General features: G+C 39.6%; 7 protein-coding genes and 1 pseudogene across 17 annotated transcripts; 3 read left to right on the forward strand and 5 right to left on the reverse strand.

Annotated features, from left to right (window-relative positions):
- Positions 1-6,475: 6,475 nt before the first annotated feature.
- On the reverse strand, positions 6,476-27,165 carry EREG (epiregulin). Of its 2 annotated transcripts, none has more exons than XM_082728213.1 (5): positions 27,023-27,165; positions 14,353-14,439; positions 11,198-11,321; positions 10,440-10,589; positions 6,476-9,491 (listed from the first exon to the last, which is right to left on the reverse strand). In XM_082728213.1, exons 1-5 carry the CDS (start codon positions 27,087-27,089, stop codon positions 9,410-9,412), a joined length of 510 nt encoding a protein of 169 aa, XP_082584339.1. In that variant the 5' UTR covers positions 27,090-27,165; the 3' UTR covers positions 6,476-9,409. The 2 variants fall into 2 exon arrangements, with proteins under 2 accessions (XP_082584339.1, XP_082584340.1); XM_082728214.1 differs by lacking the exon at positions 27,023-27,165 and adding an exon at positions 14,705-14,810.
- Positions 27,166-64,180: 37,015 nt separating this feature from the next.
- Positions 64,181-71,780, reverse strand: EPGN (epithelial mitogen). Of its 3 annotated transcripts, none has more exons than XM_082728598.1 (5): positions 71,278-71,778; positions 70,630-70,719; positions 67,827-67,947; positions 66,980-67,087; positions 64,181-65,552 (listed from the first exon to the last, which is right to left on the reverse strand). In XM_082728598.1, exons 1-5 carry the CDS (start codon positions 71,318-71,320, stop codon positions 65,498-65,500), a joined length of 417 nt encoding a protein of 138 aa, XP_082584724.1. In that variant the 5' UTR covers positions 71,321-71,778; the 3' UTR covers positions 64,181-65,497. The 3 variants fall into 3 exon arrangements, with proteins under 3 accessions (XP_082584724.1, XP_082584723.1, XP_082584725.1); XM_082728597.1 differs by having other exon boundaries at positions 66,935-67,087; positions 71,278-71,775; XM_082728599.1 differs by lacking the exon at positions 70,630-70,719 and having other exon boundaries at positions 66,935-67,087; positions 71,278-71,780.
- Positions 71,781-76,126: 4,346 nt separating this feature from the next.
- Positions 76,127-203,935, reverse strand: MTHFD2L (methylenetetrahydrofolate dehydrogenase (NADP+ dependent) 2 like). Of its 6 annotated transcripts, XM_082728593.1 has the most exons (9): positions 203,688-203,776; positions 201,440-201,473; positions 186,728-186,912; positions 185,828-185,950; positions 165,757-165,909; positions 164,491-164,598; positions 146,608-146,700; positions 103,291-103,416; positions 101,933-102,366 (listed from the first exon to the last, which is right to left on the reverse strand). In XM_082728593.1, exons 3-9 carry the CDS (start codon positions 186,879-186,881, stop codon positions 102,101-102,103), a joined length of 1,023 nt encoding a protein of 340 aa, XP_082584719.1. In that variant the 5' UTR covers positions 186,882-186,912; positions 201,440-201,473; positions 203,688-203,776; the 3' UTR covers positions 101,933-102,100. The 6 variants fall into 6 exon arrangements, 5 of the variants coding, with proteins under 5 accessions (XP_082584721.1, XP_082584722.1, XP_082584719.1 ...); XM_082728595.1 differs by lacking the exons at positions 101,933-102,366; positions 201,440-201,473 and adding an exon at positions 76,127-77,481 and having other exon boundaries at positions 203,688-203,935; XM_082728592.1 differs by lacking the exon at positions 201,440-201,473 and having other exon boundaries at positions 203,688-203,935.
- Positions 105,536-106,293, forward strand: LOC309863014 (small ribosomal subunit protein eS1 pseudogene; annotated as a pseudogene). The gene has a single exon. The product of its transcript is annotated as a small ribosomal subunit protein eS1 pseudogene (transcript).
- On the forward strand, positions 202,447-203,679 carry LOC309863608 (uncharacterized protein). Its single transcript, XM_082728600.1, has 2 exons — positions 202,447-202,652; positions 202,796-203,679. Exon 2 carries the CDS (start codon positions 203,148-203,150, stop codon positions 203,463-203,465), a length of 318 nt encoding a protein of 105 aa, XP_082584726.1. The 5' UTR covers positions 202,447-202,652; positions 202,796-203,147; the 3' UTR covers positions 203,466-203,679.
- On the forward strand, positions 203,790-204,623 carry LOC309863916 (uncharacterized protein; the record flags this gene model as incomplete). Its single annotated transcript, XM_082729157.1, has 2 exons — positions 203,790-204,075; positions 204,506-204,623. The coding sequence occupies 2 exons, from the start codon at positions 203,790-203,792 to the stop codon at positions 204,556-204,558; spliced, it is 339 nt and encodes a 112-aa protein (XP_082585283.1). The 3' UTR covers positions 204,559-204,623.
- Positions 204,624-234,154: 29,531 nt separating this feature from the next.
- On the reverse strand, positions 234,155-236,161 carry LOC309863414 (growth-regulated alpha protein-like). 2 transcript variants are annotated; one of them, XM_082728217.1, is made up of 4 exons: positions 235,825-236,161; positions 235,598-235,721; positions 235,406-235,489; positions 234,155-234,926 (listed from the first exon to the last, which is right to left on the reverse strand). In XM_082728217.1, the coding sequence occupies exons 1-4, from the start codon at positions 235,916-235,918 to the stop codon at positions 234,911-234,913; spliced, it is 318 nt and encodes a 105-aa protein (XP_082584343.1). In that variant the 5' UTR covers positions 235,919-236,161; the 3' UTR covers positions 234,155-234,910. The 2 variants fall into 2 exon arrangements, with proteins under 2 accessions (XP_082584343.1, XP_082584342.1); XM_082728216.1 differs by lacking the exon at positions 234,155-234,926 and adding an exon at positions 234,933-235,363 and having other exon boundaries at positions 235,399-235,489; positions 235,825-236,051.
- A 6,787-nt stretch (positions 236,162-242,948) lies between these two features.
- Positions 242,949-246,178, reverse strand: LOC309863415 (growth-regulated protein homolog gamma-like). The gene is made up of 4 exons (XM_082728218.1): positions 245,718-246,178; positions 245,484-245,607; positions 245,291-245,374; positions 242,949-244,532 (listed from the first exon to the last, which is right to left on the reverse strand). The coding sequence occupies exons 1-4, from the start codon at positions 245,809-245,811 to the stop codon at positions 244,517-244,519; spliced, it is 318 nt and encodes a 105-aa protein (XP_082584344.1). The 5' UTR covers positions 245,812-246,178; the 3' UTR covers positions 242,949-244,516.
- Positions 246,179-264,510: the final 18,332 nt, after the last annotated feature.

Here is a 264,510-nt window from a genome sequence, read left to right on the forward strand (position 1 = left end):
TTCCTCTATGATCCCAATTTTCTTTTACTATTGATTTTAATGAACATAGAAAAGGCCATGCAGAAAAGCATAAGGTCTAGTAAATAAAAAATTTTTAAAAAACCATATGATCATTACAGTTGAATGCTTATCATTTCCATTCTTCACAGCCAAGATTCTAGATAAGTTTTTTTCTGAGCAGCCACCACCAACTCCTTTAATCTAGGGCAATCTGACCTCCATTTTCATCATCCATTGAAAATACTCTTTCAACCCTCTCAACATTCAGAAGTCAAAGCCAGTGGCATTTTCTCTCCTCCTCGGGTTTTTTTCTAGGTTCCTTTTGTACTAGACAGTGTTGTAAATCTTGGCTTTTTTGCCTCCTGACTTTCATGTCATTGTGTTCACTTAGTTGCCATCAGCAAATCCTGTTGATAGGAAGTAAATTCTAAAAACCGCCCAAGTTCAAACACTTCTCATCACTGCTGCTACTACCATCTTTGTCTTAGTCATGTTGTAATTTAAATGGGTGATTAAAATTACCATCCAGTTTATCTTCCAGGCTGGTCTTGCCTCTCTTTAATCTGTCTTCCACAAAGCAGATCAACTGATCTTTAAAAATACAAATTATATCACCACCCCATCACTTACCTTCCACTTACCCTCCAGTGGCTTATTGCCTTGTTAACAGAATGCAAAGCCTATCCCCTCTAAAGTTTCTATCCTTGCCTATCTCTCTGACTTCTCTTGTCCCTGTCCATGAAGCATGCTCCAGCCACACTGATCTGACTGTCTTTTGAACATTAAAGTCCTTGTACTTCCTGTCCAGGTCGAAAACACTTTGGTTCCACAAAGTTCATGCGGCTGCGTTCATTCTCCTCATTTCTCCATGTCTCTGCTCACGTGTGACCACAGAGATGGCTCCCCGACCACCCTCACTATAGCAGCCCTGAGGCCAGAGTATATCGTGTATTACTACCTTGTGTTGAAACTGCCCATGAGACCTTGTGCAAGTTACTCTGTGCCTAAGTTTCACAGGAGAAGTGAGTCTTACAAAACTAGTTACATACCTCATAGAGTTGTTATCAGGATTTAATGTTATTACATTTTAGGGCTTAACACCGAAAAGTAAGCCCTATATGTGTTTGCTAATATTCTTGTTATTAGTATCCATTTATTTTCTTGCTTTTCCCATTAAAATACAAATTCCAGGCATTACCTGTCTGTTTTTCATTTATTCTTAGGATATAGAATAGTAAAACACAGACTAAGCCTTCAGGAAGTAATTGTCAAATAAATGAATGAATGAAAATATTTCACCATTTCTTTTGCCCTCACTCACTGGCTCCTTTTCTTTTACCAGTTTCTTGCGTGAAGATATTTCCTTGGAGTCACTCATTGGTTTCCTTGGCATTTTTCCTCTACCCTCACTCCTTTGAAGTGTTTAACTTGAAATATTTCTCTGGCTTCAGTTATACTTTCTGTGATGGGAGTTCCCACAATCACATCTTTAGCTCAGCCCATAAGTCCAAGCTCTACACTGGGGAAGCACCTCTAAGTGGATGAAAATGTGGCCTGAGACTCGGGAGACCAGGCAAAGGGTGTAAGTCCTGTAACTTTACTTACTTTGTGACTCAGAGCAAACCACCACCCTTCTGGAGACTATATCCTCTTGTAGGTAATAATTATTAATCTCTACCTTCCATCTTAGATAGTGCATTGAAAGAAAGAGCTAAAAAAAGTAAAAGTGTTCTGTAAACTGCAAAACAGTACATATAATTTTGAGGTGCTGTCAAGTACCTCCAATATGCTATTTATACATCTATCCTCTGCTGCTGTCTTAGATTCAACATATTTCAAACAGATTAATTTCCTTTTTCCCCAAACTGAATTTTGACTTTCTCTCATTTTTTATATGCATCACTAGGCACTTTTCATTCTTCCTCTGTGGTATGTCTAAAATTTGCAAATTTTAGATTATGTCTCTTAAGATTATGTCTCTTAGATTATGTCTCTTAAGATTATGTCTCTTCTCCCAGACATAATCTTACTCTAAGCTTTCTTCGGTGTATATCTAGGGAGGTCACCACAGCAATCCATTAGTGAGTCTCTCCGCTTCCTGCCTTTCTCTCAATCATTCTCAAATAATCTCATTTCAATATTCTCAAAATTGTATGAGATTTCTATTACTGCTGTCACAAATGGCCACGAGTTTAGCAGCTTAAAATAGAATTTCTTGTCTTATAGTCCTGTAGCTCAGAAGTCCAACATAAGCCTCACCCAGCTACCATCAAAGTGTTGGCACCAGGTAAATATCAAGTTATTGGCAGTGCTACATTCTTTTCTGGAAGCTTTGGGGGAGCATGACTATCCCTGCCTTTTCAAATTTCTGTAGGTCACCTGCACTTGTTGGCTCATGACCCCCTTGCTTCGTTTTCAAAGCTAGCAACTGTGGGTCAAATCCTTCTCAGATCACAGCTTTCTAACCACAGATGGGAAGATTTCCCTCTTTTTAGGACTCAGGTGATTAGACTGGGCCCCCTGAGCTAATCCAGTATCATCTCCCCATCTCAAGGTCTCTGTCATCACATGCACTGTTCCCTTGGCCAGACAAGATAATATAGCCACAGGTTCTGGGGATTAGGACATGGACATTTTCAAGGGATAAGGATATTATTCTGCTTACCACACCAACATAGTGGTGTCTCTTCCCTGACCAAGAGCTTAAATGATTCCCTATTACCCATTAATGTAAAGTTTATCTTCCCAGTATGGCTTTGAAGACCCTTCAAATTAAATTCTTAGCTCTTCCAAAATAGAGATCCTGTACTACTATCAGGATAATCTCCCTGATTTACCTTAGATATGCTATAATTTTCCTAGTGTTTTTGCTGATTATTCTTTCATTTGACATGTCCTAAAATCAATCATTCCTTTGCTATCAAAGTCGTGTCAATTTTCCAAATCCACCCCTTCAATAAAACTTCCCAACTGATACCACCTTTCTCTAAATGGTTTGATATCATGTTGTTTGTGTTTCTTCAAAGGTCATTCACTCTTTCTCTGGTAATAGCACACTGGTTTTCCTTTGGGGGAAAACTTTTTCCCATGAGATTAAAAACTTGGTGGCTTCTCAAATGAAATGAATTTCCCTCCTGGTCGAGGGGTGAGTCTGTGATCTCAGCTAGGCAATTATATGTATCTCACGAGACCACAGGCACCCAAGAAGTAAAAATGGTTGGAATTCACACTTTCTAGAGGGAGCACGCTGCTAACAAAATCACTGGAATTATCTTGGTTCTTTGGCTTTTACTTTAATTCTATCAAACCACCCATATCCTTCCTACAAATTTTTCTTGGTTAGGCCAGAATCATTTTCTGTTTCCTAAAATTCAAAGAATCCTAACTGCTGAAGGCTTGCATTGTTCTTTAAATGTATTCACAACTTCAAATTCTTTTTTTAGCTACAGTATATTTTACACTTCTTTTGAATACTCCATAACCCCTTGTATATTACTAGATTAAAAAATGCTTTTCAACAAATATTGGTTGAGTAATTCAGAAAATACTGATTTTTTTTTTTTCCAGAATGAATTGTTCCTGACAGCAAGTTGAGGGCAAGGAACATGACATGAGTTGCTTTGGTATCAATCCTACCATCCCCAGAAGGAGAAATAGAAAGACATTGCTCCCTTCTGATAGATGGATTAGAATCGTCACCACTCTACTGACTGTATTTTTTATGTATAGTTCCTGTATCCCCAATGTTTTCGATGATGTGGTCACACAGCCTCCATCTGGTTAGCATGTAACGGTCTACTCACAGTGCCTGTATTAAATGAGAATAAGCTGTGTTTATTTTCTTAATAGGTATATTGCACTTCAGCCTCATAGGAAATATTTGGAACACTTTTCCCAAATATTTCGCTGAAATTCAGATAGATTGAATGGGCTCTCTGTGTTTGGTTTACCATGATGAATAGTTACCACTAGCTGGTCACCAGATGGGATATTGAAAAGAGACCCATGTTTTAAGTCTCTTTCTTAATAAATCCATGTTAGAAATTAATGGATAGCACTTATGTTTTATAATATTTTGTGACCATTTGAGGATAAATATGTTCTAGAAATTGTCAAAGTCAAATTAAGGACCTACAATTTTCCCCTTTAGAAAATTGTGATATTCTAACTCTGGTTACCTGGAATTTTCTTCCTTCTGCAGAATCTCTTAAAAATGAGTAGTTTTGACATTGCTGTAAAAAGTTGAGAGTAATCCTCTCTCATATTTCTTGAAAGTGAGTCATTTGACACCTCCAGAGGATCATACCAGATTTTCAACCTGAAGTACAGGAAGGATGAAATTAAATTGAACTAAGATAGAAACGTTTTATAATGAACAATGTTTTAGGGAAATATCAATTATTGAACATGTTACTTTTGAATGTCTAGTGGATATCCACTGTATAGTGGAAATGTTACATAGGTAGCTGCATAAAGAAGTCTAGGACTACAATAGCCAAAATATGGAAAGAGTCCAGATGTCCATCGACAGATGAATGGATAAAGAAGAAGTGGTACACACACACACACACACACACACACACACATACACACACACACAGGGAGAGAGAGAGGAATATTACTCAGCCATCAAAAAGAATGAAATATTGGCCTTTGAATGACATGGATGGAACCAAAGGGTGTTAAACTAAGCGAAGTAAGTCAGTCAAAGAAAGACAAATACCATATGATTTCCCTCATGTGTGGAATTTAGGAAAGCAGATGAACATAGGGGGAGAGAAGGAAAAATAAAATAGTATAAAAGTAGAGAGGGAGGGGCACCTGGGTGGCTCAGTGGGTTAAAGCCTCTGCCTTCAGCTCAGGTCATGATCTCAGGGTCCTGGGATCGAGCCCCACATCGGGCTCTCTGCTCAGTGGGGAGCCTGCTTCCCTCTCTCTTTTTCTCTGCCTGCCTCTCTGCCTGCTTGTGATCTCTGTCTGTCAAATAAATAAATAAAATCTTTAAAAAAAAATAAAGAGGGAGGCAAACCATAAGAGACTCTGAATTACAGGGAACAAACTGAGGGTTGCTGGAGGGGAGGTAGGTGGGGAGATGGGGTAACTGGGTGATGGGCATTAAGGAGGGCACTTGAAGTAATGAGCACTTGGTATTCAATGCAACTATGAATCACTAAATTCTACCCCTAAAACTAATAATACACTATACTAACTTGAATTTAACTAAATTGAATTTAAATAAAAATTTAGAAAAAGAAGTCTAGGACTCGGAGAAAATATCTAGGTTGAATCACTATATAGATGAGAATTAAAGGCACAGAACCTTATGAAATAAAATAGAGAGTGGATATATACAGAAAGAATGTCCAAGATGGAGACCTGAGGACATGCCAGTGGTGGGGGACGGGAGACATTAAGGAAGATCCCACAGGAGACAATGCAGCAGGTGAAAAACAAGGGGAATGTCATGTTCCAGAAGCCAAGTGGAAAAAGTGCTTCAGAGTGTTCTTTTCCTTAGCCCTCTGGGTTCTCAGACTTTGAATAGAGTCAATCTGAGGGCTGTGAGATTGCAAGATTTCATTTTACAAGAATTTTTGTTTCTCCTCAGAAAATTCTAAACTGCATCTGAGCCTTAACTCACAGGATGCCTCTGCTGCCTGACAGGGCCAGACCTCGGGGAGCAGTAGACCTTACTTCTCATGCCAGCTCCACCTTTTACTACCACGGTGCCTCCGGACAAACTATCTCCCCTCCCATCAAACGATCAGAGTTATGCCTCTCTGCCCTATGCATAAGCTAATGAAACGATTCAAGGAGCTGATCAGTGGGTAGAGCGCGCTGCAGGTTGTTGAAGTATGTACCAAGGACACCATCACTGTGACTGAGGTTCGGAGGGACCAAAATTTCTTGCCCTGGAGGTCCACAGAAGCCAAGCCTCTCGGTGGGCCCATGCTGAGGGAATCAAGAGACACACTCCAGCTAATGTGTCCTTGCATAAATTACTTCTCTGTAGATATCAGTTCTTTTTAGAAATACTCTTTTTAAATGCTCCTTGAAAGTGTTTTAAAAAATAATAATTAAAATTTTATAATGAATGTAGCTCTTTTTTTAATATTTTTTTAATTTTTTATTTTTTATAAACATATATTTTTATCCCCAGGGGTACAGGTCTGTGAATCGCCAGGTTTACACACTTCACAGCACTCACCAAAGCACATACCCTCCCCAATGTCCATAAGTGACTCTTAATCTCACAAAACAAACTGACAGTTGCTGGGGGGGGGGGCATGGAATGTAGCTCTTTTTAATTTCAAAGAAATTCTTCATGGTGGTAAGCCATAAATATAATAAATTTATATGATGCTTTCCCAAACGAAGACTATTATCTTTCTACCTTTCTAAGTCTTTATATCTAAACACACTGTAGCCCTGTCACTATTTTTACTTAATAAGAAAAAGAAAAAAGAGAGAGACTCCATTTACCAGTGAAACTCTTTAATGCACAATACATAATGCATTTTTATTTCTTAGTTGTATTTTTTTCCAGTTCCCAACAAAAATAAATAAACATTAACATCTTGTAAAGTACTATATTCTCCTTCAATATCTTAAGGTACACAATTATCAAAGTTGATATTGAACACAAACAAATTGATACAATTCAGTACTCTGATAAAATCCATTGTCAAATAAGTTAGCTTAAACTGTATGCAATACAACTTTATGTTCCATAGCATCTTCAATATAAACTGTATACCAAAATGGCTCTTGAACTTAAAAAGTGCAATTACAGAGTGCAAAAACAGCAAAGAGGAAAATATACTATCTTACAGTTAGTGCCATCCAGTTTGGATAACAGACATGCTTTAGACAAAATTACTTTTCGCTAAAACATTAAAAATTTACATTGCTTTGCAAGTTGTTACTCCCTTTCTCCCATATGAGTAAGAGTAGAAAAAAATCAGAAAATATTGGGCAGCAAGTTAAACACATTTTTTCCCTCCAAAGTCCACAAGGTGGACACTGGAGCAAAAATGACAATGCGGATCAGACATGAGCTTTTCAAAACAAGATTACTGAATTCAACAGAAATTAGAAACTAGTATGTGTATTTCCAATACAAAAATTGACAATCCCTGACAGCATTTGTTCTCAGTACACTGGATAAATATAACCTCTTCTAGAAATATATATAGTTAGAAATCTGTAAAATAAAGAAGATAAATATGAACCCAACTCTTTCCGTTGTTTGTAGGAAATGTATATTGACGGCAACCATCTGCTAGGTGTGCTCAGCATTATCCTCATTAAAACAATTGTTTCTGGCCTATTTTCACCCATAGAACACAGTCTAGGCCATATCTTTTTATTATTTAATATCCATTTATAAATGAAGATTTAGATTTTACAGGGGCTAGTTTCTTGAGCATCCTTAAGATTAGAAACACAGCAAACTATTTACAATTAGTTACATACATAATATGAGTTGATATGTTTAAGACAAACCAATATAACTCTCTTTTTGTAAATAAAATATGTGAATTGCTGTTGATTTCTCAGTAAGTCAATTTGCTTTGACACCATCAAGATCACTTAAAATAGGCAGACTCCATTTACATCTAGTAGGTGTCAGTAAGGATGTGTAGGACCTAAAATGTGTTCTTACACAGCACATTTGACTTCAGCTGGATTAAATGGGAGCCAGAAATATCCTTTTAGATCTCACTGAATTTCATTTTATTTCTCTTTAGCTTGTTTTTGAGTTTCATATATTTTTGAAAGAGCTACAAATGACTATAGTTCTATGATCGGGCTCATGAGTACATGTGTATTTGTATATGAATCTGTATATTTTATATGTATTTTATATATGTATATTTTACACACACACACACACACACACACATTCTTCCCCTAAAGGTAAGGGACCAGATACAATACTTTGGGAAAGAGTCTTACAAAAAAACCAGGGTACCAATGAAGAGATCCATATGGAGACAAATCCTGGCACCTGGCAATTCAGAAGTCAGCCATGATTCATTGTCCCTCTGTTGCCCTTGCACCTGCCAGGAAAAAAAGGTGGGAAAGGATAGACCCTCCCTGGCAACTGTGGTTCCTTATGTGGTTGCCCCAAGCACCCTTCTTAACTCACAGAGACCATGTGCTCAAACACAAGAAAAACCTGTCTCTTCCCCCCAGAATAAACAAAAGACAGAAGACAGGGCCCTGGTTTCATCTCAAGTCTCCAAAAGAAGGCATTTAGGTTAAGTCTCTACATTTTACAAGTTTTCAAATGAATTTGTTCATTTGGGAAAATACACTTTGATCTATTTCTTCCATTTCCTATATCAGGAGATTATTTTAAACATATAATTTTAAGTTGTAGAAGGAGCTACTTAACTGCAATGTTTTAAGTTAAAACTCTTTCATAGAAGATGAAATAATTGTATTTCCATCTTTGAACAATAGATAGAATTCTTGTCTTGTGCTTTAAACTTTGGACTATAGTCCCTCAAACTTTGGACTATAATTTAATCTTAGGATTCTTAGTCAAAGTCCCTACAAAAAGAAGTACTCTTGAAGAGAAGCCCAAATGTGGGCTCCAAGTGTGGATTTTTTTTTTTTTAATTGTCTGGTGAGCAAATTACATCACATAAATGTACTGAAAAGAAAAGCTATAAAATGCCTACTATTTACATGAAAGATGGTATGAAATGAAGTTGTCAATTCATTTAATGCAAGGAGACATTGGAGGTGGATGACTCGTGTCCTCAGGAGCTGTGAGGTGGAATAAGGAGCTGCCCACCTGCCTTCCCGAGCACTAAACACAGCCACAGGGAAGGATGGGGGTAGGACGCAGTCCTTCCCAGTTTAGGTTGTCCCCAGTGTGCAGCCTTTAGCCCAGGATCTAGACTGGCTTCTCCTCAATTCCCATTGCATTAGTGTTTTAATACATAACACCGTGCACCAAGTCATACATCGAACTACAATACGGTCAAACCAATCATTGTTAATTGGAGGAGTAGGAAAATACACTTATTGAGTTGATCTGACCATATATTTAGGCTTAACAGAAATCTGTCATCTGTGACACTTCCTGAGCTACAAGCTAGACATCATTCACTCTGAGACATTGTGTAGCCAGCAACTAGCTTTGGAGCTAACGCATTTAGTCCCAGGAAATTATTTCTTACAAAAATATTGACTTTTTTTCTACATTATATATTTTTTATATATTATATATTAGCAAATAGTCTGTCAAAAATAAAACAAAAATAAAAAAATACAAGTATATTAAAAATGTATCATTGTAGACTTAACATGTGATCCAACATAAATATTATTAATAAAATAGGAATAGTAACATTACTAGCCATGCTATGACTCCCTGTCCATAGCTTAATGGCCTCATTCAGACTTGTGACAATGCTGGATCCCTTGACGTCACCCTTTCGTATTCTTTCCTGGGTTCTTTACTTTTCCGATTTCTGTACCTAGAAATATTCAGAAATGAAGCTGTTAGCACCATAGTTAATAGTAATAAGAACAAAGCTTGCTAACAAATAAACCAACATGTGGACTCAAAAGGTGCATCAGCATAGTGTCTCCGGAATGATGAAGGTCAACAGGTTTAGGTTGGACAAGAGGAGAAAAAGGAGGGAGAAAGAGGGAGTGTTCTGTGGTCAGTTGGAAGAGGAAATGGTGAAACACAGTTAAAGGACTTCTCTGAGACTTGAACATGTCATGAAAATTACAAAATTCCAGAAGAGCATGGGACCAAACGTAAGCCTGGGTGTTTCATTCTCTCTCTCTCTCTCTCCTTTTTCTTTCCTTCCTTCCCTTCTCTCTCTCAGTATCTTCCTCTCTCTCCTTCCTTCCTTCCTCCCTCCTTCCTTCTTTTTCTTTCTTTCTTTCTCTCTCTCATTCCTCGCTCCTTCCCTTCTTTTTTTCTTTCTTTCCTTTCCTTTTTTCTCTCTTCTTCCTTTTCTTTCTTTCTTGTTTTTTTCTTCCTTCCTTCCTTCCCTCTTTTCTTCTTTCCTTCCTTCTTTCTTTCTCAAAAACCAGTATTTCTGGGGCACTTGGGTGGCTCAGTTGGTTAAGTGTCTGCCTTTGGCTCAGGTCCCAGGATCAAGAATCACGTTGCTCAGCAGGAGCCTACCTCTCCTTCTCCCTCTGCCCCTCCCTCTACTTGTGATCTCTCTCTCCTCTTGCTCTGCTCTCTATTTAAAAAAAAAAAAGAAAGAAAGAAAAAGAAAAAAGGAAATAGCAGAGCTAATAGTAGAGTTAAATCCATATGTTCCACCATTAAAACTTCTTCGTAAATATCATTGCAGAATCTACCTTATCCTTCCAAATTACACTTTGTTCATAGTTTTATCCAGTTTGTAAGTCTGTATTGTTTAAAAATAGTCTATAGAAGCAGGTGCAAAGCCCCGGCTTACCATCTGCAGAAGTAGTATATGGAACCAGCGACTATGATAAGAAACAAGATAATGAGAATCACAGTCAGCGCCACGTATTCTTTGCTCAAGGGCTTTTGGACAGTTAAAAAGAAGTGCTCACATCGGACACCAGTGTACCCCACTTCACACCTAAAGAAAAATACGAGAAAAAGATCAGTTACGTAAAAAAGAAATTATTATTATGAATTAGTTGTCTAAGAAGTAATCTCACACTGTCTTGCAAGAATTCAACAAGGTTTGCCAAAAGTTGGAGACAGGAATCCAGATACTGACCCTAGAGCAGGGCCAACATTGATAAAGGGCACCTCACTGCTCAAAGCTCAACCCTGGGGGTAACAGGACAAGCTGGCTGAGGACCTCCAATGGTGTTTGTAAGGTTTGTAGGGGGGAGGTGCTTTTTGTCTAAATCAGTGCAATTAACTCATAAAACAGGGCTGAGGTAAACGTCCAGTGGAACTGCCATCCCGACAAGTATGAGACAGAGCCACCCACGCCTTCCCCACTCTGCAACCCTGAAGTGTCTGTATGATTGGAGAGCTACTGTTTGTTCCGTACCTTTAAAAAACTCACTTAATGAAGTTCCTAATAGCTTGTATAACTGCCTGCTAATAGTATGTATAGACTACGGCCCATGGAAATAGAGGTCAACTTCAAAAACTAAAAAAAGTGAAAAATAAAAAACCTAGAATATAGGTTTAGAAAAAACCACAGTTTTTTGTTTGGTTTTGGCGTCTTACCTGCAGTAATTCTGACCCATGTCCACCAGGTAGATGCACTGTCCGTGCAAACAGTAGCCGTTCATGTCGGAGTCACACTTGGTTATTGACACTTGAGCCATACGTGGGTTGTCTTCTACCTGAACTGTGATGGGAATGGAAAGCTGGATATATTTTGCGGCTTCCTTTAAAGCATTCCTCCCCCTTTCTTATGATAAACACTGAACTACTGTAGCAAAGCAGGTCAGGTGCCAATCAGCTGAAGAGAAATTTTAGGAGTAGGAAGTCGCTGTAGTTATCACATTCTCTACACCAATAAACAAACATTTGGCCCCTAAGGAAAATGTCCCACAGACTAAATAAACAAAGTAAGACCTGGGGATTTAATTCACAAATGAGAATCTTGAAGGACAGAAAAAGCAATTTTAAGACACACAAAAATCATTATCCTCCACACTTGTTCACTTAACCCAAGTTTGCCTGATTTTTTTCAAATCTCAAAATAAGTGTGCTGTACGTTATTCCAAAAGCTATTGCAAACTGAATCCATTAATTAATTCAAGAGAACAAAATTCTACAATGGGTTTTAAGACAGGAAGGCATGTTTTAATGCGCATTCCCCAATTTTTTAAAAATATTTTATTTATTTATTTGATAGAGAGAGATCACAAGTAGGCAGAGAAGCAGGCAGAGAGGGGGTGGAGGGAAGCAGGCTCCCCGCTGAGCAGAGAGCCCAATGTGGGGCTCCATCCCAGGACACTGGGATCATGACCTGAACCGAAGGCAGAGGCTTAACCCACCGAGCCATCCAGGTGCCCCCGCATTCCCAAATTGTTAAGGCTACTGTCAAAAACACCAATCAAAGCCTCCCCAACATCTGTAACCACAAGATCTGAACTACGCAAATCCTGACTTACAGGTGTCTTGGATAGACAAATACAATAATGAAAACAGGAGCCTCATTAGAAATAGTGTTGGAACCTGTATGTAAAATTCACTTTAGGATGATTTGGCTACTAAAATGTGAAGGATGCTTATGAAATAATCAAACAATAGCATTTTGATTGTAATACTCCTGCTCCAACAAACAAACAAAACAACAACAACAACAAAAAGGAGGGACTCAGACCAAACTTCTAGAGAGCCCAATGATGAAGGAGGACAAGAGAACAAAAATACTATTTTGAGGGGGTACATACACCCCAAGGTTTATGGCAGCATTATCTACAATAGCCAACCTATGGAAACCACCCAAGTGTCCTGAGGAAAGGACAAAGTGGGGTGACAAACTGAGGAAGGGACAAAGAAGCGGTATATACATACGTATACATGGGTACGTATATAATGGAATGAAATCTTGCCATTTGCAGTGATGTGAATGGAGCTGGAGAGCATTATGCCAAATGAAATAAGACAGAGAAAGACAAATACTCTATGATTTCACTCATATGTGGAATTTAAGAAACAAATGAGTAAAAGGTAAAAAGAGAGAGAAAGAGACAAATCAAGACAGACTCATAACTCTAGAGAACAAACTGATGGCTACCAGAGGGGAGAGGGTAGGAGAATGGGTGACACAGGTGGTGGGGATCAAGGAGTGCACTTGTGATGAGCACCGAGCGATGTATGAAGTGCTGAATCACTATAGTGTACACTAGAAACTAATAGTACATTATATGTGAACCAACTGGAAGTTAAATAAAACTAAAAACAAAACAAAACAAAACAAAACAAAACCTAAATAGTGGAGTCATAACACAAAGGAGAACAAGAGCGAAGGTGAAATTATTGTGGGAAATAGGTTGGTTCCTCAAGACAACCCTCGACTCAATACTCAGATGAGATCTAAAGTAGATCTCCTCTTCCAGTCCCGTCTATGTTGCTACAAAAGTTGGGTATTCATCCTTTCTGATGGAGGCATAATACTCCATAGTGTATATGGACCACATCTTCCTTATCCATTCGTCCGTTGAAGGCATCTTGATTCTTTTCACAGTTTGGCGACCATGGCCATTGCTGCTAAAAACACTGGGGTACAGATGGCCTTTCTTTTCACTACATCTGTATCTTTGGGATAAATACCCAGGAGTGCAATTGCAGGGTCATAGGGAAGTTCTATTTTTAATTTCTTCAGGAATCTCCACACTGTTCTCCAAAGTGGCTGCACCAACTTGCATTCCCACCAACATTGGAAGAGGGTTCCCCTTTCTCCACATCCTCTCCAACACACGTTGTTTCCTGTCTTGCTAATTGCTATCTCAATGTGGTTTTAATTTGAATCTCCCTGATGGCTAGTGATGATGAACATTATGCTGAGTGAAATAAGTCAAGCAGAGAGAGTCAATTACCATATGGTCTCGATTATTTGTGGAGCATAACAAATAACACAGAAGACATGGTGAGATGGAGAGGAGAAGGGAGTTGAGGGAAATTGGAAGGGGAGGTGAACCATGAGAGACTATGGACTCTGAAAAACAATCTGAGGGTTTTGAAGGGGCGGGGGGGTGGGAGGGTTGGGAGCCTGGTGGTGGGTATTATGGAGGGCACGGATTGCATGGAGCACTGGGTGTGGTGCATAAACAATGAATTCTGTTACACTGAAAAGAAATTTAAAAATAAATAAATAAATAAATTAGATTTCCTGGACCACATCCAGAGTCCTCGGGAGTCCTGGAGGGAACCAGACCACGCATCACTTCTCTTTGGATTCTATGCCTACGCACGGTGGTTGACAGGTATTAAGTACTCCGTAAATATTTTCTGAATGAATGTTTTAACTAGAAAGAAAGGGCATCATTTGTCCCTTTTATAAAAAATAACAAAATATATTGATTATCTACTGAGTACAAAGTTTAAATTTTCCCATTTTAGCCCGGGATCCAACCTCTAATGATGGATTCACAGCAAAGCCAGATGAAATCAGAATCTTATTTCATTGTTTCCTATCTTCTTAAGATCTAATTTTTCTATATAACAAGATGCCCAGTCCCTCTCCCACCAGTTAGTCTTTTATATAAAATTTCCAGACCACTAGTTCATAAGGGCATTAAAAAAATGATTCTAACCTAGCAGTTATCCCCCCCTTTCTTCTACGCTATCACATATCCGTCCTCTTTGAGTACATTTCTGTTACAAACGCGTGATGTGCTGATGCCCTCTGGCAAAGCTGGGCTTACCTAATGCTGTGCAGTTATCTTCAGATTCTCCCAGGATGCACGAAGGAATCACCGTGGTGCCCAGAACTGCTTGGAGAAGATGGAGACCTATTTATTGGGGAGGAAACCAAATATATAAATAGTGCTTCAAAGAAAGAAACCCTGATTAGATTTCCAGATAACCACAGTACTCTAGGGTCATTTTAATTATTTTAAGAATTCTAATTTGATTCATCAAAACCATAAAAGAAACTAATTCATGAAAACAGGCACATCACTGAAAATAAATGAGCCCCTGGCTCCCTGTCCAAGGGTGAAAAACTTGGCCTAACATTCCTGGTTACAGGGCTGACCTGCTCTAAATGTCAAAGACCTGATTGTGAAGTTTTATTTCTTAAGAAGCTTAGCAATTGAAATTGGAGAATTTTCACTATTTTCATCCTCGGAGTATTCAGAGCAACGCTCCAAAGTAGAACCTATCAACAAAAGAAGGCTTTAATGAAACTCAGGTTCTATTTCCGGTGGCAACAAAACAAGACTCTCAACCTTAGATATGTTCCTTGTTGATCTAAGTGCCTACATTACTCTTTGCATGGTACTACGTGCAAAAGTAGGTGTTAATTAATAAAATGTAATCTAAGTAAAGTCAGAACATTTCCTATCTAGTATGGGAATGAACGTCCATCCTACATGAACCACAGAGCCCCAGAACCCAGTTTCCATCGGCCCCGCAAAAGTCTGAGGTTCTTTATCATGTATTTACCACTTAAAGATAAACGTTGGAAAACAGGCTCCAGAATGACTCGAGTAGTTTCTGACTTGCAGAGAAAGCATAAGAAGGATCCTTTAAATTGCACCTGAAGAGGATTTAGCTGCTTCTGTCTAGGAGTCGAGCGTTTGCCCTTCACCCTTCTTTCTAGTCGACAGGAGTAACGGTTGTATAATAAGTACTAATGGCAGCGAGACCATTAGTTGCCGTAGTTGGCAGCATAAGTGTTGCCAGCATAAGTTGGCAGCATAAGTTAACACTTATGAACATGGACCATGTGCAGACGTGGTTCTTATCCTCCTCATCTATATTATCTCATTTCATCCACTCGACGACTCGCGTGAGAAGATGCTACTGTTATCCCCGCTAGACATGAAAGAAAACGGAGACAAAGAGAGTTTAACTTTCCCAAGGGTGCATAGCAACGCTGTTAATGGGCCACATCATGAACTTGGAAAGGGGCAATAATACTAGAGGATAATAACCATCACCAGACAAACCAGGGTAAATATAATTGAAGCAGGGTATTTAATCCCGTAGGGAGAAAACAAAATATGATGGAAAGGCATTCCTGGGAGAAAGTTCGAGTTATGTGATTTTGGAAAACTTAATTAACTTTTCTGGGTCTCAGTTTCCTCTACCTTCCAGAGTTTGGGGGTGAATTAAATGAAATGATGTTTTTCCAAAATGCCCAGCGTACTGGAGACTCCCATCAGAGTTCATGATGCCCTTGATCCTGCCTCCAGTTTTAGCACTGCACGTGGGTAGTGCCCTCTACTGGTCTCTACTAAGATTACAAATCTCTTTGTATTTGGCTATTTTAAAGAATGATTTAATCCACTTAAGAAAGGATTTTATTTTTTTCTCAACCAGAGATGTCTATATTTTAAGCATATTGCATATTATTGAGGTGCTAAAAACGGAATTACACATCAGCATCATAGCTTATGGTTTCATAATGTTTCAAACTTGACCCTTAGAACAATCCTATTAAGTAGTTATTAACCCCAAACGACCTAGTGCAGTTAAATTAAATGTCTTGTCCAAGACGGAGTATGTTGTTAGCGACCTTAGAAAATAAGAGTTAGGAATTCATCTTTGTTCAGCAAGTCTCATAATCTTTCAGTGATTTGACAACACTGTTTGGAAAAGTTGAGAACTATCTTGTCACTCCATACTTCTCCTGCAATAAAAATACTGCTTCCATCGGTCTTACAGAAAAAATAAATCATCTTTCTTAAATGCCAAAAAAAAAAAAAAAAGGCTAAAGTCTGGATTTCATTGTCATTCTAACAGAGATAGAAAAAAGATAACTTTGTCTACATAGCCTTTTGTGGAAGGTGGGGCTAGATTCTCATCCAAGCCAATTTTGTTCTGCTTCTCAATTTGATTCTGCCATGAACTTTTTCTATCAAAGAATTAAACCCTCTAACTCACACAGTCCGCTCCACACAAACTGGCGCTCTAGATGTGTGTTTTTACATCCTTGACACGCCTATGCCTAGAAGCTTCCTCAACTAAGAGAAAGGCTTTGGCCAAAACGTTACCAATTCTCTGGCCAACCCCAGGGCCACCAGGCAAACATCCATTTGAAGCTCTTTTCCCCAGCTTTTGTGGAAATCAGAGACTAGCCTTTCCTGTTTGGATTTACTGACAACAGCAACCTACAACTATTACAGAATTTAGCTAATTGTCTTGGGGTTTTGCTTCTTAGGCTTTTTTTTTTTTTTTTTTAAGGTTTTTAGTAGTTGTTAGTTTTCCCACTGGTTCCACCTGGTTAGGCCACAGGTGAAATATTTGTCTTTGTGAATTAAAGAATGCTCAGTGCAGGGCGTGCCTCCACAAAAACTGGGCTCTCCTAACCTGTGACGCTCCCTTGGACATAGTCCATGGCTTGGGGATGGTTTCTATGAGACTCGTCTCATGAATTCAACATCCGGGTCTTTTACAGATGAAACTGTACATACTTTTAAATATTTTTCTCAGATGAAAGGCTGCAGTTCCATCGTGGATGTACACAGCCAAGCAAATAGCAAAATGGGTGCGAAATCCCAGTCCCTCTGCACAGCTCTGTTGCTTTAAAAGAGTGATTCTCAGTCTTGCTTCATCTCTGTCCCACGCCCTTGCGAACTCTGGCAGAACAGGAGAACGAGCAGATACAAATATTGAAAAAGTCAACCCATGGAGAATTCTGACTGATATCCACCACCCTGTCACCCTGAAGAATCACCACGCATTATTTTAAAATTATACCGGGAAGGAATAGATGCTCAAGTCCTATACATATATTTCCTTAATCTTAGAGGGTTTTGTTTTGTTTTCTTTTTTTTCATGATTTAGTGTTATTTGAACAGTGATGGCTTCTGATTCAATTGCAAATACTCTTCCTGAGTTTTTAATCCTTGACCACAGGTCTCTGCTAAGAAAATAATTCACTAGGATATTAAGGATCTGGGATTGTGTCAGTGTACCAGAAAACAGATCGGGTGAAAAACTCTAAGTAACAAAAGTACCTCAAGGCCTGGATGGCTCAGTCGTTAAGCGTCTGCCTTCAGCTCAGGTCATGATCCCATGGTCCTGGGGCCCGCATCCTGCTCCTTGCTCAGCGGGGAGCCTGCTTCTCCCTCTGCCTGTTTTTCCCCCTTCTTGTGTTCTCTCTTTCTCTCTCTCTCTCTCTCTCTCTCTCTCTCTGACAAGTTAATAAATAAAAGCTTTAAGAAATAAATGAATAAAGTATAGAGGAATTGTGTGCAAGGTGGTATGGGGTAAATGATCTGTAAACTCAAAAACTGGCTTTTGGGACTCTGTTCCAATAATGCTATAAAAGTCAAAATTCCTTTAGAGGCCATTATATCTGTCAAATCTCCAAATGCGTTTTAGGAATTCGAAGCACACCCCTACATCTCTCCGCCTTCACCTTTCAGAGACTGTGTTTCAATGACATCGCAAATGTGCCAGCAGGAAGTGGTGTAGGTGACTCACAGGATACAAATCACCTCTGCTCTGTGAGTCAGGGCCGAGCCTACATCCTTACACAATGCTGGGCCCCGTGCGTGGGAGAGGCGGAGGATCTTCGTCCGAATGGGGGTAGTAGCACTCAATGCCATGGGCCCCCAACCACTAAGAAGTGTTTGCCCAACGGGAATGCCAGAGGTGGGAAATGTCTTTATTTCACATGGTTTCTTCTGACCTGCCTTCCTCACAACTCCATAGTGGGACTCATCTAGAAGGAGCCTGGGATCCGGTGATGGGTTGACTGACTGGCCGATTCTGTGAAGTCAACTGGTAATTCTCAGGGATAAAACGGCTCTCCCCAATAACAAGGAAGCAAATCAGAGTGAGCCCAGGTAAAAGGAGGTCGGTACAGAATGAAAGGGATGCACCTCATTTTCCCACTTTGAACTTTTTTAGAATATTTAGACCAGAACAGTCAACTCATAATGAATCATAATGTTCGCCCAGCCCAAACAGGGAGCAAAATCCGCTTTGTTCATGCTTTTGGTGTGGTCACATGCCTCCCCTGCTCATGGACTGTTAGTTTCCTACCTTCTTCCACGCAGACTATAATTTTAGGATTTGTATGTAACATAGGAGGCTTGTAGGGTCTTGTGGGTGAATAAGCCTTCCACATATCCAGATGCCTTCTCATTTAAGATTAAAATCCAAGTATTAGAAAAGGTCTGGCTTCACCTTGGCACAACAGATCCTGAAAAGAACTACTGTCAGTGTTTCTTAGTAACTGCCTACTTTTCAGAGAACTACAGAGAGAGAGAAAGAGAGAGAGAATATAAACCTTGCCTTTTTCCAGCCACCATCCTCTTCCTACAGTTTTTCAGTGTTGACCTTATAACTAAGCTTCCTTAAATAATAAATGTAAAAACCAGCTATAACTATTTCAAATAACACAGGATGAAACCAGAAATTGGTATGTTACAAATAAGGACTTCTTTTAATTTTGAGTTTTAAAAGGTAGCCATAGAATCTTCTTGTCAGATGGCAAGAAATGATTTAATAGGCCATGCTTTTTAATTCATAGGCATTAAATAATACTCTTCAATTCTAGTAGTAATTCCTAAATCATACTTCAGTGTGCTCATACATTTTAGTCTGCATACAAGACCATACTTAAAACTATTCAATCATGAAATCAGTGAGCTAAAATGTGAAGATATAGTTTATTTTACCTAAAAATGGATTTAAAGATGCATATCTTATTCATAATGAAAGTGCTCTCCTAAGAGAATGCATATCAACTCTCGTGGAAAGGGTACAATTTATATTCATCTGGGTGTTTGGAATTTTGTGATGAAGAGCTCTCCATATGGGACTCCCATTCTCTAAAAGCCAAAGATTCATCTCTAGAGTAGTATTTCCAATGTTCTATTGAAAATCCTTTTTTTCTTCAAGAGTTCCATGGAGGAGTCTTTTTATAACCCTTCCTACCTTTAGTCTCATCCATCTTGCTCCCCACACCCATTCCTACTGACCCAATTCAGACATTGAAATTATTATTAGATTATTATATCGAAAGACAAATCTCCTAAAGGAGCAACAGTCTGGAATGTTTGCCATAGGCCTTCTTTTCATCATGGCCATATTGTGGCCTGAAGCTTTGAGTACTTAATGGTATTTTTAAAAGCATACTAATGAGCATATCATTCATTCTTTATAGAAGCCTACTATTGAAAGTGAAATTCAAAACAAATAGTTTTAAATAAGTGAACATCAAAAAATGGGTACATAAAAGGTCATTTTAAAAGCCTCAAAGTCAATTACTTTTTTTCTTTCATAGAACCTATATAATGCAACTAGCACTTTGGAATCTCTAAGAAATTTTACTTTGCAAAAATGTATTTTTTGGTTAACATGGGAAACTTCAACTTCAGCGAGAAACACATATGCAGCTGTGGTGGAAAGAGTGGAAAGGGCTTAGTTATGCCCCATAAACGGGAAATAAGGGGAGCCCCTGAGCCTTGACTGACTCCTAGTAACCACGTATCTTAAATTATATTTGTCCAATAAATATTGATGTTTTTCTGTATGCAAGAGATTGAACAAAATGCTGAAAGGAAAATAAATGCAGAAGACAGAGTTCCTGTCCTCAACTGAGTTAACAGCCTAGAGACGTGTGGGTGTGCAGGAAAGGAGAGAATTCATAGGTGATGCCACGTTTCTGAAAATACCAAGAATGGTGGTGCCGTAGAAAGTAGAAGACATTGGCAGAACAGTGGTTTTGTGGTGGCAGCTAGTGGACAGGAAGGGAAGACCTCATGAGTAAAGGACTTTGAGGTTGCAGTTCCTATATAATCTGTTTCTACTTAGGAGACATTTGGGAATACCATTCTTGAATAAGAGAAGACAAATACATTTATGCAGTCTATGAAAGTCATATATGGAAATATGACCATTAAAGGCATAGGAGCCATTCACATCTTCCAAGGGAAATGATATGGAATGGAAAATACCAGAACTTGGGGAAAGAAGTGATGAGAAATGGATAGAAATGGCCAAAGGAACTGGAGGAAAAAGAAGTTCAGGGTGGTGGGATCCAAGAAAGCACTAAGTTTTAAAAGGAAGCATGAGGTGGTTAGCAACACAATGATTGTAAGAGGTATAAAGAGTCATCTTTCTTCAGGACAACTGGTGCTAAAATCAGCAATAAAAATTTCTGACTTGACTTTTTTTTTTTTGGCTTTTTTAAAATTTATTATTTTTGTTAACATATAATGTATTATTAGCCCCAGGGGTACAGGTCTGTGAATCGTCAGGCTTACACACTTCACAGCACTCACCACACCTCCCAACGCCGACTTGATTTTTTTAAACACTAGCATTGATTTTGTATTTGCATCCAGCTTACCATTAATATTAATTTTGTTTGCCTTGGCAACTTGAGCACTGATTCAGACTGTGAATTATGAGTGGTGACGTGTTATAGAAATGGAAAATACACGAACCTAGTGGTTCTCAATCTGGAGTAAAACTGTCCACCAGGGACATTGGACAATGTCTGGAGACATTTTTGTCTGTCACGACTGGGTACGCGCTACTGACATCTAGTGGCTAGAGACGGAAGTTGCTGCTAAACACTCAGCAAGGCCTAGGAGAGCCCGCAACCAAGAATTACCTGGTCCATAATGTAAATAAAGCCAAGGCAGAAAAAACCTGTACTAAACCTGTGAGGTATGGAGTCCACTTCTTGTCCAGGTAATACTGTCATCCCCCTGCTCCTGGGTTTCCTTATCTCTAAAAACAGACCTCAGGAATGGGGTAGACTGGGGCAGGGGGAGGGGGAATGGAATTTAGATTAGATTACTCTAAGGTTGCATTCATGTCTAAAACAATACTTCTCTTTCTCTTACTATCCATCGTCCAGTCATATCACTGCTTGATGGCTTCCTCTCTGTCTCTCTTTCTCTCTCTCACACACGCACACAGTGCAGATATGCTTGAATTTCATTAGGCATACCATCAGTGAATACAAACTACATTAAGTGACAGAGAAAAGAAAAACAGGGAAGAAAAAATATTAAATTTTATTATTAAACATAATTGAATTTTCAACAACCATTGCTTAGACTCAAAGTATTTTGCCTCTCAAGCACATTTTCAGAAAACAGTTTTGAAGTTTACAGATAGCGGTGAGGACTCTGAAAAATAGTACCATTCCAGTCATGCAGCCAACAATCACGTAGAGCATTTTAGTCAATAACAATATGGACGGTCAAAGAGAAACACGGCAGGAGTCAGGAGACAGGGCTGACGCGTACAGTCGAATGTGAAAAGGGTAGGACCAGGGATGGGGACCTCGCAAAGGAGAGAGAGGCAGCCTGCAGGTTCACTTGGGGGTGGTGGGAGGAAGGAGGAGCAGGTCACTAAGAAGGCTTGAAACTTCTCTTCAGTCTTAAAGGATGAGTAGAGCTTGCGCTAAAAGTAAAGTGTGAGCTCGGACACAGCAGAGGGCAGGGCATATTCAAACACGGAACCTTACAACCTGGCTTACTCACTTCTTTGGAAGTCTGTTTTCTCATTTGAAAAATGGAATTGATAAGACGCTTCCTAGCTAAAAAGGGCATTATTGTTAGGATCCAATGAGGCTTTTTCAAAGAAAGCACTTGATGACGATCATAGCTCTAATTTTAAAAGTGCTTTTTATTATTTTATAATAGCATTATATTTGTCACATCTATATACAATAACCTGAAAACACTTTATAGATGAGATACCTGAGACTCAAAGAGGAATAAATCTTCCTAAAAGTATGAAATAAAGGAACAGAGGTATGGACTCTGTTCTTTACACTAGGTCTCTTGACTCAAAACTATAAGGTTTGACATATATAAACATGTGTGTTTATCCACATATATGAGAAGGAGGCTTCCGCCTCCTTATCCTGAGGATATTTTCAGAAGAATTTGTTTTTCACTCACTTTCATGCCTCAAATTGAAAATTCAGTATATTTGATCTAAGAAATTATGGGTTAACATTTCTTTTGGGACAATCATCAAATCGTCTTGTGTATCATAAATACTATTATAGGGGTGTCTGGGTGGCTCCGACGATTAAGCATCTGGCTCTTGGTGTCGGCTGGGGTGCTGGTCTTGTTCTGAGATCAACCCTTGAGACCAGCTCTGAGAGCAGAGTTGGCTTGGGATTCTCTCTCTTTCTCCCTTTGCCCCTCCCCCACACCCCTGCTCTCTCGCTCTCTCTGCAATGAATGAATAAATCTTTAAAAGAAATTACAATTTATTTTATAATTTTAAGTATAAATAGTGTCCTTGTTAACCAAATCACAGCTTTCACCTAGAATGTCACTGAACCTTTATTTGCCCTGTAACTAAACACCAACTTTACATCAACTGCATTGTCAGAGGACACTGAATTAGTTGTATTAGTTCGTTTTTTCGAAGTTCCCAGAATTGCCATACCAAGGTGATGGCTGTCAGCGTGCTCCTCCCTAAAGATCTCTCCTATTAAGGCTCTGCGGAGTCTTCCCATTGTCTCCAAAGGAATGTTTCCAAAAGCAGTCACAGCCGTATTACTTAGACTATTTGCATAGGCCTATATTCAGAGTGAAGCTTGAGAGTTGTGGGAACCACGCCTTAATTTACCATCTCTTCCAAGAGGGTTTCTCACATTTCATTTGCATCTCTTAACTGATCATTAACCAGGAAATCTAAGATTCTTGGGCAAAAATGGACGGAGGCATTCAAATTCAATTTTTCCAAAGCAACTAAAAGTGAATATTGTCTTTTTTTTTTTTTTTTTTAAGCAGAGGAAACATATTTATTTCCTCAGTGTTAATAGAAATATATTACAGGGTCACCTGGGTGGTACAGTCAGTTGGGCATCTGACTCATGGTTTCAGCTCAGTTTGATCTCGGGGTCCTGGGATCCAGACCATGTGGGCTCTGGGCTCCGCGGGAACTCTGCTTGGGACTCTCTCTGCCTCTCCTCTGCCCCTCCTCCACAGCACTTGCGCTCTCTCTCTCTCTCTTTCAAATAAATGAATCTTTTTAAAAAATGTGCTGTAGATTCCAACTTAGTCCCTTAATAATACTACATTAAATTCACAACACTATAAAAAGATACAAAGAATAAAAAAGACATAGATACCCTTCTCTTTGATTGATTTACTTAATATACATCAGGCAAATGCAGAAATAAGGCCTCAATCAAGTGATATAATGACTATGTGGGGGAAAAAAGCCATTTCCTGGGAACCGTCCGTGTTGATGAAAAATGCTGAAATATGTTAAGTAAAAATTCAACTATTAAAGAAAATAGTCATGTGCTTTCTGGGCCTGGTTTTGAGTGATACCATAAAATACCATTCTTATACATATGCTTGTCCCCATAACAGGTTTAAAGTTTTGGGGCAGCCCCCAGACCACCCTGAAACTTCCTCATTAGAACCTGTAACTTATATTCTGCTTCTGATAATTAAGCCCCCTTGCCTCCCCCACACATTTTTCCAGAACAACCACGCTGTTTACTATTTCTAAATCCTTGTAATGCATTGGATTTCACTTAGGGTTCGTCTCCTCACTTGTCCCAGGGCTAATCATACCTACCTCATACAATAATAATTTTTTTAAAGATTTTATTTATTTATTTGACAAAGAGAGAGCACACGCACAAGCAGGGGAAGCGGCAGGCAGAGGGAACGGGAGAAGCAGGCTCCCCACGGGGCAGGGAGCCCTACTACGCAGGGCTCCATCCCAGGACCCCAGGATCATGATCTGACTCAAAAGCAGAACAGACTAAGCCACCCAGGCACTCCTCCTACAGTGATTTTAAGGAATAAATGAGATGATACCTAGAAAACACTTGACACACAACATGGTTAGCTCGCATTTCTTGGGCTCTGCTCATTTCTTTCCCACTTCCTGGATTTGGGCCCCCGTGCTGAACCACACACCCCAGGCACCCAAACTGCTTACATGGTAAGATGCTGGAGGAAAGCAGGCAGGTGGTGTCCAAACTCAGGCAGTTCATAAGCTCTCAGAGTCAACAGTCAAGTTCTGAGCTGAAGCAATGTCTTACTGAGACCTGTGCTTCTCATATTCTCAGGCAAGAATGTTTATTCTGCTCAGGTCTCAGTTGCTGTACAAAGAAGTCGGACTAACCTGTCTTGGAGATGGTGTTCAGGAACATGCTCAGAAGCCCGTTTGGGTATCAGTCAAAGTGTGGGCTTCTAGATAGGGAGCCTTTCTAAACATTAATTGCAGAACTCAAGATGAAAATTTCTCTTCTTTGCTCTGGAGCAGTCACAAAATTAAAAACGGTATTTCAGTTCTACAATTGTAGATTACTTAGAAGTGTGTTATCTAGTTGGGAGAACCTCAATCCTTTTACATAGTAGTCAGTAAGCTAAAAGTGCCAGCAAATCCAAGTGTGAACCTTCTCAGTTCAGCCCTACTTTTCTGCGGGAATTTGGGTCATACTTTCCCACTACAGAAAGCAAGAACATCAATATCAAATATTTATGAAATGTAAAAGTGACCAACTGATCGTGTGAATGTGCAGCAATTTAAGTCCATATGTGTTGGAGACAAGAGGATGAGCTGAAGTCATCTACATTTTCTCCCACAGTCATAAAGAGACCTAAGTTGCACACACACAAAAAAGTAACAAAATATTTGTGAAATCGGAAACAAATTTTTCAAGAACAGACATCTGGGGAAAGTATTTCTAGGTAATCTTTTGTTTGGCGTGGGGAGGCAATTTCAGAAATGCCAGGTAGCCTTGTCTTTTTTACATGTGCTTTAGAATAAAACTATTGGACTTGCAGACCTGATTAGGGTATAGAGATATGATAGAGAACTTCAAACAGGAACTTTCCTAGTGGCAGAGAAATATCTAAACAAACTGGGAAAACAGAAACTGACCTAGCTCATTTGGAAATGGGCTTGGCAGCTGATGAAATAGGTGAACTATAATTAAGTAATGCAATAAAGAAGTTAAACACTTTCATGACAACAAAAACACACACAACACACTCTCTAGGTGGGTAGTAACCAGGTTATTCATAGGCTCTTGCTGTCTCAAATCAGAATATTCAATGAGTGACCCAGAACAGACACAGACATTGTTCCGATGCAACCCTACAGGTGGAAGAAAAAAAAAAAAAACAAAACAAAACAAAACACTGAGCCATTCTGACCTCTAGGTTAATTTCTAACTCTAGGAAGACTGTCTGTCACCTTTCCAATTAATTGTATTCCTTTCACAGAGCCTTCAAAACAAAGATAGAAAAGCCACATTATTTACTCAGAATCTTCTAGCAAGTCATTCTTAGCAGTTTTGGCAGACACCACAGATCCAGTTTCTACTTCTCTTCCTAAACGTGTACAAGTAAGTCCCAACTATGCATAGTATGCGTGTCATTAGGTCTCCAAGCCCTCAGATAAGGCGTGTCGAAATAATAATTTAACTGTCACATCCTGCATAGGTAGAGTTAATTTGTTAGGGGAATTTGCCCCACTGCAACCCCAAGAGGAATGTGTGGCTGGCAACTTTTATTTCCTTATTAAAATTTTCCTATACACCTCCTAATTCTTCTTGAAATGTGGGGAATTAGAGAAAAACCATATATCTTTTTCCAAACCAGAGGCGTCAAGAAGGATTTTTTTTTTTTTCCCCGTTCACAAGAACTGAATCATCTCAAATACAGAAAAGCAGGCATTAAAATGCACTTATCAATTACAGGCTATGGGCAGCGATACGCAGCAAGAGAAAAGTGCGGGGTCGGCCTCCCTGGGCGCGGGCTTTCCGGAGGAAATCGGAAACCTCCAGGTGCTGGGGGTGCAGGGGCTGGCAGCCCCGCCAGGACCCGCCCAGGTCCCTCCAGGTCCAGGTTCTCAAGAGCAACGTTTGAATCTGTGACCCCCGGAGCTCCCGCAAAGCTGCCCCCGGAGACGCCAGCGCCCCCAGAAGCTCGACCAGACTTGATGGAGAAAACTGCCAAGACCGGAGGAAAAGCACTTCTTACCAAAAGGTCTCTTTTGCAGGGCTCTAGTCTCTACTCGCGCTCTAAGTCCCTGTGCCCCCAACAAGACAGAGCAAAACCCGGAATGTCAACCGGGCTTCCCCGGTCTCCGGATTTCTAGAACTGGCAGTTTTCGAAAAGAAAGAAATGAGGCTTTTCAACGTTTTATTCGGCCTGGCACGGAGCGGCACGAAGTGCTGCTGCCGAGCACTGAGGGCAACAGCACGCTTTTCAGTAAAACCCCTCCGGCAGCCCGCACCCCTTCCCCGGCCCACCCCGGGCAACGGCCCTGCCCTTCCCCGGCGGGAGCGCCCCACGCACGGGCGGAACCCGCGGCGTCCCGCGAACCCGAGCGCACCCCAGCCTCGGGGGGCGAGCGAGCGCCGGGCCGGAGCGCCCGAGGCCGGCGGGCGGGGCGCCGAGCTCTTACCCAGGCACAGCAGCAGCGCGGGGGCGCGGGGGGCGCGGGGGGCGCGGGGGGCGCGGCGCGGCTCCATCCTCCTTCCCGCGGCGAGCGGCGCAGGGGCCCGGGCTGCGGGGCCGAGGCGGCTGGAGCGCACTTCGGGGCCGGGACCCGCGGGCTGCGGCGCGGCGGCTGGAGCGCGGCGGAGAGCCTGGACGGGCCACCCGACGGCCGCGGGCCCGTGACGCCAGGTGTGTTCGGCGAGTGAGCTCCGCGGCCCGGCCCGCGACCTTTATAGTTCGGGGAGGAGGGGCCAGGGCCCCGGGGCGAGGTCCGAGGAGGCCAGTGTCACAATAGGCCCCGGGGGAGGAGTGGCCGAGACGGTCCGGATGTCACCCTCCCTTTCTGAACACCTGGACGCTTGAGGAATGAGAAAATGCCCTCCTGCTAGCCGGGGACGACTCCCCAAACTTTTCCATCTGCCGCTCGACTTCTGCGGAAGGAGCCGGGGAGCGGGGACCAGACGGATCGGTTTGCTCTGGGGGTCCCCTGCCCTGGACTGCGCGGTTCTAGCTGCTCTGCGGGACAGGCCCAGCTTGCACGGGTCCGCGCACCGGCCCGCGCTGCCCTCGCCGCGTGCGCTCCGGAGGGCCGTGCGCGTGGGGGACTCGGCACGCCTCAAGTCGGTCTTTCCCGTCTATACCTCCCCTCCCAGCGGCTCTGCTTCCAGCTGGGGGCGGGCGTCTACCTTTGACCCTCGAAGTCTAGTCCAGAGGAAGAGCCCTGCGTTATTTTTCCCTCTGTCCAGTTTGTCATCCACCAGCCTCTGCTTTTGATGGTGCTTCCACGAACGTTGCCTTAATCCTCTCTCCCCTGAACAAAATCTGTCCATGACGTCCGGCTGCCCTTCGGACGAGGCCAGCCCAGATGTGGCCCAAACCGTCTTTTCACCCTCGGCTCCCACTAGTTCACCAGACGAACTGCCCCACCTCCGCGAGGCTGGACAACTCTCTATGCCTTTGCTTACTCTTGCCCTCCTGGCTTCGCTGATGGGGTCACAGTTTAGGGTAATGGTTGGTGTTTACTGGCGCTCGTGTCAAATCCTCGTTTTGCTGTTACTTCCAAAGGGCCTCGATTTCTTGAACCCACAGGGATCTCTTTTCACGAGGACCTCTTACTGCTTGGGTTGTTTCTCTGTCCCCTAAGCTCGTAGATTTTACATCTGGGACTTCACATGGGATGAAACCACTTTTGATTGCTTTCATTTTTTTTTCTTTCTTGTTTGTGAGTCTCATGTTCAGATCTATATGAATACATGAATTGTCTTACTTTTTCTTGTATTACCTGTAGGGCGTAAGAAGTGAGTCAGTTTAGCAGTAATGAAAACATATTTGAATGGAAAGTTGTATTTGCTGGATGATGATAGCTCCTTACCTTTCTATGTTTTAATTGTTTTCTTTTTATTCTTTCTTCTTTCTTTCTTTCTTTTTTTTTTTTTTTTTTTTAAATCTTGGCCTTTTTCTTCCTCATCCCAAGGGGTACCTGGTAATGTCCAGAACTCTCACCTTGGAAACAACTACTTCGTCCTTCCCTCACTGGTGAAAACCATGGGTTTTGCATTTAGACTTGTCTGCATGTGAAGTCTTGGACAACATATTTCATCTCTCTCTGTTTCCTCATATGTAAAATATGGATAATATTATCTAATAGGAAGATAATGCAAGTGCTTACCGCAGTGCCTAGCACAGAGCTGGCATGCATTATAAATACTTATTATTGTACATAAACACTGGTGCATGGGATGATGGTACTTGGTCAGTATTCATGAGTTAAGTGAATTAATGAGGGTAGGGTTAGAGACAGGATTTTGAGTTCCTAAGTCTTGCTTCTGAACCTACCTGGAAAATAGGCAGTAACAGGGGTGCCTGGGTGGCTCAGTGGGTTAAGCCTCTGCCTTCGGCTCAGCTCATGATCCCAGGGTTCTGGGATCGAGCCCCACATGGGGCTCTCTGCTCAGTGGGGAACCTGCTTCCTCTCTCTCTCTCCCTGCCTCTCTGCCTACTTGTGATCTCTGTCAAATAAATAAATAAAATATTTAAATAAAAATAAAAAAGAGAATAGGCTGTAAGTGACTTCTCACTTAGCTTCTCTTTCATGAAAGAACTAGTGGAGCCAGGAAAGATGGCCCTGGCCGTGGGTTAGCTTCATGGAGCATTGATAGGGATCACAAGTTTGGTAAATTTAAATTTGGAAAAGGGACCCACTGCTGGCTATGTAATGCCTTTTGTTTTACAGATTGCATGGGGAAAAGGAAGAGCTCAAGGGACTCAAAAACTAGAACAGAAATCCCAACCATTGGGTGTCCCCTGGAAATGTTTCCTTATTCAGAGATGCTGTCAGATACTTGCAAGGAGTGACAGGAAGAAGAATCTTATTAGTCCTGATTAATGTCCTGTTTCATCAAATATGGTGTCGTGCTCTGTGCTCAAAAGAAGGATAGGGTGGGAAGGCCCTGGGGAGAATGGGGTCAGGCTGCAACAGTCAACTCCGTGGTATTAATACGTGGGGAGGAATTTTTTCATTTTGTAGCTGATGCCTTGCAAGCATGAGATATCATCATGAAAAAATCCCAGTGCTTATCCCGAAATTTTCCATGGCAGTGTGCTCTCCTCTGCGCTGATTTCACATGGTGTGAAGAAATCTTTTCTTTATTGGTTCTATGTTTACTCAATTTTCTAGCCATTAGTTTTTGAGAATGACTCTGTCATGACACATCAGGGAATGTTTGCTACTGCCTCCGCAAAACAGTCCTCTTTTTTTTTTTTTTAAATAATTGGGAACAATTTTCATTAATCGTTCATTTAAATATATATACATAGTCAGAAGTACAATCATAATTCCTCTTAAAGGCACACACTTAGTTCAAGACAGGACAGTTTGAGAAGAAAATTATGAAGTCATAGGGAATTTCTTAGCTGGGAAGAGACTCAGTTGGATCAGCAATTCCCAATCTAAGTATCGTTGCATTGTGATTATTTTTCCAAGGGCTTAGTAAGTCTAAGCAATATCTATAAACTAAATATCTATCTATCTAATGCTAGTTTAACGTATTGAGCCTTTATTGTGATGATTAGAATATATTCATTTTAAATTGATCCTGAATTCAAGGTGGCTTGGTGGTATATTTTTTCAGCTGATACATAACTAACATGTAACCACCTTTGGGGGGGTCGTGGGGAATATGCTCTAAAAAGAATGTTTTTACATTAAAAGGAGGTCCTTTTACATGTGAGGAACCTGGACTGGGGACTTACATGTAAAGGCCCAGACTGGTGTCAGCACTACGGACCCCAGAGTGGGCCCCAGGCCTGATCAGAGAGCCGGCATCTGGCCTCAGATGAGAACTGAGAAAGTTTGCAATAATTTCATCTTTAGGGTTTTCTCTCAGGTTAGCCCTCTTTGGGACTGCAGCAGGCATGTGTTTATTATGAAATCACTGCTTTTCAAACTGACAGCTAAGCATACCTATTTTGGTGAATTAGCTTTTATATGACACAAAAGGTTTCAAGTCTTTTATTAGCTAGTCCTTGGCAAGAATCACAGAGATGGAATGGTATTAGATTGCTTTTCTACAGGGCAGGCATTGACAAATCTAGGAAAGTGTCCAAGATCAGAATGCTAAATTTAATATTTAAAATATAAGACCTAGGGGAACCTGGGTGCTTCAGTTGTTGCACTTTGGCCTCTTGAGTTTGGCCGAGGTCATGATCTCAGGGTTTGGGTCTGGGATCAGGCCCCAAGACTGGCCCCGTGCTTGGGGCAGAGTGGGCTTGAGATTCTCTCCCTCTCTCTCTCTACCTCTGCCCTTCCCTCTGTTTTCTAAATAAAATCTTTTTAAAACAATAATTTGAGAGCTTGTACGTGAATTCTCTTCTGTCAGATGCCAACTTTTGAAAAAACATATTTTATTCTAAATTTCGTCATATGGGGCCTTTTTAACAAGTTCCATCTGAATGAAGAATTTATGTCTCTTACGGTAATTTATTTAAATATATGTTTAAATTAAATAATATCTTATAAAATACAAATAAAGCACAAACTTCTAAGCAAAATTCTGGGCTCTCTATTTCCCCATAACCTCCATAGGACAGTGAATGTTTTGCTTTTCTCCTTGACCAAAAATCAACAGAATACAATGCTATTTAGGTACATGTCTCATTTATTCGTTTGTTCAGCAAACATTTATCAATGTGTCTGTAATGGCATTATTATATTGCTTAGATCAGGAGAGATACACAGTTATATCCCTGAATCCAAAGAACTTTTAAGCCACTTAGAGATAAAACAGAGAAAAGGAGAAACATATATTGAATGTAGTGATAGTCTCTTTTATTTAAATAGCTTCTATCATAGACTTTTTTAAAAGGGTCTTTTTCTCTGGACTAATCCATTCTTAATAGATAAGTAGTTTAAGAATTTAAAATGCTTTGTTGCCTGGGCGAGCGTCTGCATTTGGCTCGGGTCATAATCCCAGGGTCCTGGGATCTAGTCCCACATCAGGGTCCCTCATCCGTGGGGCGTCTGCTTCTCCAGCTCGCTCTGCCCCTCCACCCCACTTGTGTACTTTTCATGTGCGCTCTCTCTCTCTCAAATAAATAAATAAAATCTTTAAAAAAAAAAAAAGGATTCAAAATGGAAAGTTTCCTTGTTTTTCTTTCTGTGTATAATTAAAGAAGTAGAAAAAAATAGAAATTGAGAATGCTTTCAAGTCTCCTAAATAGTAAATTACATTTTCTTATTGAGTTACCTGGTAATTTGAGTTTTTTCTTAGATTAAAAGTGTATGTGTGCTGCCGAAGCGAGCACTTAGATTAAAAGTGATTCTGGGGCGCCTGGCTGGCTTAGTTGGTGGAGCGCGCGGCGCTCCATCCCCGGGTTGTGAGTTCATGCTCCACGCTGGTACAGAGATCACTTCAAAATAAAATCTAAAACAAAAAACAAAAAAGTGATGCCAAAACATTTGAAAATTTACATAGCATTTCAATGTTGATTGAATGGTGTGAATGGCTAATTAATGGATTAGATGAGCAGAGTCACTACGAACAATATCTTCTGTTTAATTTGGATCCAGGACTATAGGCGGAAAGGGACATGAAGGTACTTGATATTTGTTCTTAAACCTAAATGTGTTGAGCCTAATAATGCTACTGATAATAGTAACGAATATTCATACCTAACATTTTTAACCACCTCGGGAGCTTAAAATATATTTGCTTATTTATTCCTCAGAGCAACCCTATATTTTATTACCACTTTACAGATGAGACTAAAGCAAAAAATATTAAGAAATTAGTGCCAGGCCCTTCAGCTCATGAACAGCAGAGACAGGATTCAGATCAGACAGCCCAATGCTAGCCAGCACCACACTCCTCACCCCAAGCTCGGCTGGTTTTACCTGTAACGTTTAGTGCCTTGAAAGTGTGGGGTTTGTTTGCTCTGTGTGGGATGCTTTCATATATTTTCATCAAAACAACGTGTTGGGGGCATCTCTAGTCTCTAACTACTTGCAAAGAGCATTCATGTCCCTCTGTGAATAGTTTTTATACCCTCTCATTAGGAAGGACATTCTATGTTGTTGTTTTCCTATAAAAGAGAAACACAGAGAGAGAGAGAAAGGGAGAAAATCACAGGTGCCAGTCTTCCAGCTTCTAACACAAAAGCACATGTTAATCTCTCTTTTTGACTCTTCACTTTGCCTGTGGAAAACATGTTACTCTAAAAAGGTCTCATTAAAACGGCATCTGTGAATCTCATCAACAGAATCCTCCGAAAAATCCCTCTCTAATCCCAGAATGGGAAAAGATCCAGATACTATTTTATCTGAGTTGCTGGCAGATTCTGGGGTTGCTGCTCCTTGGACTTGCCCTGAATTGCGCCCTCGTCATAGAGAAACCTCCCCTCCCGTCACTAATGCGTGCCCACAGAGCATTAATCACACACACAGTGATGATGAATTAGGAATGCCGCTCTCCCTATATATAGCACTGCTCTTTCGCGGTGAGCTGACGCCTACTTGCCTGTAATCAATCAATGCGGCCCGCATCCCTGCTGCTACTCCAACATTTTATGTTAAAATGTTAACTTCCACAAAGTCATTGATAAAATAATCATCTCATGTTTGGTCAATCAGCAAACATGTCTCTTACCATCACGATTCAGCCTTTGACGAACTTCGCATTGTACTGCTTAATCATTTGTGTGATCATTGCAGGATTACATGTGTATTTACGTGGTTTTAGAAGTTTTGAATGTTAGTGTTCTTCTCAGGTGTGAAAGAAGGAGAAACTATACACAACAGATATTTAAGCTTGAAACTGTCTCGTCTTTCAATCTCCCCAAGTTACCAGAATTGCTTTCTAAATTTAAGTCTCAATAAGCTTTACTTTATGAAGCCCCTGGGGTAAAAATATCTAGAAGACAGAATGGAATGCCACAAAAATCCTGGGAATGTTTTATGATTGATATTCTTTTCTTGGTTTAGCATGACCACTCACAAACAAGTAAAAAATTGCTAGCAAAAGCAGCAAACAATAGCTATCAAAGTCTCTATTTCAATGTATGTATATTACTGGTAATATTTGACTGGAATATGTTGCCAATAAAATTACACAAAAATAAGATTACACTTTATCTTGCAATGTACCTTCTCTATGAGGAATTATTTATGTATATTGTTAATACTTTGTTGCTTGCTGACAACACACAGGTTCTCATCCATCGCTGCATTTGAAAATCACTTGGTTGGCTTCAGAAAAAGTAGATGCTTGGGCCTTACCTACCCAGAGATTCTGATTCTTTGGTTTCGGGAGGGCCTCAAATAAATATATTTTTATAAACAGACAGCCTTATGCTTTAACCAAAATATGGAAGAAGAGAAATAATACTAAAGCGCATATTTTAGATTCAAGTTCTATTTCTGACTGAAAATAAATTGTTGGGTGATCTTGTAGAGATCACCTAACTGCTCTGGTCCAGACTCTTCTTGTCTTTAAAATGTAGGTTTGAATTACATGACATCTAATGGAATGGCTTTCTATGACCTCTGTAATACGGTACTAAGATGGAACCACAGTTTTATTATCCCTCAAGTGGCTGTGCCTTTTAGCATTGAGCAATTTTAGGCAAGTGTGCAAATGCATTGACTTAAATATCCCAGAGTGATTGCAGAGATAATGTCCTCAGGATATGCAAAAGTAGTTCATCTTCTAAACAGGTTTCTCCACTTTTCTAAAATCTTGCCTCAATCTCCCCTGGATCTTTGCTTAGGACTTGTCTTCCTATTTAAAAAAAAAAAAAAAATTCTTTCTTGGGGCACCTGGGTGGCTCAGTCGGTTGAACGTCCAGCCCTTGATCTCAGCTCAGGTCTTGATCTCAGGGTCATGAGTTCAAGCCCCACTTTGGGCTCCAAGCTGGACACAGAGTCTACTACAAAAACAAAACAAAACAAAACAAAAAAAATAATAAAAAAATAAAAAATAAAATTCTTCCCTTTGCTCAAAACTTAAGAATCATGAGCTTCATAAACACACACACGGGAATTTAAAAATTAGAAAATCTAGGTCCAATTGCAGATAAAGATGACTGTATTGTTATATGACCCAAACCACATTCATAAAGAAAGATTCACTTTCTGGTGGAAAAACAATGTAAGACTTACAGATAATTGTTTCTGTCTTTCATTCAGCTCGGTATTTTCATGGGAATCAAATGAGATAATGTTTAATAAAACTGTGGTATGGATTGCTGATATTAATAAATATCAGACATGTATTTCGTGACAGGATATCTAACAAAGTCGAAGAAGTTTAGAGGACAGCCAGGCTGGTGCTGCGCTCCCCTAGCAGAAAGAGGAAGTGGGAGTTCCACAGAGGAGGCAGACACATCATTAGCTGGAACAGTGAGGTCAAGACAGTAGGAATGGAGGAAGAGATTTAGCAATTATGAGGTCACTGGTAACCTTTCGGGAGAAAGTTCACTCTAATGGAGAGGGCAGATGTCATACCAGATATTACCACGTCGTCTGTCTTCTGTGAGCCTCTACACAGGCCTCTCATAAATGGTCAAAACCCAGTGCAAAACTCACATGGTAGAGAGGAGCCCTTCCACATGGGCTTTTGTTCAATCCATACCGAAGTCAAATGACTGGGAGAGAAAAGCTGCTCCTCTTGGGTTTTCGCAGGACATGCATTTCTTAACTTTTCCTTATTTAATTTGGAGGGAAACCACAAACGATTTCTTTTTTCCAATATCATGTGGCTCTAAGAAAATAGTCTCATATACTGTAACAGAGGGATTAGGGACAAAGTGATTTTCTGTGCTATTAAGATTCTATGCTTAGGATCTTACTCACTCCTTATTTCAATGCATCGGTCTCGCCTCTTATTTATTCCTTTCCTGCCTATCCCTATTCTACTTTGTGTGTGTGTGTGTGTGTGTGATACAAACAACAGATACTTACACACACACACACACACACACACACACACATCGATATTCATACAAACATACAGTCTTCTGTGTGTCTTTGGTGGGCAAATCTGACTGCAAAGAATCAGACATGAATCGACCTCCTCAGTCTTTATATGGTGCCCTGAAACATGAACTCATTGGGACTTTGAACATAAGATTGGAAAAATGATGACTTGAAAATAATACCAGTTTGGTCACTCCTGGATGCTACTCTCAAGTTCCTGAGACTCGTGGACTGTAAATCCAGACTCGATATTCTTCAGAACTCCTGTCATCTCACCAATCAACCCCACAAATGCCCTGAAACAGGATTAATTTTCCTTCCTCTAAGGGCACCTCCTAACACATACCTATTCGTGAAATCCAGTGATCTTTCTACCTAGGTACCAGAGGAAACCGTATTTTGGGCCTGTTCTTCTTCGTTGAAAGCAACTGCATGCCTTAGATTTTATGAAAAATGAAGTTAAATAAAACCCAAGATCTCGCCAAAAGAAAACCTGAGTTTCACCTGAATTTGGAGCCCATTTCTTAGGGGTCTTCTGTCCCATACCCAGATGACAGAATGTCTTTGGATTTGGAAAGCACATCACCCGAATGGCTGTGGGTTTCCAGAAGGAATGGCTGTAAACTCCTTTTCCCTTTGCAGCTACCCTGTGTTGACCAGTCTCTTAATTGATATTAAAGCACCCAAACATGAAGCCACCTACTCTCGGTTACAATATCTGTCGTGCCATAAAACTTAGCAGTTCTTCATGCATTAGTTTCTTTGCTTCTCCCACTAAGAGATAAATTCTATGAAGAAAGGGTCAACAACTATGCTTATTGAATAATGTATATGCTAGGCCATGCTCTAAACCATGAAATTAAAAGTTTTACAACAGTGCCTGGCAAGTAGAATTTCCTCATGAAGTATTGACTATTATTACTGTTAGTAGTGGTTTAAAAGTTGTGTTCTCTTTATTTTTTTATTATTTTTATTTTTAAGGAATTTCTACACCCAACGTGGGGCTCTAACCTATAACCCTGAGATGGACAGTTGCATGCTTTACTGACTGAGACTGCCAGGTGCCCCTAAAGGTTGTATTCTTAATACCAAATTCGAATATTCTTGAAGTCAAAATCGTGCCTGATTTTGCTGCCTCTAGTTTACTGTCTTGCATATAGTTGGAACCAAATACATATTTGTTGAATGAATTTGCTGATTACCAAAGCTGAATTCCATATTATAAATTATAGGAAGAGAAGGAAATTAGGTTGGGACTCAGTTGTCCTATATTTGGTAGTGATCAGACATTATGATGTTAATAATTATTGCCATTGTAATTCCTATTATATTAATGATGGGCATATTATCCCAACTAGCTCCTGGACAGGTTTGTTAGACAACTATGAATCAGATTTAGGGCTGATGGTGAGGAAGACTTGTCCATTAAGTAGCCCTCCTATCAATAATTCTCTGCATTCATTAGTACCACTTTCAAGTCACAACGCCATATGATGGGTTTGGGGTGGACCATTAAAAGCCTACTGATCAGAAGAAATACTTTAAGCAATCTTCAGAACATGCTGAATAAATATTTTGAACCACATCGAGAACTGGTCAGATGATGCAATGACATTTTCTGAAAACACTGCAGCTTCCTTCTGTTGGAAACCCACCAGTTAGGAGCTCAACCAACCCAAAATCCTGTCTCCATGTGAGAAAGGACCAGTGGACATTCGGATGTCCATTATTATGAAAATGAACACAGGAATGATCCTGAGACCCGAAAGATGAACATACCTGCAATGTTGTTAGAAGAAGTGGCTTCACCGTGGATTAACTAAGTTATTGTTATTGCCACATTTTCCATTTGAAGTATCTGAAATACTTTTACTTGTGCATCCCTCTCTGATTCACTTAGCAACCGTAATAGAAGGCATAAGGCAGCCCGAGTTCTTCAACAGTCTTAGGTTTGACATTAAAACACTTTTTGATAGACAGAAAACCATTTTAGCATGGAATTTAAATTATTAAAAATTTAAGAGCCATCATACTGCTTTTTTGACCCAGCTACATTTTTTTTCTTGCTAACAAAAATTCTTGCTTCCAACTTCCTCACCCACTGGTCTCTTCATGTGTTCAACCATAATTTTTTTTTCTAAATACAGTTTCATTATATTTTACAGAGAGTTGTCATCATAAAACCGTTTTACCAAAATGTGATCATTTCCATGAGGTTCCTCAACCTCACTGAGTAGGTAGACTTTTCTTGACTGAGACTACAATCATTTTACAGTATGAGGCAGCATACGCAGGAGTGTATATTTGTCTATATCTTAAAATTTTAAAAACAATATTTTATCTTGCTCAGGTGCACTCTTGTACAGATCACCTAGGAGATGTCTTCTATTTTATCTTATGTGAAAGATTTAAAAATTGTAGATACTCATTAAAATTTATTTAATGACACATTGATTGGGTACAATATGCAATTTAGAAAAAAAGCAAGTAAATAAGCAATGATTTTCCTATGGATCCCAGAGCCCTATGAGCTACCTGATGGGTGGGGGACTCCGAGTCTCTATAGTGGTCAAAGATAGGAGAAAGACCATAGGTTTCTGGGGTGGATGGATTCTATGTTGTTACTCGCACTTTTGATACATTTTGTTATGTATACAGGTCTTCCACATAAAATTTCACTTAAACCGATATCATTGGTTAAAAGTTTTGGCAATTACCTCTGTACATTATGATAAAAACCACTGCTTCTGAAATCACTATATAAAATAAAAGATTTCTCATATGATGTTCTATTTACTTTAAATACCTTGAGTACTCAAGGCACAAAGTTGCAATAAAACTCGTGTTTGCCTGGATCCTTAGCATTTTCTTATAATGCAAGTTTCCTTATATTTTATGACACTTTATATCTGGCATCAGAATTTTGGAGTTTATGTTATAAACTTGTGTTAATCCGGTTAGATAATTTACATGGATTTTAATCCCTTTGCTCAAAATTCACTGCTGAATTTTGGGCGGCCACTGTTTTTGTTTCTGATAAGTGACTATATGTATTCTTTAAAGGTTAGGATTGTTTAATGATTGCTTTATTCTTCATGCTTTTGGCGAAAAATAGAGCATTTTCATTTCAGTTAATAGGAAAATTCAAATATTTCTTTAGACATTATCAGTTCATCAAAAAATGGAAAGAGATTGTTTCCAGAGAAGTATGTGACATTTTAAGCAAAAAAGTGACATTCCACAGTTTTAAACTAATTGGAAAGAACTTAGACTGGTTATTAGAACTTCCTAAAATCACATGTCTTTGGAACAGGGAAACAAAACCAGTTTGTAAAGATGAATCAAGATTGGGATAGAGTTGGGGGGGGAGAGGCATAGGAAGCCAAAGAAGGGAGAGATCTTGTATTGATTCAATATTCACTATGTATGAAATATTAAGCCAAGAGTTTGACACATAGTCTGTCTTTTAATCCCACAACATCTTACTGAGTAGATGTAATAATCACCAATTTACTGAGACTCAGATAACACCTCCAAGGTCATGCAGTGGTGGTCATGCTAGGTTTGTTAGATTTAAAATTCCTGGCCTTACCTTGTAGTCCCTTTGCTTCCCAAGACTAGTCTACTGGTGTGTGGTTCCCTCAGTCGCCCTCCCTCCTGCCCAGGCACAGGCTCTCCTGCTGATCAGGGTCAGAACCTGATCAGAACATTCCTCCTGTTCTCCCTCTCCTTGGTCCTCTTCTGGCCAATCCCTTTACGGTTCCTCCTCCCATTTGGGGGCCTATCCCACCCTTTGGTCTCAGCCATCTTGTTCCTTGGCTTGCACTTAACCCTGGTTTAGCTTTAACTTTCGACTACAGGGCGGAAGGCTGCCTTGGGTTAATATGCCTTTTGGTTGAAAGCAGTACTAGAGCCCCACTGGGTCATTCCTCCTACAAGAAAGACATCTCCTCAACTTATGCTCGACCTCCACGAGTAGAGGATTAACATGTATGCAGACACTTCACCTCCCCATAACTCAGGCTTTGGTGAGAAAATACTTAGATCTGAGATTTGAGGGTCTATATTGGCATGAAAATTAGAGGAGCTGGAGAATTGAGAGGCCCAAGGGAACAGATGGTTTGAGGTGAATAACTAGCTCCCAATGAAATCCTCAGGAGCATGCAGAGCTGAGCCACCCCGTTCTCCCACTCCAAGCCATATATCAGGTAATGAAGAGGGCCATTCAGAGGAGATGATAGTTGGGTGTCATTTGCTTGAAGTGGGAAAGAACTTAGTGGTTGTGAATGAAAGACTACTGAGAGCATAGAAGGCAGAAAACTCCTAATGTTTTCTAGAAGGGTTTCAGAGGCGAAACAGAAAGTGCAGGAATTGTGAGTAAGTCAACCACAAAGCTATAATATCCGGTTTTGTAGAAAACTGAGGGTATAGGGATGCAGTTCCTTTGTGACCTAACAACAGATTATAATGCTATTGAGGGAAAAGAGATTTCTCCTTGCTTTTCAGCCTGAGTAAAAGAAAACAAGGAAGAGCTTTCTTCCAGTCAAGTCTAGATCCTCAGGAATGGAGGTTTGTTGCACCTAGAACCTTACTGACCATCTGGAGAACTCTGGTGTACAGAACGCCCAAAAGAACCTCCTCTTCTGTAGATCAGAGAAGGACATGGGGAGGGGACTGAATTTCTCCAGGCCACACTAGAAAAGCCTGAAGAACACTTTTAAAGTGTCTCTGCTTTGCCGGAGGGTGAAGCAGGCTCCATATTTCGCACTTTTTTCATATCCTGCAGCACCTGGCTCTGTGCCTGGGAGCATAATCAGTGCCCCGTCAATGTCCTTCAGGTGAGTGAAAGGGTTGAGCATTAAATGGAATGACACCTGTGAAAGCATGAAAGAGGGGGAGGCTTAAAAGCATGGACTTGGAGCCAGAGTTCTTGGGTTGAAATCCTGCTACTCCATTTACCAATAGTGTGACTTTGTCACTTAACTTTTTTTTGTGCTTCAGTTTTTCCTGTAGGAATAATAGTATTACTGTGTTTTTAAGATCTTGTGGGTCTTCAATAAGCCTGAAGTGTTTAGAACGGTGCCTGGCTTCTTGTAAGAGTTCAGCAAAGTTTTGCCACTTGGAATTTAGCATTTTGGAAACTATAAACTATAGAAGGTTTTCATTGTTTTTAAAATGACTGAGATTGGATAAAAGGCTAATGTGATATGGTAAACCCACGGCATTCGATTGTTTCATAACTTAAGTCTGACTCTTTATTTTCAGTACCAAAAGTTGTTATTCATGAATGTCAGTCCTAGTGCTGTTAGTCTTGCATGCAAGATGGACTCTTCTCTGGAGCATGTGCCCCAAAACCTTGCCCTCAGCACCTGGCACTTCATGTAATTTCATAGTCATTATTGACGTCTGTCTTATTTCTGGAACCTAACACGATAATAGCTTAAAAATATGGTAGGTTTACTGTGGCAGCCACAATGCTAAGAGCTTATATAATTGACATCAATTAATATCTCATTCAATCTTCAATGCTTTGAAGCTAACCATTATCGTAATAGATTATTGCTCAAAAATATTCATTCCCTTACTCCCACTTTCATATGTAGAAGGTACTTCCCTACCTCTTGATTCTACTTTCAGCCACGTGACTTACTGGGACAAATGGGAAGTGAGCAGAACTGGGGCAAGCTGAGGCTTGGGAAGCATGTGCATGGATGTCCTTTCCTTCTTGCACCTCTGCCGTTACCATGGAAACCAACGGTTGGTCGAGCCACTGGTCCCCAGAGTAGGATGAGGGACGTGCAGAACAAAGACCCAAGTCCCTCGCTGAGCCGAAACCCGTCAAGATCAACCCTCCTCCAGGCAGATTTCCGACTCACAAGGGAGCCCATCCAAAATCCACAGAACTTCCCAGCTCCCTGAAGAAGCACGTAACCTATCAATTTGAGTAAGTTGTATTTTTATTTTCGCTATTTCAAAATGTTTTTATGTTCACTTGAGACCTCTTTGACTTTTGTATCATTTAGAAGCGTGTTATTTACTTATAAAATATCGAGGATTTCCCAGCTATTTTTCTGTTACTTACTTGAAGTTTAATTCCACTCTGCTCTGAAATCATTCTTTATATGATTACTATACGTCGAAGTTTGTTGAGGTGTGTTATATGGCCCAGGATGGGGTCTATTTCCGTGAATGCTCCATGTGAGCTTTAGAATAATGTGCTCTCTGGTTCTGTGGGGTGAAGTATTCTATACATGTCATTAGGTCATGTTGATTGATATTTTCTTCACGTCAACTGTATTTTTCTACCTGCTTGACCTATTAACTACTGGAAGAGAGGTGCTGAAGTCTCCAACTATCATAATGAGTTTTTCTATTTCTCTTGTCTATTTCTTCTATCAATTTTGGCTTGCATTTTTAATACTCTGTTTTTAGATGCATACATATTTAGGATTGTTTTGCCTTCTTGGAGAATGGAACCCTGTATCATTAACTAATGCTCTTTTTATCCCTGGTCATTTTCCCTATTCTGAAGTCTGCCTTTTCTGACATCAGTTTGTCTCTTCCAGATATTTTTCATTAGTGTCAACATGGTATATCTTTCTCCATCCCTAAACTTCTAACTTTTCTGAGTCTTTGTATTTAAAATTAGTTTCTTAAAAAAAAGAATTTCTTATAGATGCTGTGTAGTTGGGTCCCTAACAATCTGTCTTTTAATTGCTGTATTTAGACAATTCTCATTTAAATTGATTTTTTATGTAGTTGGTTTAATATCGACCATGCTTGTAGCTGTTTTCCACCCATTGTATTTGTTCCTTGTTTCCATTCTAGGCTTCTACTATTTTTCTGTCACTTGCTTTGTTCGTGTTTTTTCTTGCCTTTTATCATACCTTGTAATTTTCTGCTGGAAGCTGGACATTACGTATCAGGTTATAGAAACTGAGGTAAATAAACTTCCATGTGAGGTTTTACGGTAATTTGGCTAGGAGTTGGGCTGTATGTAATCTTTGTTGCAGTTGTAGGTGTGGAGGCTTAAAAATTCCTCTAGAGTCTTTGTGTGTGTGTGTGTGTGTTCCCTCATTGCTTTAGGCTTCCTAAGTATTCCTCCTCAAAGAAAGTCTGCATATCTTGCAGCTCTTTCTGCTATAATCCACTCTTTAATACTGGAATCCCATCGCATTGCTATAAGGTGTGTGGGAAGAGAACAGTTCTATAATCCTATGATGAGATCTACTTTTTCATGAGTCTTTGTCTCTGGGTTGTGAGCTTGACAAGTATTCCTTAGCTTGTTTTTTCCTCCGTTAGATGAGTTAAGAAGACTAGAGAGAACTGGAGTGGTATAAATGCTCTTGCCCCAGGTGGGATAAGGCTCTGGGGAAGTATTTCCTGTGGAAAATAGGCATTTGTTATGGAGAATGCTCTGCGTGTATTTCTGTCCTCAGTCAGAGCCAGGAGGGTCTCTTTCTTACCTTTTCACCAAGGAAGAGTTATGGCTTCTGAAGCTAAAACCCATTAAAGGACAGAGCCTCCTACCTGCCCCCCCCCACCAACACTACAGCCCTTAAACTTTTCTCACTTCCACAGTATCCCATAATCAGCCTCTAATGAGTCATCAAAATTACCATCTATTTACTAGTAACACTTGATGAATTACCTGTTCATCAAAATTACCTAGTAGTGTACGGCTCCGAGGGCTTCCGCTTCAGATAGAAGCAGCAGATCCCATCTCTCTCCCCATCTGTCTTCTTAGATTTGGGGGTAGCAGTGTGTCCTGGGACCTTAGTTCTCTGAGAGACCCAAGAAAATTTGTTTATTTTTAGTTTGTTCAACTTTTTCTTATTGTAGGTCGTAAGTGTTACCTTCTAAGCTTTTAACATGCTGGAGCTGGAACCAGATAACCATCAAATAATTTTTTAAGTAGTGAAGATGTTAGTCATAAATTACATTCTTACTTGAAATAGATTAATCTCATTCTTAATAGCAGTCCTCAAATAAGCTCTATTCATACATTTTCCAATTTGTAAAAAAAAAAAGCCATTAAAATAATCTGAGACACAACGATTTTGCCATTGACTATCAGAAGACTATGTGTATTCATCTTCTATCTGTGAACTTATTATTTTACCCTTGGCCCTTTCCCATCCCACATGGAACCTGCGATTTTAGTTATGTGACAAAATCTTTAGTACATCAGAGATCAGATAAAGACAACTTCCAGAGAAGAAGTGCCTATGAACTTATAGTTTGTACCCAGAAACAAAGACAATGTTTGACATGCAAAGATACCATGTAATAACTTCTATTATTTACATCATGTAAAAATAAACAATAATTATGTCATAGATACGGTTATAGGAATATACTGGTAAAAAAACCACAAGTAAAATGCTTTGGATTTCATTTATTTATCTGAGGAAATTTTTATGTATTTAAACTCATTCTATTATTCCTGTTCATCTCCTTGTTTGAAAAGTCATATAGGTATTGAAGACACACTGAGTAAGCCCCAAGAGATCTGGTCCAACTGAGAGTCATTCCCATTTGAAATAAAAACATGGATTAAGGCTAGCAGTTAGCCTGTTCATATAAGTACCAAATGGACTTGGAGAGATTACAGAACTGTGATTTGGTGGCAGGATCACCCTGGGAAGCCATGGTGTAACCCAGGAACAGACTCAGATCTGTGTCTGTGTTGGAATTTCTGGGCTAAGCAGAAAACCAAAAACAGCCACAGGAATGGAGTGTGCTGCAAGGAAAGAAAATCTTTAAGTTTTGAGTGGTGGTGGACAGACTGTCTCTTCCCTGAAATGAGACAAATAGGGATTTTCTCAAAGGTGAAGATGTTTCCGGGAAGTCCTCTGGCTGACAAGTATAGGGACTGGACTAGATCCCAAAGGACTGGTGCAATGTTGTATTTGAAGATGCAGCTGGGGTTGCAGAGGCAGACTGCCATCTACGGGTGGAGGGCAATTTTTGTCAATAGACAATAAAATGGATCAGATAACTTCTTGAGGGTATTGACTCTGCTAATGATGATTTTTTGCTTTTTTTAAAAACTTCATTCTTAAACTCCAGCTCCTACACATCTTAGCATCAAGTTGTTTAACAAACTCAAATCAGTTTTATCTATAGAATGGAGCTAACACAATATGTATCGTAGGATACTTTTGAGGTTGAAATAATTTCTTACATTCAGAAGAATTCCTGGCCCATGTAAGTTATTTAAGAAATATGTCAATTCCCCCTACACACCACACACACACACACACACACACACACACACACACACGGTAACCAAGAAACAACTCTTGTCTATGATGAAGGTCATAGATAAACAATATATGCCAAAATGTCAGAAAGGACCCTTTAATTTTATTCCAAAATAAACAAAACTTTAGTAGATATAAACTTCCTCATTGTGGAGAATGTTGCAATGCTGTAACAGTTTAAGCAATGTTTTCATATATGCGTAGTTGTTGGATATCAGAAGGATACTTAATTATAAACAATGACTCTTCAAAATTTAGAGTGGGAAGATCTTTTCCTTTTATAGAAGAAGGTTAACAATAGGACATTTTTTTGAATGTCTAAACTTTGGGGAAATAAGTAACGAAAATAAGAGTATATTTACCATCAGGAATAAGATGTGAGAAAATTTTACGTTCAGCTGTTTATATTGCCCTACACATGTAAGCATAAAGGACAAAAAGAAAGAATTAATTTTAATGATTTGTTTCTCTTGTTTTAGTTTACCTATTAAGTGTGACATCTATCTTATTTTTGGTTGTTAATTGAAGTCAATTTAATATTGTATGTGCTATAATATAAACTTTGTAAGCTGAAGCTTAATTTTTTCCTTAGAATTATTTTTCAGAAAGCATAACCATTATAACAAGCTTGAAATGGCTGCATATTTATTTCATTCAAGGACATATGAAGTTATTAAATACAATAAAATCCAGAGTAGAGAATCCGTGAAAGCACAATGTTATTCATCTAAAGTTATAGAAGTTATAAACACCCATCCTAAACAATAGCAACATTGTAGGCAATCTGAAAGATTCCAGCATCTATAAATTCTGTAGTCATCTACAAAACTGCAGATTAACTAATGTCGACTGCAAATACTCCTTACATTATTTATTCACTTAAACCTTAGCCATAGACCACAGGACTTTACGTAACTTAAACTATAACATGTAATATAATAATGTTATAATTAAACTATAACACATTTTACAAACAATTACTTATATTTACAAGTTCATTATTTTTTCCTACCTTTATTATCTCTGCTGGATCAACTAATTGTGTTGGTTTCATTAGTTTGAGAACAAATTTGCACTATCAAGATAAAAACAATACCATCTGAAACAGAATGGGCAATGATTTGTGTCCTGAGCTGAATTTTCTCCTTCCAAAATTCATATGTTGACATCCTAATCCTCAGGCCCCCAGAATGCAACTGTATTTGGAAACAGTCTTTAAAGAGATAACTAAGTTGAGGCCTTTCAGGTGGGCCCTAATCCAATCTGGCTGGAGTCTTTCTAGGAAGAGGAAACTTGCACACAGAGAGGTATCAGAGCACAGAGCAAAGAAAATGTGAGGCCAGGGCAGGAAGGCAAGCCCAGGAGACAGACCTCAGAGGAGACCAAAGCTGCCAATACCTTGATCTTAGAGATCTCAGCCTCCAAAACTATGAGAAAGTAAATCTCTGCTCTTCAACCTACCTACTCTGTGGTACTTTTTTTTTTAAGATTTTATTTATTTATTTGACAGAGAGAGAGATCACAAGTAGGCAGAGAGACAGGCAGAGAGAGAGGCAGAGAGAGAGGGGGAAGCAGGCCCCCCGCTGGGCAGAGAGGCCCATGTGGGGCTCGATCCCAGGACCCTGGGATCATGACCTGAGCCTAAGGCAGAGGCTTAACCCACTGAGCCACCCAGGCACCCCCTCTGTGGTGATTTTTACAGTAACCCTAGCAAACTAACATAGATTTGATTCTTACAAACCCCTAGGAGGAAGGTAGAGTTATACTTTTTTTAATTGATTGTTATTTTATAGAAAACACCACCACCACCACTGTAACAACTAAAACACAGGAAACAGCGTTTGAAGCTGGCAGTAAAAAACATCAGTCTTGCCTTTGACCTCCAAGTTTCTTATTCCCTTACTGCTCATTATGTACATTGTGATTAAAACCATATTTATGTTGTACATATTTATTTTATTGTCTAACTGAGTATATTGTTAGTAAAAACAGTTTATAAGCTATGATAGGGAAAAAAGGCAGAAAGGGAAAGAGAAAAAAAAATGCAGGTTTAGAACATTCATAAGGAAAATATTTCCACTGAGCACATAAAAACCATGACAATACCTTGCCATCAACTTGCATGGCTCAAAGTAATAATCAAAGTTCATGCAGATAACACAGAAGACCTCAAGACCTGTGATGAGACAACAGAATGACTGGAGGCACATTGTCAGCACCTAAGGAAAATATGGAAGGAAAGTAAACTTTGGTATAAATGGACACCTTTTCGAAATCGCAAAAAAAGACAATATACTTAAAACACATAGGTCGCATAGAGAACAGAATTGAGAAACACTAGTGAAATCCTGTATATAAGCAAAATTACGGGGCAGAAAATCTTAGTTTCAATTTTGCAGTAATGATAGAAAGTGGAGAGACTACAGTATTTTGAATTAACCTCTCCACTGAGAATAGCTAGAAAAACTGAAGCAAAATGAAAGAAGGCATTGATCTGAAGGCATCAGACAGTGGACCAAGCAGTAAGAAACGGAAGAATCCGTATCTGGGGAGAGGGTGGTGAGCCCCCCTGTGGACGGCTCTTCCCCAGCACAGAGAATAGAGGATGAGGGACCGAAAACCTGAAGGGGCTATTGACACACTTATGAGAATGGGGACAAAAATTAGACTTTAGAACAAAAAGGAGTTTCCTTGTTACCAATTGTCCAGCCTTTCACTGGGTACTTGAAGAGTTACATGCTAGTAGTAAGAAAGAACCAGAATAAACCTTGTCTTCTATTTTACAGTCAAGGAAACTGATACTCAGAGAGGTTAAATAATTGGCCCAAGGTCCTACAATGACTTAGAGCAGAGCTGGTATTTGAACCTGGCTAGGTTCAAAACCTAGGTTCAAAAACCATGTTTTTTATTATCATACTACAGTATTAAGTCTTCATAATATTGGCATTCTAAATACAACAACAACAGCACAAATGAAACTTTAGACCAATTTCACATATAAATTTTGATACAGAAATCTTGAAAAAAAAACAGAAAAAAATTTAGCAGCACATTAAAAGAGTGATATAAGAAGAGCGGGTGTGATCCATGTTAACAGTGCAAAGAGGAAATTTACTAATTTAATTCAAAATATTAATACAAGGACAAAATCATAATAATCTCCATAGATGTTAAAAATTCTTTTGATAAAATGCAATATCCACTTTAAAAAAATACTTTCAGTAAAACACAAATGAAAAGATGTCTTAATAATACATTAGATGAACTCAAGAGTCTATATTATGTTAACAGAAACTACTAGATATATTTATACTAAAGTGTTAAATGAGACGTTATTATTAGCTAGTATAATTATCAGCATTAGATGAGAGAAAGAAATAAGAGGCAAAATATTTGTATAGTGGGAGACAAATTTATCATTAATAGAAGAAATGATTTTCTATCTTTAAAAAACAAGAGAATTGTCTCAAACTATTACAATCAAAGAGATTTCAATAAGACAGCTAAAATGAATTCAATTTATAAAATCTGATGGCCTTTCTATATAGAATCAACAACCAGTTAGAATATAAAATGGAAGAAGATTGGACGTATAAGAATACCAATATGATTTTTAATATTTATGAGTAACTTTCATAAGAAATGTGCAATAGCTCTGTGAACAAAATATTAAAATGTTATTGTTTGATATAACAGAAGACTTGAATCAATTGAAAGATGTAGCCTAGTCTTGGACAGAAACACTCAACATCACAACAATGTACATTCTTTCTAAAATAAGGCTCTGCATTTGATACAATTGTAAGAAAATAACAACAATACAATTTTTAAAATAGACTAGGTAAATCAATGACATGAAACAGAATCCAAAGACAGAAAGCACTATGGGAGTAGTATAGAATATTAAGGTAACATTGCAGAGCAGTGCATAAAAACAGAAATTACTCAAGAATTGTTGGGAAATTCTGAAAGGCATTTAAATAACAAATGACTTTATTTACTTCCTCCTTGCACTAAACCAAGTTTTAGAGGGATTAAGTTTTAAGCCATAAAAGTATTAGGGAGCACCAGAAAAGTGTGCTTTCTTTTCTTTTCTTTTTTCTTTTCTTTTCTTTTTCCTCTTCTCTTCTTTTCTTTTTTTCTTTTCTTTTCTCTTTTCTTTTTTCTTTCTATTCTTGTTTTTCTTTCGTTTCCTTCTCTTTCCTCTTCTTTTTTCTTTTTTCTTCTTCTTTTCTTTTCTTTTTCTTTCTTTCTTTAATTTTAATTTTTTTTTTCATAACCTCAAATGAAAGTTTCCTCAAGTGTGGGAAAAGAAACAGAAATCATAAAATAAAAGTTGGATAAATTCAATTACATGTAATGTTACAGGTATCAAAAAGCACAATAAAAAATTTAAAGACAAACAACAAATATTCACAAGACATGTCAAAAGAAAAGGGGTAATTTCTTTCTATAAATGGTGCCTTATTTCTGACTTATTCATCTGCCCTTGGGTTGATAAAGAAATGGAAATACTAATATCTTTTAAATACAGGAAGAGGTAGGTCTGAACTAGCAACCCCAACTTAAGAACCAGCTATCTGATTTCTGGAAGCTCATCTTTCCATATCTTCCATATGTTTCCATTTCTGCAACATGATGTATGTGCACGGATAGTCCCTGCAGGCCTATTTGCTGTGATGACACTAGAGGCAATGTAAACGACCATCCAGTGGAGACCAGTTGATTAATAGTGTAAAACTCTCCAATAAATGATGCAGCCTTGGATGTGCTTTCATGAAAAAAAAAATCTGCAAAGATACATTAGATAAAAAAAAAAAATAGTGTATATAGTATGGTTTTCTTACCTTGTAACATGGAGACCCCAAATGTTTGTTTTAAAACACCATTTTTGGGGTACCTGGGTGGCTCAGTTTTAAAGCATCTGCCTTTGGCTCAGGTCATGATCTCAGGGTCCTCAGCGAGCCCCCATCAGGGTCCTTGCTCAGAGGGAAGACTACTCTCTCTCCCACTCACCCTGCTTGTATTTTCTCTCTCATTGTGTGTGTGTTTCTCTCTGTGTCAAATAAATAAAAAATTTTAAATCTGGAGGTGTCTTCGGGCTTAAAATGAGTTTCTTGGAGGCAACATATAGATGGGTTTTGTTTTTTTATCTTTTAAATAAATAAATAAATGATATAAATAAAAACAAAACACCATATGTTTAAATGTTTGCTCTAGTAAACTATTCACTTTGTTTGTCACAGAAAACAGGTATAAAATAGACCCATTATGTCAGATTTCACTGGATTTTTGTCATCTCAATTACATCTAAGTGGTTTGAGTACACTTTGTAGAAAGCATCAACGTCTTTTGTGGCTGAATGTCTTTATTTTGTTCTTACTATTAAATGAGGTAGAGTTCCATGGTAGCATCGATTCTACCTAAATATTTTTAATATTTCATTTCATTTCATTCCACTGTATAATAATCTACTCCTCTGATGGGAAATTTGCTGCTATTCTGATTGACTTTTTCAGGCAATCTATCTTCCTTTTGTGGCAAGTTTTAAGAGTTTTGAGTCTTTCATGTTTTGTAGTGTGATTGTAATTTGTTTAGGTGTGGACTTGTTTTTACTCACTTATCTCAAGAGCAGGCGTACGTCTCCACAGTGAAAGTTCATGTCCTGCTTTAATGCTGAAAGCCGCTAGCCATCATTCCTTGAATGCTCCCTCTGAGCTATTCATTCTTTCTGGAACTCTTATTAGACTCACTGTGGAAGTTTTCATGCCTTGCACCTCTTTATTTCCCGGTGCTACATTCTAGGTGATTTCTTCAGATCTTGCCTCCCTTTTGCAGATTCTATTTGTTGTGCCTAAATTACTGATTAATCTAGACGCAGGATTTTATTTAATTCCAAAGACTGTATTTAAGATTTTCTCTTGTCTATTTTTCCATTCTCTGCTCTTATTTTATCAGTTCCTTTCTCCCTTTGAACAATTTCAGCTACCCTTTTTAAAAAGCATTTTGGATCACATGTCTTCAAATTACTTAGGTGTTAATTTCACATTTCTTGGGTCAGTGGACGCTCATCCCTGATATTCTTCATGTGTTTTATAATTTTTGTTCATGAGGTCATCTTAAATGGGAACTATCTTCTCTGGAATGCCATCATATACCATTGGCTACGGAGACCTCACTATAAAGCATTATGATGAACTCTGCTTGTGTAATAAGGATCATAGGTTTTGAATCTTTCTCTTTTTTGTCTTACATTCCATTTCTCAACTTGGGATTCCCATACTGCATAAGTACTGTGATTTCAGGCTCCATATCCTTCAAGCTCTGCTTTCTTGAAATTGATTCTGTTTCTACTCATAGCCTAGGTTGGGCATTATTCCAGTGACTGAGATCTTGACTAATATAACTTTTCTAGTCCTTGTACATAAACAGGGCAAAGGTTTTCTAGCTCAGATCTCCAAGCATTTGCTCAGAAGATCTTAACACCCTCAGCCCAAAGACATATATCTATTACAAATTCCAACTACTTATCCTTTTCTTCCTGTATAGCTTCAATTTCTCTCTGACTCTGGGACCACTCTCTTTTTGATATATAATGAGATCCCTTTCTTTCTTCTGAGTTCAGTCATGCAACAGCACTTTCTGACACTAAAATCATTTTCCCAGGTTAAGATATAAGCATAAAAATAATGCAATTGTGATGATAGCAGAAAGCAAAGAAAAAGAACTTTACAAAGTTATGTTTTGAACTCCTGTGATGGCATTAGGTCTGGCAGCTGTGCTACGTGAGAAATACGGCAGATCTATAATGCATAGTTTTGCTGTGACAGAGTTGTATTAATGGTAAAAGCACTCTCACCGAAGTGAGATTATTGAAGGTCAGCCTGTTTCACTTTATACTTCAGAGTTTTCAAAGTACTTCAAAACAGGACTGATAGTTGAAAGGCCATCTTACTTTTGAAAAGATATTGCATGCATTACATAATAGCCAATGAGAGGTAAATTACCCAAATCAATGTGCTGAAAGGTAGCAGTTCCAGACACTACAGAAAGTGTAGAACATTCCCAGGGCCAACCCAACAAGATTCAGTACCAATTTACATGTCAGAACATTTTCAGACCTATTCTAAAAAGAAAAAAATTCCCCTTATTTATTGTAGTGAAGGTGACACTAATCAAATTTCATTTTGTCTGACAGGCCCACATCAGTAAGAATCAGCATATGAAAAATGTTACTTGGATGACACATAGGAAGAGCGATGACACGTAATTTTAACTACATTGAGATTTATTTCCTCTTTTATTCATGCTTCTGCTTAACAAGCCAGAACAAATGTAATCACATAATTCTGATACCAAGAAAAGTCTTGAGGCTAAATTTTGCATAAACATCTGTATGCACATACTTTGAACAGGAGGTTTTAAGAGCAATCTGTTTGAAAATCTCCAGGGCTAATATTTCAGATTATTTTTTCCTATCTTTTAAAAACATAAAGAAAACAATGACAGAGCTAGAAGCAATATTCTCCTTGCAAAAAAAAAAAAAAATGACTGTATTGCTGGCTTTTCATCTTTGCTATCCAAGATCTCCAATGGTGTGTTTCTATGACTAATTGGGAGTGGGGAGGTGGATACAGAGTACCTTTAAAAATATCAATTCCTAGGAACTGTCTCCTGAAATTCTGATTCTCTTGATCTGTGTTGGAGTCCAAAAATCTGCATTCTAGCTAATATCCCTTCCACATGATTCCTGGGCACAGTAAATTTTGATATAAAAATACCCATTTGAAGAGACACATGCACTCTGATGTTTATAATGGCATTATTAACAATAGCCAAACTATGGAAAAAGCCCCAAAGTCCATCAACTGATGAATGCATAAAGATGTATAGGGCACCTGGGTAGCTCAGTCAATTAAGTGTCTGCCTTGAGCTCAGGTCATGATCCCAGGGTCCTGGGATGGAGGGAGCCTGCTTCCCCCTCTAATTCTGCCTCTCTCTCTCTCTCTCTCTCTCTGTCTCTCATGAATAAATAAATATATAAATATATAAATAACATCTTTTTAAGAAAAGATGTGCATATATAAAAAATTGGTGTGTATATACAAATATATGTGTGTATGTATATATTTATATATATAATGGAATATTACTCAGCCATTTAAAAGACTGAAATCTTGTCATTTGCAATGACATGGATGGAGCTAGAGAGTATTATGCTAAGGAAAATAAGTCAATCAGAGAAAGATAAATACCATACAATTTTGCTCATGTGTGGAATTTAAGAAACAAAACAGATGAACATGGGAGGGAAAAAAAAGTGAGAGGTAAACCATAAAACAGACTCTTAACTATAGAGAACAAACAGTGTTTCTAGAGAGGATGTAGGCTGGAGGGGAATGGGTTAAATGGGTGATGGTGATTAAGGAGCACACTTAACTGTGACGAGCACTGGGTGTTGTATGTATGTATCGAATCACTATACTGTATATCTGAAATTAATATTACACCATATGATAACTAACTGGAATTTAAATAAAAACTTGAAAAAGAAAAAAATGCTAATAAAACAAAAACAAAATATATCATCCTGCAGTTTAAAATTCATACACTATACAATAGATCTGAACAATTAAATTAGGAAAATACCAAGAACAATTTTCAGGGAGAAATGTCACCAGAGAGGTGATTAAAATATAAATGAATAAAAAGAAGAATGTCTGAACCATAGGGATTTTGATAATGAATGAACCCTAATATAACGTGATTTCTTATAGTTTGCTGATGGATTAGGTTAAAAAAATACACAAATTAATTGAATTTAAAATTTACTTGAATTTAGGTAATTAGATTACTAGATTATCACTAGCAGAAATTAACCCATAACTGGCTGAAATTACGCACAATCAAATTTATTATTCATGAAAGCACTTATATTAGTTGATTGAAGTCTTAAAATTATTCTTTGTTAAATTACCCAGCTCTTAAACCTAATGTTATTAAGATAGTCCACAAATTCATTTTCCCTTTTTGCTTTAAAAAATTTATTATTGCAATATAATGCAATATACTTTTTAATCATTATTATATTTAATCAATATGACTTTTTAATCATTATTTTTAATATAGAAAACAATTATTCAATTTTAGTTTTGAAAACAGACAAGAACCTATGATCCTCTATACCAACATATGAGTAGAACAAGTTTTCAGGGGTGCTTGGGTGGCTCAGTCAGTTAAGTGGCTGCCTTCAACTCAGGTCATGATCCCAGGGTCCTGGGATGGGGTCCAACATGGGGCTTTCGGCTCAGCGGGGAGCCTGCTTCGCCCTCACCCCCAACTTGTGCTCTATCTCTTGCAATCTCTTTCTCTCTTTCTCAATGAATAAATAGAATCCTAAAAAAAAAAAAAAGAACAAGTTTTCAAAACCTTTTTATTTTATTTTATTGCTTCTTAATTTGTATTGTGTTACGCATTAATCTAAAACAAAAACATTAAACAACTGTCATTTCTATTTTGTTTAGTTTTAATAAATGTGAATATTTATATGATCCTAATAGATATACAGAGAGAAGCACAGAACAAACTCTTTAAGACAAGAGAGTCCAGCTACAGTGCACAACGGCTCTGACGTGGACCCTTCCATCAGAAATTGTGTGTCCTGGGGCGCCTGGGTGACTCTGTTGCTAAGCATCTGTGTTTCGCTCAGGTCATGATCCCAGGGTCCTGGGACTGAGGCCCACATCAGGCTCCCTGCTCAGTGAAGCCTGCTGCTCCCTCTCCCACTCCCCCTGCTTGTGTTCCTTCTCTTGCTGTCTCTCTGTCAAATAAGTATATAAAATTAAAAAAAAAAATTGTGTGTCATAAATTTGACACATAGATGTAAACATTGTACTTTTTTCCCCCGGTATAAACCAAGAATACCAAAACTCTCTTTAAAACGTCTTCAGTTGTTTTACCATGAAGCAGTTCACAATTTATTTATTTACGCACATCATCCACAAATTTAGTAACAACACACATTTTACAGCAGTTTAATTCTCTGCTGTCATCCAATTTTAAAATTAAGCAAAACCAGATCGAGTTCAATCTTGCAATCATTTGTGACTATTAAAATGTGAGTTGCTTTATAAAGGCAGCTTCTCCAGCTCAGCTTCAGCCTGTGGTTGCAGGAGCCAGGCAGGGCTCCATAAATTTTCCTTCGGGGACATCCAGTTGATTATCCAAGGTGATTCTGGAATTAACTTCGAAAGGAAACTTTAAGCAATTATAATTTGATCATCTTGATTGGGTTTTCTATTCTCCCTGGTTAAGACGTCTTTCTTGGGAGTTGCAAAAAAGACGGAGGGCAGTTTTCAAATGTGCAGGATAGTTCTGAAGTACACAGTCGGACAGACGATTTTGTGTATTTCTATCTTTGGGTTTTCTAACCAAAGAAACACCAATATTTTGGAACAGTTGCAGCTCCACAGCAATACAACTGACCTTGCATGAAGCATCTAAGTAACTGTTAAAAATGTGTGGATCTGCTGCGGCAGCTTGCCACCGCTGGTTCGCCACTTGTGGTTGAGGTCTGCCTCACTTCCAAGTTCAGTGCAAGAGGCCTAACAGCCAATTACTCTTTTTCAGCACGCCTCATGATTGCAGGTTGGTCTGAATTTTTCTCATCGTGAATAATCCTCTATTAGCATAGGAGTTAAACTTCTTGTTTGATGTAAAGAAAGAAGATGTTTAAAAAAAGTTTGCACTATCTGGGAATTTACTGCAGAACAGCAGAGCTCTGTACATTTAATAAGAAAAACGTCTGGTATAGAGTAAGTCTGGTCAAGACTTCAGTAAGTCTGAAACCGGCGGTTTATGTAATCAAAAGTTTAAAGTTGCCACTAATGTATTAGGTTACAAATTAATTAAAAAAAAAAAAATCTTCTGTGCAGACTCCTGGACAGATAGGTCTAGAAAGCATGCTTTCTAGCACAGTCATGTGGCTTACTAGCTACCATGTTAATATCCAGATCCTTCCAAGCTTTGAAAAAAAAAAAAAAAGTGGCATATTTTTCTGTTCACTGATTGCTTGTGCAAGCTTTTTAGTTTTCAAGCTTTCATTTTAAAAAGGAGTAGGTTGTTGGACTCCTGGCAGGTTGAGTCAGAAGAGCATGCAACTCTTGATCTTGGGGTCATGAGTTTGAACCCAACATTGGGTGTAGAGATTACTGAAAATTTTAAATAAGCTTCAAAAAAAAAAAAAGTGACTGGGTCTGCATGGAAAAATGAAACTACATATGTTTTTTTGTTTTTTTAGATTTTATTTATTTATTTGACAGAGGGAAAGAGATCACAAGTAGGCAGAGCAGCATGCAGAGAGAGAGGGGGAAGCAGGCTCCCTGCCAAGTACAGAGCCTGATGTGGGGCTCGATCCCAGGACCCTGAGATCATGACCCTGGCCGAAGGCAGGGGCTTAACCCACTGAGCCACCCAGGCACCCTGAGACTACATATATCTTACAGAAACCTCTATGGATCAAAAACTTCAGTAGTTTCTACTATAAATTTTTAGTAAATTTGATTATTTTGGAAGCTAATAAAATGTTTAAGCTAACAATGAAATGTATTGACTCGTTTATCTTAAAAATCCCAGGGACTTGGGGCGGCACCAGGCTCACTCAATCAGTAGAGCAAGGGACTCTTGATCTCAGGGTTATAAGCTCGAGCCCCATGTTGGGGGCAGAGATTACTTAAAAAGAAACTCTTTAATAAAATAAAAAAAAAAATTAAAAGTCCAGGACCAGAGTTGGCTCAGATCAGAGGTTGAAATCTCTTCCCTGTTTCTTCTGCTAATTTAGCAATACAATCAGCCAAGAGAGAACTTGACACCACAGAGTTCCAATAAAAGCCCAAGATTTGTGGCACCTGGCTATTTTCTGTTGGTAGAGCATGTGATTCTTGATCTCGGGGTCATGAGTTGGAGTCCACGTTGGGTGTAAAGATGACTTAAAACAAAACAAACAGGGGCACCTGGGTGGCTCAGTGGGTTAAAGCTTATGTCTTCTGCTCAGGTCACGATCCCAGGTCCTGGGATCGAGCCCCACATCGGGCTCTCTGCTCAGCAGGGAGCCTGCTTCCCCTCTCTCTCTGCCTGCCTCTCTGCCCACTTGTGATCTCTGTCTTTCAAATAAATAAATAAAATTAAAAACAAAACAAAACACCCCAGGGCTGATTTCCATTGACCTGGATTAGGTCACAAGCCTGTCTCTCAGTGAGTAGCTCGTATTGTATTGGGGGTGGTGGAATTCTCTGAGTGGCCGTGGGATCCGGGGTGAGCTAAGGACAGCTAAACCAAGTACTCCCAACCGCCATTAGGGTGCTGTTCACAGAAGCAGATTGGATGCTGGCAAGGCAAACACAAGAATTGTTCCGACATGCTACCTCATGCCATATATCTCCGTAGCCATGGAAACAAACCACTGGAAGATAGTCCGCTCTGATCAGGTTTGAGAAGCATCTGAAGGTCTGCTCACTCACAGGGCGCCCTCCTGTCCCTCAAGCACATGGACTTCAGCCTGCCTGGAGCCCCAGGTTGCAGACACTCCTGGGCAAAGGCCCAGCTCACTCAGCCAGGCCTGGACCCTGGACCAGAGCAGTGAAGGCTCCAGCGCAGTACTCCAATATATGCCATGTGTGACTTTTCTTTCTTACGGATTTCCTTGGGCTTAAGAGCCCCTTCTTTGCGGTTCTTTTTTTTTTTATTATTATTAATTTATTTATTTGATAGACAGAGATTACAAGTAGTCAGAGAGGCAGGCAGGGAGAGAGGAGGAAGCAGGCTCCCCACTAAGCCGAGAGCCTAATGTGGGGCTCGATCCCAGGACCCTGAGATCCTAATCTGAGCCTAAGGAAGAGGCTTTAACCCACTGAGCCACCCAGGCACCCCGTGGTTTTGTTAATTCTTAAGAAAGTTCTTGTTGCTGGAAGGTCTGTAGTTTGGCATAATATATTGCCCAATACAGACTGCTGATGGAGGCAAACTATTTTCCCCATTCTGCATCATTTAAAGATCTTTGAACAAAAGCAACAGTTTCCTCAGAAGGTGAGAAAAAGGGAGGAGGGAATAAATCATGAGGAAGGAAGAAAACCTGGATCTCTTCGCATTCATACTGAAAGTCAATAATATTTGGAGGAAAACCATCTTAGTGTTAATTAAGAAAGGAAAACACAGTAAGGTGGTTTTCTATCTATTTATAGCTTAACAAAGGAAGGAACAAACACTATAATAAGTTTCTCTGAGAAAACTCGAATCCACAGTAATAATTTGGAATTATGTCCTTGGCATTTCCGCTAAAATTTAGTGGGAGAAATGAGGGTTCCCATAATCCCCCTTTAGTGCCTAATATAATCAGGATATTTCAAGTGCTTAATAATAAGAATTAAGTTGAGAATTGTGTTGCGAGACAGATGTTGTGATACTTTGAAAGCTTATTTTGAAATCATCAATTTAGAGGCCCCTGGGTGGTTCTGTGGGTTGAGTGTCTGCGCCAGCCTAGGTTGTGAACCCGGGGTCCTGAGATCGAGCCCCAAGTTGGGGTGGGTCCCTGCTCAACGGGGAGCCTGCTGCTCCCTTTCCCTCCTGCTCATGCTCTCTCTTGCTTGCTATCTCTCTCTCATAAATAGATATACTCTTTTTAAAAATGTTTGAAAACATCAATTTACTCCAACATAAAGGGACATTCTGAGCATACAGAGGATTTTGTATTTGCTGATGCATGATTTCAGCTGTTAGATCTGCTAAAGGAAGGCACAGAGCTGCTGAGCGAGCTGCCTGAGCTGCTCAGAACGCAGGTGCGTGCTGGGATCCCCAACATAACACCTTGGTTCACGCTTGCGTTATGAGCCGCACCCATCCACGTCCGCTGGTAGAGCTCTCCATCCTGTTTCTGCAATGCTTCCTCCATCCCTTGACATAACGCACCATCCACTCTCCGACACTCCCTTCCACGAACGGCTGCATGTGTTCCTCCGACGTGTCCTGTATACTGAACTGTTTATTTCCTAACCATTTAAAATGTACAAAACTGTGCTTTGTTTTTTATTAGGTTCTTCCCCCCCCCCTCCTCCTTCTTCTTCAACATATCACTGACAGTTTTTGAACATGGTGCCCCTAATTCCAGTTTTCCCGTAAGCCCTATGGTTTTTATTACTCAGTTTTTTAGGGCAATGATTTTTAGGAAGGTATATGTCACATTATTATAAAACCAACTGTATTGAATGTCAACAAAGCTTCTTCAACAGAAGCTCCCATTGTTAAATAATTACAAGTAATATTTATGGAATGGGCACTGTGTTTTAGATTTTTACGTATATTAGCTATCTAATTTAGCTTAGTCTCTCTTTTTAGAGAGAGAGAGAGAGAGAACGCGCACTTGGGCATTAGTTGGAGGCGGGTGAAGCAGAGGGAGAGGAAGAGAGAGAATCTTAAGCGGGCTCCATGCCCAGCAGGAAGCTGATTCAGAGCTCTGGATCTCACAACCCTGAGATCATGACCTGAGCCAAAATCAAGAGTCAGTGGCTTAACCAACTCAGCCACTCAGGTGCCCCAAATTTAATTTAGTCTTAAAATGACCCTAAGTTAGGTGTAATTATTGTCCCCATTTTATAATAGGATTTAAACAGTTAAATAATGTATTCTCCATCACAGAACTAATAAAATTTGGAATTCAAAAGCGAGCTCTCTGAGATTGCAGATCCTGCTTCAAACCAACCGCAGGTCCAAGCAGCAGCCATGGTCAAAGGACTGTGCCAGGTGAATCAGGCCTTGAACCTGGGCGGCCCTGAAGTCTGGTCCAGGTTCTGCTGTTGCCTAGATGTTTGTCATTGAACAAGTGATGTGAACCTTCTTTTTTTTTTTTTTTTAATTTTTTTATTGATGTGAACCTTCTGTAATCAGTTTCCTAATCTGGAAAAATAGAGAGCAATCGTAATAATACAGCTACTGTTCATGGTGCACTAACAACTTCTCTCAAGACACTGTAGGGGAGAAATACTATCCCCTTTCTACAAACGAAGGAACTCAGGCTTAGGAAAGTTAAGAAATTAGGTCACAGTGGCGCAGCGAGTAAGGCTGGAGCTGGGATTTAGCCTGAGTCTGTTAAACTCCGGAGACTCACCGGAAGCCCTCTCCTCCACAGCCCCCAATAAAACCTTTCTCCTGGCTGCGCTGCAGAGTGAAAGTGAGGCTCTCTATAAATCACTTGGCACTGTGCTCAGTATCAGGTACAAACCCAGTGAACGGAGTCCCTTATTATTACCGCTAGAATTACCAAGGACAAAAATCATTCTAAAACAAGGTAAAATGTAAACAGTGTTTGGGAGATGAAAAAGCAAGGGCAGAAGGGAGCATAAATATCCGGGGAGTCAAAGGAGGGAAGCGTGGTATCTGTAAACAGGCACACAGAGACGGAGAAGGGTGACGAATGTGGAGTGAACACGGAGACCTACCGCACACAGGCTTGAGCTCTGAGAACACACATCTGGTTGGGAGGAGAGCCGAGAGTGACTGAGGAGAGCCGAGAGTGACTGAGGGCGTGGGCAGGCGATGCGTCTGCTTCCAGGTGAGTGTGGGTTTCCCTGCACAGCACATTCCTGGGCAAAACGGCCTCTGCCCTTCCCTTATGGCTTGTGTGGTTTGCAGTCCAACAAGGCCCTCTGCAGGCAAGCTGATGGCTAGACTCAGGGCTATGGAGATGAGGCGGGATCTTGAAATCAATCCAGTCAAAGGTTCAAGGCTGCGGATTTTAAAGGCCCACAGAAACCCTGAGCAGAAGCAGGCGAGGCGTTGAGGGCACGCGCCGGACCAAAGCAAGGCAAATAAGTAGGACCGGCGCTGTAGATCCTCTATTTTCTCCAAGAAGCCAGATTTTGGAAACTGCATTAAAATATCTAGATTTTTTTTTTTTAATATCTAGATTTTTAAATGTGAGCTTGTTTTAAAATAAACCCCAGGAAGGTCGAGGGCAGAATGTCTGCAGGATCTACTAGAGAAGCCGCAGGTTTTCCACACACACCTTGCAGCCAGGAAGGGGATGTGGAGATCACCCTTAGTCTAACTTTTCCACTTCACAGACGAGAAAAATCACACAAAGGAGCCTGACAGAGTTCCACAACCACACAGTTGGACCAGACTGCAAGTCATTTAAGTGTCTGTGCCTTACCCTGATTTTCTAGTATTGCTTCCAGATTTTGCCCCTCGCGGGACCAGCATCATTGAGCCTCTTTCTTTAAAGTGTACATGGGACTCGGGTAGGATCGTGAGAGTGAAGTTGTGGGAAGGAGAATGATGATATTTTTCTGTAGATGGGAAAGCCACTCACTGCCCATCCCCTCACCACACTAAACCAGTGTCCCAGTCAGGGGACCAGCACCAGAGAACCCTTCTTCACAGGCTGGGAGGCTGGGGTCAGGGGTTCCCAAGGGACCTCCCCATCCCCGGAGTTGTGAAGATAAACCAGGGTTTACTTACAGTCTATCGTCTCTCCCCAAAATGTATATTCATCTGTCCGTGGGCACATGAACCCTGCTGTGGTCCTACTCGAGGGATGGTATGCCTTTGTTACTAATCAGCAGGTGACAACAGGGAGTTTTTCTGGTTGATCCATGGCAAAGGTTATTATTTTATATATTTTAAGGAAAGGGACTTTCTTTTCATTTGCATACAAACCAATTAGATATTATCTCTAAGCCCATCAAGAAACCCCCTAACACCAATATTTTCCCTACAATATTGGGAACCTTTTTCATGCAGAGTTTTGATGTGGGACTTTGGCATTTACCTGGTTTAGGTCTAGGCTCTGCTACTGAAAGGCTAAGAGACCTTGAAAAAGGGAAAGTGTGTTCTCCAAGCCTCAGTTACACACTCATGGATTAATTAAAATAATGCTAATAATGCTTTTCAAATGTGTAAGTGCTCATGAGTTGTAGCTACATTATACTTTATATTCACACTTTAACTTGGCTTGTGAGGAGACTCAATACTGAATCGATATTTCCGTGCAGTTTTTAAGACCTTTAGATGCCATTCTTTCCAGAAGACTGTGAAGCCTAATTAACAGCCTCTTGAAGATCAAAAGAACTGCTGGTTTGATCCTGCCTGACCGCAGTCCTAACTGGATTTCAATCCAAGTGGTTTATGCTCCAATAACACCTGAGACATGAAAATTATAAAGAAAGGCTATGAGATATATTCCAGATAAGATCCAACTAAACAGTTCAATTCTCCTTGTTAGCCTATAATCACACTCCTAATCTTTATGGGATGTTTCTTTGGAGGCTGTGGGAGTCGCCCACAATCTGGAATAGCCATCATGTTCCGCTTTGGCAGAGGAATGAAATAGAACAGTGGGACTTGCTGATTCATGGAGCTATTCTCCAGGAGCCTAGCCTTTGCCTTTGTAGGCAATGAATGGCTTGGGCTCTTGGACTCATGGGCTGAATAACTAACAGAAATCAGAGCTAAATTTGGAAGATCTGCTTCTGAATGTGCTACTAAACAGGACCGCACCAAGGTTTGGACAGAAACATGGACTCACCGGATGAACAGCGTCAGACTTTGACAAATTAAATTTCAACACATCCAGTTCATCTTGGCAGTTGCTAGTGACCTGATGTCACACAGCCATGATGTAAGCCAGAAAGAGCGGTATTTTGCAAGAGAAAGATTCTGGTAACCCTTCCCCTGAGTGTGGGTTGCAGGATATCGATATTTACATCACACTATGGAGAGTTTGTGACATTTTGCAATACTAGAAGTTAGATGGCTTACTCACAGTCGTCTGCAGACAAAAATTGTCCTTACGTCCAACATCAAAAGCTCAAATCGCTGATGTTTGCCTTGTTATTTTCTTAAGACCTTTTTTTCTTCAATTGCATATAATGAATGGAAATCTTCTTGATGTCACCAAAATGGACCATTCAAAATTAAAGGATTAGATTTGTATTGTGCCCGGAAACACAGAAAGATAATCTATGTTTTAATTTCATCTACTTCAAACATTATAAAAATATAAGATACCAAAAGGCATTTGGGCTGGGTCACCTGGCTGGATCAGATGGTAGAGTGTGCAGCGCTTGATCTCACAGTCATGAGTTCAAGCCCCATGGTGGGTAGAGATATTATTTTTTAAAATAATAATAATTTGGGGACAGAGGTTACAATAATAAGTAATTACACTTTTTTTTTTTTTTTTTTTGGTAAATTTACTGGTTCAAATGTAACTGGTTCAAATGTGAAGTTACAGTGTTTTTTCCCCACCCCTATCATGGTCCAATATGCTAACTAATGAAGCACTTATGAATATTGATGACTTAAGAATGTGTCCTCAAAGATTAAAGGACAGACACGAGAAGAAGACAAAATGGGAAGTGAATGAAATCGATGAGCCCTTTATCCAGTTTGTTTTAATCAAAGATGCCAGAAGCATGTTCCCAGTCCTTTCCTCGATCCAGCCCACCTAATAATTCATGACTGAGAGCTCAAAATGCTGTGTTGAGGCAGGGCCTCCTTGACAGACTTTTCTCCCTGGAGTCTCGCTTACATATGTAAATATTGCCATAGGAATGCCAGAGATTCATTCCTCCCTGCAAAATCCGTTCTAGGTTGATCATTTTGTACGACACACCACGAACCGTTGGCTTCTCATAAACCACGCTTTAAATTTCTGCCGGCTCCCTGGGTTTGGGAGGGGACCTTATCCTATTCCTCAGTGAAAAAATCTGACTCCTTATTGGTTTCTGTTTTAGTTTGGCAATCTTGAAATTTCAATTCTCTGTTTGGTGTTATTTAATTTCAATTATCTTGGGCTTACAATTTAGAAATATTTATAACCAGATATTTATAACTTTTTTGGTTATCACCTCCCCAGACTCCAGCATTAATTCCTCTTTCCTTTCATCAAGAGGCAGTCCTTAATTAAGCTTTATTGCTTCTTCCGGGACTCTCCCCAGCTTTTTAACACCTTTTTGAAATGCCCAGGAAGGGCACAGCTTTCTAGGTGCGGTCCTGGAGTCACTGGGAGGATCCTTCTCCTCCCCACTTTTTGGTATGATGTAACCTTTGCATAGTTTGCTAGGACAAGAAAGTGCTGACATGCGATTCATCTGCATGAAATTCCTCAGGGAGGAAAAACAAAGCTGGAGAAATACCTTCTCCTCAAAGGAAAGCAGAATGTGAGGTTTTGTTTAGAAGTGAATGGAAAGTCATTAGAAGCTAAAGTCCTGTTAACATTGTAAGAACGCTCATGTTTGATTCTCTTTTAACCCATCTTGTGATCAGAACTGTTTCGCTTCTCTATGTCATGAAGGAGAAAAAAAGTCCATAGTTTTAGACTGAATCCAAAAGAAAATTGGTAGGTATCATTATTCTTTAATTCCTGTTTCACTTCCTTGGAAAACAAAATTTTAATTTATTATTCTACAAACCACACATTAAACTATACACCTGAGATGATATCCAGTGGTGTGTCCAGGTGTTCGAGGAGGTACGGGGGGTAGAGGTGGTGTTAAGAGTAATCCCACTTGCAGAACAAATACGGAAAAATTTCTCTTGACCCACTGTCCAATTTTGAAGCTGTCAGGGCCTTGTAGAAAATAAAACCAAAGCCCAAAGAAATTAAAGGACCTGCGCAAGTCTATTCAACTTACGTGGAAGAAACAGGATTAAAGAGGAAGGACCCTAATTCCCAAATAAGTAGTTTTGCCATTGTTCCATTTTTCTCTCGCTATGTGCAAATCTGCTATCAAGTATTCAGAAATGGTAAAGAAAGTTTCCACATACTGTTGGCTGGTGAGAAGATTCCTATGTCCAATTCTTCAGTTTCTATTTCAGGGCCAATGGTCGAATTTAATTAGTAGAATTCTAGAATTGCAGTCAAAATGGATAGTCACCAGGTAGTTCCACTAACGACAGGAAGAGGTAATGACCATAGGCATGAGGGGACCAATGAGTCCAGCACAAAGGTTTATAATCCATGCAGAAACAGAAATGTTTCATCTACTCAGGACCGATATCCAGTCAGCTTTCAGTCATCGAGAACTCTTTAGCTTACTCCATATTTCACAGATAAAGGCTACATAGTGTTGTCCCAAGCTGGGCATGATTCGTGTTTGCCTTGGACACTCCATTTTCTTTTCTCTGGTTTAGACTTCAGGCACATGCTTGCGTCCCTGGAGATGCCATAACACTGACCTCATCCAACAGCTGACACCACATTCTCTCAGACACCGTGAAAGCAGCATGTTTGGGACTAGGTCCAGAGAGCAGTGATCCAAAATACTGGTGGTAGCAAAGCACACGAAGAACCCAAGCTTGGCCTTGCCTTGGCTTGCTGCAAGGTTGATAATGATTCCCACGGACTTCACATCTGACATTGGGTCCTTCTGCAGTAAGAACAGTAACCACACGGACAACAGCGACCAACCCAGAGTAGGACTATGAACTTGACTTCTGTCACCAGAGCTTGTTCACTCGTCTCCCATGGCACCCTAACGATGGCAGAGGCCAAAGACCAACGTTGAAATTTATTCTCTCATTTCATCATGATCCCAACTTCCATTATTTTCCAGTCTAGTCAGCTTGGGAAGTTTTGTTGTTCCATTTGAAGATTTCAGTTTGGGGCCCACTGATTTTTATAAATGCCTTGTGAACATTTCTGACAAAGGCCTCACAGTGGTCTTCCTCTGGAACAGATGTTGTAAGGCGATTTCAATTTTAGACACCTAAAACAGAACATTGGTTTCCATGTGAATTTGACGGCTGTTTCTATAGTTAATGGAGAATTACATCTATGCTCTTGGTGCCCTACTCCAAATCCATGGGGTGGACCCATACCCCAGGCTCACTGCTGCATCCTTCTCCAGATGATCGCTTGGCCAAGGAGCACTTAGCTCTCTTAGAGAGCACCGAAGCTTCCTGGGAGATTCCAAGCCCTTGGCCCGTTTCTCACCAGGAGCATCCTGCCACCCATGCTTGATGACATAGAGCACTAAAACCAAGACTCCTTGCTCTAGTGGGAGACGTCTGTCATGCCGTTCATATTCTAGATCTCCCTATGGAATTGCGCCAAGGCTAGACCTCAGCAAAGTCTACACTTTGCTCACTTTCTTCCTCCACTCTAGTTTTCCTTACTCTGTTCCAGGGTTCACCTTAGAGCACTCCCTCGGCCAGTGACTTGCACAAGAATCCCCATCTTATGTTTCGCTGCTAAGGAACCTGACCTCACAAGGAGCCTGACCTCACACAGCAGTCTTGTTAACACTAAAAGGTTTTCCTTCCTTTTTTTGTTTTCTCTTTCCTTTCTTGGTTTCTTAGGCAACTGATACAACAACAATCAGTTGATAGAACAGATTTTATATCAATTGATCTACAATCAACGTAATAGATGTTCTTCTCTCTAAGATATAATTATTAAGCAAACAAACTTTTATTTTGTCCGGTCAGTGTTGGTCATTTTTTAAAATGGCAACTTCGTCAATAGAGTACAGCCAAGGAAATGTATTTGCACTTTTCTCTTTAAAGTTTCTCCCATTACTTCCTGCCTTTATCCTAGTGACATAGATTTAAGAAAATATTACCAGTGTGGATAACAGAAGGAATTTGTACGTGTGCATCAAGCTTATTTTCTTAGGCTTTTAGCAGTCGACAAAATCTCCCGAATAAACCCTTACCTGAAGTCTAAAAAGAAAATGGCCCATGTTGGCCATATATTTTCATTCATTTAATGTTCATTTCTTGATATGTTCATTCAACAAATATTTGCTGAGTGTCCACTATGTGCCAGGCTCAGTAATAAACACTGAATATACAACTGTGAACAAGTTACACTCTCTGCTCTTGTGGGGTTCACCAACTTTGATGTGGGCAGACAGAGGAGGATGAAGGGGAACTGTAGATTGGAGCAATTCTAGTGCAATTGCAGGCAAATTTTTACTGCTTGTCTGTGTTTGTAAGGAAAAGCATCAAAACAAATATGTAGGAAGCTGCCAGATCATTTTTTAACTAAAAAATTACACATGTCAGTGCTTGGTATATTCTAGGGGCTCAATAAATATTCATCAAGTGAACCAGTGCCCAGCGACTTCACATTTTCATTTTTTCCTACCTCTTTCTTATGTAGCAGTAAAAAATAGCAAGAAAACCACTTAACAATAATCCAACGCCAATCCCAATTGCAATGTATTTTTCATAAGAATCCACAGCGTATGAAGTTAAGGTCAAGTGCTCACACCTTTCTCCAGTATAACCAGTAAAACACCTTTTAAAAAAAAGAAAAGAATGCATAGTTTAAAAACCCATAGTGGTAGAAACATACAGAAATGACCAATTTCAAAAAAATAAAAATTTCAATAGAAAATAAGTAATGTAAATTAAAGAGAAAAATGCCAAATGAAAGCCAACTATAAATGTATTGAGGAAGCTAGGTATTTCAAAATAGCCAATTCATTAAGGCCCCATATTAATGTAACTTCCCACACGGGTAGAAGAGAAAGGTAGTCTAGTCTGCTTGCATGAGTTGATCTAGAAAACTGTTAATCTACTCTTTCACAGGAGAATGCCTAGCAAACCAATGATCATAAAAATAGTACTTAATTGCTCTAGAACTTCATATTCCTCAAGAGTGTTTGCTACCATCTATTTCATCTCATCTGTAATCAATCCCGTGAAAATCCAGAATCATCCTTGCATGTTGCTTAAATGCACATTTGGATTCAGTAGTTTTGAGGTGGAGCCTAAGTTTCTGCATTTGTAACAAGCTCCCTGGTTACAGAGAAGCTGTTAATGTGGGGACCCTATTTTTGAGTAATGAAGGTTAGGTAGTTTAGAAAAAGACTCCTTAGATATTCAAATACAATGAGTCATGTCCAGATGATGTACCCTTTTTACTAGATAAGAAACAGGTGTATGGAAATGTACTATGTGAACCGCAGAGAAACGTGTCAAACGTAAATTCATCTCCTCCCATCTCTAGGACTTGGAAAGTTCTTTGCAATTACGTGCAGATGGCTTTCTCCAGCTCATGGTGGAATGCGCAAACACCATTGATGCAGTAACTATTGTGGTCTTCCAGGCAAGGATGTGAGAACTTCAAGGCTATGGGTCCTTCTGTGTAGTCAACTAGGAAAAGGACATACAACGTTAACAGATGAAGTGGGTCACACTCTTATAGTAGATTTGTTACACGTATGTAAAGAGAGTTTTGTTACACGTATGTAAAGAGAGTTTTAAATTTAAGAATATTCTTTGGGTGCTCTGCCTTTTAAACTACTGACTGGTTCTGCCTTTTAAACTACTGACTGGTTCCGTCGGCAGGTTATAGTCACAGACTCTAGGTTAATATCATTTAGACGTATCACTAATCAGGGGCTGGAGGTGGATGGATGATCGTTCCGTTCCTTCTACATAATATGGTAGAGATACAAGTTTGCCTAAAGGTGGCAGCATTGATTCTCATTTTAGCCTTGATTCTCCTTTTTTATTTCTCCCATTCACACCTGAGAAGTCAGCACTTAGGGAATCGGGATTTACGGAGATAATGAAGTTGAGAAGGTGAGAATTCCCCGCTTCCTCTTCTGTGGACTATCAATTGAGAAAGGACTTGTAACGGGAGCCCCGTGCCTGATTCCAGAAGAGGAATTTTCATGACCTATACAAGAAGCCAGAAACAAGTTACGGCTCAAGCTTCACACAGTGGAAACAACACTTTTGAATATTAATTGGAAATTTTACTCGTTAAGAGACATTCTGAGAAAATAGAGAAAACCCTCGAGATAGACAGAATGAGAAAATTTGGGTTTTGACTTCTAACACTATGCAAATGATATCTGGCAAAACGTCCATGGTCAAGTGTCTACAATCTCTAAGGGAAGCTTTCCTTTGGGAAACTGTCTTGTGGCAAAATGTATACATTTCAGGATGCTTATTCCTCATTCTCTAATGGACCAAAGACATATACCTATGCTATCGTTGGGGCCTATGCAGTGGGGATGATACTTGGGTAAAGCCGTGTAATTGCGTCCTCTTTGGTAAAAACCTAATTACTGATTCTTAAACTTGTCCCAAGCAGAATTGGTGACATTCCATTTTGTCTTGTTATGAAAACTTATTTCCCCACTTTTAGTTATCATGTGACACCATATTTGCCTTGCTAGCTAAGTAGATGTATGGAATCCTACTTATTTATTCTTAAGGGGGGAAAAAAAAGATCTAAAAAGGCATATTTTTCTTAAACTTAAAACACCGAATTTTAGGTACTAAGCCACCAATAAGATAACTTCATGTTGGCTGAGAACATACAATATTACCTTAAGATTCACCTTCATTTTGTTGAATGCAATATTGTGAATCTAGAGTCTCATTTTAATAATTAACTCTAAGCCAGTAAGAATTTCCCATTGTACACCGTATTTGGTTCTTCCTGCTCCAAGACTAAATCAATTGAATTAGCCAAGCCTGAAGCAGGATTTGCTAGATAATGTGAGAACTGAAAGAAAACATCTTCAAAGAAAGAGTGTACTAGAGAGCCTCATCCTTCCCCTAAGGAGAAGAATATTAGGTATAAGTTTACAAAAAATTTCCTAAGATATTGGTTGCAGATTTTTAAATTAAATTCAAAACAGAAAAACTGAAGTTCTCCATCAAGAAAACAAAGAAAAACTGTAGAAATGATACATTCAGTCCCCTGTTTTCTATTATTATTCTCCGTAACTTGGAAGACTTTCACTATTAAGGAAGTAAAAAGGTGGTACTGGGTGCACTTCGACGAAGCCAGTTATTGAGGGGAAACTGTTCTTGAATTTTCTAACGCATATCCCCCAGTAAAGATCTTTCCTCTTGGCTCAAAGACTCAGAAGACATGAAGATGTTTGGCTAAAAATTATTCTAAAGCTCACACAGATTTTCTTTGCCAGCGGGTAGTTATTCAAAACTCACATGGGCAAAATATTTTAAGTGATTTTTTTTTAATTTAAAATCACTGGTGAAATATAGAATGTTTAAATCTTACTAGCCTTTGTATTCAGAAACAAAACATCTGACTTGACCTATTTGCCTGGCTCTGAGAGCAAAATATGGTGTTTTCTCTGTCCTATGTCTTATTACCTGTCTTCACAAGAGGCAATAGTGATTTGTGTGAGGATCGTAACTACTGGGTACACAGGTCTTGGCAAGTCACAAGTTTACCAAGTTCACCTCTGAGAGTTCAAACAGGCTTAAAAAATAATGATGCGCAACAGCAGCCAGAAGCTATTCTAATAATAATAGTCATGGTGATGATATGTCATTACCACCAACAACCAAAATTGGGTATAAATGGTTTGGAAGTATAACGTATGCTAAAAGAACAACAAAATCCCCCCAAAACAAAACAAGAAAAAAGATCTTTCCAAAGATGGATTAAGGTTTCATCTTGCCATAGTTTCTTTGGCTGCAAAGTCATGGTCACAGATGAAAAGACTGTATCAAAACAGCAGTCATCAAGAATGCCAAAATGGGGACAAACCGTCTTGGGACACGCGTGGGTTATTGGCAGAAAATGTGGCATGTTTCACATTCAGGATCGTAACTGAAAACGATTTCTGTGTCTCTCATCTACTTTGCTTGCCCCTTTTATAAAGGCAGTTCTTTGCGGGCACATAAACTGTCACTTCCATTTAACAACATCTTGCTGAAAGAGTCGATTATCTAATAATAAAATATATATTTCAAAATTTCCAATGTTGCTTTTGATCACAATCCAAATATCTCTCAAAAAGGTTAAAAAAAAAAGGCACTTAAAATACACAAGTGTGAAGAAAATACCTTCCGTTTTGTTAACTGTCCAGTTACTTTGCTGGGTTGTGATTGGGGGTGTTCCCGACACGGCTACCTCTGCAGTCAAGGCTGTCATTGCTATATGAAGGAGGGGAGGGGGGGAAAGGCATCTTTAGCAGGTGAGCCTCCTTCTACGTGCAAGCAACAGATTGAAAGTTAGGTGCAAGCTACAGATCCAAAATTCTTCTTAGTCTACTTATTCCCACGTGTGTTCTATTTTAATTCATTTACATTTGAAATCCAAAACCTGACCAGGGCAGTTTCCTGACTGTTTCTCATCCATACCGATTCCAGGGACTACCTTATAATTACGGAAAATAGAAATACATTTATTTTTACGAGAAAGTGGATACGTGGGTTACTAAATCAATCATGAGGCTGCTAAGACACAGTAGTTAAAATGTATCAACTGCTCTTGTTGTATAAAGCAAGCATACAGGTCTCAAAAAAGGGGTTGCAACAATATGTTAGGAACCCAACCTGCTTTACATAAGAATTAATTCACAGATTTCTTGCTCTGTTCTTTGTCATGAAGAACGAAGTTTAAAAGCCAACTGCTCTTTAATTCAGAGAAAACAAATTCTATGCATAATTTACACGGACACAAAATTAACAAGACAAAAAGGAACTACCTACCTTTGAATAAAAGATAGACTGATATTGAGACTCCGAAGGCCATTTCCTGCTGCTGTTAACAGTATCTTTCTTACCCTCCAAGACTGACGGGTGGAAGGTTTTTATTGCGCTCTCCGGAGGCTTTCTTGCATTTATATTTCATGAAGCGTCATCTGCCAGTTCTTACCAATCAAAAAAATATGTACTCCTGGCAGCAGCTGCAGGTAGAGCCCTCCAGGCGCTAGCACTCTTGTTTAGGATACCTGCGTTATCTAGCAATGTGATCAGGTTTTCTTTTGAAACACTGGTTTCTTGTTACCTGTGGGCATAATCGTGTATGTAAAAGTACTTAAAACAACAAAAAAGAAGAAATCCGGGAAAGGCCCCATTGCTGGGAACAGACTGATACCAGCTCCAAGGTTGTTCATGACCTACATAGAATTCCAACCCAGGAGAGCACTGGTATTCGCCAACCAGGAAACAGCATCACCAGGCAGTAACTCAAACATTCCTGAAACTGCTGTCACTTACGCCACCTCTCAGTACAGACTGCAAGCAAATCAAGATATTTTGGAATTTAGAAGCAGGGGAAAAAATAAAATTTGGGTAAAAGCAGAGGTTTCATATTCCATTGTAATTGTTTGCTACTTTGTGTTGCTACAAGTTCTGTGAAAATAATTATTTTGAAGAGCATAACGTTTGCCTTTATGTGATTCTGCCATTTAAGATTTTTCTGATGAAATGGAATGGGATCCCAATTTCCTTAGAGTTATTGTGCTTCCGTCTGTGCTAAAGGGATTTGGCTAGAGAGAACCAGTGAGGTACCAAAATGATAATGATGATGATGGTGGTGATGATGATGAGGTCGTCTCCACTAAGATAAAATTAAAATATTTAAGTTCGGTATGTCTAATGAATAGAAAGTTCTAAATTTAACACGACATTCAAATGTTTCTGTTTATCTAGTTATGATCACTAAAATACCATTTTAAAGGCCAAGATGTGATGATTGCTATTAGATTTTGTGAGTGTAGGAGGTTCCCATAAATTTTCACTTGCCCTAAATTATTATAAAGAACCTATATAAATATGTTTTACTGAGGTGGCATGTCTTTCTACCAGGAATTTCAATTGCTCATATTTTCTGGACCTTGAAAACTTGTTTAAGTCAAGATAAGTTATCATTTGCATCGTGTCCATCTAGCAAATTTGGTTTACCAGAAAGGATCTCTTTCACTATTGAAATATGAATTTGGCTTCAGAAATCACACAAGAATGAGCTTGTTCAACTCATTATAACTTGGGCAATCACCACAAGAGTCATCATTTTAAAGTTAAAAGAATATACAGCACTTGGCTTACTTCAAATGTGCCTACAGTTCATATTTCTACTTTTGTAGGTCTTTTTCTTTTAACTGTTCATTATTAAAACAATTTCTGGATAATACTTTTCCCAGGCAAATATTATTTGAATTATAAATCTAATCATCCTCCGCATGGCTGTGAATTTAAGAAGGAAAACTTTGCAAAGGATTAAATAAACTATTATGACCATTGCAATTGTTGAAGGAAGGTGCTATAACTAATTTTGAATATCTTTATCTGTAAGACTGGGACATAGTACAACAGCCATCTTGGTTGTTAATGGTTAAGTGGAGTTTGCATAATGCTTTACATTTTGCCAAAGACTTCCATGCACATCTCCATCATTTCTTTAGTGATGCTGGCCCCAACGAATCCAGCACCTAACATATGGTATATACCTAATGAATCCAACTTGACTGAATGAAGAAATAAACAAGAGTTCTTATTTCTATTAAGACATATGAAAACTGAGGAGTAGAGGCTCAAAAGAGTGACGTACCAAATCCCCTAGAGTCAGGACTCAAATCTCTATTCGGGTTCCAGATCTCATGTCCCTTTTACTTCCCCAGCTGTGTTCTCTGTTAGAAATCCACATATGGATCTCAGAGGAATTCTCTGAAGGATCTCCTAAAATCAAACTTTAACTAAATTACCTCTATTCTAAGAATCTAAATATTAAATCAACTGTGGCTTTCACTCACATGTGGGCTGAGAGGAATGGCCTCTGTTCTTTCCTGAGGTTTCCCCACTCTGGTGAAGTTAGGCCACTTAACACAGAAACTCACCTACCACTTTCCGGAAGACATACCAGAAAATCGCTCTAGTCAGCTCACGCGCGTCTTTCCTCTGGGATCCCACTTACACACTCTTTAAGAGAATCCCCTGCCTTCATTTCTTCAGTCTTCTCACAAAAAGGCCCTTACCCAATCCTGAAGAATGGAGGAATGGGCATGCGAGGTGGCATTACTGATACCTTCTTTCTTGAGGCACAACCGAGCACGTGGGACAAAGGGGAAAGAAGGCTAAGAACCCTCCACTAGCTTCCCTTCTGTCGCTTTTTCTGTTTTTTAAATTTACTCATCTCTCTCCTCTGGTCATAAGTGTCTCTGAAAGCGTCTTCCCTCCCCACCCCCTGCCCTCCTTTTCTTTCCTTGCCTTCTTTCTTACTCTTCCAGTAACTCAACTAAAGTCCATTGCTAGCCAATGGCAGGAAATGATCGTCGGCGCGTTGCTTTCTCTCTCGCAACTTCCTCTGTAGTTCTCGTGTATGCAGTTGCCATTCCTTCATTCCATGTCGAATGCCTGCCACATCCGGGGCCCTGAGCTGGATGTGGTGTTAGCAAGACAAAGACAAATCCTGCACAGACTCTGCCCTCAAGGTACTGAAGGGAGTTAAGGAAAGCACGCGCAGAACTACAGCACTTGGTGGGAACTGAGAAGGGCCACGAATGTGCAAATGGCTGTGAGAGTTCAGGGGCGGGACTTCGTCAAATTCTCCTGGCAGTTTCCATGGAGGGAAACTAGAATAACATGTATGTGAGAAGAGAAAGGATTCCAGGCCGGGGAGGCACTGAGGGAAGCAGTGTGCTATAATGACAAGAGAAGTGAGCTCTGACTCACATCATCCCAGACCTTGTTTTGAATTCTAATTCCACGTCCACTATCCATCAGGCCCTGGCTAAGGCTTTTCAATAACCCCAAGGGTCGATTTCCTCATCTATCAAATGTAGATTGTCCATAACAACACAAAAAGTAAAGCATTTAGCACCTGCTGGGTGCTCTCTTAAGGACAGCCGTTGCTGCTGAGCAAGAGTAGAGACACAGGGTGTGTAGAATGATCAACAAGGTCAGGGAGTTAGTGGTCAGTACATGGTACTGGTTCCTAAATTTTCATCACTAGTCTCTTCCCAGACTGATGTTAGTTATACCAAGACTTTATGTATTTTGTCATCACGTGACACTCTTAAACTGAACATAATCTCTTCTCCAAAATCAGCTCCTCTTGTAACTTTCTCATGTTAATCAATGATAATATCTTCTAGGCTCTAACAGCAATTCTCCTAATTCACCAAACGTGGCCTCAATTATCCAGGTACTCTCTAAACCTATCTCTACTCACTTATCTGGCTGGATTTCCACCACTGTCCAACACACACCATTCATTTCAGTCTGACTCTTGCTTTCATATATGCTCGCCAAACTCATCCTCATCTCCATATCTTTGTATTATTGTGCAATCCCCCTTCATTCTTTTTATAGAGACTTACAGGAGAAGAAAATTTACTTCTCCAAATCCCTGCTGCATGGCTGTCATCTTTTTTTTTTTTTAAGATGTTATTTATTTATTTGACAGAGATCACAAGTAGGCAGAAAGGCAGGCAGAGAGAGGAGCTCCGTTCAGCGGGGAGCCTGCTTCATGCGGGGCTCGATCCCAGAACCCTGAGACCATGACCTGAGCTGAAGGCAGAGGCTTTAACCCACTGAGCCACCCAGGCGCCCCGTCTGGCTGTCATCTTTTTGATGTCTACCTTTTACTCACCCCAAATATCCATAAATGAAGTCATGGTACCAACAAACCAACTTTATCTCCAATTATGTGTTGACAAAGGCTTCCTTCTTGACTGGACTTCAGTCAGACTCCTGAGTCGTCATCTTGACGAGGCCCGCTGAACCCAGTTTTAGCAAAGAATGCTGCTAAGTCAGTTTATGGAGGACCCCCTCCCCAATATCTGATCAGGTTCCCTTGATATCTGGCCTGCCTTCAGCAAGAATCCTGGTAAGCTAGTTTAGCAAGAGTCTTCCTACACTTGAAATATAATCAATTTCCTCTTAGAGTAATTTCCCACCTACTGATCCCCTTACCCTGTTCATTGGATACAGATCCACAGCCATCTTTGCTGTATTTGGAGTTGGGTTCAATTTTTTTTCTATTGCAGTCGCCTTGATCCCGCTGCTACAGTCTTGGATAAATTATTCCTTACCACTTTTACCAAATGTCAGAACAATTTCTCTTTTCCAGTATTTTAGTCTCTAGAAAGATTCCCTCCTGAATTTTAGCTTAGCCAAGGAGCAGAAATCTTCCCAAAATAATTTCTGCTGTACTTTTGGGGGTTGGGGATGGTAAGCTCAAAACTGCAGACTTTACCTTTTCCATGTACATGTATTTTGGGTCAGTTTTGTCTGTTTGGGGGAGTCTGGGGCCCTTTCTGAAATGTTTACTTGGGAGCATTGAATGTAAACTTCTGTCGAGGTTACCGCACAAAGATTGGTCTGGACTGACTTTGGAATGGACTATAGAACCTTTCCTTGCATGCTGAAGAAACTTGTACATTTCCCCAGTAGGCGGTAAAGAAATACGTAACAATTCTATCCCTGAAGGTAATATTACACTATATGTTAACTAACTGGAATTTAAATAAAAACTTGAAACCATGAAAAAAGAAAGAGGTAACAAATACATGAAAAAAAATCTCATAAATATCTTAAGGAAGAAAGAAGACAGGTATTCTTCAAATCGCTTTTATTATACAGTTGAAATATGATTAATTATAAGTATCTAGACTATTTTCACACAATTGATCAGGGGCACACACTGATAAAAACATGCACTGGGTAAGAATCGTTATTGGTACATAAACACACCGGCATTCGGCATGAAAACAATACAATTAAGTGAGTAGGGTAGTCTCAAAATAGCCTTCAAGTGACATTCCGGTGTATTTCCTAATTTAAATTGTGTTAGAAATGTGGCATCTACTCTGAGAACCAACTCAACTGCCATAACAAATGAGGGAAGAATTGGGGGCAACAAAGCAGTAGATTTTCAGTTATAGTCTAAGGTTTAGCTTTGGCACATTGTAAATCTATTATTTTCCTATTAATTTCCGAATCTATGAACAAACCTTCATTCTTTAATGAAGTCCTCACTCATACTATACCATATTTTTCTACTAGTTGTGGGAAGAAACAACCACAGTTTTGTTTTATATGTTTGGTTTGGATTTTCCATTATTCCTCAAGGCAGGTATTATCCAAATATTTTTCTAGAAGAAAGAAATTACACGTAAGCCTAACATATTCTCATTACATTTTTACTACGGCAAGTAGTCATTCACAGTTTGAAATGACCACTACCTTTCTAAGCAGCACTGCATTTTTTTTTGCCTTCTTTGTTTACTTTTCTTACCTTGAATGGAGTATCGTTTCTCCTTGAGATGCCTCACAGCATCCATCTGGGAGACACATGAGATCAAGATTTTACTTTTAATATTTTATCTTTTAGCACGTAAGCTCTTTTTCAGCATGTAATAAACATAAAATATATAAAAATGGAGCCTGCTTATGTCAAAATCTCAATTATATTATCCGCGGGCACCCATTTGGCTGATAAGACATCTGTTGAAAGCATATCGTGTGCAATATTTGTGTCAAAAATATATTCATTTATTATGAGCCCTTTATTGTTTAATATTATGAACAAATATTGTTCACAAAATAAACCACTGTTACCAAAGTTTTCACTGGAATTGTTTGTTTTTCTTTTCTTTTTTTTTTTCCTCTAAAACTCAAAATCCGTGAGCAGGAAATGCGTCAAGTTGCATGAATCATCTGATCCACGATGACTCCATCCATGAAAAAATAAATACGATGTAGAAATAAATAGCTTTGTAGTAAAATATAAAGGTGTTTGCCCTTTGTCAAATAAATAAGGAGCATGATTTCATTCTGTTTTATTCTTTCCTGTGACCTAGTAAATGAGTTTTTTAGCTGCCAGAAGAGTGTTCCTCAGAAGCATCGCCACCGTCATGGGTCCCACACCTCCTGGGACTGGAGTGATAAAGCCCGCCTTCTTCTTTACAGCTGACGGAGAAAACAGAAAGCCATCTTTATTTTTAAATTTTCCTGAGAATTTTTAAATAACTTGCTAAAAGATAAACTGAGGCATATAAAACATATTTTTAAAGATTTTTTTTAAAAGTAATTTTTATACCCAACATGGGGCTCAAACCTATAACCCCGGGACCATGACCTGAGCCGAAGGCAAATGCTTAACCACCTGAGCCACCCAGGCGCCCTGAGCTTGCGCCTCTTGATCTTGGGTCCAGGAAGGGAGACCCGCATCGGGCTCCCTGCTCAGTGGGGAATCTACTTCTCCCTCTCCCTCTGCCCCTCTTTGGTCTTTCTCTCTCTCAAATAAATTTTTTAAGAATCTTAAAAAAAAATAGGAGTTGCAGACTTTATTAACTGACCCAGCTAGGCACCCCAAAAGTTTTTAAGAGTTTATTTGAGCATTTATCAGTCTGTATTGGACAGCAGCGACCTGGAAGTGGTCAGGAGTGCTCCACCAGCGAGGAGCTGGCCAGAGACTCCAAGAGAAAAGGTGGAAATAAAGCAAGGTCATTGTGGATAGGCTATCACTTAGAGCCCAACTGGCTTCTTGCGACCGGTTGTCCTCAGGATTTGACTGTGTAACCTTGAGGCATTTATAGGCTTAGATTCTGGTTTGCTTACATAGGCTCTCATGGCAATAGAGTGCTGTTCCAGGCTCCTTGTTTCACGAATTTAAGAGACTAGAGTGGATTTTCCTTCATTACACAAATAACTCTAAGAACCTCTAAACACTCACGCACTTAGAGAGATAATCCTGTGTATGTTATCTAATCAGCCTCAGAGGTGGGTTGAATCTCCACGCAGTTGCTTTTACACGATGATATAACCCAGGAGGGACTCAACTACCTGTAATTCGGTGATCTACTTCTAAAATACATGATATTGGTCACAAAGGGGGAACAGGATATAGACAGTTCAGCACACATCATTTGTTAAATTGACGAATTCCTGTTCTAACAATAGCATCACTTATGTGTGGATAATACGTTTCAGTGCACCTCTAATAAAAATCACCGAACATACTTGAATTACTGAGCATATACACATAGTCTTGTCCTAAGGTATGCAGCCTTCTTATTCAGTGAATAAACTCAAAGAAAATGACAGAGAACTTTCAGCAAGTTTTATTTAAGAATGTTTCACACCCACATTATCACACGTGAATGGCTCCATGCTTTGACCGATGGTTTTATGCTTCACCATGTGAAGATGAACAACGAGGTTTTCCCAGGTAACTCTTACACGAAGTTAGCATCGACAATACTTCTCTAATGCATACTCTGACATTATTAGTCACATGTTATTTAGATGTATGGCCTTTTACAAGTTTGCTCGTGTATGCTTCTGTAAGAATCAAAACTAACAGATGTTATCTGGATCTCAAGTATTATTTTTGTACAATTTATACTGCTTTGTTGAAATAGGGTTTGTAAAATTTACACTTACCTTATTTGAAGTCTAATAGTACACTAGAATTTTTTTTTTTTTAATCATAGGAAGAAAAAGGAATAGGGTTCTTTCGTTTAAGCACAAATAGGCTTAAAGACATCACAAAAAAAGGAAAAAAAAATCTCGCTAGTATGTATTATCAATTTTCTCATGGTATGTAACAAAGATGAGAATACTTATGATCTGGAAGGTAACAGATTCGTTTTCCAAAAAGCCGCTCTACACATGAACATTTCTTTCCCCCACCACACATCCATCCAATACCAAACACTAGCCTAGGTCAGTAGCCATCCCAAAAATAGCTAGGAGTCCGCAATCCTTTCCTCCCTTACCCTGGCTATGCCTTCCACCTGGAATACCCTTCTACTTTATCCAAATAAGAGAATCCTTATTATTCTTTGAAAGCCAATAAAATATTACCTGGCTATAATTTTCCTCAAAAACTCACCAGTGTTCAATTAAAAGCCCCCCTTCCTGTATTTCTGGTAACTTTATACACAACTCTGTCATGGAAACTAACACACTGTGCTGTCTGCTCCCTTTGCCAGGCATTGGTACCTGGATGGTAGCAACCAAGACTTTACAGCTGGGTGCTGTCACCGTTGGGTTTCATCTTAGAGTCTCCCCATGTACAGGTCAGGCATTCAGTAAATTTTGATGAAGTGAACGTAATAGCCTTTCAGATTTATTTATTTTTATCTTTACTTTTTAAAAGATTTTCTTTATTTGTTTGTCAGAGACAGAGTGAGTGCACGTGCGGGGGGAGCAGCAGGCAGAGGGAGAAGCAGGCTCCTGCCCTGAGCAAGGAGCCCGACGCAGGACTTGATCCGAGGACACTGGGATCTTGACCTGAACTGAAGGTAGATGCTTAACCCACCTAAGTGCCCCTAGCCCTTGAAATTTAAAATCTGAAATCAATTTGCAGAAATGTGTCAGTGGATACAAACAGTTTAGTTTAAGCTAATTGAAAATTAGCTTGAAAACCTCAAGCTACTAATTTGCATGACCAGTGCCTTCCAGGAACTTTACTATAGAATTGGAAAAGCCATGGCCTTAAAATATCAATGAATCTCTAGAAAAAATGTACTATGATACTATTCTTTATTCTGATAGTATTTAAAATCATGTATTTGTAAAGTTCTGACTCTGAAATATTAATGGATAAAAATAAAAGACAACTGGATGATGTGATAAATGAAGAATCAAGTACAACTAAATCTTCAAGGGAAAACAGAATGGTTCATTTCACAATCAAAAGGTTGATAAAATTTATGTCAGGGAATCTGCTGTGGGTAGTAGTCATTTTATATAATGCAGTTTTCAACTTTGAAAGGTAAAGTGGCTTGGAATAATGCATATATAAAAGTAGTAATAACCATAGTTACTATCGATTGAATACTTGCGACTTGCCAAGAACTTTATAAGTACTATTTAAATAACTCCTATGGGATTATTTTTTTAATTTATTTTTTATTTATTTTCAGCATAACAGTATTCATTATTTTTGCACCACACCCAGTGCTCCAGGCAATCCGTGCCCTCCACCCACCACCTGGTTCCCCCAACCTCCCACCCCCCACCCCTTCAAAACCCTCAGATTGTTTTTCAGACTCCTATGGGATTATTGTTTCATTTTAATAGACAGAGAAAGTGTGTCTCCCTGAAGTTAGAGTGACATACCACTCCCTTATATGGTAGAGATGCTGTTTACAGCCAGGTCTGAAACATTCTACGGTTCCATAATTGCACCCCAGCCCAATGCAACCGGAATACCATGACCTGAATACGTAGAAAAGTCCCAAGAAAGACTCATGAACCAAAAATTAACAGAGTTTTCTCAAAGGGTTTGGAGGGGAGTCTGAAAAAGGAAACAGGAAAGTTCTAGCAAAGTAACTTTCCGACATTTTTACTCCGAGTACTCACAGCTCATCATCTCTGAATTACATCCAGCACCTCCGATTACACAGCTGGCTGAGCAGTCGGGAGTTTGCTTTCTTCCTGGGTGTCAGATCAGATAAACCACGGGTCTGCTCAGGTATCATGACACTCCTCTTTCAAATTAGGTTTTTCACAATATGCTTACTATTGCATTCTTTTGCTCAAAAAAGTGAGGTTTGGGGTTGAGGGAGAGGGATGAGAAGAAGCTGGTGCATGAAATCACACCTGCCTGAGATCTGCACCTTGTGTCTACTTTTCTGCACTCTTTACCAGTAGAAAGTAGCACACATTTATCTCGTCTTGCCCACCACTTCATAGAAATACACTATGTGATGGGTAGTGGGTCTTCACTTGCCCTGGCTAGGGTTTCTCTAGATACTCAGAAGCATTCATTTGCATCAACAGAGCCCCGTGCACTGCTCACTAAGCAGAAGATTATGTCACTAGGAACATATCTGGCCATTCAAATGCTGTTTCAAGTATTTTTTTAATCTTTGAAATAAAGTGGAGGAATATGAAAAATCGAGTTAGTACACAGTCACAAGAGGTCAACTGTGATTTTTTTTAAAGATTTTTTAAAAAATTTATTTGACACAGAGAGAGAGATCACAAGTAGGCAGAGAGACAGGCAGAGAGAGAGGAAGCAGGCTCCCTGATGAGCAGAGAGCCCGATGCGGGACTTGATTCCAGGACCCTGAGATCATGAACTGAGCCGAAGGCAAAGGCTTAACCCACTGAGCCACCCAGGTGCCCTCAGCTGTGATTTTGATGGGAAAGAAAAAAAATATATAAAGTTCTCTATCCCTTTTGAATTGATTTTCGTGGGAATCTGTATCTGAGAAAGAACTAGAAGTTTATCTGCTGCTGGCTAGGGTAAATGTATCATTTATTTCCATAAGAACCAGGATATGGAAGTATTGATTTCCCAAGAAAGGTAGGGAATGCCAGTTGGTACAGATGTCAATGCTCAAAAGAAATTCTCTAGTCTAGTGATTTTGCATAACTATGTCAGGGCTGTCCTATACAACATGTTTACGAAGCAGCAGAAGTGGCTTGTGAGCTGTAATTAGTCAGGTGAGAAAGAGTTAAATTCAATACGTCTGAAAAGCATCTTCCCCAATTGTGTCTGCAAGAGAGTAAGTTAACAAGCATTACGTCACCAGAATAATCTCTCATTGGCTGGTCTTTCCCTGAGGGCAGACAAAGGTTTGCACCGGCTTGGAGAAGATGATGCTTTTAAAGATTAATCCTATTAGATGTGAGGGAAATAGTTCTAGATGCTTTATTGAAATGAATTACAGAAGCACTTTAAGGCAAAATTTCCTTCAAAGACTTATTTACTTTGCATTCAGGTGTGAGGGAGTATATTTGTGTGTGAAGAAAAACGCCAAAAATTCTGTATGGATGAGAAGCAGGTACAGGCTTCCCCCTGCTATCCAAAAGTAGAAAGAGCATTCCTAGGAAGCCTTTCAGAAGCCAAAATAGTGTAATCAAAGAAGCATTATGCCATTAATTTATATGGAAAAAATGTCGAGCGTGCCCAGATCTAAAAAATAACCTCGCTTTGGCTTTCCTGACATCTTAGGACATCTCTTGCTAACAGATGCACAAAATAAATGGGGCTAAGCATGGATGCTCACAGACACCGTTCCCAGCTCTGGTGGCTGGAGGCTGATCTGCTGAGTGCAGGTCCCAGAGAAGGAGCTTGGTGCCCCACCTCCCCCGCCGCAGCTTGGTGTGTCCACTGCCTCTGTGATGCTCACTGTGAAGCAAATACTTAACACTTTTTGCTTTTCTTTATTTCTTTATTTCTTTTTTCAGAAAAGCTACAATCCTCATTTAGATGTCTTTGACTTAGCGAAAACAGAAACTAATGTAGTTTTTTTGGTAAAAGCAAAGTGACAACATGAACTTCAAAAAATGGGGGCACATGTATTAGATCTTGAATTAAGATGATTCTAGAGCTCCTGAAACTGACAGTAAACACAGATAAAAGGATCATCACAGATCCTATTGTTATCTGCATGGAATCTGCTCTGGGAAAGAGATTCAGAGGAAAATGACTTGGCCATGCTTCAAGCAGGTTTCTGCAAATAAGGACTATTTTGAGGAAAGGCAACGATTATCATGACAATTTATTTCAGTGACCTCTCTACACACTGTAGACACTGCAAAGTAAATTCTGTAGATTTCCTTGAGGGTGATAGAGTTCTGCCAGCATGATCTAGAATATCAAAGAGTATGTTCAGTTGTACAGAAAGAAAAGAGATGACCACTTAAAATCAGTCACTCGGGAACACAGGACTTGCCTTTGCACATTCTCCTCTTTGTTTGACATACCTTTCCTGCATTTTTCCACCTGATGAATATTTATTCTTCCTTTTCAGATCTGGCTAAATGGGACTTCCTTTGTGTGCTCATTAACTCCACAGGCTGAGTTAACGGTTCACTGACTGACCCATGAAACTCAGCAGTGATCTTCCCTTTGCAGCCATAGCATATGCTGGAACCAACCCCCTGAGAGATGTAGTCACATGACATATGCCTCCTCCCACCTCATGATTCTGGTGCATGCCACTGAGAATCATTTGCTAGAATGAGACTTCTAATAATGGGGTTTGAGGGGAAGTGGGTTATACATGTTAACAGCAGCAAAGAGGAAGTTTAAAACGTGGTTGAAATTCACTGCTTCGTTAAGCTACCTCACTTGGGGATTTCTGGTTTCCCAGTCAGGCCCCAGGCGGACCCCAACATGCAAATGTTTGAGTCACAATTGCTAATGCCCCATCAGTCAAAGCAAGTCACGTGGTCAAACTCACACTGAAAGTCCTGGGATAAGAAGAATGGTAAAGCCACATAGCCACAGGGACGTGCGCATAGGGACAGAAGAAATACCTGGTCGTATTTTTTTTTAATAAACTACTATAATGGTTTCTTGGTTTAGAGACAAAATCTCTAACCTGCTGCCAGATTCTTTTAAACACAGATTATTAGATCACTTCAGCTTTGAAACATCTGATGAATCTTCACCGTCTTCAGGATAAAGTCTAAACTGTTTATACTTGTGGCAATTAAGGTCTTTTAGGATCTGGCCCTCCACCCGGGTCTGGCATTATTTCCCAAGCCTTGCATATTTTCCTAACTTATTCACTGTTCCCACACTGGCTCCAGCTGGGCCCAGATAGAGTCACCACAAATGTTTCTTGAGGAAGACAGCCAGAGCCACTATCCCTTGAAGCGGATAGTGTAGCTAGGAGATGGATATTAAAAAGATAATCACCCAAATAATAATTGAACTCTGGCTATGAAATGTGCCACACGTGTGAATGTGAGAAGGCCCTCACTGAGCCTTGCATATGTGGGTGGTGTTTATCTAGGCCAGGCCTAGGATATGTGAAGGATAAATGCAACCTTTCCCATGAAACAAAGAGGTGGTATGTAGCCAGTGTTCTTGGTTAGGGGAGGCAAGGTCTGTGCAAAAATGAAGGGGAAGAGTCATGCTCCTGTAGAGCCCAGAAGAATATAGTAAAATTCTGGATATTAACCTAAGAGCAATGGTTAAAGTATTTTTTTTTAATTTTGGGGGAATATATATATATATATATATATATATATATATATATATATATATATTCCGAAGCAAGATAAGGTCAAATGGAGAAACTGTTTTGGATTGGCATATTTCTCTAATGAAATGAGTTTATCATCTGGGGCAGAGGAAAGGGAGATAAACAGAAAGTAAGAACATAAGGTAAGATATGCTAAGATGGTAGTAAATTCAGGTTCTCCTGCAGCTCAAGGAGGGAACAGGAATCAGAAATGGGCATCAAAGAAAGCTCTGTAAAGTGACAGAAACTTCCAGATCCGATGGATGCTTGAGGAGCAAGAAAAAGGAGAGAACGCGGTGCAGATATCAGGAAATAGTAAAAGCAAGGAGGTTTGATCTGACAATGAAGTTGATGCAATGGAGGAGTTAACAGAAGTTCATTATGACCTAAGCACAGGAGGAAAACAGAGTAGAAGGAGATGTGGGGGGGTGGGGGGGTGGGTTACATGACCCCTCAGGGAGGGGGCAGGACATTTAGGCTGGGTGATGGCAGCTGTAGTTATTGTGTCCGGATGACTTTTTAAAGAAAGTCTTTTGTGAATAAACTTGGTTACTTCTATCTGTAGGAACAACCAATTTTATAAAATGAGAAACTGGGAGTGAAAAATGTATACTGCTTAATAATTTCCACATAATGACACAGAAATTAATGTTGCATTTTCAGAAAGTTTTAGGTCCTTGAACATTATTAAATTATTATCCAAGAAATCCTTTTTTACCCTGAAATCCAGAGGCTAATCTGTCATGTTCCCTTTTCTCCACTCTGTGGATGACTATTTTCTTTTGGTACCTAGCTTCAGTCCAGGATAAAGAATTCAGATGGGTATGGCTTGACCAATTTTCCAACATTCTTACTTGAAGAAAACCATGTGTCATGGTCAGGATTAAAACAAGAAGTACAGAACAGAAGCGATTAGGTTATTTCATTTTAAAATTTGAGGTGATGACAGGGATGATGGAAGAAATGAGGTGTCCAGTCTACGTGTTTCAAAAAAATCCAGGGGTGACATGTGATCACAAGGTGTGGAAAGATTACTCATGAAGGATACTAACAGCAACATAAGAGACAACAAAACGTCTTTTAACAACCTGGGTGAGAATAAAAGTAAAAACGTATGTGACCATTGACCTTTGGTACAGCAACCCATGTTTCATGGCAGGGTATCTCCTGCCATTCTGTGCCATTATTTCCTCTGGAAACTTTGTATTCCCAGGTTCCTAAGGTCTGGATTTAATACTCCAAACTCTCGCCTAAGGTACTCTGTTAGGAAGACTCAATAGTTCTTCGGCACATAGTGAATTTCTGCTTTGTTACATTATATACTATGCCAAAGTTTCCAAAAGGAATTTCCAGATGTACCTAAACAATTGATTTTCTGGTATGCCTTGGAAGTTGTATTATTCTGGCAGAGTCAAAGAATATATTTGTGCTTTATAAATGTAGTTTCAGGTAGAGGAGGAAGAACTCATGTCTCAAGTTCCTGTGATATTGTTGTATTTCTCTTTGCATTTTGTCCAGTTCTTTGCCACTTTTGAGGAAGTACTCCATAACCCATGTCAGATTTGCAACTAATTTTTAAAACAAACTTCCATCCCCAAAAGGAAAAGGAATGATTCCTTACGTGTGGCAAAACAGCAGATGAAAATTTCCTGTTTTTCTCATATGAATTTCAGCATTCTAGTATACAAGTGTAATTGTCTCAATTAAATGCTTGGAGAATTTTCCCATGCTTCTAAATGCAGGCCATTTATACATGACCTCTCAAACACATCCACTATAATGAAGTGGAGACAAGCTCCAGGAAAATGAAGTACATGAATAACAACCAGAAAAACCTGACTGGCTCAGGACTGGAGAAACAGTATGACTCAGGAGGTAAGATGGAAAACACTCCACTTTCTCATATGGTTGATATAAAAATGACACTTATGAGCACGATGAACCAGAGAGAGTAAAGGGCTCCTTGGCAAGTGAATGGCTCACTGCTGAACTCTAGCAAGGCTACAAGGAGTCAGAGACCCCAAAGGCAATTCACTATGCTTCCTCTTACATTTATCTGGTTGCCTGATTCTGGGGTTTCTACAAGATTTCTACATATATTAGGACATTCATTATCTCAGCACCCTTTGGGTCAGTAATAGGACAGACAGGATTAATCCCCTAATGGAGTAAAAGAGTGAGACTCTGATCCACATTTCTAGATGGATTGTGCTGGTTTCATTAGCTTTGTAAGTTGCACTTACATTCTTCACCTATTTACTGTGCTATTTGTATGTGCAATGTGGCTAAGCCTTTTTTTCCCCTCTATTGTTCTCCTTACATTAAATCAAATCTCCATATATCCAGCTACCTGCCTCATAGATGTGAATCCCAGAAGATAATGCTCATTCCACTCAGAACGCATTCAATGGAGTCAAATAGCAAATCAATCACCAAATGAAAATCTGAAATTTCTTTCTGTGAACTTTGTCTATGATCCATCTGTGGAACCTCCTTCCTGACCATGGACGGTATCACCTACCAGTGTCTGTTTCCCTTTCAGTAGGCAGGAGTTACTGCCATGTGTATTTCTAGTACTTTACCTAAAGTACTAACTAAAAAGACTAACACTATCTCCCTTTCATTACTTCTTGAGAAAAACATAATCATCATGTACTCATCTCATCCCCCCCCCAGTCCTTTATCCTCAAGCCACCAAACATTCCTACCATACAGTGAGAAATGTGTAAACTAGATAGGCTGTTTGGAGGATTCTCCAAATCTCTTATCAAGGCCTCGATGTCGGTAGCCTGCCATTGTCAAACCAAGATGCTAGGAGATAAAATCTCCATCTAGAGATATTTGTACTTTAGTATGGAGCCCTGGGAAACAACTACAAAAGAATTGCATCCTTAGGTGTAAAAGAAGAAGAAGGACTTGAAGAGGCAGCAGCCCTTCTCTTGTTCCTGGGGATGTCCTCTCTGTGCTTCAACTTTTACCTCCTCTGTGAGGGTAGATTGCATAATTTCAAATATGTTCTTCTACAAAGAATGTCTTTAAAGCTGATCTGATTTCAAAGAACGTAGACTTCACAATGAGCACCGTGTTGTAAAATGTAAGTGTGCAGTGAGCCACAGTCAGGGTAGCTGGCTCCCTGAGAAGGATCTCACAGTGACCATGACTACTTGTTTTATGAAATGACCTGTAGAGGCACTAGACCACAGTGTTGGTAACAGTCTCTCTAACAGAGACGTTCGCAAATTTCCATTCACTTTTTTTTTTTTTTTTAAGATTTTACTTATTTATTTGACAGAGAAAGAAAGCACAAGCAGGGGGAACAACATTCTATCCACTTTTTAAAAATGACTGGAAGAGGCGAGCCTGGGTGGCCCAGTCAGTTAAGTGTCCGACTCTTGGTTTCAGCCCAGGTCAGGATTTCAGGATCATGTGATCCTGCTCTGTGCTGGGCTCCATGCTGGGCATGGAGTCTGCTTCAGTTTCTTTCTTCCTCTCCCTCTCCCCATCTTGCTTGTTCTCGCTTTCTCTCAAATAAATAAATAAATCTTAAAAAAAAAAAAAAAAGATTGGAAGAAATCACCTCTGGGTTAAAGTGTTAGGTTCTCTCCTCCCTTATCCTAAAGCTGGGCTTTTGGGCTACCTTGTAATCATCTACCACAAAAAGTTGGTATTTTGTAATCATCTACCACAAAAAGTTGAACTCTCTCATTCTTTGCACTATATGAGGATACAATGAGCAGTTAGCTGGCTGTAACCCAGAAGAGGGTCCTCATCAGAATTTGACGATGGTGGCACTGTGATCTTGGACTTCCAGCATCCAAAACTAAAAGAAATAAATGCTTATGGTTTTAGCTGCAGTTTGTGGAAATTTGTTAAAGCAGCCTGAACAAGACACATGCATCAAATTAAATGATTAACTCTGAATACTGAGTTGGTGGGGAGTCTCTTTAACTTTTTCTGTTTTTTTTTTTTTTTTTTTTTTTGTTGTTGTTGGTTTTACAATACCACAGACTAATAGTTCTGTATAAGTGATCTACGTCAAAAATAGTACCATTTCATTAGAAACTGGCAATACTCTCTTACTTTCCCATCTTGTAGAACACATACTTAGGAGTAAAGAGTACTAAAATCCCTTCCAACAGAAGCTTATTTTAAATTAAAAGAGATTAACATAGGGAAAAAAAAAATAAAAAGGAGAGGGGAAGGCAAACCATAAAACAGACTCTAAGCTACAGAGAACACAGTGAGGGCTGCTGGAGGGGTGGGGGGAGGGATGGGTTAAATGGGTGGTGGGCACTAAGGAAGGCACCTGTGATGAGCACTGCGTGTTACTTGTAAGTGATGAATGACTACATTCTACTCTTGAAACTGGTTTTACACTATACATTAACTAACTAGTACTTAAATAAAAACTTGAAGCATAAAAAAAAAAAAGAGGAAGAAGAAACTTATTTTAACATTTAATCGGGAGAATATAAATTCCATGAAAGCAGGAACTTTATCCTGTGCATGGCTATTGCCCCAGTACCTCGAAGGTGTGCTTCATGAGAAATACGTGTTGAGTAGATCAACGAATGACTCAATGGATGTATTGTTACTGGATCTGGATTGTTGTAGGTTAATAACATGCTTGATGCTAACTTGAGTGGCAGCTTTTGTCCCCATTAAGACAGTTTGAAGGAACTACTTCTGTAATGGAGAGTCACATTAGAGATTTATAAGTACAGAGGAGGATCATACACTTGACCAAGGGTATGACTAAGAAGGCTGAGACCTGCTGTGGGGATGGAAAGATAAAAGAAATATAGGACAAGAAGCTCACTGTACAGCGGCATATAATTCAGTAGACAACAGCTGAGTAGAAGTCTAAGGTAGTATAGGATTAAGAACAAAATGAACAAGGCATATGGGACCTGCTACAGGAACTTGGAGAAGGTGGGGATAGGCATGAGTGCTTTAAAGTGGCTTTGTATGATTTGTGGGTGAAGAGCAGACTCGGCCAGAAGAAAGTTGAGGCCAGAAAAGCAACGAGGGACAGGGTGGTAAAGCAAAGTTACATACTTCTGGATTAGTTCAGAAGTGAGCATGGAGAGGGAGGTGAGTCATGTGAGCGCACAAGTGCACACACACACACACACACACACACACACACTCTCTCTGTCTTTCGCCAGGCACTGTGCTCAGCAAGTCACATACATTAGCTCAGGTGAGGCGATTATTTCATTTAATCTTCATAACAACTTTATAAGATAGCCATTATTATCTCAGTTTTTCAGATGATAAAATCAAGTCTCAGAGAGGTGAAGTGATTTGCCTAAGATCATAATTGTTTTATGCAACAGAACCAGGATTCAAAACTAAGTCAGCTTGACTGCAAATTATAATATTTTAAGAAAGATTGGACACAATATCGAAAGAGAAAGGAGGGACAATGTAAATCTCAGGTTTCAAAGGTGAGATACTGTGCGTACAAAGACATCTGGAAGTGACTGTGGTTTTAGTTCCACATCTAGTAGTTTCTTAGAAAATGGTATGGGGCTTCTATAATAATTCTAGACCTCGTTTGTCCTCATATTTTGACTATTGGGTTAGAATTTTGCAGAATAATTCTGACCGGATAGAGTCCCAAATTATAGAGTCCCTTTTGTTGTAGGAGGGCTTTCATGGCTTTGAAGAATGCAAAGTAAGCCTCCAGCTACTTGGGGCATAATTCACGACTGTTTACAATGTCTCATTTCCCTTGTTCAACAATGGTGAGCATACTATTGGGTCCAAAAGACCTTTTGCAGTTTTCTTCTTTGCCTTTGGTCTGCTATTTTTCACCTGGAAAGAGCCCCTTTTTCTCTTTCTCTGTCCACTCTCTACCCTATACACACACACACTTGGGTAAAATTCATCTTTTCAGACTCATCTCAAAAGGATTCTAGAACTGGCGCTTTCACTCTTGCTTACTTGAAAACTCTTAAGAGTCATAATTGATTCTCTTCTTTCTTTTATATCTAATCATTCAGCCAATCCTTCCAACTCGTCCTTTAAATTCTATCTATCATCTAACCACCTGTTAACACCTTCACCCATTACTGTGTTGGCCCATACCTCATCTTGGATAATTTCTTACTTGGATAATTATAATAGCCTCCTAACAGGTACCCTATTTATATCCTAACCTCTCTAAGGTCTATTTGCCATCAGTAGCCAGAGTAATCCTGTTAAAAAGCAAGTCAAATGTCATTTCTTTGCCCCAAATTTTCTTTCTTTTTTTTTTTAAGATTTTATTTATTTATTTGACAGAGAGAGATCACAAGTAGACAGAGAGGCAGGCAGAGAGAGAGAGAGAGGAGGAAGCAGGCTCCCCGCTGAGCAGAGAGCCCGATGCGGGCCTCCATCCCAGGACCCTGAGATCATGACCTGAGCCGAAGGCAGCAGCTTAACCCACTGAGCCACCCAGGCGCCCTGCCCCAAATTTTCTAATAGCTTTCCAATGTATTTAAAGTAAAGTCCAAATTTCTTTCCACAGCCCTGCATGATACGGTATCTCTGCTGTTGCTTCTTTGACTTTATTCTCCATGATTCTTCCCTTTATTTACTCTGAGCCCGTAACAATGGCCTTATGGCACTCAAGATAGCCAGCAGGCACGCTGGTCCTCAAGGTCTTCACGCTTGCTGCTCCGTGTGTGGGGGCTAGTCCTCTCCCCTATATCCACATGGCTCCCTCCCTCACTTTGTTCAGGCTGGTGGTGCGCCTTCCCTGCACACCCGCTTTAAGCAACCTTACTCTATAATTCTCTAGTCTCCCTTATCTTGTTTCGTTTTTGTAACAGCAAACACTTCCTAATATATTATATGGATATGTATGTATTTGTTTATTATCTGTCTTCTCCCACCAGATGTAAGTTACCTGGGGGTTAGGACTTTGCCTCTTCAGATCAGTGCCGCGCCTCGAGTGCCCATCACAATGTCTGACAAATAATATTGCTCCAAATCCTTCTGCATTCCAGCCTCAGCCTCTCTCTGGCCTCCAGGAATTCCTGGGAGAGCCAAGGGAGGCTCCTTCCCTTCCCACCATGCTCCTTAGCTCTGTTTGCAAAGGGTTGTTGTGAGGGACCAGAGAAGTCCCTTGGACTACAGTGCTGGAAATCATGGGCCAGGAAGAAAATCACTAGCAGGAAATGGGCTCAGCTGTTGTGACCCCTGCAAGGCTGATAAAGACCATCCTTGGCATAGTTTAAGAAAAGGGCAAGTTGTAAGCTGGGATCTGGGCCTTCTTTTCTTCCTTACTCTCTATGGCAGTTGGCCTACGGGTCCCCTTTCCCTCCCTCCCTAGGACCCGTCCTCTCCCTATCCACATACTCCTCTCCAAGTTTAAGCACTGAACATCATGAAAATTACTCTTCTCATTAGTTCAATGAACTGCTGTTGTTGGTTCTGTGTCATTGCTCTGCAGCCTAGAGGGTGAGGTAGCCCAGCTCCAGGAGGGCATTTGGTCCCATTGCTCTCCCAGCATATCCATGGGAGGGTACAAGAGGGCCCCACAGGAGGCTCTGAAGAGCAAGCAAGACACTGAAGAGCAGAGAGCAAACAAATAACACTAGGAGGGAACACCCTGCCCATGCCCCAGTACCCACTGTGTCCCATCCTGAACCTAGAGCCCCCACACTGTATTTTTTTAAATTTAATTGAGATATAATTTATATGAAACATTAAACTTAAAATGTACAACCTGGTGATTTGATACATTTATATATCAATGAAGAAATAATACCTGTTCTCCTGAAGCTGTTTCAAAAAATAGAAACAGAACGAAAACTTCCAGACTCTTTTTAGGAAGTCAGCATTACCCTGATCCCCAAACCAGGCAAAGACCCCACCAAAAAGGAGAATTTCACACAAATATCCCTGAGGAATATGGATGCTAAGATTCTCAACAAGATCCTAGCTAATAGTATCCAATGGTACATTAAAAAGATTATCCACCATGTCCAGGCAGGACTTAACCCTGGGATGCAAGGGTGGTTCAACATTCGCAAATCAATCAATGTGACAGAACAAATCAATAAGAGAAGACAGAAGAACCACATGGTCTTCTCAATTGATGTAGAAAAAGCATTTGATGTAGAAAAAGCATCCATTCCTGATTAAAATGATTCAAAGTATAGGGATAGAGGGAACATTCCTCAACTTCATAAAATCTATTTATGAAAAACCCACAGCAAATATCATCCTCAATGGGGAAAAGCTGACAGCCTTCCCTTTCAGATCAGGAACACGACAAGGATGTCTACTCTCACCACTCTTGCTCAACATAGTACTAGAAGTCCTAGCAACAGCACTCAGACAACAAAAAGAAATAAAAGGTATTCAAATTGGCAATGAAGAGTCAAACTCTCTTTCTTCACAGATGACATGATACTTTATATGGAAAACCGAAAAGACTCCACCACCTAAACTACTAGAACTCATACAGCAATTCAGTAACATGGAAGGATACAAAATCAATGCACAGACTTTCTCATACACTAACAAGGAAAATAAAGAAAGGGAAATTAGAGAATTTATTCCATTTACTATAGCACCAAGAACCATAAGATACCTGGGAATAAACCTAACCAAAGAGGTAAATGATCTGTACTCAAGGAACTACAGAACACTCATGAAAGAAATTGAAGAAGACACCAATAGATGGAAAACCACTCCATGCTCATGGATCGGAAGAATAAACATTGTTAAAATGTCTATACTGCCTAGAGCAATCTATACTTTCAATGCCATCCCAATAAAAATTTCACTGGCATTTTTCAAAGAGCTGGAACAAATAATCCTAAAATTTGTATGGAACCAAAAGAGACCCCAAATTGCTAAGGAAATGTTGAAAAAGAAAAAACAAAACTGGGGGCATCATGTTACCTGATTTCAAGCTTTACTACAAAGCTGTGATCACCAAGACAGCATGGTACTGGCACAAAAACAGACACATAGACCAGTGGAACAGAGTAGAGAGACCAGATATGGACCCTCAACTCTATGGTCAAATAATCTTTGAACAAAGCAGGAAAAAATATCCAGTGGAAAAAAGATAGTCTCTTAAATAAATGGTGCTGGGAAAATTGGACAGCTATGTGTAGAGGAATGAAACTCAACCATTCTCTTAGACTATACTCAAAGATAAACTCAAAATGGATAAAAGACCTCAACATGAGGCAGGAATCTATCAAAATTCTAGAGGAGAACATAGGCAGTAACCTCTTCGACATCGGCCACAGCAACTTCTTTGAAGATATGTTACCAAAGGCAAAGGAAACAAAAGTGAAAGTGGGACTTCATCAAGATCAAAACTTCTGCACAGCAAAGGAAACAGTCAACAAAACGAAGAAGTAACCCATAGAATGGGAGAAGATATTCGCAAATGACACTACAGACAAAGGGCTGATATCCAAGATCTATAAAGAACTCCTCAAACTCAACACACACAAAACAGATAATCACATCAAAAAATGATAACCTGTTCTTATTTGCTTTGGATACATACTCAGAAGTGGTATTGTTGGATCATAAAATCAACATACAGAAATCAGTTTTGTTCCTATACACTAACAATGAAAGAAATGAAAAAGAAATAAAGAAAACTATCTCATTCACAATAGTATCAAAAACAATAAAATACTTACAAATAAATTGAACTAAGGAAATGAAGGATCTGTACAATGGAAATTACATGACTTTGATGAAGAAAATTGAAGAAGACACACAGAAAAGTGGAAAGCTATCCCATGCTCATGGGCTGGAAGAATGAATTGTGTTGCAGTGTCCATACTACCCAAAGCCATCTATAGATTCAGTGCAATTCCCACCAAAACTCCAATGGCATTTTTCAGAGAGATAATAAAAAAATTGAATGAAATCACTGAAGACCCTGAATAGTCACAGCAATTCTGAGAAAGAAGAACAAAGCTAGAGGCATCACACTTCCTGATTTCAAACTATACTATAAAGCTATAGTAATCAAGGCAGTATGGTAGTGGCATAAAAACAGGCACATAGACCAAAGGAACAAAGTAGAAAGCCCAGAAATAAATTGCTGCATGTAAGGTCAACAATTATTTGACAAGGTAGCCAAGAACACTTAATGTAGAAAGGATACGGTCTTCAGTAAATGGGTCAGGGAAAACTAAAGAACAATACATAGAAAAATGAAATTGAACCCCTGTCTTTTCTGCTTACAAAAATTAAGTCAAATGAATTAAAAACTTAAACATAAAACCAGATACCATAAAATTTCTAGAAGAAAACATAGGGGGAAAGCTCTTTGACACTGGTGTTAGAAATGATCTTTCGGACACGACACCAAAAGCAAAGACACAAGAACAAAAATCAACAAGTGGAACTACATCCAGCAACAACAAAAAAACCTTTCTGCACAGCAAAAGAAATGATCAACAAGATGAAAAGGCACTCTATAAAATGGGAAAAAATATTTGCAAATCATGTATCACATAAGGGGTTATTATCCAAAATACCTTATAAAAGTACCTGAAGAATGAAACAACTAATAAACGAAGGGAAAAAATCCAATTAAAGGGGCGCCTGGGTGGCTCAGTGGGTTAGGCGACTGCCTTCGGCTCGGGTCATGATCTCAGAGTCCTGGGATCAAGTCCCGCATTGGGCTCTCTGCTCAGCAGGGAGCCTGCTTCCTCCTCCTCTCTCTCTCTCTGCCTGCCTCTCTGCCTACTTGTGATCTCTCTCTGTCAAATAAATAAATAAAATCTTAAAAGAAATCCAATTAAAACATTGACAGATGACACAGACATTTTTCCAAAGAAGACATCTGAATGGCCAATTAGTACACGAAAAGATGCTCAACATCAGCCATCATCAGGAAACTATCTGGCAAGGCATACACACAAAAACCTCAGGACTTGAACCAGGAGACATGCAGAGTCTGTGTGGGGATCAACAGATGGGCTTTCTCACAGGCTTGTCCCTCATTCCTGCAGGTTTGCCCAGAGTGTACTTACCTAAAGCTGCCTAGAACTACTACTACTGTTCTCACTACTAGAGTGTCTTTAGGGAGTGCCTGGCCCAGGCCTTTGATCTCCAGCAGAGCCTCAGAGCAGTAGCAACAGCCCCATCTCTTGAGGCTGGAAGGTCCTGCATCTTCTGCAGGTTCCCATCTGAGGTTTCTAGCCCACTTCTTGGCCAAATGACCCAATTCAGTCAAGGCTGGCCTATCCTCTGTTGTTATTCTACGTATCTAGGATCCTCGCCTCACCCACTCTGATCTATCCTTGGTACTCTAGGAACCTGTTCTCAAGAGGTAGGTCACCTGGGGCCAGTATGTGTCACAGCAAGACCAACAGGGCAGAAGGAAGCTCAGGGATGACCCCAGCCGGCTCCCCTCCTAGGAGCTTGCCCGAAGCAGACCTCATGCTCTCCTGACACGCCTCCCTGTGTGGGTTTCTCTTTCTTGTTTGGTCACGATAGGTGGTAATTCATACGCCTGTCCTATTCGGGACCAGTTGTCGATGGCATCTGAGTCAGGGTGAGACCTAGATCTATTCCCCTTGCTATTTTTCCGACTCCTGAATATATTGCATGGCATGCATTTCAGTAAAAGCATGGCTTAGTGAATTTGAAGGGCTGCACAGAAGACATCAGTAATGATCAAGAGATCAAAAATAAGGCCAGTAAAGAGACCTAAGAATTGGAAACCACAAAGGGACTCGATTTTCAACATGGCATGAAGTTGTCAAAAAGTGTCTAGTTTTCAGGCGCCTGGGTAGCTCAGTTGGTTAAGCACCCAACTCTTGATTTGGGCTCAGGTCATGATCTCAGGATTGTGAGACTGAGCCCCATGTCAGGCTTTGTGCTGGGCATGGAGACATGGGATTCTCTCTCTCCCCCTCTGTTCACTCCCCCACACCCGCTCATATGCACGCTCTCTCTCTAAAAAAAATAAAAATAAAAAACAAAAGTGTCTAGTCTTTACCAATGATTGAATAATAAAACTAAGCTTACTTAGAACTGATGACATTGTGGTGAGATTGTACTATTCACATATTGCAAATCTACATATACTTTATCTACAGAGTTCATGGTTAATACTGGAAGATCTAAGCCAAGGTATCTTCACTGACATTGGGCGTCCACTAACTCCACAGGAAAGAGCTGATCAGTGGATCACGCTTTGAAACTGACAAAAAAGGAAGCAATGAGATTGTATATGGAGGTTTTCACAGCCAAATGAATTAAGGGTAGACTGAATGGTGTGTGGGGGCTGGATGAAGAAATCTCCCTCTATTCCGAGTAAGAGATCAGTTCTCAAGTTCGCACGTACAGAATGGATCATTCTTCATCCAAGCATGACTTCCCATCTAGAGACTATGGATGGATTCCACACCTCTTTCCCTCCCTGCGGAGTGGACCTGTGGCTATATTCTGGTCAATTTTCTTAAAGAGCAGCCACTTGTCTTTATCTCTCTTTCACCTTTCAATGGAAGAAAACATGGATAAGGAGGCAATTCAACTTCAGCTGTGTAGATAAGAAGAGAAGGCTCAAGTGGAACAGTGTTATGGGCTGAGCTTTGTCTCCCCCAACTTCATACGCTGAAGTCCTAACCATCAGTACCTCAGAATGTGACTACATTTGGTGATTAAGATGATGCCATTAGGGTGGACCCTCATTTAATATGGCTGGTGTCCTTGCAAGAGGAGGAAAATTGGACACAGAAATATACAGAGGAAAGACAATGTGAAGACAGGGAGAAGTTGGCCACCTCTGCGTCCTGGAGAAACAACGCTGGTGACACTTTGATCTCTGACTTTTAGCCTCCAGAATGGTGAGAAATAAATTTCTGTTATTTAAGCCACACGGCGTTTAGTACTTCCTTATGGAACTTTTATCAAGTGAATACAAACAGTTTGAAAAAAGAGTTATCCCTGAAGGAAGAAGAGCTAACTCCAGACGTTAGCAGGAGAGAGCTAAACTAGCTGGTTGAAACACATCTCTTTTGGGGTCCCTTTGTAATGACTACTTAACCTATCCTCCAGTATCATCCTTAGAGGGGGAAAAACAGAAACAGCATTTAAAAAAAGAGACAGAGTGAGGCAAACTATGATATATTCACTAAACATAACCAGGAACCAGGGCTTCCGTGTGGAAAACAGCTGATAAAAACCTAAGGGTATAAGTCACATATTCCTCAAACTACCTAACATAGGCACACAAGATATCTGGAAGCAAGTACAGTTAAAAAAAAAAAAAATGGTTGCGTCAGAGTAGACACTCTTTTCCAAATAATGTGGCTTCTCTACTTTTATAATTTAAAACTGTTTCATTGACACTGTAATGTACCTTTAGACTTTTCTCAGTAATTTCTATGTATTCCTGTTAACTTTAAGTCAGTGGACAGAATTGCTCTTAGACATTAGCCTCACCTATTCTGACTTTGAGAAAAGCTCCATATTGGTCCTACTTCGTTCCTTCCTCCTCAGCAGTTCTTCCCAGCATTGTCTTGTTCCCTGCGTTGGTCCAGACAAGGCGTGCGGAGGTGTGCTCAGAGACGGAACACAGGGAGGAGAGATGGGAGCGAAGAAGGAGCGAGACGTTCCAGTTCCTTTCGTTCCACTGCAGTCCCTGAGGAATCCATCATAAAACTGAAGCGAAGCTACTAAAAGCTGCCGAAGATTATAGAAACATCTGTGTGGTAGCCACGAGGTGCAAATGAGGCCTGAGAATTTGCCAGCGTGAATGAAGTTAGCTGAATTAACAGCACGGGAAGTCAGTAATTAGATCGTTCGGCTCACCGAATCCATTCAGCGAATTGCAGTCATAAAAGCAGTATAGTTATGAGCTTGTCCAGTGCTCCAGACGGCTTCCCAGTCAGAAGTGATTTACAATTCATGCCACATAATCTCTTGTTTCTACCTTATAAAGATACACTCTTCTTTGTGAGAAATGCATGAAGTTTCTTTCAAAGCTGCTAGTAGAAAGTGACCAGGTGAAAGTAGATAGGTCCAATTGTTTTTATTGCTATTTTTAAAAATCTGTATAGCAAATCTAAATTTTTCAAGATAGATTATTTATTGTGTGTTGTTTAGTAAGGAAAACAATTCTTAGACACAAAATAATTTTATCACGGATGCTTTTAAATACTGTTTCTTCATGCAATGCCTTAAATTAGAGGGGAGAGGCTCATTCAGGTAATAGAAGGGGAAGGGTGTGCATTTGTCAAATTTTGGAAGCAATGATGAACTATCTTGAATGCTATAATTAAGGAACAACTTAAACCAAAATAGCATTTCAATTTAGTAATAACTTCAAGGCCCTATGAACTCCTCAAGGCATGCAGAGAGGAATGGTTTTGTTGGTGTTGTTCAATGACCTATAAAAATGTTTGTCATAATATTAAAAACTCTCTTCCTATGGTTTGTACATGGATAGGGAATTGAAAATAGTAGGAAAACATGTATTTAGTATGCCATAATTTATTGAAAACATTAGAAACATTGAGAATTAATGTGTTCTATTTATTTTCAAAGACTTATCAAGAGTAGTTTGAACAGTGTTTTGTGTTCTTCTGCTTATACACCATGCAGTACTGGGTAAGTATCTTCCCTACTCCTTGGGGAATTTTAGATTCCTTTCCAAATCTGAGTCTGCTTCCACCATTTTGTACTTTCCCTTTCAACGTCACGAAAGAGAGTTCTTTCAATGTGAAGATTTACGCCAGCACCGCTTTCCTCGTTTTCGTGGGTGAGCTCGCCTTCGCTGAGTTCCTCCAGCTGTGTACCCAGCACCTTGCCAAGGGCAAGTGGTGGCGATCCCGACATCCCATGTCACCTACTTCAAACTCTACCGTCCACATCACTGCTTTCCATTTTTTTCCTAGCACTTCCCTCGGTCTGGGATCTCTTTTTGCAAAATGTCATGTGGCTTACTAGTGGGGGTCATCTGAACCAAGTAAAGGTGTACCACGAATGTAAACTGAAGGAAGGGACGTCATCAGCTGCTGGTCACAGGGCACATCGGTTATTTGCATCATGATTTGCAGGTGGAAGAGTGAGCAGAGGAGTGCACACTGCCTGTGGCTACAGTTAATACGGCACGCTCCCTGAACTCTCAACTGCTTTGTCCTTCCGTCCCTAAACCGCGGTAACTGGAATCTGGGCCCATTAGACCAGGTAGAGTGAGGACAGGTGGATGTGGATACTGTTATCTAGGCACTTTTAGAACTTACTATCACACATGTCCTGGGGGAAACATAAAGGAAATAAGTTTGTGTCTCAAAACTAAAGTATTAACCCAGTGAAATACAGAATAGTGGAGACAACACAGGGTTGAAATTCCAAGTGCCTGGCTATGAACCCACAGTGTCCCATCATGCGTCAGCTGAGGGATGATGGCCAGGCTCCATGTTCCTCTGTAAAACAGGGGATAACAATGCCTTATAGGGTTATCATAAGGATTAAATGAATAATTCAGGTAAAAGGTTGAGAAAGGACAGTAAGCAACTCTCAAACACTATTATTACTAAATGAAAAATAATTCCAAATGATCTGAGAAGAGGGTGTCCCCATGTCAGAAAGCTTCTCCCACCTTCCTTACCCTCCATATAATTTTCTACTAGATCTACCTGCCTCCTCTCTAGGAATATTGGCAATTTTATGGCGGAGGCGTCACACGATTGTTGGAGGACTGATGAATGGAGAGACCATCTTTTCTCCCTAGGCCACCTTGAGTCATGACCCCCATACCAGGCCACCAGCTCAAGAAGGGCTACTCGATTCTATTCTGGGCTCTGGAGAACAAAGAGGGAAGGAAGCAGAGAATGGAACAGAGGGAAAAATGAGAACGAGAAACACTTGTAGATGAAGGAAGATGCATCTGTTGCACATTATATCTAAATTAAAACAAACCCCTGACATGAACATCAAAAAGAAATATTTAGGGTGATTTATGTCACCTTTCGTCAAGAACTATAGTATAGGGTAAGGGAGCTCTCATGCTGTGTCTGATACAAAATATCACTCATAAATGAGGAGCCCGATTCAAAAGTGAGGCTGAAACATCTAATAATACAGCAGATTACTGGTAGGCATCCACATTTTCTTAGAAAGCAAAAAGACAAAATGCCTCCTGGTTTTACAAATCATTGAATTTACATTATTTACCTATTTCTGCTATTTCCCTAAGGGGGACAGTTAATGAAATTATTCTTTAAAAATCGTTCCCACCAAAGGCCATCCTGTTTCCCTTTACTAGCGAGCTGCACATTTCTGAAAGGACGACTTATTTTCGCATTTGACTTTACTGGCATCCACTTGTTTCTGTTGGCTGTACGGTTAGAGCAAAATGCTCACCGATACTCACAAAGCAACCGCATTCTTCCGAGGGCACTTTGCAGCCAAGTGCTCCCTCTAAGTTCTGTGGCCTAAGCCAAGTTCAAGTTCCTCCCTCTCAGCCGAGGGATCATCCCTCACCTCAGGTGAAGTCCTGATGAACAACCTGAAGAGCAACTTGTCAAAACCCATCACCCGCCTGCCCCTCTGGGTGCCTGAGTCATGTCCTCGCTGGCAAGGCCTTCTTGACCAAGTCTGGGTCTTCTTAGGGTCCTGGGTCTACGAACCAGGGGCGGGGAGCAGGAGTAATATAATCCAGCAGATGGGCATACCTTATGACAGGATTAGAAGACCCTGACCTTCCAAAGGTGGCTGTGTTTTTACCTACTCATTCGGGTGCACTCAGCTAAACGTCCAAGGTCCAAGATGCACCAAGCGTTAGGGCTGGGAAGAGCCTCTGTTATCACTGTTGCCATTTAACTGGTAACATCGCCAACAACCAGAGAGCACATCAAGTTCCTAGGTTTAAAAGCACCTCCCAGTCTCCCAGCCTGGTGTTCTTTCCCGGTTATCTTATATCCTTGTTTCTTTTTGCCACTTCCTTTTTTTAAAGTGTCATTATATATTTAGATACCCTTAACTGCCATTCAGTTTAATAGATTCTACCAAGTGGAGGGATATGCAATCTGAGGTATATTATCTATGTGTGACTAGTCACACATAGATATGAGCATATGCACACACCCCAAAATGCCCACTTTTTTTTTTTTTTTAATGTTTGTAGAATACCCCCACAAGCCAAAGAACCTTCTGGGCTACACCTAAGAATGCACGGAAATTGTCTGAGACCCATGGGCAAGCACATGAGAGAAGGGTCCTAAAAGATGTGTTGAACTGCTGGGGAAGCTTGCCCTACCAGCATGGTCGAGGTTGTGCACTGCAAATATCTGCTTTTCTTGCCTCATGCTGGGTTCTGCCTATGCTACCTGGGTACATCATAAGCGTACAGTGATTTTGCAGTAAGTGCGTGGTAACTGTAATGTTATCAGGAAGCAGAATGACCGTACAAGGATAAGAAATAAAATAAGGTCAGGTTTTAAAATGAAATGTTTCCCTTACTCTTTTTGTGTTGAGAAATTCAAATAAATCATCAATACCTGACATTATTGATTGGACATGACAAATGAAATAAAGAAATGAGGTCACTTCCTAAAGAGTTTGGCACATAGACGTGACACACAAATACACACAAGCGCCCATGGTCACATGGAGAGCCACACTTCTTCACAGGAAGTTCCATCCCTAGCAGGGACCGCGGGAATGACAGCCTGTGAGGACAGCAGTGTGTTCTCCCCACTATTTCTTATTTGCACTTCTGTCCCCACAATGTACTGCAGTACAAGTGTCCTTGGAGTTTCTTTTCTTTTTTTAAGCACCAGGCTCAGGCAGTATGCTTGGGTGCCTGGGTGTTTGGTTTCAATCAATACCATGCTTGGACTTGGGTAAACCACTGGCTGATGACCAGATTCTAAGACAAAATGTAAAATTTGGAATTACTTTAAAAAGGGCATCATCTATTATTCTTTTCAGTTTGTCTATAAAGACACAGGTATAGTTGATACAGTTGTTGACATGGCCTTGCTTTTTTTGGCCAGATGATCAATCCAATATAGATAGTATTTCTAATATGAAAAAAATCTCCATTTACTTGACTAAATTCATATCTTATGGGACATCTAAGATTCCTAGATTATACTGAAAACCTGAATGCCTATAAGCATTTGATGAAGATATTGGAAGGAAAATTGGATTATGGGGAAACTATCTTTGCAGGGGCTCAGTAGAGATAAGGCATGGAGTTAGAATTGTTTGTTACTATTCATTTGATGCCTTATCTCCATCAATGGCCACAGAAATGTTAATCTAGTTCCTCTTCCTCATCCCCTTTAAAACACAAGTAAAGAATGTTGTCTTGAATTAACCAGGTAACTCTCTAGATTTGAAATATTGTTAGGATTAGCAAACACATCCCAAGATGCCTTCTGGTTTTAAGAGTGAATGGCTGAAGATACAGCACAGAGGGCAAAGGACAGAGACACACTTCAAAAAAATCAAAATAATGCCTGGTACAGTAGGCCAGCTGAGTTCTTTCACTAAAAACCTGCATTATAAGTTTTAGTCTTAAAACTAAATATTAATGGTGTAATTATATTTTTCTCCCAGAAGTAAGAGGAGAAAAGAAGAAATGAAGAAAGGAAGAAAAGAAGGGAAGAAGGAAGAGGGAGGAAGGAAAGGTAGAAATAAGTGATGATTACACTCCTGTCCCTCAGAGGAAAGAGGTGCAGTGTAGTTAAAGCCTGCATCAAATACAAAGGTTCTCTTTCCACTATCAAAATCTGCAAAGTAGAATTTTTCATTTGCTTCACTCCTAAAAAGAGATAGAGTTTATTACCTTCAAAGTCCACATCTCCCACCAATTTTGTCTTTCCCGTCACTGGGTCATGGACGTAGTTGATACCCACATCGATTACAGCAGCACCTTCTTTAACCATATCTGATGTAATCAACTTTGGAATACCTGAAGGCAAAACAGAGTTGGAAAATACTTCACCTTCATCCTTGAGCATAGCAAAGGTTTATATATCTAATGTTTCATTGTCATGGGTTTAAAAGATGTACAGAATACACTGTTTCTAGGAAGAAATGTGATCATTTGATCATTTCTTGATCAAGCAGAAGAAGAAAGGCACATGGTGGCTTCTGTGCATGAAATCCTGCCTGGATTGACCCTTTCACCTCTGAGATTGCTACCAGACTTCTCCAGATGGGCACCCAGTGGAGTAGCATCCTTTCGTATTTCATGCACTGTAAACATAACATGGGGGCCTTTTGGACATGAAGCAGCCTCCTGTCCAGGTTGGGTGGAGTGAAAACTCTTTGGAAATTGGAGGTAGAGAAAAGGAAGGGTGGAGTGGGTGGGGGAAGGTGAATAAAAAGAAAACAATGAGATGATAATAATTTGAATTCTCAGGGTTGTAGTAAATAGTCAAGTACTGCACACGTCATGGTGTCACATCAACTCTAAACACAATGTTACCTTGGAATTTCTTTTCATTTTTTCTTGGTTTCTTTGATTCATTATGTTTGTATATGACTTGGAAAGGTATATGATATACTCAGCTCTACTCACTATTTCTCCACTGCAGTGAAAGATAACTTACGTCTTACGTTGCCGTTCATTTTCTAGAACGATTTTCTTAACTTTATTTCAAGTCTGACAGTGCCAGCTAACAGGGGTTAATGTTCCAATTATTTTTGTTAATTACTAAGATACCATCCCCAAACTTAGTGTCTTAAAACAACACTTCATTATTACATTTCACGGTTTTGTGGGTTGACTGAGCTCAGGAGTTGGGTCTTCTTTGGGGGGTCTTTCATAAAGCTGGAATCTGACGGTGGCTAAGGCTGGAGCTATCCCAAGATGTGACTGGGCTGATTGTGCAAGATGGCTGACTCACAGGGCTGCACTTGCTGTTCGTGCTTGGTGGAGCTCAGTGGGGGCTATCAGCTGGAGCACACAGACGTGGCCTCTCCTGTGGCTTGGGCTTCCCGGCAGCTGGCTTCCAAGAATGAGTGTTCCAAGAAACAGGGACCAGAAGTTGCCACTAGCTCAAGGATGGAAACTGGGAGCTGGCACAGTATCACTTCTGTCATATTCTATCAGCTAGCCAGTGACAGAATTCACTTGGATTTCAAGGACAGAGAGTCCACTTTTTAGTGAGAGGAAAATCAAAGATTTTGTGGCCATCTTTATAACCATCGTGTCTAGGAGGTGATTTACTCATTTTCACATTCTACATCCCTTGGAAGAAAAAGACACATGCTGTGTTGTCAGAGGTTTTCTGCTACATTTAAACTATTAATTTAAACATTCCATGGGGTGCCTAGGTGGCTCAGTCATGAAGTAGCTGCCCTCAGATCAGGTCGTGATCCCAGGGTCCTGGGACTGAGACCCGCATTGGGCTCCCTGCTCAGCGGAAAGCCTGCTTCTCGCTCTCACACTCCTTTGATTGTGTTCCCTCTCTCAGTATCTCTCTGTCTCTGTCAAATAAATAAACACAATCTTAAAAAAATTAATAAACATTTCAGATGGCTTAAATGTCACTTTGTCGACATATGATTTTTAATACAAATAAGAATTTAAAGGCTGGGATGCCTGGATGGCTCAGTGGATTAAGTGTCTGCCTTCAGCTCAGGTCATAATCCCAGAGGAGTCCCACTTTGGCTCTTTGATCAGTGGGAGTCTGCTTTTCCCTCTGCCTGCTGCTCCCCCTGCCTGTGCTTGCTTGAGCGCTCTCTCTCTCTCTCTCTCTCTCTCTGGCAAATAAATAAATAAATAATAAAATCTTAAAAAAAAATTAAAAGCCATAAGGAAATGATCGGAGCTAAAATAGATGTAGCTATCTGATAGGTTCCTCAACCATGTAATAATATAACCAATGAGGCACTGATGTTTGAAATATGTTATTTCTCTTGCTTTCTTATCCTAGCCCATAGAACTTCTTCTTTTTTATCAGGTCTAGCATAGATACTAAGTACTGTTCTAAAGATAGTCATAAATCCTATTTCTTCTTGGAATCCAATAGAAAAAGAAAACATAGCCTTTTGGCTCCCTGAGCAGTGCCACGGTGGTCAACAAGAACAAGCACCTTATGAAAGGTGGCAAAAGGGAGCCAAGAAGAAAGCGGTTGATCCATTTTCGAAGAAAGACTGGTATGATGTGAAAGCACCAGCTATGACCAATGCAAGAAATTTTGGAAAAACATTAGTTACAAGAACACAAAGAACCAAAATAGGATCTGATGGCCTCAAGGGCCGTGTATTTAAAGAGAGCCTTGCTGATCTGTAGAATGATGAAATTGTACTTAGAAAATTCAAGCTAATTACTGAGGATGTTCAGGGTAAAAACTGTTTTACTAATATCCATGGAATGGATCTTATCCACAACAGGATGTGCTTCATGGTCAAAAACCAGCAGACCATGACTGAAGCTCAGGTTGATGTCAAGACTACTTTGTCTATTTTGTGTTGGTTTTACTGAAAAATACAACAATCAGATTTTGCTCAGCACCGACAGGCACACCAAATTCAGAAAAAGATGATGGAGATCATGACCTGAGAGGTGCAGAAAACAACTTGAAAGAAGTGGCCAAGAAATTGATTCCAGATAGCCTCAGGAAAGACACAGAATGGCCTTGTCAATCTATTTATTCACTGCATGATGTTTTTCTTTGTTAGAAAAGTAAAAACGCTGAAGAAGGCCAAGTTTGAGTTGGGAAAGCTCATGGAGCTTCACGATGAAAGTAGTTGTTCTGGAGAAGCCACTGGGGATGAGACCAGTGCTAAAGTTGAATGAGCTGATGGATGTGAGCCACCAGTCCAAGAATCAGTTTAAAATTGAGACTTTTAGTGCTCACAAATTAAATAAATAAATAAATAAATAAAAATACCTTATTGAGGTATTTAATTTCTAATCATTCTTTTTATATAATCTAAGCTTGGTGAATCATGTTCTGAACTGCGGGTGGTGTGAACTTTTCTGAACTGTTGTATGGATTTTATCCATTGTTCTTAGTTACTGCAGAGCTCCAAAAGGGTAGTGATCTATTTTAAGCTGTAGTGATCTGAATGGAAGTTGTACAGATGGTTAATGAAAGTAAATATTCTCTTTAAAAGGGAAAAAAGGACATATATATTGATATATGATATAGCTGCAGGAAATATTTTAAAGATGAAAACGTTGATGAAATAGGTATTAAAATCCAGCTACTATGCTTTTGAGAAAGATCCAAATTTCTCTCCCAGCTGTAGTTGTTCATTATGTTTTCTTAGAGAATATCAGACTCACAATAATCAAATGAACAATTTTCAAAATAGAAAGAAATGCATGCTTGACTTTAGTTCTCAGGAAAATTACAAAATGGAAAAACCTTAAATACATGATTAATTTTTTTTGAGGATGACATCAGATATGTCCATTTTAGAAAAATCTAGAAAAAATCTTAAGTTTAAGATGAAAATAAAAATCACATAATCATGACATTCAAAGATAGTAAGTATATTTTTATTGTTTTTCTAGGATATATAAATATTTATATGTTATATATAAAATATGATACCTATAACTTTGCCAATATTGTGTTTATGTATCCTACCATTCTGTCATTAAAATTAAATTGTGAGCATCTCCCTATTTTATCAATTATTTGAAACTTAAAACCCACATGAAATAATTTCTTATATAGATTAACATAATAAGTTATACAGTTCTGAAATCTTTCTAATATTTTGCTATTATAATTAAATGCACTGATGATCATTTCTGTTCAGAAAACTCTGGATGATTTCTATTTATTTATTAATTAATTAATTTATTTTTAACTTTTAACTTTTTTTGTGTGTGTGTGATTTTATTTTATTTTTTCCAGTGTTCCAAGATTCTGGATGATTTCTTAATTGCAGCATCAAATTTGACAAAAATTTTCACTAAACCCTTATTAACATGATGGAGAAACATGGTTGGATAAAAGCTCTCATTGGTATGTCAGGAATAGTTAAATAATGTTTTCTAAAACTGTTGATCAATGCATCTGTAAGAAGTTCTATAGAGGTTTTCTATGAAAAGTATTTGTTGGTGCCATTTAAAAAATTTTTTATAAAGAACTTGGAAGAACACACTGGCACCATGATGATGATTTCTTCTTTGTTCTCCTCCAGGTCTATTTTCTGCCTTTCTCTGCTCTACTCTATTCTGGGCTAATCTTACAGAGGTCTTGCATTCTTCTGATATCTCTTGGAACCCTGTGACAGCCATGAGAATAAACTCAAGATAGCCTACTGGATGATACAAATCCTGTGGAGGAAAGCTGAGTCATTTCAGCTGAGGCCATTGTAGACTAGACTCTAGCTAACCAGCTGAAGGCAGATGCTAGAGAAAGCTCAGTCAAACTCAGAAGAAACAAGCCAAGATCACCATAACTGACCAGCTGAACACAAAATAATGAGAAATTTTAATAAAAAAAAAAAAAAGGTGGCTGTTTAAAGTGATTGAGATGTTTTGGTTTTTGAACACAGCAGTAGCTGCACAGCCTATATGTGTAAATGAACAAAATCAGAGCAGTTAATACGTAGCCCACTTTGGGATGGCGACTGTAAGTAACAAGAGAATTTAAAGAGGAGATAAATGTATAATTCTGACCAGGTGTTGCACTTGATTAAAAATTCATGAAAGGGGCACCTGAGGGGCTCAGTGGTTAAAGCCTCTGCCTTTGGCTCAGGTCATGATCCCAGGGTCCTGGGATCAAGCCTCACATCGGGTTCTCTGCTCAGCAGGGTGCCTGCTTCCCCCACCACACCTCTGCCTGCCTCTCTGCCTACTTGTGATCTCTGTATGTCAAATAAATAAATAAAATCTTTAAAAATAAATACATAATTAAAAATTCATGAAAAACCAGATGCCCAGGTAGCTCAGTCAGTGGGGCATCCTACTTTTGATTTTGGCTCAGGTCATGATCTCAGGGTTGTTGGATGAAACCCTGTGTCAGGTGTTGGGCTGGACATAGAGTCTACTTGAGATTCTCTCCCTCCCTCTCCTTCTGTCTCTCCCCTCTTCCTTCTCTAAAAGAAAAATCAATCAGTCAATTAATCAATTAGGCTATTCTAAGGCAAACAGAGTCCAGATACAAGGGTATAACGTTTTCCACTATGTTTTCAGCGGAGTCTCTCTGGAAGCACTGGTTGAATTCTAGAGGCTACTCTAGAGAAGAATGATTAGAATGGATCCAGAACTCATGTCATGTGGAGCAAGTGCTATCAAACTAGTTGGTTTAACTGTTTACTACCAGTCTGCAACAGGGTAAACAAGCTCATGCCATGATGTAAAACAATTCTCTCACTAAACACACTGTTTAATTCAGCAAGCTTTCTTTTTTCATAGCAAGGCTCTCTCAGTGAAGGAAGCAGGATGCTGATGTATATTCCAGCTCAGGAGCCTTTTCTCCTTGTGGACCTGTGGTTCCCAGAGGGTAAGAAAGAGTCATGGACCAGTATACTGGTCCACACACTGAATACCTCTGAAATAGAAGAATGGTTGAACAATCTAAGGCTGCTTATCTCAGGAAAAACAAACCAAAGAAACCAAACAACTGAAAACAAAAACAAAACCCAATAATTGTGGTAGTGTCATCAATCGGTTAAACTGAATAGGGTAGATTTACTCTAAATGTTTTCAGAAGTAAGAATGAAAGAAGGAGGGAACACAGGGAATAGCCTTCAGCTCATTACAGAGAATATTTTAAGAATAAGAAAATGTTCCACATAAAGATGTGTAGATATATAAAATGGAATACTATGCAGCCATCAAAAAGAGAAACCTTGCCATTTGCAATGATGTGGATGGAACTAGAGGGTATTATGCTGAGCGAAATAAGCCAGTCAGAGAAAGACAATTATCATACGATCTCTCTGATATGAGGAATTTGAGAGGCAGGGCAGGGGTTCATGGTGGGAAGGGAAGGAAAAAATGAAACAAGATGGGACCTGGGAAGGAGACAAACCATAAGAGACTCTTAATCTCAGGAAACAAATGGAGGGTTGCTGGGGAGTTGGGGGAGGGACAGAGTGGCTCGTTATGAACACTGGGGAGGGTATGTGCTATGGTGAGTGCTGTGAAGTATGTAAGACTGATGATTCACAGACCTGTACCCCTGAAGTAAATAATACATTATGTTAATTTAAAAAATAAATAAATCATACAAACCTAAAGAAAGGAAAAGAAGAAAGAAAGAAAGAAAGAAAAAAAAAATGCTTTACAATGAGAAACTGTATAATGCCCTTATTCCTCACTAGAAATATTCACAATCAGTTAAAGAAGGAATTGATCTGGGAAGGTTAGTAATGCCTTCCATTTCTATGATTCAAACATTGTCTGTTATATAGTCAAATTAAATGTCCCTTTCTTTCTCTCTCAACTAATTCATTTCTGATCTTTGCAGAATCAAGGATCTGATTCTCATCCTATCATTCTATTAAAGAAAAGAAAAAAATAATATAAACCATATTTAGTGCTCAAATTATAACAAATGTACATATAAAATCTGTCTCAGATATTATAAATACTCCTAGGCATCTATCTACATTGTTGTCTTGTAGAGGCAAATGATTGGAAGTATAAAGTTGTTCATTAATTATATATTTAAATACACTGAAAAGAAATTTCTTAGACAAGATGTACTTAGTTCCCCAAGTATACAAATGTGATATATTTAAATTCTTATATTTGATGACAGTGAAATAGAATTAAAAGCTATTTAAATATTTGCTAAATATTTAAACACCAACAGGTTTTAAATGCTATTAGGATGTGGAGTCAGAGTTTTTTTTTTTTTAAGTTGAAAATGAATAGTGATTTCAAATAACTATTTCCTATGAGATTTATTTATCTATGTATTTATTTATTTATTTTGCTGATAATTCCATGGAAACCTATCCTTAATTCTTATATAATTTGAAGGCTCAAGCATTGTATGTGAGAACCGAAACCATCCACACCCACATAGCTTACTGTATACATTAATATGACTTTACTATTCCACTGTCTTCATCAACATGACTATTATTCCAGGAAGCTCTTGCTCAGAAAATCGAAGTTGTAATTAATTTCACTGTCCTGGGAAGTTATTAAGAAACTCATTTTAATTAATATCTAATTATTTAGCTTTTGAGTAGATAGTATCACATGACTATTTGTTCTCCAAGACCCTTGAAAAATCCTTGCTTCAAAATCCTTTACCTTGTTGTACCTACCAATCCTAAACTTTTGTATTATGTTCCTTACCCAATCCTATGCAAGCCTACACATTGAAAGACTTGCCTTAAAACTAATTCCAACATCTAAAGATCCCAACTTTACTTCCATACTCCAAGACACTACTAAGGTAAACTGGCTCCCAGGGAGTTGTTGGGGGGGGGGGGGCGAATCCCTGATTTGTGGAATTTGATCATTTCTGTGGTATAAAAACTCTTCTATGGCATAAATACCCCTACCATAGGACCTCAAGATGGCAAGTGACATCAACTGAACATGGAATTAGAAAGAGATGCTCAGAATTAACCTTCACAGGGTTGATGATTGTAGGAAGGTCCAGGACACCACTCTTCCTAATAGACCGCCAAGACAGTATCTTCCCACAACTCTGTAACCATAAGCTTAGATAGTTTTATCAATGGGTTGTTTGGGTATTTAGGGAGAGCCAAAATTCAACAATAGTGGAGATCCACGAAGATCTCATCAGTAACCACTCTTGGCCATGATTCAAGATCTCAACTCAGAAACTATGGGTACTTCTGTGGCCTCTTGAGCCTCTTGCTGGGATAGGGAACTATTGGTCTCCCTGGAATGATGAAGTAAGTCTTTTACTGCGTCTGAACTTTGGTTTATTTTATTAAAGCTCCCCAAATGCTGAACTTATTTTGTCTCCAAGAGTAAGGAACCCTTTTTAAGAATCCTTTGATTACTTAATCAGTTAAAAATATTTTATCCTTAGTAGAGATCAGTCTCACTACTTAAAATGAAATTTGCCTATGTCCCTGTCATTTTTGTTGTATCTCTACATGGGAGAAGTTCACAGGGAGGAGATGTGAGTAACCTGGATAAATCCATTCTTCAAATCAGCTCTAAGAACTGAGAAATTCAGAGAGTGTCTTCTGAACTTTGGGAAATCCTGTGGAAGAACTGTGCCTCAGGTCACTAAGTTAAATTTCATGAGGACATTCTTCATAAAACAAGAACCTTGTTTTGTTCGTGCAATTTCCCCAAACCTTTGTGTTGGGGGAGAACCGCAAATTGGTCAGGTTTGCAACTGGAGAGGGGCCAGCCATTAGATGTGGGGGAGTGAGGCACAAGGTGTACAAATAGCACTTTCAACTGACCAGCCTCAGACTCTCCTGGATTTGCCTCACTCTAAAACCAACACCATTCTCCCCTCTGATACAGACTCCTGCTTCTGACATGCATTTATACCATATCCCAAATCCTTATTACCTCTTTCTAGATGGCATCATTTCACCAAGGATAAATGAAAACTATAACAGCCATTCTAAAGAAATTTTGAGGTGAACAAAAGTGTTCATTGGAGAGGTTTTTTTAGGACCTAAAGGAATAAAATTCCATCCATCCAGTGGTCTGCATTTTTTAATGTTTTTGCAGAAGTACTCAAAGGTATTCAGATTCTGTAACTGTTCCCTTAAAAGATGTTTTGGCCATGGCAAACAAAAGATAAGAACCTAAAAAAGATCTGTCTTCTAGATTCCTCCAAATTTCAACACAACCCTAACAAGCTTCATCCTATTATTCCTCTTCCCTCAGCTATTTCCGCCATTTCCTTCCAAGTTGTTCTTTTAGCTCCTGGCTGGCCAGAACCCCGCAAAGTTAAATCCCCCACAGTACACGGAAAACTGCTTTGGTTTTAAGATCTAGTCTTGTTCTGAGCTGAAAGCCAGTGTTAAAGATTTTCCGATACCTGGAAAAGTTTTGTTTTCCAAAATAAGCTAAAAGTTAGACTTAAACTAATAGAGAATTGACTGTTTCTTAGAACATTCATCCTCCTAGTTAAAAATCCCAGTGGGTGAGGATAGAGATTCATTCAGAATTTTAGAGCCAGAAATAGAATGTCCGTTTCCTTTCCATATAGCAGCAAGCTCAAATTCGATTTTGTCTTTATGCCTCCCAAGGCAATATATTTTGCTTTTAGATCTCTATTTTGTTTTCTTTCCTGTCCCTTTAGTTCATAATAATCAATACTTATTTGCGTTCTTCTTAAGATATCAACACTATACCTACCTGGGTCATTACGCCCAGAGTTTACCAAGGCACTTCGCACTTTTCCCAAGCCCTCAGTTAGGGCCTCTAGAATCCCAGGAATTCTACGCTTTCATTCAGATGACGATTCAGGGAAGAACACCCATTTCAGAAGATAGGAATCAGAAGCTGAATTTGAAGTTTCTAACAGTTCAAAGTGCTTTTATGTTATGCTGGTCCAGCAGCAGATATCTTCCTGAAGTACATACGACAGAAGAAACATTACAAGTTTAATAAACTAGCTATTAGATTTTACAGAAGCATTTGCTGTTGCAAACTCCTACCTTAATATTTAATAGTTTTCAAAACTCTTATCAGTTGTCCAAGTTCCTGATAAAACACTTCAATTCTATATTCTGGGATATTCAGCAACATATGAAATTTAATTGCCATATACTTATGATATCATCATTAAAAAATTCCAGCTTACAAATATAATTATATACTAAAGCCCAAGGCAGGTTTACAGAGGAAGGCTTGTGTGTTTTTTCCCCAAGCCAATTAATCCATCTATGAATTTATTTCTGAGAGAAAAAAAGACATAGTATTAAAACATTTTCAGAAATAATTGGGATAATTATTTTAGGGTAAACTTTTCTCATCAGAAAATTTAATAAGAGGATTTCTGACATGTCTAAGATTTCTCTCTTGTGGGTGGAAATCTCTGATTGGTAAGTAGGCTAACCCTTGGGCCAGCTACACTGAATCACGCTATTTCAAAAGCTATGAATTTCTTACTAGGTGACTCCAAATCTGTTATTGTGTGAATCCTTATATGACATATGTGAAATAAATCACCAGTGTTTTCTTTGTAAAATATAATGAATAAACGTAAGACCTTAAAAACAATGCCACCATGGGGTGCCTGGGTGCCTCACTCAGTTAAGCATCACACTTTGGTTCAGGTCATGATCTCAGGGTCCTGCATAGGTCTCGTTGCTCAGTGGGGCATCTGCTTGTGCCTCTGCTCCCCTCCTTGTATTCTGTCTGTCTGTCTGTCTGTCTGTCTCTCTCTCTAATAAATAAATAAAATTAAAAAACAAACAAACAAAAACAAAAACAATGCCAACACCTAAAGCACACACAGAGCACAGTAAGTACAGCCTAGGTGCTAAGTTTACCCTGATATGAAAGTGTAACCATTACCCCTTGAGCAAATATGAGGCTATATCCTTACTCCTCTTAGTGAGAACTCCAACTGAGTATTTTCAGATGCCTATTTGACGATCTCAGAATTGAGTTCACATGAATCAAAAAAAAAAAAAAAATCCTTCCCCTATGAATCCTCCTATCACAGTCATCTTTAAGTCTTTATGAAATGGTTCAGTCAAGGCATCCTGATAAAACGAAGCACCATATTTACACATCAATTTAATTAGTAGAGTTCAAAGGGCTGTACAAACATTATCTAATTAAACTTCACAACAATTCAGTGAAGCAAGAGAAGGTTTACCCATTATCCTCATTCACAGAAGAGAGATTCTGAGGTGCTGAGAGGCTAAATGATTTCTTAGTTTCACAATGATGAGTCAGAGGGAGGCTGGGAACAAAACCAGAATTCTTGTTCAGATATAAAAGTAACACCATGGAAATGCTTATTCAGGTGGATTACTCCTTCAGCTGGAAGTTGTCCTACTACATAAATAACAAGAGTAATTGCAGTGGTATTTGTTTGAATGTATATGTTTCTTTCTAGATTAGAAAAACTTTCTTCAGCATTATTTGTTTTGGAGACAGTCCTGTGATGGCTAAGTGTATCCCAGCTAAGCAGAACCTATACTTCAGAGTCTTCCCCAAAAGTCTCCCTGTTATTTCTAGGAATCCTCAAGAAGCATTTATAAACTAACGAGTCAGTGGCAATGACCACAGAGCATATCTTCTTTTTCTCGGGCTTCTTTGGTTCCTATCAGGTATTTGTTTGACAACTCTGTGTATCATTAGAAAATATTGTCCATACCAAGGAGGATCTCTGGATGCCTCCAATACTTCTAATCTTTGGGGTGCCAGAAGGGTGCCAGGCTCCTTACAGAGGAGGAGGGCCAGCTAAGGGCCAGCGGGGTCCTGCTCTGTGCCGTATTTCATCATTTAGGAGTATGGAATCCCCTTGTTCTCAGAAGTTCACAGGCTCACTATCAACTTCTGACTTGAATCTTTCCTCTGCAAATTCCAGGGACCTTGTGGGGGCTGGATGCATGCTTCTCTTTTCTTCCTCTCATCAACCAACCTTGTTCCCTTCAAATAGACTTTGGTGGATCTTAGGCATCTGTAGAGGTTGGAGGTCAGTGGGGTCATAGGCAAGGGTCTGTATTACTAACCACCATGCTAAATACAGAGTATTAAAGTCAAGTGGAATGGGCTTCAAACATTTTTTAACTCTTTCTTTAAAGGAAAAATATTTGGGGTACCTGGGTGGCTCAGTTGGTTGGGCATCTGCCTTTGGCTCAGGTCATGATCCCAGGGTCCTGGGACTGAGTCCTGCATCGGGCTCCCTGTTCTATGGGACTGCTTCTGTGCCTCTCTCTCTCTCTCTGTCTCTCATGAGTAAATAAATAAAATCTTAAAAAAAAAAAAGGAGAAATGTTTACCAAGCTCAATATGTAACATGATCAAAGCAAGGAGAGATGTACTAGCTGCAAAGCGAAGATGGGGTTGGGTGGTGGGTGCTCTACTGCCAGCCAACAGTGCCTTAGGTTCCCCAAAGTCAAATTTGAGAACAAGTGAGCCCCAATTTCTCTGCTTTAAGGATGCAGCTCCTAAAGGTCAGATAGTCTAGATAATGCATACAAATGAGACCCAGTAATCAGGAAACACAAACCATTTTTTGATAACTCCTATAACTCCCTTTGTCTATAGTCCTAGACCTTCCCTTCACCCACCTCCTTGTGTGCTGATCTCAGACTATTGGTAACCAATATTGTGGCTGGACTGGCCCTTGTGGTTTTTATGATGACTGTAAAACAGCATCAGCAATAAACCACCAGGGAACTCTGAGAAAAAAAAAAGTTTATTTATATGACTGGGATATTATTTATAAACCAAGGAGCACCCAGTGAGGTCACTGGTAGGGAGTGAGTGCATGGGCCTGAGTGCATGGGATTCTGCTTTTATTGCAGTTCAGGGTGGGAATTTAAGGTACGAGAAGACAAAACTCAAGCAGCCCAAATGCTCAGTTATCAAAACCAACCAAGAGCTCTAAAACAAAGAAGTCTGGCAGGGAGAGGTGGCCTGACTCTTCATCTAGCAGCTGGAGAGGTGTTTACTGGAGATAACCATCTTTGAAATGAATGCCTCTTTGAAGTGGATGCCCCAGCAACCAAAGCTCTGAGGCCTAACTTATTAGGCACTCCTATTACAAAAAGGAAAGCCAGCCGTCAGGGCTTACACTACACACACCTCCTTTTAAGCCTTCAAGCAGGGGCTGAGACCCTCTGTGCTTACTGATTCAGAGGAATGATCCAGACAAGTGAGAGAGAACAGAGAAAAAGCACTTACTCCCTGGCCCCTGGATTTCAAAAGACCAACACTTAGGAAAGACAGAGGGACTCAAGCTAGAAAACGGAAGGGCTAAATATGAAGTCAGGAGACTGGAAGAGGTGGTGAGAGCTTAGACTTGAGAGGTTCCCAGGGAGGGGTTGCTAGGCAATGTGCCTTGGGCTGTGTCTTGGAGAGCTGGCAAAAAACCCAGTATTGGTTTGAGATGTTCAAAAACAAAGGGATATTTTCCTCATCGTCTGGGTGGAGACTGAGAAGGTGTCATGGCCCCAAATAATTAAGTGGATGTAAGAAGAGCCTAAGCAGATGCCTCAGATACCTTCTTAGAGTTTCGTGTCACACAGGGATAAAGCCACTGGAAACAAAAGGGCCAGCACATCGGCAGACAGTTGGCCAAGGACCTAATGAGATGAAGGATATCTCACGGGGTGCCACGTTGGGAACTAAATAGGAATTTATAACAGTGGGAACTAAATGCCCCACCAGGCCGGGGTACTTACACACACCCTCAGGGAAGGTGGAAGGAGAGTCCAGATAGATGAAACTCAAGTTTCTACCACTTTGAATTAAAATCTCAAAGATATTAATGAAAAAGTCAATAAAGACTGGGGGTCGGGGAAGGGGAGGCTAACGGCTGTTTAAGGATACAATGGTCTAGATAACTGGTCACCAAACACCTGAAATACTTTCTAGAATTAAGTCAGATCTACGACTACCAGAACCTCAAGCACAGATAATGGACTTCCATCTTTCAAGGTTAAGGTATGTTGGAAAGACAATTTAACAGTGTGATGCTTCTTAAAAGAAAAGAAAATAATAAAGCCTCCGCATGTGCAAATTGGGTGAACTGCATTTCTTCTTCATTGACCACACAAGACCATAAATCTTGTCTGGATTTCTACTAGACAAGGACTGCTCTAGAAATCTTGCTGCTAGACAAACCTCAATAAACATAAGAATAAACTTGACAGGTTGTACGATATATCCCATTACGATTTTACTGACCTGTATATCTAGGATAATCCATGACGAAAATCCTAGCCCTGGCAAGTTTTAAGTGCTTTGTTTGCCTCCTCTGTTTCTTGGTCAATATCTAAGACTCCAGTTCAAATCTCAGGCTGTACGTTTAAAACCTGGGTAACCGTGGAGAAATGCCTATTTCAGTCTCGGTTTCTTTACCTATATATCTAGAATAATAACATCATAAACATGGCCAGAGAAGTAAATGAAATGATATGTATATAAAGTGCTTAGCACATTGCCTGGCATCTATAAAATAGCCGATACTTGCTCAAGATATGCCAGAGTCATTCACGTATTACCTTGGAGAAAAAAACTGGAAGAAGAGAAAGATACTGTACCTGCGTACATTCTCATTCTTTATAATGTATTGATAGAGGAGGCAGTGAGTTAGATGGGAGCTAGAGGCAAGGACGGTGACAAACACAGGCAGCACAACGTCACAACTTAGAAGCCTGGGAGCACTTCACCCAGTCTACGGGGCTTCTAAGACCCCACAACATCCTGGCCTTGTAGCTTCCAAGACCCTGGGCTAATAGATCAAGAGCCACAGGGGCAGAACACGTGTTCTCTTCTTTCACCTCTGCCCCAAGGTAACCCCCACACTCATTATAACACATTTGCTCTGAGGTTTTAGCCCCCCCCCCCCCCACCACCACCACGGGCGAAGGCTGCCATGACGGTTCTGGTACAAACCTTGTAGGATCAAAAACTTCCCTTCCCAACCTGCGGGAGGATGGCCCCAAATGACTGGAAGCAGCCTTCATTAGAGACTAGCTATCCATGACCCAAGACACCCCACCCTCACAAAAAAGTTAAGGATTCCTGTGGCCTCAGGGCACTGCTCCCTCTGGGCTGCCAGCTCTCCCATCTTGAGCATGTATTGTCCTTCACAGATGGCTTTGTGCTCACTACTTTCCTTTTGGCTGTCTTTTTGTGAGCACAAATCCTCATGTAGATCCTTCCTGTGGAAATCGAGGAGCTGAAACCCCCATTCACACAACGCAGTTCGCTCCCACTGGTTATTTTTCAAACTGTGAGTTGTGACCCACTAATGAGTCCTAAAATAATCCAGTGGCAACCAGCATTTTCTTTTTAAAGGAATAGCACAGTAGGACGTAGCATGGCATAAATCAAAAAGCAAGACACATAGTGAAAAATCTTCGCAAAAATCGGTCTTACTTTATGCATGTATATGTAAGTATACATTAAGTCAAGAAATGTATGATACGTTGCATTAAAGGCCCTGATTCTTTATGCCCATTCCACCTGTAGTCAAACTCCTTACCATGTGACTTTGCACTTCCTTTATTTTAGGAGATGTCTTTTTTCCATGCTTTCAACCTGAACCTGGAGGTGGTAATCAATCTGGCCAATAGAATAAGGCAGAAACGACAATATGCCAGTTCAAAACCTCCCCTCAAAAGGTCGTCTTCTTTCTCCTTGCCCTTTGGCAACCCCCAATCATGATGAGGTCCCGTCGGGGCCTGTGTGCAGGTCCCAGGTGAAGGAGATGCACAAGGTACAGCTACAGTGCATCAGCCAAGCCCAGAGCGGAGTAGAGCCCCCAGCAGACTCAGAGACACATCCGTAAGCCAGTTGACTTACAAATACACAAATGAATCAATCTGAGATCAGCTCAGCCTAGCCCGGTGGTTCGATCTCCCAGCAAACCAGCAAACCAGACTTGTGAGTTATAATAATGACTGTTATTTTAAGCCAAGAGTTTTGGCATGGTTCACAGTACTACCGCACAAAGCAAAACAAACAAATTGGCCATAACTAAAGTACTTGAAAGACGCAGGTTAGAAATGGACATATATTCTACCAGTAACAATGGGCACTGATTCCAGCGGATCCCTAACATCTCCATGTACGATAGGATGAAAGGTCTTCTACTATTCCTTCAAATCACTGTACATCAGGACTTCTCATTTATGCTGTTATATAACAATCACCTCCTTTTTGTTTCTGGAAATTTAAAAAACATAGACAAGTAACATAGAAAGGTACATAAATAACAAAGAAATAACACAGAAAGTAAAGAAAAAAAAATCCTCCCCACACCGCCACCAGTCAGAGTCAACAAGTATCAACATTTGGCATATTTATTGCAAATATTTTTTTCTTAAGTTTATACTTTCTTGCCCTTTAAAATATTAAAACTGTAGGGCTAGGTAAAGTATCACTCAAACTTAATCTCCATTCTCATCCTCTTGTAGACTGCTCTGTATTCTCCCAATCTTCTAACCTTTTTCTCATTCTTTTGTCTACATGTATGTGCTCATGCATATCAACTATACGTGAAACATTGAGGGGTTTTTAGAACACAGGGATGGAACAGGAGGCACATGCTAGGTGTCGGTTACTGGTAATATTCTACTTCTTGGCAAGGGTTAAGTACCTAGGTATTCATGAAGATATTATTATATTGACCATATATTTTGCAAACCTGCTAAACTGATTCATGAATTCTAGCAGTTCTTTTGTATAGTCCACCAGATTTTCAGATAATCATGTTGTCTGAAAATAAAGACCATTTTACTTCTTTCTTCCCAACCTGGATACATTCTATCACTTTGCTTACCCAGTTACACTGGATAGAACTTTCAGTACAATGTAAGATGAAGTACTAGGAGTGTGGTCTTGGTCCCGTTCCTGATCTTAGGGGGTGAAGTATGATGTCAGCTGTAAGGTTTTCATAAATGCTATTTGTCAGGTTGAAGGAGTCCCTTTCTCACTCTGCAGATAGTTTTTGATGAACTGATGGTGGAATGATGGACTTGGTCAAATGTGGTTTCTGGGACTATCGAGATTTTTTTAAAATTATTTTTATTGGTATTTGATTTTAGTATGTTAAAATTCTGAATTACATGGATTAATTTTCTAAAGTTACACCTATCTTGCATTCCTTTGATAAACTCCATTTGGTCATGATGCATTATCCTTTCACTATATTAAATTTGGAAAAGTTTGTCAGAATATTTGCATGTATAGTCACAAGAGATAGCAGTTTATTGTTTTCTTATTTTTAAGATTTTATTTATTTGAGACAGAGAACACGAGTGGGGTGAAAAGAGAGACAGACGGAGAGGGAGAAGCATACTTCAAGATGAGCAGGGAACCTCCTTGTGGAGCTTGATCCCAGGACCCTAAGATCACGACCTAAGTCAAAAGCAGATGCCACCCAGGTGCCCATAAAAGTTTTCTCTTCTTGTAATATCTTAGTCTAGTTTTGGTATCAGAGCAATTCTGGCCAGCTGGAAAGTGTTCCTTCTTTTTCAGGTTTTCTGTAAGAGTTGGTGTAGAACTGGCTTACAGTTCTTCCTTAAATGCTAGGTAAAAGTCACCAGTAAAGCCATTCAGACATCGAGATTTCTTTGTGGGAGGAACCTTATAAATGTAATTCCTTTAATAGATAGAGGGCTATTTAGGTTCTAGATTTCTTCTTCTGTGAGCTTTGGTATTTCATGTCCTTCAAAAACTTCATCCAGTTCATCTAACTTGTTAAATTTATTGGCATAAATTTTTTCATCATACTTCTTTATTATCCTTTAAACATCTGAAGAAAGTATAATTATATTCACACTCTCATTCTTGATATTGGTAATTTGTGTTCTCTGTGGTTTTTTTTTTTTTTTTTTCCCCTAATCAGTCTGGCTATAAGTATGTCAAGTACATACCTTTTCTACATATTCTACCCAAAGCCTTGTGAATCTTGAGTTTTTCTGGTCTGGATAGTAAAAACTAGGCACTATTTGTGGCACTGTGTAGATGCTGGGCACTGTTATCTCTATTCCTTCAGGTGCTTCTTTCTCTGCCATGGATAGTTGCCTCGTGTATGTGCACTCTGAGTACTCAAGAGCTTCCTCTCCCCATCTGAGGTCTCTCTGTGTAGCCTCTCCTCTTCCCTATTGTGTCCTGTGAATTTCAGCCATTATGGTCTTCCCAGACTCACAGCTCATTCTCCTCAGCTCAGAAAGTCCATTCTGCTTTGCTGCGGTCACCCCATCCCACGGCACTGTCAAACCAGTCAAATGGGACAATCAGCTCCAGCATACCTTCCCTTGAGAGCTGAGGGCTCCTCAAGCTCATTGGCCCTAACCACTAAGTTGTATTCTCATAAGACTTGCAGGGTCATGGGATTCCTGGCCAAGAAATAAAAGCACAATTTTCACATTCCCCAGTGCATTCAGATGGAAATTAGTAATATAATCCGGTGCCACTCCAACAGGAGACCTAGGAGAAGAGCCAGGCTGGGTCTACCATGAATCCCACATGAGATGGCACTCGTATTTGTGCTGCACAAAGTTCCTTTCTCCTACCACATCCGGCTGTAACATCATGCCTACCTCAACAATACACATGTTTTAGTGGGAAAACGGTTCTCCTCCATGTCTCACTTCTGCATTAGTAGGTTGGTTCAGTGGCAAATATGTGAGACCTTTTGTTTGCATAATAAATAAAATTTAAAAATGTATTTATATATACTGGATATAATGAAAACATTTTTGTCCCAATATAATGCTTGTATTTTAACTGTTTTGTGTTTTGTTTGTTTGTTTGTTTTCTGTTTTTAACTTTAATGGGGACCTTGTTGGTAGGTTTTTAAAATTTGATATGCTAGGGGCACCTGGGTGGCTCAGTTGGTTGAGCTCCCACTCATGATTTCGGCTCAGGTCATGATCTCAGGGCTGTGAGATTAAGCCCAGCATAGGGCTCCATGCTGACCATGGAGGCTACTTAAGATTCTCTCCCCTCTCCTGCTGCCCTCTCCCTCCCACCCCCACCCCCCACTCATAGCTCCCTCTAAAATAATAAATAAATTTGATGTGTTGGATTGTGTCAATTTTTTTTATTGATTTTTCACTTGTGTTTGTATCTTTGTGTTTGTATCTTTTCTAAGAAAGCTTTACTTACTCCAAATTCAGGAAGATATTTTTATATTAAATTCTCCAATAATTTAAATTTTATTTATTTTTACTGTATTCTCTTTATTCCATCTGTAATTAATTTTTATGTATGGTGTGAGGTAGGACTCTAACTGGAGTTTTTATTTTTCTTAAATGCTAAGTCAATTGTTCTAACACTATATACTGAATTGTTATTTCCTTCAATGTTTAATGACACATCATTTCATACATACATATGTGTGCATTTCTAGGTCTTTAAATTTCCTCTTCCCTTCTCTCTCTTTCTTCTCTTCCCAGAAATCAGTTTGTATAAGACACAATTATTTATTATTTAAAGAATTAATAGAAATTATCTCAAAACCATCTATCACTTATATTTTTTAAATATGAAGAACCCTACCATTTCGATTTATTTTATATTTAATATATTTATCAGATTTCCTACTTCTTGGGTCACATTTGGTCATTTTTTCCCCTTAGGTTTAAAAATATTATCTAGGTTTTAAAATTCAGTGGCCTAAATTTATTTATACAATTTTTTATTGTAAAATATTTCACAATCTCCTGGTTACATGCAATTAAAATTTTTCTGATGTTACCTTTTGTGCCATCTTTTTTTTTTTTCCCTTTCCCCCCACTCCCTAAATTTGCTCCTAATGGCAACATATCTTCATGAAAATTTTGGTGTATTCTAATACAAATTGTACATTTATTTTAGTCAGTCTTCCCCTATCATTATTAGACCCAGCTTTCAGGCTCCACTAATTGTCAATTGACTGCTCTATTGTTTTAATAGGACCTTGGGGAATAAATTGCTCTGCAGTCTGAATCAGTTAGATTTAAGCTTCTTTACAGGTATAGTTTTTGAGGCTAGTCTTTTGTTCCACTCCCTGCAGGTGTTGTCTTAGCTCATTTTTCCTTGTTTCTCTCTGTTAAATATATAGCTGATCTGTGGCTTTAGCATGTTGTTCTCAAGGGCTCTAAGCCCCCTCTTAATTGTCTACCACCAAAATCTCCATTATTTCTAAAAGTGCCTTTAGGCTTGAACTTCCCTCCAATCTCTCCAAATAAAGTCTTTGCCTTAGAAAGAGCTCCATTGTTCTTACAGCCTGTCTGTCCCCCTAGGCAAAAACTCCGAGCCATTTCTCCAGGCCTGAGTGTGGGGGACAGTGGTCCATAGCTTTAATGAGTTTCAAAGGAGAGCCAGACACTCTGAAGGTCTCAACTGATGTGGTTTTCTTTGTCTCATACTTGTACTCACCCTTCACAATCTTTCTTCACACAGATCCTATACTATTGTTGATTGAAAATTTTATCTCCAACTTACTGACCATGTCAAATTGAATTACTAATGTTATTTTATACAGTCTCTACTCAGACAGACATATATTTTTGGGGGAGAGCTCACCTTCACATCTTGCCTTCTACACTACTGTTTTAGGGACTCATTCTAGAGGAAATAAACATTCTGAGTCCTTATGAATCTGGAAATTTCTTTGTTTCATCATCACTTCTGAGTGATAGTTTGGCTAGGTATGAACTTATAAATTAAGAGGTTTTTTCCCTCAAATTTTTTAAGACATTACCCCTTTGACCTCTGGCATCCAAAACCATTGATAAGTAATCAGTCTTCACTCTGATCTTTGTTCATTTGCAGATACTTTCTTTTACCCTTATCAATGTTAGGATTGTTAATGTTCTGAAGTTTTAATGTTATGTGTCTAAATATAACTATTTTGCTTAATATTTCTCATCACAGAGAATTTTTTTTAAATCTATATCTCTCTTTAGTTTTATAAAATTATCAGTGATCCTTCTTTAAGGTGCTGTCTATAGTATGCTTACTATCCTCTTCTGGAAGAGTTTCTTAAATTATCATCCATATCCCAAGGCATTTTTTTCTAGTTCTTTATATCTTTTGTTTTGAATTCTGAGATAACTTCATTTTATTATTCCAGTGGGTTTATTCTTCTGCTATGCTTGCTGCTATTCAGTTTGTTTTTAAAGTTTTATTTTTTAGTTGCAATACCTATATTTTTTATGACTAATGTTTCTAATTACTTAGTTTTCATAATTATCTGTTCCTGTGGTATAACCCTGTATTCTTATTTTTAAACTTTCATTCTTCTCTCATAGCTGTAATCTCTTATCTTGTTAATGGCATCAAGAGTGCTTACATTGAAGTCCTTTTCTGATCGTACTAGTATGTCTGTTTTCTTCACAGTCAGCTTTTTTTTTTTCCTTTTTTTCTCACTGTCAGCTTTTCTGTTTACCAGGTTTGTTGTTTATCCTTTATTGTCATTTTTAAAAAATTTTTTATTTTTTATAAACATATATTTTTATCCGCAGGGGTACAAGTCTGTGAATTGCCAGGTTTACACACTTCACAGCACTCACCAAAGCACATACCCTCCCCAATGTTCATAACCCCACCCCCCTTCTCCCAACCCCCCCCCCCCCAAGCAACCCTCAGTTTGTTTTGTGAGATTAAGAGTCACTTATGGTTTGTCTCCCTCCCAATCCCATCTTGTTTCATTGATTCTTCTCCTACCCACTTAAGCCCCCATGTTGCATCACCACTTCCTCATATCAGGGAGATCATATGATAGTTGTCTTTCTCTGCTTGACTTATTTCACTAAGCATGATACGCTCTAGTTCCATCCATGTTGTCACAAATGGCAAGATTTCATTTCTTTTGATGGCTTTGTGAAGTTCCTATATACTCATTTTCCACAGGGTATCTCCTACGAGGGCATCCTGATCTCTTACAGTAAGTTTGTGGGGGCCTCTGCAGAGGTTGCACTGGGAGTCTGGCTCCTCTGCAAGCCTGGCATGAAGGGCTGCATTCCTCACAGTTCCATTTCCAGACTTGCCCCTGCTAGGTTCCAGCTCCAGACTCCCATAACTATTTAAGCTGTGCTGCAAGAGCCCCAAGCTAAATGGCAGGAGATACTGCTGTCCTTGGCTCAGCCGGGAATGGAAAGCCCGTAGCATCTTTCTCAGCACCCAATTTTACACAGGTTGTACAGATGTGGCTTCAAGCTACTACACAACTTGTGTGGGCATAAAGATGCCAGCACCTTTTTCCAAGCATTCACCTGGGTCCCAGTGCTTTCCTGTCTATATACTGTCTTCACAGCTCAGACTGCTCTGAACTTTATTTGTTCCCCCATTGTTTTTTCCTTTTAAGGAAATATTCTTACTCCAGTCTACAGAGATCTCTTTCTTGTTTCCTAGAACAACCATATTTATTAATTTTTAAAAAAGATTTTATTTACTTATTTGAGAGACAGAGAGTGAGAGAGAGCATGAGAGGGGAGAAGGTCAGAGGGAGAAGCAGACTCCCTACAGAGATGGGAGCCCGATAAGGGACTTGATCCTGGGACTCCAGGATCATGACCTGAGCCAAAGGTAGTCACCTAACCAACTGAGCCACCCAGGCACCCGATGTTTATTAATATTAAAAATGATTTGCTCTGATATCCGAATTTATAGCAGATAGAATAAGCTATGTTTCAGCATGTGTAGAACTCACCATTATTGGCCAGAAATCATACAAATATTTTCTTTATATAAAATGTTCTTTTTATCAGTAATATAGTGCATGTGATATATAACATTTATATAACATTTATCATAAAATATGCAGAAATATAATTTTCTCATACTTATAGAAACAGAAACATCCTATCTAATGGGGTAATAGGTTTTAAAGACTTTGAAAATTGCTCTTGAAGGTACCATGTTGGAGAACAATCTACTGTCTCTCAGTGAATCCAAAATGGCTGGTTTTCTCTCCATTACTTGGTCAGATTAGTTTCTCTGGTTAATACCAGAGGTGGTAGCTGGCTCAGTTTAAGAGCCATGCTGAATGAAAAATAAATCCTACCTTTCACCTCCAGGCACCCACACTACAGCATGATGCCTGAGTTCAAGAGTCATGTAAAACCAGAGACTGTCTGAAGATAGAGCATATTCATATTTCTATTCTGTGTTCTCTCTTGGGCATACCTAATTAAATAGAACATAGTAACATAGTAACATAGCCTGCATTATTTATTTATTTGTTTGTTTGTTTGTTTATTTATTTATTTTTAAAGATTTTATTTATTTGTCAGAGAGAGAGGGGGAGAGAGCAAGCACAGGCAGACAGAATGGCAGGCAGAGGCAGAGGGAAAAGCAGGCTACCCGCTGAGCAAGGAGCCTGATGTGGGACTCGATCCCAGGACGCTGGGATCATGACCTGAGCCGAAGGCAGCTGCTTAACCAACTGAGCCACCCAGGAGTCCCTAGCCTGCATTATTTAAAATGCTATTTCTCACTCTTGTTTTATGCTCTTACTGTTGCTTTAAAAATTTACCTAGGTTAAGTGCAAGTACTGTGCAGTTCACATTATCAGATACTATGATATATTAATGATCTCATGTATTTTGAAGGAACTATTTGAGCATTTACCATAGGATGTCAATGGCCACGGTTTCAACCATTAGAGCAGAGTGTAAGCTGTGGTGATTGAGCAGCTTAGGAATTTAAGCACTCCCCCCAAATATCTGACTGATACTCAAGAAAGCGCTTTCTCACATAGTAGCACCTAAACAATTTTCACACAACTGAAATCAAAGCCAAGCAAAACAACCTACAATAAAAAATCTACAGAAAGTTCTAAACAGTGAGGGCACTGAATTAAAGTCAGGAATTCTTAGTTCTAGGTACACAATGACTAGGAGTGTGATCCAAGATAAATCATATGGCTATTTGGACATCACATATAAAGTCAAAGTTATAGAAATCTACTCCCTAAGAACACTTCAAATATAAATATTTCATAAAATATTCACTAACTTTTCCCAACACACAATATACTTAATGCATCTGTCTATTCTTCTCCTTAACAGGTACTTACTGATGGTTTATTATGCGTTATGCTCTGTCTGGGTATTGATAATGCAAAAATTAAGAAGAATGCATGGTCTGTTTTTAGGAGTTCATGATCAAATAGGAGAGTCAGACAACTATAACAGAATACGGCCCTGTGATATAGAAATGTGTAGGATGAAGAGAGTACTCCATCAGGGAGGGCACACCTAACCTGCCTTGTGGTGGTAAAGGCTTGTCTTCCAGATGACTGTGATGATTCTTAGATGCCTTGAAATGTATAGGGTAAATGGGTAAGAAAAGCTGTTCTAAGCACAGGAACTCAACTCTGCAAAGAAATATGGACTTCAATTAACTGCATAGTTTAAGGAAACTGAAAAGAGTTTGAGATTATTAGTCTAGGATGCATATTGAGGGCAACAGCGGGAGATGCATCAGGAGTCTGAATACAACCACCAAATCATGAAGAAAATATTTTATATCCCACTGTGCACTTAGGAGAAAACAAAGGCCAATTCTCATTCAATTGATCACATTACAGTTCCAATACATTCCATATTTACAAAAGACTTATTCCTCCTTTGAAAAAAATTAGAAATAGCTTAGTTTCATGTGATATTCAATTCTTGGAAAAAAATTAAGGCTGGGTGTTGGCAATGATCTGGCGGGATGGGCAAGACAGAAGTCCCTGTGAGGAGGACTGAGGAGTCTCTGAAAGGAAATTCACCCAGGTCTGCACATTAGAATCACCTGGGGAGCTCTGAATACTCTCATTGGTTAGGCTGCATCCCAGGTCAACTAAGTCTGAACTTCAGTGGGTGGGACACTAGGCATCAGCATTTTGAAGCTCCTCAGTTGATTCAAATGTGTAGCCAAGGTCGAGATCCTGCTCTAATGAAAGAAGTCAGGTTTATGTAATGAGCTTACACCAGCATAGTATTTATTGTTAGGGGAGAGAGAGTCTAAGCAGATCATAGTGATCTTAACTTGGATTGGGCTCTACATTCTCCCATATTCAGGATCATAGAGAGGCACAAGTCATAAATAAACCATGGCAAGGGGTCTTTCCTTAAAAATTCTAGAGCATGTTCTGTGACCCTCGAAGAGAGAATACCACGAAGGTGTATTCTTTCCCATTTTGCAGTAGAACGTCCTGCAGTTCTGTTGAGGGTTCCAGCACACCTAGGATGGGGTGTGTAGTTAAGAGACTGTGTCTGGCCATGGTGGCAGCAGAGGAAAATGGTGCCACTTTCCTTTTGGCAGGAAACATGGAACCTGATACCCACATGAATGTGTCGTTGGGAGAAGGTGCTGGAGAACATTATGTGAAAACTGACTGGATGTGGTCGGTAGTACAAAAACCTATGAGAGACTCAAAAATAATAGCCAAAGTGTGAGGCATAATTAAAAAAGAATTCCACATGGAATCTCTAAAGGTTTAGCGCTGCAAGGAAAATATCCACATGGGAATGTTTTCATTACTTCAAGAGCTATTTGATGAATAGCCACTACGTGCCAGGTACTACAGTAGGTGATGGAGATAAAGTAATGGACAAGACGGACAACAATCTCTTTCCTAACAGAGCCCACATTTTCATAGAGAAGATAGCTAATAAAAAAATAGATACATAATACAATGTCTGATAATAGTAAATGCCAGAAAGAAAAATAAATGGCTGCTATTTTTAGATAGGTCTCTCTCTAATCATATGCCATTTGAATAGAGACATGAATGAAAAAGATTGTTCCTATGCAAATGAGTGGTTTAAGAAACATTTTGGTTTCAAGACCACCTTTTTTTTTCTTAAAAATTATTGAAGACCCAAAGAGCTTTGCTTATGCAATTTATATCCATTGATTACCTTATTAAGCAATTAAAACTGACAGATTGTTAAATATCTATTTAATTCTTTGGAAAAATAATATAAAATCTATTACATGTTAAAATAAAAATGCAATTTAATTAAAATAACTATTCTAAAGCAAAAAAAAATTGTGAGAAGAGAGGCACTGTTTTACAATTTTGATAATCTGTTAATGTTCCGCTTAGTAGAAGACAGCTGGATTCTCAAATCTGCTTCTGTATCCAGCATCACACATATATGTAGTTGGAAAAGGAAGAAATGTTGTAATAGCCTTCTAAGATAATTGCGGTTATCTTTCTCTGAATCTACACCAAAACTTGACAAGCAATAATTTCTCAAAGATTAGTTGCAATGTGGAATTTGAAGCCATTTCGATGGCCTTTTCATATTTTGTAATATTCTAGTCCAATATTGGTCTATCTGGAGTTTTGAATGGATTTGGTGACATCACATATTGCTTATTTGGAAAACATCTCTTCATTAAGTTATGCAGATGTTCCAAATGCTACCACCTATCATTATACAATTAAAAAAATCGTATCTGTTAATATCACCATTGATCTCCTGAGAAAAAAACAGAAGTTAGTACTGGGAAGCTGTCAAGCTTACAGAGGAAACATTGCTTTTGCAAAATTCAAAGTCTGATTGAAATCAAACTATAGCCTAACATGGAAGGCTAGTACATGCTACCACAACTCACCCACACGCCTTTTGTACCTACTACCAGTCTTTGCTTTGATATGTTCCTTCCCACTGACAAAAGCAGATCATTGAGCACTAATTCATTTCACAGACTGGAAAGACTGTGATAAATATAACGAATGATCTCACTCTTCACCTGAGACCCCACCCCCCACAAATAGGGAGTGGCCTTGAACTTATAATCACATAAGAACCGTTGAAACAAATAGTAACAAGAAGATTGTTCTGTCACACCTATCAACGAACTGAACGGTTTTACTTCTAATTTTGGTCCTCCATAAAGCATAAAAATAGTATTACTGAACAATGATTAAGGCCAAACCTCATAGAGTCTCCTGCCATAGAAAAGCTCAGTGTGTAAGCCAAAATCAGGAAAGAAGGGGCACTTTGAGGGAATGAAGAAAGTTCTCTGTTTTCTTGGGGTAAAGTTTAGTGGGTGGCTCTGTTATCTTGCCTACAGCTTTGTTTTGGGAGAATTGCTAGTTGTTTATAACACGCTTTGCAACCTAAGAACCAAACAAAAAATAAGGGCAACACATTCATATTCATTTTGGAAACATCAAAAATATTCAGAACATGGAACTCTGAAGAGGCCTGAGATAAAAGCAGGGAAATTACAGGAATAGTTTTCTGATTATTTTTTTAAATGCTCATTAAAAGCCAATAAAATGACACTAAATACCAAAAAAGTCCAGTACATATTTTTAAAAAATGAATGGAATCCACAAAAGTAGGTTTGAGAAAGCTTTCAGACTCCTGATAGAGTCTATGTCCTGCCATCAAGACCCTCCCCACATGGTCTAACAGGAGTGTAGGGAGGCGGCCCACTGACATTTCCCAGTTTGAGGGTCACTGATGGACAGAGCCCCTGTCTTTGGGGAATTCAAATGTGCTGTGTGGAACAGACTTGTAAAACGGAAATGCACTGTTGTAAAGATATGCCAGATGTATACAAGATGCCTAGTGAAAAATGGTCAAGGGAAAGAAAACTGCAAATGTCTTTCTTGCTGATTATTTACAAACCCTTGAAAAGCATATGTCAACCAAACAGCCACTTCCTCTGGGAGGTCACAGGGGCCCCGCACCAATCCTGACCGGTCCCTCTCTCTGTATACATCTGTGGCCCTGCACTTCCTCACCAATTTTCAAATTCTGCCATTACATTTGCATGTTGCTACATGATTAATAGCTATTTAGACCATAAGCTCCACGAGGGTCAAAACTAAGTAAATCTTACAGTACAATCATTGCTTAACCCAGTTCCTGACCTACCAGGTGCTCAATAAAAGTGTGAGGTCGATAAAGTGAGGGAGGTGGTATGCAGCTTTAGACCAGCTTGATGCGTCAGTCCTTAGAGGTGGCCCCTTAATCTAACTGGGAGAAAGACAAAAGGAAGGGTTCCATATGAAAATAGGAGACTTATCAAGGCTTCTGCTCTGTGTATTTGAACTTGGTGAAGAGGAGTTAATACAAGAAGTCAACTAAATCCAGTTCGGTAAACACATATTGGAAATCTTCAGATAACAGGTAAATGCTTACGATTCTGAATAATGAATCTGAAATATTTTTTGTGAGATAAGTCTCTTTTTTTCTTGCTAGTGCAGAAGAGAGAGCCACCAAGAGAACAGAGAAACCTGAGCAGTTCCTCTCATTTGTGCCTTATAATGTGATTGGCTTGGCCGGCACTGCAGGGCCGCAGGGAAGGGACCAGAAGGTTCGAGACAGCCCTACATGCCTCTGTAGGTCTTGGGAGTGTCTGACCTGGCTGCAGAAGCAAGGATAGCAGGAGGAGACAAGAAGTGAGCAGTAATTCTAGGAGTTCCAAATCCCAAATCCCAGGGGGAAGCTTGGATACATACCAGTTATTCCGACCCATGTGGCAGGACAGGACTGAGTACAGCCTGAGTAATTCTTCACATGGGAAAACAGAACGATAGCGGCAAGTCTACATTGGGGATGCGGAGTTAACCCGTCGGGTAGGCAGCTTTGCCATTTGGTCTGCACAAGCATGCCGTCTGACTCACTGGGAAGAACTGGGACTCTGGAGACAAACAGATCTCCACCTTGACAACGACGAATTGTGCGATCTCACACTGATAGTAAGACTATATCCCACATTTACAAAAATAAACACAAGAACATTTCCTAGGTTTGCTGTAAAAGTAAAATTCAATAGAGGAAGGCAGAGAGCATGGTGATTGGCATACGGTAGCATTTCACGAATGACGACTGCCTTTGGCTTCTTAGTTTGCTAAATAAAATCTCAAACCCAATAGGAATCTTGCAAGTGACTTTCTTTCTGTGTAACTAAAATGCCTGTCTTTTTGTAGCAAACACTTCAAATCTTTTCTTTTTCAAAAAAAAAAAAAATCAAGATATAATGAATTTTCACAAGTAAATGTCATTGTTAATCTCCTTTTGGCAATTTTAGCAACGGAATTTAGTTTATGAATATCTTTAGCTATTACCGTAAGGTGAAAAACAAATGTGGCTGAAAGATCACATATAAATCAACTAAAATTGACCTGATTTTTCCTGTTTTAGCCACTACTGTTATGTGACTATGATCTCCAGCTAGTTCCAGGAAACCAATGTCATAATTAGTGAATCATTGTTTTTTTGTCTCTTTGAGGGTTGGGGGGGGGGGAAGTTCTCCTTTCTTTACGTAATTGTTCTAGGATTTGCAGGGTACCAACTAGTCTCCACCCAGAGTTTATAGACCAGAATCCTTAATGAGACACACTTGATGATAAGAAAATATTTAGTGAATATGCAAAAATAAACAATAGGTTAAAAAATCTGGATTTGATTTATAAATTAAATCCTTGGCCATTAGAGTCATACAAAAAAAATTTTTTTTAAGTTTTTCCAATTGAAACCACGTATTTTGCTAGAAACAAATATGGGTCTATGACCAAAAACAATGAAGATGAAGGGATAATTTTGCCTTTTCTGAAACAGATTATTAATTTCTCAAGAATGTCAGCATCACGCATGAGAGTATGCTTTTCATCATGGCCACACATTATGAAAGGGACATACATGGCAGACTGTGTTTTAGAAAAGCAGAACTGGAATAAAGATAAAGTGATACCCTACTTGGCAGGGGAAAATGCCAAGTATTGTTTTTTTTTGCCATTTGAATACACGAATATGAAATGTGATTTACTGGCAGAGAGTTATAGAATTGTAGTCACAATTCTTCAAGATTTGCAAATTTAAACTCATGCTAGTTTTTTTCTTCCTCCAATATATTCCTTTGGTTCTATTAAAAAGTGTTATTAATAAAATGCGGAGTGTGACCAACATAACTATCAAGTCTTGAGAAACAGTTGTGCCGTACGCATCTACTATATAAGGCTAGTAACCTTGCTGACCTCCTAGGGATGATGTGAGATTTGAATAAGACAGTGTTTCAGAAATGCTTAATAAATATTTGTCATGATAATTATTAAAATAAATATGAACATTGGCGTGTGTGGCTGGCTCAGTTGGTGGAACACATGACTCTTGATCTTAGGGTTATAAGTTCAAGCCCCACATTGGTATACTTTTTGGGTGAGATTACTTGAAATCTTAAAAAAATAATTAAAATAAATATTAGGAATAATGATATTTAAATAAATAAAATAATGAAATGCCTATACTGAAAGTTCTATTCAAAGATTATTTTAAATCTGTTTGATAATCACTACATTAAAAAATCATACTCAGAAATGAGAATGTGTTAATTATTTAATGTTATAGAAAAAAATGTTAATATCCCTGTACATGCTTTTTTTTTTTTTTTTTTTTTTTTTGGTAGGTGGCAGTCCTGTACATGCTTTTTAAGAGACATCAAGAACTAGCTAGTGCTGGAGATAAATTTGAAAGTAAATAGGTTTTCCTTACATTTAAAATATTTGTGTAAGGGGGAAAAAAAAGAATGTGCTCCTATGTCTTACAAAGCTTGTTACAGTTCAAATACGGATTTGCCCTTAGCTGACTGAAGCAGAAGGAGGCATTCATGACACGGGTATAGCCCCTGGAGCGTGAAGCAAGAAGAGCTTCAGCAACAGGTAGTGTTCCAGACAGCAGGGCAAAGGTGGAGGTCAGGAGCTCAAAGGAGAGCAGATAGAGATTTCCCTTTCCTATCTCTTTCCCTCATACTCCACCCCTGCTCCATCCTCTTGGTGCTAACTGAAATCTAGATGATTTCTTTCTACTATATTTTTGAAAATGAACAGAAGAGCCACAATTACCCTCAGTTTTAGCATCAGTAGGTCTTTCCATTTCCCATCTCTCTTTTTTAAAATAAGCTTTACTGAGATGTAATTTATTCCCATACAATTCATCTAGTCACATTTCTTTTCATTTCTTCTTTTCTCCCAAGAAGAGCCATTTTTTTTAATTATGTTCAGTTAGCCACTGTTTAGTACATCATTAGTTTTTGATATACTATTCAATGATTCACTAGTTGCATATAACACCCAGTGCTTACCACGACCTGTGCCCTCCTTAATACCCATCACCTTGTTACCCCATCTGCCCACACCCCTCCCCTCTGAAACCCTCAGTTTGTTTCCTAGCGTCCATAGTTTCTCACGGTTCGTCTCCCCCTCTGATTTCTCTGCTTCAGTTTTCCCTTCCTCCCCCTATGGTCCTCCATGCTATTGTTTATGTTCCACATATAAGTGAAAACATACAGCAATTGTCCTTCTCAGCTTGACTTATTTCACTCAGCATAATCCCCTCCAGTTCTATCCATGTCGATGCAAATGGTGAGTATTCATCCTTTCTGATAACTGAGTAATATTCCATTGTACTTATGAACCACATCTTTATCCATTCATCTATTGAAGGGCATCCTGGCTCCTTCCACGATTTGGTTATTGTGGACATTGCTGCTATGAACATTGGGGTGCACGTGCCCTTTCTTTTCACTACATCTGTATCTGTGGGGTAAATACCCAGTAGTGCAATTGCTGGGTCATAGGGTAGCTCTATTCTTAACATCTTGAGGAACCTCCATACTGTTCTCCAGAGTGGCTATATTAGCTTGCATTCTCACCAACAGTGTAAGAGCGCTCCCCTTTCTGCACATACTTGCCAACATTTGTTGTTTCCTATTGTGTTAATTTTTGCCATTCTAACAGGTGTAAGGTAGTATCTGACTGTGTTTTTTTTTTATATTAATTATTTTATCTAAATTAAGAAGCACATGAACAAAAAATAAAATAGAACAAATGGGTTCGTTATGAATATAGGTAACTCCTGAATGTACACACCCATTCCCACCCAATCCCACCCAGGCCTGCTCTCAGGGGTCAAAGACTCATTTCCTCCATTCCCCATGTAGCTTATTTGTACCACTCCTTTCCTTATCAGCTGTAGGCATTATTGCCAACTTCCTATAATAACACATTCGATTGAGCTCACTTTCCAATCCCGCCAACTTTATCAACCTTGCCTAATATTGTTATATTAGTTCCTCAGTTCCTCAGTTGTTTAACCCTTGCAGACAATAATACACATAATATATTGACTGTGGTTTTGATTTGTATTTCTCTGAAGACTAGTGATGTTGAGCATTGTTTCATGTATCTGTTAGCCATTTGTATGTCTTCTTTGGAGAAGTCTTCTGCCCATTTCTGACTGGGTTATGTGTTTTTTGGGTGTGGAGTCTGAGAAGTTCTTTATAGATCCTGGATATCAGCCCTTTATCTGTAATGTCATTTGCAAATATATTCTCCGATTCCATGGGTTGCCTCTTAGTCTTGCTGTTTCTTTTGCTATGCAGAAGCATTTTATCTTGATGAAGTCCCAAAACTTTGCTTTTACTTTTGTTTCCTTTGCCTTTGGAGACATGTCTTGAAAGAAGTTGCTGTGGCTGATGTCGAAGAAGTTACTGCCTGTGTTCTCCTCCAGGATTTTAATGGATTTCTGTCTGACAATGAGGTCTTTCATACATTTTGAGTTTAACTTTGTGTATGGTGTAAGATGGAGCCAGATAAGACTCCGAATCACCAAGGGAATGTTGAAAAAGAAAAACAAAGCTGGGGGCATCATGTTGCCTGACTTCAAGTTCTATTACAAAGCTGCAATCATCAAGACAATATGCTACTGGCACAAAAAACAGACACATAGATTAATGGAACAGAATAAAGACTCCCTCAACTGTATGGTCAACTAATCTTTGACAAACCAGGAAAAAATATCCAACGGAAAAAAGAACAGCCATTTAATTAGCATATGTGGCGCCTGGTAGGAAATGAACCATTTCAGTTTAGTAAACATCTCCCACGCTCCTTCACTTCTCTGTCGTTAAAAAGTCAACAGCCTCAGAAGACAAATGGACAGAAGGCAAAATCTTTCCAGGAACAGGGAATGAGTCATCTTAATATTTTTTATTTTATTTCATAATTATAAAATAAATATCTCTTGGAGAATTTACTTGGAGAATTCAGAGGAAGATGAAGAAGGAATCAACATTTATCTATCATCTATTATGCATTAGCCAGAAGTAACTACTCCTCTCAAGTTGTATTTTTTTCTTCCCTCTTTGTTTTTCTGTTTGTCAATGAGTGTGTGTGTGTGCATGCACGTGCACCTATTTGGATTTCTACCATAGATGCAATCAAATATAATTATTTTCAAATACAACGGGCCATAAGAATTCCTTTTGATTACTACACCATCATTCACAGTAAATGTTCCCATATTGTTGGGTGTTTAGGCTGTTCCCAACTTTTTGTTATCACAGATGAATCTGTGATGGACATCTTTGCATACAGTCTCTGTAAACCTCCTTATAGTTCTTTTTTTCCTAAATATTTTATTTATTTATTTATTTATTTATTTATTTGGAAGAGAGAGAGTGTATACTTTAGTGGGGGGAGGAGCAGAGGGAGAAGCAGACACCCCACTGAGCATGGAGCCTGATGCAGGAACTAGAGGGGGTCTCCAATCCCGGGACCCTGGGATCATGAGCCGAGCTGAAGTCAGATGCTTAACCAACTGAGTCATCCAGGTGCCCCTATGATTCTCCTTAGGATAAATTCCTACATTGAAGGAGGAAACTCCTTCAAATAGTTTTTTATTCAAATAAAGTAAATTTGAGGTGATAGCTTAGTGACCTAAAAGAACGTAGGGTACTTTTAGTATTCAAGAAGGAATTCTCATTCATTCTGACATGGTATGCCACATTATCTTACCACAAATATCCTGACCAACTATCCTGAGAAGAACATATATTATAACATATCCTTTGGGGGCGGCCTTGTGATTTAATCAGTTAAGTGTCTGCCTTCAGTTCGGGTCATGAGCCTGGGGTCCTGGGATCGAGTTCCACATCGGCCACCCTGCTCAGTGGGGAGTCTACTTCTCCCTCTCCCTCTGCTCCCCCGCACCTGTGCTCTTTCTTCCTTGTTCTCTCAGTCAAATAAAAAAATAAAATCTTTTAAGAAAAAGTATCCTTTGTCGTGCGAGTGTCTATGTGCCATGTGTGTCCACATATGTATGTGTGTGTATTTTCTAAAGAAAAGGAATCACTCTGGTAATTTTAAAAATAAGTATAAGTGGGAATTATGAGACACAATATAAACTCAGTAGAAACATTACTGAAATGCACCTGCCTTTTTTTGCAGTGAGATATCTGATCCAATATTGAGCACCATCTCGAACTGAAGGGCACATACTGGGCTCCTAAGAGTGGATTGCCTGTAATCTGCACACTCAGAGAAGAACTATGAAATTGAGTTTGTTCCAACCACAGTCATAAAGCCCACATTCATACACAGTCCTCATTAATTCTCGGGTTTTGTAACAAAGGTAAGTCACTCTAAAATAAGCAATTAATAATGAGCCAAATCAGAAATCAGTTAGGGGGAAGGGACTTAAGCTTAAGATCAAGGGCCAAGCCAGAAAACTTTCTCTGACGGCAGAAAGGGGTAAAAAGAAATGACTTTCATAGAAAGCTGCCTGAGGAGATCTGTGCCAACAGACTTTACTTCTCAGGGCTCTCCTTCAAAACCAGAGCCACACCTGATGCAGTGAGCCGGGCGCAGTCGGAGTCCACACAGAGTCTTTCAAACACCGCCTCTGTGCGGATTATCACACAAGGGTTGATAGGTGACATTTTGATCCCCCATTTTTTTTTTAAATTTTCAGTTTTTCTGGAGTTTAATGAGATGAGCGGATGTTATTGCAAAGCCACAACTAATAATGACTGGCTACAGATCTAATGAAATCATTTCACTTTCTGCCAGTCAACACACGTTCGGAAGAGACATCCCACAGCACCACACGCTCTGAATCTACCGCAGGAATGATGACTTCACCAAAGGAGGGCTCAGCTTCTTACCCACACTAGGACTGTGGTATTCTCCTGTTCTCTCACTGAAGACAGTCATCGTTTCTCGGTTGTTCCCCTGCCGCCTCCCTGCCTCGCCTCTGAACCCTGCAGGTGGAAGCTCTGAGTCAATGATGCTGATGCAATGCCACAGGAAGCCACTCTGAAGTGGAACAGCCCCAAACAAGGCCTGATGGAGAGTCTACGGCTGAAAGGACCTGGAGGAGCTCATCTGCCTCTGTGAAGGGCCTCCTCAACTTGCAAGAAAAATGCTTGGAACCAAGATAATCAACTGCACTCTAAAGAAGGAAGAGCGTTCATTCAGCAGTGAGTTTTCTAGTCTCCAGTGCCAGGTTCTTACAAAAATACAAAGATAAAACAGGGCACAGTCCTGGTTACTGCAGGGCACTGTGCCATGGGAGTCACTTCGAGGCTGTCCCCTTGATGCTGTCCCTGTAATTCTCACTATTCTGTACCCAACACAGACCTGTTTCTCTGTTCTGCTTTTCCTCTTTTATTTTGCTACACTTCAAAATTCGCACGCAGCCGTCTTGGACTCCTCCCACACCCGCTTCCTTCTCCGACTCTTCCTTGGGCTCACACCGTACACCCAGGATGCGAAGCGACAACGTCCTTCCAGTCTACTTTCTGTTTTTCTATCTCACTTTAGAGCCACATCAGCGTTAGTTCCAGCCTCATCCCTGCCCAGAGGCTATCAGAGGGACCCTCTGGAATTTAAATATGATCGTGTGATTCCAGTGCTTGTGACTCTTTGAAAGTTGCCCCTGGCCTACAGGATAGAACCCAAAGCTCTTCATTTCCTCTGCTGTCTGGACTGTCCGAAAGACTCAGCCTCATCATTCACCACCCACAGTCGGGCATCTATCATTTCGACAGGCATCTAATATTTTCTTTGATACCTGTGTAGCGTTTTAACCCCTCCAATCTGCCAGAAGACCCCTTCCCTGGGATTCTGCCCCGTGACTCTCTGTTCGTTCCGTGGGCTGGGACCCAGCTCCACCACTTCATCAGGGGCGGTGAAGCATCTGTGGAGCTCACTCCCCATCTCTCTGTTCTCGGTCCCTCTCGGTCTGTCTCCCTCCCTCTCTGGGTGTGTCTCCATCCTTCTTGGTCTCTATATATCTCTCTTGGTCTTCGTCTCCATCTCTCTTGGTCTCTGTCTTTGTTTCTCTTTCTCTGTCTTTGTCCTTCTTGGCTTCTGCCTCTCTGTCTCCCTTTCTGTTTCCCTTTTTCTAAATGATGGATAGACAGCCAGACATGCACAGATACACACACCCCTCTAATACTGTATTAGTGAACCACATTATACTAGTCTGTTTGCACATCATCTTTTTCTCTGCTAGACTCTGAACTTCTCATGTTCTGGAACTATATTTTACATATCTTTGTTTTTCAGTACCTGATGGAGGGCCTAATAGAAGCAGTGGCAAAATTAATATCTGTTGAAATCACATTTAACTACAGCACTGCTTACAATAGCAGTAAAGGAGAAATAGCATGTGTGTCTATCGAAAGAAAATGGACATGCGGGCAGCTGAGTATTACACAGCCAGGGCCACATGTATTTGCATAAACACATCTCTAAAACACGATGTTAACCAGAACGTGACAAGTTTGCAGAAATGTACAGCATGTAGAAATTAAAAACATCGATAATGATATTCAGATCTGACAAACTGGTTGCTGGTGTCTAGGGGGTAACATTGTTCTTTGGCTCACTTTTATGTGCATTTTTGATATTTTGTCATGTAAAATTGTAAAGACCTAGACATAAAAACATCACAAAGATCATGCCACTAGCTAGAGATACTGTCTTGAAAAGGCTCTTCCTCCCTGTGATACACACATATACAATCAAGTAGAATTAGCCACAAATGACACATAGTTTAACAATTTAAAATATATTTCAGGGGCACCTGGGTGGCTCAGTGGGTTAAAGCCTGTGCCTTTGGCTCAGGTCATAATCCCAGGGTCCTGGGATCGAACCCCACATCGGGCTCTCTGCTCAGCGGGGAGCCTGCTTCCTCCTCTCTCTCTGCTTGCCTCTCTGCCTACTTGTGATCTCGGTCTGTCAAATGGATGAATAGAATCTTTAAATATATATATATATATACATATATATATACATATATACACACACACGTATATTTCAAAGGAAATATCTATGTTTCCTCATAATAAAGACAGATCTTTGATCTAATTGCTCTTTACTGAAGTTCTCTTGGATACTGCTGCTGAACACTTACTTTACTCAAGAAAGGAAGTAGATATATGTGTAAAGAGAAGACCCTCCAAAGAAAACAACCAACCTCTGCTTCCCACATAATGATAACAAGTAAAAACACTTGGTGACGAGAAGGTAAGAACCCCTTTTTCACAAGTCCATGCAGTCATAACAAGTTAAGAACAAAACATATATAGCAAGTTAAGAAAAAGAAATAAAGCCTTGGGATGCTTCTTAGGTGCTGAATTTGGGGGGATGTTTTTGCTTATTGGAGATTAACACGGATCAAGGAAAAATGAACAAGTTCACATGCAACTTTTACAGTCCACATATCCAATTACTGGCAACTTAAATAAGCCTTTTGGTGCTAGATGACAAACTCATGTATTTTCATTTAAAACATATTGTAATTTTAGTCAGAGGGTCACAATACAATGTCAGACTGAAGGGAAGGGAAACTATGTTTATTTCAGACCAGTTCTTACAGCAGCCTGTACAACTAGGATTAGTATCTCCTTTTTACAATAGTTGAAAATGCAGCCCAGAGAATTAAATGTGATTTTTAAGATTAAAACTCAATTTGCACCCAGATCCTCCTTACTTTTAAAAAAATTTTAAATATTTTATTTCTTCCAGGGGAGGGGGTAGGAACAGACAGAGGGGGAAAGAAAGTCTTTTTTTTTTTCTTTTTAAAGGATTTTATTTATTTGAGAGATAGAGAGAGTGAGAACAAGTGGGGAGGGGCAGAGTGAGAGGGAGAAGCAGACTCCCACTGAGCAGGGAGCCTGCCATGGGTTATGCACATAGCTTTAAATATCAGTTTTGTTTTTGAGAATACAAGTAACCATTCATTAGCAAATAACTAAAGATCAATCTAATAAATATTACAGGTTCCTTGTGCACATAATCCTGGGTGTTTACAAAGATGTCCCCCGTTGTTTACTGCAATGTTTATAATAGTAAAAAACTGGGAGCAACCTAAATGTCCAATCATCAAGAACTGACTAAATAAATTATACTTACAGCATAGAATGCTACAAAATCAGTAGAAACCATGCTTTAGAAGAATGCATCTGATGAGGAAACATAGACAGTGTAGAACCGTAAAATGCAAAGAGTCCATGCAAGGTTAAAAGAAATGTGTAAATATATATATTTCCATGGAAGTATAAAATAAGGGAAGGCTCATTATCACACTGTTAACTGCTCTTGGCTTTGGTTAGATAATTGTGCATGTTTGCTAAGTTTTCATGGTAGGGATGTAGAAAACAACCAATACTCAGGAACAAAGCAATAATTAAGCACCCTGGCATACATTGATGAAGCTTAACTGTTGTGGATTAGGGAGGCTCTGGGGATGGGTTGGGGGGGGCTACAACTGGGCAGGGGGAGGACGTGGGGAAAGGGAGAGGGTGACAGACTGAGAAGATGGGAAAAGGTCTATGAGATCAAACCCCCTCACCTAAGTACCTCTCCCTTCCCTAACCCCTCACAAAGTCAGACTGTTTCAAAAGATGGTGGGAACGAGGGGCGCATCCAGGGACAACAGAACACACAGCTATGAGCAAAAGCAGGTATCATCCCAAGAAGCCACAAATCTTAAGTAAAATAAAGTTTTTATGAAGTTAGTCTCTTATCTGTAAGTCACTTCCTTTATTTTTTTTATGTTTATGAGGACCAGTCTACTTTGATACTATGTTAATATCAAAGTGACCAAAAGTATATGCCTCAAGTTACATCGAAGTTGTAGGTTAATAATCAACTGATTTATTGTTTCTAAATTTTTGTTTAAATTCATGTCCAGTGGCCCAAGAAGGAGTAACATATAACATATTAGCATATAACACTTATTGAGTGTTTGCAATATGCTAGCCACTGTGCAATGTTCTTTGCCGGGATTGGCTTTAACAACGCCACGTTAGATATTATGATTCTTCCCATCAAAGAGACTGAGGCTCAGAGACGGGATGACTTGACCAAGGTTACAAAATTAGCAAGTGGCAGAGCTGGAATCTAAATTCTGGAATTTCTGCTCTAGCAAGGCCTGGGCATTTACACTACTCTGTAAAATAACTAATAAAATTGAGACAAATGACTCATTTAGGAAGGAAGGAAGGACTTCTAAGTGGAGAAACAGAGGCTGAAATGGCAAGATGGAGAATAAGAATTGGGATACGCAAAGGACAATGGCGAGAGCGGTGGATGGTGGAACCGACGATTTCCAGGCCCCACCCTGGGAATTTCTCAGTGTCCTGGCACTCGCTCCAAGGAAGATGAAATCCACCAGAAGGAAAACTCTATTGAGAACCTAAGATGATGTTTGATGGGAATGTGTCCAAGTTTAATGATACAATGGGAGAAGTCGTGAAAGAAGTTGGTTGGTCACCTTTATTTTATGACGAGTAAGTAGGAATACTCCAAATTACTCTACAGAATTGCCTCTTTATCCTGTTTTGTATTGCAGTGTCTATCATTAAAAGTGTTGCAATAGAGACGCGAGAGTTACGGCTGCAAGGTTCATTCATCCTGCTGGAGGGGATGGCTTAGTGGACAAAATGCCAGCTTTCACCAGCTACGACACTCTGCACCCACAGGTTAATATGCAAGTGGCATTGACTCAGCAGCTCATCTCCTGAACGGAGCTAGTTCCACAGTTTACTCATACTGGTGGAGGGTCTTTCAGACCATGTCTGGAAAAAACCTGTCTGTCCTGCTTGAATAATGAGGATTCCTAGAACTGTTACAGACTCAGGATATCCCCCAGTGTCCTGGAAACATGAGATAGAAGTGAATCAAAGGGTCTTCTCATACACTCTCAGCATTGGTACCCTATCCTGGCTAGCTTTCCCTTCTCCTTTTTAAAAAAATATTTTATTTATTTATTTGTCAGAGAGAGAGAGAGAGAGAAAGCATAGGCAGGGGGAAGAGGAAAGGGAGAAACAGGCTCCCCGCTGAGCAAGGAGCCTGACGTGGGACTCAATCCCAGGACCTCGAGATCATGACCCGAGCCAAAAGCAGACACCCAGCCAACTGAGGCACCCAGGCACCTCTAGCTTTCCCTTCTTTATCACTAGCCTCACACAAAGCCAACACAGTCTTCCCTTAAACCATTTCTTTCAATTCAACTGTTTAACAATCTTACGATATTTTAGATGTCTATACTAGTCTCTTTCATCATCACCTCGCTTATAATTTCTTAAGCTTATTATTTCAAATCAAATCAGTTCACTTATCCACTTTACGATACTAACTGCTCTTGTATGTACAAGTCCTTCACCTTTATGACCTTTTCAACTTACTTTATAATGACAAGCTAGGAATGTTTAGTAGTTACAAAAAATAATGCTACCACTATGTGAATCAATCAGTAGCTAGAATGGTTCTTTATAAAATTATATGCTTAAAATCATCTAAATTTGTATCAATTTGAAGTCCTTGTTCCAGTTGTAATTTCAAAATGAATACAACACACGTTAATCGAGTACTCACTGTGTGTCAGATTTTGTTTGAGGCACTTATATACCAAACAAAAACAAAAACAAAAATCAGTCCCATCCCTACTACAGTCTAGTGACGGTGACAGACAACCATAAACAGACGTTAAGGGCCATAACCACGGTCCAGGAAAGTCCCCCAGATTCAGTCTCTCTGTGAACGCAGAGGTTTTGAGAAGAGGCTTGAAGTTTCTTATTTCTGAATGCATAGTTTGACAGAATCTGATTTTCAAATTTGAGCTTCTAAATTAATCTAAATCCTGAATGTGCAGAGAGAGGTTTTAAAGAGGAAGTGATCCCGAGTTAAACCTATAAGGACAGGACCATGGGAATTTGAGAAACGGGAGGGGTGAGCTGAATACTAACATATGCTGATTTTATTCATGCCTCAGGATCTTCACACAATGATTTCCTTTTTTGCTTTTTTCTTCTGCAAGCCCATTCCGAGATTTCATCACTACATTCTTCATTGCCATCCGTCAGACGTTATCAATCTTTCTGATACATCACGCACCGCTCCTCCTCCGGCTCTCCGACTCCTCGGTGGGACGGCTTCCATATATGCTGACATTCCAGTTGTGCCGACGGTCCAGCCCTCCCTTTTCCAGCTACCTCTGCCATTAGATCACTATCTCCTTCGTTAATACCCACTGCTCATTGTATTTGCTTATTTCCCACACAGAATGCGAGATGTGCTTCATTTTAGTAAGATTTCAGTCGACCTGTCTGGTGATACGGACTTTCTTTTTGATGTTAACTTGCTCCTTCTTTATAATTTCACTGTAATTTACCAATATCGACATACTTTATCCTTAAATTCTCCAGGTGATTAGTAAGGGCAGGGAAATGAGCAATCTTTAGTTGTTTCTTATAAGCTCTCAATTTTCTTCCCCCCAATTTCCCATAATCCAAATATTTGTTTATTTCTTCAGGACGACTGCAACTTATCTAATTGATAAACATCATCTACGGGACTGTCTTCCAGCATTCAGCATACCTTCGTGTCTAGTGACTGGCATTAGGGCTGGAATACAAGGCCTGTTCACATTACCGTCATTCAAAATGTCCTCCAGCCACCACCGGGCGGGAGTGTGGTGAAACCCGTGGACTGTGGATCCAGCGTGGCTGTCTACGACAGCAGCCACCTGCCTGGCGCCCTCTGGTGGTGACAGGATGCCTGGATGATGGGCACTAGACAGAACCTCAGTACTGCTTCTGCACCTGCTGGCTTGGTGCACCTGCGACCTCCTGGCTCCCATTTTATTAATTCGATATAGGCTTGGTCCCTCCCCTCCGTTCCCTTCCTCTCATTTTCCTTTTTCTTTTCTCATTTTATTTTTTAACACCTCGTACTTAGTGCTGATTTGGGCCTTTACAGAGGAGCATACGGTGAGGGTAGAGGAGACACTGAAGGATGATGACAGGGTGGCCATAATGACTGGGACATCAGCTTGCTTTAGTCCCAAGAGAATGTCGCAGTGCTTGAGAGAGGATCGCCTATCTTCCATTTCCCACGACAAGAAAAACGCAAGCTGAACGCACATCGGGGGATTTCTATCTCACTGGAAGAAAATATCCATTCAGTATTATAACAGAGAAACAGAAACTAAGATCAACTGTGAAATATTCTTTACAAGTTGTTAACATTAGAGTCAATTAGCGCCTTCTTAAGATAAGGTAAATTTCATTCTCTCTAAAGTCTGAGATGAACAACGATGACCCAACGCCCCTAAACTGACTCTGGCATGTGAATCCAAGTGTTTCTAAAAAGAAGTAAGCTTAATATTTGTCTTCTATGAATACATCAGTTGCTGTGGCAGTATTTCACTTAACGTTATCTGGGGTCCAAAAATGTTTATTGCTTCTCTAAACGTCTGTCTTCCTTCTGTCAATCCCATTCAAAAATTTGCATTCAGTATCACCTGAATATATAGTTACTCAGAAAAACTGGAAATGTGGTTAGATGTACCAGCTTACTGGGGACTTCCTAAAAAGGGGGTATTTGTATTTTTACTCTATCAGGATGCAAATTACTCTACCTGGAGTCATCACACATATATTCTGATTTCCAGAGAAGGGCCTATATCAGAATAAGAAAGTAAACTAAATTTGATTGAAACTAATTTGAGCTATCATTCTCTTCATCAAACTCAATTTCCTTTGGAACTTCTACTCTTACTTTACAGTTTATAACCACCCAGCAATTCAAATGTGAAGTCTAAAAATCACCAATAATATCTAATTGATAAACAAAATGAAAAAGGCTCTCATTCAAGCCCTGGATAAAGCAAGAAGAGTCAGAATCATCTTCAATGTAGAAATGTTATGTGGCAAGAGTAGAGGTAGAAGTACAGGGTAGAATTATTTTGTACGCTTCAAATATAAAACAAATTATGAAAAATCCTTGATCCCATAAATGAAAACCCAATACCTCTTCTCTGTTCCTCCTTCTCAAGTCCACACTCTTTAAACATAGTTTAAGCACTCTTAAAACCATAGGCCACGTCAATCTCTTGCTCTCAGCCATCCTTGGCTTATATCAAAGTCCTTTCCAAGGCCTTACATGAGCTAGCCCTGGCTATCTTTTCAAGAACATTTCCTACCCGTTTCCCCATAACTCATTCATGTTTAGAATCAACCACATCTCTGAAGGAACTGGCAACGTGCATGTTCATTCTTGTGCTTAATCTGTCATTCCAAAGGCTATTTGGGTTTTCCATAATGAAGTGACAAATGTTAACGTAGGCACAACGAGCCAATATAATAATTGCCCAGAAACAAGATCCGGTCAAGGGAAGTTAGTCATATGTAGGCCTAACTCTCCCAAGAAACTGTTTTTATGGACATGTCAGCAATTAGGGCAGGAATTGCTCTGCTGATGACATTTTACCAAATTAACAGCCACCGAAGACTTACCAGCAGCTACTATGATAATATCCGCCAGCTGAGTATGGGTCTTCAGTTGTTCTTTAGGAGTATATCTGTGAGCTATGGTCACTGTTGCATCACCTGGAATGGAGAAGAATGTCCATTAATGGTTACTGAGCTTTTTCAAAATTTATGAATGTTCCAATTCTAGAGGAGATTCAGTTACAGCCTAAGAGCAGGAAAATTGCTTTGAAATTAAGAACAAATCTAGAAAAGAAAACCTAGATCACCCAGAATATCATACTCTTCAATTACCAGCAGAAAATCAGCTAAGACCATATGAGAGTATGTGCTGACCATCATAAGAGAGCTAAAAGTAAGGTTCTAGAAACACAGCATCAGAAAGTTCTGTATTGATGGGTTAATACGTAAATTCAGGGGATACTCACTGGTCTGATAACAAGGTATGTAAATACTGAAAACAGCAAGATAAGGGCACCCAAAATGGGGCAATGTATTGTGGGAACACAGCTGAGAAATTAACTCTGCGTCTTCTCTTGAGGGTGTCTAGGAAGGGTTCCTAAAGGAGACAGTATCCTTTTTTTAGGTCTCAAAGTATGAGCAAGGGCATACTAATTAAGGAAAGAAAGAAAGGGCATTCCAAGACAACAGAATAACCAGAAAAAAATGGACTAATTTTGAAGTTGTGTTTTTAGGAAATGACAAAGAGGTATAAAATAGAACAGGAAGTATTTAAGGAACTGATATGTGAATAAGAGAGCTCAGCAGCCTGAGGGGTTTGCAGCGCTTCAAGAGTGAGCCAAGGAAGAGGAGTGAAAGACATGCTGGGAGAGGGAAGTCAAAGAAGAACTTCCGTTGAAGACCCAGCTGTGTGAGACAGGGCCTTCTCTCTTCTCCTAGAACATACAAATGCTACACATTTAATCACAACAACAAAAACTCCACGATCTCCATTTTCAGCAAAACTAGAAGACATATTTTTCACAGACACCAAAAAATATTTGAGCACAGGACTTGCACAGCTAGCATACACCACACAGGAAGACAGGCCACAAAGACATGCAGAGAGTGAGAAGGCCAGGAGCGGCTGGTCTCTGAAAATGAGTGCAGAGACATACTGTGTGAAGGTGGAGGGCTCAGGTCAATCTCTCATCTGTAGCAAAGAGAGAAATACATGCGGAAGAAGCCCTCTTGGATCCAGTCAAGCACATGACGGCTGGTAAAGGAGAGCTCCCATGGAGGAGCCACTTCAGCAGGAAGCAGTCTGAGTCTGTGTAAGTGGTGAAGGAGGGATCTGAGGACAGCCTGGCACCTCCTCCCCAACCCCAGCAGAACTACCCTGCGAACAGCAGATCCAAGAAACCCAACTCATTCAATGGTAAGTAACAACAACAACAAAAAGATTTGACGCAGAATCAGTAAAAAGATGCCATCTGAAAACCAGCCCGGGAGTATCCAGGGCGTGATGGAGTTGTTCTGATTCTAGAGGTAGTGATGTGACTACATGCGTTTGTCTAAATTCATGGAACTGGACACCCAAAAGAGTGAATTTTACTCTATTTTTAAAGTAAATAAAAGAATGCATTTTAAAAATGGCAAACCCAAGGATTGCATGGATCTCTGGGTGTTATATGCAAACAATGAATCAGGGAAAACTACAGTAAAAACTGATGATGTACTGTATGGTGACTAACATATTATAATAAAAAAGAAGATGAGCAAAAATGAGAAAGCTTGATGTCCACCTACTATCTAAGGACTAGAATCAACAGAAAACATTTAAAGTCGATCAATCAAATAATAGAAGTATAAGAAAATTTAGAAGTATAAGGTAAAACATTAAGAGATCATTTTTATTGGCAAATATCAAGTAGGAGAAAAAAGAAATGGAATCAGGGAAGAAAAAGAAAGTATTCCTATCATTTCTTAAAATTAGAAGTATCAACAGATATCACATGAAGAAACGAGAACTAAGAGTACTGTGTAAAGTTAAAACTATTAGAGTAAAAATAAACCTCCCTAAGTATCAGAAGAACCATACACAAGAAAGAAAAAAAATGTAAAAAAACAATAAAAGCCACAAAAACAAATAGAACAGAAAATAATGACAGTTCACATCTTATATATTTATCATCATATTAAATTTTCCTAAGTTACCTATTTAAAAGAATAATATTTCCAAATTGGCTCACAAAGCAAAAACGAAATCTAATTCTTTACTTTATGTAAGGTATATCTAAAACAAAGCTGTTTGGAAATGTTAAAAATAAAAAATGGGCAAATGTGTAACAGGGAAATGACAAAAAATATAATATGTTCTTATTGTCAAATAAAGAGAAATTCAGCATTAAATAGGACAAAGAAATACACACTATAATGCAAAGACATGATTCAAAAGAGCATACAACAATGACAAATATATAATATATAAAAGAGAAATATAGTTCATGCACAGAAATTACAGGGGCTACAAACTGAAAAAGAAACACATTGTATTTGCTGAATTTAATTCATCTTTCTCAATGCACAACAGTTCAAAGATATAGAAAATGTACATACTATAATTAATGTTATGTGCCTGATTGTAATATATCACATTTTGAAGGTAGAACATATATTTTTTCTATGTGACCAATGAATATTTTTTAAGTGATACGACTTCAGATATAAAAAGAATTCAATTAATACTAAAAAAATAGCTATATAAACCTCAGATATTTCCTTTGATCACAAATCAATGAAGTTATTATTATTGAAAAAAGATCAGAAATTACAAGGTTCTTCCACTGGAATTTTTTTGAATAATTCTTGGGTTGGGGCACCTGGGCGGCTCAGGCAGTTAAATGTCTGCCCACACCTCAAGGCATGATCCCGGGGTCCTGGGATCGGAGCCCCATATTGGACTGCATGCTCAGCAGGGAGCCTGCTTCTCTCTCTCTCTCTCTCTCTCTGCCTCTCTCTCTCAAATAAATAAAATCTTAAAAAATAAATAAATAATAAATAATTCTTGAGTCAGAAAGAAAACACAAAATAAGAGTACAGGATTTCTAGAAACATTTATAATGAAATTACTATATATTAGATCCTATAAAATAAAGATAAAACAAAGCACAGAGGAAAACTCATAGACCTAAATTATTATATCAATAAATTAAATAAGAAAATCAATAACTCAACTTAAAAAGTTAGATAAAGAACAAAAAGGAAACAAAAGAAATTAGAAGGTAAGGTGTTAATGTTAAGTAAGTCTAAGACTTCTACTTTCAAAAGCAGTGAGAGAATTCAATAAATTGCCAAGTAGAAAATATACAGTAATAAACAGCTTTCATATGTAACAACACCTTAGAAGAAAAGGTGAAAGACTCCATTATAATAACAATACAAAAGATAAAATACATATCTTAAATAAATAAACTTAACATAAATGTGCATAATCCATCTGAAAAAAGAAAAATCTCTAGAACAACACCAAAAGACACAAGACTGAAGAACTAGGCACAGACCTGTACCCCTGAAGCAAATAATACATTCTATGTTAATAAATTAATTAATTAATTAAATTTAAAAAAAATTCTTGGATAAAAGACTCCATATCCTGAAGATTAATAATTCTATGTTCATTACATATTTAATAAAATTCCAAAGAAAACTGGTAGTTGTGCATTGTTTTGGAAGAATATAATTTCATCCTCAAGTCAGTAAGGACAAGTGAAAGACAATAACGGGCACAGGTTTGGAAAGGAAGAACAAGGAGAGGCCATGGGCCTGCTAGCGCTTGAGAGCAGCTGCATTTCGGTCAACGGTACCACTTGCGCCCGGCTACCCTGGGCAGAAGTCTGTGAGGCTCCCTTCTGCCTCCTCTCCCCTTCACTTGCTCGACACCGTCAAGAAATGTCAAGTACCTGCTTCAAACGACCCCACAGCGAACCTACGAAGCATCCTCCCACCTCTCCCTTAAGACAGTCCCCCTGAATGCGGAAAGGTCCCTTTAGACTTTAGTGACCCCTGCGACAGTGTCCTGCTGCATGAGAGACCCCCCCACAAAAATCAAAACCAAACCCCCCCCAACCTCGATGAGTTTCTGATTATAACAATATCAACCCACGGAGAGGCTTTCAGCCTACAACTCGAGAGACCAAGGGTGACAGCAAAAGAGAGGTAAACCGGCGGGGGCGTTAAAGGCAAATGTGTTTAAATCATGCCTCAGTCTCTCGGCCTTTGGCCCTTGGTGCTGAGAGCCGCGGGACCTGCTCCCGGGGCTGCAGGCCAGCGAGCCTGAACACTGTCTGCCTGGTGAAGCTGTGAGAGGTCTTGTCATTCCTGTTTTCAGGTCTGGCGCCCTTTTACTTTTCTTCCGCGAATCCTCTGGCTCGCTACCCCTAATCCTAACTCCTCAGCTCTTCCCTGGGGTGACCAGCACGGACAAGCCCCAGCACCTACTCGGCAGAATGATGCGTATCTCTGACCCTCAGATGACTTTTTCCCACACTCAGCTTTATCCTCTTACTGTGCATGTGATACCAGCCTGGGCGAGGGCCTAATTTTTCTAACTATCGCACAGACCCAGATAAAAACTTTTATAAGCAGAGTCTTAAGCAATTTCGTGGTACCCGGTATTTGACATCATGTTTGTAAGATACAGCAAGAGTAAAAAAAGTTAGGACCTATCTCCTGGAATCTGAGAGTTCTGTTAGAACTTAATAATTAACTGCTGGGCAAGATAGGCTTCTTGCTGTATAGAAGTCCACGGTCAATCAAGAATTGTCTACTGGGAGCTGTCTGAGCAGTTTTCTAGGCTATGATTACACTGTAATTTATGCAAAACTGCAGATTGTGGCAAAGAGTTTTAGCAACTAACACAGAGTGCCAATTTGAGGAAAAAAATACTTGCTACTTAAAAAGACGCTAGAACAAACAGCACAATATGCTTCATTTTCAAGTAGCATTTTTTGTTGCTGTTGTTTAAATGACTCGAAATGAGGAGTTTATTTTTGTTGGACGTTTCTAGGTCATTTCCTGCCTTCGCTTATTCGATAATCAAGAAATAATCCCAGAACCATGCTAAGCAACGGAAACAGACAATCCCACATGCTCACGGGAGAAACAGTTATGCAAATCAGGATGAGAATACACAGTGTGGTCAGTTCCACATTAAAAGGCGGTATAAGCCACAGGGTCGGCACCGAGCACTACCTTCTCCTGTAGCTGAGAACAGTGTAGGAGCAGTCAAAGGTCTTAGGGAAGAAAGATTCTTGATGTGAGTAGAATTTATTTTGTTTCTGCTTCATTCCCCCTATGTTTTCACCATCCAGGTCCATGGATAACTATTTTCCATAAAATTGCAAGACAGGCATTTATTTAGCCCAGTTAGAAACTTCTTTCTCGCAAGAGCCGAGGTCTCACTTTTTGCAACTTTTATCATGATCCTAGATCTGTCTTCAACAGCAGCACAGAACAAGTCTCAACGTCCTTTTCCATGAGGCAAATCTTTAAATACCTGCATTGGTGGATGAAGCAAAATGGCCAGTCCAGTAGGGGCTCGACTCTTACACGTACGCATTTACCTTGTCGTTTTTTCTGGATAAGAGAAAACGGAGTCATTCCTGATATACATTAACTCATTCAATGGTCTGGTTTAAAGGAGAGGCACCTGGTGGCTCAGTCAGTCCAACTCTTGATTTCAGCTCAGGTCACAATCTCAGGGTCGTGACACTTGTACCGAGCTCCGTGCTGGGTGTGGAGCCCACCTAAGATTCTCACTCTCTCTCTGCCCCTTCCCCCTGCCTCTCCCTCTAAAAAAATAAAAATAAAAATAAAAATAGAGGCAAAATACTGAGAAAATTATAGACAGGAAAACTCAGTATTCAACACCAGAACAGCATCCAAAGGAGAAAAGTGGCCTGAGTTCTGTTTTTGGACAAATGCCTCTAGAGGTCTAAAGACTCTGGACTGGAAATATGTGTTTCTTACCCTCGTCGTAAGCTGTGATCGCAGCTTGTAGCACACAACAAAAGAGCAAAAACCCCTCTACAGAGAAATACTCTGTAGCAGCTAAATGGACAGAGCCTATATATATGTGGTTACGATGACCCTTATGTAAGAACTCGCTACACGTCAAACATTGTTCTAGCACCTTACATAAAATTATCATACATTTTCCTATCACACAATCTTCACAAGACACCGCGAGAGTGTTTTTTATGAGGTAGACGCTAATGTTATTTGTATTTGACAAACGAGGTACCTGAGGAGACGCAAGAAGTCCAGTAATTTGTCCAAAGTCCTACAAACCATCTAAGAGCCCGAATTCAAACTAATTCAGTCTGGCTCTAGCGTCCAAGCTCTAATTATGGCAAGCCACAGCCTCTGTCTGCATCAGGCGGACAAAAGCAACACTGCCCGGGTTCACAGTTACAACATCAGAGCCGGCAACCACGACATCGTCACGTCAGTTGGCAGAACAGCATGGCTGGACAATTGGGAAGCCACTGAGGGATCTTGGATGATACCTTTTTCCTCTGGATAAATTCTGCCTTCAGATTCCACTGAATCTGAATCTACTGCTGGCCTGTAGCAATAGTACCGATAAGCGGCCAGCTAATGACAGAAAATACTGATAAGGGGCCAGGTAATGCCTGTAATACAAAAAGGTTTTAGCTTTACTTTTTACCGTTTGTAAAATGATCAAGAGGCCATTTTCCAGATCTTGAGACAGTGTGAAACAGTTCTTCATTCTCCCAACTCCTGAATTCCATTTACTGAAGGTCTCTATTTCCTTTTTTTTTAAATCTCTCTCTCTCTCTCTCTTTTTAAAGACTTTATTTATCTATTTGAGCTAGAGAGAGAGAGAAAGAGCACAAGCGGGGGGAGCAGCAGAGGAAGTAGAGAAGCAGACTCCTCACTGACCAGAGAGCCTGATGTGGGGCTAGATTCCAGGACCCTGGGCTGGTGACCTGAGCTGAAGGCAGATGCTTAACCCACTGAGCCACCAGGTGACCCTGTAAGTTTTCTATTTCAACTTCAGTTGTTTTTTTCTAGATTAAATCGCTTAAATAATTTTAGAGAGAGTTACAGAGCACTCAGAGCTAAGCCTGCTTTTCAGGGTTAAAATGGGCCAGGCTTTAAATGTGTTTGTATCCGGTCAAGATCTGTTGGGTCTGATTTGCTATCGATCAGTCCTTCAGTTATCTTCCAGACACCCTGGGCTACTAGGTGGATACAGCTAAGGAATATGGTTTCATTTTTGATTAGTCAAATACCACTTCAAGCTCACTCCTTTTAAACAACCATCTCAAACTACCTTTGAGACAAAGAGTATTAGAGAGGACTAAGTCCTCATCACCAGTGTCTCTAGATATTTAAAAAATCTGCCCCTTTATTTGGCCAAAAATTATTTAAGTAACAGATTCATTTATTCAACAAAGAGTATATATAATAATATTCTATGTAGGAATGAGTGTTATGAAGAAAGGAATGCAGAGTAAGTGAATCCAGAATAACAGCACAGGTGATATATTGATAAGGTGGTGGGGACAGCCCGAGGAGGTGACGTTCGGGGAGAAACCCAAAGGAAATCAGAAAAATATTTTATGTAAATAACCTCCCAAAAGAACATTCCGGTAAGGACCCCGACACACAAGCACGTATGACGTGTTCTAGGGAAGCAAAGGGCAGCCGTGGCTGGAGGGCGGTGATGGAGGGTGAGAACGGGAGGAAGTGAGTAAAAACACGCAGCCCAGGCCAGCTCCTGTACGTCTTGCATATCACGTGAAGGACTCTGGATTTTATTCTGATGTCATGTTGTGCTAAGCATTATGGGAAGCTGCGAGTGAGAGAAGGGACGAGGATGGATGCTGAGAAACTGGTTTATAAATTTCATAGTGCTCTGAGGGAAAGACAATGGCTGTCGACTAGAACCTTTGGTGGAGGTGATCATGGGTATATTTTTTTTTAAAGATTTTATTTATTCATTTGACAGAGAGAAATCACAAGTAGATGGAGAGGCAGGCAGAGAGAGAGAGGGAAGCAGGCTCCCTGCTGAGCAGAGAGCCCGATGCGGGACTCGATCCCAGGACCCTTAGATCATGACCTGAGCCGAAGGCAGCGGCTTAACCCACTGAGCCACCCAGGCGCCCGATCATGGGTATATTTTAAACATGGGTTAATGGGTAAGATAAGAGATGTAAGAGAGAGTGGTAAAGGGTGGCCTGAGCAGCGGGGCGAAGTGACAGTGCCACTTCCGAAAACAGGACAGACTATGGGGAGTAAAATTAAGATTGAAGGTTTGCATATGTAAGTTTGAAGTGCCTATTGGCCATCCAAGTGGGCGTGTCAAGTGGACGGTGGTTACATGGGTCTTGACACATAGGAAATACAGAAGGTGTTTAAGGCTATGGGACTAGAAAAGATGACCTAGGAATGGCTCTGGAATGACAAGCGAAGCCCTAGGCTTATTGCAATGTTCTCAGCAGTTGTCCTCACCCTGACCACATTAGAATCCTCTATGGAGCATTTAAAAAAATACTGATACTGATACTGATACTGACACTGATACTGACACTGATACTGACACTGATACTGATACTGACACTGATACTGATACTGACACTGATACTGACACTGATACTGACACTGATACTGACACTGATAGGTCCATCTGGAAGATTGTGATTTAATTGTTCTGTGTTGGGCTCTGGCAGCCGCATTTTTAAAAGCCCCACAGTGATTTCAGTGGGCAGCTGAAGTTGAGGAGCACTGGTTTAGAAGTTGGGAAGAACAGAATGACCCAGAAACAGAGAATGAGAAGAAATATCTAGTGACATAAAAGAAATGCATGCCAGTGGTAGCTTTAATCTGTGCTTAAGCAATAACAGAAATAGCCCTATAGAATGTGGCCATTTCATCAAATTAAAAAGCCTGTTATGAATATTATTCAGTTCATTACATAGTTTCCTGCTTATAAGAACCCTCAGGAGAAATTATTTTTCAGTCTTAACACCAAAAACCATTTTATTTATCCTGAGCATGTATTTATTTTTAATTCTAAAAACATGTAATTGGACAACCAATCATTTTTTTCCTGTGAAGGAGCTCTCAAAATGAAATTAGTGACCTAATCATAAAGTATAGCTTAGACTCAAACACATTTACCCAACATACATTCAGCACTAGTACATAAAAAGCAATGTGCTTGGCAGTGGTAATATATCCGTGAAGATTTAATGACAGGCCTATTTTTAATAGCCTTATTCTTGGCTCTCAGTTCTAGGCCTTGCTTCTCCCTTTTAACTATTTCACAATGGCATGGTGTTTCATATACTGTTGTGGCCCACTTTGAATACTTTTTAGGATAAGTATACTGTGATAACTAGCCTGTCCTCAATACTCACCATGTGTGAATACTAAATCCTTTACAGGTATCAGCTCGCTTAACTCTCCCAACAACCATGCACACTCTGACCTCACAGGGACATGCAGGAACAGAATATGTGTTCAGGCAACGGAACCAAAGAGCCCATGCTCACTGACGCCAAATTCTCCTGCTCCAGGAGTCAGTCTTTGCCATTCAAGGCTGCAGCTATGGTGTGAACAGTGTGGCAGTCATAAATGAAGATATTGGTTTTGAAACCTTATATTTCTAGGATTATTTTCCTATTAGCAGGAATGAAATGTTTTGAGTCATTGACATGAATCAGTTCTGCAGGTGACCAAATTCTCCACGGTACCAAGTTGCCAAGTCAGGACTGATAGACTTTCTGATTGTGAAACAGATTTTAAGCTATATATTAAAAAAAAAAAGTGATCAAACTCTAGCCAAAATGGGCCAATCGGCTTAGCCACGGGACAAGGGGTGCTGGCATGAGCCAAAGTACTGTTCTGTCCTTTCTAGCTGCTCTGACTGGAAGGGGTGTGTGTGTGTTGGTAGGGGAGGGGGTCTGTTCGTTACAGCTTTATATAATTATGCACTTATTTTCTACTCTCCAAGATTAACAGATGAAAATAAACTCAAGGACCTTCCTACAATGTCCGATTCTGCAAACACGGCTTAAAAGATCAGACACGAATACTAAGTAAGTGCTCCCAAGAACCCAAGATTTCTGCCTGCATTTGAGAGTGAAATATTCAGGCTTCTTGAAGTGCACTGCGCTGCTTACAGCCCTTCTCGGCAACCTCTCTGTGGAAAAACGCTAGACCTCTGGGGGCATGCTAGTGCAAACACAGCAAATATCCAGGGGCAAATATAGCAAATATAAATACAGAGATATGTATTTTGTTAGGGAAAAAAAAAAACAAAAAATGAAAACCAACTTCCAGAGCCAGAGAGTCACAGTGCTTACCATGTTAAAGACTATCTACTCTACCACTATATTAAAGTCCTTGAGAAATATCACCGTCAAGTGATTGATTGATTTTTTTTAAGATTATATTTATTTATTTGACAGAGACAGAGACCACAAGTAGGCAGAGAAGCAGGCAGAAAGAGGAAGGGAAGCAGGCTCCTCGCAGAGCAGAGAGCCTGATGTGGGGCTCGATCCCAGGACCCTGGAATCATTACCTGAGCCAAAGACAGAGGATTTAACCCACTAAGCCACCCAGGTACCCCTAGATTGATTTATTTAATCCAGATTTCCCAAATTTATTTTGAACAACACCTCCCCCTTTTAAAAAAAATCAAACCCATTTAAGATTTTGTGATACATTGGGTGCTGCTAAGAATACAGCTTATGAATAGTTGTATTAAAATTTTCATGATACTCTTCCAGAAGTAAAGTAAATTTACCCATTCATTTGTTGAACAAAGACTCTGGACAGCTATTGTGTGAGGTGCTGGAGATAAAATGGGCAGATAAGCAGATGTGGTCTTTGCTTTTGTGGGGTTAACAGTCTAGTGAGTGTGGATGAACAGTAATTAAATAAGGACACTAAGAAATGGTTATCACAAACTGATCAATGATGTGAAGGAAAAGTTCTTCAGTGCATCCATGATGGTGTGTGTGAGAGGGTGAGACGCGCTATCAGAAAAGCCTGCCTGAGGCTTCTAGCTGAGCTGACATACAAGACATGAGTAAGAGGGCGTGCCCCTACCTGAGAGGCTGAAGAATGACAGGTAAGGGGTTAAAACAGAACGATGAGGGAGAGGGTACAGAGGAGCAGCACTGAGATGCCTTGAAAGTGTAGAGAAATATACACAATGGGAAATAGAAAAAGACCTCAAAATACAAAAAGCAACAAATTATAAAAAGAAGAAAAAAGAAGAGACTTCAGAGATATTTACTGATTAAACAGAGTGCAGCCCACACTATTTAAGTATATTTAGTACCTTTATATAATAACAATCTTGGCACTGACTTTATTTATTTTTATAAATTTATTTATTTATTTTGGAGTGAGAGCAAGTATGTGGAGAGAGGGGGAAAGAAAGGGGGAAAGAGAGAATCTTCAAGCAGAATCCCTGCTGAGTGCAGAGCCCAGGAGAGTTCAGTCTCACGGACCTGAGATCATGACCTGAGCCAAAACCAAGAGCTGGGAGCTCCACCAACTAAGCCACCCAGGCACCCCTGACTTTATGTTTTTAAATCACTAAATTATCACTTATATTTATGGTATGAATTATTTCTTTTGTAGAGACTGAAATGTTTTCTTCCAGATTTTAGGAATTTCTAATAATTTCAGATGAGATCAGGTGTGTTCAGGGCAGTATGCCATGGACAAAATTTTTCCTAATTTCAAGTAGAAGATAGTTTTGGTTTTGCCTAATAGGTGGGATTTTTTGGTCTGAAGTGAAGAACAGTAGCAGACTTTAAATCTTAAATGACACTTAAATTAAGTGATTTAAGATTATGACTGTCATTGGTAGGAGAGAGGAGATCTCAGGACACCGCGAATGGAGGGGAGGGTACTGCTGGCAACATTAATTGAAAGACATCACCGTGTTTATCCAGTAAAACACTCAGGATCTATCCTTTTCCTTAAAATTATTTTTTTCCCCCTCAAGCTGCTAATAGATACTGCTGTCTTCTTACAGAGGAGCTGGTTTCTTTGTCATGGAGATGGGGAATATGATGGTGAATAAATCAGCTATTTCTCTGTCCTCCTGAGCTTGCAGTCTAGTAGGAAAGCCGACCATTAAACAGTTAGGAATGAATGATTAGTCACCATAATTGTGCCAAGAGCTGCAAAAGAGGTTGAGCCTTCTGTAATAGAATGTAGCTATAGATGGGCGCCTGGGTGGCTCAGTGGATTAAGCCGCTGCCTTCGGCTCAGGTCATGATCTCAGGGTCCTGGAATCGAGTCCCACATCAGGCTCTCTGCTCAGCAGGGAGCCTGCTTCCTCTTCTCTCTCTCTGCTTGCCTCTCTGCCTACTTGTGATCACTCTCTGTCAAATAAATAAATAAATAATAAATAAAATAAAATAAAATGATTTAAAAAAAAGAATGTAGCTATAGAGTGGTACCTTGAACATGCAGGCTTAGAGACACTACAAAAAGGGCTGCTTTGTGCTGGTCATAAAATAAATGTCTCATGCTCTAAGGTCATGGGGAAAGAGAGAAAATGAGAGGGAAAGAGAAAGATGTGAATTTTACTTTACCTTTTAAAGGTCAGGGGTGCCTTGGTGGCTCAGTCACTTAAGCACCTGCCTTTGGCTCAGGTCATGATCCAGTGGATCATGAAGCCCCATGAAGTGGAGCCCCCACTTCACGCTTTCTGCTCAAAGGGGAGTCTGCTTCTCCCTCTGCCCCCTGCTGGTGCTTGCTCTCACTTGCTCTCTCTCTGTCTCTGTCTCTCTCTCTCTCTCTCAAATAAATAAATAAAATCTTTAAAAAATAAAGAAATGAATCAATAAATAATGTTTAATGATGGTTGCGAGAATGTAATAGTTCCAGCCTCCTGATGTAAGAAAACACGCTATTTTCCAAGTACAGTGCTTTCCAGATAAGAGCTGGTTGAATTTAGGAGATGTTAAGAATTAAGTAGTACTCAGGGCACCTGGGCAGCTCCGTCAGTTAGGTGTCTGACTACAGCTCAGGTCATGATCTAGGGGTCCTGGGATTGAGCCCCACATCAGACTCCCTGCTCAATGGAGTCTGCTTCTCCCTCTCCCTCTCACCCTGCCCTGGCTTGTGCTCTCTCTCTGTCAAATAAATAAAATCTTAAAACAATGAAGCAGTACTCTTATCATTCAGCTTAGAAAAGGAGACTAGAACAATCATTTTATTTCCTATTGCTTTCTTCAATGCAAACTCGGTGCTGGAATTCAGTAAGGTCTCTCATGGGCACAGAGGCATCACAAGACCTACTATCTCCAATCTCTCATCACGGGTCCTTCCAACAGGGTAGTGGGCTGGGAGGAACAGAGAGGAAATGCCTGCCATCCTCCCTGCCCCCGTTTGACAATGGTTCACTCCATGAAGGCAGCACACGTCCCACTCCACTCCGCTGCCAACAAGACGAAGTCTCAGTGCCTGTGGGGTGAGCCTTTGCGTGACTCCTGCGTTCCTAGGCGTTCCTATTTGGCTCCTCTCTTTGAAACCCGAGAGTGCCTGGCCCAGCCCGTCACTGGGCTGAGCTCCATCACACAAACCACTCAGATCACACTGCACTGCCTGGAACGTCTGCTCCCGGGTTGCCTCCCGACAGCACCTCCTGGAGTGGAGAGAGAACGGTCCTAGTCTGGCAGGTGTTCGTTTTCACACCTGGAGCCCATTTTCACAAAGGAAGGGCATTCTCTTGGCGAAACATCTTACGGTTTTCCATTTATATAGCCTGCCCCTTGAATAGAAATGACCTGATACATAGAAAGGTGCAGCAGAAGGGCAGATGGAATTCAAAAGCTGAACCTCAATGCAGAAGCCGCATTGGGAGAAAACAGTGTCCAAAGATGAACTCTGCAGATGCGGACTCTCATCTTCCAGACACAGAGAGCTAAGTCTTTTCTACCAGTCTTCCCTGCAGCATTTCACAGGAGAATTAAGTACTGAATGCATATTGCCTGAGCGAAATCAAGAAGACCCCTGAGCCCATAGAACTCTAAGCATAATCGGCTTGCTGTCCCTTTCAAATGCTATTTGAAAAAGTCCCTGTAGAGGGGAGCCTGGGCATCTGACTCTTTGTTTCAGCTCAGGTCATGATCTCAGGGATGTGAGATCAAGCTCGACACCAGCTCCGCACTCAGCCCTGAGTCTGCTTGGGACTCGATCCTTCTCCCTCTGCCCATCCCCCCGCCCGGCCCCGCCTCTCCGCTCACACAACTGTGTTCTCTCTCTCTGGTTCTCTCAAATAAATAAATATTTAACAAAAGAAAAAGTTCCTGCATCAGTATAGGAACTGCAATGATACCACAACCTTTCAGCCAAAGGAGAAGCATGTAGCTACATGTCGTGACAATTTTGGGGGAGTCTGTCTACATGGGATGTCCTACATAAGAATATAAAATACACAGAAAAACACCAACTCTAAAAAAAACCTTGAAATAAAATTAGATTCTGTATTCTTTTGGTGACAAGTAATAATCTTAACACCTGGTCATTATGGTACTTTGTTATCTTGTAGGAAATTCTGTGTTAGAGAAACTCAAGAATGTCTCTCTTATTTCCTCACAGTAAAGCTAAAAAATGAAGACATTGGGCTGAGACCAATGGCATTCAGTTTCCATTCTGAAAAAAAGGTGAACCTGGGTATACAATGAAGTTAAAAGAAGACACAGTGTCCTCTAGTAGGTCACAACTGTACTCAAACATCATTATAAGGAGTGGAGCTCAAGAGAAGAGATTCTCCATCGTCAATATCTTTATATCCCCTAAATTAGCCACAGGCTTCCCAAAGCAAATGCAATGTTTGCTTAGAGATGGCGAATTTTATTTCATGCCATTGAATATTTATAATTTAAAACACCCTTACATGTATATTGTGTACCTCTGTATCAACGTCCCCCTTCACCACCAAGACTGTGAGCTCTTGAAAGACAGGAACCATCTCTCACCTGCTCTCTATAAACTACAGAGTGGCTCAAATGCCGTGTCCTCCACAAAGCCTTCTGTGATGCCACGTCCTCAACAGAAGATATTCTCCCTGCAGAACCCCACTGGGTCAAGCATTAGCATTACTTTTTACCTCAAGATTCGAGCACATTCTCAGCCCTTTAAATATTTCAAGCCTTTGAGGAATTAAAATAGGCTCTTTCTCACCAAACAGCTGGGATTGATGTCCTAAATAATCAGGACTCAAAGCTAGCCAGGAGTAGATACATATTAATCAAGCTAAATTACAGTATGGCCATTTTTCTTCTTGTACGATTATCTTTGGCTTTAAGACACAAATGAATCATTGGGGTTCTGAATCTCTTCTGGCAAAGAAAGACAGCGTGAGCCGAACGCTCAACATTGCGAGTGTCATCAGAACAGTTCTATAGATATGAATTTGCCGAGGTAATCCTCCTTCATTATCTCCATTAGCTAACAATGCACATGTAGTCACGGCACATAATTACTGCTCTAACAGACAGGGACGTTTGAAATATTAACTTTCCCACAGACTCCAAATCTTCAGTAAGCAGCTCTCAACAATTCATTATATTAATCATATATGTCACCACACTCCCATTAAATAGGCATGAGGTTAAACACCACTCATGTTGCAAACGGCCCAACATCATTTTTAATATAATTTGTTACGTTTTAGATACTGTAATTATAACGGCACCTAGGTGCTGCTATAATAAGTGGAAAGTTAACTATCTGACCTGTGAGTAACCAGTATTATAACTAATTCCACTTTAGTTCAATTTTCAACATGCATTCATGAGAATATTTTATAATATGAAGTATATAAAGTATTTATAAAGTTAATATGCATTATGACAGGGGACGTCTAATGTAAAAATTGCGTAAAGAAGGGAAAGAAGGAATAAATTGATTTTCTTAGACTTAGGAATTTTGGACAATGGAAACTTATCAAGAACTTAACATACAATATACTGACATCTATAAAAAAATTACAATGGAAAGTATGATTTGGAAGAGTATGATGCCATATTTCCAATCAAATACTTTACAGACTTTATAAATTCTACATTTACACAAATTATTGCAGCAAAGACTAGATTTGATCCCAAAAAAGGAAACATAAAACCTACCAGAGAAAGACAATAAAGTTTCAAACCAAGGTGAAGAATACATCCTTAGCCTTGGATCATGTTATTCAAAACATTATGGTTAATATGTCCACAGATTATTGAGTTAAACATATAACAGAAATAATAGTAACAGCCACGGTTCCCACTGAGCAAGCGTGTACTTAACGTATGATGTCAGCACCAGAATTAGAACTTTACGTTCAGATCTCATCTGATTTTCACATTAGCCCAGTGAAGGAGATATTAATATTATTTGCGCTTCACGGATATGGGCAGTAGAGACTCGCCCGGCATAAATATCTCATCCAAGGACACAGGGTGCGGCAGGAGGTGAGTCTGTCCTCCTAAACACAGACAGCATCCAGCTGCCAGCTCTGGTTCCAGCATTTCCTCGTGTGGCCTTGGGTAAGTCACCCGAACCCTCTAAAGTTCATTTCTTTTAGCTGCAAAATGCAAATAATATTAATATATGCCAGAACGACTGAGAATGAAATAAGAGGACTTACCAGAAAGTACCATACAGTTTGTGGAACAACACAATGCTGCTTGTTATGTTATTGATGAGGTAAGAAAATAAAATGTTGAAAATGAAGTAAAATTTGCACACTGACACAGAGTCAAAACCTTCCAACAGGGGTGCCTGGGTGACTCCATCATTAAGCGTCTACCTTTGGCTCAGGTATGATCCCATGTCTTGGGATCCCATATCCTAGGATCCATGTCCTGGTATCTCAGGTCCGAGAATTGAGCCCCAAATCAGGCTCCCTGCTTGATCGAAAGCCTGCTTCTCCCTCTCCTGCTCCCCCTACTTGTGTTCCCTCTCTCACTGTGTCTCTGTCAAATAAATAAATAAAATCTTTGGAAAAAAAAATTTTTCCAACAAAAATGGTATACCTAGGTAAATATTTCTGGTTGTTTTAACTTGTTTACCATAGAAATTACTGCATAAAGGCAAATATGAATCAATATATTACATCCTAAGAGACAGAAAAGCCCTAGTAGATTAAGTTGGAAGCAAACAGTAAGGCTAGAGCTGTCGATGTTCACCATGAAAACTGTGTGCGTACTACTAGATTTCGCCTTTCAAAGAGCTCCTCAAGACTAAAGCTTTTTGAAGTTACCTGGCCCTAACCATCAGGCCCTAATTTACTGTGATCCGCACATACATTTTGATTACTGGCAATATTTAAATCCTTAGGCCCAGGAAGGAAAAGGAATATTCAAAAGTCTCATTCATTATTTTAGGTAAGTGATATGTCATGGCTGGGCTTCTCTTTCCATAGGACTTTGTGGCTTAAGAAATTATTCCAGGTGTCTTATGTCAGCAAAGATCCCAAAAGGAATGCTTAAAAATTTAAGATCAAGACACTGGAATTCACCAAGGTTAATAATGATAAGAAATCTCTATTTCTATACATCAGTGTGTTTGTGTGCATGCATGTGTGTGTGTGTGTGTGTGTGTGTGTGCATGCAGAAGTCTACTGACAACGTAGACTGTTGTGTATTTAGTGGCTTTCCACTTTTCTTTATGTTTGTATTGTCAATTATTTAAAGGAAGTGTATATGGCCAAAATAATAGTAATAGGGACAAAAGGGCCATATATTTCCAGCAATTCTTTTATTCACTTTCAAGGTGCTCATATCACTAGATGAAGGAGGAGGGAGGCTTTTATTTGCATAAATCCACGAATATACCGAGCCACGTTTCCAAACGTCCTGACTCGATTTTAAGAACGAAGAAAATCACAAGAATATATGGAATCAAGGCCCGACCTACCTCCCGGCCGCTCGTGCTCTCCGTCAGTGTGCAAAAGCATGGCGATGGGCATCCCTACATTCTTGGATCTTCCAGCCACAACCACATTTTTCCCAAATGTTTCAATTCCTTAAAACATAGAGTTTGATTTAAATGAAGAATCGACAATAAGAAGCAAATTAAACATTTGAACAGCCAACTAAAACATTCTTTAAAAACTTCTAATTAAATCTGCATTATTGTGTGGCTTCTCTATAATGTGCCACATTCATTATTTATGAATATTCTTTTTACGCTTCAGAGATTTGTCACTTCCTCTGTAACTGTCCTCATTAAAAAACTACACTTTCAAGTTGCCATTAAATTACTTTTAAACATGGAGATTCACATGAAGAGTTAGACATGAAAAGACTAAAAATATATTAACTACTAATTATAAAGTAAGCAAAGTAAAACAATGTTGAGCTTAATTGGCAATCAAACTTTCAGCAAATCTGGAACAAAATGAAGTGGAGGAAAAGTATATATATATATATTTATTTATTTATTTATTTATTTTTACAAAGCTCATGCCCTTTACCCTATCAGAAAGAGGTGCTGAACTTCACAGAATCGAAAAGATAGGAAAGATAAAATTTTTAGATATAACACACTCTACTTGGTTTGGGCACAATTGACTCGTACATAAAATGAAGAAGTTAGAATTAAGGTTTTTACAAGTAGTAATGTCTTAAGAGGATGGTGCTAGAATCCATCCTAGAAGATAAAAGGAGAAGATGTGGTCAGAAACAGAAGGGACAGTAGGATGCAGGACAGTCACAAACATAAAGGCAGTATGGAATTAATTAAAGTAGAGACAAACATCTCTCTATATACCTCAAGGGTCCGAGGGTATATTACTGCACTTAGAGCATAATTCAGATGTAAATGCCTCTAGTAAAAACCTAGGTTCTTTAGAGATGGCTCCAATATGTTCATCACATTTTGTTTTTAAAGGTAAGGAAAACCACAATTCATTTTGGAAAATGCACATTAAGTGTATAATTTAAAATGAGGGAGACAAACCTACTCTTGGGAAAATTCACTCCTACAAGATTCAATGGCAGTTACTTGTAACCTGGCATGCGCTCCTCATTTTATTCAATTTTGGATTATTCTTTGACTTCTAAAACTTTACAGCTTTCTACAGACTGAGGTTTTATGGCTTGTCGTTTTCTTTCACTCAGTAAGGAAACGGTTCTATCAGAGCACTGCACAAATGCGTCCCGTGGACCTCAAGTTACCAACCTGTCCTCTTGATGATTTCCCAAACAGCACTGGCGGTGGCAGGTATGAGAGAATGCTGGTCAAGGCACAGTCTTCCAATGTTGATGATATGAAATCCATCCACATCTTTTTCAGGGGCAATTCCATTGCACACGGTTCGCTCGTCCACATGGTCTGAAACGTAAATAAAATTGGTCTAACTTTAAAATGGTCATTTATTTGGAAGTCTTTCCTTGAAATCTGAAGAACCACATTATGATTTGGCTTCAGGAAAAGTGTAAAATCATTACTCTGTCCTTATCCTTTCCACCAAAACAGTAAGCCAAAGTGTGCTTGGCTGACGGCTGTAATTAACCACCTCAAGAGTTTAGGGCTGGCGTGGTGAGAGGGGAAAATGTGTGAAATAAAACAAAGCCAATGAAAACTGGAAACAGCCAGGTCCTAAATCTTTGCCTCAATAAGTTTACCTACTTAGCGGTTTAAATCTATGTTTTTCCCATTCAAGACATTTCCATGAATAGACTTCTATTAAATATTTCCAGCATTACAGATTAAAAGGGCCTTGTTAGTATTAAAACAATCATAACATCATTAATGTGCCTAACTTCCTCCCAAATGACATAACAAAAAAGCAGATCACACAGACACACACACACATGCACACACACACAGGCCTCCTTTGTCTAAAGCACTAGCACACTGATATCCAAAAATACCATTTTGGTTTTCTATTTGGAAGGAAAAAAAATAATAAGAGTAATAAACTAATCAAAAGAGACAGGAAATGCTAATCATCATTTCATTTTGAAAAGTAATAAGTAGAAGTAATAAAGCTTCCCCCAAACCCTACAATAAGCCCATGTGCCTAATATACTGAAAGAAAGGTATTATTTGCTACATAAAAGTTTCTTTGTTCATCACACAATGAATGTCATTTAGATATAATTTTTAAGAACATTATCAAAGCCCAAGTTAAAATTGTTCTCAAAAAGCTACGCCTTGTACCTTAGATCTTCTGTATTCTAAATGGGATACTACCGCCATTTTACTTTAAATTTGATTTGCCAGCATGAAACTCCAAAGTTTCTTACAGGTATACCAGTAGTAATCTGAATTATGTTCATACAGAAATTGGGTCTTTGTGAACAATCAACAGTTGTTGATGGAGACACCTAACGACTGAGCCACCCAGGCGCACCACGAAATGCATCTCAAAGTGTAGTCCTATTGCTGTTAGTTAAAAAAAAAAAGTTATCCAGAAAACACTGGGGAGTCACTAGACACAGGCAGATCTGGGCATCTGAAAGACAGGAATGGCACTCAGAGAGTTTCCCATTTTGGGGACTTTCCTTCGACACAGGACAGCTAGAACTTGGATAGACATCTGTGGTCCTACGTGCTTAAGGAATCAAGGCACAAAGTTTGAGCTATCACAGCAGCTGAAAATTGAAGGGATGTATCCAGAAAAGGAGAAAGGCACAGAGTAGAGCTTCAAAGTGTTATCCATAAATTCTGCCCAATTCTCTGACCCCTAATCAACATACACATGAGAAAAACTCCAAGAAGCCCATCAAGGCTCAGAGAACCACACAGAGATTGCACATGTGGTTCAGCAAAGGCAAAGCAAAACGTGAAGTCCTCAATGTGAGAGGCATTTACAAAATGTCTTACAGGGTGCCTGGGTGGCTCAGTCAGTTAAGCATCTACTTTTGGCTCAGGTCATGATGCTAGAGCCCTGGCATCAAGTCCCTCTTCAGGCTCCCTGCTCAGTGGGGAGTCTGCCTCTCCCTCTCTGTCTACCCCTCCCCCTCATCCCTTTCTCTCCCTTGCTCTCTCTCTCTCTCTCAAGTAAATAAATAAAATCTTTTTAAAAAGAACCTTATAGCTAACTTATACTTAATAATGGAATGCTCAATCTTTTTCCTCAAGAAAAGAAGACAAGAGTGTCCCTCCCACCATTACTATCCAGTGTTTTACTGGAGCTCTTAGGTAATGTGATAATACAAGGAAAAGAAAAAAGAGGTCTAAGATCAGAAAGGAAGAACTGAAACACCCTAGCTACAGATAGCATGGTTATTAACGCAGAACATCCTAAAAAATTTAAAAAAACAATAAAAGAACTGATAAAGTGGATTTTGCAAGAGCACAGAGTACAAAGTCAAAATCAATACAAAAAATCAATTGTTGGGACACGTCGGTGGCTCAGTCAGTGAAGCCTCTGCCTTCGGCTCAGGTCATGATCCCAGGGTCCCGGGATTGAGTCCCGCATTGGGCTCCTTGCTCAGCAAGGCATCTGCTTCTCCCTCTACCTGCTGCTCCCCCGACTTGTGCCCTGTCTCTCTCTCTCTGACAAATAAATAAATAAAATATTTTTTAAAAAAAATCTATTGTAGAGGCACCTGAATGACTAAGTAGATTAACACCTCTGCCTCCAGCTCAGGTCATGATCCCGGGGTCCTGGGATGGAGCCCTGCATTGGGTTCTCTGCTCAGCAGGGCACCTGCTACCTCTTCTCTCTCTCTGCCTGCCTCTCTGTCTGCCTCTCTGTCTACTTGTGATCTCTGTCTGCCAAATAAATAAATAAAATCCTAAAAAAAAAAATCTATTGCATTTCTGTATATAAAGAGTGACTAATTGAAAATGAAATGTTAAAAATACATCTTACAATAGTTAACCAATCATAACACACTTAGAAGTAAATTTTTTAAGTTTGAGGGTAACCTCTACAATGAGAACTAGAAAACATCACTGACAGATGACCCAAGTAAATGGAAGGTATACTATGTTCATGGACTGAAAGATTCAATAGTGTTAAGTTGTCAATTCTTCCAAACTGATCAATAGCTTCAATGTAATCTCAATCATAATTCTATGAGGCTTTTTGGTAGAGGCTGACTGATTCTAAAATTTATATGACCAGGCACAGGAAAATCCAAAGCAATCTTGAAAGTGAGTGAAGTTGGAGGACTCACAATACCTCACTTCAAGACTCACTCCACAGATTCAGCGATCAGGATGGCATGGTACTGGGGTAGGGATAGGCATATACATCAGTGGAACAGAATAAAGAGCCCAGCTTTAGATTCACACTTATTAATTGCTGAAGCAATTCAATGGAGAAAGGAAAATCTTTTCAACAAAAAGCACTTGACAACTTGACAGCCATATTGGGAGGTGGAGGGGAACTGAACCGTAATCTCTACTTCAGGGAATACAGAAAATTTTATTACAAATGGATTATAAATCTAAACATAAAAGCTAAAACTGAATAGTTTCTGGGTGAAAACTTTAATTTGTGTGCTAGATACAGGCAAAGTTTTCTAAGAATACAAAACGTAAAGGACAAAAGAAAAAAAACTGATCAATTCAGCTTCAGAAACATTAAAATCTTATGCCCATGAAAAACTGGGAGAAAATATTTGCAAAACCCGTACCTGACAAAGAACTTGCATCCAGATATATAAAGAACTCTCAAAACTGAATCTTAAAAAGACAATAAATCAGTTTTTTAAAATGAGTTTCATACACCAGCAGGCATTCTACAAAGGAAGGTCTTTATATGGGCAACATGCATGTGAGAAAACAAACAGACAAACAAACACAACAGACCGGCGGTTCCCTAGGAGTGAGGATGAAGGTAGGTACAGGGACTGACAGAAAAGGAACATGAGAAAACTCTCTCAATTCATAAGCAAAACAAAACAAAACACTTGGTATTCTGACAGGGGTTGAAGTTACATGAAAGTTTACATTTTTTTTTTTAAACTTAAGAAATAATACACTGAAGATGTGTGCCTTTCAGTGCAACACAAATTTCACCTAAAAACATGCATATTGGTCTGTAGTTAATGATATGCACGCTGAAGTTTTAGTTATACATTTGAAGTTATACATCTGAAGTTTTTCATAATAAAATTTTGAAAAATTACAACCAAAAATTACAACAAAAATACAAGCATCCCCCAACATCTTGATTCCTTTACTACGCTCTCCTCTTTTTCTGACAGCGCATCAACTTCTAATAAATATAAACGGATATTTGTCACATTTACTTTCCATTGTCCATCTCTCCTGCTACTCCACGAGGATAGAAATTTTTGTCTTTTTGACTTTCTTGCCCTGATGTATTCCTACCACAAAGAACAGGGCCTGCGACAAGAGGGACTCAATAAACATTTGTTGCATAAATGATTACAATCATTATTGACTCATAGAAAGAAACTAGACAAAATCTAGGGGACAACCAGGAACAATTAGAACAGGCCACCATAAGGAAAAGATGTCTGATCCTTCTACAACCTCTGAATTCCATCCTTTAAAAACATAATAAAAAACCAAAGGTCGCTTTCATTAAAATCTTTATTTGTTAGTATCTTTGCGTCAACATTGTTAAGTAACTGGCATTTTTACATCTTCCAATATAAAGGTGAAGTAAAAGACTCATGTTTGTCTCTTCTTTATTGATTTCTTCCTTTCAGGACTTGAAAAGTCAGAAATTTAAGGTAGAGTTTTATGCTTAAAGACAAAGTCCACACTCTGAAGACGAATATAGGCCCTTGAAAATGTGCTCATTTATGCACTCAACAAGTATTTACTGGGTGTCTATCATGTGCCCAATATTGTCCTAAAGATTTAGGATACATAGCGAACCAAAAAGACAAAATTTTTACCCCCTGGAGCCTACATTCTAATGGAATAAATGTCTTCCTAATCAAATTATTTAGCTATCGTCTCTTAATGAGTTAATTATTTTGAAGGAGTAAATAGGGAGATACTTCTGGAAGCTGTTTCCTGTTCTCAAGCCAATAAGAAATATTTAAATCCTTTGGGTTCCACATCAAGGTTTCGAGACAGAAAATACTTATCAGGTGATAAGTACTTGCCCAACATCATTTAAGAGCTGTTTCATCATTGAGGAGTCAGAGGACAAAAAAGGAATGGGAAGTGAGTCTAATCTCACTCTGCTACTCCACCCCCAAATATGAGAATTGGTAGAGCTTGGAGGTGGAGTGGGAGGTACTGTCTAGGCCAGAAAGGGGTGGAACTGGCTGGCCCTCCACCCTTCCTTAGTCTCTCTCCTATAGCCACACAAAATTCGCAGCACATTCCTAGGTCGACCTATTTTAAAGGCTGTGAAAGAACCATATTAACAGGAAGTGGGAACCTATACATAACACAAAGGCTGCTGCCTTTACCCTTCATAATTCTCTTAAGTGACCTCAAGAGTATATGGAGATCTAAAAGTTGCCCTGGTTTAAGCCCTTGGTTTCCTCGGCACTAGACACAGTGACTTCTGTCAAATGTACTACCTACACTCCAAGCAGTGTATATTCTACAGAGGAGAACACTCAGATGAGCGAACACGTCTGCTCTGATGAGCTTCTCTAACACACAAGGGAAAAGAAGAGATGTTGTATTTGGGGGACCTCGCCTGCAAACTTGACAAGAGCAGCTGGTCTCACCCGTGTCCTAACTACCTCTTTCCCCTAGTGCCTGGCACAGAGTTATATGCAGATCAGTACATCTTGTTTGAACTGGTAAATGAATAAAGAGGGTCAGAAGGCAGTCATACATACAGACCTTTTAAAAAACTTTCTACAAAGAAATATTCAGATGTTTCAAAGGGCCTTTTGATTTTGGTAAATTCTTTATCAATGCAGAATGCACTCAAAAAATAAATTAGAACATCATGGTAAGGGAAAAAGAAAAAAAGAAGTGAAAACAAAAAGAAGTAATCACAGTGGTTCCAGGCAATTCTGGATCTTGGAAGATACTTTGAGTAGTCAGGCATCTTGAGTTACATGATGTAACCTGGTTATGAGAGCAATTGCTCAAAAAGAGGTAATTCTATAGATCTCAGTGACCTTGGGGTGGCTTCCACCGAGGAATAAATAGGGAGATACATACGTGGCTACCGGGACCAACCAATCATACAAATATGTAAATCACATCAAAATAATTTACTCAGCGTCCACTATAAACCATTAGGCTTAAAAACAAAACAAAACAAAAAAACACTACTCAGTGCTGCCACCACTTGGTTAACATAACCACACGCAGGAGAATTGTTTTCTACTTTGTTCACCTTGCATATAATTTCTTTGATAAAAATGTTACCTGTTAGAAAAAAAATTTTTTTTAATGAGAACATGCTATCACAGGGATAGCTTTGTTTCTGTGTAAACATTCAAATTATGTCACAAGTGATTTGAACAAAATACTCTGTTTGAAATCTGGCCTTTTTTTTTTGAGGGAATACAGAAATTGGTTACATCATAATTCATGGCTGTGACACAACTTCAATATTGGTTCAAGCAAGGTCTGATTTTAAGTAATTAATTATTTTTCATAATAAGCTAGGCATATGCAAATCCACCACCCAAAACAGAAGTTAGGGCCTTGATAGCAATCTCTGTTCAAGCACACAATACATCCACCAAGCCATCCCTTTTCCTGCTCCAGCATAATGGGAACTTCATTCTACATTCTGTGCTTATCATTCCCTTGACTTCATTTCTACATAGTTTTATTGCATTTATTTGTATTCCTAAAAGATCTAGTTTTTTAAACCATAGCTTTATTTAAGAATATTGAATATAATAGACTATGTATACTTAAAGTATATAATTTGATAAGCTTTGCTATATGTATATGCCTGTGAAAACCATCACCACAATCAGTGAGCACATTCACCACTCTGGAATTTCCTCAAACCCCTTTTCCTTCCTCTTTCCTGTCCCCTAACCCCCAACCACCAGTAACCACTTGTTATATCCCTCCAGAATGTATATGTTGAAGCCCCAAATCCTAATGTATTAGTATTTGGAGATGGGGCCTTTGGGAAGTAATTAGGTTTAGGTGAGGTCATCAGGAATGAACCCTCAGGATGGAACCCTCAGGATGGAATTGGTGCCCTTATAAAAAGAGATACAAGAGAGTTTGCTTTCTTTCTCCACCTTGTGAGGATACAGAAGAAAAAAATGGAATTGTCCAAAAGCCAGGAAGGGAGCTCTCACCAGCTCTGACCATGCTGGTACTGATTTCATATTTTTAGCCTTCAGAATTGTAAGGAAATAAAGCTCCTATGAACATGCATATACAATTCTTCATATTGATATGTGCTTGCTTTTCTTTTAGGTAAATATGTAGACATGAAATGGCTATGCCACATAATGGATATACATTTAACTTTCTAAGGCATGACCAAATTATTTTCAAAGGGAACCATTTTGCATTCCTATCAGCAACACCACCTCCTCACCAATATACGGTAAGGTCAGTAGTCTTTCTCATTTCAGCCATTTTAACTGTTTAATAGTTTAATAGAATCTTATTACAGTTTCCACTTGAATTTCCCTAATAACTACTTACACTGAGTATCTATTCATGTAATTATTTCTTCTGTGATGAAGTGTCTGTTCAAATGTTTTGACCACTTTTGGAATTTATCCTGCTTGGTGTTCTCTGGGTTTGGTGTTTGTCTTTAATTTTGGAAAGTCTCAGTCAGTATTACTTCAAATCTTTTATTGTTGTTGTTGTTCTGTTTCTCTTATCTTGGTATCCAACTCATGAGTGTTAACTTTTTTAAAATGGCCTACAATGGCCTCCTCCTCCCCCTCCCCCTCCTCCTCCTCCTTCCTCTTCTTCTTCTTCTTCTTCAAATTTAAAATATTTCTTTGCATTTCAGTTTGAGAAATTTCTCCTGGCATGTTCTCAAGCATATTATCCTTGGCCTGTCCAGTCTACAACTGAGCCCATCAAAGCATTCTTCTGTTAGAGTAGCTTTGATTTCTAGAATTTCTTTTTGATTCTTTCTGAGAGTTTCCATCTCTCTGATTTCCTTGCCCATCTGTTCTTGCATGTTATCTACTCTTTCCATTAGACCCCTTAATATATGAATCACGGTTACTTTAAATTCCATGTTCAATAATTCCAAAACCTGTGTTATGAGTCAATCTGGTTCTGATGCTTGTTTTGTCCCTTCAAACTGTTTTCATTTGCCTTTTATCACACCTTGTGATTTTTTTGCTGCCATACCCAAAACTATGGGCCCAGGAGTTTCTCACTCTTAAACTAGCATACTTTGGCCTCCAAAAGCTCATCAAAATTCAATTTAGGAGTCTCTTTAAGATATCAGTGTATAGTCCCAGTAGCTTCTGTTCAATGTCAGTAGATCTTGGTTCTGACTCTGTATTCGCCTCTCTCCAGATTTTGGGATGGTGATTTGCCCTACACCCTCAGTTCTCTGATGGTCCAGAAAAGAACTAATTTTCAGTTTGTTCAGCTTTTTCTTGTGGTAAGGACAAAAGGACTTACATTACTCTGGCTAGAAGTTGGCTTTTCTCAGGTTGTTTTTATTTTCTTGACAGAGATTGTTGAGAGCTCTTCATATATTCTGTATATTCCTATGTTGTCAGATATATGCCATGCAAATATTTTCTCTTTGTAGTCTATTTTAAAATTTTTTTCTATTAAGGTATAATTAAACTCTAATACTATATTAGTTCCAGGTATACAATGTGGTTTGATATTTGCATATAATGCAAAATGATCACCACAACAAATCTAGTTAAAATCCATCACTATACAGTTACATTTTTTTCTTATGATGAGAACTTTCAAGATCTACTCTTAGTAACTTTCATATATGCAATATGGTATTAATTTTAGTACACGCTGCACATCATATGCCCATGACTTATTTTGTAACTGAAGGTTTGTACCTTTTAAGATTTTTGATTAATTTTAAAATTGGGTAGTGTTAATAATCTTCCAACCATGTTACCCATCTTCAAAGCTGTTTCAGCTATTCTAAGTATTTCATATTTCCACATGAATTTGACACTCTGATTGTCTACTGCTACAAAAAAGTATGATGGGATTTTGATTGAGACTTCCTTGAATCTACAAATCAATGTAAAAGTAACTGACATTTTAACGACATTTAGTCTTCCAGTCCATGAACATAGTATAGTGATCCATTTGTTTAGGTTTTATTTCATTTCTCTTAGGAATGTTCTAGTTTTTGATGTACAGGTTTTTCTCATCTTTTGTCAAATTTATGCTTAATGATTTCATTTTTTGATGTTATTTAAATTTTTTTCATTTCAATACCTGATGTTTGATGCTAATACACAAAATGTCAGTTGCATTTTCCATATTAATCTTGTATCTTTCAACTTTGCTAAAATCACTTATTAGTAGTATTGGTAGTCCTTTTTTTTTCCTAGATTCCAATGGATTTTACACATAGACAGTTGTATTATTTGCTTTTTTTCTTCTTCTTACCTTATTGTGCTGCTTAGAATTTCAAGTACAATGTTAAACCACCATCCTTGACTTCTTCCTCATCACAGGAGGAAAACATTCAGTCTTTCATGATCAGTTATATTAGCTGTAAAATTTTCACACATGCCCCTTAATCAGTTCGAGGATGTTCCCTTTTATTATTAGTTTTATGATGGCCTTTTATCAGAAATCAACGATACATCTTACCAAATATTTTATCTGTATCTATTGAGATGATCATATGACTTTTCATATTTAGTTTGTTAACTTGATTAAATACACGTTTGATTTCCTAATTTTAAAGCAATGTTGCATTCCTAGAATAAACCCTTTTGGTCATAAGGAATGATCCCCTTTATTATTGCTAGATTTTGTTAGATTTGGTTAACATCTTTTACATTTATGTTCATAAATGATACTGGTCTATGGCTTTCCTTTTTTGTAATGTCTTTGCCTGGTTTTTGGTATCAGGGTATAGTGGCCTCACATAATGAGTTCAGGAGTATTTCTTCCTTTTTAGCATTATTTTTTCCTTAAATATTTCGTAGAATTCACCAGTGAAGCCAAATGGATATGGAGCTTTCTTTGTGGAATTAATTTTAACTACAAAGTCAACTTAAAAAAATTTTTTTATAAACATATAATGTATTATTAGCCCCAGGGGTACAGGTCTGTGAATCGCCAGGTTTACAAACTTCACAGCACTCACCATAGCACATACCCTCAAAGTCAACTTTTTAATAGAATTAATCACGTTATCATCTACTTTTTTTTTTAAAGATTTTATTTACTTATGACAGAGAGAGATAGCAAGAGAGGGAATGCAAGATGTTGAAGAGGGAGAAGCAGGCTCCCCACTAGGCAGGGAACCCAATATGGCATTTGATCCCAGGATCACCACCCAAGCCAAAGACAGATGCCTAAGGAACTTTTGAGCCACCCAGGTGCCCCACATTACCTACTTCTTGAATGGGCCTTGGCAGTGTGTCTCTCAAAAAAGCTGTTTACTTCATCAAAATTGTCAAATTACTCGGCATAAAATTGTTAGAAATATTTCCTTTTATCTTTTTAATTGCCTTAGAATCTGTGTGATGTCACCTCTCTCATTCCTGATATTGGTAATTTGTATCTTTTTTTCCTTGATCAATTTACCTTTTGTTTCATTCATTTTCTTTACTATTTGTTTTCTATTTTATTAATTTCTGCTTTGATCTCTATTATTTTCTTTCTTGTCTTCCCTTTGTCTTTAACTTGCTTTTTTTTTTCTAGTATCTTAAGGCAGAAGCTGAGGTTAATTTGGGATCTATCTACTTTTCTAAGGTAGGTATTATTAAGCTTAGAGGTACTATATATTTCCTCCACATACTGCTTTAGCAGCATACCATAAATTTCGATATGTTGTGTATTCATAAAAAGTTAAAAATAATTTCTAACTTCCCTTTTTTAAATTCAATACATGGGTTATTTAGAAGGGTGTTATTTAGTTTCTAAGTGTTTGGAAATTTCCAGATATTTTTCTATTAGTTATTTTTAATTTAATCCATTGCAGTCAGGGAAAACACTTTGGGCAACATGAATCTTTTCATATTTGAGATTTGTTTTATGGTATAGAATACATTATTTCTTGGTAAATGTTCTATGTAAACCTAAGAAAAAAATGTGTATTCTGTCCTTTTCTGGGATAGTGGTCTACAAATGTCAATTAGGTCAAACTGAAATCCTTATGGATTTTCTGTTTTCTCAATTATTGAGAAACAGGTATTGAAATCTATGATTATAATTTTGGATTTGTCTATTTTTATTTTAGTTTTTTAAATTTTTCTATTAGTTTTTTATTGCAGCTTTCTTCTTAGGTATGTAAGTGATTAAAATTGTTATTTCTGGGGTGCCTGGGTGGCTCAGTCATTAAGCATCTGCCTACAGCTCAGGTCACAAACCCAGAGTCCTGGGATGGAGCCCTGCATCAGGTTCACTGCTCAGCGGGAAGCCTGCTTCTCCCTCTCACACTCCCCCTGCTTGTGTTCCCTCTCTCGCTGTGTCTCTCTGTCAAATAAAATAAACTCTTCAAAAAAAAAAAAAAAGATTGTTATTTCTTTTTGATAAATGGATCCCTTTATTACTGTGGCATAACCTTTTTAATCCCTGATAATATTCATTGCTCTAAAATACACTTTGCCCGATATTAACATAACCATTCTAATTTTCCTTCAATTTGTGTTAACAGGGTATATCTTTTCCATCCTTGATAATAACCTCTCTGTGTATTTACACTTGAAGTGTGTTTTTTGCATGCAGCATACAGTTTATCCAATCTGACAACCTCTGACATTTTATTGGGTTATTTACAACACTATATTTTATGTGATTAAAATTATCATCTTTATATGTGATTTCACTGTTGTCTTCCCCCCCTTTTTCTTCTTTCCTTTAGAATAATTAAGTACTTTTAGTGATTTCATTTTATTTCCTTAATTGGTTTACTAGCTATAGTACTTTATTGTTTTGTTTTTTTTTTAGTGGTCACTTGTGCTTCTATTATATATACTTTTAATTTATCTCAGTCTATCCTCAAGTGATATATAACTTCCATACAGTATAAAAATCTAACATTAATATCCTACCATTCTTCTCTCCCAACTTTTATGCTATTGTTGTACATTTTAGTTTCATTTATGTTACAAACCACATATTACATGGTTTTTGTTTTCAGTTAAATATCAATTCTAAGATGATTTGAATGATAAGAAAAATATGATATGTATTCACTCACATAGCTACCATTTCCAGTGCTCTTCGTTCCTTTGGATGACATGTATTTTCATCTGCTATCACCTCCTTCTGTCCAAAAGACTTCCTTTAACATTTTTTTGTACTATGGGTCTGCTGATGATTGTTTTCAGCTCTGTCTGGGTTCTCCTCTCCCTAAATTTCTGAAAAAATACTTTATTTTGCCTTTGTTTTAAAAGACAGTTTCACTGAGTATAGAATTCATGATTGACAGGTTTTTTTCCCCTTTTCAATGCTTTAAAGCTCAAACTATTTGCTTGCTTTCTAGCTTACATTGTTTCTAACAAGAAACCTCCTGTCTTTCTTCTTTGTGTTCCTCTATATGTTAATGCAATCCCCCCACCCCCCGCTACTTTTAATATTCTTTCTATCACACTGTTTGGGAACAAGTTGATTATGATGTTTCTGGTATAGTTTTCTTCATAGTATATGGCTTGAAGTATATGTTGAGCTTCTTAGATCTGTAGGTTTATAGTTGTCATCAAATTTGTGTGTGTGTGTGTGTGTGTGTGTGTGTGTGTGTGTGCATGTGTGTTTTTATCTGAAATCTGAGTCACTTATGAAAGGATACTTAATTCTTATTCATAAAGCTCCAAAAAAATCCCATTCCCTCCTTCTTAAAATCTGCAATCATTCATAACACCTTGCTTCCATGATAACTGCAACAAAAAGAGGAGTGGCAAGGGAACACAACAGCTTTTAGCCATTCTCAGTCCAGAAATGGCTCCAAACAAGTCACTTCCCCTCACAATCCAGTAGAGAGTAGTCACGTGGCCATAACCTAGTTGCTCTGAGAAGCTGGGACATGTGAGGGACCATATGGCTATTGGAGAATTTTTTCTGCCACAGAGAAAGGTAGCATTGAAACTAGGAATAACAGAATTAAAATACTTTCAGAGGACATGAGCTGGGAAGAGCTCTGTGAGGTCATGGCATTTAAGCTGAGACCTGAAGGGCAGAAAGAAGTCAGTTCTGGTATGTTTGAAAGAGAACTGATATAGTTAAGGGGTCAGAGGTTAAAGCCCCATTCACGTAATAAATGTGCATTATCTTGGCATGTCTTCTATATAATAAATACTATAGGTATAGAAAGATTTCGGGGGTACAGAGATAGAGGATCCTCATCAAATCTTGAACAGTGTCAGAACTTATACACCACTCTTAGAAAATATGCAGAAGGATGAGACTTGAATTAAAACAAACAAAAAAAGCAGTCGCTGGGAAGTTACAGGTTTCAGTCATTCCAGCAGCAACATTCACTAAAAGTCTATCATGATACAGAGTGGATTTCAGAATAAAATATTAACTGCAACTCTCCCTACTTTGGTGGAACTAGCAGTCCAGTGGAGGAAACATATTACTAAAAAAAATAATAAAATATTCCATGTGGAACTGTCCCACAGAACTGGGCTTTCTTCCTAGAGAAAGAGCAAAAATGTTGTCATAAAGTTCAAGTCAAAATTTGGATATCAGTTAGAAATAAACAGAATAAATGGGTCTACAAACATGAACAAGTCCAGAGTGATGAAATTTCCTACTCTTGTCAAGAACATTAAAAATAAAGCAATAAGTATTCTCTATACATAAATTGTATAATCTCTTAAGAAAAGCAATATGGCCAAGACTTTTTTTCTCCAAATGAATAATTAAGTTTTAGGCAATGTATATATCTATATCCTTACTAATTAGGTCAATATCCCCATTTTTATGCTTACTAATTATTAGAAAAGTTTACCTTTGTTAAATCAACACAATAAACTCTAACTTTTCTTACTCAATTCCTCCAGATTTAATCCTTTAATCCTAGATTTCATTCTAATTTTTGTTTAATCCTCTTACATGAATTGGAAGATGTTAATATCAAAGACTTCAACCTTGATAATTAAAGGGAAACAGTTGAAAAGCTATGTTAGAATGAGATAGATAAGACGGAATGAGTTTTCCCATTCTACCTAATAATTTTGTTTTAGAAATAAATGAAAAGTAGACTTAAGAAAGCAAGAAAACATAAGGAGATGAGCAAGCCTGTCTCTCGGCACCTGCCCTGCAGTCTCTGTTGTAGGATGATGATTATGGCTGAACGGACACTATCATTCCTTCTCCTGGCATTGCTTTATGACTCACTACCTCCCTGACCTCACACAAGATTCTCAGCTCACTTCAAATCCTTAACTATACATCACAGATTGAAAAAAAAAAAATAGCACCTACGGTAAGAACTGCTGTGGGTATTAAATGATTTACTATATAGAAAGCACTTTGGAACAGTGCCTGGCAATAGTAAATGGTAAATATTTGCAATTACACATACCAGTAATAGTTGTTGTCATAAAGCAATAGTAAAACACCACATTAAAATATCATTTAGTGCTTGCTGTTTATAGGGTTATATCTGAATGCTTTCCTACAGTTCATATAATTGAAATCCAGTTAATCCAAACTTCTCCTGTACCAAATCCCATGTTATAACAAATATTTATGGCAAATTTCCAGCACACTTTAAGCTTCTAGATATTTTAATTTTTCTCCATTGTTTTAATATCTCTTCATTGTTTAGTTAGTTTTAGCCATTGAGAATGGCTCTCAATGTTTAAAGCTCATTATTTCAGCCTTTTTTTTCATATTACATACTGATACATACCCTACAAATGACATAACTTTTAACATAATATCACTTCTATAGATATAACTCAATAAAAGCTAAACAGAAATAATACATGATTAGGAGAAAACATATACAGAACATGAATAGAAGACATCTTTTTGACCTTGACAAAATGACCACTTATGATGCTAACAGACCGCACACAGTCAGGATAGGAGTAGGGAAGCATCTCATGTGATTGGTTTTTTGGTTTTTCTTTTTAAAGATTTTATTTATTTATTTGACAGACAGAGGTCACAGGTAGGCAGAGAGGCAGGCAGAGAGAGAGGGGAGGAAGCAAGCTCCTTGCCGAGCAGAGAGCCCGATGCGGGGCTTGATCCCAAGACCCTGGGACCATGACCTGAGCCGAAGGCAGAGGCTTTAACCCACCGAGCCATCCAGGTGCCCCTCATGTGATTGTTTTTATTTCTCTGTAGTTCGTGGATCAGCTTCAGGAATATAGTCAGGCTACATGACTGCAGACACACAGTTATATCCTGACCACTTCCAATCCTGACCAAATCTGTACCCCTTGGGAACATAAAAGGGGATCTGTCCTGAGACAAACTCATTACCACTGAACAAGGCAGAATTCTATCTCATTTCTTTGGTTTTTATCCAAATGAGATGCATAGAAGCTGTTTGTATACTCTGATTAATCTTATGCAAACTTGTCCTGCAACATCAGAATTATAATTCTAAGTTAGAATTTCTTTTACTCAAGATACTGCCCTAATTGTGAAAAATAACCTCCCTTTTCTAATCATGACATAATTTAGAATACAAATTATTAAGCAAATGATAGAAAACTAGAGGTGTGATCAATGAGAATCATCTCATTTGCTCATTTGCTCATTGTTTCACTGATTTGTTGCAATCGTCTTATCAAGACCTGGATGGGAGGGGGTATCTCAACCTGCTTCCACATAGCCAACCTACCAAAATGACTAAAGGAGTTCCATTTCTTCTGTAACATTTGGAAGCTGATGCTCGGGGCTTGATGAAGAAACCAGAAAGCAGTGTTTTTAACTCCTGCCCATACCAGTTGACCTTCATGATACTCAACTGACAACTGTGTGTATTTCTTACACTGTTTTTGCTGGTTCTTTCACAATAAATATGTACTTTAATTAAAAATAGTATAAACAAAAAATATATAATAAATAAAATACAATAAAATATAATAATAACAATGGAGTGTGAGAAGAAAACAGTTGCTATTTCTATAAAAACTAAATTGAATATTTTGGAAAAACTCTCAAGAACTAAAATGAATTAGTAAGGATAGCTACAGATAAGACAATCATGAATATTTGGAGGTCTTTTTTTTTAAGATTTGGAGATTTAAAAAATATTTTATTGGGGCGCCTGGGTGACTCAGTGGGTTAAAGCCTCTGCCTTCGGCTCGGGCCATGGTCTCGGAGTCCTGGGATCGAGTCCCGCACTGGGCTCTCTACTCAGTGGGGAGACTGCTTCCCCCTCTCTGTCTGCTTGTGATCTCTGTCTGTCAAATAAATAAATAAAATCTTTAAAAAAAAATCTTATCTATTTATCTATCTATTTATTTATTTAGAGAGCACAAACAGGCAGAGGGGAAGAAGGAGAGGGAGAGAATCCCAAGTAGACTCCACACTGAGTGCGGATCCTGAAGTGGGGCTCAATCTCACAACCATGAGATCATACCTGTGTCAAAATCAGGAGTCAGATGCTTAACTGACTGAGCCACCCAGAAGCCCCAAATTGGGAGATATTTTAAAATTCAATATGAATTTTCACTGAGATAGCTTCATCTCAAACTGAAAATGAGAGGCAATGAATCACAGGTATTATTAATGCCAGAAAATGATTCAAAATTCCAATCAGTAGGTTCCAAAGAGCTGTGGACCCCCATCAAAAGATAGATGAATGAATGAGTATTTAAATGATTTATGTTATAATACAATATTTAAGGTAAATACGCATTGTTTTATGATAACCAGTTTTTTCTGTGGATCAACATACCATATGTCCCAGTATCTTGTAGATTAAGTGGGGTAAGTAATATAGACGAGTCTCCTCATATATAAAATACAGAAGAAAATCCCTTCTCATAAGGCTGTCTTGAGGATTAGATAAAACTCTCCCTGTCAAGGAATAGTTGTCACACGGTACGGCACATTACTCATTGGCTAACACTGATGTGCTGGTGAGGGGTAACCTAATAGTTAAAAGAAATGGCATGAGGAGCCAGTCTTCTGGACTCACATCCTAGCTCAATTACTTACCAGCTCCAGCGGCCTTAAGGGAAGTGACTCAGCCACTCCTTGCTTAAAATCCTTCATTAGTAAAATGTCCATAATAGCTCCAACCCCTAAGGGTTATCATGAGGATTCAGTGAAGTAATACATGTAGAAGTGCCAAGACATAACAAATGCTTAATGTAATACATTTCAGCCAGTATTATTTTGCATATTAGCGACTTTTCAGCAAGATAGAGAATTGTCCTTTCTTGCGTCGCCTGGGTGGCTCAGGGGTTAAGCCCCCGCCTTCTGCCCAGGTAATGTTCTCAAGAGTCCTGGGATTGAGCCCGCATCGGGCTCCCTGCTTGGTGGGGAATCTGCTTCTCCCTCTGCCTGTGGCCCTGGTTGTGCTCTCTCCCTCTAGCTCTCTGGTCTATCTTTCTCTCTAATAAGTAAAGAAAAAAAGAGAGAGAATTGTCCTTTCTTGGAGCACCCAGATATTTGTTATTACCTTTGGTCCCTTTGCCTCTGTGCTTCTTACCATCTAAACTGAACACAGAACAAAGCAATTTATTTACTACAGACAGATCAACAGTGCCATCTAGTGGCAATTCGCCAAATGTGAAATGTTGCCCCAAAATGGTAAAATTTCTACAGACAGAAACTTAATTTTTAAGACAAACTCAATCCAATGTTTTAAATTTGTAAATTTACAAATTTGTGACATTTTTATAACTATTTTAATTCAATACAAAGACAGGTGGGAGAAATTTTTTTTAAAGATTTTATTTATTTATTTGACAGAGAGATCACAAGCAGGCAGAGAGGCAGGCAGAGAAAGAAAGGGGGAGGGAGGCTCCCCGCTGAGCAGAGAATCCGATGTGGGACTCGATCCCAGGACCCCGAGATCATGACCCGAGCTGAAGGCAGAGGCTTAACCCACCAAGGAACCCAGGTGCCCCCGGTGGGAGAAATTTAAAAAAACCAAACCACAAGAAGATTGCTTGGCATATAGAGAAAAAAAAAAAAAAGACTCTTTTTTAATATAAACCAAACAACTGGGTTTAAGCCCACTGCCGAATCTTTTGGGACCAATCTGTCATGTTAATAAACCACTCGGAATCAGAAATGTTAATTTCTGGTACAATTTGGACAGCACAAAACTTACATACTAAGGCAGTAAGTTCTACTGCGGGATAAAGTATCCTGTTAATACCATACAAAGATCTCATGCAATAGCACTATTGAGCTTTTGCTTTCTGCAAAATATACAGAATTCAAAATTACTGTCTTCTGTGCTCTACTGGCAGTCCTGACTGTACTCAGTTGAAATAGGTCTGAATTTCAGAGCCACCATTTAGTTAGAGAACACCAGTCATCAATAACACAGTGCAGATGTCAGATACTGCGGTAAATTAACTGAATAGTGATTATGTAAGAGCGGTCAGCCCTCTGGTCCTCCAATCACTATGTAAATAAAGATGAGCGTCGGTGAGAACATGTCACTGCCTTCCAATCTGTTGGTGACTGGTCACTGCTCATTCGTTATTCAGCTCAAACATAAGTGACAAATCATCCCTCCTTGTCTCGCAGCGAGCAGCTCATGAGACATTTCACAAAAATAGATCACTGACAAAGGGGAGTAACCTATAAAGGTCACAGGGCAGCAAAGAAAATGTGGCGACACTGGAAGTGAAGTGAGATGTGGACAGAAGGTCTGGAAATAGGGACAACAAAGCAAAGACAGCAGAGGCCTGGGCCCACTGGAAGGTAAGGACCATGAATGCAGAAGACAAGATGAAGCCACTTTGGGAGGATTCTAGTTGAGCGTAAATGGATTGTCCAAGAACTAGGTGATACTAGAATGTTGACATGGTGCCCTTTGGAGAAATGCGGCTGTGAGCCACAGGAGCTTAGTGAAGGCCAACTGTTTCCCACAAATGAAGAAGGTTCTTGTGACAAAAAGGATGACAATATCCCAGAGTAAGTGGGACCAGCATAAAGCATCACATTAAAGAAACTCTCAGGGATACTTCACAACTCTGAAAAAAAACTACAAACCCCAGGAAGATCGCTAGGCAAATGATTACAAAGGACAAAATGGAAGCTGACCCAAACTTAGAAAGGGATATACAGTCCAGTCCATCAAGGCACAGGAAAGACACCTGCCCTATACTGTATTTTAAGTTACATGATGAGAAGAAGGCAAGTTACTGTTCAACTCCACTGATCAAGTTTTTTGCAAAGAAATAACTTTAATTCTTAATGTTTCTAAGTTTATTTATTTGTTTTTTAGAGAGGAAGTGGGGAGGGGCAGAGGAAGAGGGGGAGAGAGAATCTTAAGCAGACTCCATGCCCAGTGTGGAGCCCTATGTGGGGCTCAATCTCACAAACCTGAGAACATGACCTGAGCCGAAATCAACAGTCAGACATGCAACTGACTGAGCCACCCAGATGCCCCTCGAAGTTTTTGGTTTCGTTTGGCTTTGCTTTTTAAAGATTTTATTTATTTATTTATTTGAATGAGAGAGAGAGTATGAAAGTGAGCAAGCATGAGAGAGGGAAGGTCAGAGGGAGAAGCAGACCCCCCCACTGAGCAGGGAGGCTGATGTAGGAGTTGATCCAAGGACCCCAGGATCATGACATGAGATGAAAGTAGTTGCTCAACCAAATGAGCCACCCAGGAGCCCAGCCCCTCAATGTTATTAATGTTTTAAATTATAGTATACTAAACAAATATTTGTCTTACTTTTTTTTTTTCATCTCCCTATACATTTATGAACCACAGTGAGTTAATGTTTTGGGAGAACATTTCAAAGGTCACAGAACAGCTGTTATTTTTCCTATTGATTTTTAAGATCGGTTCACCTGGTTTCAGCTTACACACTCATTTTTATGGTCTTGCACTACTTTGTAAAGTGAGGACTGCATGCAATTTTTGCCTAAATTTTTCTTTCACAAGTTTCAGTCATTGTAAGCATAAGTCATTTGGGATTTGTCAACAATGACGTGTTGACATTTGTCAACAATTACATGCTAATAGCTAGTCCCTTCATGACTGTATTTACTAAATTACTTGTGGTGTCACAATACAATGTCAAAAGATGCCTTTTAATCTAAAACCAAAGCAGTCATGTAGAAGAGCCTTAGGTACCTGGTAGTGGCAACTGAACTAATATACCACTGACTCTTGGGTCCAGATTCAGTTGATCAGTTATGTCCAAAAGTTCTTCCTGAGAAACATCCTTAGGTTTTAGAATGATCTCACTACAGATTCCTGGAAGAAAAACAAATACGGAAAGTCACTTGACTAACGAAGATGTGGTTTTCTATTCCTGGTATCTTACACGGTATGCAATTAGTTTCTTCTGCTCCCGTCCAACTGGAAGGAAAGGCCCTTCTACAAAATGATGTTCAAAGCACCATTAAAAGGGATTTCTCACATAGAGCAGATGTCTTCTTATGATGCACATGGGTTCTTTTGGCCCAATAGCCCATTGCATTTATTGATGATAAGCTAGTGTTAGTGGATTTGAATACAGTAAAGATACCAATATAGCAGAGTGAACTGGCCAGATTTATTATCTGATTCAACTAGATATAATAAAATTGGGCCTTTTAAAAATAATCGCAATATAGTTGACATACAAATATTACAACCTGGTACAAGCTGGTGATTTGACAAGTCTATTCATTTTGCTGTGTCATCACAAGTGCAGCTACCACCTGTCACCAGACAACCCTATTGCAATACCATTGACCAAATTCCCTATGCTGTGCCTAAAAATGGGCCCTTTAGATGTGCAGTGTTACCCTGACATGTCACCACAGCATCTGAAGTCACGCTGAGTGAATGCAGGAGCAAAGTTGAAGAAAAAGATTAAGAAATGAACATAAACTTTGGTAATGAATCTCTAACAATAATAGTTAAAAACAGTAAATGTTATTCAAATAGCACTTATTTGACAATTATCAATGATAATTATCACATTTGAAGTGTGATACTTCCAGAACACGTGATTTAGTAACAAGAACAACGAAAATGCATCCCCACCTACAGCAGAGGCGGCTCTGATCTTCTTCCTGACGTACGTATGACTTGCTGGGTTATCCCCCACCAAAATGATACTGAGGTGAGGTCTTCTGTTCCCAAGGGAAATCCATGACTCCACACCTCTCTGTATTTCTTTCTGGATTTGTTTGGCCATTTCAGTTCCTGAGATAATAACGGCATCGTGTCTGTGGAAAACAAAAGAATAAGTGCAGTACAAAATTCAATAAGGAACAGTCAGTCACATCAAGGTAAGAGGTACAAGTGTGAACTACCCATCTACAACTGTTCAAGTAAGCAGCCATCAATCAGTCCCAGAAAGGCAAAAAGAAATGTGTATACTGAAAGGGCTTTCTTGCTCTTTGTGATCTCAAAGTTAAAAGTGGTGAATTCAGGTTACTCTTACTGTGTATTCATTTTTCTTAAGGTACCTGATAAAGTGTAAGATGGTTCTTTCTTCCTCCTGCCCCTGTCCTTTTACTATTGAAAGGCCTGGTGAAAGCAACATCTGTATGTAGCACATGATTATTTCACAAACACCAAAGGCAGATCAACAAATATCAAGAATAAAGGAAAAGGAAGAAGGGGAAGAAGCAGAAGAGGAAAAGGAGAAAAGGAAAGCTTATAGCACCTGAATTCTTTCCAGCACGTGTACACTTTTTATTTTCTAATAGGGGCAGGCATCATGAGTATCAACCAGCACAAACAAAATGCAAATTTGCTACACCTTTCAAATAAGTCAACTGTCCTTTCTAAGGGGTTGGTGTATATATATATATACACATATATGTATATGTATATGTATATGTGTGTATGTGTATACCAAGAATATTCCATTTCAGTCTCAAGAATATTCAAGAATATTCCATTTCAGTCTCAAGAATATTCAAGAATGTTCCATTTCAGTCTGACACCAGTGATCCACAGTGTCCATCCAAGTTCCGACAATTTTGACAAGAACATTGTTCTACCAAGAAGTGATTCTGAAATGTGGTCTATAGATACAAACACTAAAATTGCCTGAGAAGCTTGGTGAACTTGCAGATTCCTACCCCATGATTCGGAACAGTCTGGAAATCTTCAAGTCTAACAAATCCCCAGACATTCTTGGGCATGACCGTGTTTGAAAACCACTTCTTCATTTCAACACAAAAGTATAGTTTTGAAATAATCATTCCCATAGGTAAACAATTGAGGAAATAAACTGATGAAACAATACAACTTTATAACTGTAGGTAAACTGAATTTTGTTTCTAATATATCTACTTTTCACTAAAAATCCCATAGCTTTCAAGTCAAGGAAAATTATGACAAATTCAGTGTATCAATCTTGCTCCACTGTCCTAATTTTATAATAGCTTTATTGAAGTATAGCTTTATTGAAGTATCTGACATATACGGCACATATTAAAGTGTGCTATTTGGTGTTTTACTATACGTGTATACTTGGGAAACTGTCATCACAATCAAGCAAATGAAACCCTCAAAAGAATCCTGGTGCTCCATTGTAATCTCACCATTCCGCCATTCTTGCCACACTCCCTTCCCTATCCCCAGGCAACCCCTGATCTGCTTTCTGTCACTATACATTAGTTTGAATTATCATTAATTTTACAAAAATGGAATCATGCACTACATGCTCCATTTTATCCAGCTACTTTCACTCAGCATAATTAAGAGTCATTCATGTTGCTGCTCATTTCTTCTTATTGCGGAGTAGTTTTCCGTTGTATGGATATATCAAAATTTGTTTATCTGCTCAATTGCTGATGGATATCTGGGTTGTTGCCAGTATTTAGTCATGGCAAATAAAGCTATAATAAACACTCATGCACAAGCCACTGTATGCACATATTTTCTCTTGAGCAAATGTCTAGGAGCAGAATGGCTGGTTCGTATGATAGGTATGTTTACATTTGTTTTTTTGTTGTTTTGTTTTATTTAAAGATTTTATTTATTTATCAGAGAGAGAGAGGGGGAGAGAGCGAGCACAGGCAGACAGAATGGCAGGCAGAGGCAGAGGGAGAAGCAGGCTCCCTGCTGAGCAAGGAGCCCGATGTGGGACTCGATCCCAGGATGCTGGGATCATGACCTGAGCCGAAGGCAGCTGCTCAACCAACTGAGCCACCCAGGCGTCCCGGTATGTTTACATTTGTAAGAATCTCTCAATCTGTTTTCCATAGTGGTTGTACCATTTTACATTTGTACAGCCAGTACATAAGAGTTCCAGTTGCTCCACATACTTGCCATAACTTGGCAAGGCTGGTCGTTCCAATTTTAGACATTCAGTGGGCTATGTGGTGGTATCTCATTGTGCTGCTAATTTGCATTCTCATAATGAATAATAATGCTACCCACCTATTCAGGTACTTACTTATCATCTACCTCAACTCTTTGGTGAACTGTGTAATTTCATGTTTTGCCTAACGTTCTATAGGTTGTTTCCTTATTACTGAGTTTTGAGAGTTATTCATAACTACTAGGCTCAAGTCCTTTACCAATATATGATTTGAAATATTTTCTCCTAGTCTGTGCTTTGCCTTTTCATTCTCTTAATTGTGTCTTTGGGAGATCGGTTCTCAATTTTGATGTTCTTCATTCAGTTTTCCTTTCATGGGGCATGCCTTTGGTGATGTGTATAAAAAAGCTTTGTCTAAATCAAGGTCACAAAGGTTTTCTTCAATGTTTCCTCCTGGAAGTATTATGGGTTCAGGTTACACATTTAGTTCTATGACTTATTTCTATCACCAGTCTATTGGGACTTTATATCAGGATATTGTCAAATGCTTTTTTTATGTGTCTATAGAGATAATTATAAGATCACATGTTTTTTCGGTTTTAGTCTGTTAATATGATGAATTACATTGATTGATTTTCAAATGTTAAATCAGTGTGGCATTCCTGGGATAAACCTCACTTGGCCATAATGTACCTATCCTTTCTAGATATTGGGGATTTCACCTAAAATTTTGTAAAATTTTTTGTATCTCTGTGCATGAGAGGTGTTTGTCTATTTTTCTTGTGATGTCTTTGGTATGGTGTTGGTATCAGTGTGATGCTCCCTTCATCGAATGAGTTAGGAAATATCCCATCTTCTTCAAATTTCCACAAGAGTTTGTCCAGAATTGGTATTATCTCTTCCTTAAATGTTTGGTAGAATTAACCCATGAAGCCATTTAGTCCTGGAGCTTTCACTGTGGAAAGTTTTAAAACTGCAAATTTAAGTTCTTTAATATAGAGGGCTATTTATGGTTATTTATTATTTCTTGAGTGAGCTTTTATAATTTATGTCTTTGTACATTCTAATATTAGTACACCATATTATAGACTAAATCAAGATACAATACTTATTTCTGAGTTTAAATTTTTATCTTCAAGATTAGATAACAAACTTTTTTTACTATTTACTATGAATTTCTAGTACCCATATTTTACTAATTTATTTAAGTGACCTTTTAATTCTAAGAGAACTAGGTCCTCTTACATTAGAAAATACTAAAGGCTGCAGATATGGCAACTTATTCCAGCATGACTCATTTCTAAGAGATGGTAAAAAATAAATACTTTCCGGGGCACCTGGGTGGCTCAGTGGGTTAAAGCCTCTGCCTTAGGCTCAGGTCATGATCTCAGGGTCCTGGGATCGAGCCCCACATCGGGCTCTCTGCTCAGTGGGGAACCTGCTTTCCTCTCTCTCTTTGCCTGTCTGTCTACTTGTGTTCTCTCTCTCTGTGTGTCAAATACATACATACATACATACATACATACAAACATACATACTTTCCATAAATTAAATTGTGTCAGCAATATTCAGTTGGGGTGAAATACTATATAGAAGTGGTTTATCTGCTAATATACTAGAATTCACTTTTATCATTAAAAACATGTATTTGTGTTTTAAATTACAAAATCACCTGAGCTCTATGTTACATTTTATAGCACATGCATAGAAATGCTGCTGCTGACGTCTTTTATTAGCTGATTCTCTGTTACACACAATAATTGGTTCAAAGGCTGCTGTGAAACTGGCAATCACCAAACAAAATCCAGGATGATTATGCCTTAGAATATTAAAAAGCTGTGTGACCCTAAGAATGGCATAAACTCATTCCTCGTTTCCATAGAGACAATCTACATACAGATTAAATTTGACTGTACCCTGTATGTTGGGATCTGAGAGAGTGACAGGGCTTACTTTATAGCACTGATGTGCTAAGTGAGCTTGCTAATTATAGCTGACATGTTATAGCCTGGCTGAGTTGGTGTTTATGGGCAAACACCCAGGAGACTGCCACCCAATTTAAAATAGGATCTTTGAGGATTTTTCGTAGCAGCTGGTTCAGCCCATCAATTCCCTCAGTCCCTGCAGAGCCTCAGCAAGCCTGGTTCGGGGGGAGATAAGACATAAGGATAAACGAAGCAACCTGGTATTAGTGGAGGCCTAAAGTGTGGATGCCCGTACCAGTCCACATGCTGGAAGACCAGTAAACACACATATTCCCTGGCTCACATAGTCTTCAGTGCATAAGAAAATGAGATTTGTCAACATGAGGATTGTTGAAAAATATTGACTATCAATAACAGTGCAAATATTCAGGCACAGAAGCACACAGCTCCTAAGAGTTCTCCCTGGCTCAAGTCAATCTCTGCCAATCCACTTTCCATACTGCAGCCAGAGTGGTTTTCCAATGTAATCATGCCAGTTCTCTGTTAAAACTCCTTACTTCAAGCTCCTTGTTTATTAATTTAATTAATAACAACTGAAAACGTCCTATCTACCAGGCACTATTCTAGGAAATATAAATAGCAGTACACAAAACAAACTGCCCACTTTCATGGGAACTATAATCTAGATGAAGACAGTTGTTTTTTTTTTTTTTTTAAAGAAGACAAATTATTAAAAGGCAAATATTTAACATATCATGTGTGAAAAACAGAGGGAAAGGGCATATCTGGAAGCCAGAGCTGTCATTTTAAGGACTTCATTCATTCATTCATTCAAAGAGAATGTGGGCATAAGTGTGAGCAGGGGGAGAGGCAAAGGGAGACAGAGAGAGAGAAGCTCCAGCAGACTCTGCCGAGCACAAGCTGACTCAGGACTCAACCTCAAGACTCGGAGACCATGACCTGAGCCAAAACCAAGAGTTGGACACTTAACCAGGCACAGGGCTTAAGGAAGTACAGAGCAGTACTTTAGGCAGGAGTGTGCCTGGCACAGTTGATGAATGGCAAGAAGGTTAGTGGCTGCTGTAGAAGCAAATGTACCAGGACAGGACACAAGTCAAAGAAGTCATGGAATATCAGATCACATGAGGTCCCGCAGACCTTCAAAAGGATGTCAGCTTCCACCGTGAGGTAGGAAGCCATTTGGTGATTTTGCGTAGTGCTATGATCCGATTTTCATTATTCAATCACTGGTGAAAATGTGGAAGACAGACTGTGGGAGCAAGAGGGGAACGGGGGCACCAGTAAGAGGCGAGTGCGGTATCCCAGGCAAGAGATGAGGGGGCTTTGGACAATGAGGGTAGGAGTGTAGGTGCAAAGTAGTCTGAATCTGAGTTAATTCGGAGCATGGAGCCACTGGATTTACCGAAAGTAGGTGCAGAGGATAAGGAAAAGAAGTCAAATATGATTTCAAAATTTTTGACCAAAAAAACTAAGAAAAGGCAATTTTTTTTTTAATTTTTATTTATTTGACAGAGATCAAGAGTAGGCAGAGAGGCAGGCAGAGAGAGGGGAACAGGCTCCCTGCTTAGCAGAGAACCACAATGTGGTACTTGATCCCAGGACCCTGGGATCATGACCTGAGCTGAAGGCAGAGGCTTTAACCCACTGAGCCACCCAGGCACCCCAGAAAAGGCAGTTTTAACTAAAATCCAAATTTCCTGTAGCTTACATGCCCCTGCATGAGTTTTCTTTTGCCTCACTTCTAGAGAACACTACACTCGCCAAGTCCTACATGACACACAGCTGCCTTTCAACTTACCCACCGGGCCAGGTTGCGGTTTCTGGACCTTCACGTGCGCTACTCCCTCTTCCCGAAACACCCTTCTTTCTCCTTCTGACCTCCCCAACGTCCTAGCGCATCTGTTCCTCCTTTACTCCCATATATTCCTCAAGTCACAGCTTAGAAGGACCCCTGGGAAATGTTCTCTGACCCCTTCTCCCCGGGGAACTGCCTCTGCTATAAGGCCCCACAGCACCCAACTCTGACCCTTCTGTCCTGTGGCAAATCCTTGTTGAAACCAGGCCCAGGCCCCTATGCGTACACACTATACTCAAAGCTGTGTGGGGCAGGAAGTTGACAGTAACTACAATGCTCTTAGTATGTGTTACTAAATATTTATGGAATTATCAGAGTTGAATTGTTCGTTGTATTATAATTTGTTGGAATTCTTATGCTGCCACTGAAAAGAGTAACTCTAAAAACAGCAGTATTGTTATTTACAGCAGTGAAAAATATTCTGCATAAAGAGAAAAAATGAGATTAAAAATTGTAGGTACATAATTTTAATTTAAAATGTGCCACATACGGCTAAAGATGAAGAAGGAATATGTAACATCAAATGGTGGGAGGGAGTACTCTGGATATTTAGCCATCTTAAAATGTTTTTTAGATGTTATCCAAAGAGATCTTCTCGAACTATATTAAGAACAGATAGAAAATATCTATAAAACATATAAAAAGGAAAAATAATAATACAACTAACAACCTTACCACCCAGTTTACAGTATCACCATAACCACCAAAATCGTTCTGTAACCCTCTCCTACCCAAACCCTAGCCTCTCCCAGAGTTAAGCACAATCCTGAAATGTGGGTTGATGATTCCACTGCTTTCCTTTATCACCCAATGTGTGTAACTCTAAACATTAAAGATACACTAACATACATGATACATAAAGTAAAATATATACGTATGTTCCATAAAGGTATACGCACCAGAATGGAATCGCTGATTATAGGATATATATGTGTGTTCAATTTATGCCAACTTGTTTTCTAAAGCTGCTGCACTAGTTCGCCGGTCCCACCGGTCCGCCAGTGGGGTATAAAAGTTTCTGTTCTGCTTTCTTGATATTGTCAAAATTTTTAACTAATTAGTTAAATGGCATTTAATTGGGCTCATAATATCCATTTCCCTAATTACTAGAGGTTGAACGTCTTACAGGCTAATGGGCCATTTTGGGCTCCTCTTCTTTGGAACGACTTTTATTACTTTTGACCATTTTTCTAATGAATTATTAATCTGAGTCTAATTTGTAGGAGTTAATTACACATTCTGAACTGTAAACAACTAATCTTATATCAGGTCTTTGTATCAGGTATCACCATTATGTGGCTTGTCTTTTCATTTAGTTTATGATTACATGGGATGAAAAGTTCTTAATTCTAATGAAAAACTCAACCATTTTTGCCTCTGGTCTGCACAAAAAGTGCAAACTCAGACAAATTCCCATCATGATTCTATGACAGGACCCTCAGTTGGTGAAACAAACCAGCTAAGAAACTGCCAGGCACACTCCCTATAGACTACTACTTAAAATCCCACAGTGTTGTATTTAAGCACAGTAAAATCCCACAGTGTTGTATTCAAGGGTAAAGTGATTCTGGAGTCTCAGTGAAGAGCCACTTCTTTAGGACCCCATCACTCTGAGAGCAGGAATGCCCACTCTAATATTCTGACAGGGGGTCCAGTCCCTTTCAATATGAAGAAACCTGTGAAGCATATGTGCCCGAAACCCTTAGAGCTATGTGCAAACAAGCTATAACCCAGTACTAACTAAAGTGTGAATCAAAAACAAAATTAACCAAAAATGCCCACATAAACCCAGATACTGTAACTAAATTGCAAGCCTTATTAGGTTTATTCTAAAAAACAAAAACAGAAGAAAACAAGAACAAAAACAAAAACCCTCAGCATGGCAGAATGTACTCTCCTCACTGCCTGTGTCAGATTTTAAAAACAAATGTTTGAAAATTTATTTTGTGAATTAGCCTAAAAGGCCTAAGATTGTTTTTGTTCAAAATCTGTTGGAAACTGCTAATAAACACATTCAAAAAATACACCAAAAAAGGGGATTGAGATCTGTAACTTTTAGAGAATTGAACTGCAGGCACTGAAAACAAAGCTTACAAACAGAAATCATATCCCTTCAAAAGCAAGGGAAGAAATTTATCCTTTTAAAAGCATGAGAAGCAATATGAAAACTAGTTAACAATAATGGCTTAAGTGATACAAAAGCAATTCTGAAAGTCTATTGCTGTGGGTTGAATTGGGTCTCCCAAATCCTCATTCTTTGCACCTATGATTGTGACCTTATTTGAAAATAAGGTATTTGCGAATATAATGAAGATGTAGCATGAGGACAAGGTCATAGAGTGACCTCGTGGAGTAGAGTGGGCCCTTAATCCAACATGCCTGTCACCCCTATTAGAAAAGACGCAGAGACACCAACACAGAGAACTTCACGTGAAGACACGCAAGAAGATGGTCACGTGACCACAGAGGCCAAGATTGGAGCCTTGCAGCTACAGACCAAGGAAAACTAAGGACTGCCAGCAGGGAGAGGGAAGAACAGCAAGGTTCTGTGAGTACCCGGATTTCTATCTGCTGGCCTCCAGAAGTGGGAGGCTCAATTTCTGTTGCTTTAAACCATCTACTTTGTGGTACTGTGTTTATGGCAGCCTTAGTAAACAAATACGTCTATAATCCTAATTTAAAATATTCTAATTTGTGGAAAGAATCTTCTGATGGAGCAATTTTTCATGGAATACATTTATATTTTGGAATGTAATAACATAAAACTGAAAAGATGTGTAATTTTACTGCATCTAAACATGGGAAAATTTAAAAATAAACAAACATGACAAAATGTTTTAAAGTCCTAAAAAGAAACAACTTCTGTGATGACATTTAACGTATTTGCCAAAGAAAGACTGAAAGGAGACACAAAGACAGCAATTTTGAAAATATTTAGGCTAAAATATCTTCACATTCCAACATCAAAAAACTAGAATTGAGATTATGTTCCATTTAGCAGCTTGATCTGAGTGTCTGGCATCTATAGAGAAAGTACTTTGAAAACTAAAAGAACATTGTCTAAAGAAAAGAACAATTTAAAACTCCTAAAAAGAACTACAACAGCAAATTTAATTTTTACATTAAGCTTAAGATTTTATTTTTCCAAAAAATGATCAGTGTCAAGGTGTTAAAGATATAGCTAAGAAACTGAGTCAAGAATATGCAGCAAGAATTCAGGGTGTGTTGAAAGTTAATGGTCACATAATTAACATAAAAAATTGAATATAATAGAAAGATAAAAATTTCTCAATTGTTTTAATGTATAAGGATATAAATTACCTTTTAAAATGTTAATTTTGAAAACAGCTTTGAACAGTATGCTTTTATAGGTCCTAAAATATTTGTAAATCAGTAAAATATTCCAAATATGCAATTTTCATTACTTTTCAAAAATTTTTTTTTTAATATTTGAGAGAGAGAGAGGGAAAGAAGGAACTCAAGCAGGGGGAGGGGCAGAAGGAGAAGCACAAGCAGATTCCATGCTGAACAGGAAACCCAACAGTGGGGTGGGATCCCAGGACCTTGAAATCACAACCTGAGCAGAGGGCAGACACTTAACTGACTGAGCCACCCAGGCGCCCTATGAAATTTTCATTATTTTAACATCTCTTTTTACTCTTGAAAATGTGGTTTGGTCTAAAACTTATATAGTCACATTGCCATTAATACAAGGGCAGTCAATTTGACCCTAAGAGTCACACAATGCACCCTGTCATTACTAACTCAGGTGACATTTCCTGAATAGGTAATGTTGCAAGTGACCGCCAAAAAAGGCAGAACAAAGAGTTCTCCCTTTCAGTACTCTCCTCCCATTGCTGGGCTGGCACTAATGTGGCTTCATCAAAAAGCAATTAAATCACAGTAGGGGGTGGCGGGGGTATGAGTAGTAGGGCAGGATAATGCACTACAAATTACTTACCTCCAGCCAGAAATCAACCAGTTCACCATTAATAGTGTAAAAGGAGATTTCAAAATGGAGCAAGCAAGCCTAAGAAAGTCTCTTTAAAATTGTGTGGAAAGGCTATAGGAGGAATTTATGCAGGTCCTCACTGGAGAACTCATTTAACTTTTTGCCAGCTACGTGCCCTCAGCCTAGACTTAACCTCCTCACTTCAAATCCCTTATTTGTATATTACCCCAACCAATCCCAGTTAACCTACTTTCAATCGGTTTTGCATTGAGGACCTAAATAAGAACTGCACTTGTGACCTTTAACCTTTAAAATTCTGTCCCCTCTTTGTCTCCCTCAGTCAGATTTCTACCTGAATCTGGATCTCCAAAACTGCAATTTTAATTGCCCAAAAAAAAAAAAAAAAAAAAAATGCCTTTGCTTACATATCCAGTGAATTCTTTCTTGGTCATCAGGAGCTATATATAATGAGGTTGGATCCGTCACTTAACTGCTCTGAAAGGAATGCAATTTTCATTATCTATGTAATGGGAATGTTCCCTGTTTAACTTACAGAAAGGGATTTGGCTAAATGTTCACTGGCTGATTTGTAAAAATCACTCTAAGTGACAGATGGTGACATACACAAACCACCAAGGAGCCATCATTTCGTGTTGTTTGCAAGAGACTGCTTTTTTCTCTGTATTTTCCAGGAAATAAACCATAACCAACCTAATCTATGGGTACTAGAACAAAATGTAGTATTTAATTAACTAAAGCAAAGTAGCAAATAGAAGGAAAAAAAAAACACTACTTTTCTTGGGTATTAAAATACTCCTTCATAAAAGAGTAAAATAACCACAAATAAAATCTAGTCAATTTCTGCAGTACATTTAATGTGTATACATGGCTCTTTTTTCTGCATCTAGGTGTTACTATTATTTTCAACCACAACTTTAGAGCTGCAATGGATTGTTTTACGATCTATAAAGATGTTTTTAAAAAGTGTAATACAATCATTAGCAATTCAAATTTCTCTGCAGGTCATACCATAGCCTAATCACTATGTATCTCAGTCTCACCTAGAAATTTTCAGTCTGATTAGTACAACAGAAATGAAACCCAAGGGAACCAGGGCAAAATTATATATTGAATAAAACCAATCACTAGCACTAGGGAACCTTTCGAAATAAATTTTTTGAAAGTGAGCGAATGCTTAGGAATATCAAGTTTATGTAATTTTAAAAACATTTCATTTCCCATCCTAAATACTACACTTTAACACCTTAAAAGTTATTTTATCAGAAATTATACTTCTGTAAACCAATATAAACAAAACCTAAAGCCCAGTTCTCATTTTGCATAATTCTGTTATTCAATTTTGCAATTTATCTCTTTCAGGTCCCTAACCTGTAAATTAGAACATCAGAAGCTACCTAAACACTCATATTTAAATACCTGTGGTTTTTACTGGCAGTATCTCAAATACTTGCTAATATTACTGTGATTTGTTGCCAACATTTACAGCTGAAGAAAATGCTAAATTTTGTAGAGATTAGTGATCTCCTATCTGAGTTTAAGGATCCCCTAAAACATTTCATGAAGTCTCAGGTTAAGAAATAACCTTCACGGGGATGCCTGGGTATTTAAGTGGGTTAAGCATCTGCCTTCGGGTCAGGTCATGATCTCAAGGTCAGGGAGCCTGACTCCCCCTCTGCCTGCTGCACCCCCTGCTTGTACACCCCTGTTCTGACAAATAAATAAATTAAATCTTAAAAAAAAAAAAAAAGAAAAAAGAAAAAGTACCCTTCATTAAGGGACTCTGACAAGATAATTTTTAAGATTTATATGTGAAATTAGCTTTCCTGATTCAGAGAAGTTCTACGAGATGTAATGTTTTCAAAGAGGAACAACAGTGAGATACATCAATAATTAAAAATTGCTTATAGAGCAACGTACTGTGTGTATCATTAAAGTTCCCAAACCCTGTCACCATTTATTTACTGTTAACCTGGGCAAATTATTTGATTTCTCTAAGCCTCAATCACCCAACCTATTAGGAACAGTAATAGTCCACTTCAGCTGTTTTGAAGGTAAAATGATATACTAATGCAAAAAATCTCAGGAAAGAATTTAGCAGAATAAAGGTTCACTGAATACTAGTAAGATTTTATTTTTCAACAACACAACTGGATTAAAGGCAATTAATATTTATTGCAATTACTCATAAACAATCAAAGCAGGGCGGGCACATCTCTTTTTTTAATTCAATTAACTAATGCATAATGTATTATTAATTTCAGAAGCAGAGGTGATTCATCAACATTTTACAATACCTAGTGCCCTCATGTGCCCTTCTTAATGTCCATCACCCAGTTACCCAATCCCGCTACACCCCCTCCCTCCAGCAATCCTGTTTGTTTCTTATAATTAAGAGTCTCTTATTTTTTTTTTTAATTTATTTGACAGAGATCACAAGTAGGCAGAGGCAGGCAGAGAAAGAAAGGAGGAAGCAGGCTTCCCGCGGAGCAGAGAGCCCGATGTGGGGCCCAATCCCAGCACCCTGGGATCATGACTTGAGCCGAAGGCAGAGGCTTTAACCCACTGAGCCACCCAGGTGCCCCAAGAGTCTCTTAAGCTTTGTCTCTCTGATTTCGTCTTGTTTAATATGATCTCACTAATATGTGGAATTTAAGAAACAAAAGAGATACAGAAGAGACGGACATCTATTTCAAACTATATATGCCCTAACTTTAGAATTATAAATCTCTGGATAGTCTTTTGGTTCTAGGTACACTTTTTATTGTGAGTAATTACAGAAACCAACATAGATCATTGATCATTTTCAGATCATTAAGTGAACAAACCTTGCTGATATATTGACAAAGCATGACCTGAATCTGAGAATAAAATATCTGAGAGTAAAATATTTCATATGTTCTAAGAACTAGACCTGAATGATACCAAGATGGTTACGTAAGTTATGACCAACTGACTTAATGTAATATAACGCAGCCAACAAAATGTTAGTAAAAACAACATAGAAAATAGACATGATGTAATGTTAAGTGGCGCAGCTTGGGTAAGTGTTCTTGGATAACTCCCAACCTGAGTTCTTTGACACTAATTTAGGTTTAGAGTATGTTCCATTCTGACCACAAAGTTTTCTATCTTTTAAGTATTTAATCTGGTCCAAATGGCACCTAACAGCAAATCTCATTTATCACTAATCATTAATTTATCCCACTCAATTGACAGTTCAAATTTCTCCAAAGTGCCAAGCTCTTAAGCCTCCCTCTGTAATTTAATCATTTCCAAGCCAAACTATTTTAAAACCTACCACTGGACTCCACAGAATCCTAGGAGAGTATGTTACAATGGAAAATTATTAGTGTTTTTGTTTTTTCCTGCTTCTAATCATCCAATCAAGGTTTTAAAATGAAAAGATAACATCTGAAAAACAAAGATTCAGGTCATTAGAGAAACTGCTTAATTTTTCCAAACATCATGACTGAATAACAAGATTTGAGATTACTACTAGTCCTTTTTCATCTACTGACCCATTTTAATCAGAAAATTTATTTTGAAGACATTACATTAGAATACATTATCGCTGAACGGCTGAGACATAGACATAAAACTCAGATATAGATACTAAATGCTAAATCATGTAGGTTCTAAATTTAAAGTGACATTAAGAATTGCTTAGAGGGGCGCCTGGGTGGCTCAGGGGGTTAAAGCCTCTGCTTTAAGCTTGGGTCATGATCCCAGGGTCCTGGGATGGAGCCCTGCATCAGGCTCTCTGCTCAGTGGGGAGCCTGCTTCCCCCTCTAGCTGCCTGCCTCTCTGCCTACTTGTGATCTGTCAAATAAATAAATAAAATCTTAAAAAAAAAAAGCTATAGGTTGGACACAAAATTTTGCACATACTAAAAGGCATCATAGCAGGAGAAGGGGACAAAAGAGATCTGCCAAATTAATGACTTTAGCAATCACTTTCCAACAGGATAAACATGGAACCAATGCTTAGGATAGCCATTTAATTACTGAAAATGAATTCAGGCAGGATGACCTAAAGCAGCATTTGGAAAGTTCCTGTTGTAGGATACCTGCAAATCTACTTTGACCATGGCATTAATGTACAAGGTGCGTAACCTCGCTTTCAAATGGGAAAGGCTGCTGCCTAGCTGTGTACACTGAAAGCACTGGGCCAAAGATGCATTGATGTTCATAATCTAGTGACAGATCTAATTAATTGGAAGAACATATATTTACTATCAAAGAAATAAATAAGCCCTTATATTTGTTGCAGCTTATTGTTTCTTGAAATAAATTATCTAAACAGCTAAAACATTAAAAATAAAAAAAAATTAGTGATTAAAGTTTTACTATTTTTGCCTTTTTATGTGAGTTTACAAATCAAAATGTCACTAGATTATAAACATCAATGCCTGAACTCATTTTCAGTAATAAAAAGTGCTTTTTTATTTTTCATTTAAGGCTCTAGGTAGCTCAGAAACTGGCAATAAATCTGTTAATGTAGAACAGTCAATACTGGGGAAAGAGTTTATCAAACTCAAAGATAATTTTCAATAAAAATAACACTAAGGCTCAAATTTCAAGTCAATAGGATTGATGTCAGGTTAAACCACATTCACTATGAAGAACTAGACAACTAACGTGTAACTACATATTAAAAAAGATGACTGAGGATGGGGACAAGTGGGGAGGCAGACAGTGGCGACCTCTGGAAGATGGAATCTCTTCTCTCTGCTGGCCCTAGAAGAGAAAAGAGACACCAATAAGCATCAACACACTGTCCGAATACCTCCCCACCCGAGACCCAACAGTCCACAGGTGTTTCTCTACCTGACAGCCAACCTCACTTTCATATATGTTATTCAGAGCCAAGAGGATGTCAAAACCACCACCCTATCCAAACTTGATTAGCACTGCCTTAAGAAAATAAAAACTACCAAAAAATTATTGAAATTATTTCTTTTTACAGTCATAACCTATATCAAATGGGGGTCAAAGCAGCTGAATTCGAAGTAATACTTCTTTATAGTAAGCCTAGCTTTCCAGGGAGCCCTAGGTGGCTCACTTTGGCTCAGGTCATGACCCCAGGGTCCTGGATGGAGTCCCTTGCCCAGCTCCCAGCTCCATGGGGAGTGTGCTTACCCTTCCCCTATCTCTCCTCCTCCTTCCTTCTTTCTCTGACAAATAAATAAACAAAATCTTTAAAAAAAAAATAGCTTTTCAATTGTTGCGAGAACATTAATACAATTTAAAAGATTTGAATTATCCCTTTGCTCCTGCACATGTGTATGAAGCAAGTGGCTTCCAGGAAATGTTTGGGTTATAACTGTTGGACTCCCCATTCAATGTACATGGAGAGGATGGGGTGATGGGTTCTTTAGAGCAAGATGACAAAGGGAAATTCATCAATGTATACAACCTGGAAAAGGCTATCCTCATTCTGAAAAGAAGCCTTAAAACAACTGAAATTGAAAAAATAGAGTGATTCTCTGCTCAGCAGGGAGCCTGCCTCTCCCTCCCCTTCTGCCTGGTGCTCTGCCTAACTGCATTGTCTATCAAATAAATAAACTCTTAAAAAAAAGAAAGAAAGAAAGAAATTCTTCCTTAAATAAAAGTGACTATACTATAGTCCCTATTATATGCTATTATTATTATATAATATACTATTATATACTATTATTTAGCATATACTATAATACAATATACTATTATATACTATTACATAGTATATTATATACTATAATACCTTTAATTCTGCAATTCAAACAGAATTCTACAGAATCTGCTTTTCCTAGGTAGTACAGTTCCAAACGAACCGGCAAATTCTTTGGCACACCAGAGAGTCATTCAGCAGAACTCAGAATCAGTTACCCTCTCATATCCTCGTGGAAGACCAAATCAACAGAAACTACATCTCAAGTAAACCCTACTGGAAATAATATATTTTCTTATTTTAGTCACTCAAGTCTGAGAACTAAACGTGTATAAAATGGGAGTTAATCAATTTAAATTAAATAAGCAGCAGCCACGCTTCCACATTACTGATTATTACTTTCTTCCAGGAACTGCGCGGGTCACTGCAGATACAAAAAGATGAAAGAGACACCATCTCTGAGCGCGCCGAACTGCAGTGAACACGGGTTACTGGGAGCCCAGAGAGTCTGAACACAGCATCTCTTCTGGACTCACTGACTCTGGGTCAAGGGACTGTATTTTTAGATGCTCCGGCCTGAGTCGCAACTCCAAGGAGCAGAAGGCGGAAAGGCGAAGAGCTCGAGGGCACCGCCGTGCGGAAGAGTGAAACCACACCCCGTTCCGTCCGCGCAGTGCACTGGCCAGCAACCGGTCCAAAGACGTGCACTGACTCTAGGACTGACTATTTCAATCTCAGACTGAAGAGGTTTTGGAAACGCCATGCAGAAAAAAACCCTAAAAAGATCAGCATCTGAATGTGTGAAACCACCACGAATTTCAGAGTTAGAAAAGACCCCAGAACCAACCAAGGAACTCCGGAACTCGAACACTCGTGAACCATCGGGACCACGCTCGCTCCTTTGTTTGGGAAACAAACCGTACCGCACACGGCGGCAGCTGCCCGAAACCGGACACCTGTTTCCACGGCGCCTCTCCCGGGCCGCGACCGTCCCCCCGAAGCACTCACTGCGCCTCCCGCGAGGTGGGACTATTCTGGCGCCTCGGCTCGAAGCCGACCGCGTCCCAGCTGCCGACTGAGGCCGACGCGACCCGCCCGCAAGGCCCTCAAGGCCAAGTCCGGAACCTACGCAGGCCTCGCCCCGCGCCCCCGGGTCGGCGCGGCCGCCCTAGCCTCGGGCGGGACGCGGGAGAGCTCGGCCGGCGCCCGCGGCCCACGCCCCGCCAACCCGCCCGCGGCCGGCGGCCCCGCACGCGCCCGCACCCACACACGACGGCACGGAACGTCCCGGGCGCCCGTACCTCACGCCGCTGCTCCGAAAGCCTCGGAACACGCTCCCGCCCTGCGCCCGCACGCGGCCGAGTCGGCCGCCGAGCAGCAAGGAGCCGCGCGCCGGCACAGCCATGGCCGCAGGTCGCCGGCTTCCGGGCAGAGGCTCCACCTCCCGCCGCGGCCGTCCCCGCGGCTGCACACCGGGCTCCGCCCCCAGCCGGCCGGGCCGGAGAGCCGGTCGCTCCAGCAGCGGGCTTCGGGCGCCATGCCCGGGCGGGGCCGGGAGCCAACCTCAGGACTGGGGGCGGAGACGAGAGGACGCCGGGAGGCGGGGCCGGGAACGGGGCTCGGAACCGGTCGGGGGCGGGGCCGAAGAGACTCCGGGCCTGTTGGGGGCGGGGCCAGGACCTGAGCGAAGTAAGAGGGGTGGGACTGGCCCGGCGGGACGCGGGCGGCTGGCGGGGGCGGGGAAGGCGCCTCTGAGACTCCGGTTAGCGGTGTGACTTGTCACCCACCCCAGACACCTCCGGTCTTCTCATAGTGAGGGCGCAGGTACGGCGTCTGAACTGATCAGCCCACGCAGCGTACCCCTGTCACCCGAGCCAGAGCTGTCCTAGCACCCCCGACCCTCTGTGGAATTGATTTAAAGCCAGAAGCACGTTAACCGCTTCTTTGCTTCTTGCTCCTTTGCTGCTCTCGGGATACCTGGGAGCTGGAGAGGGAAACAAAGGTGTGAGTGTGTGGAGGAAGGAGGGGGGACCTAGCTGAAGAAGGCCTGAGCTTCGGGATTTAGGTGGCTCTACCTTTATGGGGGGATATGCATTGACCAATGTTTGTCGTTTTCCAGAGTTGATGACCAAGTTAACACAGCTTAGGAGCCTGCATTGTGTGGTGAATTGACAACTAAGGAGAAAGCAAACTCAACTCCCTTTGAAAAAGTAAAAATCAGACTATGCCGGGATAGGTTAAAAGACAAATTAAAGCATATTTTTAAAAATGAAGAGTTTCTTTGAGCAAAAATCAATTTGAATCAGGCAGCATCCAATCTAGCAGATTGAAAGGCGCTGAGGAGCTATGCAAAATGATAGACTTTTCAGGGTAGAAGGGAGCAGGAAGAAGAAAGAGTAGCAAAAAAGTGGATTTGTTATTGCAAAATCACTTTCCTTTCAGGGATGGTACAATAACTGACTAGTGCTGACCAGGTGATTCCTGGTTTCTGGTTTAAGATGCCATATCTAGGACAAAAGAAACTAATGGGGAAGAAGAATTAGGGAGGTCCTTCTAGACAAACTTAAAATCAAATTGATATGAGACAGATTAATAGGAGAAAATCAGATTTAGGACCATATGTACAGGGAACCAAAATCAAATTTAATCGCATGCATATGGAGAATCCACACAGACATGGAAATCCCAAAATCAGGCAACATGATGCTTATATGAGCTAAGGACAGGGGTAGGGGGTCTGAGGATACAAAGGGAGAGACCACTAGTAGGAAGGTGAAAGGAGATGTTTCGGAAAACAAAGTGCCATATTATGCAGATAAGTTTCTTAAAGAAGAATCACTATTAATAGCCCTCTTGCTGGTAAAGCTGGCAGTTGAGGGGGAAGTGAAAAGCTTTTTCTCAATTTGCTGGGTGTGGACTGTTTTCAAGTCAAAATAATTTTCATACCAAAGTGGCCCATCTTGGGGTGGCCTGTCCTTGGCCTCTACACTAAGTCTCAGTTTGATGACATGGGGCTTCACATAAGCAACTCCATTTTGGACCTGTTGCCTTTTGTTTTGTTTTGCTTTAACAAATAACAGACCCAGATAAGAGACAGATACAAACCAGCTGCAAAGGTGAAGGAAAGAGTATTTCTCTCATGGTCAGGCCGCAGTTGTGAAGTATCACAATCTCTTTGACCACTGCTTTCTTACTTAAAATCCTTTTTCTCTAAAATCATAACTGTCAGAAAATCTGCTGTTTAAAATCATATCCATAAGAAAGAGACATCCTGTTCTTCCTATTGGGCATGATCTAAGTCAATTTCAAACAAAGAAGCAGGCATTATTTCCAACCTACCTAAAAAAATTTCAGATGAGGGATTTCTGAATACATTCCATATCTATCTTGACTTTATCAATTCCAAGGAATATGCCCCTGGGTCCACTTTGCAGTCCAACCTGATATTGACCTCTTTACACACAGTTCTCTCCTGCCGTTGAGCCTACCAAAATACCATTTTATGTAAATTTCACCTCCACCCTTCCCCAAATCTTACAATAACCTTCCATCTCTCTAATTGATGAGACATTTCTGGGTTCCTCTGGTATGTAGTCTTCCTCATGACAAGCACTCAGTTATCCTAAATTTCATCTTGCTGTAGCTTTGTCCCCGGCAGTTGTAGTCTGATTAGACTAGGATAACAGCCAGGAGTGATTATCCCACAGAAGAGATTCCAGGGATTCCAGCCCAGTAGTTATGAGTCTAGCAACATAGGCAGAGTTCTGTGCTCTATGTGGGATGGAAGAAGGCATGCCCTTCATGAAGTCATGTACCATAGCCCATTTCTTTTACATCTTCATTATACTAGCATAGCACTGAGCAAAGAGTAGGTGTTCAGTAATTTCTTGAAAACTAATTTATGAAGGCTTATAAGGAATGCATTTATGCCACCACATTTCTTTTTTTTTTTTTTGAGATTTTATTTATTTATTTGACAGAGATCACAAGTGGACTGAGAAGCAGGCAGAGAGAGAGGAGGAAGCAGGCTCGATGCCATCCTCCCCTGAGCAGAGAGCCAGATGCGGCTGGATCCCAGGACCCTGGGATCATGACCCAAGCCAAAGGCAGAGGCCCCACTCACTGAGCCACCCAGGTGCTCCTACACCACCACATTTCAAAACATAACCACATCGATTCAAATCTTTCTTTAACCATCTGGCCTTGTGACAAATATATGACTGTCTCCTACAGAGATACATTGATCAATGCTCTTCCCTCTCCTCTACCTCAGGCTGAACCCAGACAGCTCCTCTTCCTCTCTCCTCACGCATAAATAGTATATACTTCCTACTAACGAGCAACCGAAATTTCATTCCACTCAGAAGAAACTATCATTGTGAAGAGAAGGAAAACATTTTCTCTACCCTCAAGGTCTTCCAGCTGAACTAAAAATTAAATTTACATGAGACGAGTTAGCAGGAGGAACAACAGCTACAACCACCAAGTTTTATTATGTGTGCACAGAGACCTGCTTATAAAATTGAGACACAAAGAAGTGACCAAAGTGGGGAGTTTGTATAAATCTTAGACAGAGATGATAAATTGTTGAGGAATTCACAGGATAAGGAAACAGATGTTTGGGCTGAAGTAGTAGACCAGTAAGTAATAAGATTTATTTCTGCAGTTTTTTTTAACTTTAAAATCAGTATCTCTGGTGATAAGGATGTCTTTTTACTACTTAATGTAGGGAGGTTCTTTCAAATGAAAGGTTTGTTTTCTGCATCCAAGGAGACAGAGGAGGGGTTAAGTGTCTTTGTACTGGTTGTTTCTTAAGTAATTTTTATTTAAAATAATCAATAGGCTGGGGCACCTGGATGGCTCAGTCAGTTGGGCATCTGCCTCCAGCTCAGGTCCTGATCCCAGGGTCCTGGCTTCAAGCCCTGCATTGGGCTCTCTGCTTGGTGGGGAGCCTGTTTCTCTCTCTCCCTCTTCTTGCCACTCCCCTGGCTTGTGTTCCCTCTCTCTCTCTTTCTCTGTAAAACAAATAAAGTCTTAAAAAAAATAACCATTGTATCTAAGTGGGCCCTATGGCTGTTTCTGAGTAACTCATTAAGGTCATCTTGAGGGAAAAGCCTGCATCAAGCAAAGGAAGACACTCCCCTGTCATCTAAAGGTAGCCCCACTAACAAGGCTACCTACTCTCTCATCTCAATGTGTCCTCCATGGCATTATCCCCAGAGCCTAGCCCAATGGTTGGCACACTAAGTGCTCATAGAATATCTGAATGAATGAATGGATAAATGAATGAATGAATGAATTGGGCCTCAACTCAACAGGAATGGAATGAAATGCCCAATGAACTCCCACAGAGCCACTTCTGAGGAGATTTGATTAGAGGTACTACTCCTGCCAGAGGTGTGGAGTACATAACTGAACTTTTCCCCCAAATTCTGAGTGTACCAGAAAATGTATATGGTAAGTTATTGCCAGGTTTTGGGCGACTATAAGTTTTCTGACACATGTTGGTTTTCTTTTCTTTTCAATTAATGAAACACCCCTGCATAGCATTATGTCTACTGTTCTTACAAATGGAGACGTTAGTATCAGTCAGCTGGGTTGTACCATGAGAAATTTTCCCCAGGTTTCTGGATGGTGCCCTGGTCATCAGAAATGTAACTCACTTGAAAGCTGATCTAGGCTCATCATGGGACGAGGGATATCACCATTTTTAGCTGCTTAACTGAGAAATATGTATATTAAAGTTGATTTTTATGAATCTGCATCACCACAGAGGATGTGAAATGGTTTTTACCTTTGATTAGAAGAATTGTTTGAAGAAGAGACTTTCCCCAAAAGCACTGAATATGAAAAATTATGACCCTATAATCAAAAAAAATTGGATTTGGTTTTTAAATGCTAAGTCAGACTTTCTTATATTTTTCTTTCCTAAACTAAATTTAGCTGCAAACACAAGCTTAATTCTGACCATTACCTCAATAACACTAATCATTAGGGAAATGCAAATCAAAACCGTAATGACACAGCATCTCACACCCACTAAGATGGCTGCCATCAAAGAACAAAAACAAAACCAAAAAACAAGTGTTGGTGAGAATGTGAAGAAATTGGAACCCTTTTGGAGTTCTGCTAGTGGAAACGTAAAACGGTAAAACCACTGTAGAAAACAATATGGATATTCCTTTAAAAATGAAAAATGCGGGGATACGTGTGTGACTTAGTTAAGCATCAACCCTTGATTTCAGCACAGGTCATGATCTCAGGGTCATGAGATCAAGCCTCATGTTGGGCTCCATGCTGGGTGTAGAGGCTGCTTAAGACTCTCTGTTTCCCTCTCCCTCTGCCCTTCCCCACCTGCTTGTGTGTATGCACACATGTGCATACACTCTAAAAAAATAATTAAAAATACAACTACAGTATCGTCCAGCAGTCCCACTCCCAGGTATAAACCCAAAAGAATAGAGAAAATGTAGTATACACTTACAGTGGAATGTCATTCATCTTTTAAATGGAAGGAAATTCTGACACGTTCTATAACTGGGTGAAAATTGAGAACACTATCCTAAATGAAAGAAGCCGGTCAAAAAAAAGGTAAATAATGTATGATTCTGCTTATATGAGATGCCCAGAGTAGTCAGATGCAAAGATAGAAAGTAGAACAGTGGTTGCCAGGTAGTGGGGGAAAGGGGAGTAGGAAAATAGTAGAAAAGAAAAGTAGAAACTCTAGAAAAGAGTTGTAGAGACTGGTTATATAACAATGTGTTTGTGATTAACACTACAGTACTATATACTTAAAAATGATTAAGACAGTAAATTTTAGGTTATGTATATTTTATGATAATTTAAAATGTTTTTAAACATAAAAATTAGTGACAAATATTTTATTGTTAACTTAGTAATTTTCACGCCCAATGGCAGTGAATAAAAGTTATTGAGCCACAACCTTAGCGAGGTTTTGTATTTTTTTTTAAACATTTTATTATTTATTTGACAGACAGAGATCACAAGTAGGCAGAGAGGCAGACAGAGAGAGAGGGGGAAGCAGGCTCCCTGAGCAGAGACCCTGATGGGGGGCTCTATCCCAGGACCCTGAGATCATAACCTAAGCCGAAGGCAGAGGCTTTAACCCACTGAGCCACCCAGGTGCCCCATGAGGTTTTATATTATCAGTCTTTTAAATTTTAGTCAGTTTACTTTTAACAAAAAATATTCACTGAGGTATTAATTTATATTTTCTTGACCACTAATGTGTGAGACATCTGTTAATATTAGCCGTTTTAATTTTCTCTTTTTCAAAGGGTTTGTTTATTTTTTACTGACATAAGAGTTGTTTATGTTTTTAATATCAGTACAATTTTGCCTCTTGCATGTGTGACAAGCAGTCAGATTGATCAGTCTATTCTTTTGTGGTCAGAGTTCACTGTAATACTCAAGCAATTCCCTTCCGTATTTCAAGAGTCTAGAGATGTAGTCCTATTAGTTTATTCTAGAGCTTTTGAAGTTTTGACTTTCAGGTTTAAATCTCTAATTATTACAATGTATAGTGTGGAGTAGAGATAAAATTTCTTTAAAACATGTGCAGTCGAGGCACCAGGGTGGCTCAGTATGTTAAGTGTCTGACTTTTGATTTTGATTCAGGTCATGACCTCAGAGTCCTGGGAATGAGCTCCACATCCAGCTCCCTGCTCCGTGAGCAGTGGCCTCCTCCTTCTGCCCCTCCCCCACTCATGATCTTGCACATGCTCTCTCACTCTCTCTCTCTCTCATTCAAATAAATAAATCTTTTTAAAAAATGTACAGCTAGTTGCACCAAAAGCACTTACCATTCATTCGTCCTTATCTGCAATTCCGGTTCTTTTTTTTTTTTTTTTTCAAAGATCTTATTTATTCATTTGACAGACAGAGACCACAAGTAGGCAGAGAGGCTGGCAGAGAGAGAGGAGTAAACAGGCTCCCTGCTGAGCAGAGAGCCAGATGCGGGTCTCGATCCCAGGACCCTGAGATCATGACCCGTGCCAAAGGCAGAGGCTTAACCCACTGACCCACCCAGGCACCCCCCTCTTCATTCTTGTAGGATCTGTCTATATGGCCATAGGTCTGTCCCTTCCTCAAACTGGCAGAATGATGTGGCATAAATAAAGATGAGTGAGCTTGAAAACAATAGAAACTATCAAAGTTGAAATGTATTTTTTTAAAAAGGCTAAAAATATAATAGGGCATCAATGAGCCTTGGGACAAATTCAAGACACCAAATATAACTGGAGTTCCCAAAAGAGAAGAGATGGAGAACAAAAATCTTTTTAAAGAAATAACAGGAAAATATTTTCCAAATTTGGTGAAAAGTATAAACTCTAAGTAGCTCCATGAACCCAAAGCTGAAGAATACTACACCAAATCACATCATAATTGAATTACTCAAAACCAATGGTAAAGTGAAAAAAAAAATATGTTTAAAGCAGCCAGGAGGAGAAAAAACACTTTAAGTACAGAGGAGTGTGGGTAAGAACAGCAAGTTTCTCAACAATTTAGCATAGTAGTAGGATATAAAATAATATATGCAAATCCAAGTTAGCAACATGTCCTGTAATAAGTTTTAAAATCAGGAAGTGTGAGACCTCCGACTCTGTTCTTTTTTCTGCCTCCAAGATTATTTAGCTTTTCAAGGTCCCTTGAAATTCCGTATGCATTTGGGGATGGGTTTTTCTATTTCTGGGGGGGAAAAAAAAGCCTTTAGGGCTTTGATAGGCATTTCGTTAAATCTAGTAATGTAAACTGCTTTGGGTATATTGGCCTCTTAACAATATTAAGTTCTCCTCTCCATGAACACAGAATGTTTTTCTGTTTATTTATGTCTTTAATTTCTTCCAGCAACATTTTGTAGTTTTCAGTGTACAAGTGCTCCTCGGTTAAGTCTATTACTATGTTTGTCATGTGAACTCTTTGGTGCTATTATAAATGGAATTATTTTCTTAATTTCCCTTCTGGACTGGTCATTTTTAGCAAGAACTTTTGCCATAACAAGTTTTTTTGTCTCTGTCCAGGAGTCTCATGTCTCCTGCAAGGGCTCATGCAACTGTGGCAGGCTAACTTAGTAAATGTAGGTAGGGCAAAATTAACTTCCTCATAAGCTCACAGATTGTCATGATAAGGAATGAAAGAAGGGTTATTACTACAGATGCTGAAGGCATTAAAATATTAATAAAGTAATAATATAAGCAGCTTTAATGAAGTATATTGACTATTGAAATAAAATAACTTTATTTAAAAACACAAATCATCTAAAACTGACCCCCCATTTTTTAAAATTTAATAACTGTATGTAGATTTTTTAAATCTATGTAAGTTTAAATTAAAAAATTAGTAATTACTAACCATCTGACAAAGAATCTTCAGGCAGTGGGCTTCACTGATGAATTCCTTCAAACATTTAAGAGAGCAGTAATAACAACCCTATGCAAATCTCTCAGACAATAGAAGAAGGAACACTTCTCAACTCACTTTATAAGGCCACCATTGCCCTGATATCAAAACATTACAAGAAAGACCAACTACAGACCAAGATCCCTCAGCAGCATGGTAACAAGAATCTTCAAAACAATACTGAATTTAATAGCAAAATGTATAAATATATGTAATAAATCACGGTTAAGAGGAGTTTATTCTGGGAATGTAAGTCTGGCTCAACATTTAAAAATCAATCAATGTAACTCACCATAACAACAGATTGAAGAAAAAAAAATAATGATCCCAATAGATGTAGAAAAAATGTTCGAAAGAATTAAACAGTTCTTCATGATAAAAATAATTGATATTCATCAAGCTGGTAAAGGACATCTATGAATAACCCACAGGTAAAGTTACACTTCGTGATGAAAGATCCCTGAGATTAAGAACAAGGCAAGGTTGTCTTTTCTAACCATTTCTATTCCATATTGTACTGATTATTTGGGGCTGAATGAAAGGGGTACAAAAGAGTTTTTGAGGTTGACAGAAATGTTCCGTATTTTGATCATGATATATATAGTGCACGGTCTATACAATTGTGAAATGCATCAAATTAAACACTTAAGAAAGTTTTTATTATGTAAATTATACTGAATCAAAATTGGTAAAACACAGGGCTGAAACATGTGTTGGTTCTCTTTAGATGTAATTCACATCCCTCTCTAATGAAGAAACCCCTTTTCTAAGAGAATTATGAATCACCTTGATTTTCTGTAAGTAATTTGGCCTCTAGAGGGCACCCATATTTCATGAACTCAAAAGTTTGGCGATGATTTAAAAAGCGATCATCAACCACTACATCCGAAACTAATGTATTGTATGGTGACTAACACTACACAATTAAAAAAAAAAAAAAAAGAAAGAAAGAAACTGATGATGTGCTATATGTTGGCTTATCGAATTTAAATAAATACTGAATACCACCTATAAATGTAAACTCACAAGAAAGAACAGTATGTATGAAAATTTTTTCACTAGCAGGTTTGGAAGAATTTAGTAATAAAATTTGTTCAAACATTTTTTGGCCATAATAATACAGAAAATCAAAATGTTGCTTGTGGAAGAGATGAAGCTTCTTTCATCAGTGTATCTAAATAGTAGACTCAAGGTTGACTTTTATCTAGATGTTGTAGGTCATTTAGACATAACCTTGGAATTCTTTTTAAATAAAGGTTATATTCTTGGTTACATGCTCATTATAGAAAATGTGAAAGTTACAGAAAAACTGAGTGAAAGAAGAGGAAGAAGAGGAGACGAATTAGTAGAAGCCACTCTCGTCATCATAATCCCTGTCTGCAGAGATGAGTGCTGTCAACGTTTGGGCATACTGCTCCGGAGATTCCATATATGTTATTTTTGCTTGATTGTAATCACATAGAACAAAATGTTAAAACTTAACCACTATTTGTTGTCTAGCCATGAAAATGAAGAATAAAATAAATACTTATTTAGGGGTGCCTGGGTGGCTCAGATGGTTAAGCATCTGCCTTCTGCTAATGATCCCAGGGTCCTGGGATCGAGCCCTGCATCAGGCTCCCTGATCGGTGGGGAGCCTGCTTCCCCCTCTCCCGCTCCTTCCTGCTTGTGTTCCCTCTCTCGCTGTCTCTCTCTCTCTGTCAAAAAATAAACAAAATATTAAAAAATAAATACATGCTTATTCATAATGTAGAATGTTCATGATTAATTATGTTCCTTTGAAGTGTTTTTAATAGTATTCAACTAGAAAAGTTATAATGAAGTGTTATTAATATTTGTCCATATTTCTTTGGTGGCTCTGACTCCCTTATGCAGGAAAATCCACTTGAGTCATTATAACTGAAAAGGGGTGGGCAGTGGATAGCAGAACTCCTTTTCCCTTATCCCAAACACTCCCCACTTAAGATGTTAAGAGGACAAAAATGTAACCTATGAACAGTAAAAAGTCTCAGATGAAAAGAACATTTTCTGGATTTTTACATACTGTGCTTAAGGTACATTTCCAAGGAGAAAAGAAACTGTACACACATTCCAACTCACCTTTTCCTTGCCATATAACAATAATGTGCTAGTGTTTAGGTAGAAAGGACAATGAAATAAATCGTAAACATAAGTTTTGGGCCTTGTTTGTGGAATTACCCATACTTTTATTGAAATCCACTTGGCACAAATGAGTTGTACATAGATTTTAACTGATGAAAGGGATAAAGGGAAGAGAGTTAATGTGAATGTCAACAATTTTATTAAAAATAAATAGTATTTGCTAATACTTATTGGAAACTTACCATACTCTTGGTACTGTAGTACTGCGTTACATGCATTACCTTTACTTAATCCTTACAACAACTTTGTAACGGTTTACAAGGAACTATTTTCCTTCTCATTTTATTGATACAGAATCTGAGGGTCTTAGAATTCAAGTGACTTTTTCAACATCACAGCTAGTCTGTGCCAAAGTTGGGGTTCATACAGAAGTCTATCTGTATGAACAGATACAGATGTTCAAGTGTGGTTGTAACAGCCACACTTTTAACTCTAACACTCTTCCTTCCAGGAACTTCACTTACGTAACCCTTTCAAAGCAGGACTTCTGTTTTCTACTTTAAAGTACTTTATGAACATCATCACATTGCGCCCAAGGAAAACTTTGCCTAAAGAATTAATTTGAAAGAACTGATATAACTTCAGTCCCTGAAAAGAATTCCATAGGGCAATTTTATGCCTAATACAAAACACAGATGAGGTTCTTGGTTTAAATTCACTGGTTTATTAAATAACGATGTGAGGAGTGGTTTGCTCTTGCCCTTATGACTATTATCGCCTTCATTGTCCACAGGCGATTACATCCTGGTAGCTATAACACTATTTGTATACATGGATAATTATAGTATATTAATTTGTGGTATGAGACACCTTTCTGGTACTGTATTTGAGTGGAAATGAAACCCTTTCTTAGCCTTTAAAACTAGAATAATCTGCATCCTCATGATGCTCTTTATTGAAGGTTCTTAACTGCTAATCAGGTGGGGAATCAGATCTGAAAGCACATAACAGTGAAGATAGTGTTGCATTTACTTAGGAATATATGAATACAATGATTTAAAATTTGATTAAATAGTCATTTATTTAGCACATACTATGTGCCTATATCAATAAACCGACAATTGATTAAATTGTCCACAGTCATTGTTAAAAATGGATTAAACATCCATTTTAGATCTTTAAAACTGTTTTAAATTTTATTTATTTATTTTATTTTTAGAGCAAAAGAGAGAGAGAGTGCCCAAGCAGGGAGAGGGAAAGAGAGAGAGAGAGACAGACAGAATCTTGAGCAGACACTTTGCTGAGCACAGAGCCCAAAGAGGGGTGCAGTCCCATGGCCCAAGAATCAGATACTCAACTGACTGAGCCACCCAGGCACCTAGATTTTTAAGGCTTTTAATAAAATATGATTACAAACTTGCTGTTAGGATGTCTAAAGAACTCAAGAAAACCCCTCAACACTTAAAAAGAAAATGAAAGAAAAAAGTAAAATGGGAGATTAATGGTGTATAGAATCAGAAACCAATATTTAATACAATATTGACTACAAACTCATTGAAAGATGCAGTGTGGTGTAAGAGTCAAATAGGATGCCACCTGAATGCTATAAATCAGCAAGCGCTGAGTCAGCTGCACCTTTTGAACCAGAGGGGTTTCATCCACGTAGAGCACTCGCTTCCATGGGAGAACAGGAGGTACTGAACTTAGCATGCTTGACTCATTCTTTCCAAATAAGTGATTTCTCCTCCCAGGAGAGTCATAAAATAGGGAAAGTAAAGATCAGGAATGTTATGCAAATCGAGCTAGTTCAGTTTAAAAAGAACCATGGGGCTGGCAGAGTGTTTTTCCCATAGGTATTCTAAAATATGAAAAAGAACAACAATAACCACTTACACATATAACAGGAGTCAAAATCGACATCGGAGGTTAAGGTCAGGGACAAGGACAGAGGGAAGACCATACAAACATACTTGGAAAAGATGACCATCAGCAAGCCAAGGAGAGAGGCTTCAGAAGAAAGCCTGAGGACACCTTGATCTGGGGCTTCTAGCCTCCTGAACTATGAGAAGAACACATTTCTGTGGCTCAAGCCACTCGGTCTGAGCTACTTGGCTATGGCAGCCGGCGCAAAGTTAACACTCAACCTAAGCTCGGTGATAGGCGGGCAGTGAAGAATCTCGAGTAGAAGAAGGACCTTTTAAGATCTGCTCTTCAGGGGCGCCCTGGGTGGCTCAGTTGTTTAAGCGACTCCCTTCAGCTCAGGTCATCATCCCCGAGTCCCAGGATCGAGTCTCACTTCCAGCTCCCTACTCAGTGGGGATTCTGCTTCTCGCTCTGAACCTTCCCCCCTCAGGCTTTCTCTCTCTCTCTCTCTCTCCCTCTCAAATGAATAAATAAAATCCATAAGGAAAAAAAAAACCAATTTGCTCTTTAGGACAATGACTATGCGATGCATGAGATTGTTGGGAAGGGATAGCTGGGGGGTCTGGGGGACTAGTTAGGAAGTTACAACAATGGTGTAGTGAAAGCTGATGAGATCATGAGCAGGGGGAGTGGTAGAGGGAAAAGCAGACAACCTGTTGAGCAGGGAGCCCAAAGCAGGCTTGATCCCAGGGTCCTGGGATCATCACCTGAGCAGAAGGCAGATGCTTAACCTGAGCCACCCAAGCAGCTCTAAGTGAATTGTTTATAAAGTGGGAAAACACAGGAGCGGTGGGTGGGCTCCCCATGTGGCCTCTGGGAAGAGCTAACCAAATTACAGTGGTGATGTGTTAACACCAACAGCAAACGGCAAGGAGAAGATCCAGGAGATAGGCATCAATCCAGATTAAGATCAAAGCATTTGATGACCCAGCAAGGGAAGGCTCAGAGCTGGCAAGGGGTAACAGTCAGGATGTTTGCGGCACCCGATAAAATACCATGTCACGGAGAAGAAATGCACCTCACCCAGGAACACACAGAGGGTCTCTTTGTGGAGGGAAGGCCCTGCATGCCACAGACTGGGTGCAGTCGGGTGGAGCTGGCTGTGGCATCGGAATGAGCAGCAAGGACAGGAAAGGGATGGACCGATCCTGGCATTATGCCTTGGCTCTGCCCTTAACAGGCTTTATAACCTTGGGCAAGTCAGATGACTTCTCTTTCCTTTCACTAGCAAATCAGGGTAAACATGAGGTGATTGTTATTACGACACTTTATTAGCTAATTAATACTTAGAGGGCTCAGAAAAAGCCCCCTGGAGGTGATTTATAAAGTAAGAGCTGAAGAATGCATAAAAAGGGAACCAGAAGAAACGTCAAGGAGGTGTGGGGGTGAAAGGTGTTCCTGCAACAGGGAACAGCATCTGTAAGCCCCTGAGCCCAAACAGAAAATGCTGTTTTCAGAGAACTAAGAAGTGATTTGATACAACTAGAGCATAGAGTTCCATTGGGACGAAATGAGAAAACAGAAATTGCAAGCAGTTAAGTAATTTATTCAAGGTCACATAGCAATAGGGTCTGATCTGTGAATTCAACGTGCCTGTACCAGGACTTGCATTAAATTATTAATTCTAGGGGCACCTGGTTGGCTCAGTTGGTTAAGTGTCTGACTGGACTTCAGCTCAGGTCATGATCTCAGGGTCCTGGGATCGAGCCCCACATGAAGCCCTGAGTCAGTCTCCATGCTCAGTGGGGAATCGGCTTGAGGACTCTCTGTCTCTCTCTGTCTCTCTCTCTCTGGCCCTCCCTCCGCTCGGGCTCTTTCTCTCCCTCAAATAAAGTCTTTAAACTATTAATCCTATACAGCCTCCCTACAGCACTATAAAACAAAACAAAACAAAAAAAACCTTTGCCAAGGGTGGTAAAGGCTTAATATTTCTCAATGTGTTTAGAAAGTCACACAGTGAATATTCACTTGAGCTTAAGTAGAAAAATCCAGGAGAGAATGTTAGAACAAGGGTCATTAGGTATTAGAATCAGACCTCCAACGCAAGTAAGCTAAACTTAGATAATTCAACTAACAGCCTACTAACCCTTGCTTTCACTCTAGTCCTCCAGAAAAGAAAGAAACCATCTCGAAACGGATTTTGTGACTAACACAAGATCTCAGTGATTAGTTTTTTATTGTAAACTTACTTACCACTCACTAAATAGAAAATGAGCTGGAAAAAGCCACAATAATTGCCTTTATTTTACAAACCACACCAACCCCAGATCCAGATCCCTCCAGTTTTATAATGGACTAGCAGTTGGGTGGTTGTGTTACATATGATCCGGAGACGGGACGAGCTGGGTCGTCTGTGCCTCTTCCCTGGAGCACCAGTCCACAGAAGATCACACACATTGGCTCTAAGATCTTCTCTTCGTCCTCCCTGTTCTCATGTTCCGCTACAACACGGTAAGCTGAAGAATTATTTTTGTTTGTCCTCCATGTGATTTGCCGGGATTCCCGCATCTGATGTTTGTTGTCTGATGACCGTGGAGGTGTGTGGCTCAGGTCTTCCTCCGACAGTGCTGGCCAGAGGAGCTCCCTCAATGTCTCAGGGAGGAGGCTGGCTTCACAGTGCACCTCTCCCTGGCAGTGGTCACCTCTCAGTGTTGCTTTCCTACATTTCCTACATTTCTTAGGTTTCTCTTTGGGCTTCCCGCACCTCTCGAATGCATACTCCCGCCTCAAGCCCGAGACTGTCTTCATTTTCCCAGATCTCTCCAAGGATTTGTCACCTGTGCTTGAAGTAGGACTTCCAGCAACACTTCTTGTAGTTGAAGGATTTCTACCCAAGGGGGAAGGAAAAAAAAAGAAACTTTGCTCAAAATTCCTCATAGCTGAAATACCTGTGCTTTGATCTGCCCAAGATAACTTATGCCAATTTGATCACTTCCACGTTTAGTAGGGATAGTTATTACATGAAAGGCATAGTCATGATTCATTCCCATCTATAGCAGAACTTTTATTTAAATATCCATCTACTGCAGAAGAAAAACTTTCACCTCAGGACCTTTGACATGTGGGGTTCTTGTCTTCAATCTTTTTAATAATACATCCTCAGGAGCCAAGCAAATTAATTTTCCACCTTTCAATGCAACTCTGAAAGGAGACCATTTGGATTACTAAAAATGAGAGTACTGTCTTTTAGAAAATGGTTTATTTAAAATTCTAGAGTGATTTAATGGTATTTATGGGTTTAAACAAACTACAAATACACATCAAAATAAATGTGTCCCAAACATTATAGCAACCATATATTTAGGATACAACATTCCACAGGTACTACCACAATTTTCTACCATTGACTATGAGTGATGCTGGTTAAGATGTGAGATAGAATCCTTTCAGCAATAACCAATCAGAAAGCACTTATGACTGTGCATGTAATAGGTACATAATACGTGTAACTCTATGCACAGGTTCTGTCTTCGCTAATCTGGAAGTGGATCTTCCAAGTTGCCACCATAGACTATCCTGCATATATTGGTTAACAGTCTTTTTCAGCCTTTTTTTGTTTGCTTTTTTGTCCTACTTTCAGAATCTCACTAAAATCTCGCTTATGATTGAGTAGGGAGAGGCTGTGTTGTTGAAATCAAAAGGAACGTGGTCTGTGTTGCTATTTAGGTTCCCATTTAAATTAATTCTGAAGTCTCCATGGCTGGTCACAGACCACAGGACTTCACCTGCTTCTCCAGGGTCTGGAAGTTCCTTAAGTCCAGGCATGACCATCTCACCATAGTTTCAACTCCGAGTGGAAATTCCAGGATTTAAAACTAATGTATTCAATATCCACTTCTGGTTTAAAAAAGAAACTCTTCAGAAATTATAAATAGCAGGTGACTTCCTTGACCTCAAAAATCTATAAAGCATCTCTGATAACTACTATACTTAGTGGCGAAATGTTTAAGAGCTTTGTTGAGAGCAAAACAAGACTGTCTGCTATCTCTTGAAGCTTGCACTGAAGATTTTAACCAGTTGTAGTAAGCCTAGGGAAAAAAAAATTACAATAAAGGGGGGGAAAATAACCCTGCCATTAGAAGCAGATGACCTAATGGCCTATATGAAAGGTGAAAACTAATTAAAATTATTTTAAATGTGCATCAACGATCTCTACCCTAAATGATTTATAAATTCAGTGCACTCGCACTAAAACTCCCATACTGACAAGCTGGTTGTAAGGTATATTTGAAGGAACTAAGAAGAGCTAAGTACACTTCTGAGGAAGAACAGTATGCTGGGGAGCTTGTCTTTCCACTTATCAAGAACATTTACGGTGCTGTTGTAGTTAAGCCCGTACAGCACTAGTGTAGATATAAACATATTAAAGAAACAATGAGAAAAAGAGTCTAGAAACAAACCCATTACATATATGTTATCTTGATTTATTTCAGAGACTGCAAGATGATGGACTTCCCTATAAATGGTGCTTGCACAATTTGTTATCCGTATGTGAGAAATAAAAAGTGAATTTCTCCCTCACATTATAGAGAAAAATCAATTCTGAGTTCTCAGGATAAAAGACAAACTATCCAATTTTTAGAAGGAAATACAAAGTTGTTTTTTTTTTATTTTGAAAGACTACACATAAAAAAAAGTTATAGTGTAAAAAATTTATTAAAAAAAAAACACCACAGATACAACTTTTTGCCCCATACATAAATGACAGCAGTTAGTATACAAAACATGTTTTTAAAAGCTTTTATGAAATAACAAATAGCAAAACAAACAAAAAAAATGGGCAAAAACAAATTTCACATGGCCATGCTCCCTGAGCACAAAATCAGGACTTTTAAAAGTCTGTTCCGCTGAGGGACATCGCTCCAGAGGCTAAACCGGGGCGAAGCCCACGCGGGGTCAGCGTGGCCTCAGGTCCCGCAGGGTCACAGAAGGATCGGGGGTGTCTGAGTGTCGCAGAGCTTGCGGGTATTGGAACGGGAAAGCCGGCTGCAGAGACAGAGCCGACAGTGAGCTCGCAGCTCGGGGTGACCTTGAACCGGTCGCAGGCTCGGTGAGCTCGGAGCGCGGCCGGAGGTCAGGCAGACGGGAGTAACTGAGCGCGGATCTCTGAGCGCGCACTGAGGAGTGGGGCCCTGGGCTCTCGGTCCTCCGGGCCGGAGACCAGGAGGCCGCCATTTGTGTTCCCGTCCTCTGGAACTCTACGGAAAGCGCTCAGGGAACAAAAGCTCCTGAAAGCAAACCCGAGCGGATTACTCACCCCGGCCCCGGGTAAGGGCGGTGTAATTCCGCCTGGGGCAAAGACACTTGAGAATCACTACAACAGGCCCCTCCCCCAGAAGATCAACAAGAAATCCAGCCGAGACCAAGTTCACCTACCAAGGAGTGTGGTTTCAATACCAAGGAGAGCAGCGGAACTCCAGAGGAGGAGAAAACAAAGCCTGTAATCATGGCTTTTCCCCATGATTCTTTAGTCTTGCAGTTAATTTAATTTAAAAAAAATTTTTTTTTGTTCTTCTAATATTTTTTAACTTTTACCCTCTCCTCTTTTAACATTTTTAACTAGTTTATCTTAACAATAACTTTCATTTAAAAAATAATAATCTTTTTTGAACCCTCATTATTATAGTCATATTTTATCCTTCATTGTATCTAACTTTATTTTTTGTTTACACATAGAGTTTTTTCTTCTAAAAAATTTGGGGTACAACTTCTTCTAATAGATCAAAATATACCCTAAAAATAGCTCCGGACTTGTTCTAGTCTCCAGCCTGAGCAAAATCTCTCCACTTACTTTTTCTTTATTCTCCCAACAACTTACTTTATCACTCCGTTTTTAGGAATTAAAAAAAAATTATCTTTATAGGCATATTCCATCCCTTCATTGTGTTTACCCTTATATATGTTTTTCATTCTTTAAAGTTTTGGGAGGTAGTTTCTTCTAAGGGATCAAAATGCTCCCAAAATTAAGTGGATGACCCTGTTCTACTCACCAGTCTAATATATACATATTTTTCTTTTTTGTATTTTTTCTTTATTTGTTTTCTCCTTTTTTTAAATTTTTTTTTTCTGAACTTTTTTTTATCCTTTTTCTTCCCCCCATGATTCGGGGTCTCTTCTTATTTGGTTAAAGCACATTTTCCTGGGGTCTTTGCCACCCTTTTAGTATTTTATTTGCTCCTTCATATATTCTTATCTGGACAAAATGACAAGGTGGAAAAAAATCACCACACATAAAGAAAAAAAAAAAAAGAACAAGAGGCAGTATTGAAGGCTAGGGACCTAATCAATACAGACATTGGTAATATGTCAGATCTAGAGTTCAGAATGACTTCTCAAGGTTCTAGCCGGGCTCGAAAAAGGCATGGAAGATATTAGAGAAGCCCTCTCCAGAGAGATAAAAACCCTTTCTGGAGAAATAAAAGAACTAAAATCTAACCAAGTTGAAATCAAAAAAGCCATTAATGAGGTGCAATAAAAAATGGAGGCTCTGACTGCTAGGCTAAATGAGGCAGAAGACAAAATTAGTGATATAGAAGACCAAATGACAGAGAATAAAGAATCTGAGCAAAAGAGGGACAAACAAATACTGGACCACGAGGGGAGAATTCGAGAGATAAGTAACACCATAAGACGAAACAACATTAGAATAATTCCAGAAGAAGAAGAAAGAGAGAGGGGAGCAGAAGGTATATTGGAGAGAATTATTGTAGAGAATTTTCCTAATATGGCAAAGGGAACAAGCATCAAAATCCAGGAGGTGCAGAAAACCCCCCTCAAAATCAATAAGAATAGGTCCACACCTCGTCACCTAATAGTAAAATTTACAAGACTTAGTGACAAACAGAAAATCCTGAAAGCAACCTGGGGAAAGAAGTCTGTAACATACAATGGTAAGAATATTAGATTGGCAACAGAATTATCCACAGAGACCTGGCAGGCCAGAAAGAACTGGCATGATATATTCAGAGCACTAAACGAGAAAAACATGCAGCCAAGAATACTCTATCCAGCTAGGCTATCATTGGAAATAGAAGGACAGATAAAAAGCTTCCAGGACAAACAAAAACTAAAAGAATTTGCAAACACCAAACCAGCCCTACAGGAAATATTGAGAAGTGTCCCCTAAGCAAAGAGAGAGCCTAAAAGTAGTAGATCAGAAAGGAACAGAGACAATATACAGTAACAGTCACTTTACAGGCAATACAATGGCACTAAACTCATATCTCTCAATAGTTACCCTGCATGTTAATGGGCTAAATGCCCCAATCAAAAGACACGGGGTATCTGAATGGATAAAAAAACAAAACCCATCAATATGCTGCCTACAAGAAACTCATTTTAGACCTGAAGACACCTCCAGATTTAAAGTGAGGGTGTGGAAAACAATTTACCATGCTAATGGACATCAGAAGAAGGCTGGGGTGGCAATCCTTATATAAGATCAATTAGACTTTAAGCCAAAGACTATAACAAGAGATGAGGAAGGACACTATATCATACTCAAAGGGTCTGTAATACAAGGAGATCTAACAATTTTAAATATCTATGCCCCTAACATGGGAGCAGCCAACTATATAAACCAATTAATAACAAAATCAAAGAAACACATTGACATTAACACAATAATAGTAGGGGACTTTAACAGTCCCCTCACTGAAATGGTCAGATCATCCAAGCAAAAGATCAACAAGGAAATAAAGGCCTTAAATGACACACTGGACCAGATGGACATCACAGATATATTCAGAACATTTCATCCCAAAGCAACAGAATACACATTCTTCTCTAGTGCACATGGAACATTCTCCAGAATAGATCACATCCTGGGTCATAAATCAAGTCTCAACTGGTATCAAAAGATTGGGATTATTCCCTGCATATTTTCAGACCACAATGCTTTGAAGCTAGAACTCAATCACAAGAGGAAATTTGGAAAGAACCCAAATACAGGGAGACTAAACAGCATCCTTCTAAAGAATGAATGGGTCAACCAGGAAATTAAATACATGAAAAAATACATGGAAACAAATGATAATGAAAATGCAGCAGTTCAAAATCTGTGGGACACAACAAAGGCAGTCCTGAGAGAAAATATATAGTGGTACAAGCCTTTCTCAAGAAACAGGAAAGGTCTCAAATACATAACCTAACCCTACACCTAAAGGAGCTAGAGAAAGAACAACAAAGAAAGCCTAAACCCAGCAGGAGAAGAGAAATCATAAAGATCAGAGCAGAAATCAATGAAATAGAAACCAAACCAAAAAAAAACAAAAAACAAAAAAAACAAAAAACAATAGAACAAATCAACGAAACTAGGAGCTTGTTCTCTGAAAGAATTAATAAGATTGATAACCCCCTGGCCAGACTTACCAAAAAGAAAAGAGAAAGAACCCAAATAAATAAAATCATGAATGAAAGAGGAGAGATCACAACCAACACCAAAGAAATACAAACACTTATAAGAACATATTATGAACAACTCTATGCCAACAAATTTGACAATCTTAATGAAATGGATACATTCCTAGAGACATATAAACTACCACAACTGAACCAGGAAGAAATAGAAAACCTGAACAGACCTATAACCAGTCAGAAAATTGAAACAGTCATTAAAAATCTCCAAACAATCAAAAGCCCAAGTCAGATGGCTTCCCAGGGGAATTCTACCAAACATTTAAAGAAGAACTAATTCCTATTCTCCTGAAACTGTTCCAAAAATAGAAATGGAAGGAAAACTTCCAAACTCATTTTATGAGGCCAGCATCACCTTGATCCCAAAACCAGACAAGAATCCCATCAAAAATGAGAATTACAGACCAATATCCTTGATGAACACAGATGCAAAAATTCTCACCAAAATACTAGCCAATAGTATCCAATAGTACATTAAAAGGATTATTCACCATACCAAGTGGAATTTATTCCAGGACTGCATGGTTGGTTCAACATCTGCAAATCAATCAATGTGATACAACACATTAATAAAAGAAAGAACAAGAACCATATGATACTCTCAATAGATGCTGAAAAAGCATTTGACAAAGTACAGCATCCCTTCCTGATCAAACTCTTCAAAGTGTAGGGATAGAGGGCACATACCTCAATATTATCAAAACCATCTATGAAAAACCCACTGCAAATATCATTCTCAATGGAGAAAAACTGAAAGCTGTTCCACTAAGGTCAGGAACATGGCAGGGATGTCCATTATCATCACTGCTATTCAACATAGTACTAGAAGTCCTAACCTCAGCAAGCAAAAGAAATTAAAGGCATCCAAATTGGCAAAGAAGAAGTCAAACTATCACTCTTTACAGATGATATGATACTATATGTGGAAAACCCAAAAGGTTCCACTCCAAAACTGCTAGAACTTATACAGGAATTCAGTACAGTGTCAGGATATAAAATCAATGCACAGAAATCAGTAGCCTTTCTCTACACCAACAGCAAGAAAGAAGAAAGAGAAATTAAGGAATCAATCCCATTTACAGTTGCACCCAAAACCATAAGATACGTAGGAATAAACCTAACCAAAGAGGCAAAGAATCTATACTCAGAAAACTATAAAGTACTCATGAAAGAAATTGAGGAAGACACAAAGAAATGGATAAATGTTCCATGCTCCTGGATTGGAAGAACAAATATTGTGAAAATGTCTATGATACTTAAAGCAATCTACACATTTAAAGCAAGCCCTACCAAAATCCCAACCATTTTTTTCAAAGAAATGGGACAAATAATCCTAAAATTTATATGGAACCAGAAAAGACCTCAAATAGCCACAGGAGTATTGAAAAAGAAAGCCAAAGTTGGTGGCATCACAATTCTGGACTTCAAGCTCTATTACAAAGCTGTAATCATCAAGACAGTATAGTACTTGTACAAAAACAGACACATAGATCAATGGAACAGAATAGAGAGCCCAGAAATAGACACTCAACTCTATGGTCAACTCATCTTCGACAAAGCAGGAAAGAATGTCCAATGGAAAAAAGACAGCCTCTTCAATAAATGGTGTTGGGAAAATTGGACAGCCACATGCAGAAAAATGAAAATGGACCTCTTCCTTACACCACACACAAAAATAGACTCAAAATGGATGAAGGACCTCAATGTGAGAAAGGAATCCATCAAAATCCTTGAGAGAACACAGGCAGCAATCTCTTTGACCTCAGCCACAGCAACTTCTTCCTGGGAACTTTGCCAAAGGCAAGGGAAGCAAGGGCAAAAATGAACTACTGGGATTTCATCAAGGTCAAAAGAAACAGTTAACAAAACCAAAAGACAATGGACTGAATGGGAGAAAATATTTGCAAACGACATATCAGATAAAGGACTAATATCCAAAATTTATAAAGCGCTTAGCAAACTCAACACCCAAAGAACAAATAATCCAATCAAGAAATTGGCAGAGGACATGAACAGACATTTCTGCAAAGAAGACATCCAGATGGCCAACAGACACATGAAAAAGTGCTCCACATCACTTGGCATCAGGGAAATACAAATCAAAAACACAATGAGATGTCACCTCTCACCAGTCAGAATGGCTAAAATTAATAAGTCAGGAAATGACAGATGCTGGTGAGGACGTGGAGAAAGGGGCACCCTCCTACACTGTTGGTGGGAATGCAAGTTGGTGCAACCACTCTGTAAAACAGCTTGGAGTTTCCTCAAAAAGTTGAAAATAGAGCTACCCTACGACCCAGCAATCGCACTACTGGGTATTTACTGTAAAGATACAAACGAAGTCGTCCGAAGGGGCACGTGCACCAGAATGTTTATAGCAGCAACGTCCACAATAGCCAAACCATGGAAAGAACCTAGATGTTCATCAACAGATGAGTGGATAAAGATGATGTGTGTGTTATATAACACACACACACACACACACACACACACACACAATGGAATACTATGCAGCCATAAAAATAAATGAAATCTTGCCATTTGCGATGACGTGGATGGAACTAGAGGGTATTATGCTGAGCGAAATAAGTCAATTGGAGAAAGGCAATTATCATATGCTCTCCCTGATATGAGGAAGTGGAGATGCGATGTGGGGGTTTGGGGGTAGAAAAAGAATAAATGAAACAAGATGGGATTGGGAGGGAGACAAACCATAAGTGACTCTTAATCTTACAAAATAAACTGAGGGTTGCCGGGGGGAGGGGTTCGGGAGAGGGTGGCTGGGTTATGGACATTGGGGAGGGTATGTGCTATGGTGAGTGCTGTGAAGTGTGTAAACCTGGCGATTCACAGACCTGTACCCCTGGGGATAAAAATATATTATATGTTTATTAAAAAATTAATTTAAAAAGATTTAAAAAAAAATAAAGGAGAGAGGGAAATGGGGCACCTGGGTGGCTCAGTTGTTAGGTGTTTGCCTTCGACTCAGGTCATGTGAGATAAACCCCCCATGGGGCTCCAAGGAGCCTGCCCCCTTCTCCTCCTTGCTTGTGCTATCTCTGTCAAATAAATAAGTGAAGTCTTTAAAAAATAATAAAATAAAGAGAGGGAACAGAAAAAAAAATAAAACTACAGTAAGATACCATTAGTCAACAATTTTGTAATTCTGCTAAAACAAGTGTTGGCCAGTAGGGGGAGGAAGAGGAACATTCATAAATCGTAGGCAGACTAAGTCAAGTACAACCATTTGTAAAATTGCATTGTTGGATGAAGTTGAAGGTGTATATACAACCTTCTAGGCCCTGAACCATCTCTGCTGATGAGGCTGTGTCTTCACTTACTGGGGCGGGGAGGGTACCTTTCATGTGGGAGAATTTATTCCCTACTTTGAGGAGGACAGAGGAGAAGCTGAGTGTCCTTAAATATGCTGGCTCCTAAATAAGTTTTATTTAAAATAATCAGTGTGCCAAAGTGGCACACTTTGGGGCAACCTGCCTTAGCTCCTACAGTGTAATGTCATCAAGATAACCTATAGAAGCATAAAATTAACTGTCTCATTCTGAAAATTTATTAATATGATAATGAAATGTGAGATCTCAGGTGAATATAATAATTTCATCAGTAACCCGACATTAAAATAACTTTCTGAGATTGTCTTGCAGTCATATCACTACTGTCATCCTTAATAAAAGAAGTACAAACCATTGTAGTCAGTATCTCAAGGTAATTAATAGATTTTGCTCTGCCTCTGCATAGACTTCTTTGATACTCGACAATCTGCATGTATGTCTGGTTTAATTTTAGATATTTCACAGTTATTTTGCTTAAAGCCAAGAAAAAAAAATCTCTTTAGATCTAGTTTCTTTTTTATGAAACAGTCCAGAGGCTAAAAGGAAAAAAAAAAAAGTTTGTAAGGTCTCAGTAGGCATCTTTGATTTCAGACCTCGGTGGATTTAGCACAATACTGTTCTTTATGGACTGCAATCTGGAGATGAATTTTTATGGCTTTCTCTTTCCCTGTTGAAGACTGAAAGGAAAAGATTATCAGAGGGGTATTTCCAAGTCAATAAGGAAGTAAAATTTATTTTTCTTGTTTGTTTATTTGGGGGGGATGGGGAGTCCAGAATGTCATAAATTTATTAACAGAGATATAAACTTTTTGCTTTATTATTTTTTGAGAGTGGAACTGTGCAACTTAGAGTGATCTATAAAAAACAAACAAACCAAAAAACCTCACATGACATCACTTGGATTAAAACCTCAAATCAGTAAACCAAGACTTACTACCTTATCTAAATGCAGTTTCAACTGCATTCCCAGAATACTGTAATCTTTAACCACTCAAAATGGAATCTCCAGGTCAATACTCAGAAATTTACTGATAGATGTCTTCTAGGACTGCTTTATCTAAACAACGCATTCCTTGCAAATAACTTCCTTTCTTCCTTCCTCCCTCCCTCCCTTCTAACTTTCCTTCTCTTTTTTTTTAATGCTCTCTTTCTACCTTCAAGAACTTTTTTTGTTGGGGGCACCTGGGTGGCTCAGTAAGTTGAGCTTTGGACTCTTATGTTGGCTCAGATCATGATCTCAGGATTGTAAGATGGAAGGTTCTCTTTCTTTTTTCCTTTTTCAAAAATAAATAAATAAATAAATAAATAAATACAATCTTTTTTTTAAAGAACCTTTCTTGTTGTCTTGCTCAGCGGAGCTCCCCTCTACTTGCTACATGGAATGCTGCCTGATTCATTAATCGTTTAATGAAGCCAAGTAGATCTTCAAATTTATTCAGCTGAATTTTGTTTTTTAGCATATCCAATGTCATTTTCAGCTAATGATGATTTAGAGACTATTGTCATGAGAAAGTCTGTGCTTCTTTTTAAAAACCATGTTTGCATAAAGTAGGAAATGAATATGCTTTCATGTATCTTTGTCTTTCATGTCTACTTGCCCAATCATATTTAAGGTCTTAATGGAATCTGCCATTGACTGATAAATTAATAATTCTTGTCCTGTCAAGAGCAGTATGTTAAGCTTCAAAAGTTCTCAAAACTGAATTACTGGCAGTGGCTTATGAGCTCAAGTTCTATTCATTGTTTTGTTAAATGGCCTTGGTTATGTCATATTTAACATTATTTTCTGCATCAGTAAGTCAAATCCCTTAAATAATATAGTTACTGATACAGTACCACTATGTGCATAACCTCAATAATCAGGATATTTCATTTGTCCTCACAAGGGGAGGTGTCCTTGAATTGTGTCTATAAAGACTGATAAAAGCCCAGCTTTTAGTGTATCTATCTTGAAACCTTACAACAATGCTGCAAGGATCATTTTTATTTTACTGATGAGGACAACATTGAAACTCAGATGAGGTAAGTAATTTGGCAAGGTCACAAGACGAGGAAGAGACTGTTTTTTCCTTTCAAGTGTGTTTGGTCACAGTGGCCGTAATTTTTCTTTAGCCCACACTGCAGTGGCTCATGGAGAGAGGTCTGAGAAGATTCTGGAGAAGCAAAGGGAAATGGTGGCTCTACCCTATGCTCACAGATGAGGCTAGAGTCACGGTCAACCCACAGGCCTCTTTGATGGTCCTCTAGATTGGACTAATATTCAAAAACCTTGGTTCTCCTCCTTGCTTTGTACTTAGATAGCTCTGAGGGCACTGAGTTAGGTGGTCTGTGTGCTTGTTGCTTGTGTGTTTTGTGGTCCAAAGAGCAGACTTCTCTGAATTCTAATTGGCTTCATCAGATCTGAGTCCATTTGATCTGTTCAGGACTGCCCAGGTCAGCCTCATTTTCTTTTCAGAGGACTGCTCAAAGTAAAAGGTACAGTCCTAGTCACCTGTCACTATCACTCTGAGGGCAGAGGATGAAACGTTCCCCCAGGAACGCCATGCACACAGGTGAAGATAAGGTCCCAGATGTGGGCTGGTGAATTTAATAAAATGCTACCCCGAAGACTTCTGCCTCAGCCTCTATTTTATGGAGATGTTTAGATAAAACAGGACTCTCATCTTAAAATTTTTCTGTTTCAGCAGAGATACCACCAATCTACATTGGTATTGCTGGACGTCTATCTCTCATAGAGCTCACAGTTTGTCAGTTTCTGGAATTCTCTAGAGATATCTCAGAAGAACTCCCAAACAAGGAATCATCTTCACAGAATGGGATCACCCATCATTCCTCTTCTTCGGTCCTGGCTTTTTTCCCAGGAAACCTCAGGTGCTGCTTCCATTGATATTTTTTGTTGGTTTCTCAGAGTCAATGGTCACACTACATCTCACTGTTCTAAGACTGATCTGAAGAAAGAACATCGTTCCTGCCCTCATCGACCAGTGGCCGTCCTCTCAAATACTCCGTCTTCCACTTGCTATCCTGATGTTCCCAGCAGAGGCTGTCTGGTATGCCAAATCTCAACTTCATGTGGACAATTTCATGTGATACCCTCTCTCGCCTTTTTAGTTTGCTAAAGGAAAGCTTTCATATCTATGAGTGTCAACCAAGAAAAGGAGGCAGAACTGAAAAGCAAAGGCCTTTATTTGGAGTTTCCGAACGGCAATTCCAGGAGGGAAGGCAGAGTCCAGTGTAACCAGAAAAGTGCCGCACCCAAGCTGAGGGAGCAAAGATTTTATGAGAGGAAGAAGGGTTGGGGGAGGGGCAGTCACATGACTTGAGTAAGGGAGGAGGAGGGAAAAAAGTCATGACTGGTAGATTGAGCCAAATGTGTTCACACATTGATCAGATACATTGGTGTTGTCTGATGAGACCACTCTTGGTATGCACTCATGAACTACTTTGCTCTCAGATAGCCAGACCACTAGTTTTTCTTCTGGCCACCAACCGTCCTGTTGGTTTTACCAACAACTGCTTGCAAAACAATCACCCTGACTGGCTCAGTTTTAAAGTTACTTTTGTCCAGTTCAAAAGTTCATTGGAAAGGAAAATGGAGCTTTGAAACAGAGCTGCTCGTGTCCAGAAATTGTACACATTCTCACAAGAGCAAGCCAGAGGACCCACGGTGGATGCGGACCCAGACCCTCCTCTTGCTCTTCTAGTCATTCATGTCTTCCCTCCCGTTGTGTGATAAATATATTCGGGTTCACTTGGAAGCTTTCCAGTAATAGAAATCTGGAGAAAAGACTTAAATCTTCTTTGGTTTAACTTAGGAACATTAATAGTAGCTGCATTTATTGACCATTAGCCAGTGTTGGTACCATTTTGGTTCCTCCCACAACCTCAAACTGCCCTTCTGCAACAGGTACATTTTGTCAGTCTAATGAAAAGTGCTTCGAACACTGGAATTCAGGTCTCTTGTGGAAGGTTGCATAATGGGTTGCCAAAGATGTCCACATTCTCATCCCCAGAACCTACACAATTCGTATATAACTTCTACCTTCATTGTAAAATAAACATTGTTGGTGTGATTACATTCAGGATCTTGCAATGGGAAGATTATTCTGGATTATCCTGGGTGGGCCTGATATAATCACAAGGATTCTCAGAAAAGGGATGCAGAAGTCAGAATCAGACAGAAGGGGAGGTAGCAGTGCAGAAGGAGAAGAAAGAGATTGAGAAGGCCATGCTGATCGCTGGGAAGTTTCAGAAAGATGGCCATGATCTGCGGAAGGCTGATGGCCTCTGGAAGCTGGAAAGATCAAGGCAAGATCAAGGCAATGGACTCCCCTCTGAGGTACTCCCTCCCTCAGAAGGTACCAGCACTGAACCCATCTTGACCTTAGTGCAGTAGAACTAACTTCTGATTTCTGACCTCCAGAACTAGAAGAGTGTAAGTTTGTATTGTCCTAAGCTACTAAAGTTGTGATAATTTGTTGCAATAGCAACAGAACACTGGTGCTTGGGTCAGATGGCTCCCCTTCTTTTCCAGAAATTCAGGGGTCACCATCATCTCTTCGGCACTGCTTAGCAATTTACTCAAAATATAATGTTTCATTCTGTAACAACTACATGCAGGAGGTTCTACTCTTGTACCCCTTTTATGAGAGGAGCAATGAGGTTTCGATGAAGGGAGAAATTTGACCTCTAGTCACACAGAAGGCACTAGGAATGGAAAGCCACGGTCAGACCAGTCTGATTCTTCACAACCTCTTCTCTCAAACAATGCATGAAGCTTCTTCATCTTTCTTTTCAGTCACCTTGTTAACTTTTCAAGTTAACAAGGCTTATGTAGAGCTTGTCATATTCATATCTTAAAATTTTATCCTGAATGTATATGGAGATGTTCTGCCTCAGACAGATTTCTTATTACCTCCCAGTGAGGCAATAAAGCAGAAGTATCACTTCCTGCTTGCCTCAGGCCTTACGCCTGGGGTAATGTGACAAAAACGGGATGAGTTGTCTCACTCCAAAAAGGGGAGCTGGGGGATACAATCTTCTCTGCTTATAAAGGGGAAGGAGGACTTTGTTCCACTGTCCTCCTTGAAGGGTCTCCATAACTTGCTAAAACTAAAACCCAACTCTAACCCCGTGTTATATAAGTAAATCTTTTCAAGAGTCAGATTACTCCTCCTCTCCACTGATAAGACCTACAGGTGCCTCCAAAGTCTGTGGCTTTATCTCTTTTGGCCTGTAAATGTTTGCAGGGCTAGCCTCCCAGTCTCCCACCACCCTGAAGCTTAACCTGATGCCTGGATGTAACCATTAGGTCCTCTTTTAGGGGATTAGAAAAATTTTATCATCTCTCAGGATCAGAGCAATTCATGAGACAAATGACAGATAAACACTTATGGTATGTGAAGAGGTAAGAACTTTTACAAGATCACTGAGAAACCCAAGGAAGTTTTCTTTCCCACAGCCTAAAACACATTGACCTTGACTTGGGGTTAAGGAAGGAGCTGGCGCTGGCATTCTGGATCTTCCAGAATGGTCGCATGTGTTTACCTCGATATTTAAAAATCGCTGTCCTGTCCATCTCCCTCATTCTGAGCAAGTACCATAGGAGTTACAAAGAGACTAAGATACTTAATTTTCAGGGTAGAGCATAGAGGCTCCAAGTCACTGTTTCTTTTCTACAGTTACCCAGCAACTTAAGACAAGTGTGGGCTTGTGCCACACTTCCTCCTGCTGAAGGCTACGAATGTGCCCGGGAAATAGGTCCTGAGTCAGAGACAGGCACACACCCTACCTGGCCCTCCCCATAGGTGCACAAATTCTTCTCCCTTTCAGATTGAGACTACATTCTCTTCCAGGCAGCTCAAATGCTATCCAAGTTATGAGATGACAGCCTTTGTTTCTGCTGTGAAAGCTGGAGGCACTCCCACTGTCCCAGGGGGCATTTAAATCCAAACTTTCAGGTTTAGAAATATTTGAACCATCACTATACTCGTGAAGCACTGGCACAGCATTACACGTGGTGATTGTTATCGGTCCTCGTCTTGAGATAAGGAAATAAGACCTTCTCACTTAGACCCTAGGCAGTTGAAACACTCAGCCAACTCACTTTTCCTGCTTTTTCCCCCCATTACACAAATTGTTCGAGTTCTAAGGAAGAATGTAATATACAGTTTAGCCCCCAGCTTCATTCATTAAGAGGGAAAATAATGTATAATTGAAAAACCATTTCACAAGATAATTTAAATGAAAGCTCTTTTTTAAAAAACATGTATTAACATTCGCAAAATTTTAAAGAGCTCTGACTGAATAACCGCTGTTTATACGGAAACGAAATGAATATTTTCTGTAAAACGGAGATTCTCAAAGTGGGGGACTGCAAGGACTTGGAAAAAGCATCAAATACACCTTTGTGAACAGAACTAAGGAGTGCCCGCGCTCACAGCAGTCTCTAGGTGGGTGTGACCTACAGTTACAAACTTCCAGTGCTTGGGTATTCAGAAGGAACAACAAATCAAGAAGGAAAAAAGAAAAAAAAAAACATAAACTAAACAAGAAACTTTTGTAAATAACTTTATTTTCATGCTAGTTGTAAAAACACATCAATAAATATTTAGATTTCTCTATTTCAAGAAATAGAGAAACACCACATAATTAACACTAAACAAGGCATTATGCCTTACAAGGGAAGACATAAAATGTCCAAGGGATATTTAAAACATTGGAGTTTTTAAAGCTTCAACATCAGAAATGTTGACCACACACTGTGAAACTCTCTCAATAAATAACAACCGGCATTCTACTCAACAGTACAAAAGCAGATGTGCGCCCACATCCCACGACCTTAACAGGGATGTATTTGCTTGGATTCCACACCACTTATCTCCAGGCTTTACCACGGTGAATGATATGGCATGGTTTCCCCCCACGGTTCCCCCCAGAAATAATAACTTAAATGAATGAAGAGTATTTAAGATTTGTCATCTACAAATTAAATAATAGAGCTGAACCAACTTTGATGGAACATGAAAATGACCTTTTAAAAGGTCATTTTTAAAATTTTAAAATAAGAGTACAGCAAATGACCCAATTCATGTCTTTAAATATTAGCTAGGACATTAATATGCTAGCTTTGAGAAAATAAATAAATAAATAAATAGATACATATGTTTTAAAAAAAAAAATAGAAGATTACTCTTCGGCAATAGTCCAATACATTAAAACACAGCCCAGGGAGTCTCAGGAGGTTTTTGTCTTCTGGCTCCATTTCACTAAGTCTGCAACAGTGAGCCAGAGGCTTCTGCCTTCTCTCTGTCTCAGTTGGTGCTGGCCCTGTGAGGAGAAAATTGTTGCCATTAATAGGATTCGATAAATTGACTGCAAAACCCCCTGCCATGTAACCACCACCTACATCACCGCCCCAAGAGACAAAACATTCCAGGCTCCTGGATCCTAATTAGGAATAAGCGGCCTGTGATCCCAATGGTATTATTAGCTTCAAAAAGCTGGAATGTGATGTCACAGTGGACTAAAAAATTCCATTTGGGATGTCACTTAAACCTCATAGCAAACACTTATAGTAGCTGTTTTTATTTTTTCACATTATTGAGACTTAAAGAGATTCAGTACTCTCCCTGGGGTTACAGGAAAAATCAAAGGTGGAGCCTACGTTACCCTTAGGGCAGGGAATCATTGCAGAATCCCTGATTTTCAGTCCTTCAGCTAAACCCTTGATAAAAACTCCCGGGGGCACTTGCAGGAGTGGTGACCTATGGCTCTCGTCCCACGTGTGAGTAAAAGGCACAACTCACTTGTTCAGCATCTTGTTGATGAGTCTCTTGACCAGGGGGGCTTCGGGGTTGAGACAAACCTCCCGCCCATTCTTGAGAGTGGCTCTGCGGAGAGAAGGCAGAGCCCGCGTCGGCGGGGGTGCGGCCGGGCGGCGGGACGGGGGCAGCGGGGCAGGGGGGCGGCCGGGGCTCAGCGGCGCGGGGGCCACTTACATGACTTCCGTCTGCTCGCAGTGGGGTCCCCAGGGCGTTACCACGACGTTCTGGACATTCTTGAGGTGAATCCCCTGCACGGTCTGCAGGCACTGGCAGCGCAGCTCGGCGGCCACGGGCGCCCCTGCGGGGAGAGCGCACGGGGTGAGCGCGGCGTCCCGGGTGGGCGCCCCCCGCCCCCGCCCCCCGCCCCCGCCCCGCCCGGGGGCTGCGGCCCCGAGTGTCACCTGCGGCGCGGCGGCCGGCGGGGAGCAGCAGCAGCAGCAGCAGCGCGGCGCCGAGGAGCCGGAGGGCGCGGGGGGCGGCGGCGGCGCGGGCCATGGGGCTCAGCTCGGAGAGTCGCGGCGGCGGTGCGGGCGCTGCGGAGCGGGCGCGGGCGCGGGCCGAGCGGGCTCTGTGGCTCCCGGAGCCGGGAGCACCGCTTTTATGCCCGGTCGGCGCGGGGAGGTGAGCGAGCCCGGGGCCAGGGAAATTCCCGGCAGCGCAGGTCGCTCCGGGGTCGGAAAGGCCGTGGCGGCCCCGCCCCGCGGTGGAGGGGGACCCGCCCGACCTCCCGCCGGCCCGGCCTCCCGCGTGTCCCCGCGAGTCGGGGACGCCCTCTTTCCGCCCAAATCCCCAAAGGGGGCGGGAGCGGTCTTGCTTGAGTCTGTGCCACTGGGGACTTGCCTCTTGCACGTTAGTTGTCCGGATTGGGGGAGCAAGGCCGGGGGAGGGGCGGCATGCTTCACGCATCAGTGTCGCCTGGTTTGATGGTTTTGCTGAAGCCTGCATAAGTAGACTCTGTTAAAATACATTTGTCATGTCACACTAGACACGAGAATGTTCTCCTTGTTCCTGGTATTTTACAATCACAAACAAATCATACTTTGTGTCATATCCTGAGGGGGTGAGGGGAGGAAGAGTGTGGAGCATTTAATTCAGTGTTTACTTTAGGATAAAGCGTCTTAACCCCGCATACCTCCCTTCCTCTATGCAATTTTGGAACTTCCAGAGCTGGAGTAATTCCATGAACATCATCTTTTCGGTCTAGCGGGCGTGGATTAATCCGTGAAGTAAGGGACTGGTGGTCACGCACAGCTGTTGTGGGGAGGGGAAGATGCATGGGGCTTATGGGGTCCACAATTTCTAGTTTTCTCCAAGCACAAAAAGGTCAGAGGAACCAGGAGCTGATGCCTAGTGTGAGTAGCACCCTTTGCTCCCAGAAACAGCTAGAAGACGTGTTTCTGTGAAATATTTAAGTGCTAGATCAAGATTCTAATCGCACTTCCTGGTTTTATGTTCCCAAATCTCATTTCATTTCCATGTTAGGTGGACTTTCCTGTCTCCGGTGATTTGATATCCTCTCTAGAGAAATAACTGCCATCATATTTTGTATTTTACTGATCTCTAGTAAGACATGTCAAGCTGTTTACACTAGTTTTTGTCCTTCAGGATCTCATTTTTCACCCTTAGTCTTAATGGGTTTTTGTTGTTGTTGGATTACATGTAGGTTTCAGATGACTAGGGTGTGAGTCTGGACGCAGGCCTGTGAGTAGAGTGGGGTTACCCAGTGCATCGGTGTGTAGCAGGTGGGGGAAAAAGATTCTATAGAGATGCCCAGAGGCTCAGAGTGACATTGGGCTCCACACTCCCCGGGTAAGGAATTTGGGTTCTCCCCATGACAGATAACAGACACTAACCTGTCTTTGCCTTGTTTCTCGCCTGTCAAATGAAGATTAAAGGTAGTATCTACCTCAACAGGTTGGAATGGTGAATAAATGTGTTAACGTTTATAAAACAGCAGTACATACAATATGCTTTAAATCATTCTTAAATAGTTAAAATAGAAATTGCTTTTTCTACATTACCAAACTGAAACTCACCTAGGAAAAAAAAAAAATTTTAAAAAGGAAAACACCTCATTCAAACAATATAAAATTTTTGTACTATGTTTGTTTTTTTCTTAAGAGAAAACTCAAAATGAATATTTTGTTGGTTAGTTTAATTGTTCAGTGATTTTATAATTCTAATTTCAGGAATTTCAACTATAAAATGAGACTAAAACTAAAGACGATCCATCTTATTAGAAAAGATTATGAGTGACTAAATTATAAATATAGATTTGTCTTTACATTTTTTCAGTAATCTTCAGTATAATCCTGAAAAAAAAAAAACCCAAGAAGTCTAAAATTTTTTTCTAAAGATTTTATTTATTTATTTGACAGAGAGAGAGAGATCACAAGTAGGCAGAGATGCAGGCAGAGACAGAGGGGAAGCAGGCTCCCTGCTGAGCAGAGAGCCTGATATGGGGCTCCATGTGGGGCTCAATGTGGGACTTGATGTGGGGCTCAATCCCAGGACCCTGAGATCATGGGGGAGCCAAAGGCAGAGGCTTAACCCACTGAGCCACCCAGGCACCCCAGAAGTCTAAAATTTTTTTTAAAAGAAGTAGAAAGTGGAAGATGACCTAGAATTTATAAAATATTAGTAACAACAATAATTGAGAATTTGTATAGATATTACTGTTATTATCCTTATTTTTCTGGGATTCTCAAAAATACTGTGGGTTTTTTTTTAAGATACTCAGAATTATACTAAATGTTCTTTAAATGTTAAAATATGGTTTTATTTTTCTGATTTTAGTTGTGTATCTTCTTATTATAGAAAAATTATGAAGGACAAAAAAAGACACAAAGAGATTGTTATGAAGACTTTCTGACGTTTGTCCAAGAAACAATCTATAACAGATCTTCCCATTATTTTTCATCATCCTTAGTTATTTCTATATGTTTATGTGCTCACAAGATGATTAGCAAACATAAAGTATTATAATATAGCACTTTAATCTAATAATCAATGTTCTAAACCTGTTGTATATATAAAACCCACTTAATCTTCTGAACTTTGTCTCCACAGCTTTTCTTCACAAAAAAACAAAGGGGCAGGGAATTTAGGTAATTTGCCAATGTCTTGCATTTAATATAATTCACAGTTTGAGCTCTAGCCAGTGCTGCTCTAGCCACTGCATGTTAAAAAAAAAAATTTTTTTTTTTGTCCTAAAACAAGTAATAGCTTCAGGAGAGCAGGTTTGTTTTGTTTTAGTTGGTTTAAATAAATAAAGCTTAAAATAACAAACTATTAAAAATAACAAACTATTCAAAAGTCTCCAGTGTCTTATTTCACAAACCACAAGAAACTTCTTTTGTGGAATGAATATGATATTCTGAGATTCAATAAAACCTACATTTATCTATCTCTCTGATTTTCCACATCAATGGACTTAGGCCTCCAAAATCAGGTCAGTGGGATGAACACTCTATTCACTCTATCATATTTTAATAATGGAAATATTTTGCCTTCAGCATTAACAGGAGTTACCCAGAACTTTATTCTCTTTATAAGAGAATAATAAAGTTATATTATAAATATTATATAGTATATAGTATATAATAAATAAATATAAATAACAAATTTCTTTATTCTCTTTATAAAGAGAATAAAGTTCTGGGCAAAAAAAAAAAATCAAAAACCAAAAAACACAAAAAAACACAAAAACATATTGTTCAAATGCTTTCCAGATCCAATCCAAAGCATCTGCCTTTACAGTCCAGGTTTGGTGCAGCCTGCTGAGATGATGGAGCCACAGGATGGCGCTCTGGGGAGTGGCTATCTCCACAGGGGCCTCTGAAGTCATGAGGTTACAACTGCCACGCCCATTGGTTTGCTAAGGCTGCTTCAGGTAGAATGACTGTGGCTCTGAGGGAAGAAGCATGGAGATGTCTGGATGTGACATTCAGTCCCTCAATCCACCCACTTCTTCAGTCCAGAGCATTTCGTCCAGTGTTAATGGCCTAAACCTGGTCCAGTCTCTAGCACATTGGTCATTTCTACCTGGCTTGAGCTTCCCCCTCTTCTGGTTGCAGAACCTTGGTTTTCTTTTGGAGACCATCCTTTCTTTCTTCCTCCCAGTCTGGATAGTTCAGGTAGAATGACCCCGCTCCAAAGCTCCAGGAGTGGGCTGATGACCCAAACTAGTACTGGTCTGGGTCTAACCCCCAGCCGAGCTCTGATAAGTACAGGAATAGGCAAGTGACCTAAGACTGACCAGGTCAGAAAAATTTCCTGGAATCTTTTTTTATCAGGAAATGGTTGGAAAAACAAGCCTTTGTTTCCTTGAAGGATTATAACCACAAGAACAGAAACTTGGAAACTCGCTAGGGCTTGAGGAGAGCTTTGTAAAGTAAGCACAGAGAAAAGAATCCTGATCTGGAGTGAGACTAATGACTAAAGAAATTTTGAACTGCAAAATCCAGTGTTACCTCATGTACTTATCAGTCTTTTACTTTTATAAGTGGAATGATTTGCCTTTTCGCAAAGCCATACTGAGTTGGGTTTTGCTACCGATTCCACTTACTGTTAATTACCTTTCTAATCAGAAAGGCAGTTCAACTCCAATTGAATTCCTCTCTCTCTTTGTTTCAACGTTGTCATTGATCATTTACTGAGTATGTATAAGGTGAGAATAAAGTTTGGCCAGGAATATCCAGAGGAATAAGACTCGGCTGTCCTCTGACTCTCCATGCAATAGGGAAAATGAATGTACAAATAGAAGATTTTAGAAAGGCCTGTAATTACCATAGTAGACTATTCCCCAGGTGTTAGAAGTGAGGAGGAGCACGTAACCCAACTCTTACAGAGGGGGGTTATGAAACTTGTCAGAGAAGTTTTCCTGATAAAGGTGGTCATTCACGTGACTCTTAAAGATGAGGAGTTCTCCAGGCAAACATGCAACACTGATGGGCAGAAAACATTGAGGAGAGGGCCAAAGGAGCAGAGGCATAGCAGTGGGGTAGAACATGGTGAGTCCTAGGAGCAGCAAGCTGGAACTCACTCTGTGAGCAGAGACTGAGGCAGAAGTAGGTGGCAGGCCTCTGACACTGGAGACCCATGTGCTGGTAGGACCCTGTTTGTCGGTCAGGATCCAGTATGAATGGTATTTTAACTGGGAGACCTCTGTAGGCATCTCAAGGTGTTTCCACGGCCCTCCTGCACAGACACTATGACCTTTATTGGCTATCTACCATAGGGTGGGTGGGATATAACCTAAAATTCAGGATATGTACACAAAAATGAGGGGGTGGTAGATATTGAATTAAAAGACATTTACTAGGTACATGTAAGATACAAGGGACTGTGATCAGTTTCGCAAAAGACATATAGTGGATAAAACTGGAACTCCAAATGTGAAGTTCTTCTTCAATACTAACTTGTATACTTTCTTCTGCAACACAGCTAGTCTTTCCTTCTGTTCCCTTGGTAAGGCCATTCTGATGATTTTAACCATCTAGAAATACTTGGTTCATTTCAGTTACCTCTGAGAAACATCCAGTATATTATATTTGGGCATTATTCAATCTATTATGAAATAGATTTCAACATAAATTTTGTATTTCCATTTTCTTAAGTTTTTTTTGTTTATTCTAAAGAGAGAGAGAGGAGGGGCAGAGGGAGAGGGAAAGAATCTCAAGAAGACTCCCTACTGAGCACAGAGCCTGATGCAGGGCTCAATCTCACAACCTGAGACCATGACCTGAGCTGAAAACAAGAGTTGGACACAATCTACTGAGCCACCCAAGTAATCCATTTTCTTAAGATTTTTAAAAAAAAAAAATTGTGACAGTAGTAATGAGTTATCAAATTACATTCCATATGACACAAATCAAAGAAATATAGAAATTCCAAGGTTACAGAAGGATAGGTCAAGAAAATACAGAAAATGAGGAAATGTCTTCATGGAAATATTGTTTATCATATTTGGCTATGACAGGCATGAAAACAGCATGATGACAGTGTTTTGATGCTTCCTGTATTATGGAAGTGAAATTTGAGAAGTTAAGAGATGAACTAGAAACCACAGCAAACACATCATGCATATGCGTGGATACACAGTCAGCAGGGAATGTGACAAATCATCAAAAAACTTGAAGATCAAAGAATATCGTCTGGGACATTTCAACGCTTTGAAATGCGTTAATACATTTTTTATGGCACACACATGGTCTCTTTTGTAAGATGTTCCTCGTGTGTTGAAAAATATGTATGATTTACGCAGTTGTTGTGTGAGGAATCTGTATTACTAACACTCTGGTCAGATTGGTGGATCCTGCTGCTTTGCCCATCTATACTGTTACTGCTTCTTTCCTGCTGTGCCTATTAAGTACTGAAAGAGGCTTATTAGACTCTTTAACTGTGGTTATGGTTTTGTGCATTGCTCCTTCTAGTTTCTCTCTTTATATATAAATATATATGTATATATTTATATATATATATATATTTAAATATTTTATTTATTTATTTCACAGAGATCACAAATAGACAAAGAGGCAGGCAGAGGGGTGAGCAGAAAGCCCAATGTGAGGCTTGATCCCAGGACCCTGGGATCATGACCTGAACCAAAGGCAGAGACTTTAACCCACTGAGCCACCCTGGAGCCCCTCTCTTAATATATTTTCATAAATATTCGGTTCACGGAATTTTCGAATTGTTTGACTCTTGTAAAAGTACCTCCTTTTTATTTTGAATCAGTCTTTTTATTAATTTCTAGTCTACTTCTTTCCTTAAGTCTTAACATAAGTATGCCTTAATTAATGTAACAATTATTAACCTATGTACTAAAAATTTATATTAATAATACAGTAACGCTAACAAGTAATGCGTCGGGATGTCCACACTAGGTTTCTTTCAGTTAGTTTCAGCATGATAGAACACTTTCAGATCTTTTAATTTCAAGCTACCTGGGTCCCAATATTTAAAATGTGTCTCTTTGAAGAAGCATAGGTTTTTTTGGCCTTCTTTATACAATCTTTGCATAAAAAAGTCAATCTTTGGGGCATCTGGGTGGGTCAGTTGGTTAAGCATCTGACTCTTGATCTCAGGTCTTGATCTCAAGGTCATAAGTTCAAGCCCCACGTTGGATTTAGTCAGCACGTCTTCTCTGTCTCCTCTAATCTGTGATAGAATTTCATTATTGCTTTGATTTTCATGACTTGGCCAGATCTGAGGAATACTTGTTAAGTATTCTGTAGAATGTTTCTGATTGAATTTTCATGATCATTTTCTCATGACCATACTGGGCTTATGTGTCATGGGAAAGAATATGATGGAGACGAAGTGTTCTTCTTACCATATCATGTTGGGGGCGTTCCTAATATTTACACGACACAATGGTCGTAATAACCTTCATCACTTGGTTAAAGTGGGATCTGCCAGATTCTCCATTATAATGTTATTTTCCTCTTTTTTTCATCTCTTCTTTGGAAGAAAGCAAAAAGCCCAGCCCATACCCATGTGGGGAGGCGAATTAAAACTCAGCTTCAGGAGGAAGATTTGTTTTATTAGGTATTCTTCTGTAAGAAAGATTTTTCCCTTCTTCCCCCCACCCCATCTGCCATTTCTCTTCTTTATTCCTTAATTTCTTTTGTATTATTCAGATATTTCCTTTTATTCCATTTTATCTCTTCAGATTTATGTCCAAAATTTTCATTTCCATTTTAGTGATTGCCTAAAAATTACAATCTATATTCCTGTCACATTACAATTTTCTTTCAATTAATACTTTCTCCAACAATTGAAGACGTGTATTATATTTTTTTAAATTTTTTTAAAAATTTTTAATTAACATATAATGTATTATTAGCCCCAGGGGCACAGGTCTGGGAATCGCCAGGTTTACACACTTCATAGCACTCACCATAACACATCATGTATTATATTCTAAGTCCAATTCTCTTCCTACTTATCCTTTGCTATTTTTGTTATGTATTTTAGTTTACAGCATGTACTTATTTCCATAGATCCTCCTCCTCCTTCTTCCCCTGCCCTTCTTCTTCTTCTTGCTTTAGTAAGTATTAGCATAGATCACTATCCTTATTAAATAATATAAATTTTTCAAGTTCTTAGGAACAGTCCATTTTTCCACCTTTTGGTCCCAGCCTCATCAAAAGGGAAAGAACCGCATAATTGTTTGAAAATCTACTCACTCAAAGCCTTTAATAGGAGCTCTTGTTACAATATTTGTAAAAATCCAGAAGTTTATAAAGAACTAACCTTGAAAATTGAAACAGCGTGAAAAGCAGTGATGTTTTGTGTACAACTAGAATTCTCAAGGTGCTTGGGGAGAGTAGTATGTCAAGTATCACTTAAATAAAAGAAAGGTAAGGAAAATGAAAACTAGTAGCAGGCATAAAGTTAGGTGTGACCTAAATCTAACTGTATAACACCTTGGGCACCCAGTAGAACCAAAGATGGAGAATAAAACAAAACTTAGGCGTGTTATTTTTTGCAAAACTTTATTGTCATATAATCTGTAAAAATGTAACAGTAGTTTTAACTTCTCTGTTCCAAGACAGAGCAACACTGCATAATGAACATTAAACAAGGCATTATGCCCTACAAACTAGACATAAAATGTCCAAGGGAAACGTCAACATAAAAATGTTGACCACATAACGTGAAACAGTTTCAATAAATAACTGGCATTCTCCTAACAAGTACAAAAATAGATCCATACACACTGTTTAATTGCTTCCTCTCTCTTCTTCCCTCCTCACTCACCCCATCAATATGCAATGGCACTTGATGATTTCCCTGGAAACACTGGTTTCACAACGCATTTAAAACCCATCATCTTCAGATTAAATAACAATCAGGACTGAGTTATGTCTGATTAAACACATCCACATCTTTAAATACTAACATATAAAATATTAAATATGAGCTTTGAAAAATAAATACAAACATAAATAAATAGAACTCCTCATAGTCAAACACGCTAAGGCCTTTCTAGATGTCTGTAGAAGGCAACTGTTCTCTTCTTCCTTTTCAGTTCCTGTAAGAGCTTTTCAGGAACCGCCACCAGCAAGCTTCTTACTTGTCTTGGGGTCAGTTGGCGCTGTCCCTATGAAGAGAGAGGGTTACCGGTTACAGGTGCTAAGGCACGCTGCTCTGCTCTCACACTGGCGCCTGAGGCTGAGGGATTTCTGTGTGGAGACCCTGGCCCAGCCCTGCACCCACAGTACCCACTGCCCTGCACAACAGAGACTTGTTTTTTGTTGTGGATGGGCAGGGCTGTGGACTGGCCTCTATTATTGCCTTGAAAGAACTAAAACACAGTACTCACTGTCACACTGGGTTAAAATTTTACATGTAAGACCTCACTTAAACCTCATACAACCCATGAAATAGCTATTATTACCTATACCATTTTGCTGAACCTCAAAGGGATTAGAAAACTTTCATAAGAATCCTGGATTTGAATTTAGGGAGGTCTCAGAGTCCTTGCTCTCCACAGCTAAGCTGCAGAGGTCCATGTTGCCAAAAACCAGGGGTGCCGCTTCTCAGGGCTGAAACCCGTCAGGGATGGAGGTAAATACGGCTCGTTCCTTAAGGGGCAGGAAATATTTTAGCATCATTGGCCAAATCCACTTGTCTTTTAGGAAGACACGTTTACCGACACTCATCTGCATGGGGACAGAGGGCACAGGAACTATCCTCCTGGCACCAGAGCAAATGAATGATCTTACTAGCAGATTTAATTGTGAAATAATAACGATTTTCAGTCCTTCAGCTAAACCCTTGATAAAAACTCCCGGGGGCACTTGCAGGAGTGGTGACCTATGGCTCTCGTCCCACGTGTGAGTAAAAGGCACAACTCACTTGTTCAGCATCTTGTTGATGAGTCTCTTGACCAGGGGGGCTTCGGGGTTGAGACAAACCTCCCGCCCATTCTTGAGAGTGGCTCTGCGGAGAGAAGGCAGAGTCCGCGTCGGCGGGGGTGCGGCCGGGCGGCCGGGACGGGGGCAGCGGGGCAGGGGGGCGGCCGGGGCTCAGCGGCGCGGGGGTCACTTACATGACTTCCGTCTGCTCGCAGTGGGGTCCCCAGGGCGTTACCACGACGTTCTGGACATTCTTGAGGTGAATCCCCTGCACGGTCTGCAGGCACTGGCAGCGCAGCTCGGCGGCCACGGGCGCCCCTGCGGGGAGAGCGCACGGGGTGAGCGCGCCGTCCCGGGTGGGCGCCCCCCGCCCCCGCCCCCCGCCCCCCGCCCCCGCCCCGCCCGGGGGCTGCGGCCCCGAGTGTCACCTGCGGCGCGGCGGCCGGCGGGGAGCAGCAGCAGCAGCAGCAGCGCGGCGCCGAGGAGCCGGAGGGCGCGGGGGGCGGCGGCGGCGCGGGCCATGGGGCTCAGCTCGGAGAGTCGCGGCGGCGGTGCGGGCGCTGCGGAGCGGGCGCGGGCGCGGGCCGAGCGGGCTCTGTGGCTCCCGGAGCCGGGAGCACCGCTTTTATGCCCGGTCGGCGCGGGGAGGTGAGCGAGCCCGGGGCCAGGGAAATTCCCGGCAGCGCAGGTCGCTCCGGGGTCGGAAAGGCCGTGGCGGCCCCGCCCCGCGGTGGAGGGGGACCCGCCCGGCCACCCGCCGGCCCGGCCTCCCGCGTGTCCCCGCGAGTCGGGGACGCCCTCTTTCCGCCCAAATCCCCAAAAGGGGCGGGAGCGGCCGTCGCGCTGCTGCTGTCCCTGCGGGGGTCGTGGGCGCCCAGCGGTCCCGGGGCGCGGGCCAGGTTTGGTCGGACCCTTCAGTTGGATCCTTCAGGGGAGAGAACAAACTCACAGACACTGAAGCTGTTGCAGTTGGAACAGTTGCGGCGGGAATGGCAGCCTCTGTTAGCTACACATCCGCTCACTCTAAACTGGGTTTTGCAGATGGTATCGTCCCCGGGATAAAAGCTCTGAAAGTGTCATCTCAGATGACATGTGAGAAGGTTCGTGTTCTTCGGTGTGTTATCAGTGCAGATCCATCGCGCTCAGTCCTGTGCTTGGCGCAGCGGGGCGCGGCTGCAGGGGACGGGGACAGACTGCCCTGGAGCTGAGCCCGGTTTGTTTGAGGACGCACTTGGTAACCTGCCCTGTTTCTTCTCGGAATTCTGGGACTTCCCGCACTCTAGCCACTCCCGCAGCCCCGCGCGGGTCGTCTAGGAGCCCGTGTTTCGGGGCAGGCGTGCGGGAGCACTGAGGACCGGGTTAGGAGGTCCCGCTGTTCTAGTCCTGGCAGAAGGATTACGGACACCAGAGAGCCAGGACCTCGCGAATCCCACTTGACTCCTCTGAGTCGCCAACAGACAGGTTTCTTCTGAGTATGTAAATACTAGGTTGCTAGGCTGTTCCACCGCGGGGTCATCTGAATGTATCTGGCTCCTGAATTTGATCGCCTAGGGAAACAACTGCCAGCTACTTTAGTTTTCTAAGAATGCCAATAAAACTTTTCAGTCTTTGTAGCTGAGGTCTTCTCACGGGGGCAATGCACTTTTCAGCATCAGTTTTGATATCTCTTTTTAGATTAAAGTGGATAGCTTCAGTAGACTCTCCAGGGTAGCCCAGACCTCACAGATGTGGAAGATATGCCCGTAGTGCCAGTGGCAAGGGCTGGGGGCCGAGGGAGCTGGTCTGCCTCCAGAACAGGGAGAAGCTGGAACCTCAGCTACACCATTTCTTACCCTGTGACCCTCTGATTGTGAGCAATTTATCTACTCTCTCTGGGCTCCTGGTTTTCCTCTGTAAAGGAGAACAAGTAATTAATGCCTGCCTTACAGGGTTGTTACGACTATTAAATGTGTTAACATTTGCAAAACATCAGCACCTATTGCGTTCTATAAATACTTGTTAAAATAGAAGTTGTGTTTTAAAACCTTCCTGTAATGGACTAAATATGCCATCCACAAATTCCAGTGTTGAAGCCCTATACTTTGTGATGATGTATTAGGAGTAGGGACTCTAGGCCGTAATGAAGTCTATATAGGGTTCTGGGGGTGGGAGTCTTAGGATGGAATTAAATTCTTTTATAAGAGGAGACACTCAGAGAGCTTGATATATCCCTCTCTCTGTCTGTCTTGTGAGGGTACAGCAAAACGATCTGCAAGACTAGAAGAGGGTTCTCCACAGATATTGAATCTGCCGATCTTGATTTTAGACTTCCTGCCTCCAGAACAATGAGAAATCAATGTTTATTATTTAAGCCAGCCGGTATATGGTATTGATGAACTGATGAAGGCACTTACCTGCAGTGAATCCTTAGGTAAACAGGGGGAAAACGTCTTTCAATTTGTCTTTTAAATTTTCAGCATCAGGAATTATGAAAGGAAGGTACATCTATATTCTTTCAAGCTCTTAGAACAGATTTTTTAAATCCATTGTTTGAAATTTTAGTTTCGTATGTAAAATGGGAAAAAGAATAAAAATTCTCCCCAATCCATTTATGGGAAAACGTTTCAGTTATGACTGTCTCTATGCCTTGGGCATTAGCAGCTGGATTCCCAAACAATAGAAAGTATTATCTGTAATGATTCCCTGGCCCAACCCAAAGTATTGACGTTAGCAAATACACAGGAAGAGTAAAATTTCAATTTGCATATGGTAGCAGCCAAAAGGATGAGACATTCAGGAATTAACTCATTATCTGTGGAATTATCTACAGTGTGACTTCTAAGACTTGTTTAAATCAGAATTATTGGCATTCAGGAAGTAAGTAGAAAGGTATTTTTTTCCTTTCATAATATACCACTTTCCATTATTTAATTCATTTAATTCACCCCCTACTAAGTTTCAGAAAATTTTCAGAGCACCAGTGTTATAAAGCCCGCCACGATAAACAAATCGCTTGTTTTAAGATATGCTAAATGCTGCTTTTATATGCGCAAGCTCTAAGTCCATGCTGTCACTAACCCAATGAGGTTTTCTCTAAAATATACATTCAGTTTACTAAATTCTATTTTACCCTATAATTGTTACTGTAGCTTTCAGATCTGACAAATACATTGCAATATGCTTGTAAAAGCTTGTGTCGCCCTTTTGCCCTCAGCAATGGTCTTGTTAATCGACCCCAAAGAGTGAGTCTTGTGGCTCTGCTTTATCCTGACTTGCTTGAAAGCTGTGCTGGCAGATTTGCCACCCTCTCCCTCCCATTTCCCAACAGCTTTAGTCTGTTGTATAATGGTTCTGCTGAAGGGAGCTTGTCACTAATGAGATCAGCTATCACTTTGTCTAAGGGTCCTCAGTTGCACATCTGTGCTAACCCCCTCTTCCCATCTCTACTACGGCTGCTATTTCTACCTGTCTGGTACCCACTCTTCCTTCAAACAGAACCCTAGTTTTCCTTCAGGAATCCTCATCCTTGCTCTTATCAGTCCACATGATTAAGGTGAGATGACTTGGCTTTTGAGCTCCCGACGGGAGTTTGTGACCCTCTGGCAGTGTGGGGTCCCTCCTTCCTGCTAGTTTGCTCGCCCAGGCCAGTATGGGCTCAGCGTGGAGCCAGGGATTTAAGATTGGTCGAGTCAGAGAAGATGCCAGTTGTGTTGGAAGAAAGGAAATTGAGAGGCTCTTGCTTCTTGCTGGGATTGCTAAATTGGTAAGATTGAAATTTGGAGTCTTGCCACTGTTTGGGGGAGTCTGCCGGAGCATGGAGCTGCCACAGAGGAAGGCATGGGCCCTCACTGACCTCGGATTATTTGGGACATTATTGGAGCACCTGAATCTAGCTTTGCCCAACCTAACCCACGGACTTTCATTATGATACAGTGGTTGATTTTCTTTCCTTAGGAAGCGAATCTGAGTCACATTGCCATCACTTAAGATAAAAGAGTCCTGAAAAATACTTCCATCTCATATATATATATAAAGATCTTATTTATTTGACAGAGAGAGAGAGAGAGAGAAAGAGCACACGGGGAATGGGGGACAGCAGGCTCCCTGCCGATCAGGGAACTTGATGTGGGGTTTGATCCCAGGACCATGGGATCATGACCTGAGCAGAAAGCAGACGCTTACCCACTGAGCCACCCAGGTGCCCCTCCATCTTTCATATTGCTGCTAAAATTATCAACCACAGAGTGATTTCTTCACTATTTAGATTCCTCCCTCCCTTCCTTTCTCCATCTATTCATTCATACGTTAGGATTTATGAATTTGGAAGCGAGTTAGTTCCCAGGAATACCAAAAAGCGTAAGATGCATTGTACTACCACCACGTTTTTAGGCTCATAGGAGAAGCAGACATATAAATAGAAAATTATGAAGTAACCTGGTAAATGACATGATAGACTATGTCCAGGATATGAGAGGGGCATAGAAGTGGAATCCCTAACCTTGATTCTCATTGGTATGGCCTGAATTCTCGGAGATCTTTGCAGAAACCTCTCTAGGCCAAGTGTGCCCCCGAACTAAGTCGGAAAGGATGGATTTTCCCAGGTGAATGTGGAGTTTGAAGGGTGGGGAAAGCATTCTAGAACGCTATGACCAAATACACAAAGTCAGAGAGGCTAGAATGAGCCTTGTGTCTACTGGGAGCTCCCGATGGCTTATATATTTGGAGTTTCGCCCGGGAGGCAGAACCCAGTCACTGAAGGCTGTGTGTGGACCCTTTCAGTTGTTACTGCCATTGGAATGCTCTTACACCCATCTGAAGCAGTTTTCATGACTGTACGTGCACAGATTCATCATGTAGTGTGGGATGCAAGTGAATAGAAGTCAAAGAGTGTGGCAGGAAATGAGGAGATAGTGGATTGATTCAGTAGACCTTTACTAAGCCCTCCTGGTATATAAGGTGCTAGGGCAGGTTTTACATGAGATGCAAAATTGGGTTAATGCCAGACTCCTGACTTGACATTCTTTAATATCTACCCAATATACTCCCTTAATTAACTTCTGCTGTTGCTGCCCATGTGGTGAAGATGCTGGTGATTTGAGCAATTTGCAATTATTTAAAATCATTTTGGGTCACACCAAGAAACACTCAACATTTTTAAAGAATTTCAAAATTAAAAAAAAAAAATCTAAGTTCTCACTTCTGTTTTCTTAAAATGGGTGAATTGTTTCTTAAATGTTCATGGAGATAGTCCTGATGAAATAAATACTGCTATGATCGTATCATGCAGCATGAAGAAAGGGCGGTATGACCAATTTACAAAAGAGAAGTAAACACAAGAAAAGGGAAACTTCCCCACGGAAATAGTTCATGTTATAAGATGTTTCTGGAGAATGAAAACATCATGATGATTTTGGCATTATGGAAGCAAAATTTAGGAAGTTGGTAGATGACTGTATAAACCACTAATATAAAGTGTCACACACAGTGTCACACTATGTATTGTAGCTGGGAGAATTATGAATAAAAAATAAAAAACTTGATTTTTAAATGTTGTCCACAGTACCTTTTTCAATGTTTTTCACTGCACCTTCATGTATTTTTTTTCACAAGAAATGCTTTTATATATATTTTTGTTTTTATTCTTCTTCTTTTTTTTTTTCATATTTATTCATTTGACAGGGAGAGACCACAAGCAGGCAGAGCAACAGATAGAGAGACGGGGAAGCAGACTCCCTGTTCAGCAGAGAGCCTGATGTGGGGCTCGATCCCAGGACCCTGAGATCATGACCTGAGCCGAAGGCAGAGGCTTAACCCACTGAGCCACCCAGGCGCCCTTGTTTTTATTCTTCCTGACTGTGTGTATTCTTTTTTATTTTTTATAGAGACATGCAGAGATTTGCATACCTACATGTGATTGCTAACAAGCAGTTGAAATCTTAGTAAACCAGCATAAGCCAAACAAAACAAACAAAACAAAAAATCCTATGCACCACGGTGGTGGTATTTAGGACTTATTTGGTATAAACAGCAGGCCAATAAGGCAGGCCAGGGCAGGAAATAGCAAATTATTAGATGGGGCTGGAACTGAGAAGCAGAAATTTAGGAATAAAGCTTATTCTGTCTGTTTTTCTTGGACCATGCAATCTTTCATTTTGGCATTTCTCTCTGTGTCTGCCTCATGTTTTGTGTATTCTGTGTCCCACTGGCTTAGCCAGCCTAAATATTTGTACTTCTTTTAAGGTCTTGGAAAGAGTCCTCATAAGATTATTATGAAAAACAAATTGGTTTGCATGTGTAAAATGTGCCAGAAAGTAAATTCTATATAAAATAAGGGAAATAATTTATGAAATGAAAATAAAATAAAGAAAAAAATAATAAAATAATGAAATAATTAAAATTAAGAATAGCTTTTACAAATTGAAGTGAGTAAGTCGTGCAAAAATTTGTACTTCCATAGTTAAGGCTAAGTAATCAGTATTATTTTTATAAAGATTTTATTTATTTATTTGAGAGAGAAACAGAGCCAGAGAGAGAGAGAGAGAGAGAGAGAGCACAAGCAGGGGGAGAGGCAGAGGAAGAAGGTGAAACAGGATCCCTGCTGAGTATTGATGTGGGGCTCAATCCTAGGGCCCCGGGATAATGACCTGAGCTGAAGGCAGGTGCTTAACCCACTGAGCCACCCAGGTGCTCCAGGAATAAGTATTGTTGACTGTTTATATTTAGCAAGTGGGTTCAGGATGGGATTAACGTTCTTTAATACCAAAGAGCAGAAGGAGAAAAAGGTAAAGATCCAGAGAGACTGAGGATGAAGGAGCTAAGTTTAGGGCTTGTCATAGTAAGGTGGGAAGACAGGTCATTGCTTGAGGGGTCAGGGCTGATGGCAGGGCTGCGTATTTGACAGAAGTGAGGCGGATCTGGGACCACAGTTTGTGAAAGTCCAAAGGTAGTTCATGCTAAAGAACAAAAGCATTGAAAATATCAGAGAATCTCACCTAGAACTGGAAAGCATTAAATGACACTGATCCCAACTCACAGGACTTCATTTTCTTCCGCCATATTTTGTAGCTCAGGGACAAAGCAGAGAAAGACAACGGGAGTGAGCTAGCATGGGGGATTCACCTAGTCTGAACTGCGCAGAGAGTAATGTGCAGAAATGACGAACCACGGAGTCCAGGGTGCGCTGGAAGGTGAATGAGGGAGGATAAGGCATGAGAAACAGAAGCAAACGATGGTGGTGGGGTTTTCGAGGGACTTTTTGGTCCCCATGGATGCCGGGTATGTTCAGTTTAAGTTTGAGAGCAGGAGAGTTAAAAGGATAAAGGGTTCTGGTCTCAGAAGAGCCTTTCATCATTGATAATCTCGTGGCATTGCTCTGAATATGATGACGTCAAAGGCATGGTTCTGCTTGCGGATGACGAGCTAGCATCGTTCGAATGTTCTGAAGTAGATAGAGGAGGTCGCAGAAACATGAGATCCCATTAGGACAGCTGGGTGGAAAACCTAGAGGAAACGCGGAAGGAGGATGGCTTGGTTATGTATCACATGCGATACACTCTACATTAAACGTGTACTTACACAGCTAAATGGCATTTAGTGAGCACATTTTGTGTTATTCTTGGTTAGTTGAGTTGCTTATCCCAGCAATTAAAAAAACCTCCTTATCCAAAACTCTTACAGTGATCGCATTGTTTTCCTCCCTGTGGTTCAGATTTGAAAAATATAGTTTTCAGCATTTATTGCGGTTGGCATTTTCTAGAATGTAGATGTACTCTAGGGGATAAAGTTTGCTCCTCTAGAGGAACAAATCAGAAGGACAAACAAGTAAGTACAACAGTTTTTGGAGTTAGAGCTGATGGAAGTTGGGATATGCTGCTTTGGAATCACTGAGTAGAGGACAAATTACCCAGCACTGTTCATAATTAAGACCTGACTGACCTAACTCTGTTTAGGTTTGAGGACTCCTTTTGCTTTCAAGCTTTATGGCCACCCACATAAAACTGGGCGCTGTTACAATCCCTTTTTGTGTCTGACTCAGGGAAGATACAAATAATTAACATGAATACATACTATGTTTATTTCTTCTTCTTATTTTTTACCAAAGGGAAAGTTAAGGCCAGATCTCAATCACCAGATACTCTGTATACGTCTTAGCTTTTTAAACACAGTGGTTGATAAACTTTGCAGAGTTTTTTGTTTGATTTTTGGGGAAATGCGGTTTATATTCACTGTGCTCTATTTTTCTTTACTAACTGTAGCACCCCGGCTTTGGGTTGTGGTCCTGTTGAAAAAAAAATTTTTGCTTGTCTGTGCTGTACCCTTAGTGGGTTGCTTAGTGGCTCAGGGATGTGGTCACTGCTGTTTGGAAATGTGTGCTCTGGGGTTAAGCATGACGGCAAGGGAAGGAGAGTAATTCTCCTTAGGCCCCAATTCTGGGTCAGATGCTGTGTGTGAGCACTTTATAATGTCTTTTTAATCATCTCGAGAATGCTATGGGGTTGATATTATTATTCTCATTTTAGAGACAAAGAGACTGAGATAGAAAATCTTAAAAGTGGAGTTAAAACTAAAACTCAAGACCCTCTGACTTAGAAGTCCATGGGCTCAAGACCCTCTGACTTAGAAGTCCATGGGCTCAGATTGGAAATAAGGAGACCATGTAAATGTTAAGTCTATGGAGTGCATTTTATTTTATAAACCCTCTTTGAAAACATTGCATTTTTATTTATTTTTTAAAAGTTTACCTATAAGTTTTTTTTTGGTAAGTTTATTTATTGACTTTTTAGTAATCTCTACAACGAATGACAGGCTGGAAGTCATGACCCTGAGATCAAGAGTGGCATGTTCTACCAACTAAGCCAGCCGGGAGCTCTGGAAAACAGTGCATTTTTATTTATTTATTTATTTATTTATTTATTTATTTATTTATTTTAAAGATTTATTTATTTATTTGAGAGAGAGAGAGAGAAACAGGGAGCATAAGCAGGGCGAGGGGCAAAGGGAGAGGGAGAAGCAGGTAAGGTGGTTCGATCCCAGGACTCTGGGATCATTACCTGGGCTGAAAGTAGCCGCTTAACTGACTGAGCCACCCAGGTGCCTCAACAGTGCATTTTGAAATGCTCTATCCAGTTTGTACTAGAAGCCAATCAGAAATGTTGGGGTAATGACAGCCGCTCGCCTCTGGAGTTTCAACGGCCCAGAGATTCTCTGCTCACTGTGCCATCTCCACTCCAAATGTTTCACCCCATGGAGGTCCCAGAGACTTCCAATGCGAGGTTAGGATCTGCAGATCATATAATCTGGAGGTAGACGATAAGCAGGGTATGCAAAGGGCCTAGCCAGTTTAAGGTTTCTACCTCTGGTGACACTTCTAACATCTTGGAACGCTCAACAAGGAGGTTGACTCTACTATGGACTGTCAAAGCTTGACTCTGTCATTAAGAGACTACAGTAGTGCTTTTAAGTTTTAAGTCATGATGCATTAGTAGGTTGTAAAATCAATCTTGTGGGTTATAACTAGTATTGGGAAATATAGTGGAATTAAATACAATAGGATAGAATAAAAATTATACCATCATGCATCATATATGATCAGCTTGTCTTATTTTGTATAACTTTTGTTGCTTATATACATGGGTCACTGTAAAACTAAATCCTCAATGCACAAGATATAGGAAACGGACCTCTACGAACAAAAATATCCCTTCAGTAATTGTTTCATTAATCCAGGTTGTGACCATACAAGTTCTTTGTTTGTAGATACTGTCTGTTAAGAATTTTCAGTGAGGGAAAAAAAAAATTGAAGTAATGCCATTTTAATTTCATCACTCCCTGAAAGTTTGCACAGCAAGGACCTACAGTAAATTGCAATACAACCTGTGCTTTTCTCGACAGAAATGCCGTCTTTAGATGTTCTTGCCGATAAGGTGACAGCCTTACAATGCTCTCAGCAGAGTTAATCTAAAACAAAGAGGAAAGCAAGCAGAACTTGTTTCAGTCTTTTGGCCTGTTAGGTCATACTTACGGATTATGATATCCAACTAAAGATGTTGGTGGCAAGCCTCAGAAGAGAAATAAGAAAAAAAGTAAAACTGTGATTCCTTACCTCCCATGCTAACTTTTCAAAATATTTGTTGGACGACTTGCATTTCTATTTTGACACTCAGCTGATTTTCACGGAAACATCTCTGCTTGTGTGTAACTCAACCCACCAGACTATGACAGCACAAAGTATAGTGATAATAATAACATAACAATTATAATTATTAATAATCACTAACACTTAGTAAAAACACACCATTTTGTATGTTTTTTATATGACATGGGACTGAGATTGTGTGTGAGTGTGAGTGTGTGTGTGTGTGTGTGTGTGTAAAATTTCCTTATAATCGTAACCCAAGAAATAGAAATTCAAAATATACCCATTTCAAAGATTAGGAAAATAAGGCATGTGTTCCAGGCTTATAAATTTGGACCTTACACTGGGATAAAGAGAAATCTTGAATGTTTGTGCAAGATGAGTGACATAATTTTATCTGTATTTAGCAAGATGATTCTAATGACACTGAAGTGAAATGCTAAGAGGGAAACACAAAATGAGGACAAAACTCTTCAAGAAACGATTATCTACTGTCTCCGGTATACGTCTGCCCCATCCCCCACACACATATTCCACCTACACAGAATGATAAACTCTTCTCTAAAAATGCTATGATTTTTTAGACTTAAGTGTGTTTGTCTCTCTTTTTGAAGTTATGTTCTTCCCTATCACTAGTAAATTACAGCTCTTTGTTCAAGATCAAGCTCATGTGTTGGTTCCTCTATGAAGCAATTACTTTGTTCTATTTGCCTGTACAAATAGCATGATATGGCAAAAAAATCTAGTGGGTTGGGAATCAGCCAGATTTCCTCTGCTTTTTACATGTGTGACCTTGAACAAGTTTCTTAAGGGTTTTTGTGGTTGCTTCCTCAGTTGTAAAATGGAAATAATACTCTATGTTGAAGAATTATTGGGGGCATTAGCTATGATCCTTGGCATCTAAGAAGTACTTACATGATGGTACTATTTTATTTGTGTATTTATTTATTGGATTTTATTTATAAATTTTTTTTGAGACATTATATAATTTTTTATTTTTTATAAACATATATTTTTATCCCCAGGGGTACAGGTCTGTGAATCACCAGATTTACACACTTCACAGCACTCACCAAAGCACATACCCTCCCCAATGTCCATAATCCCACCCCCTTCTCCCAAACCCCCTCCCCCCAGCAACCCTCAGTTTGTTTTGTGAGATTAAGAGTCACTTATGAGAAAGATAGAGAACGTGAGCAGGGGAGGGACAAGGAGAGAGAGGGAAAGAACCTTAAGCAGACTCCGCAATGAGCATGGAGCATGACCCAGGGCTTCATCTCATGACCCTGAGATCATGAGATGAGCTGAAATCAATAGCCAGAAGACTAAGAGCCTGAGCCACCAGATACCCCAGTGCTGATACCATTTATAATTATGCTTTTCCAAAGTCACCCAGAATGAATCATTCTCGTTTCCATCTCTTATGGCATATTATTCCTAACCTACATAAACAACTGACACATTAGATTGAGTTATATTAGCTCATGAGCAGGGGCAGAGGCTCATTTTCTTTTTCTTTCTTTTAAAGATTTTATTTATTTATTTGACAGAGAGTAGGCAGAGGCAGACAGAGGGAGAGGGGGAAGCAGGCTCCCTGCCGAGCAGAGAGCCCTACGTGGGGCTCGATCCCAGGACTCCGAGATCATGACCTGAGCCAAAGGCAGAGGCTTTAACCCACTGAGCCACCCAGGCGCCCCCAGAGGCTCATTTCCGATCCCCGTGTATAGCACAATGTCTGGCACTGAGAGAGATGACCTCCATAGACTATTGTTGAAATGAATGATGTGGGCCTATCCTGGGGATAGTGATAGAGAGAATGGATAAATATCTGAAAGTTATATGGGCAGACCTATAGGAGTTGATGAGTATAACACTCATTGCCTAAGCAGCAGGAGCAGTCCAACACTCAGAATGAAAACTGATGAAACACAGTAAGTTTCACTGAACATTACGTTTAAGTGTTTGCTTTGGGTGTTTTTTATTTTTTCCATTTCTCTCCTCATCATGCTCACCCTTCCTTTTATTTTCTTGAAAAATGGATTTTATTAATAATAACTTTTAACATCTTTGTCTACTAATCTATTATCTGTGCCATTTTCATGTCTTTCTCTTCTGCTAGTTAGGGTTATAGTTTCCTGCTTCTTTGATTATTTAGTAATTTTTGATTGGATGTTAAATACTGTGAATTTTATGTTGGGACTGGATTTTTATTTTTTATTTTATTTTATTATTTTATTTTTTTAAAGATTTTATTTATTTATTTGACAGACAGAGATCACAAGTAGGCAGAGAGGCAGGCAGAGGTGGGGGGGCAGGCTCCCTGCTGAGCAGAGAGCCCGATACAGGGCTGGATCCCAGGACCCTGAGATCATGAGCTGAGCTGAAGGCAGAGGCTTTAACCCATTGAGCGACCCAGGTGGCCCAGGACTGGATTTTTTTAAATGATACATTTTTATATTACTTTAAATATTTTTGCAATTTGCCCTGGGATGCAATTAGGCTACTTAGGATCAGTTTGATATTTTCAAGGCTTGATTTTAGACTTCCTTAGCATGGATCCAGAATACACTTTAAGCAAGGATTAAAAATTTGACCCCAGTGAGATGTCTAGGTGGCTCAGTCAGCTGGCCATCTATCTGCCTTTGGCTGGGGCTGTGATCCTGCGGTCCTGGGATTGAGTCTCATATCAGGCTCCTTGCTCGGCCTGGAGACTGCTTCTCCCTCTGCCTCTGCCTGCCATACCCCCTCTGTGCTCTCTCTCACTCTCTGACAAATAAAATCTTTAAAAAACCCAAAAAAACAAAAACAAAAAACTAAAAATTTGACCCCTGCACTGAAGCAATACTCTTGAAAGAATTCTACTTTTGAGCCTAAATTGTGCTTTGAATTCTTCAGGACAAATTTTAATCCCATAAAATAATAAATATGTTGATATTCTCTGTTTGTTATAGAACTTTATTAAAGTCAATATAATTCTACATAAAATGTCATTGGAAACAAGTTGAAAATCTTTAGGCTGCAGAAGAATTTCTTTAGTAATATGTTCATTTAGGGTGAATTTCTTTCTGTCACATCTTTAAGTTATTTTTTCCTCTATCTTGCATTCATATCCATCATAAAAATAAATGAAAAGTGGGAAAATCTTTATGAGGTAAGAGGCAATTTATTCTTTCATATGCTTATGATAAACAATTAAAACAAGTCAGTGGTTATATTTAAAATTCTGAATTGTTCTTATACAAAAACCTTACTTTCTACCGTCCTTCAAGTGGCTTTCTTGAGTCTTCAAACACTGGACAATAAGTCTGAATTTTGCCCTATAAACTCAGGTGTTCAGGAGCATTTAAATTGTTTTTCTTTAAAACTAATTAAATGGGCCTTTATGCCTTCATTCCACCATGGAGAAAATTATTTATCGGTTATTATTGTGTCTCCTTGTTCATACTTCTCTGTAGTGCAAAGGATTTATTCAAGGCCAAACACCCAGGAGTGTTCCTCAGACTTCGGCTCGAGCTTATCTTCTATAAAAGGACAAACATTGGCATGGTCATTTGAGATGCAGCACCGAGTAGCTTTTCTTCTGTTCTGTAGCACAGAAACTGTTGCTAAAGTTGGTAGGACCAGGTCTTCCTGGTCTTCCAAGTACATATTACAGCCATTCTTCCAAAGTCCTCTTACCTTCCTGGAAAGAAAGAGCTAGAGAAGGAACAACATTGTTGATCTTGGCAGTGTGTGAACAATACTGGGACAATCCTTTCCCTTTCCACTCTTCTGTCTCTGTGGTATCTAGCAGGGAACTAGGTGGAGGTGGAGGATTGATCATGAATTCAAAAAGAAGGTAAGAAAAAGAGAATAAAAGACTCAGGAAGGGTGACTATGAAACAGAAAATTTTGGCCTGGGTAGCCAAAATGGTGGAAGGGCACTAGTCGCGGCTTTTGGTTCTAGTGCACTTCTTCTTCTACATTTTCTTTGTGCTTCTTCGGGATGTTTTCAAACTGATAAGACCATGCAGGACATGGACTATACTGTTTCCTTTTTTCCAGAGTAAGGGTACCGTTCTAAGGTTACACACACATTAATGGACTCATTTATTAAAGAGTGACCACGTTTCTGGGATTGGGTGACACTGAGATCCAGAAATCAAAATATCTATCCCTTCATTTTCAAGAGCTATAGGGATGCCAACAGGTAATAAAAATCCTGACAGATATTATGTATATAAAGAAATAGGGATAGAAAGAGGAGTAAAATACTATCCCTATTCTTACAGGGCTTAAATTCTAAAAGCTAGGATCGATAAAGAAACAAAAGTGTATCAGGCAAATTCTATATGCCCTTAGACTTAGGGAAGAATGACTCTCTCTCCTTAGCCAAAGTCTGAGAAGACCTTATTACAAACATATAGAAAAATAAATGTACTGGAGAAAATATGAGTACCTCTGCCACATGAGGAGCCAGAGAACTGTGTGGCATCAAATGACCTTTAACATCTTAAACACCCTAAATATCAACCCCTCTTGACTAACAAAGTTTAAATCCAAGGCTGAGTGTCCCAAGCTCCAGAGAGGCTAATGAAAAATAAATGTGGCAGTTAGGCTTTCTTCTAGTCTCTTCTGACCTGGAATACCTAGGAGGAGCTGGAGGTGTATTAAAAAAAAAAAAAAAAAAAAAAAAAAAAAACAAGGGGTGGCTCAGTAGGTTAAGCGTTTGCCTTCAGCTCAGGTCATGATCCTGGAGCCCCATGTCTAGCTCCTGGCTCAGGGGGGAGGCTGCTTTTCCCTCTCCCTCTGTCCCTTCCTGCTGTGTTCTCTCTCTCTCTCTCTCTCACTCTCTTTCAAATAAATAAAATCTTTACAACAAAACAAAACCTTTAAAACAACAACAACAACAACAAACTCAGAATATTCACAGCCTAAGAAGCTTGAGTGAAGTCAAGAGGGCCAAGAACCCTTATGACCAATAATTTCCCTTTCCTTTCACTCAGAGATCAGTTAATAGCAGTTAATAAAACCTAAGGAATCCATCCACTGTATGTTTTCTCATTTATTCTCAGTGTCTAGATAGTTTATCAAAGGCAGCCCATTACAATGTATGAACATGATGTGAAATCCATGGTTCATTTCTGAATCTAAGTAATGTTTTAGGAATCTTATTAACAATTCAAGTCACTACTTTAGCAGAGTGAAACTTCCAAATTTAAATTAATAATAAAGTTATCTAAAGATTAATGATTCAGATAACATCAAGTTTTGCTTGACTGCCTATAGAACACAAATTTTAATTATGAAAACTTAAGAATTAATTTTGCTGAGAAGTTTGTATTCAGGAAGAATGAATTTTAACCATAAATATAGCATTAATAAAAAAGGATATATGTCTTTATTTTATACACATTCAAATATGGCCTTCATAATAAAACACCCAGATACATGGAGTAATTAAATTTAGTAATCTTTGATGTTTTTCTTACTTTTTTCATTTATTTTTCTTTTTTAAATTTTTTTTCTTTTTTCTCCGAAGATTTTATTTATTTATTTGAGAAAGATAAAATATACACAAGCAGGGGGTGTGGCATAGGGAGAGGGAGAAGCGGATCCCCACTGAGCAGGGAAGCAGACATGGGGCTCAATCTTAGGACTCCAGTATTAAGATCTGAGCTGAGGGCAGATGTGTAACCTACTGAGCTACCTAGGCACCCCTCTTTTACCTACTTTAATCATATAAAATCTATAGCTTTAAAAAATTTTTAAATATTATTTATCAAGGTATATTTGTCAAGATAGGAGGATAGAACTATTCTCTGAACATTTTATTAGCTTGTTTAGAAAGTTTTAAACATTTAGACAGAAAAATGTGAATCTCTGAAATCTCCCCCAAGACCTCACAACTGTTAAATATAGGCCTGAGTTCATGAATATCGGGAGTGTGCATTTGGGGAAGGAATTTTGGAAAGACATGCTAAAACATTGGAGATGAATTTTGGATAAAAGTTAAGTATTTTTATAATTACCCAAATTTGTGCTTATTTTGATGACCCCTCAGAGGATTTAGTGCTTTTTGGAAACAAAAATTATTTATTTTCTATGTTTTTATATATACAGAGTTCATTTTATAGTGCTTGGAATGCAACAGTGCTAAATAAGTTGAAATAAGTTCTTCTTGGGAAGGAAGAGAAATGGAGTATAGATGATAAAATTTGATGGTTGAGACCTCAGATTGGCAAAGCCACACCAAGGGATGAAATGCATGTTTTTCTTTCAAGTAGAACTTCTTGACCAATGAATAAATGGTATTTTAACTATGATCAATCTTGATAACATAACACAATGTGGCATTATTAGGAAAAGCAAAGAATTATCATCTTGTCTTCAGTAGGGCCTCAAACTATTCTTGACAACTTGTGCAATGAGAGATAGGACTATTTTTTCAGTGGTTGAAGAACCTGATTCTGCTCATTTGTTCTAAGACAGTTAATTTGGTCTTGTTTTCAGCAAATCTCTTTTCATTATTAAAGTAAAAAACACTAGTTACTTCCACTGATTGAAGTACTCCAAGGTGTAGGAATTTCAACAGCAGGAAGTTCATTTCTCAACTTCTTATGACTCAAGAGACTTCAAATTCTTCATGTGTTAACAGCAGGACAGCCATTGTCATTTCCTGGTGGAAGACTTTCACAGTTAGGACAGAAGTCTGAACTGGTCATCATGTCTTGGGATATATTGTCAGTTGGCCGATCCTCATGGGAAACTTGTAGGAACAATATTGGGTAGTGAGGAATTTGGATTTTAGAGGAAGAATGTGGAGTCAGATGGTCTTGCCAAGTGCATCTTTGGTACTTGATCTTTGGCCACAGCTTCTCTCCTACTGGAACTGCCACAGGAAATGCTACTTCCTGGTTTGAACGACATGTTGGACTCATGACTCAACAAAACAAGAATCAGCAAAATGAAATCTTGTTGCACAACAGACATTACTTAGAGCATGCAGCATGAGGGATAAAAAATCAGTAGGATTCAGCCTGCAATGTCAGATCTGCCTGGCTTGAGTCCACTAAGAGCAGAAATAAAGCAAGAAATGAAATAGTCTGACTTTGGTGCTATAAAGGACAATGGGATGCCAGCTGACTCAAGGTTAGGCCATTTCCCCCCTTCTATTGAAATGGCAGGCCTATGGCAAATTTATTCAAATACGTCATGGCAAATAATCTCTCAAAGACAACTTCTTCATGCCAAATATTACCTGTTTGTTTTGTTTTTGTTTTTGTTTTTTTGTCCTAGACTGTGAATAATATTAGCTTATTTTGGAGCCTAGCTCTTCCAATTTTCCTCTAAGACAGGGCCAAGTAGTGTTTATTTCTCAGAGAGGCCAAGGCTTTACAAGCAGGCCTGGGAATGAGGGGGCGGGGGTCGGGGAGATGAGGCAAAAGGGCAGGGAGAGAACACAGGGCTCTTTCCCTGATACTCTATTTCTTTCTCCCTCTCTTCCTCCCACTTTGGAGTGGTTTGAGTTCACTAAACGGATAACCGTTGTCATTGAAACCAGAGAATAGAGGTGCCCAGAATTTGAGGGGTAAAACCACTTTGCTTTATTCAAAAGCTTACTCAAAAAACTCCTCTTGATGCACAGGATATGCACACTGATGTCCTAGAGTAAAACATAGTCATAATTTTATTAAAAGTCTGTAATTGGAGAGGTACTATCCCAAAAGTCCCATAGGAGCTCATCCTTAGTCAGCTAGTGTTTCCCAGTGTCGCTTACAGTCATGGCTGGGCTCAAATCATTATGAGAGTGGAATGTTGAATTGTTGAAAATTCTGTTAGCCAGTTGTTAATTTTGGGGAACATAAATTTGGTTGTAGTGGAAATTAGCAAATGCTACAAATCTGGGCTTCAGTTTTTGAAAGCTGCTTTCAAAACACACTACTACATATAATCCTTCTCTGCTCTGTTTAAATGTTCTCCCTTCTTCCCTCCCCCTTTCTATAGCCTCTGCTACCTAGCTGCCCTCTGTTCAGATCTGTTGGACATTTTTCCTCCTTTAGTTGGTTTTCTTTTTCATTATTGATTTTTCTTGGGCTTCACTATTTAAAGAACTTGCAGACACAGAAGATTTTTAAGAGTTTGCTCTCACTGGATTGTTAGAGAAAATGACTCCCCCCCACCTGAGGAGATGTTTTGAGCATATTTAAACATATATGAGAACTATTTCTTTTACTTCTTTTTTTTAAGATTTTATTTATTTGTGAGAGAGAGAGAAAGAGAGAGAGAGTGTGTGTGCAAGAGAGCACAGGCAGAGTGGTGGGCAGAGGCAGAGGGAGAAGCAGGCTCCCCACTAAGCAAGGAACCCGTTGTGGGACTTGACCCCAGGATGCTGGGATCATGACCTGAGCTAAAGGCAGCTGCTTAACCAACTGAGCCACCCAGGTGTCCCTATTTCTTTTACTTAAAAAAAAAAAAACAATTTAAACAATTTATTGGATTATGAACATAATGGTTTTTTGGGGGGTTGTTTTTGCCTTTGTTGAGATATGATTGACAAAACTAAGATTTTTAAAGTGTTCATTATGATGATTTAATATATGTAAGTGTTGTTAAAATTTTTTTCTTCTATCTAGTTAGTTACCATATCCATTACATCATATATTTATCTTTTTCTCTCAATTTTTTGAGAGCATGTACAATTTTAGTCTCTTGTAAATTTTAGTTATATAGCACAACCTTATCAACTTCCATCATTATCTCATGTGTTAGATTCTCTGGACCTTTTCATCTTCAAATATTTATCTGGTATAAAACTATTGTTGGGGTGTCTGGGTGGCTTAATTGGTTAAGTGTCTGCCTTCGGCTCAGGTCATGATCTCAGGGACCTGGGATTGAGCCCTGCACTGGGCTGTCTGCTCAGCAGGGAGTCTGTTTCTCCCTCTCTCTCTACTCTTCTCCTCCCCAGCTTGTGCTCTCTCTTTCTCTCCAGTGCGTTCTATCTCTGTCTCTCTAATTCAAATAACTAAATAAAAAAATCTTAAAAAAAAACCCTATTGTTTAGTTATTCTGATTAAGTAGATCTAAGTCTTGCAAAAATGATACATATTACATATGAAAAGTATGAT

This window comes from Mustela nivalis (assembly GCF_964662115.1).
Source record: "Mustela nivalis genome assembly, chromosome: 4".
Classification (NCBI taxonomy): domain Eukaryota; kingdom Metazoa; phylum Chordata; class Mammalia; order Carnivora; family Mustelidae; genus Mustela; species Mustela nivalis.

Excerpts from the sequence above, each read along its gene's own strand:
- EREG (XM_082728213.1), bottom strand. The coding sequence starts at position 27,089 with ATGGAGCCGCGCCGCGCCCCCCGCGCCCCCCGCGCCCCCCGCGCCCCC. Across the intron at positions 14,440-27,022 it reads CGCGCTGCTGCTGTGCCTGG|GTCTCCATCTTCTCCAAGCA; the intron begins GTAAGAGCTCGG and ends CCCAATAAATAG. Across the intron at positions 10,590-11,197 it reads ATGGGTCAGAATTACTGCAG|GTGTGAAGTGGGGTACACTG; the intron begins GTAAGACGCCAA and ends ATTTTTCTTTAG.
- EPGN (XM_082728597.1), bottom strand. The coding sequence starts at position 71,320 with ATGGCCTTCGGAGTCTCAATATCAGTCTATCTTTTATTCAAAG. Across the intron at positions 70,720-71,277 it reads AGTCTATCTTTTATTCAAAG|CAATGACAGCCTTGACTGCA; the intron begins GTAGGTAGTTCC and ends TCCTTCATATAG. Across the intron at positions 67,948-70,629 it reads GACAGTTAACAAAACGGAAG|TTGACTACACAGAAGGACCC; the intron begins GTATTTTCTTCA and ends TCCTTTTCCTAG.
- LOC309863608 (XM_082728600.1), top strand. The coding sequence starts at position 203,148 with ATGCAGAAAAAAACCCTAAAAAGATCAGCATCTGAATGTGTGAAACCA.
- MTHFD2L (XM_082728592.1), bottom strand. The coding sequence starts at position 203,791 with ATGGCTGTGCCGGCGCGCGGCTCCTTGCTGCTCGGCGGCCGACTCGGC. Across the intron at positions 146,701-164,490 it reads AGAGCACGAGCGGCCGGGAG|GTGATGCAACAGTGACCATA; the intron begins GTAGGTCGGGCC and ends TCTCCATTCCAG. Across the intron at positions 102,367-103,290 it reads GGGAGATGTGGACTTTGAAG|AATCTGGTCATCAGCCAGTG; the intron begins GTAATAAACTCT and ends ATTTTGTCTTAG.
- LOC309863414 (XM_082728217.1), bottom strand. The coding sequence starts at position 235,918 with ATGGCCCGCGCCGCCGCCGCCCCCCGCGCCCTCCGGCTCCTCGGCGCC. Across the intron at positions 235,722-235,824 it reads CGCCGGCCGCCGCGCCGCAG|GGGCGCCCGTGGCCGCCGAG; the intron begins GTGACACTCGGG and ends CTCTCCCCGCAG. Across the intron at positions 235,490-235,597 it reads TGCGAGCAGACGGAAGTCAT|AGCCACTCTCAAGAATGGGC; the intron begins GTAAGTGGCCCC and ends TTCTCTCCGCAG.
- LOC309863415 (XM_082728218.1), bottom strand. The coding sequence starts at position 245,811 with ATGGCCCGCGCCGCCGCCGCCCCCCGCGCCCTCCGGCTCCTCGGCGCC. Across the intron at positions 245,608-245,717 it reads CGCCGGCCGCCGCGCCGCAG|GGGCGCCCGTGGCCGCCGAG; the intron begins GTGACACTCGGG and ends CTCTCCCCGCAG. Across the intron at positions 245,375-245,483 it reads TGCGAGCAGACGGAAGTCAT|AGCCACTCTCAAGAATGGGC; the intron begins GTAAGTGACCCC and ends TTCTCTCCGCAG.